Source organism: Sciurus vulgaris (genome assembly GCF_902686455.1).
Source record: "Sciurus vulgaris genome assembly, chromosome: 6".
NCBI lineage: Eukaryota > Metazoa > Chordata > Mammalia > Rodentia > Sciuridae > Sciurus > Sciurus vulgaris.
The window spans coordinates 98,236,941-98,525,298 of record NC_136466.1 but is presented as its reverse complement, the minus strand read 5'-3'; the positions used below and the strand labels follow the sequence as shown (position 1 = coordinate 98,525,298).

Sequence of the window (288,358 nt, the reverse complement as noted above, 5' to 3'; positions counted from 1 at the left end):
CAAATCAGCAAAGGGAGGAATTATCCTAAAGGAATTGTCAAATAAAGGAGGAAACAAGTTGTGTCAAACAAATAAATAAACAAAATTTTAAAATGAACCAAATGACCGGGAAACCAAATCATATCTCTATAATAACCCTGAATGTTAATGGCCTTGAATTCATCAATCAAAAGACATAGACTGGCAGATTGGATCAAAAACAAAGATCCAACAAATGTTGCCTGCAAGAGACTCACCTCATAGAAAAAGATACCCATAGACTAAAGGTGAAAGGATGGGGAAAAATATACCATGCACATGGACTCAGCAAAAAAGCTGGAGTATCCGTCCTCATTTCAGATAATGTGACTTCAAGCCAAAGTTAGTTCCAAGGGATAAAGAAGGTAATTTCATACTGCTTAAGGGAAGCATAAATCAGCAAGATATAACAATCATAAACATCTATGCCCCCAACTGTGGCTCATCCATGTATGTCAAACAAATCCTTCTCATTTCAGAAACCAATAGACCATAACACAATAATACTAGGTGATTTTAACATGCCTCTCTCACCACTGGACAGATCTTCCAGACAAAAATTGAACAAGAAACCATAGATCTCAATAACACCAATCAATAATTTAGACTTAACGGACATTTATAGAATATACCATCCAACCAAGAGCGATACACTTTCTTCTCAGCAGCACATGGATCCTTCTCTAAAATAGACCATGTTTTATGCCACAAAGCTAATGTTAGCAAATACAAGAAGATAGAGACACTACCATGTATTCTATCAGATCATAATGGAGTGAAGTTAGAAATAAATGAAAGAGTAAAACACAGAAACTATTCCAACACCTGGAGATTAAACAATATGCTATTATATGATGAATGGATAACAGAAGATATTAGGAAGGAAATTAAAAAATTCTTAGAGGTCAATGAGAACAAAGAAACATCATATCAAAATCTCTGGGACACTATGAAAGCAGTACTTAGAGGGAAATTTATTTCATGGAGCGCATTTAATAAAAGAAGTAAAACTCAACAAATAAACGACCTAACACTACAGCTCAAAGCCCTAGAAAAAGAAGAACAGAACAGCACCAAAACTAGGAGAAGACAGGAAATAGTTAAACTCAGAGCTGAAATCAATGAAATTGAAACAAAAGAAACAATACAAAAAATTGACAAAATAAATAGTTGGTTCTTTGAAAAAATAAACAAAATTGATAAACCTTTAGCCACACTAACAAAAAGAAGACAAGAGAAAACCCAAATCACTAAAATTCGGAATGAACAAGGAAATATCACAACAGACAGGATTGAAATACAAAACATAATTAGAAGCTATTTTGAAAATCTATACTCCAACAAAATAGAAAATTTCGAAGACATCAACAGGTTTCTAGAGACATATGAATTGCCTAAACTGAACGAGGAGGACATAAACAATTTAAATAGACCAATTTCAAGTACTGAAATAGAAGAAGTCATCAAAAGCCTACCAACAAAGAAAAGTCCGGGACCAGATGGGTTCTCAGCCGAGTTCTACAGAACCTTTAAAGAAGAGCTCATTCCAATACTTCTCAAAGTATTCCATAAAATAGAAGAGGAGGGAACCCTCCCAAACTCATTCTATGAAGCCAATATCACCCTGATACCTAAACCAGACAGAGACACATCAAGGAAAGAAAATTTCAGACCAATATCCTTAATGAACATCGACGCAAAAATTCTCAACAAATTTTTAGCAAATCACATACAAAAACATATTAAAAAGATAGTGCACCATGATCAAGTGGGTTTCATCCCAGGAATGCAAGGTTGGTTCAACATCAGGAAATCAATAAACGTAATTCACCATATTAATAGACTTAAAGTCAAGAATCACATGATTATTTCAATAGATGCAGAAAAAGCACTTGATAAAATACAGCACCCCTTCATGCTCAAAACACTAGAAAAAATAGGGATAGTGGGAACATTCCTTAACATTGTAAAGGCCATTTATGCTAAGCCCAAGGCTAATATCATTCTAAATGGTGAGAAACTGAAAGCATTCCCCCTAAAAACTGGAACAAGGCAGGGATGCCCTCTTTCACCACTTCTATTCAACATTGTTCTTGAGACTCTGGCCAGAGCAATTAGACAAACCAAAGAAATTAAAAGGATACAAATTGGAAAAGAAGAACTCAAACTATCCCTGTTCGCTGATGACATGATTATATTTAAGAGGAACCTGGAAATTCCACCAGAAAACTCTTAGAACTCATAAGTGAATTCAGTAAAGTAGCAGGTTACAAGATCAATGCCCATAAATCCAACGCATTTTTATACATAAGTGATGAATCTTCAGAAAGAGAAATTAGGAAAACTACACCATTCACAATATCCTGGAAAAAAATAAAATACTTGGGAATCAATCTCACAAAAGAGGTGAAAGACCTCTACAATGAGAACTATACAACACTAAAGAAAGAAATTAAAGAACACCTTAGAAGATGGAAAGATCTTCCATGTTCTTGGAAGAATTAATATTGTCAAAAGGGCCATACTACCTAAAGTGCTATACAAATTCAATGCAATTCCAATTAAAATCCCAATGACGTACCTTACAGAAATAGAGCAAGCAATTATGAAATTCATCTGGAAGAATAAGAAACCCAGAATAGCTAAAGCAATCCTTAGCAGGAAGAGTGAAACAGGGGGTATTGCAATACCAGATCTTCAACTCTACTACAAAGCAATAGTAACAAAAACGGCATGGTATTGGTACCAAAATAGAAAGGTAGATCAATGGTACAGAATAGAGGACACGGACACAAACCCAAATAAATACAATTTTCTCATACTAGACAAAGGTGCCAAAAATATGCAATGGAGAAAAGATAGCCTCTTCAACAAATGGTGCTGGGAGAATTGGAAATCCATATGCAACAGAATGAAACTAAACCCATATCTCTCACCATGCACGAAACTAAACTCAAAATGGATTAAGGACCTCGGAATCAGACCAGAGACCCTGCAGATTATAGAAGAAAAAGTAGGTCCAAATCTTCACCTTGTTGGTCTAGGATCAGACTTCCTTAACAGGACTCACATAGCACAAGAAATAAAAGCTAGAGTCAACCACTGGGATAGATTCAAACTAAAAAGCTTTCTCTCAGCAAAGGAAACTATCAGCAATGCGAAGAAAGAGCCTACAGAGTGGGAGAATATCTTTGCCAATCATACTTCAGATAGAGCACTAATCTCCAGAATCTATAAAGAACTCAAAAAACTCTACTCCAAGAATTCAAATAATCCAGTCGACAAATGGGCTAAGGAAATGAATAGACACTTCACAGAAGAAGATCTACAAGCAATCATCAAACATATGGAAAAATGTTCAACATCTCTAGTAATAAGAGAAATGCAAATCAAAACCACCCTAAGATTCCATCTCACCCCAATTAGAATGGTGGTTATCAAGAATACGAGCAACAACAGGTGTTGGCGAGGATGTGGGGAGAAAGGTACACTCATACATTGCTGGCGGGGCTGCAAATTAGTGCAGCCACTCTGCAAAGCAGTGTGGAGATTCCTTAGAAAACTTGGAATGGACCCTCCATTTGACCCAGCTATCCCACTCCTTGGCCTATACCCAAAGAACTTAAAATCAGCATACTACAGAGATACAGCCACATCAATGTTCATAGCTGCTCAATTCACAATAGCCAGACTGTGGAACCAACCTAGATGCCCTTCAATTGATGAATGGATAAAGAAACTGTGGTATATATATACAATGGAATATTACTCAGCCATAAAGAATGATAAAATTATGGCATTTGCAGGGAAATGGATGAAATTGGAGGATATCATGCTAAGTGAGATAAGCCAATCTCAAAAAGCCAAAGGAGGAATGATATCGCTAATAAGTGGAGGATGATACATAATGGGGGGGAGGGAAGGGTTAGTGTTAGGGTTAGAGTTAGTGTTAGGGAGGGGGGCAAGTATGGAGGAAGGAAGTACTGTATAGAGGGTAAAGAGGGGTGGGGGGAAGGGAAAAAAATAACAGAATGAATCAAACAACATTACTCTATGTAAATTTATGATTACACAAATGGTATGCCTTTACGCCATGTACAAACAGAGAAACAACATGTATCCCATTTGTTTACAATAAAAATAAAAAAAAGTGATTATCAAGGAAGAACTTTTATTTCCAATGATAATTTTAAAAGTTTAATTAGTAATGAGAAAAAACGAAAGCTTAAACTGAAGTGAGCTTTTCCACCAATTACTTGGCGTGTTAGAAAACATCTTGAAGTTCTGGAGCGAATGAGTGCTGAGAACTTACATATTTATGGTTAGAGTATAAACTGGTACAATCCACTTTAGAGTCCAATTTGACAGTATCTAGAAAATTGGAAATGCTTATGATGCACAAGGACATGTGGTATCACTGTTCCACATCTTTTATGCTACCTTGTTACAGATCAATGATTTGCTGCTATAAACAATACTTCAAGAAAATTTTTTGTATATGCAAATGGGTGGGGAGGGTGGTGGTGGACTGAAGTCTGTAGGAATGTTTCTCAAACTCCAGTGTCAAATGGTTTCCAACTCTATTCATTCAAGGAGAGGTACTGGCAGATTAAAGGGAGAGGAAAAAGAGAAGCCAGGTTACTTGTTCCCTCCCTAACTGCCTGGAGCTATGTCTCTGGCAAAAGTTACATTCCCAGTGGCTCAGTTTCCTGTTGATATTAATCCATGGGTTTCCTAAACAGTCTCTGGTTTTGAAGAAAAGCAATTCCCAGGCTGACCCGGCTCTCCCCTTTCGCAGCATCTTCAGATGCCAGCTGTTGCTTCCACTGAACATGAGATAGTTGCCTAGAAAAAATCGACAAAAGAACTGTTATTCTGTCTCCTAAGGAGGGACTCAATCTTTGTTCTCAGTCTTGATATCCATCAGAAAGTTCAGAATCTCCCTGAGATAAGCAGTTGTCTCCATTGGGCCTGATTTTATTAAGCATTACTGTAATAGCATCCTTTATATCAAACAGTATGGGAAAAGGAAAGAGAAATTGTCATCAGTAAATATATAAAGTTGTGTGTCATTTAATGACAAGGACCACTGAGAAATGTGTCACTAGACAATTTCATCGTGGAACACACGGAGTGCACTCACACATACCTAGACGGTATAGGTTAGTCTGGCAACGTGGTAAACAAAATTTATGAAGCTGCTGCCAGCATAACACAGCATGCTGTTTTACAGTAAAGTTTCTTTTTGTTTTGCAAGTAGAAGGAGCACACTCTAAAATAATGAAAAACACTATGTAGAAAATGCATAAACCTGTAACATAGTTGCTTATCATTATCAAGTATCATGTACTATACATAATTATATGTGCTACACTTTTATATGCACAGTAGGTTTCTTTACACCATTGCCACCACAAACACTTGAGCAATGTGTTGTGCCATGAGGATGGCTATGACAACATCACCAGACCATGGGAACATTTCAGTTTCACCATTATCTTATGGGACCAGCATCATGTATGTAGTCTGCTGTTGTAACATCATTTTGTGGTGCATGATTACGCATAAAATTTGCATAGCTGCTATAGTCTGAATTTTGCATTGGTGAAGAATTTGTACTTGATATTTGTCATGTTTATTACCCATTTCACACCTTTTGTCTCAGACAGTTCCTCCCCTAAACATAGATATTTTCTTGGTGAGTTTTATTCCTAAAGAGACTGAATCTTTATTTGTCTTACATCCTTTGACTTACTATGATCACTTATTGAGCTTTTTTTTTCTTGTTTTGTATTTAAAAAAATTTAATTAATCTTTCTGAGATACAGATCAAGCAGAACAAACAAAATTTCAATCAGCAAGCTAATACGTAAATCTCAAACTCTATCCTACGGTACTTCATTGATCTATTTCCTTAAAAAAAAAAACACACTAATCACTACAGAAGACACTGGATGGCTTTCACCATTGTATAACAGGAATCTAATTTGCCTTTGCAATCAGTATCCATCTCTCCAGTCAGTTAATAAACTCCTTTGCTTATAGCTTTAATGGCACAAGAACCAAGAAATAGCAAGGTGCAAGTCTTAATATCCATATGATGGCATCACTGCTTTGTCCCCTAGAAAGATATTTCTCCCTAGGAACTAAGTCCCACCAGCAGAGCCTAAAATTGTAGGGATGGGAATCAGAATATAGGTCAGTGGGTTATTAATAACAGTGGACACTTATACTTCTGACTTCTGTACCTGTGTTTTTTCTACTTCTAGGCACTATGGAAGAATTCTAAATATTATTCTTTGATTCAAGACAAGAAGTATATTGCATGGGGTAGCACTCCACCTCTCAGAATATTTATGGCCTCACATCTGGTCTCATGGCTGCATTTTAAGTAGGCCATTTCACTATTCTATAGGTCATCTGATTCTAATGACTAATGAATCTGTTGTTTGAGCTCACTGCTTCACTTCTTTTGTGACGATATGTGCTTTAATTTTGTTTTGGACTTTCCTGAGCTCAGTTTCACCTACACCATTTCCATTCGATAATGAAGTATGACTGCCCATGTCCAAATGTAATCCTGTATTTGACAACATGTAGTTCATAAAAAGCAACAGGATGCAATCATCTGTTATCCTGCAGTCAAACATTTTGTCTCTACCAAGATTCAGGAGAGAGATCCATGTGGTTAAGAGTGACTTAAACCCAAGCAATCCATTCATATCCTATGCTTTTTTTTTTCTTTTTTTTTTTTTTAATTTATTGTAAACAAATGGGGTACAACTTGCATATCCTACACTCTTATCACTGTGCTTCTTTGCCTTTCTATGGGTGAAAACTATGTGGCTGGGAATGACATATTTCATTTTTAGGATATTATTTGCTTTTTGAAAGGAAATAAATGAGATTATTAATATATTTGTAAAGTTTTTTAAAATGGAATAAATATATTTTGAAAATATATTTACTTCCTTACTCACTCATTTATTACTTTATAAGCACCTTCTCTGTTTCAGGTACTGTTCAATTATTAGTGAGCAAAACAGATAAAAATTCCCAACTTCATAGAACATTTATTCTCATGGGAGAGATACACAATAAATGAAATAAATAAGCAAAATCTACTGTATGTTAAAAAAAAAAAAAAAAGAGAGAAACATCAAGAAAAAGAGGTAGGAAATCTCCTGAGAAGGGGAAGATGGTATTTTAGTTTGGTTTCTGGGAGAGCTGCACTTAATTTGCGATAAATGTCCAAAGAAAATAGTGTGTCATGTAATGGTTGGAGAAAGAAAATTCCAAGTAAAGAGAATAGCAGATGCAAAGGACTTGATAGCAGCATGCCTGGTGTGTTTCAAGGAAGCAAAGAGGCAACTAATACTTGAGTGGAGCAAAGCAAGAGAGAGAATAGAACGAACTTGAGGTCAGGGTGGGACTGGGAACTGATCAGGTAGAATAATAGCTATTGTAATGCTTGGACTTTTACTTGGAATGAGTAGGGCCATCTGGAAATTTTTGATAAAAAGAAGTTTTATGACCTAAGTTTCAATAGGTCATTCTTGACTACTACATTGAGAAAAAATTGAATTGGGGCAAGGTTAGAAGCAATGGACTTAGAAAGTGGTTATTATAATGAATCTGTGGACAAATGATAGTTGAATGGATGAGACTGGTAACAGAGGCGACAAAAAAGTGGTCAAATAATAGCTGCATTTTGAAGTTAGATCCAACAAGGTATTCTGATCAATTGATTGTGAGTCATGCAAAACAGACAGGAAACAAAACTACTCCAAGATTTTCCTTTTGAGCAACTAGAAAAATGGAACTTCATTTGCTGATGTGGCAAAGATGCTGAAAGAGGCAGGTTAAGGGATGATACCAGGAGATAAATTTTGATCATGTTAAGTTGGAAGTGACTGTTAAATACAAGGGAGATGTGAAGGGGGCCACTGGGTGATGTGAGTGTGGAGATTAAAAAATGGGACAAAACCTTAACAGACACTTCACAAAAATGATACACAGATGCAAGGAAGCATATGAAAAGATGCTCCACACCATGTATCATTATGGAAATGCAAATTTTAAAATAATGAGATTCCATTACACACCTATTAGAATGCTTAAAACACGAAACATTGGCAGTACTAAATGCTGGCAACAAATTGGAGTAACAGGAATTCTAGTTCATTGCTTGTGGGAATGTATAATGGTACAGCCACATTTTTTGTACTGAGGATTGAATGCAGAGCACTCTATCACTGAGTTACACCCCTTGTCCTATTCACTTATTATTATTTTTTTAAATTTTGAGACAGATCTCAATAAGTTTCCTAGGCTGACCTTGAACTTATAATCCTCTTGCCTCAGGTTCCTAAGTAGCTGTAACCATAGGCATGCACCACCATGCCCATGTTGGAAGACAGTTTGGAAATTTCTTACAGAGCTAAATATATGCTTCCCATGTAATACAGAAATCACATTTTTTTTTTGTACTAGGGATTGAACCCCAGGGACACTTAACCACTGAGCCATATCCTCAACCCTTTTTTAATGTTTTATTTTGAGATAGGCTCTTACTAAGTTGCTTAGGGCCATGCTAAGTTACTGAGGCTGGTTTTGAACTTATAATCCTCCTTCCTCAGCCACCTGTGTTGCTGGGATTACAGGCATGCACCACTGTGCCTGGCACATTCTTTATTATTTATACAAAGAAGCTGAAAACTTATGTCCACACAAAAACCTGCACATGGATGTTTATGACAGTTTCATTCATAATTGCCAAAACTTGGAAGTCATGGAGATGTATTTCAGCACATGAATGGATAAATAAACTGTAGTAATCTAGACAAGGAAATATTAGCACTAAAAATGCATTATTCAGAAATGCACTATCAAGCCATGAAAAGACAGGGAGGAAACTTAAAATGCACATCACTAAGTGAAAGAACCATGTGTATCAAGAAGAGCACATACTATAGGATTCCAACTACATGATGTTCTGGAAAATGCAAAGCTATGGTGAGAGTTAAAAGGACCAGTGGTTACCAGTGTTTCAAGGAGTTGGAGACAATTTAATAGGCAGAACACAGAGGACTTTTAAGGCATTAAAACTATTTTATCTGATAGTATAGTGATGGGTACGTATTATTATAAATCCAAATAATGTACAACACCCTCTATCCTACTATAAACTACAGACTTTAGGTGATAATGATGTTTCAATATAGGTTCATCTATCATAAAATAAATACCCCATTCTGGTGAGAAGCATAGATAATGGGGAGGTTACATACATCTGGAGGCAGGGAGTATATGGGAAATACAAGAATCTTCCACTCCATGTGGCTGTGAAATTAGACTAGTCTCATAAGTAAGGTCTATTTAAAAGAAAAAAAGATGAGAATATTTTGAATAACTTTGCACTAATACATTTACAATTTAGATAAAATTTACAATTTTCTAGAATATCATGTTACCAAAATTAATAGAGGAAAGAGAAATTCTGAATAGATTGATATATATTAAAAATGTAATCGTAAACTTGGACTGGAACCACCATTTGACCCAGTTATCCCACTCCTTAATTTATACTCAAAGGACTTAAAACATACCACAGTGATGCAGCCACATCAATGTTTATAGCAGCTGAACTCACAATAGTTAAACTATGGAACCAACCTAGATGCCCTTCAAAAGATGAATGGATAAAGGACACACACATACAATGGAATATTACTCAGCTTTTAAGAAGAATGAAATTATGGCATTTGCTGGTAAATGGACGGGGTTAGAGAATATCATGCTAAGTGAAACAATAAGGGGGGGCAGATAGGGAAGAATAGAGTTACTTTATATTAGGTAGAGGGGAGTGAAGAGAGGGGAAGGGGTATGGGTAAAGAATGATAGTAGAGTGAGACAGACATTATTACTTTATGTACATGTATGACTGCATGACTTATGTGTTTGTAAAGCATTTATAACAAGCATTAGGCATTTGTCATAAACTCAAAGTCTTTATGTACTATGAAATAGTGAATAGGTACCTTTAGGTATATACTGAGAAATATTGAAAGTTTTCCACATAAAATTGTGATAAAGACAAGTATGTCAACCATCAGTATTTCAATTCATCATCATGTTGAAGGTCCATGGCAATCAAATGAGGCTAAAGAAATTAAAATCCTAAACAGGAAAGGAAAAAAACTGCCATAATTTACAGATTAGTATGGTTGAGTATGTAAAAAAAATTGAAAAAATGCATAGATTAACTATTATACTTATTGAAGAAGATAGTAAGATCCAGGTGCAAGAGTGATATATAAAAATGAATTATATTTTCATATAAACAATAAATAGCAAATGAAATTCTCTTACTCTGCTGACTTAAAATACATAGGACAACCTTTCAGAATTGTCTTCTATAGTTGAACCTACCTATAATCTAGCAATACCATTCCTAGGTATATAAAAATGCATGTATACATGCACTGAGAGGATGTACATCAATGTTCATGGCAGCATTATAAACAATACCTAAGAATTGGAAGCAACCCAAATGTCCATTGATAGTAGACTGGATAAATAAATTGTATGTATTTGTATAATGGGTCATTATAAAACAGTAAAATGAAGATCTCATACCCACATTCACCTATAAGTAAATCTCACGACCACAATGTGTGTAAAGAAAATCAGAAATAAATAATATATATTCTGATGTTTTATATGGAATTTTTAAAATGCCCAATGCTAAACCTTAGTGTTTAAAGTCATATGTGAGTTACATGGGCCATGAGGATATTTCTGGGGTGCTGGCCGTGTTCTTGACTTGGCTGATGGTAACATGGATGTTTTGCTTTTTGATAATCCACTAAATTATACACTTTGTTTTCTATATTTTGTGATGGTGTCATATTGCTGCAGAATGATTTTTTAAAATAGGGGCTACTTTTCTTAAGTTAGGAAATTTGGTTGTTTGCAATACTAGAAATAGTCTTATGATAAAAGTGTTCCAGTGAGAATGATACACTAGGAGTGGCTACTGGAAACTTTGTGGATGACTGTTCTTTAGAAAGAAGAATCTAACCCTGCTTCCTCACTACCATAATTTAATTTCCTCTAAGTACAGTACAGGGGTTTTTGCCCTTTCTCTGACTTAAAGCAGGCTATAATGTCAGGACATGCAATATATTTTGAATCTATGCAGGATATTCCTTCCTGCTGTGCTTAATTTCTGAATCCAATGCTGTCACACAAACAGATGCAATGTGACACCCGGTGGAAAGAGCAAGTACCGATTTTCATCAGCACTACATGAACCCTCCTGTAAATTGGTCTTGCATACCCTGTTCAGGCAGATGAACCACACTTTTTTATTTAAAGGTTTCATTTTAAGATGGTAATGAAAAACAAAGTTGCTTTTTAAATTGAGTAATTTTCTTCACATGGAACTAAAAGCATCAGAGACTTTTTAAAATTTCCAGGTTTAACTGTAGTTCATGCAAGAAATATATTAAAACTATTGAAAACAATATTTATTTAACTTGGTAAAACCTCATAATATTTCTTTTTTGAGTCCAATTTCAAACTAATTTGATTAGATCCATAATTTAAAGGAAAATGTCAAGCTTTAAAAATCTTCTAATAATTATGAATAAATGAAAATAAGAACTCCCTGTATGCTTAAAATGCTAATTTGTTTAAGTGACAAGATAAATATCCTTTCTCCTTTCATTGATTATGCAATCATCTCAACTGTGAATTTGACCTATCTATACAACAAGCAAATAGACTCAGAAGGAATTATTAAGTAGACAGGCCTTAGTCAGGCAGTCATTTTTTGACATAGAGAGTGATCCTGCCTTATAAAACATGCCATTAAGGCATTGAGTGATGGTTTAGGTACTTGAAGAGGTTACCAGACAAAAGCTTCATATTCCTATTTATAGCTATCATGTTTCTTGCCTACCCCTTATTTATCTTACTTAAGGAAAAAGAGTATGTTTCATTTGTATTGTGACTTGGATATATTTGCACTATATATAAACAAGACTCCCACACTCCATCCATTTTGCAGGTAGAAAATAAATTTATATGTGTGATTATTCAAATTAAATGTTTCAAATCCCATTTAATTTTTCCAAGCTTATCTGTCTTTTTTATGATGATCCTTCACCATACCTCCGCCACCGTGCCATCATGCTCTTTTTGATAATTTCAGAAACTCGAGTTAGCATTTATAGCCTCACTCCTGTTACAATGGCCCTAAGAAGGGAACTTGAGGACTTGGGAAGTCAATTGCATTGGGTAAATACCTTGGACCTCAGCTGAGCCTCTATCAGACTTAACAGTAACAACGTTTCCAGTTCAATTTGTATTTATTTAGCAACAAAACCCAAAGAGGTTTTCCATCTCAGGCATGTATACTCTGAAACCTGTTTCCTCTTCTTACCATTGTCTCCTTAACAATACCACCTTCATTTGTCTCCCTTCTCTATGAAAGCCATCCCTAATTTTCTGCTTCCAGAATAAGTTGCACTATTTTCTGGGGAAAATGTCCTTTTTTCACATATAGGCCTGTTTTTTCCAAACCTTGGAGTCCTACTTACAAAAAAGCACTTATTTTGCCCTTGGCAGTGGTTTCATGTTCCTTATTTCTTTCTCACTGTCATTATCAAGTTGTCTTTATTATATTGCTTTCTTCTCTCAAGTTTCATTTTTATTACCTAATCTGGGTCTCTGTCAGCCATCCCAAAGTCATCTTCTCCCTTAAATTTACCCTTTCAATCCATTCCCTATGAGAGTGATCTTTTGGTCCCTTCCTTCTTAAAAATTCTTATTAATCTTTGCATAAGCCCAAACTGACTCAGTACCACCTGTAGATCCTACACAATCTGAGCTAGGATTAAATTTCTAGTCATCCCCCTTGCCTTTCTTTGCCTTGAAATCTATGATCCCCTACTTCTCTGTGGCACCTAGACTTCACAAGCCATTGTTTGAATAGAATCTTTTTTCTTATATCTTCTTTGCTCCCACTCACAGTCAAATTTCAAATGATAATCTCTGTGAAGTCATCCCATCTCCTCTCCTTTCCTTAGTCCCTCCCCATGTGGTTTGGGACTAGAATGTACCCCCCAAAGTTCATGTGTTAGGCATTGCAGCAATGTCAGGAGGTAAAAATATTGGACCACGTGGGCTCTGACCTCATCAGTGGCTTAATCTACTCGATGGTTAAAAATTGAATGGACTCATCGGTGGTAACTGTAGGCAGGTGGGATATGGCCGGAGGAAGTAAGTCTCTGGGAACGACATGGTCTCAGGGACTGTATCTGTCCCTGTCCCCTTCTTGCCCCCGCCCCTCTCTGCATCACAGTTTCCATAAGCTGAGCAGCTTTCCTCCATCATACTCTTCCACCACGTTTCTGCCTTGGAGCTCAACAACGGCACCCTGAATCCTTTTAAACCATGAGTCAAACTAAATCTTTCCTCCTCTAAGTTGTTCTTATCAGGTATCTTGGTCACAGCAACAAAAACTAACACACTCCCCATGTCCTTCTGAGTTAGGGCCCTTCCTTGATCCTCCTCCAGCACCTTTCATTTTCTCCAGTCCAATAATACCTAGCTATACTGTATACATTTACAGTGAGAAGTAACTACACAGGGACTATTCCTAATTAATTGAGAAACTTTGCCATGCCGTTAATTGTTGTATGGTTGGACATGGCATCATCTCTTATTTGCGTCCTGGTTGAAGTGAACTACTATGGATTCTGCTTTAATCCAAAACTTTTTGAATCTCAAGATTTTACTGCTTTATCATTGGTCTTGGGATTTACATTCTTAACTTTACATTCTTAATTCCTACTGTCTCTGGTGGAACATATTTTCCACAAGATTCTGGAGAAAAATTGTTGCAATAAGTAAATATTTTTAGGTGTTGCTTGTTTTGAAAATGTCTCTATTCCATACTCACAATTAGTAATGCTTTTCCTGAGTATAGACTTCCAGTTTGAAAATCATTATCTCTGACGTTTTGAAGGTATAACTTAACTTTTTAACCCAAAAGTTATTTAATTGAACATATTTGTGTTATAATTATAGTCATTCCTTATTACAGAAAATAATAAACTTTTGGATTTTAAATATCTCTAATGAAAAGATTTTCAAGCACAATTTTAAATAGTTCATGTTGTGGGGGTTTGGTTAAGTAGAAAAAAAATACACTCCAACATATGAAATAGAGAAAAAATACCCATGAAATTCATGTTTTAGTTCAAATAAAATTTTTATTTCAGTAATAAGTATATATATATATATATATATATATATTTTTTTTTTTTTTTTTTTTTTTTTTTTTTTGTGGTGCTGGAGATTGAACTCAGGGCCTTATGCTTGCAAGGCAAGCACTCTACCAACTGAGCTATATTCCCAGGCCCATTAATAAGTATATTTCTTATTATTTCATCTTGAAAATAATTTCCAAGCTATTTAGGTTACCTAAAATCTTAGATTAATATTACTTTTATTGTCTAAAATTGACATGATCAAATTGACTTTGTTTATATGTATATCATTCAGAAACAGATGCACGTAGCCACTGCCACAATCAGAATACATAAGTCTCATCATTTGAAAAATCCCCTTCATATTGTATCTTTATAGTCAGATGATCCATAATCTCTAACTCCTATAAACTACTGATATTTTCTCTGTCCCTATACTTTCAGTTTTTCTAGAATGTCATATTTAAAAAATAACAAATATGTAAGTAACTAGCTTCTTGTCCTCGGCATAATGTCTTTGAGGCTCATTCATGCCATTGTGCCTGAGTTCATTCTACTTTATTGCTCAACAGTATTCCATTTTATGAATGTAACACCATTTGTTTATCCACTCATCAATAGTTGTTAGTAGTGTCCAGATTTAGACAATTATGTGTAGACATGCTGCAAACATTCATGTATGACATTTTTTTTTTTTTAGGCATCTCCTTTATTTTTCTTTCCATTCCCCCCCCCCCCCCGCCCCCAGATCTTTTGGGGAAGATGCTTCTTCAGGGTCATTGTTTCTTCATCATCTTCTCAATGTATGACTCCAGCAAGAAGATTGTTTCATCTACCTGGATCTCACTGGCATCCAACTTGTTGACATTACGTTTCAGGGTCTCTAGCTGCTGACGTTCAGGAGCTGTGATCATCTCTTCTATTTCTTGTAGCTGTGCCTCCTCTGCACCTGTGGCCTGCATAGATGCAATGATGGCTTCTACCCTCTGAGACTTTTCTAGTAGATGCTTATTCTCTTTGGTTTCAAATTGCCTCCTTTCTATTAAGTGGCTATGCTCTTGTAGCACCTGTGCATCAATATTTGGGCAGCTGATAGGACATTCACAGTATATAAATAGAAGGTCCTGGATGGGGCATAGTCTGGTGTTTTGGGAATTTCCTGGAGTGATATGAAATTTTCTGGGAGCATCTTATATAGCATATCCTTTGCCTTCTTTGCAGGAATCATTGCAAAGTCCTCCACCTGCTTTTGCTCCAGGTGTTTCTTTTGCAAAACTAGATGGAATATTCGTGCAAAGTGAGATCCAAATCTCTCTTGTACTATGGATTCCAGGGTGGCTGTGGCTAGGGATGTTAATGCTTTAAGGAGGTTGATGACATACATTCCTCCACCTCTGTCACCAGACTTTCCAACAAACTCTAGTGGATGATCTACCAGCAGAGTGAGATACTGATCAAGAACTTGCTTAGAGATGTTATAGCCAACAGGCAGGGATCTGAAGACCTCATTGGAAGACAATGGTTGGGTGAAGGGGGCACCCGAGGGAGTGGTAATCTCACTTATCTGGAGCATGGTCTGCATGATCTCACTGCTTGTCTGGTCCATCCTGTTGGCAACTGCGCTCACAACGGCTTGGTCGCAGAAGTGTTGATGGAATCTGTCAAGGTTGACCTGCCAACAAATTCCACCATCTGGAATGGGCTCTTTGTTATCTGTGGTATGTTTTGGTCTTTTGGGTTCCCCAGCAGCATCTTCGTCAGATGATCTTCTCCTTTTACCATTTCCTATCAAGCTCAATTTAGAAACCAGGTACATGTCTTTTTCATTAATGACAAGGGTTGGGGCAGGTGGTGGTGGTCCAGGGTCTGAATTCTCAGTCGCAGGCACTAAGGGACAGCTCTGGACAAAGTGTGTGTCTGCCCGTTGCACAAATGTGTTTGATAACCTCAGCATAGTCCACGGTCTTGCTATCTTCCATGGTTTCCGTGAGTCAGTCTGCCACTTTTTTCACAACTGCTGACATTGTCATTTTGCTATTCAATGGTAGCTCCTCAAAAATCAGCTCTCCAGTGTCGCTGTATAGTGTTTTGGTAGTATAGATGTACCGGGGATACCTAAGCATTCTCAACACCTGGCTGCATTGGGCTTCATATTCCACCACACCACGTTTATGCACTTATATCACCAGGTTATGTTGGATGAGGACATGAAGAGCTTTTTTCACCTGATCCAGTGATGTTCCTGTGTCTTGGGCAATTACTCTAAGTGGCTGGCTGCCAGTTCTGATTAAGTGAACTCCAATTTTTTCTACAATGTCTCCAAAATGCTCTTGTAGCAACAAAGAACACAGTTTGATTTCCGCTTGAGTCATTGCACTGGAGAGTCTCAGAACTCAGGGTCAGTGCTAATCCAGAATCTCCAAACCGAAGGTTGCTGTATTTCGCACATCGATTTCCGGCGCCTCCTGCTAGCCACCAGAGCACAAGTGGAGCCTATGGTTCTTTCTTGGAAGTCTGAACATTTTTGTAATGGCTTATGAGTTCTTACTTTCCCAAGAAAAACCTCAGAGTGAGAATATTGGGACGTGTTAAATGTATCTTTAGCTTCATTAAAAAAAATCTGTCCAACTCTTTTTCAGAGTAGTAGTATCATTTTTGATTCTCACTAGCAATATGTGAGAGGTCCACTGGTTCTATATCCTCATAAATACTTCATATTATCAGTTTTTTTTAAATTTTAGACATTTTATAGGTATATGAAGGCACCTTAAATGTAGTTTTAATTTGTATTTCCCTAATAATGTCTAGCATTGTTTTATGTATTATTTGCCATACATAGATCTTCTTTAGTGCAGTATGCATTCAAAATATTTGTCCATTGTAATTGGGTTGTATTTGAGATTTCTTTGAAAACAAGATCTTTGTCACATTTCCAAATGTTTTCTCACACTGTATATCTTATCTTTGTATTTTATTGGCAATGTTTTTCAAACAACAAAAGTTTTAATTTTGATGAGATTCAATTTATCATATTTTTATTTTATGAATTAAATTTTTGAGGTCAGCTCTGAGACTCTTTCCTAATCCTGGATCAATAGAATTTAAAGTCTATTTTGTTCTGAGTTTATAGGTTTGTTTTTACATTTAGATTGTTGATTCATTTTGGGTTTACTTTGTATAAATAGAGAGTGATAGAGTGAGTGTTTTGTTTTTATTTGCTTTGTTTCAGGCAAATGGATGTCTAAATGTTCCACAGCTTTATCCATTGAGTTATCTTTGCACATTTGTCTAAAATCAATTGCTTATATTGGTACAGTCTATTGCTGGACACTCTATGAGTCTATATATCTCTGTGGTCTATCTCTTCATCAAAACTAGTATCTTGATTGGTCATAGCTTTATAGAAAATCTTGAAATTGAGCACCATGATTGCTTTAACTCTACTTGCTTTACAAATCGTTTTAGGCATTCTAGCTCCTTTTCTTTTTCATATACATTTGGAATATCATTATATATATCATTATATGTATTTCTTCTGGGATTTCAATTAAAATTGAATTCAATCTATACAGCAATTTGAGAAGCTACACTAAATACATTGGGTTTTCCAATCCATAAACATGGTACGTCTTGCTATTTAATTTAAACTTCTTCAAATATTTCTTCAGCATTTAAAATTTTTCAGCTTGTAGGTATTTACATATTTATTTAGATTTATGCTGATATATATTAACTTTATATTGATCATAGCAGTAAGTCACCCCAAAATTTAGTAGCATAAAACACATATATATGTATTGTAATACTATAGGGTAGAAATCTAACAAGATCTCATTGAGTTAAAATCTAGGTTCCAACAAGGTTACATTCTGTTTTGGAGAAACTAAGGGCGAATTGTTCTCTTGCTTTTTCCATCTCAGAGATGCTGCCATACATTTCTTGACTTTGGCTCCATTCTTAAGGCCAACAGACAGTCAGAGAATCACTCTGTGCCTTTCTGCAAAGTCACGTATTCCTCTGATTATTTTCTTCCATTTCTCTCTTTCACTTTAAGGGTTTTGGATTACTTTGATCAACCCAGATGATGCAAGATAATATCTCTATTTTAAGGTCAGTTAATTAGCAACTTTATTCTTTGTTATATACAATGTATTCATGGATTCTGAGCATTAGATGTGATGATCATGTTTGGTGGCTATAATTCTGCCTCTCACACTTAGCATTTCATATTTTTGAATGCTTTGAATAGATTTGTTTTTAATTTTAGTTTCTATTATGCTAGTATATAGAATACAGAAATATGATTGATTTTCTTCATACTGACTTTGGATCCTCTGATCTTGCTAAACTCATCAGTTCCACGAGCTTTTTATATTTTTCACAGATTTCTTAAAATGTTCACTATGGACAATCATATTTGCAGTGTAAAAAAAGTTTCATTTCTTCTTCTTTCTTTATCTGTTTTTTTTTTTTTTTTTTTTCTTTTGTACTGGAGATTGAATCCAGTGAATGCTCTACTACTGAGCTACATACATATCCAGCCTGCTTTATTTTTTGAGACAGGGTCTCACTAAGTCACCCAGATTGGTCTCAAATTTGCAAATCCTTCTGCCTCAGCCTCCAAAGTCATTAGGATTACAGGTATATGTCTTCACACCAGTTGCGTGTCTTGTTTTTCTTATCCTTACTGTACTGAATAATACTTGTAGTTCAAAATGTTATTAAGAGTGTGGATATATTTGCATTGTTTCTAGTATTAAGAGAAATGTTTTCATTATTTCACTAAGTGTGATATTAGTTGTGGGTTATTTGTAGACACCTTTGTTTTTCAGTTAAGGAAGTACTATTCTCTTCATAGTCTGCTGTGTTTTACCAAGAATACATGTTGAATTTTGTTAAATGTATTTTCTCCAAAAAAAATTGAATGTGAACATATGGTTTTGTTTTAAATCAGTTAATATGATACACTAAATCAATTGATTTGCAAACTTTGAACTGATCTTACATTACTAAGATAGATCTCATTTGTTCACAATGTTGCTGATTCATATTGCTGAGTCTGTCTACTTTACATATTGCTGATTCTGTCTACAAATATTTTGTTGAGAATTTTTGATGTCTCTTGTGAGGATTACTAATGTGAAGGTGTCCGTTCTTGTACTAGTTTTGTCTGGTTTTGGCATTGAGCATTAGTGATTTCCTCAAATGAATTGAAACATTTTTGTCCCTCTTCTATTTTCTGGAAAAAAAATTCTACAAGGTTGCAGGGTTTTTTTTTTTTTTTTTTTTTTTTTTTTTTTTCTTTAAGTAGAATTCTTTGGTGAAATTATTTGGGCCTGGAAATGTTTTATTGTCCCTCAAATTCCTATAGTATATATGATTATTTAAGTCATATATTTGCAAATATTTATAGTTTGTGGTTTTTAAAGAATTGGTTCAGGTCATTTCAATTATCAAATTTATTTCCATAGAGCTGCTCCTAGTAGTTCCTTATAAAGTTTCTAAGTCTGTAGTGATACAATATTTATAATTTGTATTCCCTTCCCCGCCCCCACTCCACTCTGTCCCTCTGTCTTTGTTAGTCTAGCTAAAGGTTTATCAATTTTATTGATCTTTTCAAAGTTTAGCTAGTGATTTCATTGTATTCTTTACTATTGTTTTCCTTCCGATTTCATTGATTTCTGTTTGAATCCATATTACTTCCTTCCTTAATTTTAGTATTCTGTTTATTTCTTAGTTTATTTTACTGTCCCTTTTAAAGTTTCTTGATGTGAGAACCTAGACTGTGACTTGAGACCTTTTTATCTTTTCTAATGTAAAGCATTTAATTTTATATATGCTTCCTTCTAATTGATGCTTTTGCTGCATCTCATGGATTTTATGGTTTTATTTTCATATTTAATTAGTTCCGAATGCTGTCTAGTTTTTCTTAAGATTTCCTCTGTGTGCTTTGAATGATATAGAAACACATTAATTTTTAAATGCCTTCTTTAGCAATTCTTTTCCATCATGTCAGTTTGCAACAAATTCTCTTAGCTGTCCTCCATGTGAGAACATCATCATTTCATCTTCATTTCTAAATGATGTTTTCACTGGATATAGAATTCTATAGTTACATTTCTCTTTTTCCCCCTAGTACTTTGAAATGTTCCTCTGTTTTTTTCTGGCTTTTATGCATTATGAAGAGAAATCTAGAGTTAATGTGCCATTTTTCTATGGCAGCTTTGAAGTTTCTTTTGCTTTAGTTTTCAACACTTTGTGATTATAATATATATTAGAAGGCATTTCTTTAGCCGCATCATTTTTTATTTTTTCTAAGCACTTTGAAACTCAAAGTTTATGTTTTTTGACAAATTTGGGAAGTTTTCACCCACCATATTTTCAAATGTTTTTTCTACACTCATTCTTTTTTTTTTTTTTTTTTGAAATACACTTAAATTGATATTAAATATTTTATTATTATACCATAGTGCTCCAATTTTGGAAGTATTTCTCTATGTCATTCAGGCTGGATAATTTCTACCAATCTTCAAGTTCACTGAAATTTTGCCTGCCATCTCCACTATGATACTGGGCCCTCTCAGGAAAAAAAAAAATATTTTGATTTTTAAAATTTCAGCTCTAAAGTTTATGTTTAAAAAAATGTATACTAGTTTTCCGTGCTAAGAATCTTTAATTCTCTTATGGCAATTTTCTGGTAAATGGATGGAAACTAGAGACTATCAAGCTAAGTGAAATAATCCAGACCCAGAAAAAATCAAGGGTGTAATTTTTCTCTCTCATATGCCAAGCTAACTTAAATAAGGGAAGAGTAGGAGGAGTAATTTCATGAAAATAAAATAAAATCAGTGCAGTAGGGCAATGGGGATTGAGTGGGAGGGAGGGAGGGATGGAAAAAGGAGGAATGATGGAATGAAACTGACCAACTATTCTATGTACATGTATGAATATACCACAGTGAATTTTACCTTTTAAAATACATTAATTTTAAAACCCTAAAAATAAATAGGAGAAAGACCAATAGATTAGAGGAAAGAGAACCAGGAGAGGAAGGAAAAAAAGGGAAATGGGCAGGACTGGGGACTGAATTGGAGCAAATTATATTTCATGCTTGTATGACTATGTCAAAATGAACTCCAGTATCATGTATAACCCTAATGCACTAATAAAAAAGAATTTTGTGTTTCCCTGTTTCTGAAGGGCTTTTGCTTATTTCCTAGATATGATTATCATAACTATGTAAAAAGTGTTGGATAATTTCAATAATCTGTTTCTTCTTGTTATACTCTTCTGTCTTTTCCTTGTGAGATACTGGTATGTTTCTTTTTCCCTTGAATGCCAAGTGATTTTTGTACTGTTCTTTGCCCTTTTTAAATATCTTATTTGGTAACTCTGGGTCTTACTGAAATCTTATGAGGAATTTTGATTGCTCTTCTTGGTGGTTGTTTCAGCAGGGATTAACCTAGTTAGATGAAGTCCACAAGTCCCACTTTGTGTCTTGTGGCTTCAAAGTTAGTTCAGTTTTAAAGTCTTTGCAGTATAACTGTGCACCACCCAATGTTCTGACCTGGGTCATGGTCAAAAATGCAACTCAGCCCTCAAAGCTTTTGCTATGCCCTTCAGCATTATATCCATGCATAAGCAGCACAGGAATGAGCCCAAGGTCCATGAACAAATTTGTGGGATTGTTTGGGCTCCCTCCTCTCTGCAGTCTCCAATAGTTTCCAGTTCCCATAAGCCATCTCTTCCTGGTTTTTTTGGCCCAAACTAGGATTCTTTTCCTTGGCTCTACCGTATATTTCCCATTACTCTATTTGCCTTTAGGGCAAAATGGTAAAAGGAGGGACAGCCTCACAACAGAAATACAGATCTTCTCTTGGAAATCTTTCTATCTCTATTTGGTTTGCAGTATTGGGTTTTAGGCAGCATTTGCCTTCAGGTCAGGAAATAAAAGGGAAAAATGTCTGCTATCTCACTGTTTGTTCCACCGTTCTTTTAGTGGTACTACCACTTGATTTCCAGTCTTCAGCTGCCCCCTCTGAATTCTTTCCAGAGTTTTAATTGCCTTCATTTGGGGAGATGGGGTGGATTAGATTTATTCCCTCTTGGCCGAAATAGAACCTTCATTTTCTTTAAAATATGCTTTCAATTGTAGTAAAAGTCACATAATATAACATTTTCCATTATAATCATTTCTAAGTGTACAGCTTAGTTTAAGTGTTAAAAATATTCACATTGTTGTGTAACACAGCTCTAGAACTTCTTTATCTTCCAAAACTGAAGCTCTATGCCTATTCAACAAAAATATCTCATTTACTCCTTTCTACAGCCCCCAGCAACAACAATTCTACTTTTGTTTCTGTAAGTTTGATGACATGAAATACTTTATATATATATATGAAAACTTACTGTGTTTTTCAACCATTCTTTAGGTCCCAGACAGGCCTTTGGGTGCTGCACATCTGGGGATACTACTAGAATTTTTCACTTAATATAATGTCCTCAAGATTTATGCATTGTAGCACATTATCGAATTTCTCTCATTTTAAAGGATTAATAATATTCCTTGTATGTGTTGGCCATATTTTTTTATTTTTATTTATTTTTTTATTTTATTGTAAACAAATGGGATACATGTTGTTTCTCTGTTTGTACATGGCGTAAAGGCATACCATTTGTGTAATCATAAATTTACATAGAGTAATGTTGTTTGATTCATTCTGTTATTTTTTTCCCTTCCCCCCACCCCTCTTTACCCTCTATACAGTACTTCCTTCCTCCATACTTGCCCCGCTCCCTAACACTAACTCTAACCCTAACACTAACCCTTCCCTCCCCCCCATTATGTATCATCCTCCACTTATTAGCGATATCATTCCTCCTTTGGCTTTTTGAGATTGGCTTATCTCACTTAGCATGATATCCTCCAATTTCATCCATTTCCCTGCAAATGCCATAATTTTATCATTCTTTATGGCTGAGTAATATTCCATTGTATATATATACCACAGTTTCTTTATCCATTCATCAATTGAAGGGCATCTAGGTTGGTTCCACAGTCTGGCTATTGTGAATTGAGCAGCTATGAACATTGATGTGGCTGTATCTCTGTAGTATGCTGATTTTAAGTCCTTTGGGTATAGGCCAAGGAGTGGGATAGCTGGGTCAAATGGAGGGTCCATTCCAAGTTTTCTAAGGAATCTCCACACTGCTTTCCAGAGTGGCTGCACTAATTTGCAGCCCCACCAGCAATGTATGAGTGTACCTTTCTCCCCACATCCTCGCCAACACCTGTTGCTGCTTGTATTCTTGATAACAGCCATTCTAATTGGGGTGAGATGGAATCTTAGGGTGGTTTTGATTTGCATTTCTCTTATTACTAGAGATGTTGAACATTTTTCCATATGTTTGATGATTGCTTGTAGATCTTCTTCTGTGAAGTGTCTATTCATTTCCTTAGCCCATTTGTCAACTGGATTATTTGAATTCTTGGAGTAGAGTTTTTTGAGTTCTTTATAGATTCTGGATATTAGTGCTCTATCTGAAGTATGATTGGCAAAGATATTCTCCCACTCTGTAGGCTCTTTCTTCGCATTGCTGATAGTTTCCTTTGCTGAGAGAAAGCTTTTTAGTTTGAATCTATCCCAGTGGTTGATTCTAGCTTTTATTTCTTGTGCTATGGGAGTCCCGTTAAGGAAGTCTGGTCCTAAGCCGACATGTTGAAGATCTGGACCTACTTTTTCTTCTATAATCTGCAGGGTCTCTGGTCTGATTCCGAGGTCCTTAATCCATTTTGAGTTTAGTTTCGTGCATGGTGAGAGATATGGGTTTAGTTTCATTCTGTTGCATATAGATTTCCAATTCTCCCAGCACCATTTGTTGAAGAGGCTATCTTTTCTCCATTGCATATTTTTGGCACCTTTGTCTAGTATGAGAAAATTGTATTTATTTGGGTTTGTGTCCGTGTCCTCTATTCTGTACCATTGATCTACCTTTCTATTTTGGTACCAATACTATGCCGTTTTTGTTACTATTGCTTTGTAGTAGAGTTGAAGATCTGGTATTGCAATACCCCCTGTTTCACTCTTCCTGCTAAGGATTGCTTTAGCTATTCTGGGTTTCTCATTCTTCCAGATGAATTTCATAATTGCTTGCTCTATTTCTGTAAGGTACGTCATTGGGATTTTAATTGGAATTGCATTGAATTTGTATAGCACTTTAGGTAGTATGGCCCTTTTGACAATATTAATTCTTCCTATCCAAGAACATGGAAGATCTTTCCATCTTCTAAGGTGTTCTTTAATTTCTTTCTTTAGTGTTGTGTGTTGGCCATATTTTTGTTGTTGTTGTTTTTATCCATTCATCCATTGTCATGGTTTGGTTTGAATATAAGGTGTTCCCCAAAATGACTTCAGTTAACACATGAATGTTCAGAGGTGAAATGACTGGATTGTGAGAACTGTAATCTAATCAGTCAATCTTAGTCTGAATGGACTTGGTGATAATTGTAGGGTGTGACTGGAGGAGGTGGATAATTGTAGGGTGTGACTGGGGGCATACCCTGGAAAGGTACATCTTTTCTGCAGTCCCTTCCCCCTTTTTCTGCTTCCTGACCCTGCCATGAGCTGAAGAACCTTTTTTCTCTAGGACCTTCCCCCATGATATACTGCCTTACCTTAGGTCCAGAGCAGTAGAGCTGGCCATCTATGGACTGAGACTTCTGAAATACCAGGCCCCTAATAAACTTTACCTTTTATAAGTTATTCTTCTCTAAGATATTTTGTGCACAGTGACACAGAAGCTGACTAAAATATCCACAGGTGGATATTTGAATTGCTTTCATCCTTTGGTTATTGTGAATATGCTGCTATGAACCTGGGTGGCAAATAGCTCTTATGGATTCTGTTTCAGTTTGGATACATATGCCAAGAAGTAGGATTGCTAGATAGTATATTAATCCTATTTTTAATGCTTTCAGGACCCTCCATACTGTTTTCCTTAGTGGCTGCACCATTTTACATTATCTAAAACAATTCACAAGGACTCCAATCCCTCCATATCCTTGCCGGTGTGTGTGTGTATGTGTGTGTGTGTGTGTGTGTGCACGCAACTGTGTGTGCTGGGAATCAAATTCAAGGCCTCATGCATGCTTGGCAATTACTGTACCACTGAGCTATAACCTCAGCCTCTTGATTTTCATTTTCTTCATGATTGGCAATGTTGAGTATCTTCTCCTGTCAATGTTGGTTATTTTTATATTATCTTTGGAAAATGTATTTTGAAGTTCATTTTTAAAGTGTAATTTAATACACTTATTTAATTTATATATCACTGAGTTATAGGGGTTCTTTGTGTATTTTTATATTAAACCCTTTTCAGACATTTGATTTGCATGTACTTTCTCCCATACTGAAGGCAGAACTCCCATTTTAATTCCCAGAGTCACTACTGAGAGACCTGATTTCTTGATCTTTTGTATGAACTTTCCTCTCCTCTGCATCACTCCAGAAGCTTCTGTAATCTCTTCCTTTCCTCAGTGGTCAAAAATTTCATATGCTTGGGCACGTATGTCTTTTTCTCTGTTGTGATGAGCTCTTTTCATTTGGAAACTTCTCTCTTTGATTCTGAAAAGTGTACTTTGATTTGTCCTGTGATGATTTCTTCTTTTTTAGTTTTGATTTATGTATCTTCTCATACTGTAATATCAGCTGGACTTAATGTTGAGATCTCACTTTTATTAGTTAAGTTTATATTTAATGTATCTATTAGCAATTTGAACATATGAATATTACATTGACTTTTTAATTTTCTACATTTCACATTTGTTTCTTTTGTTTCCTTATTTTAACACTACTATTGGACTGTTAAAATTTTCTTTATTCTCTTTTATCTTTTCTGTTGGTCTGAACTTTGCAATTTTGTTTACCTCCTATAGTGATTTAGCCTTACGGTGATTTCTTCTGTGTCTGTGTGAATATTTTAAATCCAGTCCTATCCTCTTTAACTGTATACAACAGTCTCTGGACTATCTAAGATAATATCTATTGAGTTTGTTAATTTGAGGCAAAAAAGATATTTATAATGTTTTCATCTATTATATTTCATCTAGTATTTCTGTGTTTGTACAGAGTTACATTACATGTGTCAATCTATCATCTTGCTTACTATGGTAGTCTACCCTTAACAAGCATATATATATTTTGATGTTATCACACACATGAATATATCAATCAATTGATGAAGTAAAATAAGTACATGAGTTCATGTGATTCTATACCTTATAGCCTATATTAGCATTAACTTGATAAAAAGCACTATACTATTTTGTGGTAACTAAAGGCAATCCTTTACAATTGACATGTTTCAGAACCTTTGTAGTTTTAGAAAAAACTCCCTATAGCCATTGCAGCTGAATTTGAAAGAAAATGAGTATTGCAGACTTCAGTGTACCATAATCCCCAACACACATACAGAAAAACTTGTAGCTCTTTTAGGGAGTGAAATTTGGAAATACTTAGCAGACCTTCTGAACTTTGAACAAAGTTTAAAAGCCCAGCAGCATTTTATCCCCCTAAACAATGTGGTGGTTGACTTAGAAAACAACTTTTCTATTTGAACCATGGCTTGTATGCCTCTATGTTAGCCACAGCAAATGTTCATCATTATTTTAAAAGCTAGAGTAGGAGGTAGAGTAAAATATCTGCCTCAAGCATTTTTTTCTCCAAAAATAAAAATAAAAAGAGAAAAAGAGGGAAGACACATAAAACAATATTACACTGCATTCTCCACTTTGAAGTTCAATGCTTTACAATTGCCTAATTGTTCATCAGCTTCACAAAAGAAATGCCTTTTATTTTCTCCAGGCACTTAGAGATGACTAAGTGTCACTTAGTCAATTGGCAGAACAAAGAAGTCAATTTATGGATCACATTTTCTCTGTTTCGTTATTCTTGAAAATAATTCACTTTATTGGTTTAGTGTTCTGGAAAGGTGAGGGATTGACAGGCCTGGAGTACAGAAATATCATCCCATAGATTCAAGTTGCACACACACATTTCTGTTTAATACAAGAGGTGAAAAGGTAACCATTTCTCAGTCTCTTCATGTTGAAAACTACTCTAAAATTTAAACAATACTACGAACTCCTGCCTTCCTTCAAGTGTATCACTCTAAATTAAGGTCACATGCCTGCATTTTTCTATCCATAGTAATTCTATTGATTAATTAAGCTAATGTATGATCATTCCTCTGTTCTATGTATAAGATAAAATGGGTTTAATATTACAACATTAAAAAACTTAAAGAATAATTTTGGTGCTCTTTCTCTAATTAAAAAGCATACATTTGGAAAATGTATGGAAATAAAGATGCAATTAAAATTACCCAAAATTTCACAACACAGAAAAAACACTTCCATATTATCATGAAATAATTTTATGTACATATTATATCTATATTCATTTTAAATTATAATCATGTTAATATTTTGTAGCATTTTATATTTTATGAGCATTTATGAGGTCTTTAAATGTTCTTGTTAAATTGGTTTTTATTTCTAATAATTTTGCACATATGGATATACCCTTATTTATTAAACCAATCCCTTCTTATTGGATAATTAAATGATTTACAATGGTGTGGTAATCACAAATCTCATTGAAATGGATATCATTAATTACATGTTTTCATACATACCTTTGATTTTTTTCCTTAGAATAACTTGTTTGTGATGAATTTAAGTACAATAAAAAATACTGACATTTTTGAAGCTTAAATGGTATGTAGCCAAATTATCTTCCCCCAATTTACTAATCTAAGAGGAGAGGTTTTAAAAAAATTTTTGAATTGATAATAAGCTTTCAAATCATGAAAATACTGGCTTACGAATTAATGGCCATGACCTGGGTGCAGTGGTGCATGCCTGTAATCCCAGCAACTCCAAAGACTGAGGCAGGAGACTGAGACAGGAGGATTACAATTTTGAAACCAGCCTTAGCAAGTTAGCAAGAGTTTGTCTTCAAAATAAAAAGAACTGTGGATATATTTCAGTGATACAGCATCCCTGGCTTCAATGCTCACTATCAAATAAAACAAGAAACAAACAAACAAATAAAAACTAATGATCATGGAGACAATGAATGAAGAGCCAAATCATTGAATTTTTCTATTCTCTTGTACAGAAAATCAAATTTACTATTGAAGATTCATTATTATTTTTGCATTCTTTCAACATAAATTATTTTATACTTTTATCTGTACTTTAATCTTGTACACTGGTTAATCTCTGGAAGAACTCATTATTATTTTAGTCACTTTAATGTAAATTCATTACTCAGAGGTATGAAACCTGTTCATATAGCAACATGTTACTTTACCTTTTCAAATAGACATCTAGGCAGATTATATGATGATACTCATTTTCAAGTGGATAGAAACTGTTCAGTTTTTAATTGAACTGAAAAGTTTTGAGAACTGGGTAAAATTTGGAGAAAAACTTGAAGAAATGGATGCATGGTGTTTGCTATTCTCTTTTAATCATTTTCTCCCAGAAATTGTTCATTTCACTAGAAAAAATACTAAATGTGGGAATAAAACTGCTGCAGAGTACAATCTATACCTGCAAATGGAATTACCAGCTATATTCAATTTATTCTATATTTTTTAACAAAAAGTGGCTTTTCTACATGCACAGTTAGCATTGAAATGCATCGCAGTCACAAATTGTGATTAGAAAAGCTGCTTGTTTAGCAGTTTCAAAGAGAACCAACATGACAATCAAACATGGAAAGAGCAGATGGAAAATTTATTTTAGGATATGCAGCAATAATAGAGAAATTAGGGAGTAATTAAAACAGGGAAAAAAAATCAGTTTAGCTGAAAAAGTGAATCCAAAGTTATTTCAGTTCAGATCCTAATGATGCTTTTTCTTAAACCAAGGTTTGAATTATAAAGAATGAAATGTGAATGTTCCTTTAGCAAATAAAGTGAAACTTAGAGTGACAGGTGGTGATTATTTAAAAGACTCTTTTTTAAAAAGAGTAATTACTCAATACTAGTATTTATTTTTAGGTGATTATTGGTACCTATATTTAGACTGTTCATAGACATCAACATTATCTGAAACTCTTATTTAGCCTTGTACTTTTTAATTAGCTATTTTTAAAAATTAAAATTTGTTTTCAATTGACTGCTCATGTATGAGTTTCTCAGACATCATGCATCTTAATTCAGAAGTTAAGGTGACCTCTGAAAATAAAATCTTCTAAAGTCACCACCTTGGGATTTGGAATTGAAACAGAAGAAGTCAAGTTACAAGTTACAAGGGTGTCTTATAATAGACACCGAAGAAATAATGTGCACAAAATATGTTCACAGGGATAGCTCTAAATGTAAATATATTGTAGTGTCAGATAGAGGTGATTCCAGATTCTTACATAGAATACTCCTGGTGTAGTGCTGGAGTTTAATGCAGAAGGTTGCACTGCAACCTCAGGGATGAGGAGATGGGGCCAGCGGCAGATCAATGTGTTTGCTAATGTTAACAATAGTGTCTTAGGTTGGATTTTTCAAAAGCAAACCCTAACCCAGGTGTTCAGGCACAGGCAATTTATTAAGGAAGTGCTCCAGGACAAACCAACAAAAGGGAAAGGAAGCATGGTAGTGAAAAGGTTGAAGCTAACCAGGTGTGATTCTAAGCAAAAATCCATGCAGAGTGGCCTTCATCTCATCCAAAGGGAATTTAAAAATGTTAGTTATGCTTTGTTCATCCCAACATGCACTTGCACCTCCAGGGAAGATATGGTTTGATTAAACCAAGTTGTCACCAAATGACTGATTGGTCTCTTGGAGGTTTGATAACATATTGAACACTTCTGAAGTTCAGAAAAGGCCTCTTAACTGAAGATGCCCACACTGAAAGATTTTAGTCAATGGATAGTATAAATCCCTCCACAGATTGAGGTAGATAGAGAAGAGGCGTAGGACTAAACCCTGCTGTGCTGCAGTGTTCGTTGTGTAGGGGGATGAGGAGCTCAAGAGAAAGAAACTAAGGAGCAATAGTGGCATAGCAGACATCACAGTAGTAACATGTCATGAGATATAACTTAAAGGCAATTGATGCATCAAATACAATGAGGAGTAAGAATTGCTTATTGTATTCAGCAAGATTTACATCATTAGTGACCTGAATACTACTTCTGGTGGAGCACTGGAGACACAGTCTTATTGTGGTAGATTCGAGATAATGAGAGGAAAGAAATTGGAGATGACAAGTATAGACATCTCTTTGAAGAAATCTTTTGCAAAAGGAAATAGAGAAATAGAACAATAATGGGGAGGAAATTGAAATAAAGGGAGTTACAAATAATAACATATTTGTATTCTTAGAATAATCCAATAACAAGAGAATGTTCTGATATTGCAAGAAAGGAGAGACTCACCAAAGCAATATCCTAAATTATTGTATGTGTGTATTAATGATGTAAGTATAGAACATCAGGAGTAGATACACATTATCCTAGCATTCATCTTTCTTCTTCAAGATTGATGAACATAAATAATAGGTATGGTTATGGGCACTCTTTTCAGTCTACAGAATTCTGGAGGAATACACCAGAGAATGCTTTGTGGGAAGTTGGTGGATGGGGTAAAGGAATAATTGAAAGTTGCTAAATCATGGGTCACAGGAATATCAGAGCATGAAGTTTACCCATGTGCTAGAGAATTAGTATAATATGAGAAACTTTCACATTATGTCCTTAGAGGAGAGTTAGCACATCATAGTTATTCAATAAGTAGCTGTTGAACGAGTGCAAGATTGTGGTGTATGTTTAATGTTGGCTAAAAAAAGTGAAACAAATAATGACCAACTTCACATAAATGTTGCTTCACCACAAAATTTATTAGTTTCTAAAATATAATGTTAAGTGGCAGATAAAGTCTATAAAAATCTATTAGGATTTATAACAAAATCTTCACTGCACTAAAATTTTCTAGGATATGAATTAATTCAAAAATATTAAATCTAAGTATATTAAAACTTTGCTACTTCTTTTCACTAAAAATTTAAAAACGTTTCACAAATTATTTAATACTCCTCTCTCTCTCTCTCTCTCTCTCTCTCTCTCTCTGATTTTTTGTACTAGAGATTGAACCTAGGGCCTCACTCATGCTAGGCAAGTATACTACCACTGAGCTACATCCCCAGCCCCTTAGTAGTCCTTTCAAGAGAAGGGATTAACTCACTCTCTTTCTCCCATTTGAGATTAGGACACAAAAGGCATAGTTCTCTCTTTTGAGATTTATTATTAATTATAGATTGATGAAATCTCTTAGCAGACTTTAAGTCTGAAAGTGGTAGCAATAAAGACAGGGATATCGGCTGGGTATGGTGGCACATGCCTGTAATTCCAGCAGCTTGGGAGGCTGAGGGAGAAAAATCACAAGTTCAAAGACAGTCTCAGCAACATAGTGAAGCTCTAAATTTAAAAAATAGATGGGAATGTTGCTCTGTGGTTAAGCACTCCCAAGTCAATTTCTGGTACAAAACACAAACAAACAAAAAATAAAACCAAAACAAACAAACAAACAAAAAAGATGGTGATATCACGATGCAAACAGACACTGGATTTCAACAGATAACATTACATTTACATAACACTAACCTTAACAAGGTGGTTGCTTAATATTCTGCAAATTTTCTCAGAACATCAATCTATGCCCTGAAATACACAAGTTCAGAAGTTACCTTAAGAAATGAGACTCTGGGCTGCAACAATATTACATACTCTAGTATTTAACCATAGGTTAAATTAGAGATTCCTCTTTTTTTCACTAAAATTAGATCTATACCATGTTTTAAAATGTATTTATTTTTAACTAAATTTACTCTAATAGCATCTCATTGTTATGGTGTCAAAGCTTAAATCAGATGCCACCAGAACCAATATTGGTTAGGCAGATACTTGTTTATATAGTGTGATTTGAAGGATGTTTTGAGAAAAGGTTCAAATTGTCTCTACCACTGACCCTTCTATTATCAACTAAACTATTGCTTAAGTGAATTTATGAAGATAACTTGAATGAGCCAGACATCAATCAGATTCCTTAAAGAAAAGGAAACAGCGAAAAGGAGTTTTGAGATATAAGGAGAAAACAAAATCCATAAGCCAAGAATATTGCTCAGGAGAGCTGAATATGAGCATCTTTAGAAATATGACACAGACCCATACAAACCAGAGGGAAGAAGGAGACAGAGGAAGAGACATTTTGGCACATTTTTTGATGTGGGGATTAGTTTACTATCACTAGATTCCCACCTTTTGTACCATAAGAGCCTAATGTTTATTTAGGAAGCATTGTATCAACCTAAAGTTGATTTAAAGTATTTTGTTCCTATGGAGATAAAGCCTTTAAACCCAAACGGGGTCTATTGATCTTCTTCAGAAGAATGGTGTTATCTCTCAGGGTACTTGCCTACTCTTAACAGGCAATGCTTGCTAAGGATTCAAGCTGAAAAAAAAAAAAAAAAAAAAAAAAAAAAAGATACTTCAGGTAAATTGCAACCCACACCTGCACCTTATTAATTTTTCTAGTTGAGAGTGTGGAGAAGACAGTCTTTCCATTACAGAGAGAACAATTGCCTTCCTATGATTGAACTGGAGGATTGTAGGTTTTCTTGGCAAAGGTTCATATGGACATTGTGACCCTAATCTTGTATTTAAGTGAGGGATACATGGAGGAGAAGATGAGGCAGTTCTCAGGAATATTTACGAACTATTTCTTTTTCTTTCTCCTCCACCTTTCCCAAGTTAGAAATGCAGAGTATCAGATAGAAATCACAAATGCTAGGAGGAGCGTTAGTGGACTGTGATACCTGATAAAAACATGAATACACTATAGGAAATTTAGGTATTTGAAAATTGAAGCAAGGAGGCAAACAAAAGAATCCAGAATCCTCTCTTTGATGTTGTGAACAGTTAATAATATACCTAGTGTACCTAGGGGTGTGTGTGTGTGTGTGTGTGTGTGTGTGTGTGTTATGTTTAAATTTGCTTTCAGGAAATAATCTGTAAGATGTTAGAACTAATGTTTTATTTTAATTCTCTATTAGAGACATTTAGTTGACATTGTTTTTATTAAAAGGATAGCATGAAAACATCCAGTATAAGCAAGCTTGTCAAACACATATTGAAGTGGTCTGGCTAACAGTGGCAGCCTACCTTTTGCACAGGCTACCATTTATTCTGGATTACTTGTATAATAAATGTATAAACATACATCTATCAAATGAAAACATATATATCATACAAGTGCAGTAGATTGAAAATATTCTCAAAACTTAGCACTATTCCAGATTTTATAACTCTACTTAAAATGCCAACAGGTCAGATGGGCAGCATAAAAGAAAGAAGTTTCCTGGTGAGGATTTCCAGTAGAGAGAGAACTCAGGATGGCCCACTTACAGTGATTTCTCTACCTGGCTCCAAGTGGTTTGTTACCTGTGGCAATGTCAGTTCAGGGTATGTAACACACATGATTTTTAAGAAAAACAGAAAGTTCTTTTTCAACATAAAATCGTATATTCTTGAATGCTTGCAACTAATTTTCATTTAGAAACATTTGTGTTTCCCACCACGTGCAGTGATGCATGCCTGTAATCCCAGTGATTTGGGAGGCTGAGACAGCAGGATTGCAAGTTCAGGGCTGACCTCAGCAACTCAGTGAATCCCTACACAACTTAGTGAGGCCGTGTCTCAAAATAAAAATAAAAAAAGTTGGGGAGGTGATTCAGTGGTAAAGCACCCAGTACCCCACCATCCACTAAAAGGGAACATTATGTACTAAATATTATATACAAATTTCAGCTAATTGATTGATTGATTGGTTTATATAGTTGTAGTTGTCTATATATATTCATTCACATTTTTGACTGATTACATAAAACCCAATGAGTCAGCCTCAAAAGAGAGTCTCAGACTTCTAACATAAAGAGAAAATGAGCTGAACTTTGTCTCTTTATGAAACCTTCAGAAAAATTTGCAAATAGTCCTTTAGGATTTTGTCATGCCCACAGAATAAAAAATTGAATGAATTATGAAACTGGAAACTATGAATCCATAATTTAAACCACTTAACTCAGTCTCAAAATCATTGGTTTATTTCATGTGGAGTAGACTATTTTGATTTTTTGACAGAACCTGCTCCACTGACTAAACTGCTCTTGCTCTGCAGAGATATAAGAGATCTGAGGCGACCGTGGCCTAGGGCAGTTTGGATTTGGTTTATAAATATTTTAAAGTTGTCAGAAATACCCCAGAGTTGTACAAGAGCCAGAGATTAAGAGATTCAATTCAAGAAAAGAAGAGAAAAATCCCACTAATGATACCAGGAATTGGACAAAGATGACATTAATGATACCTACTTAGGTTTTCCTCTGGCAGTTCATTTGAGGAGTGTGTGTGTGCATGTGTGTGTGTGTGTGTGTGTGTGTGTGTGGGTTTTCTTTTAAATTTATTCCTGAAAGAGGCCTTAGCTTTATTGCAACCAAAAGGATGGCCAATACAACCTAAAAAAAAAAAAAAAAAACTAGTGTTGGTAAAATCCTGTTTAGATTTTAATTTGAAAGTTGGACCTTTTAATACCTAGAAGTTGATTTTTTTCAAAAAACAATTTTTTTGTGGAGACAAGGAAGATTAATAAATATCAATTGTTTCCTTATTAGCATAAACATTATTTCTTAGAGGCTTTTAATTTAGGATTCTTTAATTCAAACCTTTAAGAAATTACCAAATCATCTTCTGTATGATATACTCAAATCAAGAGAAGAAAAAGAATTACATGATGAAAAAATTTAGAAGTAGTATTAGTTATCCATTAGTTTTATTCTGTAATTTGTAATATATATATATAATAATTCAAAAATTAAATGAAAGAAATAACCAACAAAAATAATGACAATTGACAGTTTCTAAAGATTTACTAACTCTATCCTTAATTTTAGATATATCAACCATATTGTTTCAAGTCAATTCTGAAACCTAGTGAAAGAGAATTTTAAGGAGACATTAATTAGAATAAATAAATAAATATGTTTTATAGAAAATATATGTGTATGTACATCTATGAGTACTACACTTATGGAAATCCAAGGATAAACTTGAACTTAAGAAAGTTTTTGCAATCATGAAAGCTGTAATTAGGCCATGATAAATTGTCACAAATAAATATCTTTTAAATTTCTTCTAGGAAAACAATGTTCAAGACTTGGACCCAGACTTTATAATATTTATAAGCCTAGCCAGTATTGCACAGATGTTTAAGTTGCTTTAATTTTTTCTTTTTCAAAATTACCTGAATGCTCTGCATTATGTTGGGGAGACCAAAGTGATCACGGAGTGAGGATGTGAGAATTTCTGGGAAAATACTGAGAAATGTTGAACACTTCAGACAATGGTAACCACCATGGAGAATACTGTCTCTTATTTTTTAAGTTTTAAAATTGTGTACCAGAAAACAGAGACAAAAAAAAAAAAAAAAAAAACTTAGATAAATGCCAGCATTTTTAGTCATCTCTACTTCTTACTTAAATAAAAATCAAAGATCCTTGTTTATGTAAAACATTTATGTCAAACTTGGTTTTTTTATTTAAATGTTATGCATAATGTCAGTGCCTACAATTATTTTTCACATATGTGTGTGAGGTCTCACATTTTTTTTTTTTGTCATTGGTACATGACACATTAGCATGCATTTCAGAGAATGTTATTGTATTTGGTCTGCAAAAGTGAAATCCTTAAAATTTAAAACTACATGTGCCAATAACTTCTTGGCCAAAAGTTTCACAGCACATTATCTAATAGAAAACAATTCCCTTTTTGAATGAAGCAGATATCTATAAATAGTAAGTAACAAGGAAGTCTTCACTGGAGATCTCCAATAGAAGTCTTCCATTGATATTTCATTCACTAGTAAGTTTTTACCACTGAACAATCACTACATGAAACTGAATATAGGGCCATACATAACCCTGGGTGTGCTTATTATTATATTGAATTATATCTTTATTATAATTGTTTCTTTCTTTACTATCCGATGCTTAAGGATCTGCTCAGATAAATGGTTGTGGGATAAATAAAGCTGACAAACACAAGTGATGGTATCTTTTAGCATTAAGGTAATTATAGATCATTATATGGTAGGAATAACCAGTAGTTCTAAAGTAATATGATTAAATAAAAGACTTTAAAACTATAATTCACCTAGGCTTTTTAATATTTTACTATTTTTGCTTTGTTGCTTCAAAGCTATGACTTTCAAGATTTATTTGTCACTATTCTCTATATTTTGTGCTGTACACAGTATTTGTGGGCTATGGCAACCAATCCCCTTGGGCTTTCTTTTGCTTTAATTTGCATAAACACAGGCATCATATGAATATTCAGTGAGTGGCTTTGCATTAAGTAAGTGCCCTTAATCAGCTTTTCAGTTCAGTTTTATTGGTTGCACGTACAGTCAGTTATTTCATCCAGAAAATCTGAAGGCCCTACAAACTAACCAGGTAAGGATTGTAATTCCTTGATGCATTTAATGAAAGAATATTATCATTTGATTACATAGGTTCTGGAGAATGCTAAAACCATGGTGGTTTTTTTTTCCCTGTGTTTTTTTCTTCCCTTGGTGGTCAGGTGGATGCATGATTCTCTAATTTGCATAAACATCAGCTCTATGAATAATTCATCAGGGTTATTTTAAACACTAGGCTTCTACTTTGGATGGCACTAGGGTACCGCCATTTGATTGGCTGGTTGCTGTTTTCATCACCAGCAGAATTCCTATAACATGAAAGCACCTAAAGGAGCTGAATTGAATATACAGTATTTGTTTTTTGAAAAATGCCTGTTATCTTTTCAAAGCAAATTGTGTCGATTTCCCCCCTCCCTACCATTAGGGCTTTTGCTTTTCATGATAAATACATTACAAGCTCAAATGTGGCTGTTTGTAGACTTGACCGGAGTCTGTGATTTCTGGAGAATGGGGTAGCAGCTGTATTCTTCTGAACATGCATAAACATGAGCAACATGTAAATAAGAAACCGTCACATGCATATGGAGCCCTGGACAGCTCTATTGCTAGGATCCATCTATTTTCTTTATCAGAATCATATCTTTGAATGATAACTTTGTGACTGTTTCATCTACTTTAAAATGCCAAGGACAATTACGACAATATATATGCATATAATAAGCATATATGAGTTGACAAATTATTTCTTGTTGAATGTGTTATTTATAGTTTCCTTTCAGCCCACCTGCAGATTTTTAAATTTGGCAGTTGTTTGCAATACAATAGTGACAAGAGAAGTGTTAATCATGGATGACCAGGATAATTAATTTCGATATTAGGGTGTAATTCACTCCCATAATTTACTAAAAATAAACTGTGCCTTTCTTTATGCCAGAGCAATATGGAAGTTCAAACCATTCTTTGTTAGTCACTTGAAGATTATCCATTTGCCTTTCTGATGGCAGTCCTCACTGACACGATTCTCATTGTAAAAAACATTTGTGATCCTGAAATATTGCAGATATTTAATATTACAAAATGGTACAAATTGAATTTAGTCTTTGGCACATTTCAGTTTTGTTTTCCTACTCTATAGAGGTAATGTAGCACAAATTACTGTTATGGAAGGCACATTAAATGATATGTGTAATCAACTATAAAATACTCCATGTTCACTGTACTTCCTATACATTGTATAGATAAAAATCAAATATATTTTCAGTAATGAATAAAGGAGGTTGAAAATTTCTCAGTATTTGATAGACTTTACATATGAAATTTTTAATGATCCTTTAAGTCAATATTACATTGTAACATTATTCACTGGCTTTTTATAAATACCATGCAAATAAGTGAGCTATTTATGCTGAAACTGAAGAAAAATAAAATTCTCTTCATTTTTCTTCCGAGTTATTTATGCATCCAAAGAGAGAATTGGGTTAGTTCATATTTTCTTTTAATTGAATTATTTATAGTTAGATGAGGATCTATTTCTATTTTCTTTTCTTTCTTTTTCTTCTTTTTATTTTTTCTATATCTTAGGAATCAATATATAAACAATACTTCTGAGATAATATTCCTTCACTCAGAAACAACATTCACAAATATATTTGACATTTTCATCAAAATGCTTTATAATAAAAAAGGGAACAAACCATTAAAAATAAAAGTGGTTTAAAATGAGAGGGAATTGCAAAGTTCTCTCAAAATTCCATGTGATTATATTAGCAATTGTATTTTACATGTAATTATAAATAGTAATTTAAATCTCACATCTGTAATGTGCTATGTTTAATTAAATCTTGCAAGATTCAATACGGATGCTGTTTAATTATCAGCCATTAAATGTTTACAACTGTAATAAACACCACACTATCTATATCATACAATGTGAAGATTCTGTGTATAAAACTATTTAACCAAAGATACCTATTCAAACGATGCTTATTTTATTTAATATCTGCCATGAAATTAGTTAAATGTATAGATTATCAATATTTATTCTTTTGATTTCTTTCAAAATAATCCAAATTACCTCTAAACTAGAAATGAATAATTAAGTTATAATTTCACAAGAAAATCTTATCCTGTAGATCTACAAACAAGTTTATAATTCTACTTTAGATGTGTATAATTTTTCAAATGAAAATTTTTCATCTCATTCTTTTTGATGGAATAATTCTGAAACATACAGTTTAATGCAATGAACTGAGTTTTTCCATTCTTTTGCCATTTATGATATTTGTGGCAAATACTGAAGCTTATTTTAAATAAAATATATTTTAAGTGAAGTTGGAAAGTACAAATCTAGTTAGTGACTATATAATTTACTTTCTGCTTCAGTAAGAGACTTTTCCTAAAAAGGTAGGGATAATCTTGCATTGTATAAACCTTAAAGAAAACAGAGCATTTGGTTAAATTTTGGAAATAAATTATCATACAAATAGAATAGATATTATAATCATCACATTCCTAAGGAGGCAAAATAATTTGTCTTGCAAATAAAGTCTTATTTTATGTAGTGCTTTATATTTTAAATATTTTTGAAACAAAATAGTGAAGCATAATGTATTTTTACACTGTCAATTAAAAGATATTTTCTTTAACATTTAATCATACTGTATCTGATGGATAAAAATTTACATATACTATTATCTAGAACACTTACATTCTTACTTTAATCTTCTGATTATGATGTCAAAAATTGTTGGTGAGGGATCATTCTAAATTCACCAGTAGTTAAGGAAAACTGCAACTAACCAGTGTTTTTTATTCTGCATAGAATAAAATCTAAATTGATCTACATGAGGTAAAGCATTGAACTTGAGGAATATTTGTCTTTACAAAAGTTTTGGAATTGAATATTACCTTAAACCATTTTGTCCCATTGTCCCAGATGTGGAAACCTAAAAACTTAAGTATGTTATACAGTATGTAATATAATTATATTATATATAAAATATATTATCAATATTAATTTATACAATAACATGTAATGTCTAAATTATGATTTCCAACCCATTTTACAGTGCCTGTGTCAATTTTATTGAAATATTCATAGAATTGAAAACTTGGGACTTAATGGGTTAAGGCAAGAAGTATCAATTATCATCTATGGCTCCCCTTGCAAATTCAAGCATTTTTAGAAGAGACTGAATGTTCTCAATGAAGATAGGATATCCTTTAAGAATTCTTTATCTAACTGATGTGTATGATTTGAGCACTCATGTACAAATCCCTCCATCCAGTGTCTCAAATTTGCAAATTTACTTGAAACTTTCTTTTTATTTTCCTCACCTGTGCTCTTTAAATCTAGATAAGCAGATTGCCAGATTTACTAAACTTGTGCCAGAATTAGCTGGAATAGAGAAGGATGAGGAGGAAAAGGAAAGGTGTGGCTTATTTTTGAACTTCTAGTTCTGACTGGAGTTCCTCTCTACTATGCTAATTGCTCAGCTCCATTACTAAGAATTGTTTCCTCAATTATATTTTAAAGGAATGAAGTACTGCAAAGTTACTCTGTAACTAGGATTTGTGCAGCTACTGCTAAAATGTACTATCTATGTACAATCTATGTACTCATCATACATAGATTGTCAGCAAGTATCAATAAAGATTGCTATGAACTTCTGTAGAGTATATTTTTATTAAATTTTTAATAACTTCCCAGTGGTATTCTGAAACATTGTGTATAAGAAAGCAAGAAAGTAATATTTACAGTTAAAATTATCTTTTAAATGTTAATTATTTTGGAGGGAATATAACACTTTATCTTCTATCACATTACTTATCAAAGACATATGATATATTGATAGTCTACTTGGAATGAGTAATTAAAAGAGAAAGATTTTTAGAAACTTAATAAGGAAGGCTCTTTTAGAATTATCATGTGTCCATTTTTATTTGCTAGTGTAATACATTCATTAAATTTATAGGTTTTTAAGGGGAAAACCTTTAATAGATCAAATTTGAATTGAGGTTTATTGAATACAGTGTTTTTAAATTTCTAAGTATAATTGATGCTGGTTAAAAATGTGGGTGTTGGGCTGGGACCATAGCTCAGTGGTAGAGCACTTGCCTCACACGCCTGAGGCACTGGGTTCAATCCTCAGCACCATATAAAAAGAAACTCATGAAAACATATTGTGTCCATTTACAATTGAAAAGAAAAATTTTAAATGTGGTGTTTTACTTTTTGAAGTCAACATGCAATAGCAAAGCTTTATTGATTACATAAAATGAGTTGGACAATTTTTTCTCTGACACAAATTTAAATCAATTGTCAATTTCTTTGATTTCTGCATAAATTGAGTGTGAATCATTTTGGGTTATTTTTTCTAGTTGATTCAGTTTTTCTGAGTGATAGTGACCAAATGGATTATTTATTTCTTATTGCGTACATTTAGACCACTTACAATTTTCTTAGAAAACTGTTCCTTTTATCTAAGTTTTTGACTAACATAAACTACTCTATTGTATTTTTTCTTATGATTTTAAAATCTTGACCATATGTCCAAAATGTTCCATTTTTCATGTTGTATCTTACTTATTTGTGATTCTTAAATGATTTCTTTTTGGATATTCCTGCAAGAGTTTTATCTATTATAAATGCTTTCAGGGAGTAGCTGTGGATTTTGCATAATATCTGTACTATTTCCTCATTCTTTATTAATTTTTATTTGTTGAAGATTTGTGGCTTCAGGTTTCCTTAGAGATGATCTCTAAGCTTTATTTCAGTTCTAAAATTCTATGACTTTTTGGAAATTTATTATGTTTTGGAAGTCAACAGAACTCTCACATAAGAATAAAATGAAGTACTCTATTAGTTATCAGTTGGTGATGCTACTTAGAAATTTTACCTTTCATCTGGAGGCATCACAAGCAGAACTTTCTACCTTACTATGAGTGTACTTCAGTCTTTGGAGAAATAGTCTCCAAAAGACTTCTCTTGCAATTCTTAACAATAATGTGATTTTAAGTGATTTGTAAAAGAAAATTTATCATTTATCTTATCATAAATAATTAAAATCAGTATTTGGAATATGTTGTCCTTAGAATTAAATATGGTCGCATTAATCGGTTAGAAAATATTTGTGAAAAGTTCACAATACGACATGAAATTATTTTATTCTCATATAGAGTCACTAAATCTGGTTGGGATTTGCTGTTATTGTTTAGTGTTGGGGATTAAACTCAGGCCTTCCACATGCTAGGCAAGAGCTATACCTCTAGCTAGTCAGAACTTTTTTTTACATTTTCCATTTTGTGAGTGGGTCACATATAAAATTATCTCAAAATCAGGCAAAGTTAATGAAAAAATGTGTCAGGATTCTAATTTGCTTCTTTGAAAGTATTTTCTTAGTAAAATAAGATTCATGTCTTTGGCACTTTAACATTAAGTCAAGTGAAACTTGGTTAATAGACACAAAGTCACAGACTGAATTCTTAACAGTGTGATAAATAGGTTTTTGCTTCTCGTTTATATTTGTCCATTTGTATATTGTCGTAGGATGAATTGTTTATGTACATTAGCATTCACTCTTCTCTTAGCCTAGTAAATTGTATAGTCTAAACAAATGTTGCCATTGATGTTATATATTGAAAATATTTAAGATTTCATGCAAATATACTTAAATAAAATCCAGAAGAAAATTAAAACTCTTATGAAGAAAGTATTTTAACAAAATGATTGTCTTGTAGAATAGTGTAACATTGACATGTAACATAGAATTTTATCATTGGTTAGATCCTCCTTATACTTTTTAATTTATAGTGTACTGATTTGACATGTTAGTTAACAAAGTTTCTGATCCATTTACCTTCTTAAATGTAATATAAATTTAAGAAGAGGGAATAATTATTTAAATGTTAGCATGAGGTAAAAATAATCCAAGATATAGAAAATAATTTCCTTTCAAATACAAATCATACATGCCAAAAATACTTTGCTAGTCATGATTATTTTTATTATAATGTCATCAATTTTACATTTGCTTTTTAACATGGTTTCAAGAGTAATTTTCTACTTATTCCAGGGTCTGTAAATTGTTTAGTTCAATATCTAGTTCCCAGATACTTGTATCAAAATATGTCTGAGCTTGCACCTATATTTTCACATGAAATTAGACCATTAAGCCTTACTTCAAATGCTCAATTCAGTGATTCTTTTTCTCTGAGACTATCCAAATTCCTTTGCCACCAATTTTAAAGTCTTCTAGTCACAGTAAAAATAATTTTGCCTCCCAACAGACTTTTTATCAGTCATATTATGTACCCTGAAAAAAATTTAAGTTCACATGGGAAAAGAATAAAGTCTGGATAGTAGCTGCTTTTTGATACATTCAAGACAACAGATAATATTTTAAAGGTAATAATTCAAGATTCTGAGAGGTTTTACTTGTAATCAACTTACAACATTTTTTGTGCAACTTTATGGGATTTTATTTATCTGATAGAGTATCCATATGACATAGTGGAGCAAACTGGGGGTAAATTCAAATCTCAACACAGGTCTTAGAATTGAATAAATTGTATAAATACTCTCCTGGAAAGAATATATATATTACATAAATTATAATGCTACATAAAATATTATATAAATTATAATATAATGCTACATTATATTACCAGTAATTATGGTTTACTATAAGCATATATACTCACATAGGGTAATCTGTCAAGGGGCAGCCACATTAAAAATATTATGTGACTTAAAGATGCTTGTCTTTTTATGTCAGAATTTGCAGCCTTTATGAGCGCCAAAGAGACAAAGAAGAATTTTGTCTCAAAGGTTCATCTACTTCTCTGTTCTCCACCTGAAATGCTAATCTTTGTTTACTGGACCATGATAATTTTCATTGAACCTGATTGTAATATTCCAAGCAATAGTTGTAAGCATTAGAACAAAAGTAAGAAACAATAACAGGTGATAGTGCTTTCGAAAAAAACATGCTCACATGAATGTCTGGAGGAGGAGCTGGCGCAAGAATGAGAATGAAAGAAGAGAATATTGCAATATTCACATGCAGAAGAATGTGGTTGGGTCTTTATCTTGCATGCAGAAATTAATTCAAAATGGATTAAGCACCTAATTAAAAACCTAAATGTAAGGCAGAACACTATAAAATTTTAGAAAAAAAAATTAGAAGAAAAGTTTCATTATGGCATATTTACAATTATCTGTTCTCTATAAACCCCAAAGCACAGTCAGCAAAAGCAAATATAAACAAATAGGATTACATAAAACTGATGTACATCAAAGGACCCAATCAATAAATTTAAAAGACCATGTATACAATACAAGAAAATATTTGCAAACCATACATCTGACAAAGGGTTAGTATCTAGAACATATGAAGAACTGGTACAAGTGAGCAACAAAAGCAACTAACAATAGACATATCCCCAAAGATTATGCATAAATTTTTAACAAGCAGGTAGAAAATGCTCAGTGGTACCAATCATTAGAGAAATGCAAATCAAAATCACACTAAGCTATTGCCTTACACCCTTTAGGATCTCTGAAGAACAACAACAACAACAACAACAACAAAAAAAAAAAACCAACAAAACAAAACAAAAAACTTTTGATTTATTTATGGAGAAATTAGAACTTTCATACACTGTAAAATAGTTCATTTCTATGGGAAACAGTATGGTGGTTTCTCAAGAAATTAAAATTGGAATGGTCATGTTATCCAGAAACCCTACTTCTGGATATATAGCAAAAAGAATTGAAAGTGAAAGCAAGATCTCAAAGAGGTATCTATATACTTGTGATTATAGCAGCCTTATTCACAATAGCCAAGAGGTAGAATCAATCCAAATGTCCATCCAGAGATAAATGGATGAGTGGAATATGGTACATATCTACAATGAAATATGTAGCTTTATAAAAGGGTTTTTTTCTTATGCTACAACATGGAAGAAGCTGGAGGACACTACGATAAATGTAATAAACTCATCACAAAAAGACAAATACTAATATGATTTCATATGAAGCATCTAAAGTAGTTAAACTCATAGAAACAAAAAGTAGAATGGTGGCTTCCAGGAGCTGAGGGGAGATAAGGATTTGCTGCTTCAGATCGGCAAGATGAAAAATTTCTAGAGATCAGTTGCTAAATTGTACACTTAAAAATGATAAGGTGATACATTTTATATTGTTTCATTTTTTTCCTATCAGGTTTGTTTATCATACTCTACTAGGTCACATTAGCAAAATAAATAAATAAATCTTTTAATTTTAAACTTAGCTAATATATTAATGCATAAGAATTATACAAATGAATGTGATGCTGTGTGATGTTTCAATGCACATACACATCGTGTAACATTGAAACCAGGTTAAACATACCTACCCTCCCAAACATTTATTATTTCTTTATGGTGAAAACATTGGAAGTCCTTTTTTCTTGAATTTTTGAATATGCAGTACACATTGTTGCCTGTAGTTACTGTGCTGTGCAGTCACACACACACCAGAACTCTTACTTCCGACTGTACTTTGTGTCTATCGATCAGCTTCTCCTCATCTCTCCATCTCCTCTGCCCTCCCTGCCTCTGTAACTGCCATTCTACTCTCAACTTCTACGAGATCAACTTTTTCAGATTCCACACCTGAGGAGATCATATAGTGCTTATCATTCTGTGCCTGGTTTATTTCACATAACCTGATGATGTCCAGGTCCATTCATGCTGTCACAAATAATAGGATCTCATGTTTTTGTGACCGAAAGTGTTCCATTCTATAAATGTACCACACCCTTTTTATCCATTCATCAACTGACAGCCACTTAGATTGTTTCCATTTCTTGGCTATCATGAATGGAGCTGAAATAAATATGTGAATGAAGATGTCTTTTCAACATACTGATTTCATTTCCTTTAGATATAAACCCAGTAGTAGGATTGCTGGATCATATGGTAGTTCTATTTTTAATATTTTGAAAATCTTCTATACTATTTTCTATAATGTCTGTACTATTTTATATTCTCATCAGCAGTATGTATGGGTTTCCTTTTCTCCATATCCTTACATTTTGTTTTTATCCTTATCTTTTGTCTTTTCAATAATAGCAATTCTTACTGGAGTATTATGTGCTTTTTACCACAATTAAAATTTTTGAAAAAGATTATTGTGTAACTCAACATGTGTTAGTCAATATAGATGATTTGAAATGATATTGAGAATTGAGGGATGGCTGTGTAGCTCAGTGGTAGAGCCTTTTCCTAGCAGTGCGAGGTCATAGATTTGATCCTCATCATTATGAAAGAAGGAGGAGGAGGAGGAATTGAGTTTAAATATATTAAAAGCCTATGTATTTAATTAAAACAAATAAAATTAAAAAAATAAAAAAGCCTATGTACTTATATGAATACAGCATGGTAAATCCCACCATCATGCATATCCATAAGAATGTGATTCTAACTGGAACAAGAGATACATTCCTTGCTTATACAATAATATCAAAATGAATTCTACTGTCATATATAAATTAAAAGAATAAAAAAGAATTTTTTAAAAACTGAAAATCTATATATCTAAAAAATTTAGAAAGAACAGTATAATTCTAAAGTAGTTTTATAGTAAAAGTCACTAATATACAAATTGAGAATTTAAAAAATCTGGCTATTATTTCAACAAACAGGCAATTGGGCAAACCAGAAAATGTTCATTTTATTCTATTATCTGCTTACCTTTGACTCTGAGTGACTCAGCATATTCCTCTTTTGCTTTATGGCCTGATCAGAATTTGGATCATTTTATACTTCTTTAATTCCTCATTAACACTCTTTTTTTCCATTCATCGACCTATTCATCCCTCCTTTCATTCATGTATGTAGCATAATTTCTATGACATAAATTTTTCCTTCTTCCTTCCCAACCTACAAAAATTGTGTTTAGTCAGCTATGACAAATACTGAAATAATCAACTTATGAAGAGAAAAGGTGTATTTTGGCTCATGGTTTTAGCGGTTTCAGTCCATGATTGATTGGCCCCATTGCTTTTGGACTTGGAAAGAGACAGCACATCATGGCAATGGCGAGTGGCAGAGCAAAACCACTCACATCACCGTGAGCCAGACAACAAAAGGAGAGAAAGAGAGAAAACCATGGTCCCACAATCTACTTTAAGGACATAACCCCAATGACCTGAAGACTTCCCACTAGTCCCTGCTCTGAGGGGTGGCCAGCACCCCGACAGAGCAGGCTCCTGCTCAGGAAATGTGAGCCGCCTGAGAAAACAAAAGGTCTGAAATAATCAGTAAGAAATAGGACAAAGCCAAAGATTAGATACAAAAAGAGAGTAAAATGTCTATAAACTGCACTAAATTCCATTTATAGCAGATGATCTCTGGGGGGTAAATTTCAAAACATTTCCTAGAGAATGTTGTGTAATTGGGGTGGTTTTCCTGACACAGCAAAGGAGAAGATGGTCCACTATGAGTCATGAAGCTACCTTTTCAGTAGTGTTTTGTCCTTTAGATTTGGAAAAGGGTAAATGTCATGTTGACTGTTACATTATTTATGAGATTTTGTGGATAGGAAAAAAGGTCAAGACCTGTATGTGGTCTTATGAAATATTATGGGAATTCTTGAAAATTAGAGGTGAATGTCCTTTCAACATTTTTGAAGTTCTTAGATAATGAAAATATTTGGAATCACCTGGTAATGGTAAGAATTTACAGGTTACCGTAGTTTGATTTGGAAAGTTCCCCAAAGGCCTAGGTATTAAGTCTTGATCCCTGACTTGGCGCTATTGGGAGGTGGTGGAATTTAAGAGGCAGGTGCAGGGGGCCATCGATTAACCATGTGTAAGAACTGAGCGGAGTTTGAGCCATTAGACAGGGAAGCCTGGTCTTAGGAACTCCCAGTTAGAATCCACTGGTTTGAGACCACCTGATTTATGTGACACCCTGTCTTAGCTCATCACTCAAGTTCAAGCACAGCCTCCCTGAGATGGGTGTAGCATGCCCAACGCCAATCAACCTGTTTACTACAAGACTCCTGCCACACCTAGAAACAGTCATGGATACAAAACTCCTCCCACAGAAACCTTATCCCTGCCTTTGATATGCTCCCCATTAAATAAAGAATTGGGGCCTTTTCCAGTCGTTCAGTTCCAGTTTTAAGATAATTGAGTAGAATATAATGCTGAGAACTTTATTTGAAGGAGAAATTTAGTTCAAACAGACACTTTAGTCCGTTAGTCAACAAATACAACAATAGCAAATTTTGAGATTGAATAAGTGGCTGTGTTTCTAAGACTGTTTTAATTTCTTTTTGATAGTCCTGTCTCCTATCTCTTTGGCTTATTGTTCCTACCTCTATGCCCAATGCCTAAGTCCCCAAATTTATATAGGTCTTATTATCTATCATTGTCTTTACATTCCCTCTTTCTCCTACTTATTTTTGTATTTATTGACATTTCTCAATTTCTCCATTAATATTTTTAAATATTTCTTTTGTTGTCAATGCACCTTTATTTATTTAAATGCAGTGCTGAGAATCCAACCTAGGGCCTCACACATGCTAGGCAAGTGCGCTGTCACAGCCACAACTTCAGCCCCTTCCATTCATTTTTCACTTCTGAACCCATGGCATGCAAAGATTCAGATTAACTGTGTACATGAAACCAACCTAGATGCCCTTCAACAGATGAATGGATAAAGAAACTGTGGTATATATACCACACTTATAATGAAATATTATTCAGTCATAAAGAAGAACAACATTATGGTATTTGCAGATACATGGATGGAATTGGAGAATATAATGCTAAGTGAAATAAGAAAATCCCAAAAAACCAAAGGCGGAATATTTTCCCTGATAAGTGGATGAGGATGCATAATAGGGGTGGGGGGTGGGGGGTGAGAGAAGAATGGAGGAACTTTAGATGGAAATGAGAGAGGAGGGGGCGGGATTATGAAAGATGGTGGAATGAGACAGATATCATTACTCTATGTACTTGTATGATTACATGAATGGTATGAATCTACATTGTGCACAACCACAGAAACAAAAAGTTGTGCCCCATTTGTGTACAATGAATCAAAATGCAGTCTATAAAAATAAAAAAAGAAAAAAAAAGGATCTAATTTCTGTGGCTATACTATAATATTCAACTATCACAAATTTTGTGCAGGTCTTAAAATCATTACATATATATGCCAGCATTCTCTAATTATGTGAACAAAATTTAAAAAAATAGAAAAGTATATATAAAGAATAAAGGAAAAATTCTCCAGGAAATGCAATACTATACCCATCCCCCCAAAAGTGGATAGCTCAAGAACAAAACGGGGAAAAACATTTTCAAGACATCTAATTAGGTTACCTCCCTCCCTCTCTTCTTCCTACCTTTCTTTCTTCCTTTTTTTCTGTTTTTGCAGTACTGGAGATTGAACCAGGGGTGCTTTACTACTGAGCTACACACCAGCCCTATTTAAAATTGTTTTAGTTTTGAGACAGGGTTTGCTCTATTGCCCAGACTGGTCTCAAACTTGCAATCTTCCTGTCTCAGCCTCCGAGTAGCTAGGATTACAGGCAAGCATCACCACACCTGACTAGCTAGTTATTCTTTAACCTAGGTACAAACGGGCATGAAATTAGGAAAATTATTGTTAGCTAGTGTTTTAGTCAACTTTTAAGCTGCTTTGATGAAATGATCTGACCAGCACAATTATAGAGGAGAAAAGGTTTATTTGAGGGCTCACAGTTTTAGGGGTCTTAGTCCATAGAAGGATGTCTAGATTCCTTGGAACTAGAGGTGAGGTAGAACATCATGGCAAAAGAGCATGGCAGAGGGAAACAGCTTGAATCATCAGGAAGCGGAGAGAGAAAGACTCCATCTCCAGATACAAAATGTACATCCCCAGCCATTCCCAGTCCCAGTCTCCTTCAACCACACCCTACCACTTCAATTAATTCTATCAGGGATTAATTCACTGATTGTGTTAAGACTCTTTCAACCCAATCATTTCTCCTCTGAACCTTCCTGCACTATCTCACATGTGAGCTTTTGGGGGACACCTCACATCCAAACCATAACACCTAGAAAGTATACAGTTTTTAATCTTTGCTGATGGTGGAAGTGTTAGTCAAGTTTCCATTAATGTGACAAAATAACTGAGATAGTCAACATAAAAAGAGGAGAGTTAATTTTGGCTCATGGTTTCAGAGTTTCAGTCTGTGGTTTCTTGGCCCTGTTGCTTTGGGACTGTGGCAGCCCATGACAGAAGAGGCCTGCTCACCTCATGGCAGGGTGGAAGCAAAGAGAGTCAGAAAGGGGTCAGGGACTCAGTACCTACTTCAAGATCACTTTCACATGACCTATCTTTCTTCCACTGAAGGAAGGTCTTAAAAGTTCCAACATCTTCCTATAGCAAAAAGTGGAGGATCAAGAATTTGGGAAGCATTTCAGATCCAAACTATAGGAGTGAGTAATTAAAACAGGAGGGAAACTTTGACTCAATACTTTGTGGTAGAAGAGATGCAGTGGATCTCTTGTTCTCCAAGTCACTGCATCAAAAAGAAGTCCTTTAAAAAATTTCACTAGAGGTAGACTTACAGAATTAAAAAGTATAGCTTGTTGAAATTGCAGTATTTGCCTACATATGTGCATAAGAAAATAGAAATAGAAATTGCTTGTAATATAGAATTATAATTGGTGAATACTCTGAACTTTTAAAATCAAAAGTTTGAACAATATGCTATTAACCTATCAAGTATCACATGAGGAAGCAGATATTTGACATGATTTGGTTTTGATCCACCTGATTAGGGGCACGGATGAGGCTCAGGGAGTGACCCCACCAGGTGATTACAGGGGAAGTGGCCCGTACCAGAACAAATGCACATTCTGCCTAGCTATAATTTCATTAAAGTGCAGACCAATATTATACCAGTTGTATGTTAATTTATTGGAATCATATAACTTATCAAAAATCTGGGCATTATTACAGATAATGGGGATAGGTCAGTGAATTAAACAAATATAATCTCATCTTCATGGAACTCAGACTTCAGTTATTTCTGTGATTTTGATAGTTTGTGAATATTTGTATAATGACACTCTATATCATCTCAATCCCTTTTTCCTAACTAAAAAGAAAGTCAGTACTATTAAGTGTGTGTCAAAATGCTCTCATCTTGCCTTTTATGTAAAGGTATCCAATAAAATATAAACAGAATCTGGGGATGTGACTCAGTGGCACTTGCCTAGCATGCACGAATCCCTAGGTTTAATCCTGTGTCCCCACTCCAAAAAAAGTGTAAACCAGAAGAGAATAAATGAGTTTTCTAGAAAAGTTCATTAACTTGGAAACATATCCCCTACATTTGCTCCTTCCTCCACTGCACTGTCCAGAACATGGATATGAGAGCTGGAACTGAAGCAGCCATTTCAGTATCGTGAAACAACTTGAAGTTAAAAACAAATTCTAAAAAATATGAAGTAGAAAAATGAGGAGTTTGGTTCTTTGGTGGAATCTCAGAGTGACCATAGGAGTTTAGGAAAACTTGCCTTTGAATTTCTGCATGCAAGTCACTAATTCATCTAATGGAAGCTATCATTATTTGGATTTTGTAAAATATGCATCTCTTTCTTGACAGATGCTTGTGTGTATAGAGAAAAATCCATGAATTTTGATACAAACATGAATTTATATATATCTTAAAATGTTATTCCAAATTTAGACTTGGTAATTTTCAGTCAAATCTTCCATACAATCCTACAATTCCAGGTTTACAAAGTTCTGTGTTGAAAGACTGCTTTCAGATATTTAAGAAAAGGTTGCTAACCAGAGAAACTTGTTGACCTTTCTAAGCAATTTTTGGTGTTCAAGGTTGATGAACAAGTCAACCACAGCTCCTTACTCCATGAATTTCGCCATAAATTGCTCCTGCATAATGGTTGCTTCCATGGCTGCTTCATTTTCAGTTTGACTGCTTTCTAAATTCTTATGACACATCCTCTGCATCCCAGAATTCAATCTTTGGTTAATTACCTTTAATGATACTCATTGTTCATGAGTATCTTCTTTCTTAAGTAGTTACTTTGCAGATAAGAAGACTATCTCTTTAAGCTTTCTCAGGCACCATGCTCAAAGAAGATAGGATATTCAATTATTGATTAGCTGATTATATGATCTAGGGGCCTTTTTTAATTTAATAAAACATGGTGATGTGATTTTTATGGGAATAGAATAAAATTTTTTACATATGTTTTTATGAGTACATTTTGTGTTATAAATATGATCTCAAAAACATAAGAGTTTCATCATTTTTGCAATTTATAGAAGCATTTTTAGAAGTGTCTTTGGGGAGATCTCAGTGATATATTTAATAATGTTATATTTCGTTACTCTAATGTTGCTCTTTCTTCTTTTCATTTAGCAGATCTGTCTTCCACTTTCTATGTACCAGGCACTAATCTAAATTGAATTGGAGGAGTAGATAGGGTGGAACAGAGTGAGTAAGGAAAAGACCACAGCACAAGAAGCTCACATTCTAATTGGGAAAAGGGACTCTACACAAGGGAAAATGTACAATGTAATTCTAGATAATGAGAATGAAAAGTTCTGGAAAGAAATTAAAACAGGGTGAAAGAAGAATGTGAAAAAGACTATTGTTGATCCAGCAACACAAAGATATGGAAAAAAGGATTCCAGACTCTGAGTGAGAAATGAGCTGGGTATATTTCCAGAAATAGTTAGAAGGTCAGTGTGAATGAAGGACTGTGAGCAAGACCGAGTGGCCAGGGAGGAGAAAGTAGGAGACAGCAGTGAACACATAGGAGGTAAAAGTAAGAATTCCATTTTACCTTGAGGATTATGGAAAGTTAGTGGAAGTTGTAATTGGGACAATGCCTAATCAGATTTACAATTAAATTGTTTTTCTGGCTACTGAGTAAAGGATTGAGTATTTGAGAGCCTAAGTAGAAACTGAGAGATGAGGTAAGGGATGCTAAATGCAGTCCAGGTGAGAAACTACATTGGACAGCACAGGTAGCAGGGAGGAGTAAAAAGGGGTCAAAAATTCAGAAAACATTTAGCACTTTGAATTGATGGATCTTACTGATACAGTGGGTGTGGTGGACAGTGTTTAGTTCAGGATCCACATGGACAGCAGATGAAGTACCAGACTGACCACCTTAATATAATGAGGTACTGAATAATGTTTTCTTAAGTCATCCTGAGGAAACAGCTCTATTTAAAACAATGGACATTTCAAATGGATGATGACCTGTCAGATAATCGAAGGAGTCAAAGAAACATTTGAAATAACTCTTATTGGTGGTTAATAATCCTTAGTAGAACTAATCAAGAGATGCACAGAGGAAAAAAACAAAACAAAACATATTTTTATGAAGATCGCTATTTTGAAAACAGCATAAATGATCTGAATTCCAAATCACAAATGTTGAATGCTTCTGTTGTTATTTTGCCTCAGACTTTCACTTTGTCCCCTGGCAACTGACAATGTTAATTATAGTAAGAAAAACAAAAATTGACAACTTAAAAATTTATCAAACCAGACTGGTTAAGTTAAAAGTACTCTCTTGGAGTAGAATGCTAGTTATATTTTATTTGAATTATCAGGTACCTTCTGAAATGTAGACATTTGGAGAAAGAAGTACATATCAGAAAATTGACAGCTTTGTGGATGGTTTGAAAAGTAGGAATAAGATATGTTTTAAAAATACCAGAGAAAAAGAGTGAAGGTTCTCAAATGCAGGGAACTTAGTGATTAAGCATATTGTCAACAGATTCTGACAGCAAGCATGCAATGAGAGTTTGGATATTTCACACACAGACTTTATTTGCCACACAGATAAATGCATTTCCACCAATTTCCTCATTGGTTTGGTGAGCTCGCCCTAGCTCTTCCAAAGTCAACAAGACTTGGATTTAGTGGTATTTACTATTGATTTAGTGGGGAACATAGATCTGGGATATAGCTGATTTGTGATAGATCAAGGTGAGAGATGAGTCAGTACGTGATAGATATTGAAACAACCGTGGCCAGGCTGCTGGGGCAAATTGGTGGGTGAAATATGTAACTTTCCATTATGTAAAATTTCTGGTTTATTTTTTATATGATCACTCTTAGACATTCTTCATAATTTTTGAAATGAAGAAACAAAAAAGGAACTAATGAATAAAATGACCTAATAGAGATTGTTTGAAAACACTCAAATTTTAATTCTCAATCTCTATTAAAAATATCAGGGTAAGAAACTTCTAAAGATGGTGCATGATCAAATACCATCAGCAATAATAGTTTTTGCTGAGATTAAGCCTGACCTTTCTAAGTTAAGCTATGCTATCAGGCTCACTGGGGAGAATAATATAACTTATAGTTATCAATTAGGGACTGTGCATTAAAACAATTTCACTTAGTGTTCAAGCAACTCTAAAATGTGTTATTATAATCTCCATTTCACAAGATAAAAGAATAGAAAGTAAATATTATCTGGGACAAGTAAAGCAGAACTATAATTCAAAATCACACTCATTTCATGATATTTCTACGCCTTCTCTTGGAAAGTACTTGTTAGCAGTGAGGAATCTTCCATTAGTTAGAAAGAAATGGTCAGCTCAGTAAAAGAATCTTCTACCTTTTAAACACCTTTAAGCAAAATGAGCTTTCTCAGGATGTACTGAGATCTCTTCCAACTGTAAGATCATATTAATCTGTTATATTCTATCATGAGGAAATCAGTGATTAGCAATGAGATTTTATCATGCAATTCAATTTATTATAAAAATAGAATAATGGAGGTATATATGCTTTCTTTTTTTGGATGTAGCTGTTAACACCTAACCACAGTTATATTCATATTTCCTAAGTTGTTCTTGCCCTAATTTATTTCCTATTTGACCTTCACCTATAGTTTTGCTGGACTTATATGTAACTCCTATAGTCATAAATAAATACTAGCCATAGTTTTGGCATTAAATAATTTCTAATTAGTTTAAATGGGTGATCAGTCCTAAAAATTTGAGTGCTCATTTAAAATTTTGAGTGAGAATTTTTATTGTACCTACTGAAAATACACATAAAACTTATGTATTTATAAAAATGCCTTTGAAATATGGATATTTGCCTCTTCCCACCCATCTTCTCAAATAAACTGTGCCTTTTATCTTCATTATAGATCAATATTATCCAAAATGAACTTTGAGATACTAGTGTGTGTGTGTGTGTGTGTGTGTGTGTGTGTGTGTGTGTACAGTCATTAGCAGTTTAATGACAGGAATACATTCTGAGAAATGTGTTATTAGGTAGTTTTGTTACTTTACAAACTAAGATAGCTATTCTGTCACTATGTGATGTAGTCTTATGGGATCACCATCATATATGTGGTTTATCACTGACTGAAACACTTCTATGCAGCATATGATGGTATATCACAAGAGATATGGACTCTACTTATGATTCATGGCAAGAGCATGAATCATTTGGAGCTCTCTTGCACTGCTGGTTGGAATATAAAATGGTTTGAACATTTTACTGATTAGTTTGTCATCTATCAAGTGAGGCACTAATTCACCCCTAAGAATTTGCCCAAGAGAAATAAATATACCTTTCCACTGAAGATTTATATGAAAATATTAATTATTGCTTTATTTATAATGACCCCAAACACAAATATCCTGATACCAAAACCTGACAAGGATACAACAAAAAAGAAAGCTGGAGACCGATATGTATGGTGAATATAGGTACAAAAATCATTAACAAAATACTATCTAATCATCAACAGTGTATCAAAAAGATCATAGGCCATGATCAAGTAGGTTTTATTTTAGGAATGCAAGGGTGGTTTACTATATGCAAATCAATAAATGTTACGCATCATATAAACAATGAAAGATAAAAATCATATAATCATCTCAATAGATGGTAAAAAGTTATTTTCAAATTCAACATCTATTCATTATCAAAATCTCTGAAAAAACTAGATATAGAAGAACTTAATGAGTGCTATATATTACACACCCATAGACAACATCTGATTGGAGAAAGACTGAAAGCATTTCCTATAAGATAAGGAACAAGAAGGGGGCCCATTCTCATCACTCTTATTCAATATGGTACTGAAAAATTTAGGCATTGCAATTAGGCCAGAGAAAGAAAGAAAAGGCTTACAAATAGAAAAGGAGGATGCCAAATTATCCCTATTTGTAGATAATATAATTCTATTCATAGAAAAAACTAATAATTTACCGAAAGACTATTAGAACTAATGAATTCAATAAACAGCAGGAAAAAAATCGATATGAAAAAATCTGTATCTTTCCTATACGCCAATAATGAATTCACTGAGAAAAAAAATTCAGGATAGCAATACCATTCACGATAGCAAATAAATAAAATCAACATTAAAAAAACATAGGAATAAACTTAAGTAGCAGTGTGAAAGACACCTAAAGAAAAATTACAAAACACAGAAGAAAGACCCTAAAAGGTGGAAAAACCTCCCACACCCAAAGCAATCCTGAGAGAAAACAGCAAAGCTGGAAGCATCACAGTACCTAATTTCAAGATACATTATAGAGCTACAGGAATGGAAACTGTATGCTGTTAGCATAAAAACAGAAACATAGACCAAAGGAACAGAACAGACAACCCAGAAACAAACCGACACATTTATAATCAAATGGTTCTTGACAAAAGTGCCAAAAACATGCATTGGAGAAAGGACAACCTCTTCAACAAATAGTGCTGGGAAAATTAGATAGCCACATGAGGAAGACTGAAACATGACCCCCATCTCATAATGTGCAAAGAATCAACTCAAAGCATAAAGCAACAAGCAGGATTACATGAAACAAAAAGCTTCTGCACAGCAAAGGAAGCACTCAATGGAGTGAAGAGACAATCTACAAGTGGGATAAAGACTTTGCCATCTGTTCATCAGATGGAAGGTTAATATTCAGAATATATAAGAAACTCAAAGAATATAGCAGCAAAAAAAGTAATCCAATTTAAAGATAAGCAAAGGATCTCAATAGACACTTCTCAAAAACAAATAGAAATAATCAATAAATATATGCAAACATGCTCAATATCATTAGACAGAATAAAATGTAAATCAAAACTGCAATGAGATTTTATCTCACCAAGTTAGAGTAGTTATTATAAAGGCAAAATTTTTAAAAATAACAAATGCCCTCAGGGAAAAGAGAAAAGAGTTCTTCCATACTGTTGGTGGGAATGTAAATTAGTACAGCCACTATGGAAAACAGTATGATGATTCCTCAGAAAGCCAAAAATAGAACTATCATAGAACCCAGCTATGCCACTACTGGGTAGGTATCCAAAGGAAATGACATCAGTATACAAAAGAGATGCCTTCATAACCATATTTTTTGTGGCACTCTTCATAATAGCTAGGATATGGAAATAGCCTAGGCATATATCAACAGGTTGATGGATAAAGAAAATATGGGCTATATACACAATGAAATAGTATTCTACCATAAAGAAGAATAAAATTCTATCATCTGCAGCAAAACGGACCAAGCTAGAGGACATCATATTGAGTAAAATAAGTCATCTAGGTATCTCATATATGGAAACCAAAAAAAAAAAAAGTCAATCTGAATATAGAAGAGGGACTTCGAAGAATGCCAGGAAGGTGGGGGCAAGGGTAGAAGAAGAAGGGTGGATAGAAATAATCAATGCACATTTTTATGGCATGTATAAAAATATTATGGTATGTTAATTTGTATGATATGTATTAATAAAAAAAATTTTAACGTGTGGTATACCTACATTCAGCAATTGAAATGATCAACAATTCATGCAGGATACAATGTTAATAATTCCCAAAATTATTATGCTGAGTAAAAGAAGTACATACTGCTTAATTTCATTTATATTACACTCTGAAACAATATAAAGTAATCTACAGTGAAAGGAAGAAGCTCAGTGGTTTCCTGGAGAACTGGGTAGGAGAATGTGGGTCTGAGAAATGAATGAATTATCAAAAGATCAGAAAAATTGTGAAGGGTGACAGGTTTTCTTGTTTGATTTTACAGTGCTTTCATGGGCAAACACATGTTTCAAAACTTGAATTCCACTCCTAAAATATGTACTTTATCTTGTCAGTTATTTCTTAAAGTCATTTAAAAACTACAACATATAAAAAAGTAACTTTTTTTTTTTTTGTACCAAGAATTAAACCCAGGGGCACTTTACCACAGAGCCACATCCCCAACTCTTTTTATTTTTTATTTTCAGACAGGGCCTAACTAAATTGCTTAGGGCCTTGCTAAGTTGCTGACACTGACCTCCAATATGCAATCCTCCTGCCCTAGCCTCCTGAGTTCCTGAGATTACAGGTGGATACCACCACACTCCGCAAGAGTAGCTTATTTTTGAGGAAAAATATTTATGCTGAAATCAGGACCATAATTATATTCAAAAAGTTTGCTTAACATTTTGTTAAATACAGTCAGCAGGAAGACCAGTCACTTGTTTAAAAATGACACAAAATGGCAAACTCCTGTCAGTGAATATGTGTCACCCTGACAATATCCTCTGCTCTATCCTCTGTGACAGATTCTCAGTTACAGCATTCACACAAGTATTTTCAAATAGTTGTTCTTAGAGATACAGAAATGAAAAACAAACTCATGTGCATAGTCTCTGTCCCTGTTCACTAGGAATATCATTTTGGTCAATGTTCATCTTCATTTTGATTCCAACTCTGACAAAAAGCAAAATGGATTTTTGTAGTGGAAACTGACCTTTTTAATGAAATCTGAATCTGTCTACTCTCACACTGCTGTTTATAATGAAATGTTACCTACGTTCCAGTCATGTATCATGTAGTGCTAATAATGGTCAATCTGGACAGAAGCCATCTCCCGGGGACAACGGGATCGTACTCCAGAAAACATCTTCGTCTCATGCTTGTCAATTATGCTGTGCTTCAGTAGGAAGAAGCTCTTTTTCATTCAGTACCCCTATTCCCTTCCCCTGGTAGTAGCCTTGGTACTATTGTGTATCTTTCCCTCAGCACTGTAAAGGTGAAAAACAGAACGAAACCCTTGGATTATATTTCTAATATTCCTTGTCATCTAAGGATTGCACTGTCATCTGGGTTCTGTTTTAATCAAGTGCAGTAATACTCGCTATCAGAATATGCAGTGAAAGGAGGAACAGGACCTAGGCTAGTGTTTAGCTGTAGTTCCTCTTTGTAAGAACCTCTTTGTTCCAGGCATTTACTATTTTTAGACAGAAACTCAGTAGGGAGTTTCAAATTTCCACAGTACTTTGATATCTCACTGAGAAGCTGTGTGATACAGGTGAGATTAAACATCCAAATCCTGTCTGTGAGAAAGCTTGTATCTTCCAGGCATGAAGAAAAGGTATTTCAGGTCAATTGATAATCATTTAAGAACTCTGGATACCCCCAGGAACCTCACCATTTAATAACTTACTCAAGAGAGAGAATATATCCGAAAGTTGAAAGCGCAAGCCTAGGGCACTGAACTGGCTCCACTGTGAACAACCTGTGTGGTTGCATGGCGCCAGGTGCTTAGAAGGGTCATGCCTTTGTTTAATGTTCTGTTTTCCTGAAAATCTTAATAGTTTTTGAATGAAGTTTCCAATATTTTCATTTTAGACTGTCTTACCAATTTGGTAGCGAGTCCTCTTTAAAGTTCAGATTATTTATAAACTGAGTAGCTTTCTAAGGGTCTGTTTCCTCGTTTGTAAAATGAAGATATTTATTATGCCAACCTCCTAGGTGGGACAATGCAAGAATTTTCAGAAGTAAATAAATATATATATGTGTGTGTATATATATATATATATTTTTTTTTATACGTTTCTGTTTGTACATAGAGTAACAGCATACCATTTGCATATTCATATATTTACATAGAGTAATGATGTTTGATTCATTCCATTATTTTTTTCCCTTCCCCTCCACCCCTCCCACCTCTCTTTTCCCTCTATACAGTCCCTCCTTCCTCGATTCTTTCCCCCCTCCCACCCCCATTAAGTGTCATCATCCGCTTATCAGTGAAATCATTCCTCTTTTGGATTTTTGAGATTGGCTTATCTCAATCAAAACTACCCTAAGATTCTATCTCACCCCAATTAGAATGGCGATTATCAAGAATACATGCAACAATAGGTGTTGGAGAGGATGTGGGGAAAAAGGTACACTCATACATTGCTGGTGGGACTGCAAATTAGTGCAGCCACTCTGGAAAGCAGTGTGGAGATTCCTTAGAAAACTTGGAATGGACCTACCATTTGACCCAGCTATCCCACTCCTCGGCCTATACCCAAAGGACTTAAAATCAGCATACTACAGAGATACAGCCACATCAATGTTCATAGCGGCTCAATTCACAATAGCCAGACTATGGAACCAACCTAGATGCCCTTCAATTGATGAATGGATAAAGAAACTGTGGTATATATATACAATGGAATATTACTCAGCTATAAAAAATAATAAAATTATGGCATTTGCAGGCAAATGGATGAAATTGGAGAATATTTCTTTTATATATATTATATATATATATATATAAATATATATATATATATATCTTTTTCTTGTATTCCACATATGGAACATTTTCTTTATGACTCATTCAAGGACCAACTCCCTTGTGAATTCTTTACGCTTGTTTTTTTTTTGTGTTGATTTTGCTTATATCTGTTTTAAAAACTTTGAGAAATAACTATTATACTTACTTTTAAAATTTTTTCTAAACAGTTATATGAGAGCAGAATGCATTTCAACTCATTGTGCACAAATGGAACACAACTTCTCATTTCTCTGGCTGTACATGATACAGTCAGTTTATGTACTCATACATGTACATAGGATGATAATGTCTGTCTCATTCCACCTTTATTCCCACCGTCATGCCCCCTCTCCTACCCTCACTCCCCTCTGTCCAATCCAAAATTCCTCCATTCTTCCCTAGCCCCCCCACCCCATTTTGGCTGATTTCGCTTATATTTTAATCAAAAAATAACCTAAACATTGCATAATATTTACAAAATGTCAAGATAAAAATATTTAAACCCTTTCCTTCACATTTCTCCTCTTTTCCATACCCCTTCTGAAAGTTAATCTATGTTGAGTTTGGTTTCATTCTTTCATTGTTTTGACTGCACTTATAAACATTCGTACCAAAGAAATACACGCAACACATGTTTTTACAATAAAGTGTCATCATATAGTACATATAGTTCTGAAATGTACCCTTTCTTTTAAAAATTCAAGAAGTACCTTACTTAAATTTCCTAAAGATTCTATGAAACAGGATGCTGTATTATCTAGCAGAGAAAATAGGTTCAGAGAAGTCAACTCTACTGCTTAAGTGCAAATGGATAGTAGCAGGAAGAAATGTATGCAAAATGAACCTGTCTGGCTCTGAAGCACTTTATCTCAACAAGGATGTTATGTTAGTGCATAGGTAAGCTTGAAAAATAAAAGCAGGGCTGATGGTCTGGGAGAAACACAAGGTGTTATGGTTTGATATGAGGTGTCCCCTAAAAGCTCATGTGTGAGACAATGCAAGAATTTTCAGAGGTAAAATAATGAGATTATGAGAGGTATGACCTAATCGGTGCATTAATCCTCTGGTATGGATTAACTCGGTGATAGCTAGGCAGGCAGGGTGGGCTGGAGGAAGTAGGTCACTGGGGGTGTGCCTCTGGGATTTACATTTTGTCCCTGGTGAGTGGCACACCCTGTTTCCTGATCTTTGTCCTGAGCTGCTTTCCTGTCATACTCTTCCACCAGGATGTTTTGCCTCACCTCAGATGAGGGCAATGGAGGTGGCCCTCTATGGACTGAGACCTCTGAAACTGTGAGCTGCCAAATAAACCTTTCTTCTTCTAACATTGTTCTTGTCAGGTCTTTTGGTCACAGTGAAAAAGCTGACTAAAATAGGAGGGACTCAAGGAAACAAAGGTATTGATAAGAATATCAGGCAGGCTGGGCAGGAATAGGTATTAGGGAGGTGAAAGTGTGAGAGGTGGACTTCAGAAAAAGACCAAGATCTCACACTTTTTCAGTAGAACAGTTTGGGACCTGAATGGGTTTAAAGTATTATCTCACTTGCTAAGGAAGTTGCCGCTAAAGGTAACTGAGAAGTATAAGGAACTCTGAAACCTTAACCTCTCTTCTCAGAAAATATAGTGACGACAAGGAAGGCCGAATTCAGTTTGCTAAAGCCAGCAGCTGTTGTCTGTTGTTGAGTCTGTGTGTGTGTGTGTGTGTGTGTGTGTCTTTGTGAAATCGGGAGGAATGACGGGTAAGGGATGGCTTTGTTCACTAAGTAATGACTATCCAGGTTCGTCCTTTTCCCATGTAACAAAATCTGAAATAACAAAACATTATAGATTGGGTAGCTTATGAACAATGGAAATTTATTTCTTTCAGTTTTGGAGGCCAGGAACTCTAAGAGCAAGGCATCAGTACATTTGATGTCTTTTGAGAACACACTTCCTGTGTCTTCTTACTCTAGCCTCCTGTGGAAGGGTCAGGGGTTTCTCTGGGGCTGCAGATCTCTCTGGGCCCCTTTTATGAAGACACTAACCCTGTTCATTAGGGCTCCGCCTCCATGGCTAATTACTTCCCTACTATCCTTTCCCCAACACCATCACTTTGGGGTGAGAATTTCAACCCAGGAATTTGGGGAGAACATAAACATTCAGATCATAGCAAGATGGGACATTCACTGCTAAAACAGGAAATTACTGAGCAACTCCACAAAAACTGGTCACCATGCTTGAAAATAACTGAAAGGACTCCTGCTCCTGCATTTCAAACTCCATCCTTTGGGCATATTTTGATCCCACTTAGCCTTAAGGACCCACCTCAAGGGCTACATTTTCTATGAACAGCGACTCTGTCCCCAATTCAGAACGATAAGCATTTTTCTTACTTTGACTTAGCCTTTAGAATTTGTGTGTTATGTCTTGAATCACGGTTATTTGAGACATGTGTCTTTCCTCGGATAGATACTATTCTTCGTGTTCTTTTGAATCACCACTGTAATCATCAGTTCAAAACCCTACACTTCCTGCTTCTCAGTTACTAATTGAGTGTTTACTGGATTTAACTAAAAGAAACCTATTATTATTTTAAGCCCCTTTGACTTTTACTACCTTTGGTACAATGATGAGATTCATGGCAATTTTATACTCAACTGGATCTGAAAGGACATATCATTTAGATTTGTTTGCATTAAAAAGTCACAACAATCTGCTCAATATTTTCATAATTATTTATTTGATTTGAGCTACTACTTCATATTTCAGATTATTAGGTTCTAGGACAGAAAAACACCATACAATTTCAATTCAAAGCAATCAGAATACTTATTTTAAAACTAAAAGATTAGACAAATATAAAAATTTATTTAAAACATGAAGACTACTTATGAAACAAAATATTGTATGTATTGATATCTAATGAAAATGAAATCAAGGGAGTTATAAAAGAATGGGTTGTTGTGAAAAATCATACATGTATAAGATTATAAAGAGCCTAGGGTTTTTTGGAGAGAGATTCTTAACTGTTTATTGTACATTTAAAATAACTAATTAAATAATATCTAAAATATAAGCTGTTCATGGAACAATGGTAAGAATGCATTATGTACTCTAGGTTATGATTAATATAATTTTGTGAAAAAGTTTCAGGACTTATGTTTAATTTTTAACTTATTTTGAGTTGATCTCTATACATTGTGTAATGTAAGAGTCCATCTTTATTCTTTTAAATATGAACATCCAGTTTTTCAACAAAAATTTGTTCAAGAGACTATCATTTCTCCACTGTGTATTCTTGGCACCCTTGGCAAAGATCAATTAACTATATATCATGGGTTTATTTCCAGACTCTTTACTATGTTCCATTAGTCTATGTCTTTTTTTTTTTTTTTTGTATGCTAGTATTATACTGTTTTAATTTCTGTGGCTTTGCAATATTTTTTTAAATCAGTAGGTGTGAAGATTCCAGCTTTGTTCTTTCTTAGATTGGCTCTTTGTAGTCCTTTGGTTCCATCTGAATTATAGATATTTTTTGTCTTTCCACAAAAATGTCTATGGAATTTAGGTAGAATTTCCATTGAATCACCTTTAATAGTGTGCACATTAAGAGTATTAAGTCTTTCCAACTTATGAACATGGATGTCTCTCCATTTATTTGTGTCTTCTTAAAAACTTCTTTCTTCAACATTTTGCAGTTTTCAGTGTACAAGACTTTAATTCACTTGGTTAAGTTTATTTCTAAGTATTCTTTTTGACACTATTATAAATAAATTTGATTTCTTAATTTTCCTTTTTGAAAATTAATTATTAATGTATAGAAATGCAACTAATTTTTGTACATTAATTTTGTGTCCTATGACTTTACAGAATTCATTTATTAGTACTAACAACTTTTTAAATTTTCTTTTTGTAGAGTCTTTAGGATTTTCTACATTTAAGACCATGTCATTTGCAAACACATAATTTTATGTATTCCTCCCTATTTTGGATGCCTTTATTTCTTTATCTTGCCTAATTACTGTGGCTAGGATTTCCATTACTATGTTGAACAGAAGGTGAACATCCTTTCTTTGTTCCTGATCTTAGAGGAATACACCAGTTTTCACTGTTAAGTATGATGTTTGCTATGGGTTTTTCATGGATGGCCTATATTACATTGAGTTTATTTCCTTCTAATCTTAGTTTGTTTAGTGATTTTATCTTGAAAGGATGTTGGATTCTGTCAAATGCTTTTACTACATCTTTCAAGATGTTATGTGATTTTTATTCATCATTCTGTTAATGTGGTATATCACCACACTGACTCATTTTCTTATGTTGAGAAACATATGCATCCCAGAGATCAATCTCAATTTGTCATGATATATGATTCTTTCAGTACACTATTGAATTCTATTTGCTAATATTTTGTTGAAGATTTTTGCAACTATATTCATCAGGAATGATGGCCTTTACTTTTCTTTCTTTTTTTAATAGTGTTTTGCTATGCTGGCTTTATAAAATGAGTTTGAAAGTATTCATTCCCCTTCTATATATACATATTTTTTTTGGAAGAACTTCAGAAAGATTGGCATTAGTTCTCTTTAACTATTTGGTAGAATACATCGGCAAAGTCATCTGGTCCTAGGCTCTTTCTTATTGGGAAGTTTTGATAACTGATTCTATCTCCTTGCTAATTATAACATATAGGTCTGTTCAGATTTTCTGTTTCTGTATGACTGAGTCTCGAAGGGTTATATGATTCTAGGAATTTATTCATTTTTTTCAATTTATCCAATTTTTTAACATATAATTATTCCTAGTAGTCTATGTTGGCACAATTTATTTCTGTAGGATCAGCTGTAAAGTCTTCTCTTATTTTTTAATTTATTTATTTGAGTTATTTTTCTTCTGTAGTTACTTTAATTAAAAATTTATTAAATTTGTTTATTTTACCATAAAAAACAACTCATAGCTTCATTGATATTTTCTATTTTATCTCTTGTTTTCTATTATTTTTCAATTTTCTGCTTTAATATTCATTATTTCCTTCCTGCTAATTTATAGTTTATTTTATTCTTATTTTTCTAGATCTTTGGTGTATAAAATTGTTTACTTGAGATTTTTTTCCCTTTTTTAGTACAAATGTTTACTGCTTTAACCTAAGTACTGTTTTTCTTATATCCTACAAGTTTGGTATATTGTGTCATTTTGTTTTTCTCAAAATGTTCCCTAATTTAGCTTTTGATTTTTTCTTTGACCCATCGATTATTCAAGAGTGTTATTTGCTTTATACATATTTGTGATTTTTCTATTTTTCCTTTTATTAATTTCTAATTTTATTCCATTATGAAAAAACATTTGGTATTATTTCATTTTCTTAAGTTTGTGAAGATTTGTTTTGTATCCTAACATTTTCTCTGTCTTGGAGAATGCTCTGTGTGTACTTGAGAAGAATGTACATTTTACTGTTCTTGGGTGAAATGATCTGTATATGATATTTAGGTTATTGTGGTCTATGCTGTTGTTCAGGTCCACTGTTGTATTGTTGATTTTCTGTCTAAATATTTTATCCATTATTAGTGAAGTAATGAGGTCTCCTATTACTATTATGTTGCTACCTATTTCTCCCTTTAGTTCTGCCAATATTTGCTTCATATATTTAGGTTTTCTGATTTTTGATGCATATTTATTTATTATTTTTATGTCTTTTAGTGAATTAACCTAAATCTCTTCTCATGCAAGCATATTACACAAGCAAGAAATAAACTTCCATAGCAATAGTTCTTAACTTGAAGCCCAGAAACCTCTAAGGAGTCTACATACAGAATTTAAGGCATCTGTGAATTTGCAAGGGAAAAAAATCTTTATTTCCACTAAAACCTTAACTGCATTTAACATTTTCTTCTATTTGAAGTATAGATGTCAATAGGAATACTGTGACAGAGAGTTTTGCATTACACCCCAATTTCAGCAGGTAACTAAATTTTGGTTCATACTAATCAAGATTTTTAAAATATGGTAGTAATCAACCTGCCACTACATTTTGTAGTTTAATGTTTCAATAAAGAATCACCTCTATTGTGAAATTACCAGTGATTTTATTGTTCAGTGACTGCTTTTGTATGTTATTGGTTTCTTTTGAACTTTTTAAAACTCAATTTTATATATTTAAAAACATTATTCTGAAAAGAAGTCTTAACCTTCACCAGATTGTTAGTGGCCCTTGCAGAAAAAGCTTACAAATGTTTGTTTATATTTTTTGGGTCACTTTATTTATTTATTTGTTATGCTTTTTAGTGTTATGCTAATTCATACAAATAATGAATGGTATTGGGGGGAGTTTAGGTGCTATAAAGTTAAATTTGACATCATTACATATAGGTGTGTATTCATACACAAATCCTATGGGATTATAGTTATCTATTACAAAGGTTTTTTTTTTAACCAGTTCTTACTTGCTCTTTAATTTTATGATGTTTGATGTACAGCGTTGACATGTGTGTATATGATAAAGCCTCATCAATCTCATTTGCTTTGCCATAAAAAAAATTCTTTCCCCATCCAAAAATCAGTGCAAGGTGTTGGTATCACGCAGCATACAACTCAAGCAACTACACCCCCTTGCAGATAGGTGAGTATCTAAAAAATTGTAGTGCAGTCTGTTAAATACTTACCTATACCTTTTATTTGTATTTATTTAATCCATTTTGAATATATTTCTTCTCTGTTGTTTGATGAATAAAAATGATAGATAATTTCTAACATTAACTTTTAATAGAATAACTATTCCACCTTTATTTCCTTTTCATATTAAATCTCTTTAATAGAACTGTTTTAAAACCGTTCTGTTATTCTTGCATCAATCATATTTGTTAATTACTGTTAATTTTATATTATTTAATACCTTGTTGAACAAATTCCCTTTCTTCTGAATATATCTGTATGTACAGCATTTACTATTTAATTTGAAAGTGTTTTTGATATCTCTGAAAAAGTATCTTTCCAGAGAAGTTAAAGAATGTAGTCTCAGCAAAATGAACTTTGACAGTTGCAGGAAAAACTTGTATTGTCAAACAAATAATGACTCTAAGATTTCTTTATTTTTTTATTTTTGGTCCCAGAGAAAATATTTTTCTTTTTTATCTACAAATTTATGAGGAATCTCACTTCAGTTTTCTCACTCAGACTTAATGTGTGGTAAGAAGAGCTTTGGAATAACAGAAAATTTTAACTTGAAGCCAACTTTAATTCTTTCTAGATGTCTAACTTCAGACAGGTTGCTTATTGTCTTAGAGTCTTAAGTTTCCTCCTGAGTAAATGTGAGTATAGTTTCTATCGAACCTATTACACAGGGCTGCTGTAAAGACGAGATACTATATTTGAAATCTCCTTTAAAACTTCCAAGTATTATAGGCAACAAATTAACTTTTAATTGAAGTTGCTATTTCACTGGAATCAGATATATATTTACTCTTTTCTATAGCCACATCACCACATTTTCTAGAGCAGAATTTGATATAAGACAGATATATCTTGGATATCCAAGAAGGATTAGTTTTACTGGAGAAGCCAAAAAGATCTCATTGTAAGTTAGTCCCATGACATGGACTCAAAATGGTTTCAGACATGGGTTATGATTTTTACACATTCCAAGTATTTGAATAGGGTGGTAGGGAAAAGTTAATAAAAAAAAAAAATTACCCAAAGTAAAAATTGGAAAATAGAAACTAAAATGAAGTTATACTAAGAAAACAAAAGCCTGGTTTTAGTTATATAAAAGAGGACTCTTTTGGAACAGTTTAAGAATTGTCAAATGTACATGTTAAAGTCCAGTTTTGCAAGAAGTTTTGAGAGTAAGTTGGAACACAGTGGTGATATATTCAGTAGCATTTAATGTAGAGTTGCATTTTATTTCCTTACAAAACAAACACATTCCTTGGAGACACTTATAGCACACTATGTCTTCCAAAATTATATGTACAGATTGTGATTGATATGTTTCTACTCTAAAACTACTATTATGTGTATGGTTTGCACTGTGTTGTAGAGAGAATTACCACAAGCATAAACAGGAGGAGTGCTCTTTCATATGAAATGATGTGTAATACTGTAAATAAATTTATAAAAACAAAATGAATTTTTTAAACAGACTCTGTGTGCAGTCATGTGTTGCTTTTTTAAAAATATGGAATGTTTTTAGCAATTATGAAGGGAAGAGATAAAGGAACCAGTATTTTATGGTCTAGTATGTGTCACCCACACACAGCAGTATGTTATAATCATAGTATTACTTGGAATAGCCTTAAAAGTTGATTTATAAGTTTGCCAATGCTAATTTTATAAGGCAGAGGCAATATTCCATAGGGTATGAACTGTAGAGTCAGAAAAAGTAGATATGGGAATCCATGCTAGTTCTTAAGGACTCTAAAAATCACTAAATTTAAGGTTGAATTTTTACTTCTTTAAAATAGGGATACTACTACTAATGGGAGTGATAATAATATTGCTCTATTAGGGTAATATATTAATAGGGATGGGTAATAATAGTACTATGATGGAGTAAGAGTTTGGTGTCTAAATTTTGCTAGTAGTAAATAATTTACTGTTAAGATCTCAAAAGCTTTTACCAATGGAAAAAAATTTTCACACTAAAATGTGTATTTAAGATTTTCTTCTTTGAATACTGTTGGAATTTATGCAGTCCTTCTGTAACTTTGAAACTTTCCATTGAGCTTGAATTTCTTTAATGTGAATAGCATCTCAGCTAGACAGCAATCTATCACTGCTTCATGTTAAGTGATTTTTTGGGGGGAGGGCCAGTATCAGGGATTGAATTTAGGGGCACTTGACCACTAAGCCACATCCCCAGCCCTATTTTGTATTTTATTTAGAGACAGGGTCTCACTGAGTTGCTTAGCATCTCACTTTTGCTGAGACTGGCTTTGAACTTGAGATCCTCCTGCCTCAGCCTCCCATGCCTCTGGGATTACAGGCTTGTGCCACTGCACCTGGTTCCATGTTAAGTTTTTCAACTGTTACTGTAGGTAGAGTGAAACTGGTTAATTCACCTCTGGCTTCCAGAAACAAAAATGGTTATTTGTAGTCTGACAGATTTAACAAAAAGGAAATTAATTTTAAAAATAGATACACATCTGTATACATACATACACACAACCTATCAACTGAGCATATAGAAGATTTTAAAATATTTGCATATATAATCTCCAACAAGAAATTTCTCAAAGCATTTTAATTTTTAAAGAGAAGACTAAATTCCCTCAGATTTTATTCAGTAACTTCCAGTTCAGAGAAAGACTGACATTTTGAAATGGGCTACAAGGCTAAATAATCCACCTCCCCCCACTCTCTATTCACACCTTTACCTCTAAGAGACACTGATTCTTCCTCAGATCCCTGAATTCCCTGAGATCCCGCACTGGTTCTTTCAGCCTGACCAGAAGTTTCCTCTTAGCACCTTCTTTTTCCTGTGTCTGTTCAGTCTCTTCGTGGTCAGTCTTTTCCTCTTTCTTGATGACTTCCTTGCTCATCTCATCTGAAAATTTACCCACAGGTGATATTTCTGGTAAGGTTTTCTCCTCACAAAAAGGCCTGGCTTTTCACCAGTGCCCTCTGTTTGTCTTCCCTGCTTAATCTTTCTCTATAAGACTTATCAGTTGTCTGATATAATTCTTTACTTAATTATTTCATTTCATATTCATCTTCTTTGCAGCAGAATATAAATCAAATGATGGCAAAGATTTCAGTTTGGTTCATGACTCTATCTCCAGTTTCTAGACTAGTTTCTGGCACATAATAAACACTTATTCAATCATGAGTGAGTAAATACATTTTTATTCAACTTTTAATTGATGACTTAAATATGAAAAACAAAATGGACATGTACTTTTATAAGACATGCAATACTTAGGTGTTTAGTTTCAGTTCAAGAACAGGAAAGAACTTTCAAGAGCTCAATTTATTTAAGATGACATTTATACATAATGTTATACAATAGTAGAAATGAAAAATGTGAGGAATTTAATACTGGTTAGTGGAGGATGAACTTACACTGTAGAGAATCTTCAAATGCACTGGAGACAGATTTCTAATTCAGTCATATGAGAAATTATTGTAAGATGTACATAGTTGAGAATTTCTAAATCAAATTGAAATAGTATTAAAGTTACAGAATAAAAAAAATGTTTAAACTGTAAATAAAACATGTATCAATAATATATTATTCTTGATTACTACATTGAATTATTTGGAATGAATTTCAAAACAATACTTTATGATCTTAATGTTTCAATTTCTAATTGAATATCTAACAAAATTACCACTATCCCTATCCAAAATACTTGGAACCAAGAAATATTTTAGATTTCAGATTTTTTTTTTCAGTTTTTGGAATATTTGCATATACATAATGAGATATCTTGGGAATGAGATCCAAATCTAAACAGAAAATTCATTTATGCTTCATACACACCTTATATATGTGGCCTGAAGATATATTGTACACTATTCTTTGTCTTTATTTCAGCTGACCTGTTACATTAAGTCAAATGTGAAACTTTCTACTTGTAGCATCATGTTAATGCTCAGAAAAGTTCAGATTTCAAAGCATCTTAGCTTTCTAATTTTTAGATTACACAAGTTCAACCTGTACTAGGCTTTTTTTCCTCCAAATCTACTTGCAATATTTCCGTTTATTTTCTTAAATCTGCCCAGTTTTTAAAAACTGTACTCCAACAGCCCACCCTTTTATTGTGACTAGATTGGTGAGGTCAATCCCTTCTCTCATTTTGAAAATGCCAACAAGAACACCATTTTTCAGTCCCTTTAATTGGTGCAAATACTGCTGTGGGAGTCACTGGATGTAGTGAGTTATGCAACACAACACCTGGTTAACGCACAAGGCAGCCTCTGTACCCACTATCAGGGCTGTAATCAGCAGGGGCATATCATTTCTTCCATGAAGCAGGGAGATGTCTCATCTTCGGTGATCAACAACACCACCTCCCCCAGAAAAAAAAAAGGCTGTGGTAAAAACCATCTATGAACTTTTCGGGTTTTGAAGGCTTTTTATCTTCTGTAAAAAGAAAGTAACTCTTTGGAATAGTGAAAGGCAGAGTTTGAGACATCACCTCCATGAGCAAAGCTGCTTGTCTGCTTCTAACACAGAACTGTGATGACAGACATTTGCATCTTGTTGCTTTTCTTATTTCTTTAATGTCGACTGTCTTTTTCATGGAAATGATTGCTAAAAATATTCTGTTTCATCACATGGTTTCTTATGAGTTGCTAAGAATGCTTTTCAGAAATATGTTTAAATCATTAATTACAATAAACATTGACATTGTATTCCTATTCAAGAAGAACAACTCTAATATTTCGAGATGCTATTATTAATAACACATATTGTCTAAAGGTGTTGTGAATCAAATCTGAAAAGTTATCTCACATTCGTGGCTGTCAACTCAGTTCCTCATTCCATGATGACAGAAAAGTAATTATTTTATTTTCATCACTCTTCTAAGTCACTGCTTCTGTTAAATTGTCTTAATCAGGTAAGACTAACGGTTTTTTGATAAATGAAGGTCAAAAACATGATTTAAATGTTGTAATATATCACAATTTTTACTGCATTTAAAGAAAACACAGAAGAATACCTTATGGTATCTTGACCAGTGTGCTTCAATTCTATTATCTTCTTTCCCTTTTTATGTATGTGAACAAAAATAACTAGGATGAAATCAAGACATAAGCTGAAAAATGAGAACCAGTGTTCTCCCCTGCCACATGCCTATTCTAAAACAAGCAGACTAGAATTTATTCATGGGAAACTGCTACCTCATTTTTCTCAAATGTCTTAAGATATCTTTGTTTGTAAGCATACTCTAGAAACCTACAGATAATCTTATTTGTAGCTTTTTTCTCTACAATCAGGTTCTAAGAATCAGTGTCGCATACTCACCATGTCATTTGTCTGCAGGTTTTTAGAGTTCAGCATTCATAGTACAGGAAGGCCATTGCTTCCTTACATAGATAGCACTTACTCAGACCCATACATAACTCACCATTTTTCAAAGTGTTCTCACAAAAAAGTAAAAAGTAACTTCTTCCCTGCTAGAGTAATATTGCCACATATAACCAGATAAGGCAGTAGGGATATTAGAGTAAAAAAAAAATGCAAAGTTATTTCTAAGTGTTTGAAATCTGTTTAACAGAAATAATAAACATGATGTTATTGCTGGATTTTATTTTCAGTCTTTAATATATAAATTTTTTACATAATACTTCATAATTTATATATAATTTTATTTGCAGTCATTTCAAAATCTTGATTATCTGGGCTAGTGATGATCTAAAATAAAATGTTTGGACTGACTTTACAGATCACTTCCAATAATATCACTATGATGCCTTGGGTAAAAGTCTTAACTTTTCTCCTAAAAACAAAGAGCAAGTAGCTTAAGTATTATACTTAAACACCTTTCCATTTTTATATAATATAATATATATTTTTAGACAATGAAATAGGGAGGGGCTAATCATAATAGTAATTAGTAGTAAGAGTAATTCGTAGTAATAGTAACAGTAGTTGAATCATTTTAAAAGCACTTGATGCATCTTAAATTCATTTAATTCTCATTGTAACCTTAGCAAGTTGCATTACTGTGATTATTTTATAGATGAGGAAACTGAAGCTCAGTGTCCTCATTCCCAATGCAACTTGCTCAAGGTCAAATGACAAAATTAAACACTTGTTTTGACTAAAGAGCATATTCAATAGATGGAATCTTGCTTTTGCAAATGACAAACTGCTTCAAATACCTTACTAAGATACCTAAAAGAACCTGTGAGAAATTAAGGATTGTCCTGTGCACATCAAAGATTTGGAGAACTGTTTCATGAATTAATCCTTGTAATTTTATGATCTTAAACAGATTGCTTGATTTTTTTAGAACCTTGCTTTTCTTGTTTGAAATATTGTTATATTAATGCTCATCTATGAGAATTAAAATGAACTAATGCCAGGAGCAGTGGCAGAAGCCTATCATCTCAGAGGCTTGGGAGTCTAAGGCAAGAGGACAGCAACTTAGTGAAGCCCTAAGCAACGTAGTGAGACCCTGTCGAAAAATAAATAAATAAATAGGTAAATAAATAACTAAATAAGAAAATATAAGAAACTAACAGTACCGGGTTTATTTTAATTTCTTAAGAAATATTAATTTAATTTTCTCCATCTTACATACCCAACATAGAAATTATATTGTACTTTTATTGGCACTCTACACTACAAATTCACATCTACCTTGTTACAGCTTTTAAATAATCTTTGCATTTAAATTTGACATGATTAAAAACCCTATTTCATAATTGAACCCTGTTTTATAATTTAATTTCATATTTCTATGGTATTTTTTGGGGGGCATTGGTTTATTCCACTTACCATGATAGTCTCCAGTTCCATTTATTTACTAGCAAATGCCATATTCTTCTTTATGACTAATAGCCCATTGTGTACATATACCACATTTTCTTTATCCATTCACCTGTTAAAGGGCACCTGGATTGGTTCCAAAGCTTTGCTATGGTGAATTGAGCTGCTATGAACATTGATGTGGCTGTATCTCTGTAGTATGCTGATTTTAAGTCCTTTGGGTATAGGTCAAGAAGTGGGATAGGTGGGTCAAATGGTGGTTCCATTCCAAGTTTTCTAAGGAATCTCCACACTGCTTTCCAGAGTGGCTGCACTAATTTGCAGCCCCACCAGCAATGTATGAGTGTACCTTTCTCCCCACATCCTCGCCAACACCTGTTGTTGCTCGTATTCTTGATAATCGTAATTCTAATTGGGGTGAGATGGAATCTTAGGGTGGTTTTGATTTGCATTTCTCATATTACTAGAGATGTTGAACATTTTTCCATATGTTTGTTGATTGCTTGTAGATCTTCTTCTGTGAAGTGTCTATTCATTCCCTTAGCCCATTTGGTGATTGGATTATTTGTATTCTTGGTATAGAGTTTTTTGAGTTCTTTATAGATTCTGGAAATTTGCGCTCAATCTGAAGTATGATTGGCAAAGATTTTCTCCCACTCTGTAGGCTCTTTCTTCGCATTGTTGATAGTTTCCTTTGCTGAGAGAAAGCTTTTTAGTTTGAATCTATCCCAGTTATTGATTCTTGCTTTAATTTCTTGTGCTATGGGAGTACTGTTAAGGAAGTCTGGTCCTAAGCTGACATGTTGAAGATTTGGACCTACTTTTTCTTCTATAAGATACAGGGTCTCTGGTCTGATTCTGAGGTCCTTAATCCATTTTGAGTTTAGTTTCTTGCATGGTGAGAGATATGGGTTTAGTTTCATTCTGTTGCATATGGATTTCCAATTCTCCCAGCACCATTTGTTGAAGAGGCTATCTTTTCTCCATTGCATATTTTTGGCCCCTTTGTCTAGAATGAGAAAATTGTATTTATTTTGGTTTGTGTCCATGTCCTCTATTCTGTACCATTGATCTACCTGTCTATTTTGGTACCAATACCATGCCATTTTTGTTACTATTGCTTTGTAATAGAGTTGAAGATCTGGTATTGCGATACCCCCTGCTTCGCTCTTTCTACTGAGGATTGCTTTAGCTATTCTGGGTTTCTTATTCTTCCAGATGAATTTCATAATTGCTTGCTCTATTTCTGTAAGGTACGTCATTGGGATTTTAATTGGAATTGCATTGAATCTGTATAGCACTTTAGGTAGTATGGCGATTTTGACAATATTAATTCTGCCTATCCAAGAACATGGGAGATCTTTCCATCTTCTAAGGTTTTCTTTAATTTCTTTCTTTAGTGTTCTGTAGTTCTCATTGTAGAGGTCTTTCACCTCTTTTGTGAGATTGATTCCCAAGTATTTTATTTTTTTTTCCAGGCTATTGTGAATGGGGTAGTTTTCCTAATTATTCTTTCTGAAGATTCATCACTTATGTATAAAAATGCATTAGATTTATGTGCATTGATCTTATACCCCGCTACTTTACTGAATTCACTTATGAGTTCTAAAAGTTTTTTGGTGGAATTTCCTGGTTCCTCTAAGTATATAATCATATCATCAGCAAATAGGGATAGTTTGAGTTCTTCTTTTCCTATTTGTATCCCTTTAATTTCTTTGGTCTGTCTAATTGCTCTGGCTAGAGTTTCAAGGACGATATTGAATGGAAGTGGTGAAAGAGGGCATCCCTGACTTGTCCCAGTTTTTAGGTCGAATGCTTTTAGTTTTTCAGGATTTAGAATGATATTAGCCATGGGCTTAGCATAGATGGCCTTTACAATGTTAAGGAATGTTCCCACTATCCCTATTTTTCTAGTGTTTTGAGCATGAAGGGGTGCTGTATTTTATCAAATGCTTTTTCTGTATCTATTGAAATAATCATGTGATTCTTGACTTTAAGTCTATTGATATGGTGAATGACATTTATTGATTTCCTGATGTTGAACCACCCTTGCATCCCTGGGATGAAACCCACTTGATCATGGAACACTATCTTTTTAATGTGTTTTTGTATGCGATTTGCTAAAATTTTGTTGAGAATTTTTGCGTCAATGTTCATTAAGGATATTGGTCTGAAATTTTCTTTCCTTGATGTGTCTCTGTCTGGTTTAGGTATCAGGGTGATATTGGCTTCATAGAATGAGTTTGGGAGGGTTCCCTCCTCTTCTATTTTATGGAATACTTTGAGAAGTATTGGAATGAGCTCTTCTTTAAAGGTTTTGTAGAACTTGGCTGAGAACCCATCTGGTCCCGGACTTTTCTTTGTTGGTAGGCTTTTGATGACTTCTTCTATTTCATTACTTGAAATTGGTCTATTTAAATTGTGTGTGTCCTCCTCCTTCAGTTTAGGCAATTCATATATCTCTAGAAACCTGTTGATGTCTTCAAGGTTTTCTATTTTGTTGGAGTATAGATTTTCAAAATAGCTTCTAATTATGTTTTGTATTTCAATCCTGTCTGTTGTGATATTTCCTTGTTCATTCTGAATTTTAGTGATTTGGGTTTTCTCTTGTCTTCTTTTTGTTAGTGTGGCTAAAGGTTTATCAATTTTGTTTATTATTTCGAAGAACCAACTATTTATTTTGTCAATTTTTTGTATTGTTTCTTTTGTTTCAATTTCATTGATTTCAGCTCTGAGTTTAACTAATTCCTGTCTTCTACTACTTTTGGTGTTGGTCTGTTCTTCTTTTTCTAGGGCTTTGAGCTGTAGTGTTAGGTCGTTTATTTGTTGAGTTTTACTTCTTTTATTAAATGCGCTCCATGAAATAAATTTCCCTCTAAGTACTGCTTTCATAGTGTCCCAGAGATTTTGATATGATGTTTCTTTGTTCTCATTTACCTCTAAGAATTTTTTAATTTCCTTCCTGATATCTTCTGTTATCCATACATCATATAATAGCATATTGTTTAATCTCCAGGTGTTGGAGTAGTTTCTGTTTTTTACTCTTTCATTTATTTCTAACTTCAATCCATTATGATCTGGTAGAATACAAGGTAATGTCTCTATCTTCTTGTATTTGCTAACACTAGCTTTGTGGCATAAAACATGGTCTATTTTAGAGAAAGATCCATGTGCTGCTGAGAAGAAAGTGTATTCACTCTTGGTTGGATGGTATATTCTATAAATGTCTGTTAAATCTAAATTATTGATTGTGTTATTGAGATCTATGGTTTCTTTGTTCAATTTTTGTCTGGAAGATCTGTCCAGTGGTGAGAGAGGCATGTTAAAATCACCTAGTATTATTGTGTTATGGTCTATTTGGTATCTGAAATTGAGAAGGATTTGTTTGGCATACATGGATGAGCCACTGTTTGGGGCATAGATGTTTATGATTGTTATAACTTGCTGATTTATGCTTCCCTTAAGCAGTAAGAAATGTCCTTCTTTATCCCTTCTGACTAACTTTGGCTTGAAGTCCACATTATCTGAAATGAGGATGGATACTCCAGCTTTTTTGCTGAGTCCATGTGCATAGTATGTTTTTCCCCATCTTTCACCTTTAGTCTAAGTGTATCTTTTTCTATGTGGTGAGTCTCTTGCAGGCAACATATTGTTGGATCTTTGTTTTTGATCCAATCTGCCAGTCTATGTCTTTTGATTGATGAATCAAGACCATTTATATTCAGGGTTATTACTGAGATATGATTGTATTCCCGATCATTTGGTTCATTTTTTAAATTTTATTTATTTATTTATTTATTTGACACAACTTCATTCCTTCTTTATTTGACAATTCCTTTAGGATAATCCCTCCCTTTGCTGATTTGCTTCTTTGTTTTTCATCTCTTCCTCATGGAATATTTTGCTGAGAATGTTCTGTAATGCTGGCTTTCTTTTTGTAAATTCTTTTAGCTTTTGTTTATCATGGAAGGATTTTATTTCATTGTCAAATTTGAAGGTAAGTTTTGCTGGGTATAAGATTCTTGGTTGGCATCCATTTTCTTTCAGGGCTTGAAAAATGTTGTTCCAGGCCCTTCTAGCTTTTGGGTCTGGATTGAAAAATCTGCTGATATCCGTATTGGTTTCCCCCTGAATGTATTTTGGTTCTTTTCTCTCACGGCCTTTAAAATTCTGTCTTTATTTTGTATGTTAGGTATTTTCATTATAAGTTGCCTTGGTGTGGGTCTGTTGTAATTTTGTGTATTTGGAGTCCTATAAGCCTCTTGAACTTGGTTTTCCATTTCGTTCTTCAGATTTGGGAAATTTTCTGATATTATTTCATTGAATAGATTGTTCATTCCTTTGGTTTTTTTCTCTAAGCCTTCCTCAATCCCAATAATTCTTAAATTTGGCCTTTTCATGATATCCCATAGTTCTTATAGATTCTGTTCATGATTTCTTACCATCTTCTCTGTTTGTTTAACTTTGTTTCCGAGGTTAAATATTTTGTCTTCAATGTCTGAAGTTCTGTCTTCCAGGTGTTCTATCCTATTGGATATGCTTTCTATGGAGTTTTTAATTTGGTTTATTGTTTCCTTCATTTCAAGTGTTTCTGTTTGGTTTTATTTTTCAATATCTCTAACTCTTTATTGAAATGATCTTTTGCTTCCTGTATTTGCTCTTTTAACTGTCGATTGGTGTGATCATTCAATGCCTGCATTTGCTCTTTCATTTCATCATTCAGTGCCTGCATTTGCTCTTTCATCTCATCGTTTGCTTCCCTGATCATTTTAATTATGTACATTCTGAACTCCTTTTCTGTCATTTCTTCTGCCATGCTGTCATTGGGTTTTATTTTGATGTAACATCTAGATTTGTTTGAGGCATTTTCTTCCCTTGTTTTCTCATATTGTTCAATTATCAGTCGACCGCTGAGATATTGCAGATTTCCTCTATTGACTTATAATATCCCTGAAGATTTCTATTATATCCCCTCTTAGCTTTCAGTAGGCCTAAGTCTTGGAGGAAGTTGATAGTGGGTGCTCCACAAAGAAGCTGCCTCTCTAGGGGTGGTGGCCTTCAGGAGGGGTATATTCCCTGCTAGTGGGCAGAGGTGCCTCCACTTGTTGACCAGTAGTCATCCAAAGGGGAACTAGGCTGCGCGCTGAGGCAAGGTCTGTTTGGGTCTGTGTCTCTCGTTTTACCGTCCTTGTGGGAAAACCTACCTGGAGGGAAGACTCACCTGTGGGGAGGTCTCGCTGGTCAGTTCCCCTCCTAGAGGTTTCCCTCAATCTACAACTACTGCCTGGGCTGGACTGTCTTCCTCTGCAATGTTCCCAGGAGCCCGGACCTACCTCCTGGGCCTGGGAGCCTCACCCTTTGCAGACGAGTCTCCTTAGACTGCCTCTCCTCAGAGAATCTGCCCGCAGTCCTGGAACCTTCTCTCTGCCCCTAAGCGTGTCTCTGTGCGGCTCTTCCACCAAGAAGCCTCCTAGGTCCTGGGACCCTGCTCTTCACCTAATCGCCTGGCTATGTGGCCCCTCCTCTGAGCAGCCACCTGGATCCCCGTACAATTGCTCCGAGTCCCAGCCACCCGCCGCATGCCTCTTCCTCTGGACAGCCGCCCGGTGTTCTGGTGCGGTCACTAGGAGTCCAAGCAACTCACTGCATGCCTCCTCCTCCCGCCAACCGCCCGTAGCCCTGGGCAGTCACTCCGAGTCCAAGTGACTCGCCCTGTTCCTCCTCCTCCTCCGGGTAGCCCCCGCCAGTGTTCAGGAGCAGTCGCTCTGAGTTGCTCTGAGTCCAAGCGACCCACTGCATGCCTCCTCCGGGCAGCCTCCCGGAGCTCTGGTGCAGGCACTCTGAGACCAAGTGACCCACTGCGCTCCTCCTCCAGGCAGCCCCCCGGTGTTCAGGTGCGGTCACTTTGAGTCCACACAACTCACCACTTGCCTCCTCCTCTGAGCAGCAGCCTGGAGCTCTGATGTAGTCACTCCGAGTCCAAGCGACCCTCCGCACTCCTCCTCCTCCTCCTCCTCTTTCTCCTCTTCCTTCTCCGGGAAGGCCCTGGTGTGCAGGAGCAGTCGCTCTGAGTACAAACAGAGCACAGCTCCTCCTCTGGCAACCGCCTGTAGCTCTGGTGTAGTCGCTCCGAGTCCAGGCGACCCACCACACTCCTCCTCCTCCTCCTGCTCTGGGCAGGCCCCGGTGTTCAGGAGTGGTTGCTCTGAGTCCAAACAGCTCTCCTCGCAACTCCTCCTCTGGGCAGCTGCCCGGAGCCCCAATGGTTGCTCCGAGTCCAAGTGCTGTGCTGAGTGGCCTCCTGTACGATGCTCCCAGTTGTCCGAGTTCAATGCTCCAGCTGGGGTAGGGGTGTCTAGCCGGGCAGCTCTACTTCACAAAGTTCCCTGCATTCCTACCGCCCCATTGGGACGCCTCCCCAACGGGAGAGACTCACCCGGCTGCTTTGAGTTGGTCCCAAGTCTCTCAATATCTCCTCTTTTGAATCCTGAGTCCTGGAACAACATGAAATGCAGCCACCCTCTAGTCCGCCATCTTGAAAACCCCCATATTTCTGTCTTTTACCACAAATCTGTACCATTCTAGCTCCAGTTAGTTTCAATAGCAGTTCAAATTTCTGACAATTTAGGAGAAGCATGATTTTTGTCCCTACTGAATATCTTTCCTACTCATATGTGGTAGAGTTGTCGCACCAAAGTCTCTGTATTTCAGATATTTATAAGAACTCTCACCTATCTATTTTATCCTTTATTTCAGTTACTAAAACATGCATGTTTTTAAAATTTTAGGTATGAACCTCAGCTGCCTAGAACATAAGTATCACACTCCATGAATATGCCATGGAGGTTCTTATGTGAATCAAATGCAACTTAAAGAGAAATGGAAATCTCAAATATTTAGATTCCAAAGTAATCTGTGTGTTTATAGATTGTAGTAATTTTCCATCTTGGTTGATTTCTTTTGGTTCTTTGTAATATGATTATTCTAAGTGTTTAGCAAAAAGTTTTATCTTTCTTTAAATTCCTGACCTCTTGAATTCAATTGGCAGATAATCATTTACCTACTGAAGAATATTACAGGTAGAACAATGCAGTAAATTTCCCCCAAAATTTTATCTTGTTTATCTTAGAGGAATACAAACTATTTCCTGAAGTGCTGAAAGCAAAGTCAACATGAACTCAAGTAAAACACTGGGATTTTTCCACCATATGAAATGATCTGACAATACTTGCTTTCTGTTTGTGTGTTTACTCCCACTGTATTCTCTACGATAAATACTGACCTGAGACAGGAAATTGCTTAAACTTGTCTGACTCAATATGCCAGCATTCTGTACCAGTGCCCTCATGAAGCTACCCTGAAAGCAGTTTAATAATCATGGTTTTAAACAAGTGTAGCCTCTATTGTGTTTCCAAATCCTACTACCCATTTTGGTCTCCTCATCCTGCATAGCTGGATTCTGGCCAGTTCACTTTCTTTCCCAATTCTGTCACATTCAAGCTCACCTCCTCCCTAGCACTGTGTTGCATGCATATGCATGCTTGTAGCACAGCATAGCATATTAAAACTGAAAAGGCATTGAGAAATCATTGAATGCAATGTCCTCCTTTTGAGGTTTGGAAAGCAGGGATTTAAGCAGATTTCCCTAATTAAGTACAAAAGGCGTGGCTTGAATATTGATCTCCATTCAATGTTTTTTTTAACTTATCACCCTATTAGTAGTATACTGCCTATAGTATACTTTCTAAAGATGTTCCTCATCCAGGATTCTGACCTGCTCTGCCCTGTCTGTACTTCTTTCCTTCTCAGTTACATTTCTTCCTGTACGCTGTCTTGTGTTTTGCCCCACTAGCAGAGGGCCTTCTTTCACGAAATGTAGGTCTATACATGGAAAAGATGATTGCCATTCAGGATTCCTTTCACTGGAGAGTAACGTCCCATTCTTTTTCAATTCATGGAAACTGGGGAGTCACAATCCCTTTGGCAGAAAAGAAAATTAATTTATCCTGTATAAATACAGAATTAAGAGACTAATCTTGAAATTTGTTCCCATCTTAGCTTTTCTATCACCTGGTCTTTTCCTTATGTATCTGCTACTGTTATCAAAATTATTCACATGTGTTTTTGAAGTGATCCTGATGTGCAAGCCTGGAACTGGAAATGTTTTTTCCTATGGAAACTATGTGATGTGTAGTTGACACAATATTATCATTACCATTGTTTTAGTACATTGTGCATGAAATAAGCTTTTTAAAACTCTCTTTCCCAAGAACATAATCAGTAGATACACATAATATCGGTGGAAAAATATGTTCTAAAATCCAGACAAGTTTTAAAATTAACATTTTGTTTAATGCAATCCATTTAAAATTTCCTAATTATCAGGTTTTAATAGTTTAAAGTGGTGTGTGTTTCTTTTTTTTATCATTCCTTCATTCATTTTGGTACTGTGGATTGAACTGAGGAATGTTTTATCACTGAGCTACATCCCCACTTCTTTTTAATATTTTATTTTGAGACAGGATCTTGCTAAGTAGCTGAGCCTAGCCTTGAACTTATGATTCTCCTGCCTCAGTCTGCTGAATTGCTGGGATTACACATGTGCCATTACCCCTGTCTTGTGTTCTGCATTTCTTGTGGTGGTTGTGGGTGGTGTTTCAATACAATTACATTTCTTCCCTTGATATTCTCCTTCTTGGCATTGAGAGTCAAGAGTTTCTACATCAAGATGGGTAAGATGTAACACTTTAAAATCAGATATCTGTAAAAAGTTCTTTTAACTGGCCTAAAGAAAATTCTACATAATGTTAGAGCAAAAGACAGACGGTCAAGGTTCTGAACAAAATTGACCAGGAACTTCCTATTTGACCAGGATGGTTATTTTAGCTTTCTGCGAGTCATATTCCATATCTACTAAATGCCCTCAGTTTTGTTTGTAAAATACAGAAAAGTCCTTCAGAAAATGCATTATGTGTTATAGTGCAGAATAGGTTTATCATTGAGAAGAGTGTTTAAAGGGCTCATCTTCCATCTTTTGTGCTCATAAAATCAACCCATGTTCCCGGAAATGCATACACTGATGGGACTGTAAAAAAAGAAAATATTTAATACAGCAAAATATTTTACTAACTGAAAGCTGTGTGCCATGGTTCAGTTGCTGGGGAAGGAGGGTGAGAATCTTTTATCTGATGAATCTGTGGAAATTCATCTTTCTGGTCCCAAAGAAATTGCTCTGTCAGAAGGAGAAAACAAGGAGAATAGTTTATACAGCACACTTCTATATAACAAAACTTTAGGGAAGGCTAATTGTTCTAAGCAAAGGTCAATAAAAATAAAACAAAAGTGAAAAGGTGAATTTATTTTACAAACTTGTCTAGAATTTGTATACACAATCAATGACCCTCCAAAGGTCTATTTTTGCAAAGATGGGCAATTGTTTACAAAAGTGGGCAGAATGAATCCAGCAGAACAACCATTGGACAATTCAGATGCAGACTGCAGGCATGAAGAAAAATGGTGGGAATTTGCAGTTATGATGGGTAAAATAACTGATTTTAGTCATTGAGAACAAATGTTAATTGAATGTTGACTTTATTAGGGATGAATCCAGCTGAATTGTGAAAATTGAGAAGCAAGTGGTTATGTGTTGTATGTGCTAGCAAGTGTTCAGACTGTGTGAACCTAAAACACGAAAGTCCCTATTACTGTTCCCATTGACCAAGTAATGGGATTATTCTTCAGTTATGAAAATTGTGACATAAGTTTATAAAAATTTATAGAAGCACATCAATATGCATTATGCCACAATGTGATGCAAACTATAAATTAATATCATTGAACATAGGGAAATGAAAAAAGAGTGTATTGAAAATGAGATAGCAAACTTTATAATTAATAATACTTTGATTTATAGGAATGGTAAAGAAGTCTCCCCTTGGTAGAAAAAGTATGACATCTGACAGCTCAGCCCAGCTCAGCATGTCTGAATTAACAAACTTCTTTTAGGCCCAGACTGAACACAGCATGACAGAGAAGTCCAAAGGAGAAGGATTAGCAAGAAAAGGAGACCACTCCTCAAGAAAAAAAAAAAAATACAATAACAATAGATGCATGTTCAAGTACTACATTAAAAGGTTCAGATTGCAAACCCTACAAGATTTTAAAGATAGCATTCAAAATGAAAATGAAATAAAACTTTCTGATGGTCAATTTTATATTTGATCAGTTGGAAATTAATATAATATAGTGAAAATTAACTATAATTTTAGGAAAGTTGATAATTGTCTTTAAGCTTCAGCTTTTTATTTGAAGTTGAGAATCACTCAAATGAATGAACAATGCTCACCAGTAACATCTTCTATTCAGAATTTCAAACAAGACTTTCAAACAAGGCTGTGAACCATTATTTCACTCATAATTCTTTAATTTTGTTTATTAAATAAAAATTTCTGGTTCAGAAGACAAGGATCCATAGCTGATGTTTTATGATAAAATGCTAACAATTATTGAAAAAAGCAAAATATAGCTCTTTTATTTAATTGAATTACATCCCCAGCACCCTTTTTATTTTTTATTGAGGCAGGAACTTGCTGTTACCCAGGTTGACTTTGAACTTATCATTCTCGTACATCAGTCCCAAGTAGATGGAATTATAAGTGTGGGCCACTGTGTTTGGCCATAACTATATTTTAAATTAATAATAACACAAAACAGATGATAATACTTATAATGATGTAGTAATTGTACAATTGCTAGTGTAGTTGCCAAACTTTCTAATGCAAATTGAAAATATCTATCATGTTATCTTTTGACTTAATAATTTCATCTCTAATTTTCTAAGATACAATATATGGTAAAGAAAATCTGTCAGTACAAAAATACTCTAAACTTGACTAATAGAACATAGTAGTGTATGGAAAGAAATTTAAAAAAACGAAGAACTATTTGAGGAAATCAACAGAATATCTTGAAACTACTAAAACTGATAATTAAGAATATAAGAATAAAATGAAGGTAACCCTAATGTCCATCTAAATGAGAATAGATTAATAAGGTGTACTCTATTCACAGAGGTTTATTATACAGAAGTCATGATGAATGATATAGAATAACACTGGGACTAAATTTAAGCAATAAGATTATTAAATGAAACAGTAAATTCCAAAAGATTACAAGGTACATGCTCAACTTCTATAAATTCACAAATACAGTATATGCATTTTAGGAACACACATAAATGCTACATATGCCTTACTATATTTAGAACATATATAGTAAAGCAATTATATATATAATTATATATAATATATATAATATATACATATATATCTAGAGAGAGAGAGAGAGAGAGAAGCAATGAAAAAATAGGATTTTGAATGATTGCTGCCTTCAGTAGGCGAATTCAGTGAGAGGGGTTGGAAGACACAGCATTTCATGTAGGCTAATGTAAAGTTTCTAAGTTTGGGGGCAATAGTTGTGAATTTGTGAGGGATTTCATAGTCTTATAAATAAGTAAATAAAAATAAAGGGCATCTTATATGAGCACTGCATAGGGTTTGTCATAAACCAAAGATTGATTCACACATTTGTGTCTACTTAAGGGCCAAAGGAGAGAAAAAGATGAAACATATTTTTAAATATAAAATACCTTATGAAGTCTAATTAATACAAAACTAGATGATAATAAACACAAATAATGGTTCCTTATTGCAGTGACTATATGATTCTTTTTCAAATTTTCTAAAACACTACAATTTAATGAGAGCAAATGTTTATAACTCATTTAAAAACAGCATGTGTAAACACTGGTCTATATGTCAATGAACTTTTATATACATGAAAAAGACAAACTAAATTACCTAAAGTTAATTAGCATTTCAGAAGACTCTTACCAATTCTCATAGTAGGAAGACCTGAGGGAAGTCACTATTGACCTTGCATTGACAATTCACTTAAGAATCTATGAAGAAAAAGGAAATATGACTATTTGCAAGAGCACACATCAGATTCAATTAGTAATGAAAACTTTTTTTATCTGTTGGAAATATCTCTGTTTGGCATTGCCCCAGAGGGTGCAACAGTTGGTGTCAAACATGAAAGTAATATAACCAAGATGCTATCCTCTTCAGTTATTTCTGCAAAGGTTGTATATGGAAGAGTTTTAGATTAACATACATTGCATGGTCTTTTAGTCTGTTAGCTGAATCTTGATGTGCAGAAAACCAATAGGAATAAGGCATGACTCATAATATAAGCAAATTGATTGGACACTTTGACAATGATGTTCATGGAGCATGACCCTGCTTCATGCTTGGATGTTAATGCACTAGGAAACTCATTCAGAATTAAAAATATATTATGCCAAATTATGCTTTTGTCAAAGATATAACTCTAAACCTTTGATTTACAGATATTTTAGACCATTTTCCACCTTTTTGTTAGCTTCTAAAATGCAAGGCCGATTATCATTTAAACAATCTAATGGCAATTTCCATTATATTTGAAGAATTCTAGATGAATTAGATGAGCAGTACACTTTGCAGCACTGTATCCTATATATTTTCCTCTAATTTAGTGTTTTCTTTCTAGTACACCATCTGTAATACATATAAATCAGTAGATTTCACAGTGTATTTATTCCAGTTTTATTTGCCCAGTAATTGAAAAAATCTTGGGTGAGAAGCAACTTTTAGAAAATAGCCAGTTTGAGGAGTTTTAAAGGATATTTTTTTCTTCCTTTCCTCTTGCATAGAAAATAATAATAATAAAAGTGGAAAACATTTTCTAAAGCAGTCATTTGTAATTTCTTATCAGTCATACTTTATTATCAAAAGATTTGGGTTTTCTCTTCTTGATATTGTTTAAAGGCTCTGTCCTCCAACAATAAATGTAAAAGCCTAAGGAGTAAAATGAAATGGAATTTCAATTTTATAAGAAAAATAGCTGAGTTTGAATCCTCATGTTACCACTTTGGAAAAATCATGGAAATTCTCTGTATCTCATTTTCCTAACATGTGAGTAGGAAGAAAAAGAAAGTAAACATAGCTCACAGGTTCCTTTGAAAACAAATAAATGTCTATTCAAATGAGCAAAACTCTTACTACTTTTTGTGTGGTAGAGTAATGAACTTGAAGCCGAACTCTCCTCCCAGTACAAAGTGGATCAATCTATAATAAGAACACATGGAAACACCAAATGAGCTTTAAAAAATAGAACAGAATCTCCTCTAAAATTAGCACCAACCGTGGTACAATGCCAATACCACCATGTTTTCCTAAGAGAAGGCTTAGTAACGTTTGCTATCAGCACAGTGGAATTGGAAGACTTGGGCTCCTATATAGTGCTCATTTGGATGTGCTGAGGGGCTTCAGGGTACGAGGTTTCACTGTGTTAGAAAGTGAAAAAGAAATGTGACATAAGTAAATTCTGACACTAGAAACTGAGAAAATATATTGTTTGCTATTTGCATTTTAACTGTTTCAAATTATTTACTTTTTTGTAGAAAAATTAGAAGCAAAAATGAAAGCAAGAAAGGGAAAAATCCCATTACTCAGTCACTACAGGCACTATTAGTCATATTTTCACTACACTATTATTACCACTACTAGTGTATAGCCATTATAAGCATTTTTGAAGAATATTTTTTCTAGGTTATTTTCAATGTGTATAGACGAAATACATATGTCTTGGCAGAAGAGTAGAAATATTGTTTTGGAAAACTACCTTTATATTTAACAACAAATAATCAACTTGCTGCACATTGACCAACATAGGTGACCCTAGGACTGTAATGTTTGAGTAAAATTCCATTTTATGCATGTTTGAGTTACTCAACTACAGTCATGTGTCACTTGACAGAAATACACATGGGAAATGTGTCATTAGGAAATATTATCATGTGAATGTCATAGAGAGTACTTAAACACAAACTAAGAAAACTTGGATGTCACCAGGTGTTACAGTATTTTAAGACCACTATTGTATACCCAGTCCATCGTTGATAGAAGCTTTGCTATGCATGACTATAAAAACCTTTGCACATTTATTTCCAGTTTTCCCCCATTGTGAGTAATATTGGTATATTTACACCTTCACATTTTCATCTTTATAAACCCATCTGATAGGGAAGTTTTTCAGAAATAGAATTTCTGAATTAAAAACATTTTTAATTAAAATGTTTAATTAAAAACATTTCTTCTCATTTTACTCCTCCCAGCAATCTGTAAGACCATATTTCTTGGCATTTCCCTTCTTTAACTTTTCAAAAATCAGATAATTGCCAAAGGCAGGGAGGATATCTATTCTTACATTCATGATATTATTACTAGTAAGGTTGAATATTTTCTATAACATATTATTGGTTATTTAAATTTCTGATTTTTTGGTTTGTATCCTAAGTCTACTTTCCTAGAGGCTATGTTCAACTTATTGACAATTTATAAGATTTCTGTATAATCAAAGTCATTAACTCCTTTCCCTCTGACAATTTTATTTTCCCTATTTGCTTTTCCACCCAGATTGTATTGTTTGTCCCCAGACAAATGTCTTAACATATTTAGGTTTTTTCCCCTGAAACTTTGATTAAAAGTGTTTTCTTCACCTACATGCACACACTTACATTTTCTTCTGATACTGTTAGATTTCAATATTTGTGTTTGTGTTTATATTTAATTCATTTGGAGAATTAATTTTGTATTAGGGTGGATTAGGATATAAATTTATTCTTGACAAATGGTTAGCTGGTTATTCCAACACTTCTTTAAAAAGTCAATTGTATATCTTTTCCTTATTTATTTTAAATAATGCCTTTATTATAAACTGCATTAAATTCTTATACAGTTTTTTTTTTCTTCTTAACTTTCTCTTCTGTTTCATTTATCTATTCACCCTTATTCTTTCTCTTTCCATCTTTGAAACTTTATAGCTTGTTTTAAAGGTTGATTGGTTAGGATTCCCTATAATTATTCTGTTTCAAATCTCTCTGAATTCATTATTTCATGCTTAGTTTTCTGGTTGGATTTTAAGATCACTTTGGTAAGTTCTAAGGAAAAATGGTAAGAGTTTTGACAGCAAATTTTCTAAATGTGCAGACCACCTTAAAAGCAGGTGACTGTGAGAAAACTTTCATAGCATGGTGGTTGTCTCTGTATAAGCATACTATTTTTAACATCCCTAGGAAAATTTCGTGTACTTCTTCCACATTTTGTATAAAGTTTATTTTGGTTTATTAGGAACTTTTGCTTTATACATTCATTTATTTATTCAATAAATATTTATTAACACACTACATACCAGGCCCTGGGCTAAATCTAACAGTCAAAAGACATCAATAAGCCAGAGGGGCACTGTCCAATAAAAATATCATGTGAGGCACATCTGTAACTTCTAATATTCTAGTAGCTACACTAAAAGAGTAAAAGAAAAAAGAAGAAATGAATTTTAATAGTATATTTTATTTATACAATATATTAAAAATTATCATTTCAATATATTATCCATATAAAAATTACCAAGATATTTTATATTATTTTTTATTTAAGTTAATGAAATTTAGTAAGTAGTTCATGCTAAAAAGCACCTCAATTTGTACTAGTTATGTCTGAAATGTTTGAAAGCCATATGCAGCTAGTGACTACCTTACCAAACAGTGTGGGACTAGAAAATTTGATGTTATCAGGATTTAGATGATAACTGAGGGTTTTCTAGCAGTGCAATCAACGTAAACTTATAACAGAATTTTTAAAAAGTACTGAGAGGAATAACAAATATGAACCAAAAAAAAAAAAAAAAAAACAAAGGCGGGGGGACTAAGAAGAAGAGAATGTCTGGGATTTGGAAGATTAAAAAAAAGCATTTTAAGGAAGGAGAATACTTCATATTGTGCAGAACTTCACTGTCAATTTCTTCAATGAAGAGTTGTATAGCTACAAAGCCTCATTGGTGATCAAGAATAATGACCAAGTAATTGTTTTAAATTGAGTATCTAACAAACTTGATAAACTGAGAGGAATTTTAACTATTTCATAACCTGCACCTACTTCTAAATGTTTAAAATGACCTTCAGACACAATTCTTATCTAAGCATGAAATGTTTTTATGTCAATGAAGTCATAGGATAGAGTCACCCTTTATGCCTCCATTTTTCTCACATCCTCCATCTAATGTATTATGAAGTCTTGGATTTTACATATTCAAAATCCTTTTGCACAACTCATCCCCTGTGTCTTGGAATATACACCAGGTCTATATGTCTTGGAATGGACAAAATTTATGAAACAGGACTCCCTGTTTCTACCTGATTCCCTATTCTATATCCCATTCTGAGCCAGAGTGATCCCTTTACCATGAAGTCAGTTCATATCATTTTTCTGCTGAAAAACCAGAGTGACTTTCCATCTTGCTCGAAGAACAGAGTCCCCCTGTGATCTGACCATCTGCTGCCTCACTGATGCCACACCTGCAGCTCTTACCATTTACATCATCCATTGGTCCTGATAGGTCCTTGGACCTAGCCTGCCAGTTCCCACCTCTGAGCTTCTCCCTCACTTTACTCAAGTTTCTGCTTAAATTTCACTTTACCAAAAGGAACTTGACTGGAAAAAGAAACTTGACTGGGAAAAGAACTTGAATGGATGTCTAATAAAACTATACAGACTTTCCCTTTTCTAGTTTTTCAGTCTTTCTTTCTCTTTCTTTCCCTTCCTTCCTTCCTTCCTTCCTTCCTTCCTTCCTTCCTTCCTTCCTTCCTTCCTTCCTTCCTTCCTTCCTTCCTTCCTTCCTTCCTTCCTTCCTTCCTCCCTCCCTCCCTCCCTCCCTCCCTCCCTCTCCCTCCTGTCTGTCTAGTCACTCCTACTATGAAAAGAGTTCCACGAGGGCTTGGCCTTTCTTTTGTTCACTGCTGAATCCCTTGAACCCAGAGCAGTGCCTGGCACTTAATAAGTTGGCATTAATCTTTGTCAACTGGCTGATTGAGTGAATAAATGTGTATCTGAATGTGGAAAAATACCGTAGGACTTCTAAATAATTGCTAGCTTTAAAAGTAGTGCTTCAAGTTTTAAAGTATTTCAGAAAGAGATTGTTCTTCCCAAGACAAGATTTGATTTTTTTTTTTTTTTGCTTTGAACAATTAAAACCAAAGGAAAATTGAGCTGTGAACACAAATTTTTAGAATATTACTATTTTAATAGTTTTCTTCTTACTGCTACCAATGTTATTTTAACGTTGAAAATAAAATATTTTTTGAAAGGACATATGGAATAGAAATTAAAAGGTTAGCACTTTGGAGACTTTACAGCAAGATTCTTTGGGCTTCAGTTCCAGCTCCACAACTTTCTAACGGTATGACTTGAATTCCCCTCAGTGCCTCCTTTATCACATCTGTAAAGCAGGGCTAATAATGGCACCTAATTTATAAAGTTGCTGTGGGGAATAAATGATTTAAATTATGTAAAAGACTAAGAACATAGCATCTCATAAAACTTACTGTTATTTACTCAATAATAGTATTTTTTTCCAGAAATATGGAAGTGGATCTTTGGTTTTTTGTTTGTTGGTTAGTGTTTATTTTTCTCTACAATGATTCTAGGGAGAAATCTTTTTTTTTTCCCCCATAGGAGAAACCTAAGTAGTGCAAACCACGTTGGTTAAAAAAAAAAAAAAAATAGATGAGCAAACTGAGGCAACTTCTAGTCATTTGCATTAACATACAATTTCTTCACTTGTGGAATTTGGACAAATTTTATGGGCCCTTATGTTTTGCAAATGAGCACTTTATTCCTCCATTTCATTTTATACATACAGGCAAAATTAGAAGGAAATGAGGTGAGTTCAGCATGGGATCTCTGGAGAGAAGGAAATTCTGAAAGCAAGTTTCTTACGCCCAGAGGAAGGATGTTTAGAGGAACAAGCTCCAACATTGAGACTGGGCAACAACAGCTCTATTGCACAGACCTAGGATTTAAAAAGAATTCACATAATGAAAAAGGCAGGTTGTTAAGTATTTGTCCTTCTTAATTTATATAATTAAAAGTGTTTCATCTGTGTATTTTTTTTCTTCCTAGAACATAATTCTAACTTTTAGTCCTCCAAAAATACTTAAATATTTTCCATATTGCATTTGGAAAGTCCATGTTAATGATGATATTAATAATCGTGAATGATGTAGAGACAAATGCAGTTTTAAAACTAGTGCTATCACCTGTGTTCTTATGTGTTTATCATCCTATTTGATTTTAATCCTTATAAAATTAGGTCTTACCTTCCTTATTAATTCCCCAAAGAGTCAAGAACAGTGTTCAACAAACTGTATCTGTGGAGATACAACAATCAAACAGAATTTCTAAGGTGTCTGTCATGTCCTCTCTTTCAAATGTTACTTTTAAAATTACAGTTTGTTATTTTCAAGTAATATTTAACAAGGAAAAGATTACTATGCCCTATGTAAAGTATTTGACATGATTTCTTGAACATAATGAACACTTAACTAAAAGTTGGTTTCTCTTCTCCTGCCATGACCTGAGGCATATTTCTTAGCTGTTCACTGTCTAAATGTCTCAGGCTAAACTTCAAGAACAATCAGGGGTCGGTATTCAATTTAACTGAACAAAATATTTATTTAAGCATAGAAAATACAAAAGAATGATATGATATTCTTCTTCTTCAAATCTGCCCCAGGGTTTCCAATCTTGTAGGGCACGTCATACAAACAGGAACCATCATCTTGGGAAATGCTGAAACAGCTCTCATGGAGTCAGGAGACTAAGAAGGGAACCCACTTTGTTTTCTCCTTAGGAAATGGAGTTAGGGAAAAGGAGGTTTCTATTCAAACCCAAAAAGGTGTGCAAAGTTTGGTGAAAAAAAAAAAAGATGACAAAGGATTTTCCTTCAGAAATTTCATACTTTTATCTTTGACCAGGACACATCTATTACAGATCATCTATTAAATTTACAAAGATCTTAGCCTCCTTTGTAATCTTTGCTTCTCCCTAATTTACTCAAAAGTGACTGATTCCAATTCTTTACAAATTTGAGATCAGTCTGAAACAAAAATTTCACAAAATTGCATAAATATTTTCTTGGTTTTAAATGCTGAAGGACTTATTTTGCAGGGAGAGAGATATGAAGTAGGGAGAGAAGTAAAATGTATCCCTAACATTTATCATAATAGAATCTAGTATCTTTTATTTTGTCACTTATACTCTGGGGAAATATACTATATACAATTTTACCTGCTATTTCCTTCTTTTTGTGAAAAAATTAACATGAAAATAGTCCTTAAAGTCACCATATTTATGTAAATTAATAAAAATAACTAAATAAAAAAGCAATTCATTGTTTTCATTATTTGCAAAGTGTTTAATTGAGATTTTTCTGAAAAAGAAACTAACCACAACCACCACTACTACAGCAAAACCATTTATTGGAATAATGTGGTAGAAATAGATTAAAGGAGATGGGGGCAGAGAGGAGGTAATTCTTTTTAGAATCCCAGCTTTATTTTATTTTAATATGTGTCATCCTGCAAAAATCCTGCATCTTAACTCTAAAAGAAAGGTGTTGGTGCAAGATTTGGAGGGGGTTGGGGAAAAATAAAGAGACACAGGAATTGGGAGAAATTTATAGCTGGAGCTGATTCTGAGTGAAAATTTAGAGTACATACCTAGCATGTTTTGTGCTTCCTTTCTTCCAGAGAGGAAATGACACTTTAGATTCCCTGGGATGCTGGAACCACATGCAAAAAAGGATGGGCAAATTTGTCATTCACAATTTATGAAGGATATTTTTTCTTCTCACTGACTAAAAAGAACAAATCAAACACTAGGTTTCCAATTCTGAAAATTAGTAGACTCTGGAGAGCCAATTAAACATTATTCCCCTATCTCGACTCTGTTTTAACATCCTTCTTTATTGCACACTGCTTCTTTCGCTCACAAGGCAGGTAGATGGTGTTATCAGGCTAATTTGGGGACAGTTATCATTATAATGTAATTTTTTGCAATTATGTGGTAGACCAGGTGGCAAGACAGCATGGCTTTGCATTGCCAAGGTGCAAAACAAATTCAGTGTTCAATCAACCTGAGAGAGAAAGGACAATTCTCATTTGCATAAACATGTAGCCACGGAAACGAGATGCACAGAGGTATAAGGGGAAAGAGACCTATTTTACATGATGTGCATAGAATATTTGACAGTTTAGATTGGAGGCGTCATTGATGTGGGTTGGAATGGTACGGTTGGTTGCCATGGATATGGTTTTCCCTACTGGCAGTGCAGAGATTGGCAGGGATGGATGCTGGAAAGAAAAAAAAAAAAAAAAAAAAAAAAAACCCAAACCACTGCAACACTCTGGCAGCCTCATTCTTTTCTTTTGTTGAAAAGCTATGTATCCTTTCTGCACTAATGACAGCTCATCAAGTATGCAGTGTAATCTAGAAACACTGATATTTCTGTAATAAATCATTCATGTACAATATATATGCATTTATACATTCTATGCACATATATATGTGGCAATCTACATGTATATATTTGGAATAACATGTATGCAGATTAACAAAAGATTACATTCAGGAGAAAAATATTTACTTTTTGTCACTCTCTTCTATTTAATATTCATTTGGGAAATCCTTAGATATTAGGATTTCTAAAATAAACTCTGTATAAATCTACTGAATTATCTTCTAACTTAGGAAAAGAGAATTGCACAGTCTGCTTTTGTGGATAAGGCAAACAATGAAAGAAAAGAGGAGTGACTCGCTCCTATGGCCTAGTCTCTGATTAGTCGACCCCTAGAGTCACTGCACTGCTGTAATGTAACTACACAAATGGTGTGTGTCTGTGAGAAAACAAGGCAGTTTTTATTTTCTTTGTAGGTCCTAGCACAACATTTAGCGTAGTATAAACCCAAACAGGCTATTTATGCTGTATTTCAGAACAGCTGAAGGCACTTAGTTTTCTTTTTCTAAAGGCTTACTCATTCATTACCTTGTTTTCATACAGTTAGTCCAGAACGTTGCTTTCATTATAAGGACTGCAGGAATGTTTTTTGTCTTTAAGAATGCATTCACTAACATATCATACAATCAGGGTCTAAAGGAGCACAGGCTCAGCCACCCAACCTGCAGCATATGAGGACCTTTGTCTCTGCTAATGGGTAACTTTGCACTCAGCTGTAGGCCTGAGATTTGAATTCTGGTGAACAAATTCTTATAACATTATGGGTTTCCTTTCTGCACATTCCAGAATGTGGAGGAATGTTGAATGGCATGGTATTTCCACCCAACCACCGGAAACCCAGGAAAACCTTGGAAATAATATTTATTGTGCAATCACAACCTCAGGATCACTTTTGAAACATGACTGGATCCTCTGTCACATATTACGCAATAAAGTATAGACAAGAGGAGTGCCTGTTCCAGGCATAGTGGTGCATGCCTGTAATCCCAGTGGCTCAGGAGGCTGAGGCAGGAGGAACATGAGTTCAAAGCCAGCCTTAGCAACAGTGAGGTGCTAAGCAACTCAGTGAGATTCTATCTCTAATAAGGGCTGGGGATGTGGCTCAGTGGTTAGGTGTCCCTGAGTTTAACCCCCAATACCTCCAAAAAATCATAAAAAAAAGAGGAGTGCCTATAATAGTTGATTTTGTTGCTTATCTAGACAAAATCTGATAGGTAATTACTAATCAACTAATCTCTGTTAGATTAATATTTTGAAGAATGTGCAAAGGAAGAATAGTTAAAATATTTTCTTACTTGGTAAAAAATGGTCTTTTAAACAGCAAAATTAAGAAACTCGGCATTGATATACATAATTTTCACTTATTTCACATTTTTTCCCTTATTTTCACATATTATTTATTGATAAAGCACATGAAAAGCACTGGTTATTTTTGTTAATTTGTCTTTTTAACAGGAAGAATATGAATAGGTCAGTTACTGTAAGAATCCACACTCCTGACCCCTGGAGCACATCATTGCTCTCAGCTTTTCCCTAGAAAGCACTTAACAATGGCTGATATCTTTTCTATGATAAACTGGTTGCAATCATATGGTACTTATTTATATATTACTCCTATTTCTTAGTTTACTTTTATCTATGCTTCTTGGAGTGATGAGCTCTTATTTATCCCTCTGTTTCATTTGCTGCAAGTTATGCATGGTGGATATTAATAAATATTTGTTGCAAAAATGAATGTTAATAATTGCTTTAATCTCTGTATTTCATTCTTTAAGTTTGTAAAGATGAAATAGGAAGTTTAAATTCTATCCAGATTTATAAGTTTATTCTCTAATATGTATAAACAATGAGATTCAGAATAATTAAAAAGTGTTTAAGAATAAATACAATTCTTAATACAGAAATCAGTATAGCATATGAGATCAACACAGCTACATACTATTTCATCTTATGTGAATGGCTCTGTCCACATATTCCTCTGCCTATACCTTTTTGTGATATGCATTTTGCTTTCTTTATTTTATTTAACATCTTGGTTTTTTTTTTTTTTTTTGTATTTTCTTTCCTATTCTTGCTCCTTATTTGTGTACTATCTCTCCATCTCTCCATTTGTAATTGAAATAAAAGATATTGTTCAGAAGAAAAGTCAAGTGACATTGGGACACAGTCATACTGCCTGAATCTCTTAGAGACACTAGCAAGATTTTATAGCATGTTCCTTTATCTTAAATTAAATATTTAGGTGTTGTAGCACTAAGTCCCTCACACATAACTTCAGAGATAGTCATGAAGAGCTGGTATAGATCATGCACAAAATCAAGAGGTTTAAAAACCTTATTTCTATTTCAAAGACACAAAATTGCTTGCTCATCAATTCTTACTCCTACAGGAATAAATAAATGTGAATGTGTATATTTTATGAGCAGAGACCTGATTATTTCCTGCTGAGTATGATTCCTCAATGGTCAGAAGGGGAGTTCTAGAGAGGTCCACTTTTCATGGGCAAGTGTACACTTGCCTCAGTCTCACTCATAAACTAGGAGACAGTCACATGCATTGGGTCTTAAATGTGTTCATTTTAAATCAAGCAGGAGGACTGACTCACATACTAAATTTTCAAGATAAGTGTCTCCAAATCTTTATCATTGTATATGTAGATTGATTCATTTTTCAGACTCTGGTAACTGTTTCAATATCATATCATTTTTAAGAATTTGGTTAACTATCTGATTTTCTCTTTTACATTGTTAAGGTATATTGCTTCACTAGTTTTAGTTTCTTTTATAAAAAAAAAATGTAAATTTTACACATTGCATTCATTCCTACTCCTCAGCCCCCACCAAAATTAGATGCTTTCTTTGTTCCTCAGACTCATCCAAAACATAGGCAGCATTTCTTCCTTGAAAGGAGAATAGGCAGCAAGCTGATTATTTGTTATCAGGCTTATTAAAACAAAGACAGAAAACCTGAGTTCATTTCCTAGACATGTCATTAGGAAATTAAAAGGGGAGGGTAGTTTCTCTTTCTGTCTTCTTTTTGTCTTAATTTCTTCATTTGTAGAAACACACCTTCTGGTCTTCTTCAGCACATTTTGACTTCAGTGACAAATGTAAGTCACGATTTCTAAACTCTGATGACTGTCAGTAATTGACTTTCCATATGTGTTTTGACTGCAGCTTCCGGTGGGACATAAGCTCAGGAGCCATGGTGGAGCTAGTTCCTGACTCTGATGGTAATAGGACAGGTCCATGGCCAGAGGGCATGATGGCAAAACTTGCTGACTTGGACTGTATGTAATCGATGTATGGCCTTGAGAGCTAATGACGCATTATGATCATCAATCTGTTGAGTACACCTAATTGCTCATGTTTAGAATTTCATGCATAAATCATTGCCCTTTATACCTCAACCTATTTGTTTCTATGTGAAATTAAAGATTCCTTTGTCTTCTGTTTAAATCCGTCCCCTTTCTTGTGATGGCATGAGCATTGGGATAATAAAGCACAGGAAGAACATTTGTTATGTAAAAGTACTAAAATTCCTGATGAAGCATGCATCTTATTATGATGGCATTTCTTTCATTCTGATAAAAATTTACTGACATTAAATTTCCACTCACAAACTTGTTGACCTGCTACCTACACTTAACATGACCCCACATCCTGGCCATCAGTTTTGCTTTTCTTTTAGGCTCCTTCTGAAGAGTTAATGGGGTAAAAAAAAAAAAAAAAACTTTACATTTTAGAATTACTACATCGTGTTTTTTTATCTGGCAAATAAAATGCACTTTTATTCAGAGCTAACCTCAAATTTTCATTTTTCTGGTCTTCAAAATGCCACATGTCATTTCCTTACTGTACCACTGCTACATGTCACCCATGATGACATCAAACCATGTGCCAATATGAACTTACCCTTATCCAGTCTGCTCAATAGGATGATGCCCTTCACCATTCAAATTAAATCTGAACCCTGTGTCACGGTTCCTAAGCTGCTATTCATCAATTTTTTCATGTTGTCATGCAACCATGCTGTGTCTTTTTCTAATGCCCTTATCTCTATCATTAATTTTACCTTCTGATGTAGTAGTACTGAATGATATGATTTACAACTTAATAGAATGAGTTTTTAAAACATTAGATAAACTACTGAATCAATTTTTATAAGAGTCAGCAGTCTAGAGTTCTGAAGGTAGACTTAATTTACCTCCTTTGCCTGATTTCATCTCAGGTGAACTGAATGGCACAGAACAATACAGTAAACAATGCGGTCATGCATAATACATAGCAGTTGAATTCAATTTCAGTGGTTCTCTTAATGGTGTCCAGAAGAGGACAGGGTGGGAGTAGAAACATTGATAGGTATTTTGAGACAACTCTGTGACTTTGAAATCTTACTTTCTTACTTTTTTTTAACCTTTATGTTTGAAAATAAAATCTACCCCAATGAATATAAATCCTTTAGGGGAGGGTGATCCTCTGCTCCCTCCTTGCTTATAATGTCAAGATTTTTAAAAATGTATTCAGCTGAAATATAGATATATTAACATAATAAAGAATATTTATAAATAATTGTGTCCAATTTTCTTACTTTTAGCAGGTAGTTAGACAAACCACCTAAGACAGATACTGAAAACAACCAAAGACATTTGTCTTCCAAGTGGGGAAAGAAGCAATTCACTTTCCCTATTCACTTAGCTGCTTATTTAAGACAGCTCCAAATATTTCCTAAATCTGAATTCTATAACTGGGTGGTGGTTAATTCCAGGATGACAAGTGAAATCCAGTCTAATTTTTTAAAATCACAGTATTTTTGTATAGGTATGTATATGACTGGTTATTATTAATTAATTCATAAAATTAAGTTTAAGTTGTCATATCAACCTGAGGAGCCTGTGTAAGGTCTACTGCCAGGGAACCAGAAGAAACCAACATTGAGAGAGTTTTTTTATTCTTTTGAGATAAGGTCTTTCATATTGTCCAGGTTGGATTTAAACACCTGGGCTTAAGCAACCTTCCTGACTCAGCCTCCAGTAGCTGGAACTATAACACACATGCGACCATGTTGGGTAAATCAGGTTTTTTTTAGTAGCCTGAAATGGGGAGTCTGGAATAGCTTATCCCAGTCTCCTTTACTTGCCACCTCATACCAGAAGGGATGGAGTAACAAGTGAAATTTCCAAGCTCAAGAAATGGTACTTTACCTTTCTTAATTTTTTAAAAAAGTCCATCTAAAAGGCTAAATTTAAGTCAGTGTGGGTGGAAATGGAAAAAAGAAACAAATGATCTACAGAGTAAGCAAAGGTATGCAACCATTGTTCTTTTACCGAAAAATAATGAAAACTATACTTGTAAGAATGATATACTAGCAGAACAAAATAGAGAAAGCTTTGTCAGTATCCCTAGAAGATACTGACATCACTTCCCTGGGTCTCAGCCCCTTACTATATGAATAAGAGGTTTTGATACCTTCTAGATTTATAATTTCAATATTATTTGCAGTGTCAAACACGAGCAATTGTTGGGTATTATTAAGTAACTCATTAGTGATGAAATAAATAACAACACAGGTTCAAATTAATGATCCATGTGCACTTGGAATTTTTCCGCATGTCTGCTTCCTGCATTTGAAGAAAGACTATCTGGCATATATAACACAGATCTTCTTAAAATCCTGAAAAGATTCAAGGTCCAGTATTGCCTTGGTAATTACATATGAGAAATATTTATATTCATTAGTCATAAAAACAAAGGCTTATTGGACATAGAATCCAAGTTCACAAAATTATGAAAATGTTCCACTGAAAGTAAAGAGATTGACTAATCAAAATCATGAAATATTCAAACAATTGAATACAATGAAAAATTGAAAAACTTTTAAAAAATATTTTAGGATAGAACAGTATACCAGTAAGTATTTCATTACCTATCATATCCAACAAAATGCTAAGTTCAGTATTAGATATGAAAGTGTAAGGCATGATTCCTACTGCCCAAGTACATATAATCTAATAGGGAGGCAAGATTAGTAGACAAACAATAATGAATAACACAGAAGTGTTTATAATTTTGTTCAAAATTGTATAGTGAAGACTATCAATGTGCTGGTTTGTGGTTTTTAATGTGAGTAGTATAACATAGTACTCAGAAGAATGAAAACCTAAACAGTATTGAAAGTTAGATTAGATTAGGGCATCCCAGAGTAGGTTAACTCAAGATATTGATCATAGAGGACACATTTAAAAACGTGGTTTTAGAGGATGAAACTATATGCCTACTATTGGGTGTTAATAAGGTCTCTTAACATACTGAAGGCTTTGAGGAGTCAGGCAGGAAATTATTCTGTATGTTTTTGTTTAGTCAATTATTTCCCAAATTTAATTAGCCAAAAGAACCTTACTGTCTCTAGCACTTGAATTCCTTCCAAGAAGACTTTAGAAAAAGTCTGGAATTTGAAAATCTATCAATCACAGAACTACAACCCAATTGCAGCTGAAAATAAGAAAACTAAGAATGTATCTGTTTTTGAAAAGATGAATTTCGGAATAGTAATCAGAATCTTGGTTGGGCTATTTGGCAGATTGACCCAGGCCCATCTAATTTGACTCTGCATAGCTCTTAGTAATTGGTATATCGTTAAGTATTTAGTCCAGGCCAATATTTTAATTTTAATTTTTATAAACTCACAACAAAGAAATACATATAAGAAGAAACTATTTAAAAATATAGGCATTAACGATAGCCATTGAATTAACTGAAAGATACCTCAGCAGCATATCATTGGAGTCATCTATGTGTACTAATGTAAGGGTTTTTTAAATTTTTTTTTTAGTTGTAGGTGGACACAATACCTTTATTTTTACATGTGCTGAGGATTGAACCCAGGGCCTCATACATGCTAGGCAAGCACACTACCACTGAACCACAACCCCAGCTCTAATGTAAAGTTTTGATAACAGGCATTCTCCTTGAGATTAAGAGCTTAGTTCCAATTGCAAGAAGTTTTCATTAGAAATTAATAGGGTAAACTGAGGCACACATTCTACAGAAAGCTTTGGTCTCAGCCTGGTCTTTTTTTTTCAAAATACATTACATTGTTTAAAGGTTTACTCTTAGAAAACAAACTAACATAAATACTTTATTTTTTATTTTTAGCACTTTTTCTACCTCTGGTATCAAGTAGTTCATGAAAAGTTAGTAATGGTGCTGTCAAGATTTTAAATAAGAAAATTGGTTTACTTCACTTTATGTTAAATCTAACCAACTGCTGAATCTCAATGTCTATATCCTTTAGTTAGAATAATGTTGAATCTCCTTATGTCACTAGGCTATTTGAAACCACATTGATGGAAAGGGGGCTTACAGGTAAATTTTTCATATAGATGGCACCTATGAATATTTTTATTGATACTATTTGATAATGTTCTCCATTGTGAAATCTTGTGTACTCCTCAAACTTTCATATGCAAAAGTATGATCTGGTAGATCTCATTAAAAATGCATATTATGATTCAGGAGGTCTGGGATCAGCCTCCAGTTCTATATTTCTAATAAGCTCTCAGGTGATGCTGGTTCCTGAGTCACTCTTTAAGTATCACAATAATGGGGAACACACAGGAGAAAGTCTTGCTCCTCCCCAGTCCTGACAGCTTATTGATTTTTAATTCCCCATGACATTGGTACAGGAACAACAGGTACCAGAGCACTACTTTCAAGAATATCCATCTTCTCTGTGGACTGTCTTCATCTCTAAAATAATTCTAGAAATTGACACATTGAGAGCAGTATTTGTTGTAATGAGTAGTTCAGTTACTCAGGTAAGTTGTTGATAATTTGGTTTCAAATGTTTGCAAAAGGGCAAGAAGTTATTTGTAGGAAGCCTGTGATTAGTTCTATTAAAAGTGAGACTGGATAGACATATTGCCCTGGTTTTGCCATATTGCCTAAAGCCAATAGACCTTTGCACAGCTGGAGTTGAGAGGATTTATGATTGCTTAGGCTTTGAAACACGGAGTGCAAGCAAGACACTCATGGGATTGGTCAGAATATGGCAGGGGCAGTCTTCAGGGAATGACCACTTCATTTTACTCCTAATGAGGCGGCAATGCCAAGCTGCTGTGGATTTTACCCAAGGTGTTGTGTAGGCATTTTTTAATGAAGTCTCAGACATATTTTGCATGCTTATACCCAGCAGCCTAACCATGCTTCAAAGTTTGAATCTTTTGATTGATCTTGCTCATCTTGTTTGGGGGTGGGGGAAAGCTTCTGTAGCTGGTTGGAGGCAGGTCCCACAAGAAAGCAATAAATTTCAGAATTGAATAAGCATCTAATTTGTGCAGGCTAACTCTTTTTGATAGTGTTAATTTTTTTTCATTCGATGTATACACTTCCATGACCATAACTTCTTTCTCTTTGGACCACTCATTAACTATAGCCCACAGCAGTTAATTTCCTGGCTCTCCTTCCTAGGACTTCACTGTATTTGTTTAGCTGACAGGCTTTTGAAGCAAGCCAGCTAAAGCCTGCAAGGATTCCTGTCTTTTTTCCCGCTTTCATACTTGTTATTATTAGGAATATGGACAAGATGCTAGTGTGTGTATTCCATCTGAAAATTGTGCTGGAGTTGCTATCTCTTGGGAAAGAATCAAATTGCTTCCTAATCGTCATGGACCCAATTCTGTAACTATTCGTAGACAAAATTCTTGTTAGTGCCAAGGGGAGTTTTGCCCTCATTTAAGGTTACAAGATCAAGTGGCAAAGGTATTTATAGCCACCTCACTCTCCCCAGGAAAATAAGTTAAACTAGATATGGGGGCAAATTACTAAAAGTGCTTTTCTTTTCAGTAAAACAATTTCTCCTAAGATAAATCAATGAAAAGATTCACAAGAAAGAAAAGAAAAATAAATTAATTGCAGACTAGTGCCTTAACTAACAATTATCCTCTTTCCTACTTTGCATAATAAAATGTACATTTCACTTGCAGGACACAACGAAATATAAAAAATACAGAATCTCTTTTCTTAGCCAAACATGATGTGCAATTTTCTGGTCATTTGTCCCTCCTAAAACTTATTAAAAAGCTAACTACATTACCATCCCTTTGAAAGTCCACCACATTCAAAAGGTACTATCTCTGACAACAATGGCATTGACCTTGTTAGTACACTCACTCTGTTGTAGTACTTATGTCTCTTTCCAGTCTTTGTTTTTTCCCTCCATATCCCCCACCCTCACCAAATATGAATGTGCAATAGGAGAAAAAAAAACAAAGAATTTAAAACCAGAACTTTGGTTCTATTCTAATTTTACAACTATCCCTCTGTGAAAAGTGCTTGACCTTTCTGGTCTTAATTACCTCATTTATAAACGAATGGGGTGAATTAGCTACTTTCAGGTTTCCTCTGGATCAAAAATCCCATGATGCATACAGGTTATAAATCTTACATAAATATTTAACTTTATCTACATAATGGTGAAACTGTAAAGGGAAAGCCAATCAGCATATTTTGCATTTCCTATACAGCCCTATAGATCTGTTTTTTTTTTTTTTTTTTTTTTTTTTTTTTTTTAATTAAATGGCAAGTTCAACAGCCAAAAGGACATAAGATTCAGACAGACTTGTTATTAGATTGCTGGTTTTGTACAATGACTTTGGGCAAGTGATTTCATCTCAAAATAGAAATTTATAATTGACTTAACAGTAGAATGGGGAACTTAGTAATTATCTTGCAGAATTGTTAAGAATAAAATAATGCTGTCCATGCCAGATGTGTAACATTTTGCCATGTGTGACTATTTTGACTTCATTAAGCCTTGTATTTGTGGGTTACAACAAAAAGAACATTGGTTAGGCATTAGAAAACTTGGGTTGTTCCACTTCTTTCTCAACTAGCTAGGTCACAGTTTACTCATAAAATGAAGTAGAGAACAAGAAGATTTTTTTAACTCTCCTAGCCTCAAGTTTTGGAAATTTTGATGTTTAAAGACTGCATTTAGACTTTTTCTCACCTAATCCACTGTGCATCTTTTCTACAAAGGTTTTATTAAGCCTGGTTATTTTCAATAGTTTATTTCAATAGTTCTTGTTCAAACCTAACTTTGCTATTAAATATTCAACCTTTTTTCTCTGATGTCTATATTTGAGAAAGGTACTTAGAATTAATGCAAATTTTTCAAGGATAAGAAAATTGATTGATGTGAGAAATTAGGTCCTAAATTTTATAATAAAAATATTTAAAATAATAAAATATGAATATTTTGTTTGTTACTATTCAAATCCACTTTAGTCATTAGACTCATGAAAAATAGAATGGAATTTAAAAGAAATTCAACATGATAATAATTGTTAACACACAAAAATTGCCCTTGGGTTGGTAAGTGCAATGTGCTCCTTTCCTATTCAAAATGAGCCTCCAATAAAGTGTGCTAAAACCATAACTGGCACACTTTTGGGTACTGCAAAAAAAAAAAAAAATCACAATTTATATTTTCAAGTTCAAACTGTTTTGTTCTCTTAGGTATCCCTTAGGGTCAGATCTTCATTTGGTGTTAGATAGATTCCATAACATGAAGACCTGAGTGACCAAAATCTTTTCTTTAGCACCTAAGTTTATGAATTTTGATTGACACAAATATTATAAGTAAAATTTTAACAGCATTATTTTCATTGAGTTGGTAAAAGAATATAGTCAAAATTTTCTCCTCTCTGAAAGGCCACAATTTATCCATATATTTTAACTTTAAAAAAATTGAATTATTTTCATATATGTGTGTGTGTACTGTGTGTGTGTGTGTGTGTGTATGATATGTTTAATTGCTAACCACTCCTTAGAAGAATTTGTTTCCATGAAGCTTCAGGTCACCTCCGTAAGGATGGCTGGTTTGATGGGCTTAAGACTTCTACTTACTGACATTTTGAAGGCATGGTTATATCTGTTAGATTCTCTTACACGTTACTTCCATTTTCTTTTCTTTCTTTCTTTTTTTTTTTTTTTTTTTTTTTTTAGTTTTGTATGGCATTTTAGCTGTGTTAGGTTCTAAAAGAAAGAGGATCAACAAATTAATCTCAAGTATTTGAGGATTTGAGGCAGTTCAGAGATGTGGTTCAGATCCTGGCTCTTGCTTTCCTAGCTCTGTGACCTTAGGAGACTTACCCAACCTTATTAAGCTTTAGTCCCTTCATCTGCAAAATGACATTAAACATAGTTCTCTCTAGGTGATGGTGAGACTTCACTACACTAACTAGCATTTATGAAGTAACTGAAAGAACCATAAAACAGAGGACAACACTCACTCAGAAAACATGTACTCCTTATTACACTTCCTCCTACAATGAGAACCAACAACTACAGCAATCATCTTCAAGATTTTCAAAACAATCTCAATAATTATTAGCATCATTTCAACTGTTCTTTCTGGTCGGAAATAAAAATAACAACAATAGCAACAAAATAAATAGTTAAATCCACAGCTAAAAGGAATTTGAGAATTTAGTAGCCAGCCAGGAATAAGGGTAACTTTTCTTAAAAACATGAAGACTATATGGAATTTTGCTTACACTTCTTGGAAGCAGACACAGAAGCCTTTTAAAGATCAATAATGCTCTCCTGAAGAAAGTCAAAGATGAGTTCTGACCATAGCTCAGAGAAAGGCAGTTGGAAATGTCTAATTAAAGATTTTCTGTTCAGGTGGGATTACCAACTAACTAAAAGATTGCTTCTGGTCACCAATCATAAAGCTGTGCCTAAAATATGCTTAACACATTCAATTGCAATCAGTGAGAGTCACAGAATTTAAATTTCATGATCAGAAGTACCAAAGGACCTTTGCTCTCCCAGTCAAGTGAGTAAGTACTGGCAAATTACCAAAATCTAAATTTAATAAAATTATATTAGTCACCTTCCAAGGTGTCATCTCAGAGTGATGCTGAGATCAAAGCCCTGATCTGAACATGTCAAACAAATCACAGGATGCCAGGTGGCTTGTGAGTCAAAGAGAAAAGACTAAAATGAGGGTCTGTGTAGCTCTGCTTATAAAGGAAAAAGTACATTGCCTTTTATGAGTCAAGAAGCAAGCATATCCTTCTTGTTTAAATAAGCAATCTGCCACTCTGGCCTATAATCTGTGTTTGTGTGCAATCATTGCACACAACAGTCAGTTCCCAATAGATGTTTTAGGCTACATTCTGATGTTGTGATTTAAGCAAAATCTTTTTTTATAACATTTTTATTTATTCATTTTCTTATGTGGTGTTGAGGATCAAACCCTACTACTCAGTCACAACCCTAACCCTAAGTAAAATCTTAAAGAACACTGACCTGGTAACCTGGATGAAGTAGCAAAAACAATGAATTCAGGAGCCATGATAAATAATTTCTGACCTCATCTTCCTAATCCAGATAAAAGGAAAAATGGTCACTACTCAGCAACTATCAAAGGAAAGTTTTAAGAATACATTTTCCTAGGGCATGAAAACATGCCATATACTATAAAACACTACACAAATCTATCCCTTATTTAACAAATATTTATTATGTACATACTGTGATTTCTAGGTACATACTATACTGTCCAGTTTCTTGGAACAAATCAGAGAGCAAAAAAGGAATAAACCCAGGGTCTTATGGAACTCACAGGCTAGCAGGGGAGAGAGACAACAAGCAATAGATGTTAAAGAAGGAGAAGGAGGGGAAAGAGAAGAAGAAAAGTAAAGCAAATGTCACCATATGTTAAAAGGGATAGATATAATGAAAAGGTGGAGCCAGGTAAACGAGCTTAGGAGTGTGGAATTGGGGAGAGAACTGCATAATTAATTAGGTCGTCAGGTTGGGGTTAGTCTCTTTGGGAGGTTGATACTTGAGCAAAGACTGAAAGGTGGTGAGGGAGATGGACTTTCAGGCATTTTGCGGGGAAAGAACTCAGGTCAAATGAACAGCACTAAGGAAGAAACACATGCGCTATGTGTGTGCAGCTGAGTAAGGTAGGAGGAGCGTGGTAATGGGTGGAGTCAGGGAAGTACTATGGTTCAGTACTTATAAGGCCCTATAAGCCTTCATGTTAACTTTGACTTTTACTTAGAGTGGAAAAGGAAGTCTTTATGGCTTAAACAGAGGAGTGACATGCTTTGACTGTAATTTTGAAGAATATTCTTCTACTGCTGTATTTAAAATAGAGTGTAGGTGGCCAAGGGTAAAAAGGAATCAGGTAGGAGGATGATAACTTGGTCCAGGATGGTAGCAGTGGGGGTGGTGAGAAGTAATTATATTCTAGGTATATTTTGATGGCACAGCCAACAGGATTTTCTTATGGATTGTACATGGCATATGAGGAAAAAGAGAGAAGCCAAGATGGCTTTAAAGTGTAGGTCTTGATTAACTGAGAGTGGGTGCAGGCCTATAGCATGGGTGGACATTGGGAGTGTAGTTTAGGACAAATTAGGCTTAATATCTCTACTACACAATGAATCAAAAAGCTGTCTGTAAAAATAAAAATAAATAAATTTTTTAAAAAGATCTCTACTACACCTCCAACTGGAAGTGATGAGTAGGTAGTTAACTATATGAATATGGAGAAAAGAAGTCCAGAGATATAAATTTGGTAACTATCAATATATAGTTGGTGTTTAAACTCTTAAGACTGGAAAAAATAAATTTTGTGGATCTAAATAAAGTGAAATAGGAAGAAAAAACTTCAGGACTCATCCATGGGTAATTATAATATTTAGTCCAATAGACATATGAGGAAGCAGTAAATAAGGCTAAGAAAGAATAATCAGTGACACAGAAGGAAAATCAGGAGATCATGTGTACTAGACGTGAGATGAAGAGAAAGTTTCAAAAGTTCCTGTCCAGTGTGAGTGGTAAGTCAAGGAATATAAGAACTAATTGCTAATTCATTAGATTGCTAAATCTAAATCCAACGATTAGTTGGATTTAGCAATATGGTGGTCATGGCAAATAAGAGAGAATGGTCTAAAGGGGCAAGGAGGATAACAATGCCCAACCTCCAGACCCAGCTGTGTGAAATCTGTAAGGAAAACAAAACAAAACAAAACCCAAGCACTAACTGAGAGACACTGAAAGAAAAGCAAACTTCTCAGAGAAAGTCAGGTTTCCGTTAGAGAAAAAGGTAAAAGGAGTGTTCACAAAAGAGGTTAAGGATCTAGGGGATTTTGTTGACTCCAGCCCATGAATTCCAGAGGGAAAAGTGAGTGGCAGGGGAGATGTAACAGGTTAGAGACCGTGCAGAGGTCAGTGAGAATTTAAGTTGTAGTATGAGAGATGATTGAGATCCTGGGCTTGTCTGATGACTGAAAGATACAGGAATAATGAACTTAATGTAATTAATCTGGTATTTTCAAAAAGAGAATGGTAGCAAAGCAGTAAATATGAGCAGATGGACTCCTATTAGCAGAGATCATAAGATCTGGGGAAGCTGTGGATAGTTGCAGTCCAAAGTCTTGAGGTGGGTGAAGAAAACTGGATATTGCTTTAACCCACAGGTCCTGTCTTTCCCCCTGAAAAGAGTTAGAAGGGGTAGAAGGGGCAGAGGCATTGCCCTTATATGAGGGTTCCCTTTAGACTTCAATACAGTTTAGACATGATTTGGAGGTATCCCTTGAAGGTTTATGTGGTGGAAGCTTGGTCTCCACTGTGGAAACATTGAGAGGTGGTGGAACTTTGAAAGGAAGTACCTAGTGGAAAATAATTAGGTCAAGGCAAATTTCTTTGGAAGGGATTAACATCTGTGTTAAGGAGTAAATTCGTTCTTGAGAGAGCAGCTTGTTACAAAGTAAGACTACTTCACATGCTTGGCTCCTTCTGCAGGCAGTCAGTTCAGTGTCTACTGCTTGCCAAGTTGTGAAACAGCCAGGGGCCCTCTGGCCAGTTACAGCGTAATGCTCTTGGACCTCCAAATATATGAGTTAAATAAAACTCTTCATTGTCCATTGCCCAGCCTCAGGTATTTTATTATAGCAAAGCAAGACAGGCTTCTCTCAAGAGAAGACAGGAATTATTACAAGTACCATGACTCCCCATGTCTCTTACTGTGGAACTGAGGGCTTCTAAAGAAGTCACATATGGTTTCTATGCCAAGCTCTAATGATAGGGAATAAACACCTTAGAAGAATTGTAGTCTCAAAAATATATTAGTTTAATACATCCACTGAAAGAAAGGAATAGGGAGGTATGAGAGAGAAGGTAACCAATATCCATTGAGTGCCTTTAAATGTTAAGTTACAAGACATATTCTACATTTCACTTCATCTAGAAATGTTATGGCTAGGTGGAATTAGCCATCTCCATTATCAAATAACATACTTAAGCTGCTAACTCTGGGATTTTATATCATGTCTGATTCCTCTGTGGAGCTTTGATGGGATCTTCTTCCTCATATTTTTGCATGCTTACCATGATGTATACCACTGATAGTATATCCAATTCCAAATATTTTATGAATTGCTCTTTATTTTTATTGATTATATAAAGTAGCTAGTATAAAGGCTGATTTTCAACATGTTTGTTCATTGAATGCTTTGTTAATTCTGTCTTTCATGTTGTTATTCAACAAATAAGGATGTTTACTCTGTACAAAGCTTGGTAAATTTCTCCCATCATACTTTCCATTCTCTGTCTACCTTGAATGACTGGATCTCATTTTATTTTCATCTTTAATTTGAACTTTTTTTACATACCAAAGCTATTGCGAGTAATTAATTAAATATTATAGAATCAGAGAAAAAAGCCCTCAGAATAACCGATATTTAAAAATATTAGGCATATAATGTATTTATTTGAAATATTAGATACAACTTTGTATTTTAATAAGTTACTCTTCTTTAATTTTGTGAATGGGTTTATTTAATCAGCCAATTCACTAAAGACTGTAGTCTTTAATGAATTAAAGAAGTTCTGAAGTCAGGCAGTCCTGATTTAGAATCCCGGCTCCACACAACGTAGCTATGTAAATTTAGGCAAATTTCTGAAACTTTTAAGTTCATGGATTAAATGTTAATAACAATAACACTGACTTTACAGTATTCTTGTAAGGATTAAGAGAGATACCATGTGCATGCCTGTAATCACAGCTACTTGAGAATCTGAGGCAGGAGGATCTGAAGTGCAAGGACAGCCTGGGAAACTTAGCAAGATTCCATCTCAAGATAAAATTTTAAAAGGGTTGAAGATATAGTTCAGTGTTTGCCTAGCATGTGTGAGGGCCTGGGTTCAATCCCCAATACCATAAAGAGAAAGAGAGGGAGGGAGGGGGAAAGAGAGAGATACTATGCAAACCTTATAGCACAGTGCCTGAAACATGAGTTTCTCCAAATGTTACCTAATACCATTACTGTTATTATTAATTCAAAACACTGTGGACAGTAGAAAAAATAGATTAAACTTGGTCCTTAACACCAAGGTCCTTAACAACCAAGGATATGGTTTCTATGCCAAGTTCTAATGATAGGGAATAAACACCTTAGTCTCAAATAAGATGTAATAAGATGTATACAGATAATCACAAGATAGAATAAGATGTATACAGATAATCATAGTAGGTAGTATAAATGTCATAAAAAGGTATAGATCAAATACAGGGGAGGAAAAAGTGACTCTTGAATAATCAGGCAAGAGTTTAGTTGAGGTTAACTGTTTATTCAGTTCTTGAATTAAGCACTGATCATAAGTTGAGGAACACTAAAAGTAAATGTAAAGATTTAAGGGTGATACTAAATTAATAATAGGCATCCAGCAAAGCCAGTCCAGAGAAGAATTGTGGCCTCCAGGGGACAAAACCAGGACCTGATACCCACTTCTGAAAATGAGTGGTTTAAGAACTGGGTTGAATGAATTTTGGATACAAAGTTATGAACTAAAGTTAGATCAAGAGCAGGAAGAAGCAAATAACGCATAAAAAGTTGTTATGGACTTACAGAGAAGACTCTGGGGTCAGGACCAATTTTTAGCACTTAATTTCCTTGCACAGATGTCCTAAAAGAGCAAGAAAACACCTTCAAAGCCATGCAGTCACTCACCTTGAGAGAAATCTCCTGCCACTGGCCATGCAGGAAAGGATCTGTTTTCAGTAAATGAGGCTTCTGAGAGGAATGGTGTGAGGAGGAGTGCAGAGGTGGGAAAGCCTGATGCGAAGTGGGCAGTCTCCTTTGTAGAACTTTGGAATTCACTTGAGAAAGAAAATCCTCTATATAAAGCCAAGAGAATTTGGAGCAAAATGAGATTTTAAAAATCAATTTGCAGTTTGCCTTTGGCTTATGCTGTATTTCAGAGTTGCCCTCTATAAAGACTGTTTTGTGTCATTCTCTTAGCCTCCCTGCCCATTAGATGCTGTTATTTTTGTCTTGGGCTCATTAAACAAAGTACCGGCAGGGTATAGGCTCCGGCTTTCCTTGAAAGTGACTTCATCTATTGTAATCATGTTGTGCGATAATGTAACAGTAAGCTTCTGTCAGAGCTCTGAGTCCTAAAATAGACCAGCAGGACCTCGCTTACTAAGCCTGAGCACGTCACTATTGTATGGTGGTTCTGACAGTGCTGGCAAGGAAACCCAGAGGTGGGGCTCAATCCGTTTGTTCTCATCTCAAAGAAAGTATCAGATAGTAATAGTGGCTAGAAGCACTCCCAAAGGAAGCAAATGCTCATATAGAGCCCAGACTTTATTTCAAAGACATAAGGCACAAAGACTGACTGATTAAAAAAGGAAAGTGAAGCCCACTTAAGATTAGAGGCAGGTTGCCTCCTGGTTAAAACACAGGAGTCAGACTATCCTAGAACGAATTCCAAGTCAGGTAAACTAGTTGTCCTCTCAGAACTTCAGCTCCTCATCCATAAAATGGGGAATTATAGTACCTCTCTCAGAAGGTTACTGCTGGAAGGTACATGGTGTAATAGGTTCTAAGCACTTTGGCTCTTAGCTTGGCACACAGTAGACACTCAACACATTCATTCATAGACCCAAGAGTTTCATACTGCTAAAACAATCAGTGACCTTGTATACATCTGTTTCTAAGACTGGAGTTTTATATCATCATTTCATTGCATACCAATTTAATTAAAATACATGTTAAGAATTAGTAAGGTTAACACAGTATGTCCCAGGAGGAGGTTTCCCCAAGGCTAGAGGGCCCTTCAAAGCTCTCTGTTGGCACTCTGTGATGATCTCTATTCTAAACCTGAACTTCCACGTCCCACAGCTCTGCAGAACTTTTCCACTGACAAAGAAGGCCAAGATCCTGGTGCTTTGAGTAAAAGGTCCTTGGAATGTTGGGTGCTGACCTCCTCATACAAGAAGGAGAACAGATCTGACCATGTAAATAAAATCCACAACATGATATTCTCATAGGGACACTTGTCATCCAGGGAAATCTAGCATTTCAATAAAGGAAGAGCTAGTGAAATTTTGTAAAAAACTACAGAACTCAAGAAGAAGAGCATACATAATAGTTCGAATGATTAAAGCTGCCTGTTGTTTTGAAATCCAGTTTTTCCTGAATTTCTACCATGTCAGGAGCATGGAGTCCCAGACCCTTTTTTTGTTTGTTTGTTTTTTGTGTTTTGTAATTCTGGGTATTGAGCCTAGGGTGTGTGTGTGTGTGTGTGTGTGTGTGTGTGTGTGTGTGTGTGTAAACATATATAATTTTATATTATAATTATAATATATGATAATTATGTAATTATAATTTATATTATATAATTTCATATTACATATTACATAATTTTATATTATATATGTATGCATATATGTATAATTTTTGGTACCAGGGATTGAACCCAGGGGCATTTTACCATGGAGTTACGTTCCCAGTCATTTTTACTTTTTATTTTGAGACAGAGTTTCCCCAAGTTGAACTTGTGATCCTCCTTCCTCAGCCTCCCGAGTCATTGGGATTACAGGCAAGTGCCATTGTGCCTGGCTTAGGGGCCCATATTTTAAATAAGCAACCACATACCATATAATTCAGGTTTATGTGACCTGAAGATCTCTGGCTTAAATAAAGCTTAAGTGTGCTGAGGGAAATCCAGAGGGAGTACACATGTGAGAGTCCAAATGACCGAAATCATTAAGGAAAAAATACAAATAAAAAATATATCCGCCTATTTTGGCATAGCAATGCAGTATAGGAAAGAAGTAGATTCTTAATAAGCTAGAAGTGAGTTTTATTATTATTTATAATGATGAAAGGCCCTTAATTAACCGATTTGGATGCACTATCTTCCTGGATGCTACTGTAGCAGCTCCTTAGATAGGTCAATTGTATTCATAAGGAGCAATAATATAAGGCAATTTATTTTTCTAGGACACTCCTGCTTTAAGTCTTCTGATATTTATCAGCTCTTTGTAGTGCAAGTAGTAAAAAGCAAATTAAAACAAATAAGCAATAAGTGTTGAGACATTTGTCAATCTGGTCAGTACCCCAATTCCCCACCCCTTTCTTCGTGATTAAAATTAAAATTCTGGTAGGACATCAGCTTTAAGCCCAGGGAATTTGAATCTCTGTTTTGTGCTTTTGTTCAATTTACTCCTGTTTCCAGAATGGTATTATTTATTTATTTTTTCAAGATTGCCATGTGTTTATTATGAGGTTTTCCATTTAATTGCTTGAGCACAATCTTCTGTTTCAGCCACAGCACAAGATGGTAGATAACAGTATTAATTATCATCATTATAGGTGAAATCTGGACACTGATTTGTACAGGACAATGGAAGCAATGATTTTTGTCCTTAAAAACAATGACATTTCCATGATTTCTTACTACTTTACCGGGGTTGAGAGTTTTTTTTTTTTTTTTTTTAAGTGTAATGATAAAATATTGTGATAGATGGCAGTTCTTCTCTCTTAATTGCACTAAACGCAAAACACTTATTCCTAAGGAATAGTTGTGGCTTATACAAATACAAATCTTTTTTCTTTTCAATATAGAGTAAGCCACTCTCCATTTAAAGGATCAGCCCGTGTACAATCACAGTCCCTGGTAGTCTGCCAAACACAATAGGGCATTAATTAACATGTGCTGGGGGATTCATCAACATGCACAGTGGTATCGTGCAATTGGAGCCTCTTTTTTTTTTCCCTCCCCTTTCCTCTCTACGTTGGCAGAATTCATGAAAGGTCTACTCTAGTATGTAAATCAGTTCTGCTAAATGCCTTGTAATGGAGTTCCTTTATTTTCCAAAGCTGTTGTCAGAGCTACTCACATATCCTAGAAAGACACTTACGCTTTTCTCTTTCTCATGTTTAAAACACAACTACAGTGGGCAAAAATAACATATTTGTTTACTTGTCATGCAGACGGCACTGTAAATAAATCATCTGATAAATTACTTTCCAAAAAAGAACAGAATGAGATTCATTTCCCTTAATGTTGTACCGATGGGGATGGCAGAATTACTCTCCCTGCTAGCCCGGGGTGACAGTACACGGGCCTGCTAACTTACAGGAGTATTGAGAGAAGCTCTGTAAGTCATATGATATCTAGCTTCGACCACCTGGCACGAGCAGGTGAAAAAAAATTAGAGGAGTAAATTTGATTTCAATTAGTTCTCAGCTGGGTGTTTGCTCTCTTACCTTGCTAAGCCCTTGCTGACTGACTTCAGATCCTTTTGCTTGTTCTTTGTTATGAATTAATCATTCAGACCTGTATCAAGCAGACTTTGGACAATAGAAAATCTGTCCTCTTGAAGTAAAGGTGGAAAAAGGGAAATGGAAAATTGTGTTCACATTTTCTACTTTGAAACAAATATATGTATATACATGTTTCAATTTAGTTTGAGTTTAGGTTGTAAAATTTATGGTTAATTCTCTCTTTTCTAATGAAATAATATATGTAAAGTGCTCATCAAAGTACCTAAAGTAAATGCCTACTAAATGGCAGTAGAAATTATTCTTGAAGGTGTTAAAGGTGTTATTATTATCATTTATTGTCTTTCATAGCCCAGAAATCAAAGTGTTATAAAAAGCACAATGCAATTTTTGTTTTATTCATTTATATATATATACATAGATATGCATATATATATCAATAAAGTGCTTAGTTTGAGCATGTAGAGAAGGTGTGGAATTTGAAGTTTCACTTTGACCTTCTCAGTTGTTCCATGAATGTATGCCTTTAGTTTAGTGAATCAGATGTTATACTCACCTGGTTTTAATCCCAGTTCTACCATTGTGTGTTCTTGAGCAAATTGTTTCACTGCACCAAAGTTCAGTTTCCGTTTTTGGAAGATAGGAATAAGGAGTGCATGGATTCAATAAGACAGCATGTATCAAACATTTGACAGCATGCTAGTACATAGAAATGACTCAATCAATGGTAAAGACACACTTAATACACCCCAAACCTCCCTTCTCCTATGTTGAAAAGCGGAGGGAGTATTCTTTGATCCTACTCACGGGTGAGAGTACCTCCTTTTCCTCTAGTCAGGAGCAGGTTCTCCAGTCCACTGATGTTTAGAGAGGTTGAGAAAGCAAGCCATCTGGTCATCATTCTATGTTGTTGCTTTCTTCTTGATTCCCAGGATTTGCACTCTATTATTAGCAGTCAGTGAGAGTAAGATCATTAAAACTGCTTCCATTAGAAAAAAGCAAAATAATCACTTTTAATAAATAGAAAATTTAAAAAAAAATAAAATTTAAATGTTTAATAAAATACACATCTTTCTCTTCTGGAGGAATTTAATTTCTTAAAATTTCTCTTTGCAATAATAGAATATGTGAGGCAATGTTCCTTGAAATGTGAAAAATTAGTTGTAATATCCCATAAATTGTTTTTCACTGAGAATTTTTTTTGGCAATTAGTAAATTTGTTGGTATGTTTCCACAAACTATTTTTCTGATAGTTCTATTTATAGAATATTTGATTTGTGAGATATTAAATAACTTACATCTAAACATTACTTTTATCTATAACAAAAATAACAATGTGATTCTACTAAATGGAATTTTAAAAATATGAGTGAACTTGGACTTTATGGGGAAGAGGTTCATTATAATTGTCTATATTATGCAGCCTCAGCTGCTGTCAGGACTGTGGGGAAGTAAAGTTAGTTTCATAGGGAAAACTTTCTAGAAAGACTGTTATTCTTCTATAAGAAAATAGAGCACCTATTGAATGCTATTGAATTTCACATTTGTTGCTTCATTTTAAAGAAATAGATAAGTACCTGTGGCCTCAAGAAGCTCAATTTTTTGTTGAGACAGCCAAACCTGAACAGAACATACTACTATGAGATGATAAAGGAATTAAGGCATGAGTGTTTTGTTTTGTTTTTTAATTGAGAACACATAAGAAGTCTGTCTGCACAGATCTTCTGAAATGACAATTCCAGTATCGGCTAAAAGCTCATTTGTAAGAACAACAGAAGCCTTTGTTTTTTTTTTTTTGTTGTTGTTTTTTTCTGGCTTAGAGAAAGGCTAGGAAAATTACCCTTCCTGCACATATGAATTTAGGCTGAAGTAAGATAGAAATGGAGTAGAAAAAGAGCAGAAAAACTTGGACTTTCTCCACTTGCTGCTCTTTCTTTATGAAGAGATGGTTAGGGTTATCTAGGGAAATTGTAATTTCCTGGTCAAGTCAGTGTTTGTTAAGCACATTCATTTATTAGAAATACTGATATGGAGAAACTACATGCTAGGTAACTCCATGATCAACTTATAACCAATAACTTAATCTTCAAAACAACCCTGCAATTTGCAGAAGAGTGAACTGAGGTACTGCGCAGTTTTGTAACTTGTCTAAGGTATCGCAGTTAGAAAGAAACTGAGGTGGAATTGCAATTGTAAACAGTTTGATTCCAATGTCCATGCCCTTAACCACCACTGAACCATGCTCTTTCCCCAGCAAATAATTTTATCTAGTCTTTCCATCAAAGTGGAATTTAGTGCAATAAGAAGGTAAGTGGCAGAGAAGAACAGTCTATTGCAGCCTGTCACCTATTCAAGGCTACCAGAGAACCTACCTGGCATCTTTTCAGGTCCCAAAGTGAAGCTAGGACTGATTGCAGAAAACTCATTAATTCAACAAACAATAAACCAGAATTCAACGACATTAATTAACTGACTTGAGGTTAAATTCTCCTCAATTATTCTGTATTTTGTTAAAGAATGCGTAATATCTAATCAGTTAAGGACTACCGGTGACTTTGAATTACATATTATTTTGAATAAATCAGCATTGGTTTAATAAACCTTTACTGCAATTAGTTATTAATGGCTATGTCTTTGTTGGTATTAGAAAATCACTACTGATACCAGCTTATTTTTAAATGGCTGCAATTTGAAGCAATTGCCAAGATTTCCCATTGTTTTTTAAGAGTCCTAGAAGAACAAATGGTTAACAGCTGTCTTTGCTTCTCACTGGATTAACCAGTCAGCTTTAGTTCTTTCAGCCTTGTGGATTACAATGGAATGAGGAAAAATAAAAGGGGGGATAGTCTTAAGAGAATTATTCCCATGTTTTTTGAAAACTCTTACACTGAAATTATGTCCAATGGCTAATATACAGTATGAATGATAAAGGCCCCATCATCTTCCGTGCACACATAGGTCTATGTATGTTGAAGGGGAGAGGAATACTGTGTGTGTGTATGTGTGTGTGTAAAAGAATGTTGCCAACTACCAATAACAGACCATATCAAAAATAAGATATCATGATCCAAAACAATTGAACATCTAGTTTTTGTTTTCTTAGCAAGGATCCTGAGTTAGAATTATGACCCTCGGGAAAATTAAAGCCCCATATGCCATATGACAGACTTGTCACATATCTATTTGCTTCCTTTCCTCCTTTCCCATCTCGCTCACAGATGCAGAGTGTGCACACACACCCACATGTACTCACATATAGATACTATATTATAAGCCACAAAAATCTGCCAGAAATGAAGAACCGTTGTTAACTGACTGACTATTTTGTCCACCCTGACATCTCACCACATTTTGTTTCATTTGTCTCATTGTCTCCTTTTTCTCCTCACCACCAGAATCAGCAATTAAACTGACTGACTGATTTGGGATTTTTTTTTTTTCTTTTTGTAATCAAATTGCCTGCTTTATACTGAAGTCGCCTGCTTTGGGAAATGGTGTCAATGCTTCCTGTGACCAATTCAGGGACTTTTCTTTCTTTGCTCACTTCTGTCCTCATTCCCCTCATGCCTCCATTCTGTGAACAGGGACTATCAGCCTCCTCTTTGTGGAATTCAAGTTCATCTTTCTTATTAACCCATTGCCTCTCTGACACATTTTGGTGGAAGACCTCTTTATAATTTCTATTAAGTGTAAATTGCTGTATAGCCCACAGGGAACACAAACTAATTTGCAAATTTCTGCAGTCCTCAGTGGCCTTGCCTGTCAATAGGGTCAATGAGCTCTTGTGTTTGATGAGTGAGTGAGTGAAGGGGTGAGGTGAGTGAGTAAGAGGTGCTGTCCTTGCTCTTCATGTATTTAATATTTACCTTGTTGGTGCTGAAATGGGTGTAACTTCAAGACTTCCACAAAGCACATGCAGACAGAGCTCAAAATTGATAAACTACAGAGCCCTGTGGCTATATGCAGACACATGGTAATGGTGAATTGGAAAACAAAATTTGGGGCTATATTCAGGTTACAGGCAAGTGACAAATGTTGGCACAGATTATTTATTTCCATAAATAAATTCACCTTAACCCTTGTGAATTTGTAGTAGTTCTATCAGAAGTACTTTCTCTGTTGGGATTTTCTTTTTCTTAACAATAGTTCACGGTGTCTGTAGCAATCATTTTTGGCCTATATAAGTGATTCATTTGTTTATCCCAAAGTTTTAAAGTACTTCTTATAAATCTCTGGTGATAAATGTTTTACCATCATTCTTTGATTGAATATACAATATTAAAGAAAGCAGAAGAAACTCAATGGAGTCAGTCTAGTCTCCCATTGACATTCAAGGACTTTACATGTATAAGATCCATCAAGGTTAATGAAAGTTACCTCTGCAATTCCTCAGGCACTTGTGGTAGAATAGTTCATTTAATTTCTATTCAGATGGCATCCCCATGTGGAGCACTTGATCTGTTGGAGAAGAAAAAGACTCAGGTTGGATGAACTGGAAGCTGACACACACAGTGGGTCATGTAAAATTGAAATTAACTTCTCTATTTGTCATCTTCCTAATTAAAATTATGTGACTAAACTACCAGAATGGAATATTATTTAAATCTTTTTCACTCTAATGGAAAATTTCCTCTGCCTTCATGAAGCAATAGTAGATTGAGACAGAAGGAAAACTTAAGAATGATCATTTGGCATCAAATAAACAGCAACATAAGATTTATTTCTAGAAATCTCAGGATTTTTAAGTTTCTAATGGAGAGATGGAGCCGTATGTCTCTGGCTTAATTTTATTTAAAATCATATTTCAACATATCTACTATTCATCCCTGATCATTCATGCTTGGTTATTATAAATAAAAATGTCCTCCCTGCAAGATAATGCCCCTCTCAGTGAATGAACTCTGGGCTGGAGGGATCATTAATTTGATTTCACATAGAGACAGAAAAAAATCATTGGAAGTCATCCTACTTGGCTATTTAACAGAAAATATGACCAGTACATGATAACTAAGAAGTAATTATAAAAAAGGTATGAAGACCTTTGTACCAAGATAATCCGAACACAAAACTTGCCCCAAAATATAAGGAACTACTTTTCCAAGATCTGAAGGCTACCAGTCAAGTCATAGGCAATTATTTGAGCATTTATCTGAGATCCTCATACAGTCCATAAGGCCCTATCCATTTGACCTTTTTATCTAACTCTCTATGACTCTTGGCCTCTTATTCAGTAACTCTAGACCTTCCATTCTCCTTGAACACACCTCATACTCTCATATTGGGGCCTTTTTACTTGATGTTTTCTCTGCCCAGAAAGTTTCTTCCCTTGCATCTGTGTAGCTCATACCACCTATGACTTCACATTTTTGCTTAAATGTCATTAAAGTCTTTCCTGGTTTTATATAAAACAGCACTACATCACCCTCTGCCCCCTCCACTGCTTTATTTTTCTTCTTATCACTTATCAACAGTATTTTTATTTATATTTTTATATTTTTAAAATATCTTCTTCTGCCTACCACCATTTAAATAAGAGACCCATGAGGGCCAATTTTGTTTGCTTAACTTACTATTTACAAATTATAACTCAATCACCATAAGAATGCTTGGTTATAGTAGTAAGACTTAAATCAGTTCATTTTTTTTTCGAATGAATGAATGAACCTCTTGTTTGACCCATTTCTATTATCGACCATATCATTCCCTAAAAAAAAAAGGTACTTTAGGGGAGGAACATAGTTAAAAACAGGAACTTGAGTTGCAAGTTCAACTTTGCAGCTCAAGACCAGAGTTTAAATCATTATTTCATAATTTATATATTGTGACACCTAAAGCAAGGTAAGTGACATCTCTTTGAACTTCACTCTTCTTTTCTGTAACATCAATGTAGTAATATCTATCTTAATGAAGTATTTAAAAATGTCATAGTCTACTACATAGTCACTATTCACAGTTAAGTACTCAAAAATATTCATACCCTTCATGACATAGTAGACATGGACTCTGTTCTGTAACTTTTGTAGCCTAAGAATAGTCATTTTTTAAATTTTATTTTTCTAAAGCAGATAAAACTGCTTCAAATCCCTTCCTAATTGGATGGAAAGAAAGTCAACATTAAAGATATTTGGGGACTATTCTACTCCTTAGACCGTGGAAGAATTCCAGAATCCTACATACTAGATTTTTAGTTGGAGCATCCTCTAATCTCTAGTTCACATTGGCCACCATGATAGACTCATTGCCTTAGACAGCAAGGTTCTTTGAAGACAGGCAACTCCCCTGCTCCAAACTGAAGATTCGAGTCCTAGTATTCACAGTCTCCAGGTATGGCTACAGCTGCTTCTATCTAACAATGAGCTGCATCTCTGTGATGTTACATGGAACCAAAGCTCTGGTCCTGTCATCTGCAGAACCTTATAGGAACCCCACCTTACCTTCCCCAGTCTCTAAAACAAACCATCCAGACCTCTCTCACTTTTCTCATTGGCTCATTTGAGCCCTCCTAAACCTTGAGAAATCTTTCAGCAGTCAGTATGTAAAGCCTATCATTTCTGAGAGACTGGAATTTTCCCAACTAAACTACTGGGAAATGACTGTCTTTTGGATTTTTGAAACATGACAACTCTTGAGGCACAAGAAAGACAAGCACTTAGCAGTTTTCATGGGATGTGTGAGGGGCAAATGTATGTATCTATAAGACTAGAACATAAATTAGCTCACTACTTATTCAATCAATATTAAATTCAATCAGGATTCTGAAAAGAGGGGATAATATAGTAGAATGCTCTTTCGCCTAGAATGTTTTTCATCTTTCATCATCTGAAACATCCAACAAAGTAGGTTATTCCTCGACTTAGACTTGTTTTATCTTTATCAGGTGATTTCTATGGCTGAAGTGGTAAAATCAAGTAATAGAAGTCAGGACACCAATAATAAAACCAGCTTTATGGACTTGAACCTTGTGCAGTAATTATTGGAAGAGTCCCTGAGTCCCTGGCCTTGTGGGTGATTGCTGCAAAGCTGTTACTTCTAGTCACTCTCTACTTTCAGTGATGCTTCTCCTTCTTTAGTCAGTATATGTTTTCAAGTTCTGCAGCTCTACTCTCTCTTGTTACCTTTCTGTGGCATCACAGTGACACAGTAACTGGGTTACTGTATTGCCATTTCTTTTCCCTAGTACCACCCCCTGAGCATGGAGAAAAGATGCCACTCCCAAGCTAGAGCTCCGAACTTCTTCTATCAGGACTGAAATCTTCTAAGCCTCCTCTTGTTTTCCTTGCAACTGAGTTAGGAAGTTTTGAGCTATTCCTATTCCTTGTAGAGGAAATTGATATTTTTCTTATGTCCCTTATTATTTAGGAACAGGGACTTCCTCGTTTATGCCCAGCTCATCCCCAAACCCCAGGCACTCCCTCCCAGAGGAAACTTCCTACACTTGTTTCTGTTAGTTTAATAGTTAACTATTTATAAACACTGCTTTTCATGCATTATCTTTTCTAAATCTCAAGAACCTCAGGTTACAGAAAGTATTGTTGTCTTTATTTTACAAAAGAGGAAAATAGAATTTAGTGAGATAAGTATTTTAGTCCAAGCTAGAGTTGGTAAGTACTAACTGGATCTCTGACTCAGGTCATCCTCCTGCGAATCCTTCCCATTCACTCCTACTATGTTAGTTGACTTTGTCATTATACCTAAAATCATCAGCTTATAAGGAGAACAAGTTTATTTGGGTTCATGGATTTTAGAGGTTCCAGTCAGTGATCAGGTGGACCCATTGTTTTTAGGCCTACGTTGAGGTGCTGCTGGGCAATGGAAGGATCCTGTGACTGACCCAACTGTTCACCTCATGGTCAGAAGCAAAACAGTTGGAGACCAGTGTCCCATAGTCCCCTTTAAGGACATGCTATCAATGACCTAAAGACCTCAAAGATTTCACTCTGTCCCCATAACACCATACTGGGGACCAAGCCTTAGCACATGGATCTTTGGGGACACTTATCCAAACCATAGTACCTACACACATAACTGTAAGGTCCTGATTTAAATTTCACACATTTTCAAGCAATGTTCTCTTTCATAATAATTATCCAACTGATAATTATTAGCTAACTTTTCACATTTGTGTATACCAGGCCACATGTTTTGAAACTAGTTTTCAAGGATAGGAGGATATTTTCCTGAACTGGGATGTTTTACATGTATATATTATCAGGGGAATTTATTCTTTGTCAAATATTTCCACTGATCTGAAGTGATGCTGTAATCGTCTCAGGGACAGAGGGGAAAACAAACTCAAGCGAATGTGAAGGGAATGAAAGTATCAACTAACTGTAATTCCGATCCTGCCTTCTTTCCATTAAGTTCAATCAGCCTTCCCTGCTTAGCCACATTCACTCTGCCCCCACTCCCCCTCCCCGCCGCTGCCCAGAAAGTGTGGATTTCTGTGGCAGAATTTGAATAATAGGTGAAGAACATCCTACTCAGAGAGACAAGAAAGAAAAGGGAAATGGTGGAAAGAACTAAAGCAAGAAAAGCGTAGGAGACTGGAATCTTAGAAAGGCAAGAGGGAGCAAGAGACATCTACCACTGCTCAGAAGATGGTTCATGGCAAGAATGAAATGTGTTAATAAGACTTCTAGGAGGAGAATAAGACGTAGGTGAAATAGTTCTGGGATAAGAGAGTTCAAGATTCCAGGGGTTTAGGAGTAGCAAGAAAATTCATGGAACTTTTTAGGAGGGTAACCAAGGACTAGTAACTATGTCATCCCCATCAGATGTTTATTCTGTAAGATTTAAGTAAAGATTGAAATTCCTGGTGAGACTATGTTTCTTTGAAAGCAATATAAGTTTAGAACTGAACATGTTTGTCCAGGTTTAAAAATGTTACATTAATATCAGAATAATGTGTATCATGAGATTAAAAATCATGAGTTGTATAGGCTTTTTGATCATAATATATTATCCTCACGGGAATCTCAATTATTTCACATTTATATATTGTATTTTGTTGTTGTTGTTTTGTTGTTGTTGAAGCAGTTTTCAATATAAGGGAAAATTTTTCATGATGAAGTTATGCAAAAGATGACTTGAAGTCTCAAGCTAAATTATAACATCTAAATTAATGGCACTAGTCTCGGGTTTAATAAAAAAATGGATTTTTAGTTTTATAATTACAAGGACTAATGGCATATAATAAAGTTTATATATGAAAACAATTTTATTCTTTGTTATAAATGAGAGAACAGCCTTTTTTTCTCCATCCAGTTGGCTGATGAGTTTTGTTTCTCCACTTTTCCATTGTGTCTGCCCACTCCAAATACTGAGTATGAATGTGCAGCCACTGATTAGGCTATTTTATTGTCAAATCATTTGTTTCAGCTGTCATAATGGCTAACTACTTGGCCATTTATTGGATAAAAATAATGTTATATCAAAATGACTAGAATATGTCTGATCTGCCATATACCTAGGTACACTAAAAACAACTGAACTGTTGGGCCATTAGAATAGATCTAGCCCTCTGTCTAATTCCATTAATCTAATACACAATAGCTTGTTTTAGGTAAAAACCATCCTGAGCTGATATTCACTCTTGCTACCATTTCTTCTCATGTGTTCAGGAGTGTCTCTCTCTCTTTTTTTCAAAATAGAATTTTTCCTATTTTGCATAGCTAAGAATAACAAAGTTTAGAAATGAATACTTTATCTTGTATCCTCTAATCAAACCTTAAATTTTTAAAATGCAAGTACCTTTGCAGTTAGTTACAAACACATTAGTGAGATAGATAATAGTGGGTGGAGTTTACTGAACCTTTCATTTGAAGACCATATGTCCTTGCGTATGGATTAATTTGTGTGTTTTATGCCTTATAACCTTTCCAAACATCAACATTTAGAAATAAAATTGTCCACACATTAGATAGGCAACTTTATTTCTTAAAAGCCCAAGAAGTATCTTTCTATCCAGTTTTGTTAAAGAATATGAATAAGATGTCCTTGTTCTGCTTTCAAAGGAATTTAAAATTGTTTCTGATTCCATAAAACTCAGAAGTAATTCAAAGTATTTTTATAAAATAACAATGTGCAATTTCCACTAGACCTAGAATCACAAAATCATTATTGTTACTCTGGAGTTTCTTAACAATTTAGTTTGTTCCCAAATGGACAAGAATATTTGTGTGTAGAATATATTGTCTGTGACTTCCATATATTCTTCTGATTTAACTCCAACAGGAGAGAAAAAAATAGAATTAAAGTTCAAGAAAAATCTTTAGTAGTATAGCCGAAAACAGATAAATTATACATGAGACGAAAGAAACAATATTTCATGATCTGTACAAATCACAATTCTGATAGACATTCTCTTGCTCAAAAACTCCCTGTAGCCTGTAGAATCATACCCAAACTCCTTAGCAAAGTCATCGAGTGTCAGCAGAGTTGTCTGCTATCAGTTTCCATCACTCCTTCTAAAGCACTTCACATTACACCCAGCCCAGCTCCTCCATGTCACAGAAAAACGTCCTGCATACCCACATGATTTTGTTTCTCTTGCTCTTTTCGTATCAAGGACAGATCCTTTCATCAGACTCTTCCTGCCCTTCTTCCATTGCTGCCCTAATTGAATGCATCTTTCAAGGCGTGGTTAAGTGTTTTCTCCCCTCTATGATGCCTTCCTTAATTCAACCAGTAGAAATACTATTGATATGTTGTGACAAAATTTAGTGACTTTCTGTTCTTATTCATTATTTCCTCCCTTTTATTATGGTTGTGCACCTTACTTTTTTCATTGGATTATAGAACTCTTAAAGGTAGAGAAGAAGCTTTCTTTGTTTTTATACCTTCCCCTAATCCTAGCACAATACGTTACTGATAATAGGAGATCGAGAAGTATTTGTTGCCTTCAACTGAAATGAATTAACACCAACTCCACAGGGAATGCAATAACCAAGATTAACCGTTTTAGTGTATTTATTAAATAGACTTCTGTCTTCTCTCCTTCTCTTAAGCGCATTTGGGAAATAAAACCTCTAAAGAAAATTCAGAGGTTTAAAAAATTAGTCATGAGCATGTTTCTCATAATTGTGATCAAATGTTGAAGGGAACAGAGAGATGAAATAAATTAGAGTCAGCATTGTGTGTTCCTGAGAATATACATTTGAAATGATAATGACAAATTACCAGGTGGATGGCTTTGGGGCTAATGATTTCACAAGCTATTTAAATTGTCTGTCCTTTACCAGGGGCACACCTTAGTGTTCCACCTTGACTGAACTTGAGCCTCTTTTCAAAAGGAGCCCTCCAATCTGAAAAGACAAAGTTGTATAACTTCTTTAATAACCACCTAGTACCTTTCAGTGAACTGTGTTCTTCCACTGGGACAAATGCCTTCTAATATTTTATATATTCCTGGTCAGTGACTTAAAAAAAAAAAAAAAAAAAAAAAAACTACCCAATTGCAGTCTGCCATTCAAAAGGAATATTTCTGCAAAGAAAAAGATGTGAAAATGTAGGCATTCAAGTGAAAATTCAATCCTTCACAGTACAGAGCCTCTGCGAAGTCTTTTAAATGACCCTTTTTATCATGGTGCCATGTCTGTACCTTTCTGAATAGTGAGACCTGGTAAGAAAAATAGATGTATGTATACAAGTGGCTGAGTAATGTATTACTCATATGCACTTTGTTCTTTTTGGCAAACTGACCTTATCAAAGGAAAGAAAGCTATACATTGTGACAAGCTGAGCCTTACCAGAAAGTCTGAATTAGAAGTGCGAGTCTTCTGTTATCTGGATTAAAATGTGATCAGAACAAAAAAAAGAAAAAAAAATCATCATTTAACCTCTTGAGAAGTGAAGACGCAGAGAAATTGAGTTCCATTTAAATCAAAACCTAAGCTTCCTTGTTCCATTTAGATTCAACCATCAGAGATGAATTACATTAAAAACAATGATCATAATACTTTCCCCTCTAAATACTTGTCCATTTTTTGATGTCCAAATAAACAGTGGTAGATATTTTATTTTCTATACTTCATAGCAAACTATTCTAAGAGGATGGTGATCAATATCCATTACTCTATCAAGGGCAAATGCTATTTCTTATTTTCTACCTCCATGGATAACCTTTAAATCAAAAATTAATTTTCTTTATTAATAATGTACAGTAGTTAGGAAGCCATCATAGTTTCTTGAGAAGTCCCTCAGAACCAGTTTAAATAAAAAAAAAAAAAAAAAGACTTTATGCTGGTTTAACCCATTTTAGTGCAAATAATGAATCATTTCAGGAAGTGGTTACAGGAGGAATAATAAACCAAATTCATTCCTATGAAAATAAGAAAGACACATGCAAGTTAAACTTGCTCATCTGCAAGTCTTTTTTCTTTGTAATGCACAACCTCTTTTCAAATGAGTTCATAAAGATGGACAAAACAATTTGAAATGGACAAAGCCAAGAAGGTAAAAAAAAAATGGCATCCTACTCAGTACACAGACACATAAAACTATTGCTATTTTATTCACAGTAAGAGTGTGTATGTTGCTGCTGCCCAGTTACTGTGCATGTGAATTCACCAGATCTCAACGTATTTGCCCAATTAATTACTCTGCTGTTCAACAATGATGGGTAATGGTCCAAGCAGCCTGCTCCTCCTCAGATCACCGGTGGAATTCATGCACGCATAATGTCCTGTCTTCAGAAAATGATCCCAACAAGCTCTATAATTATTTTTTTCTTTTGAAATAAAACCATCAATTCAATTACATGTTAAAACTGTTTGTGGGGAAGAAATGAAATGAAGCTGGATCCCTCTCTGCCTTCCTGGGGAAAAAACTGAAAGATGTCTTCCCCCACTCTACTCTTGCCAGTAGCCAACTTCGATATTTAAAAATAATTGCTGATCAAAATTGTTCATCATTACCCTTAATTAGTCTGTTGGTTTGCAATAGTTATCTTCGTTAATGCAGATGAAGGTGTGTTCTTCCACGCTCCATCATACATGCTATCCCTCCATGCTGGCAAGCAGATGACTAAGCTTATGATGTAGCAGATCAAACAAAGAACCCTCCTGTAAAGATGCCCGCAGTTCCCTTAAACTGGGCTAATTAGCATTGTAATTAGCTCACGTGATGACTAAAAACAAAGTCAGAGTAACCCAGAATCACTTAGAAAGGATACCAAGCAGTGTCCTCCTCCCCGCTCCCCATCCTGTTTATAATGCCCCAAGTCACACCCTCTTCTTCCCAGCCCTGCAGCTGCCCACCTCCTGGTGGTGCAATCCAAATTCTCTGCCAAGGCCCGAAAGTTCAGGGATGCATAGGGCTTGCCTGTGTCTGCTGCTGTCATGTGGATAGGATTTTAGTTAGAGCAGGGTGCTGCCAGTTAAAGGTAGCTTAGGAAAAAGAGCTTCCTCCTTAGTAAGCGTGAGAATTGGGAGCAAGAATGGAGATTGGCTTCCTTAGTAGTAAATGTTGAGTGTAATTCATGACCTTCTACTCACAAGCTCCCACACTAACATCACTTATAAAACAGAAATCACTGAATGGGGCCCACACACCTAATGGCTTTCTTGGGAATTTTACATGTTAAGGCATCTTGCTGTTTGATATAGGATTCTTTCTAGTTTTACCCAATTATGAAAAACCGTTCCAAGGTTTTTATCCAGAAGGAGAGAGGGCAGAGACTGTCAGTGGAAACCAAAGGGAAAAATGACCATTGCTGGGGGAAAAATCAACAACTGAGATAGTGATAATCTCTCTCTAAATAACTTTCTGTCACCTAAGATTAATAATTTCTTATTCATATGTTTTCAACTTTTATTTCCTTTGATCCTTATAATCACCCTGAAAATCAAGGAGATATTTTAATTCCCATTTTATAGAATAGAAAATGGCCTTAGAGATGCCAAGAGACAAACTATATAATCAATAACATTAATCCTCAGACTTCTAAATCAGGAAGGATCCATTATGACAAACTGAGCATGCTTCAAGCTTTGATTTCTCTTAAGTCTGTGAGACATTAAATTCAATGGTTATTTATAAATTTAAGCTGTTACTTAAGCTAAATTGATTTTAGTTTAAGTCACTATCTTTAGCCCATATGAGTATGTAATATATCACTATTGAAAAAAATTATATCCACAAAAAATATTTTTAAAACTATTCCAATTAGATTCTATATACAAATTGAGGAAACTGCTAAGAGCTATGACACCAAATCATAGATAAATTATATTATACTGTATTTGCCATCACATAAAATCAATATCTCTGATTTATGGTACAACCACATCTTTCTAGTGATGGAAATTCTCAAATATTGAAGACAGCTGGAGTAGCTCAGGAAAAGGACACGTACTGTCATGTACTAGATACTGAGTTCTATTTCCAGCACTACAAACAAACAAACAAACAAACCAAAAAGACCCTTTTTCTAATACTAATGCCTACTTATTTTTAGAAGAATTAAATTTGTAATGATAATTGCTACAACTTTAAAGGTACATTCATATTATTAATCATCATAAAAATATAAATATTTTGATTTATTTTCAACTATTTTCTACCTCACTTTACCCTGTGTGATAGAATTTGATCAATTAGTTTCCCACACAGTAGATCCCATTCTGTTAGATATAGTCTAAATAAAAATATTAGACTGTTGGTCTACAGGATCAAAAGTGAAAGATAAATAAATATTGATAAAATGTTATTTGACATTTCCTAAAGGATCCATTTGACAGAAAGAAAAGGGATACATGATTAGTAAAATCTTAGGTTCATATCCTCTGTGATACATGAATACTTTTAATTGAGACACAATTTATTCTTTGTCTCTGCCAGGAAATAAAGTCTGAAGGAGATTGCTTGAACATAAAAGAAGTAACGAGGGACCTGAAGCCAGGCATTTGGAGTGACTACTGGGAATTAGATGGCTGATCTAAAGAAAATGCATGTCCTCTCCTTGTAGTTCCCTACCTCCTTTAATATAAAGAATGGGGGAAACTGTAATTTTTGGTGCCCCTGCTATTAGTCAACTTCCTTATGATGCCAGGCTTCGGAATAAGAGGGCCACAGGGTAATCAGTGGTAAATGAAGGTGAGACTTACACCCCAGACTCTTCATATCTGTCTCCCCTGTCTTCAGATTTAACGGGTGCTAGAAATGGAGAGGGTAAGTTCTAACACAGACAAACTTTAACTTTTAAAACTGAAAAAAAATTTTTTTTTCAACAGTGTTTATCATCTGATTTTTAAATTTAAATAGAAAAGACACTGACGTCATATTTAATACAGGAGAGAAGAGCATTGTCTGGCAGTGTGGAGCACAAGATGACATCTTGTACTTACCAATTCTGCATAGTGTCACATCACGGATCAGTTCAATGAAGTAAGGTTTTCCAGGGAAAAATTAAGGACAAAAGGAAATATGACTATTACAAATTGAGATACAAAATCATTTCAGTATTCTATGGGGCAAACAGTTTACAAATTAGTAAGTGAAAAGTAGCAAAATTATATATGCAATATGATATATTCACTTTATCACTACACTGTTTGTTATTGGACTTCTTCACGATAGTGTACTTATTCTCTCCATTTTCTTTAATTTCCTTTCATATGAGGTCTGAGGGAAGTTTTCCAGAATCCCCTGAAATCACATACAGATTTTTTTGTTCAACAGTATATGTGTATTTGCAAGAAGATCTATAAATTTTGTCACACTGAGAAGTCCCTACCCCAAAGGGTTAAGATCTTGTAGCTTATTAATTACAGCCTTTCAGTGATTTTTTTTTCCCTTTAAAATTTCTGCATGCAGATCTACAGTGCTTCACACCCTAACTATGCCAGAACCTCCCAGCTGCTTTCCCTCCCTCCTGTCTCCTCCAGTTCATCCTCTACAGCACTATGTTACTATTATATGAGTCATGAAACCAGATATCATACCTCAAATCCATTGAAAAACAATAGATAACACTGATGGCTTTCAGTTTTACTTAAAGGGTTAAATTCAAACTTCTCATTTTGGCACTGAAATCCTCTACAGCCTCTACTGAAAGAAGCTGACATTTATAGAGTGACAATAATGTGCCAAGAACTGTGCTAAGTGCTTTATGTAAATGAATTCACTCTCAAATGAATCTGTAAAATCAGTTCTATTCTAATCATAATCCACTTTTGCACATGCATTATTGAGGCTTCAGAGGTGAGATTATCTGCCCAAAGTACACAACTTGTAAGTGACAGCTCCAGAATTGAAACCCAGGCAGTTTGACCTACATGACCTTAAAGTTCCCTCCTGTCTACTTAAGGTATTTCTTGACAACATAAAGTTTCTTCTCCAAATAGCTGGAGATTTTCACTGTCAAATGAACAAAGCATGCTACTTATCTCAAGGTTTCTTCATACTCTTTCTTTCCCATTCTCCAAGGTCGAACTCAACTCCTGCTATGCACTCATTAGCTCTTCTGTCTTGGAACCGTAATATTCATAGCATTCATTCAATCACATTCGTTATGTTGTTCATTCACAATTTTGCATTTCTCTAATTGGACTGTAAGCCACTGGTGGGCAGGACTTTGATCTTGCATTTTTGTTCCACCACCTTCAGCACACCCATCAGTGTCTTTCATCAAGTTTGCATTCACAAACTACTTATTGAAGGAATAAATTAACATGAACTTCTAGAGAGTGTCATGTTTGAAATATGATACTATAATTAGTTCTCTAGTATTCTATTATGTCTTGATAAAAAGCTCCTGTGGATGGTGGCAGGTGGGCTTATGAGCTATTGCTACCCTACTGAAATTGCCTTTCTATGTTTTCTGTTTGCCTGAGGTAAGTCTGAGACAAGAAACTGCCAAGAGGGAGGGAGGGAGGGAGAAAAAGAGAGAGAAAGGGAGAGAGAGAGAGAGAGAGAGAGAGAGAGAGAGAGAGAGAGAGAGAGAGAGAGAGAGAGAGGGGAAACAGGGAAAGAAGAGAGAGAGGGGGGTTGGAGAAGTATTCATTTTCATCTAAGCAGCATTCTGTTAGGAATGATAAAAAATTACAAGACATTTTATTTCAATTTTAATTTTTTTTCTTAAAATGAATTTCAGCACTATTGGGTTAGTTCAGTTTTGAGAAAAGGGCCTATTTAGTGAATAATCTGTCCCCAATTTCAGGGTCAGAACATTGCTCAAAGTAGTTTAAAGCGAATTCTAAGGATTCAGGTTATGATGTAGTTTTTGGAAGCAGTAAGATTCTTTGGTTCTATTCATCTTTCCTGGGGCCATGTGGAGCAGTACAAGTTTCTAGTACTTGGGGTATTGTTAGATTTGCCCCATGTGCACATTTCTAAGGGGCTGATGCTCCCTTATCAGATATTCTAGCACCAATGAGCAATGACAGCAAGAAAGAAAGAGTTCTACCTATATGCTTCAAAGAACCCAATTCTCTCAGCTTAGCAGAATTACCTATCTGGAATCATTTTAGGTTTTCTTCTCTTATATACACAGACTGCTTTATGTCTTATGTATCTAATGAAAACACATATTACCCATTTTATTATCCACCTTTTAGGAAAGTGTAATATGGAAGATATTTTGTGTAATAAATAATGTTATAGCCAATCCAAGTAATTGTTATGTACATATATATGGGTGAGTTTATAGTGTAATGTTTTTATTATCTTATAAAATCCTTTTGAAATGTCTAAAAGTAACTTAGTTCGAAGCATCTAATCACTCAGTGGATAACACCCAGGGATTAGATGCATAACTATAAATACTCAGCTCTCCTTTTAATAGTTTAAAATGCAGGGCTTAGACTAAATCAGGAATCACTTAAATGCTTACAGATGGAAGGCAGATAATGAATGTTTGAGGTGGGTTTGGTGGAAATCTAAGAAGTATGAATTGGGGCAAATTTGAGAAAGTCTGTCCTGTCTAAACAGAATAGCAGCTGTTGGTTGGTCAGTCCCAGACAAGTTTAACCTGCAAGAACGAAGACTCAGTGTTACAAAACTCTCCAACTCTTTGTGATAAGCAAGGGCTCTTGATAATATGAAACAACCTAGTTTATGAATTAGGAAAATTTTTTTTTTTGTAAACTAGGCAAGATCAACAAAGCTCAAGTGAGAATGAGATCTGACCTAGAAGCTTCTAGTTATTATTATAGACAAGAGGATCCATATCTTGCATATTGGACCCATAAAATGTATAGAGACATATACAATTATTTCCAAAATATACTGTTTCAAAGAAGGCTTTAAAATTATTCAATCATAATCAATGTGGCTAAATTAAGAACATTTTCTCTTAGACATTCTATTAAAAAATGTTAAGTAGATGGAGAAATAGTTAACAATGTATTGTAACTTCAACAAAACTTTTTGCTGATCCTCATGATATGTTCATCCATAAACTATAGTTAAGTACAAATTTCCAGATGAATTTAGAACTGTGCCTAGAGAAAAGTTATCAGACTCAGCACCAGTTCAGAAAATGTTAAACAAATAACATCCTGTTGACGTCATCTTAATTAACAATGTCTTACTGATTTATGACGGAATGGAGAGTTGTAATTCTTATACTAAGACTGAGAAATAGACTTGGTGAGCTGCCATTCACCTGGCTAAATTTTAACCCTTCAACAGGGTAGCTCTTCTTTGGAACATTCCACCAGGTATCACAAATGGATATTAATGTGAAGAAATGAAAATTGCTTCCACTTTAAAGTCTTTGGATATGATTTAAGATGCCAAACATATATATGAAGTCAGATAACAAGTGTATTGTACAAACCAATACAGTAGAGATGAATGCAAAGAACTTCCAAGACACAGAGAAATCCATTCAAGTGAGGCCAGTCACCCCAGAGTCCCTGGAGGTGAGTGCAACTGTTGTATTGGACTTTGAAAACAGTCTGAGGCCTGGCAAGTCAGAGATAAGCTCTGCAAGGTCTACTGTGTCTTCTGTTTAAAGTAGTAAGAAGAAACAGACAAGTGCAGGAATCTCTAAGCCAAGTACATAAATGACAGAATATATGAACAAGGGAAAATGGCACCATCCCACAATTTATAAAATGGAATACTTATACAAAACATACCAAAAGGATAATTACCAAATTTATCTATTAGATTTTGCTTTAATGCTGTATTAAATCTAGTTTGTTAGCATTATGACCCTTGATTCTGCCCGAGGAATAATGCTTTAATTATTGACATTCCTGATTAGAGTGCTATGTCTGTTGTTAAAAAGTGAATACTGTAAACATACTTACTATTAACAAATTAATACGCAGTTCAACTCAAGAAGCTTTTATGACATGTGACAGGTTCTGTGAACACATGATATATGTGAAGAATAAAGGAGAGTTTTTGACTCATATAAACAATCATCATGGTATGTAAACATGATGCATGGATGAATGAAGCAGACATGAATTTGAATTTATGTAACTATTTGATAGTCTGGTGACCATAGGCAAGTGATCCAAATTCTCTGAGTGATCATGGGCAAGTTGTCCAAATTTTCTTAGTCTCAGTTTCCTTGTGTGTAAATGATGGATACTATCCTATTTTTTCTAGTTTATTCTAAAGATCAACAACAATAAAATGTAAATCATGACAGGTGAAATTAAACACTAGTTATATTAAAATTATTTTCAGTTGTATAACATTTTAAATTCCTTTGTAAAATTCATAAATAATTTAGACATTAGCTAGTTGAGAGTCTTAGCTACAACATATATACACACATTAAAAATTATAATCAAATGTTTACAATAGCTTGAATTACTGTTTTTGATACAGAGGGAAAAAAAGACAACTTCCCCTAGAATTCTTGTGGAAAATAATCTACTAATTTCTAAACCTTGATGTGATTCAAAATGCCTTTTTGAGTCTTAAACACATTTATTGTTTTAAATACAGCAGATGCTTCTGCGTGGGGCATGATTTTCCACCCTCCGCTTCATTTAAGAGTCAGAATGAGGTATTGCTGAAACCTTGCCATGTAGCCTAAAAAAGGAATACAGCCCAGGAAGAGTGAAGGAAAGAAAACCACTACCCAGAATGTCTGCCTCTAAGTGCAGCATTCGGTGGCGAACACACAGCCAAGGACATTTATTAGGAGATTTCTATATACCGAACATACTCCTACACACGAAAGGGAGGAAAGCCCCCCCACCTTGATTTGTGTTTATGAGATTGCAAATCATTCCTCCAGAAAATATAGAAAGACCCTCCCTTGGGTATGTAATATAAATGCCAAAGTCAATTAATTCCATTAAGAAGTCTGAAAAAAAATTTTTTTTAAAAACCCAGACATCTGTATCCATGTTAACAGTGTCCCTATCTATCTACCTACCTATCTATGTATCTATCTATCTCAATTTCCATTTGAACTAATCCTAAGGTAAAAACAGACATAAAGAAAGATGTAAAATGTAAGGTTTGCATAGAATTGTTTTCATCTATATTTAATTCTAAAACCTAAATAATGAACCATATTATCTTATCTTTGAAGAAACCAAGCATAAATTATAAAGTCCTTAACAAAAAATATTATCAAAAATATTTTAATCATAATTCTTTATCAAAAATATTTTAATCATGATTCAAAATCTCAGTTCCTCTAATATTGTAGATGGAGTTTATTTATTTCATTTCATGCAGAAAAATTACCAAAGAAGGAAATTACTGGCTTATGCTCCGTAAGATAAAGATGTTTATTTTAGTTCAGGATAAATGGTTGATTTTTATTTGCTTTTGAATACTTGTGAATTTCTTACTTTTCAGTAATTCTAAATATCAAAAAATTCATCTTTTAAGATGAGCCAAGTTGAGCAGTCTATGGTCCCCCAAATTGTCAACTGTACATATTCTCAAGCACTATTTTTCCTATCATAAAGCTACAAACATCTGCACTGATTACAATTAAAAACAGTGTAAAAGATTATCACTCCAATTATAGCTTCTTGTTCTAATCAAAATTCAGCACTGTTCTCAGACAGTAATGTGTGCAATGCCCATATGCCTTTTTCTCTGAAATGAAACCTCCCCAAGATTTTTCCTTTTCCTTAACACAATGGATATGTATAGTTGTACTGAATTTATCTTTATCATAAAAGTAGAATTTTACTGAGATACATTGTTCAAAACACTTTGGAAGTCTATTTTTCCTTTCAGTCTGTATGAATCTTCTTGGAGAAAATGCAGAAAAGCACTCTTATGCTATGCTATTCAACAAAGATGTTTCCAGTTTTTAAAAGTTTTTTTTTTTTTTTTTTTTTTTTAAGCAGCATTGCATCCTATGGTTCTTAAAACTATTGACACTGAAGTACGAAGACAAAGTGTTGGATTTGAAATTTACTTACATTAAATTGTGCAGATATTATAAACAAATATTTTACAAAATTTTAGAAGTAGTTTCTTTCCACATGGGGAAATAAAACTCATGTACATATGCAATACTTACAAGAAAATGTAAAAAGTGAATACAATTTTTAAGTACCAGTTCATCTAAAAAAATAATGTTTAAAAATCAGTCCAAAAACCATCAACCAGTTCAACTAATAGAATTCATAGATATAGATAAAATTAGCAAATATTTATTGGTTAAAATTGTCAAATTACCATTCAAACAGAAAAAACTGGAGGAAAATATTCAGCATTTTGTATGACATAAATTTTCCCCCATACTCGTTTTAAAGGTGAAAATTTAGAGTTGGCCTCTCTTTAAACAAATTTACAGTAAAAGTTGGTACACAGTAGAAAAATTAAAGAACATTTTGTCAGTTCCACACTTAAAAAGAGCACCCTTATTTAAGGTATCTGCTCATTGCCTAAGTTAAATGGTAAAAGCATAAATATTCAAAAAGAATACAGCTAAGACAAAGATATCATATCCATTAGAAAAATGTTAACTTCACATTTTAACAATTTGTTTGCTCATAGTTGAATCTTATGTGAACATTTTAAACTATATGCCAAAAGTAACCAAGATAACCAATATTATTTTCCCATTTTATATTACTTGAAAATGTTTGAAAAATTTTCGTACCTCTTCTAGTGCAGAATTCATTTACTAAATCCTTTTAAATAAAGTTTTTTACTTAAAGTATTTATAAGGCTTTGAACACAATATGAAAGTCACAACTTGTACTTCTTTTTGATCTCCGACCACGATAAAAGCTGCATGATTCTCATGCCATGAGGTCTTCTAAGTTGCTCTTTTACTTATATAACATTATAATTTTTCTGCCAAAGCCTGCCTTTTTTTGTGATTTAAAGATTTTAATACTAGTCTATGACTAAAATTACAAATTTATTGTTGTGCAAATTTAGAATTCAGCTTTTTTGTCTCATTAAAAGGCATCTCAGTAAAAAACATTATAAACCTAAAATTTTCATGTTATCCAAGAAGAAATCTATAGTGTCAATGTAGAATGGTTCAATTTGTAGATAAAATAAATGTGCTATTAAAACATGAAAATTAAAGGAATAATGAAGAATTCCTATGCCTATGAAGCAAATCTCAAATAGGGAAAAAATGAATTCTGTGATTTTAGTTAAGTGAACTTGAAGCTGATTTGTGGAAGAAAGTTCAAATGCACCGTCCATACATATAAATAATGTGTATAATGCCATTTTAATGACATTTTGCAAAGATGACAATGGAAATCTGTATTCCTGAGAGTGACAGAAATAGAGCTTATAAACATTTTGCAATTTGGTGTTAAGTGCTGCTTGTAGGGCAGTACATCTGAGGGTTGGCTGTGTAGAGTGTCAGAGGATGTCACTATTTGGGGTTTTTGGTACTTGCAATAAGTAGGAAGGTGGTGATTTTTTGACTTCATCACCTCTTACCATCTCAACATTAGAGTGCTGAGGGTCCATATTATTTAAAAAGAAAGTCTCACAGTCACAAGCAAAAGAAATGCATCAAGGTTTTGAGAAACCAAACATCAAACTGGGATTTTAAAAAAAGAAGTAGTAGGGTGGAAAGTAGAGGAGAAAAAAGGAGAGGGAAGTTAAAAAGCAATAGAGAAATGGAAAGGGAGGGAAGAAGAAGGAAGGAAAGGAAAGAGAAGGGAAAGGATTAATTTTCAAAACAAAATGGCATGAAATTTAAAGCTCCGTTATTTAAACTGATGGAATATTTTAACCTGAAATATTTGTATTTTTCAAGCAAAATAGTACCTATGTGCCTGAATTCTCTGAATGACAATTCCTCTCTTCCATTTGCTTCACAGACACTGCCTAAATGCTAACAGGAATGGCTCATTGAGATCAGTCTTCTGGCGACTTCTCACAAGGCCACTAGATGGCATGAAAGCACTGTACTGGATCTGCTCAGATACAGAGCAATGTGCAACTGAGGCGTTTATCCTCCTGCTGAGAGCTCAGTGTTTAGTCAAGTAAGATGCATTTTCTTTCAGAGAAAGAAATGACACTTTTCAGGACACAAAGCGGGTATTTTGCCCTCCCCATACACTCACTCAGAAAATGTCGAATTAAATTTGGAATAGTAAAAATCATTTCAGTGTTTACTGGGGCTTCCTGAGAACTTTACCTTTCAGCTCTTTCGGGGATAGTCTGCTATTTGTTATGCAGCCCTCCTTAATAGGTAGTTAGAGGGGAAAGTCCCTTCAGCATTATGCTGTGCTCAACTGCAGACAAAGTTTGCATATTCTCAGTCATCTCTCTTTTTCTTGATTTTTTTTCATCAAAAATTCTCTTTGTTTTTCTTCATCTGATATTGTGGGGTCCCTCATTAAAGACTGTAATATGAAAAGCTAGATTTAAAATTGCTGTCAGAAAGGAGGTTGTCCCCTTTTAATATCTTTTACTAGCAAAGCAAAAGGAAATGTCTTTGTTCTTTCTTTTCAAATGCAACTTTTTTTGCTTTATTTAATGTTTCTGCCTAATCACTAGGCATCTTCTCATCTACCCCCCAAACTTTGAGATATACTTTTCTATTTGGTATATTTCCAGTTCCCAGCATATGCACAAGGCATATATCTTCCTGCACCTCCACAACAGGAATAATTACCATATTCCTCCAGACATTATCGCTATCTGCCTTCACAAAATGTCCATTGTAAAAGCTGTTTTGATCTTTTGGATAAGTGCCTTAATTTAAAATAATGGCAAAAAGGTAAAATTAGGCCTCTATGCTCAGCAGTGCATGAATGACAAATCTGTTGTAGTTGGGTATATTTTTAAAGATTCCTTTCTAAGTCTCTTATAGCAAATTTACATATGATCAAAAACGGTATTACACATTGGCAAACTGAAGTGCATAATTTATTTCATGTGCTACTGATATAGCTATGTTTATACATAAAATGGGTTTTACAGTTTTGATATAATATCATACCAGTTCAAAATCTGAAAGATTTCTAAAAGCATTTTTTTACTTCATCCACCCTTTTAAAGATTTTTTTCCTTGTATAGTGTCTCAGAGTAAGATGTATCATTTTTCAAGTTTTTCTTAGCTCTGATTTCTATAAAGTTATGAAAACCAGAGATTTTATCAGGACATTCAATTAAAACATTTAGTAAAACAAGGATTCAATAATGTAATCATGCCTCTTTAAAATGCAAATATTAGAGAACCAAAGGGCAAGTTGGCAAAACTTGCTTCATAATCAGTGTTAGCAGTGTTACATTTTGTTTTTACCCTGTGTAGTTCTGGTTTATGAGAACATAAGTTAATTTGTCATATGAATAGATGGGATGAGTCATATGAGCTATGTTTTAATTGGCTGTAATCTTTGACATCATTCAAATCTTCACTATGAGTATGATTCCCCAAACACCATGATTATTGTTATATGCTACGTTGCTGTAAAACAGATGGATGGATAGAAAGATTGTGAAATAGAAGACTTATGTGCACAACTGAGTTTCTTTCTCTTAGATATTTTATGTAATTCATGGTTCATCAGGGATGCAAAACAAGACCAATTCAACAGTTTTAAAATGATTGGTTCTATTACACTCTAAAATAATTTCTTTAAGTGTGATTTTGGCTGGATTTGAAAGACCACTAAGTTTTACGTGACATCTAACTATTTAGCAGCATAATATCACTTTATGTTTGAAAATCCACCTGGAAGTCTATGTGTACATGTGCTGTAGTACTCCCACTCAGTTCTGTTTGATATATATACACACATATATATACATATATACAAAGCTTCTTACTACTTCTGAGAGACATATTGCTTCCAATGAATTTTGGCTAATTATTTTAATGAAAATCTTTTTAGATTTTTCTTTTTTAAAAAATTGAATTCCCATGTGAATAAATGTTTAAACTATTCCATAAAATGGAAAACAGATATTTCCAAGTTTTCATGATGGAAGGGTGATAGGTGGAAGTGACACAGACTAATTTTGTGTGTGTGTGCTTTTTGTCTTCATGTAGTCAAGGAATCTGATAAAATTTCCAACATTGTTTTTGGCATTTAACCCAGAGAGGAAAAGGGGAAAAATTATAGATGTTCTAGATTGAGTAGAAAAGTCCAAATTCAAATTATATTTGTAGCCACATCAAACAGAGTTAACTGGTACTTAAAATGATCAGTAATGAATTGTATTATATTTGTCAATTAGTTTTCTGTAATGTCAGTATTTATAAAATATAAAATAAAATCTATTGATCAGAATCTCATTTTAACAATGTAATTATTTTTTCTCATTTGTTTTATTTTGATTTTCTAAGAACTTTTCCTTTATTATTGATTATCCTATTTGACCAAGCAATTAATTGAATATAAAAATTTCACAATTAAATACTCAAATAATTGAATATCAGTCACTTCTGTGACAATAAATAGCAAACTGAAACAGTAGAGACAGAAATAAGCTACAAAGTTTCTCTCATCCAGTAAGCTTTCATTTTAGGCTATGATGAAGATTCTAGGAAGTTATCATAAACCTTTAAGAAAAACTATAAAGAGAACTACCAATAATTTGGAACTGTTAATAAGATAAATATATCTTTTTATAAAAATAAACAAAATTACCTTTTTGTAGTTTGGGAAATCAGAAATTTGAATTATCTTTTTAAAATAAAAATCTTAAATTGGAACAAATTAGGAAAATAAGATTTTAAAGAAGGTCATAGAAAGCATATGGGCTATAGGAAACACTGAAACATTTTAAGGTGACTAAAATTCATATCACTTTAGATTTCAAAATAAAGAAGTAATGGTAAAAAAAAAAATTCCACCATTGATTTGGGGAAGAATTCCTCTTATTTGTTATTTCATTTAATGCTGTAACAGAAGGTTAAGTTAACTCTCCTAAAAAATCAACTCCTTTATCAATGTATTAATTCTAGCCACCCAAATGTTTTCACAAAGTGTCTTCCCACAATGCACCGCCCTAAGCAGTTCATCAGTGGCCAAGGCTGGGTGGCCACAAGCCAAAGGGAGCCACCTTCTCTTTTTCTAGGTGACCTTGCTGCTCAGAACCTTTATTTCTCCACTGGTTTCCAACGACAAAGGAGGCCACTGCCTTTCGTATGGAATACAATAACTAACAAAGATAAAATAAAATATCCTAAAACCAAACTGGAGACATTTGAATAAAATCGATGTTGGATATCTGTTACTTGATTACAGCAAGAAGAGTGAATATTTGCTCCTCTGATTTGCTACTTGAGTGAATTGTTTACAAAACATGTAGTGTTCTTCAGAAATGAAATGGAGAGGAGGGAGAGAGTATAAAGAGGAGGAGGAGGAGGAGGAGGAGGAGGAGAAAGAGAAGAAAAGGAAAAAAGGATTCAGAAACTAGAATCCAGAATTCTGAGCAGGAAATATGATATGAGGGTCTATCCTGCTTTCACACGTTAGCTTGAGTTAGCAATATATAATTCTATAAGACTTTTTTCTGTACCACCATTTCTTTCCCTCTTTCCCTCACATAACATACATGTACACGTAACCACACATGCACACACTTACACAAACAACTGTCCCAAAATGAAATAAAAGGGGAACGTGTGTTGCTAATACTTGGGAGTGGCCATTTGCACCTGGTACTGGCAATGGCAACCAAAAGCCCAACCACTGTTTCCAAGACTGTTTTCTACATTATGGTTCATTAAAATGTCACTGACAAGGAGCACATGTGACACAAAATCCTGTTCCTGAAGGAAGATGCAGGTAACCAGAAGCAAAAGGAGCCTTTGCCCCATTTTGACTGAAATGTCATATAGGTGAGCTCAGATGAGATGGAAGAATAGCCTGAAACAGAAACATGTGACAAATAATATGAGCAATTAATCTGATTGAATAGTTGAAGCAACATAATTTTGATGTCACCAGATGTTTTCCAATCTTTTTTTATCAGTCCTCCAGATTTTTATCATTTGTTGAATGATCATATGATATGTATATCTCCAAGTATATAACCCATGAATGTATTGTTATGGATCAAAATGAAAAAAAAAAAAAAAAAAAAAACTGCCAACAACTTCGTTGAGAATCCAGCCACTTCAGTAGAATTAAAATTCAAGACAATTCAAAGACCTCAACACCCAATTTAATCCTTTAACCACTAGGCCACACTCTCTTTCTGAGTAGTTAATAGAAACAACATTGCCCTTTTTGTACAGCTGTAGATGCCCTATTGATCTGTATCACATAGCACTTAACACTGGATGATTTAGCTAGGAAAAGCAATGTTCACTGTTCCATGGCAAATCAGACAACAATGCTAAGATTTGCTATAGATCCAGGAAACTAGCATCGGAGATGGGGAAACAAACAACCACAAAAACAAACCTCATCTGCACGGTCTTCACAGCTATTTTTTACTCCACAAGAAAGCAAAGTATTAGGATGCAACTGTATTAAAAGTAAAACTATTTCTGATTTCTGCAGATGTGGATCATGGGAATGGAAACCTAATAAGCCAACAGCTGAAGGCCACATTATTGCCCTATCCTCCTCCCCTAGCTCATTTAGAAAATGACATGTTTTTCTTCACAATGTTTTCCCCCTCCTCTCTCTTTAGTGGCAGTAATGCTGAATGCTCTTGACATAATTCTTCGTTCACCCCTGACAGTCATTTTTTTGAATACTATCCCAGCAATAAAACACCTGACCTCGAGTCTTTCAAATGGCCATTGGCTTGGGTTACCCCAATTAGTCAGACTCATTTGGAAGTATCCAGAGGAGTCAGGTGCTTCAGTCCTTGCTAAACTCAGCATTATGAGTGAATACATCGTTTTATTCAGGTCAATTTATTTTTCTAGGGGATTTCTTTATTCCTTTATGATAGAAACATAGCAAAATAATAGGTTTAAAAAATAATTTACAAGTATGTAGAATTCTGATACCAAATATTTCTGCCTTGGAAGTCATGTAAGGCAACATTTCTAGTTCCCTGAGAGTTGCTTTTCAGTGTTTCAGAATAATTGTAAGACTTATGTGGAGAAGCTTCAATGAAGCAATTATTTTATTTACATATAAAATAGCTACATGTCTGCATAATATAATGAAAATACATATGCACTTGGGTTCAGGCACACATCTGTGATGTCTGGGTCAATATACATTTGGGTTACAGATCTCCAAAATAAATAATTCTTCGTTAAAAACAAACAAACAACCTTTGGTAGAGAAGAAAATATGTACCTCCAGAGTTAAAAGTATACTTATTATGTGTTTGCATGTAATTAAACACAAGATTCTGTTTTGGGAATAAGTTAAAAGTTACTGTAAATAATCATTTGAGGTTTCTTATAGATTGTTGGCAAAGGAATATGGGGATGGGAATTTTTAACATAAATGACTCATAAGGGAAATTAAGACCATATTTAAATTATGCTAAAGGAAGGACCTTTCAATTTCTGAATTGTTAGAATTTAGCATTTTAAATCATTCTTAACTAAAATTCATCTTTTTGCATCTGATATAGCAATCTCTTTGCTCCCTTTATTTGCATTTAACTTTTATCAATAGTCACAGGACTTTCAACAAGGCATAATTTTCTTCACAGATCTTTTAGAATTTGTGTGTGCTATCCAATTTTAAGACCAGTCACAGTTTTATTCTTTCTTAAAAAGAGTATTCCATAAGATTTCTTGATAGACAATACTGGAAATAAAATATGAAGTCCACACAACTGAAGGTGGACAAATAATGCAGGCTGAAATGAATGTCTCTTCAAAAGACCACATGGTTCCTTTTGACATTCAAGCAATGAGCGTAAGAAGGGAAAGAGAAATTGAATTTAGCTGATGCAAATGAAATTAAAACTAAATTGGTTGTCACATCAAACTGATGTTAACTATGTAAATGTTTTCTGTTTATGAAACTACAGTTTAGAGTGTATAATGCTACAAAATAAGAATATTTTCATGTTCATTTAAAATAGAAATTAAAAAAAAACAGATTGTGAAATTGTTTAAAATCATTGTCACTTATCCATATAATACTTAGGGGGACTATGAATCAGGAACATTGTGGACATGGAGTATGGAGATAAACATACACATGCATATACACACATGTCAACACACATGCATGCTTTTCTGGTCAGGCAGTATCCCATTACATCATTGCTTCAAATGCATTCATTCTCTTCAATATTGTTGGCTGTTTCAGGTTAACTACCAAAATCATTTGCCTGAGAAGCGAGATTTAATTGTCTTACAACTACCTCTGTGAGGTACAATAGGGATTACAAGTACCCATTGATTATACTATTGGGTAGAATAAGGGACTCTTATTCTAGCATTTCTCATTCATTTTGTCATTGCAATCTCTTTGAAAGAGACCAAATGGGTCCCAGCAGGTGAAAGCAAAGAAACCTGAAAGGCCCCCTTTGATGAATGACAATACCACAACCACCCTACCCCCCCTCATTTTTGGAGATTATAAAACCTTATTAAATCATGCCCTGTTAGATATTGATTGAGAGGGAGCTAAACTAAAACCAACAATAGCAGCATGGATCAGAGAACACTGCTTTCATCAATGGGCCCTAAACACAGCTAAGCTTTCCAATCCTTTTTTTCGGGGGGGGGGGGGCTTTTTTTTTTTTTTTTTTTTACTATTTACTTTTGTTTAAACCATTATCCCAGAAAGTCATACAATTATAGCTGTTTTGTCAGTCAAGAATAGATCGTAGTTGTCTAGCACTTCATCTTTTTGAATGTAGCAGTGTATTGCACAAACAATATTATAGTTGGTTAAGATTCAGGATTATTATTATGATTATTTGGGGGGGTGCAATTCTGGGTAATTATCATAATTATTCTTGACTCTGGGACCCCTTTGATGACAAGGCTGCTTTAAAGTAAACCACTTGGACATAACAACCCAAGATATTTGAAAAGAGACTGCTGCCAGAATCAGAGCTGAAAACTCACCCATATTTCAAGGCTATCTTGATTATCAGGCTGTTTGCGTTCCTGGGCTGTCTTTTCTGCCATCTGTGAGCACCACAGCAAACAACCCCTTTATGACAATCACTTCAGTATAACTTGAATATGTCTGCTTTAGAGGAGATTTCTGTAATAAGACTCCGTGCTAATTAACTGTCAGCCCCCTTTTTTTAAAAATAAATCAGCAGACTGCATTTTAGAAAGACTCTGCACAAAAAAATTCCCAAACAGAATTAAACTTATGTACCAGACTAACAACTTCTAGTCCTTGTTTTCAGGCCTTACTTTGAGTAAATCTGTTTACTTTAAATATTTCTCATGTGATAAAGGTTTTCATTTTTCTTGCCAGTAGACTACAGGTAATAACATTTGTCTTCCCTTTAGCTAGCTACTTGATTCAATAATTTTACCCCCAACTGAAAAGAAAAGAAGACAGAAAGGAAAGGAAAAGAAAGAAAAACAGATGAAAAGGAGAGAGAAGGTACTAAGGTATAAAGACAACATTTTTGTGCAAGAAATCATAGGCACATGGTTTTAAAGAAAAAGGCAGATATTGTTATAATCAAAAACAATCTTTAGCTTAAAAGAGTCAGGCACTAAAATTATTAGTTTGATATAAAAATAAATAATTTTCATTTTAAAATAAATAATTATTTGTAGAAACACCATGATATGCAATGAAAATTAAATTTGAAAAAAAAAATCGGTAGTACTATGTCTTAGAAGACTATAGAAATAAAGGCTTGAAGAAAATGGTTATAAATTTAAATATCTAATTTATCCTGGTGAACTCTTTTCTTTATGGGTAAAATTAGTAGCAAATGCTTGAAAATAAAGCATTAGCCAAGAATATTTCCTAGAAAAATATAAAAGAAGAATGAACACAGGGTTTTTTAAAATTTCTTGTTAAAATCCATCTTTGAATCTTGATTCTCCAAATGCATATTTAGAAAGCATAGAAAATTGTTTCATTCTTAGGCAAAATTTATTTTTCATATTATATTACTCATTTTTATTAAATTTTTAAAAAATTGTATCACATTTGTAAAGTAATTTTTTATTATTTAACCATATAAAATTACTCAAAAATTTACCTTATTGCTTATTGATATTTTTCATTTGTAGGATTTTCTGAAATTGTTAGCTTAAATTTTGAAGTTAGGCGTCATATTCTTTTAATACTTTAAAATATTTGACATTAAGCACTATAATTTATAAACTTTATTTGTTCTGTTTTTATTTCCACATTTTTCTAATGTTATACTCTAAATGAAATTTTAAACATATTAAGATATGTCTAATATTTTTAAATCAACACAACTGATTATTATTTTAATACATTTTGAGAAAAACAATAACTGGCAAATAAGTTGCCAAGTTATCTGTTAAATGACAAGTTTCTTTTTTAAGTATGATATTATGCATACATTTTTATAAATACAGTGAGTTATTTTAAAATATTCACTTTTTTATATGTTAATCTGATAAAGGACATAGATAATTAGGTGACAAATCATTTGCTAATTTTATTTTCACTAGATTTGATTTTTTTTCAAGAATGTCCCCTGTTAAACTAATTCTGATCAGTTTGGTTCCTTTGATGATTTGTGTTTACTAAAAGAAATGAGAATTGTTTTCTTAATGTATGATAAATTTTTAAATCACTCACCATGTGGCAATTTTTGGTCTGCCTTCTATCTTAGGCAAATAACTAGAAAATAAAGCAACCAATCATTTAAGTTGCAATAGTATTTCATAATAAAATTTTGCAATAGTATTTCTTAATACCTTTAAAGTACATTTCCTGTTTTTCAGCTTTTAAAAAATGCTGTAATTTTAACTCTCTTAAATTGACTTGGAAAATTATATTAAAACAATTCTGTTAATAACAAAACATTATACTAACAAAATTATCAATATTTTTGTTCAGTGTCCTTTGTATGTAAGAATAATTAATAATGCTGACAGTGTGCCAAATATTCATACTGTTATGTATTTGGAAATGTCTCTCCTGAACATATTATCTTCTATCACATTTAAAGATTGCAAAGAAGTCAGAAATCATTTTGGTATGAATATGAAAGTATTATGATAATTCCAATTCCTATCACTTTCTTTATAATGGAAATTTAATTGTTTTATCATTGCATTATGCTGCCTTTATGATCATATTACAAATAATATAACCTCTTAGTAAGTTCTATGATGGCTAACTAAAATTTCATGTGTTTACATATTCATAAACAACTATACACTGTGCCCAAATTGTCACCTATTTAACACTTTAAATAATACTATAAAATGATTTCAATTGATTTGTATTAGAATGGTAGCAAAAAAGAAAACTGATACATACTTTTTGTAATTATTTCAAACTGTTGAAAACACAGAAAGCCATTTCAAAGAATTTTATTCTTTATGCATGATCATTATAGGTTTTGTTTTTGTTTAAAACAATTCATTTATCAAAGTATTAAAGAAAAATAAGAATTGTGTCTTATATCTTCTTAACCCTTTCCAAAAGATCAATACACAGAATTAAAGTGATATATATATAAAGTATTATTCCCTTCTACCTTAGAAAACATTACCTCAAAAAGTATCATCAAGCTGACATCAAAATAAAATTGATGAATTGTTTCAAATTGAATAATTATATCAAAAATACTCTAAATGCTATTAACATTTAGTCAACAAATAGTTTCTGCTTAATTAAATGGATTATTCTCAGTTATATGTATTAAAGTCATGTTATTGGAGGGGGCAAAGTTAATTCTCATTTAAGTTGAAGTAATACTGTTACTAAAATTTTTTAGCTGAGCAAAATAGATACTGAGTTTTTTGGAATTGGTAGTAACATTTTAATAATCTCTCTTCAGATGCATTAAATCATAATGATAATGTTTACTTGTGGTAGATTCAGTGGAACAAATTTTGACAAAATGTTTTAATTGTCATTTCTGAAGTTGCTAAGTACTCAAAATGGTGCTTTTTATCTGTGTTTTTATTTTTCTTCCAGAAACTTACATTCTCTCTGAATTCTATTTTTTAAAAGATTTAAGAAAATTTAATTTCCAAGAACAGGAGATTTTATAGCATTTTTCACTTAGAACTGCATAATGTTTGAAGATGACTTGATTTTCATGTGAAAATATTTGAATGAATTCAGCTATATTGTCTCTAAAATTCATTGGGGTAAAAATAAACTATTTGTAACTTGTCAGGTTCATCACTATCTAAGATACGTTTGTGTATGGAAGTTCAAGGTCTTCTTTTGACCTGATAAGGTTTTTCATTTCATGTTTGTTGCATGTAAAGAACATGCATTAATTTTCTCACTCAGCATAGAGAAATTAGAAACATCTGTTAATGCAATTCTGAGATGCCAAACCCTTTTGTATAGGGAAAAATTGAGAAGTCAAGTATTCTTACATTCAGTCTTTATATTGAATTCCTAGGCCTCAATGGGGAATTTCATAGGAAAGTCAGTCAGCAACTTTTCCTCTGTCTCTTCTTACAAGGTAAGAATCACACAGCAACCGCCATTGGAGTGGTGTTTTTTGCAACAGTTACCCTCAAAGTCTATACATGTTTTTCATTGCAACCAACACTCTCTCCCCACCTCTATATTGCTCAAAACATTTGTCAAACTCTTCTTTTGGAATAGCCTTCAAAGTGAGATTATTAGCTGCTAGAAAAATTATTCTTATTTTATAGTCTTACTTCATTTTAAAATCCATAACAGAAGTAATCTGGATTCACCAGACCTAATTCCATGTTTCTCACAGTCAAATCTTCCTTTATTGGATAAAGATTTTCCATTATGAAAATATGTTCAAAATTGGCTTCCGGTGGCAATTATCCAAAGGGCATATCCAACACTGGTTTAGCAATGGTAGCGTCATTGCAATGAGTATGAAAGGCCCATCAGATTGACCATTTTGAAACATTTGGTTTTGATGACTGTCATGTTAACTAAAATAATCAGTCACATTGTCCTATAGTCATAACTTGAATATCTGCCTATTGTTCCTTCACAAGATCACACGGTCTCTTGAATTCTGTATAGAACACATTTTGAACACTTGCATCTCATGGTCATACTCCCTTTGAATAAAGGCATTGTGAGTAAAATGTTGACTGTTTATATGCACTACAGATTTTAAGGTCAATCAATATATACACTAATATTTAATGTTCTTCAGATAACACTGAATCAACATGTGAATTCTATTGTTGATTTATGTAAATTCAAAGTAAAAAAAAACTATTAGATCCCCAAACACACAAATTTAGAATATAATAATATGAACAATAATGAACAATATATACATCCACGTTTAAAATTTTGTTTTAAAGTAAAGTATATGGATCAGTGCTTAAGTTATTTTAAAGAGCTTGAAAGAACTCTTCCTTGATCGGAGATTTACACTACAAGGAGAAAATAAGATTAGTCTCTACTAATTTAAAAAGTTGTTTTACAGAAGTATTTTCTTTAAACATTGGAAAACATTTTCAATTATGTAAAACTATGTATTTGCCAAAGTTTGAGTTTCTTATTTTCTTTCATGGTGAATTTCTCTATTATTAATAAAGACAATATGTTTATGAAATATATACCTTCCTTCTGAATTGTTACTGTTTGGGGGAGTACAATACATCACAGTGAAGTACATAACTTGATACAGTTGGTATGTGATAATTCCTAGTCATGCTTAGTAATGTAGGTGGGAGGACTCTGGAATATTTGTGCATAACTTGGTGTGTCTTGCCACTGTGAACTAATTATTCCACTAGAAAAGATGAAAGTGAATTCAAGTTTCTCTGCCTTAATTCAGAACTGTTGTCTTTTCAGAATATGAACCTGAATGCAATTTCTTAACTTTCAGAAATATCTGCTGCCTCCATCTCTGGAAGATGCCCAAAGTTAAATCATAAACATCATAACTATAAGACCCTGCATTATACACATAATAAGAACTTCATTCTTTCTGATTTACAAATGTATTGTCTTTTGTGCAGTCAACTTATTTTCTTTCTTATGTATCATACTTTGTTATTGAGGGGTTTTTAAGAATTGACCATAGGTTCTCATTCAATCACTGGTTTTCTCTACCAGGAAAAATTATTTTTAATTTTTGCTGTTCTGAAGTGATTCTTTGAGATTATTCTTTTATCATCTAGTTAAGTACCATGTGTTTTATTTTATCATGGCTTAGAATTTAGAAATCAGTTCTAAGCTTTGCATCTTAAACCAAAAGTTCTTGTTAGCAAGCTCTTCTATAACTGGCTGTAAAAAAAAAAAAAAAAAAAAAACATACTAGCCCCTTGGGTCATTTTATTCTCTTTTGTCTTGGATAAGAATCTAATGCAGAATCTGTTTAATGGCTCAGGGGGGAAAAACCCATAAAACTTCATTTCTGATTACTGCAATTTATAGGTTTCTGTGATAGAAAAAGAATTCTGGATCATTTGAGAAAATGTTCAACAGTAACATAAGATAGATCTGGGTAACTATTTTCTTAAAATGCTGCAATAATAGGCACATTTGCTCAATGATTAAGACAAAATTTGAGAATGAAGAGTGGGAATTTGGAGCTATATTTCCTCAGGAAGTTGGAATTAGCCTGAGAAAAGTATACGTGGCAGTTGTATGGACTGTGTAGAGGCACCTTATGCACTCTTCAGTTTCTTCTACTAACTGGGTGGATAACAATTTCCCATGCTTCTGATTAGTCCAGTCTGACAATTTTCTACCTACCCAATTTTGGTTTTCTTTACCTTTTTCCAATTTTTATTCATTCATTTGTTTTTAAAATAGTTTTGCAACTGATAGGCATTGCTGATTTAAAATATGGCTTGTTGCATTGCATACAAGTGTAGGGTTAGTTTTTTAAAGTCCTGGATTGGACAGTTCTTCTGGCATTATAGTTTCAAACTTAGTATTTGTGGTACATTAATAGATTTTGAATTCCAGCATTGAATGTCCATAGTTAGCTTTTGTCATCTTTTACATGGTAGGGATCTCAGTATTGACTTTTCCCTTTGTTTTTCTTTTTAATTGCCTCTTATGACTAATGAAATCTTGTTTTGCATAGAGCAGGTACAAGGGAACTTTATTGGAGATCAATACTTTGTATAAAGTAAAACTCATGTTCTCTTTGAGGGAATCCATTAGGAGATGTCAACTGAGCATGAGTAAGTTTCTGGCAATCAGCTACTGAAAATCTTTGCTTTTCATGAACAGGGTGCTTTGAAGCATAAAGCAGAGTAATTTGATTGTGCTTGTTCTTCCTGGACTTGTTGTGAGGATCAATGTGGACCAGGAAGCAGAAAGACCAGAATTACGAAGTTTTGGACTTCCCTCCGGGAAGTCACACCTACCCCTAGCTCTGGGCTTCTACCTCAGCTCAATCAAGTAATTCCTGTCTTATTTCTTCTACCTTAGCAACAATCTCGGTCGTTGTCATAGCATGGCTCTTCTAGAATGAGACTTTTCCTTGCTTTTACTAATGTCCTTTGGGGCTGGAGTCAGTCTTTGAACAATTGTCAAGATCCACTGCATGCATGTGGACTGTAAACACTTCCAGGGTAAATGTCAAGATACAGAATTCCCTGGAAGACTTCCCCCATCTGCCCTTTGAAACCATGCTCACTTGCTGCAGATTTCTTCATCCGGATCTCCTGTATTAGTAAAGACCCATTGCCACTTCATAGCAGATCCTTTGGGTCTGTGCCACATCCTCAGAGAAAGCAGCTTCCATATTTGTGTCCCAGTCAGTGCCCACTGCTTGGCCATGCTGGTCCAGGTCCAGGTTTAGTCCTAAGCCCAGGCTGTGTAAGCCTGCTGTGTTCTGCTATTGTCATTAGTGAACTGGTCATGTCTGCCCATCCCTACTGACATGGTAAGCCAGTCACTGTTTGTGCTTCTATTAGAGCTAAAATTAAGAGGTTAATGAACTTAGAGTTTAGAGAATTATGTTGACAGATCTGCCTTAATTTTGTAACATACAAAGTTACTAGAATTCACAAAAATGCAGGTAATAAAAATGGAGTGATCGTCTTAAAAGAATGATTCCAGTACAATAGTAATATAGATAGATTTGAAAATTATGCCCATTCATCTTAATTTTATTTCTGACTACGTAGAAGCAGTTTTGAGCAACCCAAGTGCTGATTTTGTCCCTTTAAGTTTCCATGCCTGAGTGTATGATATGGTTATTAAATAGTATTTGCTATTTTTTCAAAGAAATGAACTACAAAACATAACTTTATATGCCAATCATTGATTATGTTACCATTAATAACTTTAAGTACCTGGATGTTTGAGAGAAAGTTATATCAAACTGATGCTTTTTGGAGAAACATTTACCACCAGCATAATATAGGATATTTCTAGTTAATACCTAGTTAATATCTGGAGTATGTAGCAAAAGCAAAAGAGATGTCACTTAGGAAAGTCCTATTATTTGACAGTATATGAGTAGTGTAACCACTACTTTGTGTTTTATTGGAATGATCATTATAGATCCAGCTTTTTTCTACTTATAATTGCCAACAACAGAGTTGATGGATAGTATCATTTCTGTTTGAAAACACAACTTTTTTCTGCAATTCTATGAATCTGGTTTCTTTGTGCAGTTACATGAATGCTTCCCATTACAACATATTAAAGGGACTATTGCATTTCTTATGTTTTCAAATAAAGTTTGCATTTCATCTATCTGAACCTTAGGGAGATAGTACTGATATCAAGTATCTTTTCTTTTTGGACAATGTTCAAGCACAGGCTTCAAATTCTATGTGAGTTAAGAAATTCTTCTACAAAATGGCAGGATATTAAGCCATTAACAGTTCAAACAATAATTTGTTATTGACTAAATATAGTTAGAGCTAATTGTCTATACTGATGACTGTCATTTGAACCTAAGTTTTCATCCCTCACTCTTTCTCCTGGACGAATTCAGAGCATATTATGTTAATCAGTCCTTATTAGCTTAGTGGATATTTTCCAAAATGGTGAACTAACAACAGTGTTTGTTTTGCAGTTACTAGAATCATGCTTGTGCATAATTACTTTTCTGGATATCCATCATTACTTTTCCCCAAATAATCTTAAACAGAAAACTTCTAGTGAAGAAAAGAGCTAAGTTGTCAGTGTCCATCTGCTTTGGGTTATTTTATTTTTATGGATTTTACATTTTGGCCAATAGTGTGGTTAGTTTATAATGTTCTCTTTTTTATTGAAGAAGATGCCAGCATGTTTCTCTTGCACTCACACTCCAATGACAGCTGCTGGAGGGGCATCAATACAGCAACTCACTGATTTCAACAATTGTCCTGATGTGTGCAAGTTCATCTTGCAGTTTCAAGTCAATTCCCCCTTTCTTCAGGAGGAAGGCAGGTGAGAGAGGGAGAGGGAGAGGGCTCACTCAGATTGCTTATATACCAGAATAAAAAGTTAAGAACAGGGAGGCTTCTAAGATCATGCTATGATTTAAGGAAAGGAAATAGTTCTGGCAAGTAGATCACTTACTATTGTGATTTTGCATTGCATGTTAGAAAAGAATAAGGCTACATTTAAAAAAAAATTAAGGGGCAACTAGGAGCATAAAGGGATATAACTATAGTTTCTATTCTCTAGTCCTTTTATGAAGAAGAAGTATGTGTGGTTTTATGAATGATAATATATATTTACATCTTCTTCTTGGTGGCACTTACACTCTTGCTTCAATTAAATTAAATAAAGTTTTTGTATTTAATCTATTCAAAAGTCATTTTTTGAAAATTAGTTTGCTAGTAAATAAATTGTAAGATAATTTATTGGTTTGTTCTAAAGGTGCAAAATAGTTTTCAAACTTGGGCACTTGAATTCATTTTATTTTATTATTTTTAAATTTTTTTTATTTTTACAGACTGCATGTTGATTCATTGTACACAAATGGGGTACATCTTTTCGTTTCTATGGTTGTACACAATGTAGATTCACACCATTCATGTAATCATACATGTACACAGGGTAATAATGTCTGTCTCAGTCCACTGTCTTTCCTTCCCCCAGCCCCTCCAGCCCCATTTCCCTCTACACAATCCAAAGTTCCTCCATTCATTTTAGAAAAATTCTGGAAAACATAATTATCAAATACAGTCATTTAATGTAGTTGTTTTGAGGATTAATTATGTACAGAAAAAAATGTCTTCTACTTCATATTTTTATCAGTCATTAACATAGCTGCCATGCTGTGAATTTCTCCTTTGACTTTCCTTAAATAGACATACCAAAAGCAATGTTATATGAGTCAGTCAGTCTAAAGCTTTCTTGCTTGTTCTGTAATTAAATAATACATTCTAAGAGAAAGAAAAATACCTACTTTAGGAATTTTCTCTTAAGAAGAAAAGAACCTTCATTTGAACAAAACGCAATCAATTCCAAAAAAATGGCAGTATGAGATTTTATTAAATGGATGATTGTCTCAATTTTCCATTTAATTTTATTAGTGAAAAACTGTCTTTTTTCATTGACTTTGAGATTCTGAATAAAACAAACCTGTTTTATTTTTTTAGTTTCTAAATACAGTATTTATATAGACTATTTTGAGGAACAAAATGTAAATGATGTTAAATTATTTTAATTAAAGTAAAGCAGCTATCTGAAATAAAGATATTAAAATCATCTATTGCTTTGTAGTCTAAATCATGCTTTTGTCTGACTTTTCAATTATTTGGTCTGTTTTTGATAAAAATTAAGGGCTCATGATGATTTATTGAATACAAAGTTCTAATAATTATTATTTAGTTATTTATGATAATAGAAATGCCTAGATAGTGTTAAACTTTTAGGTAACTTTAAATTTTTAATTTAAAAGTTTTTTTTTCTTGTATCTACATCTTAAAACTTATTTAATAGTACATATTTATAAATACTGCTAAGCAAGAGACAAAACTAAAAAAAAGAAATCCATAGAATACAATACTTTTTAGTAGGAAAAGTCAGGCAAATCTAATTCATGTTGTACCTGTATATTTTCCTCATCTCTTCCATCTTATAGTCAAACATGTCTTTTCAAATTCATTCCCACCTAACGTGGCCTGTTTTTCTTAGATTCTGGATGAACAGTTACTCACAAGTGGTTCTGTGTTGATTCTGGCACCATTTAGTGGAATAGTAAAGTGGGCAGAAAAAGGGCTGTGATTGCCCCATAATTTAAAAAGTTAGACTTTATTTCCCTTGTCCCCACCCTGACTGAGTCATCCTTATGGCAGAGCCACTGCCACTCCAGCTTCCCCATTTAGTCTCTTTTTCTTTACCTTTTCTGGGAAGTTAGAAGAAAAGAATACAAAGGACGGTATCTTAAAAGAGAAAATGGGAAGATGAAGTAGAACAGAGAATTAAGACAAAAAGTGAAGAAAGTCTCTTGAGTAGTTCTTATCCATTTGGAATGTGGGGAACAGAATTAGGACAACCAAAAGAAGAGTTAAGAGATGACATCTTTTTCCTGACTGCAGAAGTGACAAGCCTGGAGTCAGATCGCACGCTTTCTAATCCTGGATTTACCGCTCTAGCGGTGTGGCCTTGAACAAATTATTAAACCTCATCTGAAAAAGAGGGACAATAATAGTCCTGATTTAGAAAGCCATGAGGATTAAATGAGATTATGCATTTCCCCTAAAAGCCTGAGCTACCAGACAGGAGCCTGGTTCCCACAGTAAAAGTCATACTACTCTATTCAAAAGGTGACTTCATTTTAAAAGGTCATAATCAAGCCACACTTATGGTTGGGGACAAGATATAACTTTCAAACTAAAGCAATTGGTAGCCACCTGTTGACAAGAATTCTTATCCTAAGGTTCACAAACTCCCCATATCTTGTCCTTAAAGAACTTGATGATTTTCTTATAGAGAGAAGTATTAGCTTATAACCAACTTCCAATGATGCTCAGAATGTTAATAAATGTGATTGCCACCTTCACTTCAAGTTAGTTCAAAAGGGAAGTTAACTATGTAACTATATCTAATATCAAAGTATGAACACAAACTGGCACATGCAACAAAGCTCCTCTGGTCACAAGGCAGATTCCCAGGTTGATTCTGAAAACCCCAGACTCCTCCTGCTCACCATTTGAGTGCAGGTGATCTGCTCTGGTCTTAAAAGGGCTGATTTTAAAATATTCATTTTTCCCTCAAATAACCCTTTTCATTGGACCTTCATTGCTGAATCAGCATTTCCAGATCCAGAAGTGCTTTTGACAAGCTTTCTTCATGAGGAATTTTTGTTCACTCTATCATTAACATCCACCTAGGAAAAGTCTAGGGTCCTCAGGACTGCAGATCAGGCAAAATTCAGATGCTCCATCTGTAAACCTTATGGTGAATGTGGCTTGTGAGTCTCACCAAAGGTATGAAAGTACAAGGCAGAAAACCCAAATGCATGATTTGACCATCTTCAGAAACAGTTAGTATGATCTATAATTATTATTTAGGATTAGAGAAGGACTTTGCCTACTTACCAGCTGCCATTGACCCTGCAACAAATGTCAGTTTTCCAAGCACTTCATCCCAATGTTAAAGTCAATCATGTCTGAACTTATATATTCTAGAATTATTTGCATATAATGCCTCAAAATTCCATTTCATAAGCTATTTGACATCTAAAACTCCCTGGAATCTTTCTACATTTTCTGCAAAGACACTCCTTAAATATGGACAATCTCTATTTTCTTTTCTTTTTCCTCTATTAAAAATAATCTGAAAAAAAACCACCCACATTCTCAAAAATCAAATCAAATTACTGTAACCCAAGAGATTTAAACAGATCCTGAGTTTGGCCCAACTCATTTTTACTGTTATTGATAATCACTATGTGAAATGCAACAGTAAATTCAGTGCTTACATTAGATAAAAACAGTTTCTTAAATAAGTTTTTGTTTTTACTCATAAATTTTCCCATAGCAAGTTATAGAACTACTAATTAAAAAGATTCCCATGAGTTAATATAATAAACATAAACTATTAATATTACATATTTGCATATATATGTATATACATATATAAAATACAAGACAGTTTCACTAAAAGATAGGAGAATATCTGGGATACAACATAACATGTGACACATGGAAACTATTTCTTGAGCTCCCATTTATATATTAAAGACACAGAATGAGAGAGCCAGAGTTAGACTAATCTCAGTTTCATTTACCATCTCCAGGATGGACCTTATCCCTATTTTTCAATTTGGCTTCACTGACCTGAACTCAGATATACTGTCGGAAACTGGGGCAATTTTATTACTGAGCAAGTCGTTTTGGGGATCTGCAATTTATTATAACCAGGTGAATTATCAAATCTTGATTCTTTAAAAAATGAAAAAGTTGCAGTTAATTCTCTACTGCATTTTTGTTATTAATAGTGCTTGACACAATAAGAACTATACTACACTCCCAGGTTATTTTCTCTTCAGCCCCTACTGTTTCATCAGTTCTGTCAGCTAATTAAACACATAAACCTGTGAGGAAGCTATTGTTAAATCCACCTGCTTACAATGATGATTTCTCCATAGGCCTGATGTCGAGTGTGTTTGAGGTGCACTGAATAACCTCCTCAGGAAGAAAAATACCTCTACTCACAAGCTGCCAACCAATATTTGTGATTGCTTCACACTGAACACTGGCATTTAATAACTTACCACAAACATTTCCAGGAAAAAAAAAAAATGCTTGGACTTTACAGAACAGGCTAAGTAATTTTCTAAAATATTCTCTCTCCAAAAGATGGGTGCATAATTTTTTTAAAGTGGGAATTAGCCTCTTAGGTAAAATTGAAATAGGAAATATGTGTGTGTATATATGTATAATACATGTATATATATATTTTATATACATATACAAATCATATATATGCCTATTTATATATATATATGCATATATATCCAAATCATTTCTTTAGGATAAAAATACTTGTTTTTCTTGCATCTTCTAAAAAATACTGGTATGGTTTATTTCATGTCCTAACTTTATTAACAATGTCCTTTGTGGCTATGTTATTTAAATCAATCTATCTGTTTTCAGGTATAATAGCTAAAGCATAATTAGTATGTACGGAAATATTTACTGTCTGCTATAAATATAGTTAATTAGGCTTAGTACATAGAATTGTTTTGCATGCTATAAATCACTTTTGATTTCAACAACTGGTACTACAGAACCCTTAGTAAACTAAATGCTATTTGACTTATCACTGCAAAATAATTGAATAAAGACAAGAGCTAGGTAAATGGTGTGGAAAAAATATCTAGCATCACTCTTATCAAAATGAAAGTTGTTTTGAAAATAAAACACAATTTCAGCTTTTCTAGCTAGTGCAATCATTTTCTTACCTTTATTTCAGCAAAATACTTTCCCCTACAATCTACATATACATATATAATCTACAAAGTAAATGCCTTTTTGATGCCTCAATTCCATCAGATGATTTTTTCTCTTAATTATATAGCTTGGTTTTTGGACATAGAACAATTGATTCTATGTGTCATTAACCATACTCAATGTATATTTGCATGTGTCAGTACATAATATCACAAATTTGGGAGGTGCCTCAAGGGTTAATTACTATGAGATAAAATTACTCTTATGCTAATAATAAATATATCACTGAAAATTAGAAGCATAGAATATTGTGTTTTGAATCTTTAAACTTTGCATCTATGCTTTTCTTTTATAACTTTTATTAAATAATGTCTCTTGAATATGATTAAATATAGATTGGAAAGATTTTAGATCTGACGCAATGTTAATCTTTTATTTGCTTCAGTAGCATAGATACTACTTAGAAATGTTAAGTTTTGAGGTTTCTTTTTCAATTTGTTGGATATTTGAGAGACACACTATTCTTTTTCTATTGATATTCCTATCATGTCCCGTGCAAAGTGGTGAACTACACTCTCTAAGGTGTTAACACATTAATAACTACAGGAATAATTATTAATAAATGAAACCACCCACCAGACATATAAGACAACTGTAAAGAAATAAGGTGATCTTATTGTTTGGAATACATTCCAAAGTGGACATTTTCACTGTTAGACAGTTAACTTCAGGCTTGATTTGGTTTTTAGGTGATCATGGGATTTTCCCACTTTTATTACTGACCTATATTACCTGGTACATTATGAGAATAAAGTGCAGCTTGACTAGAGAGATATACTATTAAGACTGGAGTCTCTTAATAGAAACCTAATGCTCTCACATGTGCTTTTAAAGACTTACACCTTAAGTTCACCTGAGGCATTTTTGCAGAATTATAACGATGTAGCTGGCAGAAACCTGGATTCCTAAGTAAGCATTAGAAAAACTGGATTTTTTCCAATTCTAATGTTCTCATATCTGCTATTATTTGAGTCTTGATTCTATCCAAGGAAATAAAAAGTTTCTATATGCCTAGAGAAAAGATTTTCCTGGGTTCTCACAATATTATGAAAAAAAATCTTCCAAGCACATCCCCTATGACTCACTTTCTTGAAGAAAATGCTCTGTGTGACTCTTGTAGGTAAACTCAACCCACTTCCCAGTGATTCTCACATGCCTATTTTCTACTTTGGTTCTAATCTCCAATTATTTTCATCAATTAATGGAAAACTTCCAATTTTCTGAATTCTCAGTAATTTGACAATCAGTAGATACCAATCTGGGTTAAATTTACAGGAAATTTCTGAGATTAGATATGTTTTTGCTATCACAAAGCAAACAAACAGCAAATTCTCTTTTGTGTATGTGAATAATCTGCCTTGAGAAATTTTACTGAAAATATTTAAGAATTTATTATATGTAACCACTGAATTGCATGTATTGAATGTATATCTTCATTGAATCTCATAACAACACATTGAGGCATACAATAATCATTTTCCCCAATTTAGAGAGGAAAAGACTGATCCCTTAAACTTGACCTGCAGATAGCCCTGGTTAATCTACATTCAGAGGGAATTGATGAAATCAGAATCTTTTAGGGCACGACCCACTTCCATGAGTGATTTTGATACACAACTTTAAAGCTGATGTATTGGATTTTACCTATTTCTGCTTACAATATATTTGTAAAGGTCTTCATACTACTTTGAATACATAATTATAGTGACCTCTGTTATCACTGAAAAGCTGACTAAATAGTGTTCATCTTGTAAACTAAAACCAATGCATCATTGCACATGATTTTATATTTTAAGAAAATCAGTTATATCAAAGCCAGTTTGACTCATAGAGCATTCTATAAGTCTAAGAGGCACAGATATATTTCTATAAATGCCTATTATAGTGGAAAGCTTCTAATTTATTGAAGCAAAAGAAGAAATTTTTTAACCACAAAAATGTTCAATTAATTTCTGTGGATCATCCTGTGTTTCAGATACTGTACTAGATCCTACAGATAAAATGTTTATAAGAACAATCCCTGAGAGAAGCAGGTTAAGCCCAGTTGTCTCCCTGAGTTGAAGATGTGTTACTGAGAATCTGGGAAAAATCAAAGAGGCTAGGTTACACAGGGCAGAATATTAGAGAAGAGAAAGCTTCACAGAGCAACTGCTCCAAAAATCTGCAGCAGGCTCCCCTCGGGCATCCACTAGAATGCTATTCCTTGCATGCATGTTTCGGAAACTACCAGAAACCAGTGAAAGAACCAACTGAAAGAAGTAGAAGAAGAAGTATTCAAAACTCACATAGGACCAGATATAGTATCTATTCCCACCATTGAAACTGGAAAAGTCATAATTTGTGAGACATAAAATAGAAGGTTTAGCCGAAGGAGTCAAGAATAAAGAGCACTAAACTAATTGGGGCTCTGATCTTGTCTAACAAATTTTAAAACAAGAACTGAAATAGCCAAACTGGTTCCAAGTAATTAAACTGTATGCAATATCAAAACTGAACATCTATGGGAATAAAAATAATCATAGCACTCAACAAGGTAAAGTTTACCATGTCTGAATCTGATTAAAACTTTCCAGGTACAGGCTAGGATGTACTTCAGTGGTAGAGTACTTTCTTAGCATACAAGAGGCCCTGGATTCAATCTCCAGCATTACAAAAGAGATTTTAAAAATCTGGGTATGTAAAGAGTAAACAAATATGACCCATAACAAGGAGAACATGGATCAACTGAAAGTGACCAACAACTGGTGCACGTATTCAAGTTACCAGGAAAGGACATTAAACAGTCACCAGAATTGTATTACATGTGGCCAGTGCCTACAAGGAAAAATGAACATGTTAAATATAGATATGAAAGATACAACCAAATTGAATATATAGGGATGAAAACAAAAATGTATGCAATGAAAAATATTCTGGAAGAAATAGCCGCAGACCACTGGTTGCAGAAGGAAAAATTAGCAAACTTAAAGATAGTGGTACAAACTACACAAACTGAAACAAGGGAGAAAAAAGACTCCATAAATATTTAATAGACCAAAAGTGGCCTGCAAGGAAAATAATATAACCTAGTAAACATATAATTGGGGTCCTCAAAGGAAAGGAAGGGAATGAGAGATAATATTAAAAGAAATCGTCATCAAAAATGTTACGAATTGATAAAAAACTATGAGCCTGCAAATTTAAGAAATCTAGTGAGCCCAAAGCACAAGAAACATGAGGAAAAACTATACTAAGTCATGTCATAATCAATCCACTCAGAATCAGTGATAAAGAGCCAGAGAGAAAAGATACATTACACACAGAAGAACAAAAATAAGGATGATAGATTTCTTGTCAGAAACAAGGCAAGCAGGAAGAGAGTGAAGCAATATCTTTATAGTACTGAGAGAATTTTAAAAGATGTCAATTTAGGATTCCTCACCCAGTGAAACTATCATTCCAAAAAGGTGAATAGTCTGTTTTCAGACACACGAAAACTGAAAAATTTCATCATCAGTAGACATGCACTGCAAGAAATGTTAAAGGGAATCTTTCAGGTGGAAGAAAAGAGTTTCAAGATACAGAGAACAAAAATTAGTAGAACTTTGAAGAGAAATAGATTGTCCATAATTATAGTTAGAAATTAAAAGATCTCTCCTTTAATGACTATAGGATAAGCGAGTGAAAATCAGTAACGATTTAGAAGGCTCGGAAAACAGTTAACCAACCTGACCTGATAGATATTTATGAAACACCCCACTCCGCAACAGCAGAATATACATTCTTTTCAAAGAAACACAACATTTATCAAGATGATTTTCTTGGCTATTAAACCAGTTTCAATAATTTTAAAATATTTCAACTCAAAGTTTTTTCTCTAACCAAAACAGAATTAAATTAGATATCAATACTGAAAGATACTTACTTCAAAAAGTAAATAAAGAAATCATGAGTTGAAGAGTAAACCAAAAAGAAAGTTTTTTTTTTTTAATTGGTTGTTTTTAGTTATACAAGAAAATATTTTTAACTAAATAAAAAAATGAAAACACACCAGATAGGAAATTGTTAAGCACAGCTAAAGCCATACTTGAAACAGGATTTGACAAACATAGGGGATGGGCCCAAACCGGCCCACCTGTTTTTTTTGTTTGTTTGTTTGTTTTTTTAAGAGTTCAGTTTTATGAGAACACAGTCACACTAATTTTAACTAACTTTAATATTGTCTACAGCTGTTTTACACCACAGTGACAATGTTCAGCTGAGTACTTACAGCTGACTTTAAGGTCTGCAATGTTTATAATGTACATTCTTTACAGAAAAGGTGTGCTGACTCCGGACTTCAGGGAATTTATAGCATTAAATATCTGTATTAGAGAACAAGAAAGGTCTCAAATCAATGGCCATGGTTTGGATCTTATGAAGCTAGAAGAACAAATAAGACCTAAGGTAAGTAGAAGAAAGAGATTTTTAAAAAATCAGGGAAAAACAGTGAATTAGAAAATATAAAAAGCATAGACAAAAATGAAAGAAACTGAAATCTGGTCTGTGAGCAGATGAATGAAATTGATAAATCTCTGCCTACACTTCCAGGATAAAATGAAAAAAGGAACAAATCACCATGATTGTGCATTATAGAGAAGATGTCAGTACAAATTCTATGGGCAATTAGAGAATATTTTGATAGAGAATATCTTGAACAATTTAGATTAAGTGGATAAATTCTTTGAAAGTCTCATCTACAAAAGTTCGCTGAAGAAAATAGGCAAACTGAATAATGCCATTTCTAGAGAAGATATTTGATTCATGTATAGAAATCTTCCAACAGAGAAAACTACAGTCTCAAATGGATTTACTGTTGGATTCTATTAGACAAATAAGGAAGGAGTAGTACCTATTCTATACAAATTTTTCCAAAAAATTGAAAAGGCTTCCTAAAAAAAATTGAAATACTTCCTAACTCATTCTATGTGGCTAGCAAGTATTATCTTGATACCCAAACCACACCAAGACAAATCAAGAAAATGGCAGACCATTAAGTATATATAGATGATAAAAAAAGACTGATGAAATAATTCTCCATTACTTAGAGGAGAAGAGTCTTTACAAAATTCTAGTATGTAGAACCCAACAGCATGTAAAAGGAGTAACACATTATTATCAAGTTGGAGGTATCTCAGGAATGTAAGGTTGGATTAATATGTTAAAATTAATAAATAGAATTCACTATATTAAGATAAAAAATAAAAAGGCATATGATCATCTTGATAGTTGCAGAAATAGAATAAAGACATTTCACAAAACTCAATATGCTTTCCTTACAAAAACTCTTAGCAAGCTGGAAATAGAAGGGAACTTCATAAATGGATAATGGGCATTTACAAACAAACCCACATTAACATCATCCTGGTGGGGGAAAAAAAGTTCTTCATTTTAAAATCATCATATCTGCTCCCCCCACTTCCATCCAAAATTTCACTACAGATTTTAGCAGGTATAATAAGGTAACAAAAAAGAAATAAAATAAACCCAGATTGGAAAGGAAGAAATAAACTATCTTTACCCAAAGATAACATGATTATTGTGTAGAAAATGTGATAGAAACTACAAAAAAGCAATAGAACTAAGAGTAACAAGTGAGTTTAGCATGGTTTGTATGATTCAAGGTCAACAGAAAAAGATCAAGTATATTCCTATATAATCAAAATGAAGAATTATAAATTGCAATTTAAAAAGCAATACTATTTATTAAAACATCAAAAATCATGATATTCTTAAGGATAAGCCTGACACTGAGCCAAGAACTGCTTGCTGAAAAATTTAACACACTGCTGAAGAAAAATTAAAAAGTTAAATGAATGAGAACCATACCAAATTTATGAATCAGGAGACTTAATATTTTTAAATGCCAACTCTTCTCAATTTGATCTACAGAATTGTTCAATCAATCAAAATATCAACATACCTTTTTTTGTGGATATTTACAATCTGATTAAAACTCTTTTTTTAAATTCAAAAGCCCTCGTATATTCTAAACAAGTTTGACAAAATTGGACGGTTAGCACTACCTGACTTTGAGACTTGTTGTATGACAGAGTGATCAAGATGGCGTGGTATTAATGTAAAGATAAATAGATCAGTGAAACAGAATGTAGACCCTCATATATACCAAAAACTAATTTTTGTGTAAAGGTAATTCAATGGAGAAAGAATAGTCTTTTCAAAAAATGATGCTGAAGTAATTGGATATCCATATGCAGAAAAAGGAAAAAGAATGCTTATACATACTTCAACCATCATAAAATTATTCAAAATGATCACAGAACTAAATGTGAAACCTGAAACAATAAAACTTTCAGAAGAATATGTAAGAGAATAAGTTTTCTTAGACACGATGTTGAAAAAAAGACTAGGAAAGAACAATATAAACTTTCGTTACTTAAAAGACACAATTAAAAAGGATGAAAACAGTTGGGAATGCTAGTGCATGCCTGTAATCCCAGCTTCCCAGCTATTTGAGATCCTAAGGCAGGACACTTTCAAGTTCAAAGACAGCGTCAGCAACTTATCAAGGCTCTAAGTAACCTAGCGAGTCCCTGTCTCAAAAAAAAAAAAAAAAAAAAAAAAAAAAAAAAATATATATATATATATATATATATATATATATATATATATATATATAAAGCCTGGAGGTAACTCAGTGATACATCAGCTTTGGGTTCAATCCTCAGTACAGAAAAAAAATAAATAAATAAAAAAGGATGAAAATAGGACTGAGTTTGTAGCTCTGTAGTAGAGCATCTGTTAGCATGCACAGGGCCCCGGATTCCATTTCCAGCACCATGGCCAAGGTTTAGATGTGACACAAAACTCATATGACACATGCAAGCATTTTCAGAGGTGAAACAATTAGATTATGAGAGGCGTAACCCAATAGGTGGATTAATCCACTGTTACAAATTAACTGAGTGGTAACTGTAGGCAGATAGGGTATTGCTATACGCTGCCCCTGATGAGCAAAGCTTTCAATTTTCTTCCTGATTTCCATGTCCTGAGCTGCTATCCTCTGTCACATCCTTCTGCCATTATGTTCTGCCTCACCTTTGGAGTTGGCTGACCATGGACTGAATATTTGAAACTGTAAATCAAAATAAACTTCTGAATGGTCACGGTGGCACACCCCTGTAATCCCAGTGGCTTGGGAGGCTGAGGCAGGAGGATCACAAGTTCGAATCAGCCTAAAAAACTTAGACGCTAAGCGAATTGGTGAGACCTTGCCTCTAAATAAGATACAAAAAGGGCTGGGGATGTGGTTCAGTGGTTAAGCAGTCTGGGTTCAATCCCCAGTACCATAATAAATAAGTTAAATAAATAAACTTCTTTTTCTTTAAAGTTGTTCTTGTCAGCTCTTTTGGTCATAGCAATGCAAAACTGACTTTAATCATTAAAAACAACAATGACAAAGTAAGCCTGAATCTGAGATAAAATCTTTTTTTAATATATTTTTTCTAGTTGTAAATGGACACAATACCATTTTTATTGTTTTTTCTATTTGGTTACACATGACAGCAGAATGGATTTTGATTCATTGTACAGAAATGAAGTACAACTTTCCATTTCTCTTGTTGTATTCTATGTAGATTCATACCATTCCTGTAATCATACATGTACATGGGGTACTGATGTCTGTCTCCTTCCACCATCTTTCCTTCCCTCTGCCCTCACCCCTCCCCTCATTTCCCTCTACACAATCCCAAGTTCCTCCATTCTTCCCCTAGCTCCCACCCCTATCCCCATTATGTATCAGCATCCACTTATCAAAGAAAACATTCAGCCTTGATTTTTTTGGGATTGGCTTATCCTGCTTAGCATGATATTCTCCAACTCCATCCACTTACCTGGAAATGCCATCATTTTGTTCATCTTTATGGCTGAGTAATATTCCATTGTATATATATACCACAGTTTCTTTATCCATTCATATATTGAAAGGCATCTAGATTGGTTCCACAATCTGGCTATTGTGAATTGAGCAGCTATAAACATTGATGTGGCTGCATCACTGTAGTATGCTGATTTTAAGTCCTTTGGGTATAGGCCAAGGAGTGGGATAGCTGGGTCAAATGGTGGTTACATTCCAAGTGTCTAAGGAATCTCCATACTGCTTTCCAGAGTGACTGCACCAATTTGCAATCCCACCAGCAATGTATGGGTGTATCTTTTTCCCCACATCCTCGCCAACATTTATTGTTGCTTGTATTCTTGATAATAGCCATTCTAATTGAGGTAAGATGACATCTTAGAGTAGTTTTGATTTGCATTTCTCTTATTACTAGAGATGTTGATTTTTTTTCATATATCTGTTGATTGCTTGTAGATCCTCTTCTGTGAAGTGCATGATCATTTTCTTAGCCCATTTATTGATTGAGTTATTTGTATTCTTGGTATAAAGTTTTTTGAGTTCTTTGTAGATTCTGAAGATTAGTGCTCTATCTGAAGTGTGTGTGGTAAAGATTTTCTCCCACTCTGTAGGCTCTCCACATTGTTGATTGTTTCCTTTACTGAGAAAAAGCTTTTTAGTTTGAATTCATCCATGTATTGATTCTTGATTTTATTTCTTGCACTTTAGTAAGTATGGTCCTAAGCTGAAATGATGAAGATTTGGGCCTACTTTTTCTTCTATTTGGTGTACGGTCTCTGGTCTAATTACTAGGTACTTGATCTATTTTGAGTTGAGTTTCATGCAGGGTGAGAGATAGGGAGCTAATTTTATTTTGCTGCATATGGATTTCCAGTTTTCCCAGCACCATTTGTTGAACAGGCCATCTTTATTGTATTTTTTTACTCCTTTGTCTAGTATAAAGTAACTGCGTCTCTGTGGATTTGTCTCTGTGTCTTCTATTCTGTACCATTGGTCTATCTGCCTATTTTGGTGCAAGTATCATGCCATTTTGTTACTATTGCTCTGTAGTATAGTTTAAGGTCTGGTATCACAATACCTTTATTTTATTTATTTATTTTTATGTGGTGCTGAGGATGGAACTGACTGCCTCACACGTGCTCGGCAAGCACTCTACCACTGAGCTACAACCCCAGCCCAAGAGAGAGAAAATATCTTTTTTTTAAAATTTATTTTTATTGTAAAGAAATGGGATACATGTTGATTCTGTTTGTACATGGAGTAACAGCATACCATTTGCATATTCATACATTTGTATAGAGTAATGATGTTTGATTCATTCCATTATTTTTCCTCCCCCCCACCCCTCCCACCTCTCTTTTCCCTCTATACAGTCCCTCCTTCCTCCATTCTTGCCCCCCTCCTACCCCCCATTACGTGTCATCATCCGCTTATCAGTGAGATCATTCCTCTTTTGGATTTTTGAGATTGGCTTATCTCACTTAGCATGATATTCTCCAATTTCATCCATTTGCCTGCAAATGCCATAATTTTATTATTCTTTATAGCTGAGTAATATTCCATTGTATATATATGCCACAGTTTCTTTATCCATTCATCAATTGAAAGGCATCTAGGTTGGTTCCACAGTCTGGCTATTGTGAATTGAGCACCTATGAACATTGATGTGGCTATATCTCTGTAGTATGCTGATTTTAAGTCCTTTGGGTATAGGCTGAGGAGTGGGATAGCTGGGTCAAATTGTAGGTTCATTCCAAGTTTTCTAAGGAATCTCCACACTGCTTTCCAGAGTGGCTGCACTAATTTTCAACCCCACCAGCAATGTATGAGTGTATCTTTTTCCCCACATCCTCGCCAACACCTACTGTTGCTTGTATTCTTGATAATCGCCATTCTAATTGGGGTGAGATGGAATCTTAGGGTAGTTTTGATTTGCATTTCTCTTATTACTAAAGATGGTGAACATTTTTTCATATGTTTGTTGATTGCTTGTAGATCTTCTGTGAAGTGTCTGTTCATATCCTTAGCCCATTTGCTGATTGGGTTACTTGTATTCTTGGTGTAGAGTTTTTTGAGTTCTTTATATATTCTGGAGATTAGTGCTCTATCTGAAGTATGAGTGGCAAAGATATCCTCCCACTCTGTAGGCTCTCTCTTCGCATTGCTGATAGTTTCCTTTGCTGAGAGAAAGCTATGTAGTTTGAATCTATCCCAGTTATTGATTCTTGCTTTTATTTCTTGTGCTATGGGAGTCCTGTTAAGGAAGTCTGAACCTAAGCCAACAAGGTGAAGATTTGGACCTATTTTTTCTTCTATAAGATGCAGGGTCTCTGGTCTGATTTCAAGGTCCTTGATCCATTTTGAGTTGAGTTTTGTGCAGGATGAGAGATAGGGGTTTAGTTTCATTCTGTTGCATATGGATTTCCAGTTTTCCCAGAACCATTTGCTGAAGAGGCTATCTTTTCTCCATTGCATATTTTTGGCCCCTTTGTCTAGTATGAGAAAATTGTATTTATTTGGGTTTGTGTCCATGTCCTTTATTCTGTACCATTGATCTACCTGTCTATTTTGGTGCCAGTACCATGCTGTTTTTGTTACTATTGCTTTGTAGTATAGTTGAAGTTCTGGTATTGCAATACCCCCTGTTTCATTCTTCCTGCTAAGGATTGCTTTAGCTATTCTGGGTTTCTTATTCTTCCAGATGAATTCCATGATTGCTTGCTCTATTTCTATAAGGTACGTCATTGGGATTTTAACTGGAATTGCATTGAATCTGTATAGCACTTTTGAGAAAATATCTTTAAATCAAATATCTCCTAAAGGACTTACTTCCAGAATTTATAAAGTGTTTTTGAAACTCAATAATTAGAAAACAAACAACTCAATTTTTGAAACTGGAAAAATTAAGTAAGATTCACAGTGCTGGGCACCATGGTGTACACCTGTGATTCCAGTTATTCAGAGGCTAAGACAGGGGGATGGCAAGTTTGAGTCCAGCTTTGGCAACTTAGTCAGAGTCTGTCTCAAATTAAAAATAAAAGGGTCTTGGGGTGTACCTTGGTGGTGGAGAGCCCCTTAAGTTCAACCCCCAGTACCAAAAAAGCAAAACACAACAACAATGACCATGGAAGATATGTAGGTGTAAAATCTAAGCATATTAAAATGAGCACAACATTATGAATCAGGGAAAAACAACTTGAAACTACACCAATACACCACTATATACCTATTAGTAAGGGTAAAAATAAGGTTGAGAGAAGAACGGAGGAACTTTAGATTATGTAGAAGGAAATGTGACGGGGGTATGAAAAATTTTGGAATGAGACAGACATCATTTCCCTATGTACATGTATGATTACACGAATGGTATGAATCTACATTGTGTACAACCATAGAAATGAGATGATGTACCCCATTTGTGTACAATGAATCAAAATGCAGTCTACAAAAAATAAAAAGAAAGAAAAAATTTTTAAAAATAAATAAAATGATCAAAAATGAAAAAAATAAGGTTGAACACTATCTATTGGTAAGGATGTGAAAGAACTAGAGCTCTCATGCATTGCATATGGAAATGGTAAACAGCAAAACCACTTTAGAAAATAGTTTGGCATGTTCTTGAAAAATTAAGCTACACCCGCCATGTGAACCAGCCATTCCATTTTTAGATCTCTACCAAAAAGAAATGAATTCACATACCTATACAAATACTTGTGCACAAATGCTCAGAGCAGTTTTATTTTTAACAGATAAAAACTGGAAACAATCCAAACATCCATCAATGAGTCAATTAACAAATTGTAGTATATCCACATAATGCTACCAACAGTAAGAAAGAATGAACTCTGAAATGCAAGGAGGGTGAACCTCAAAATAATTACACTGGATAGAGATTCCCTCAAAGCATGTATTGAATGATTTCATTGATATAAAATTTTTAAAAAGTACAAAGAAATCTAGAGTGACAGAAATCAGAATAGTTGTTGCCTACAGATTAGGGTTAGGGGATGGTGGCAAGGGAGCCAAGGATGGATGATAAAGGGACACCAGGAGACTTTTGAAAAATAGATATATATCCATTATCTTGATAGAAGTGATGATTTAATGGGTGTATACATATATCAAAATTTATCAAGTGGAATAACTTAAATACATGCACTTATTGTATGTCAATGAAACACAAAATGGGCAAAACCAAGTAAATAAAACAGAAAAAATAATAAAAAGTAGAAAGAAAGAAATTTCTGGTCTTCCAATATCAGTATTAGGTCATAAAGTAATATCTATTTGCATTTAATTGTTCAGTGATAACTCTTCATGGATATGCCACAATTGTTTGTCCGTTTTATGAATATTTGGGTTGTTTCCAGTCTTTGTCATTATAAATAAAACTTCTCTGAGCATTTATATGTAAGTCTTTGTATTGATACATGCACTCTTTTTAGTAAAAATCTAGGATGGAGTGGCTGGTTCATATGATAGGTATATTTTAACTTTTCATAGCATAGTGGCTATGGAGGGCAGGGAATTGTGCTGCTTGAAACATCCAGGAAGGGTTCACCCAGGAGACCTCTGAAACATGTGAGCATAGTCATATATTTATAAAGGACACAAACCTCCCACATCCCACCCACTCTTCCTGGCACATCTTTACAACAAACCCCTCCCAACTTCAAGTTCCCTTCCAATATGCTCTTCTCTGGAGAATCAGCCTCTATAAACACAGTTTCAAAAAGTTAGCTATAAGTTATTGTACATCAGTAGTATTTGCTTAAAATAAAAAGAACTCACCCCAATTCAATGTTTATAGTAAACAGAAATACCTTGAGAATGCAGGCATTTATTTTTCTCAAGAAGGATCATGTGAATTGGCCCATGTCTTGGCCTATGGAATTATACTCTCATAGAATAATTTATTTGCAACAGGAACATTGGTAGTGGATTTATATTACAATTACTCTAGCAAATAAGGCAGTGCCTGCAACCTACTGATCTGAAGTAACTGGCAAGTGCAATGATAGAGGAGGAGGCAAACCCTGTAGGTAGTGTATCTCAAAGGTTGGGGGTTAGCTTGAGAAATTAAAAGATGAGGTTTTTTGTTTGTTTGTTTGTTTGTTTTGTTTTGTTTGCTAGTATCTTGTAGTTTCTATTGATTTTTTTTTTTCAGGACTAACAAGAGTAAAATTATGGAGAAATAATTCCATTAGAACCACATTCTACTTTATTAGTAAAGTTGAATTAGTGAATATCTGAGTAAAGATAACCCCTACTCTGTATGGATTTCAAGCTTGTAATAGGCTGAAGAATGATAACAAGCAGAGATATAGCTAGTTATAATTGTACCATTTCCTATCAAAACACTGCTGAGAGAAATGATTACTGTTTTACGTTTTAATTTTCTTTTTATAATTATTAAAGTGATGTGTGTTAAATATCTAGTATTAGCAAGTGTATAGAAATAGAGCACAGAATATAAAAATCAGTAAGAGTCTCATAGTTCAGAAATGACGCCTGTTAATCTTTTGATGTATGCCCTATGTATACTTTTACTCCATACATTGTTAGTTTTACAAAATCAGAGCCATGAAATGTATCTGTGCTTTTGTGTGGATATATACATAGATACTTTTCTGAAATGTATATTGAAATTCTTATTTTGGGAAACAATATAGATTATATCATATATATAAAATTATTTTTCTTTCCTATTCTTGGTTATTTCTATTGTTCTACTTTTTTATTAAAAGATTCTAATTTTAATATCACTGCACATAAATCTTAGTGTTTCTCTGTTTCCTTAGGATGAATTTGTAGGTAGATATTCCTGGATTGTAGGTCAGAAATTTGTTTAGTCCTTTTGATATTGATTTATAAACTGTCTCTCAAATAAGGCACACCTTTTAAGATTCTAACTTGAAGTGTATAAGAAAGTCTTTTGGGAAGACCCTTATCAATCTGGATATTTATGTTTTTTGTCTTTTAAATCTTTGTCAATTTTCTGGTGAGAAATACCGCATTTTAGTTGGCTTTTACTTGCTTACCATTGTGATTGAACTTCTGGTTCAGAAAATTGACTCTGTATATTGGATGTTCATTCTACTTGCCCATTTTTTCTATTAAATTATTTCTTTTATCTATATCCTTTCCTTTTATCTTTACTTCAGACATAGATAGTACAAATGATTTTCCCAAAGTTTCATTTGCATTTTAATTTACTTTTCAAAATGGAACATAATGTACTTAAAAATTCACTCTTTCACTGTATATGTCAATGAATGGTCATGTAACCATTACCATATTTAAAACACATAATATTTCTGTTGTCCATAAAAGTTCTCTCTTGACCCTTTTAAGTTGTTCCCTTTGGCAAATACCTATGAGTAGGATTACTAAGTTGTGAGATGTGTATTTTAATTTTCAATAATCTGAAGAACTGTTTTCAAAGTCTCTATAATACATCTGTATTCCCATTAGCATTTTATGAGAGTTCCAGTTGCTCCATATTTTCACTACCATTTTAAACCATCAGTAGTTTAAGTTGACCTGCTCTAGTAGATAAATAGCAAAACTTGCAATTTTAATTTGTACTTCTCTGATGACCAATTACATTAAGGCTCCTTTTCTGCTACTATTGGCCACTCATATCTTTCTTTTTTGATGAGGTACATGTTCAAATCATTTGTCCCTTTTTCCCCTTGAGCTTTCTTCATATTGTTGAGTTGCAAGAATTCTTTACATATTCTTTATAAAAATTAGATGTCTTATAAATATTTTTTCTAGTCTTTGGATAGTGTCTTCATTTTGTTTCATTGTTTCAATCATGGAACTATTACCAGAATTAAAATATACAACATTTCTACCACCATTTGAAGTTCTTTCTTGTCCCTTTTTGAAATTAAAAAAATAGTATCATTTGAAAGTCAGAAATTTTATTTATGATGAGAGACAAGTTAAAAATTTCATTTCTGTTGTTTCATGCTTTATATGTCATACATTAAAAACTATCACCTAGCCCTAACAAAAATCTTCTCATATTTTCTTTTAAAATTTTTTACTTTTATTCTTTTGCTCTGTAAACCATTTTGAGTCAATTTGTGTATCAGATGTGAAATAAGTTTTGAGGTGATTTTCTAACATGGGTGTTGAATTATTCCAGAGCAATGTGTTGAGTATGCTACCACAGTAAAATATTTCCACCCATTATTGAAAATCCATTGATAATTTATGTGTGGGTCTGTTTCTGGAACTCTGACTCCATTTCATTGATTTCTGTGTCTATCCTTATAGCAAAACCATATCATCTTATTTACTATAGCTTTACAGTAAACTTTGAAATAAGTAGTGTGGAATCTTTTTTCAAGTTTGCTTTGGCTAAGCTAGGTCCCTTGGATTTCAATATACACTTTGGAATCAGATTAATATTTTCTTTAAGAAAAACACTTGAATTTGGTTAGGATGGCCTGACTTTATAAATTAATTTGGGTAGTATTGATATCTTAACAACATTGATTCTTCCAATCTATGAACACCATATATTTACCCATATCTTCAATTTTTCTAATATGGGTCAGAGTATTTTATTTTTTAATAACTACAGGTAACTAGTATAGATGCATATATTGGGATATCAAGGTGTTGTTTAAAAGTGAAACAACACAAAGACATGACTAGACAGTATTGTTTAAATCCTCTTTGGAATTCTGGGGTGTTTTTTTCTAAATAGTATTTTACAAAGGTTAGCTATTAATTCTAATGATCTACCATTGCTCAAAGAAGTTGGGCAACTAAAAATTCATAGAACACATTCTTAAATAGTCTCGTTGAAGACAACAGTGATCCTTTAATGATGGATTGGAATTGTGATAAAACCAAATGTCATTCCTAGTTGAAATTGGCAAAATTGAACAAGAGATTGATCTAGGTAAGTCACTTGGAAAAATGTATGATTTTTTTCTTACAATTTAGAAACTGGCTTAGAAGAGATTTTAAGGGATTTGAACTGACATTGCCACAGGTTCCCTAGAACTAAGAAATGTCTCATAAATAATAGATTATTTTATATGTGAAACAGTGTGGTCTATTATAAAGAGCTCTAGACTAAGAAAATCTAAATGCAGATGCTATTTCCAATTCTGATAATACCTACCTGTGTAGGTCTGGTAGAAGGCAGCTAGGCCATCTGAGAGCCATTTGCTCAAATGGTAAAACAGTCAATTAAATCCACCAGTTTCTCAGTCTGTCTCCTCAACAGAATTCCTTTTCTCACAGGTATTTGGACCTCACCCTGAAGAGTCAGATTCAGTGACTCCAGGGAAGATAAGTATTAGGAAAGTGTATTTTTAATGTTCTGTGTGTTTTTGATGCTTCGTGGTAACAAGTCTGTAGATAGGTCTGCATTGCAGACTATGGAATAAATAATCTTTGGGATTCTTTCTAATTTAAAAGTTCTGATTTTATGAAAGCAATGAAGAAAAATGGAGATTCTATATCACTTCTAATCAGGCCCTAATGATCACAGTTACTGCTGATTAGAAGTAAAGGGAAGAGTCAGTTCAAATTAAGAAATGATTATTGAAATAATGAAAATAAGAGTCCTTAATATCAAGTAGTTAGTGCAAACAGAAACGAATAAAAGAGCATTCCATTGTCCTATGCTATAAGATTCTTAAGAATATTGGCAATTTTCCACTCCTTCCTTTAGGGAAGAAGAAGGAAAAAAAAAGATGAACTTATTTGGAATTCTATGTACTTTGCCCTTTAGAACTAGATGGTGTTACTGAAAGTAATATGGATTCTAGCACATTACAATATATAAATATCAGAACCTGAATATCAATGTGCAGTGCATCTTTGGCCTTTGGGATATTAAAATGCTTGATGAGCCACGGACACACATTAAGTTAAAAAAAAAAAAAAAGAAAAAGAAAAAGTGGTCCTTCTAAGTTATGTTAGGAACCCACAAAGGAAGAACAATGTCTTGTTTCATGTCCTCTCTGGCACTTAGTATATGTTGATGCTCAATAGCCTTTCTATTAAAAAAAATAATATTTATGATAATAAGTTAAGTTAGGCTGAAATTTATAGTTAGGTGATAAGTAATAGATAATTGATAGTGAAGTGAACATAACTTTGATATCACATAGCACTTTATTTACAAACATTGTCATGACTTTTGGCATCTCTTACTCACTTTTATTTGGACTTTGTATATATAATTAAGGAATTTATTCTGTAAATAAATTTTTATCTACTTTGGAACATTGACAAAAAATATGAGGAGATAAAAATTTATTTACATATTAGTTAGTTGTATAGTATAAAGTACAAATAAAAACAAAAGATGCTAAAGGAGTGTTTTATTTTATTTTATCTATTTGGGGGGATAAGATAAGGTATGTATAATAATACTACAGAGCCTAAGCTAAAAACAAATTAGTAGAATAGACAGAAATGCAAAGTCAAACTTTACTCCCTACAAGTCAGTTATACTGCATTGTGCACACACACATACATATTACTTTGCTTTAGCTCATTATATTCTAGTGCTTCTATTTTCATTTGGTAAAAATATTTTAAAATTTTTGCCAGTTTAATGTAACTCAGTCTTATTGATGTAGGTAAAGGTTATGTGGGGAGCATTTCTATGTAGATATGTAGACCTTTTCTTCTTTTCCTTCTTTTTTCCCCAACAGTATCTGGTCATAGAAAGTTTTGCAATTCCATAACAGTAGGAGAATGGCTCTGATTTTCATATGAACCCTATTGCTGGCTGTCTGATGTACAACTGAGCTCATCACTTCTGGTTCAGAGGAATTGGTCCAGGGTTAGAGCAAGCCTGTCCTGGCTGGACAATGCCTAAAAACTGTTTCTGGGGAGATGAGCCATCTTCTTGCTGACCAGGTACTCACCCTGGCTCTTGATGATATAACTGCCCCAAGATTTATCAATGTCGTTCTCCTGTTCCCATTTTAGATGATTCCCATGAGACTTCTAGAAGTCTTTAGAACAGCTTCTAGAAGTTCTTTAACTTCAAGGTCATCTTTTTGAAGATACACTGACTCTATAAGAGGTAGCTTTTCATGTTCTATGGTGTCACAAAGGAAATTCTGAATAGAAGTATATCTTAGATAGATTATAGGCATCCAAAAGAAGGACATAGAAGTAGGGCAGAGGGAAGAAAAGAGAGGGAGAATCACTTAGAAGACACTCCATGAGTTTAATCCCTTTATCACAAAATTGGAGGAAAAGTTACAGAACTTTATTTGGGGATACATCATAAATGATATCACATGCTTTGCTAGATACCATGATTTCCAACAAGAAATTACATTTATTCCCCAACACACAAGGGGAAATTAAAGTTCAAGTGTCACAACTATGAAATGTTAGTGTTGAGATTAGATACTAGTGGCTAAAGTGGCAGGAAAAGAAGATCCTGTGCTTCAGCAGAACCAGACCAAGTGAGCTTTGCTTGGCCTTGTATCATTCCTACCTGAAATCGAGTAGGTATTTTTAAAATTGAATTAATTAATGGAGTGAATGAATGACAGAAGTAACAAAATTCCATAAAAATTTCTAAATAGATGACTGCATCAGACTTTTCTTGGAAAATTGAACTCTAAATTCACTGACATCATAAGTTTTGGAGGAACAGGAATAAATTTACACTGCTGTTAAAGAGTTGTGTCATTTCTAGTGTAAAAATGTCCCATCCTATAATGTTTCAGGTTCTTTGAGTAAGGGCCTGAATGCCCGCACCACTGAAGACAGGAGGCTTTATTCTACTGGCAGTTTAAGTCCTTTGGGAGACCCTTGAATTTTTTGCTGTCAGTTAACACATGTAACCTGCTGAAGCCACTTCGGAATGCAGTTGCTCTGCTTGATGATGGCAGCAGCCCCCTTTCATCCTAAAGTATGATTTTAATTGTGTAGCAAGTGGAGCTTTCTAAACTGAGAAGTCCTTCCACTGCCCATTAAGTCACGTTATCTTTAGCATCATCAGCTTTTATGCTGAGGGATTTCAAGGTGAAGCAACCTTTCAAGACGTTTCTGTCATTTTAGTAACAATGCACAGGGTTATCTAATTTCATTTGGATCCATTTTGAAGCTTAAACATCAAATTTCAAATACTAAATCTAGAGAAATTGTGTTTTGAATTTCAATACCATAATATACTCACCAGGATGAGTTATGATAGTTAAGGTTTGATATTATAAACCCATGCCGAACTCCCCTCCTTTCTGCAACCAAGTGCCTGATATTTATAGATGGCATTTCATCTCATCATTGCAAGAGTCTACATCGTAGCTCTTATTCAGTCCATTTTACAAGTAAAGAAGATAAGGAGATAGCCCTAAAAAACTTAAATAACCTACCTAAAGTCATTCATGTAAAATGCTAGGGAGGTTTATTTGACCCCAAAGTCCTTGGCATACCTATAGCAGCCTGTAAGAAAACCCTTAGGGTCACCACTTTGGCAGGTCCACTATCCTGGAGAAGTTCTTAAACAGTCTACTCTCTTAGAGAAGACTTTATTGCTAATTTACTATTACAAGTACTGTAGTTTTTCTGCCCTGGGAATCCATGCCTGTTTTTCCATTCTATACAGATCTGCACATGGAATGCTTTGATAATAAAAGGAGGTATGCAGAGGAGGAGAATTGGAATGTGGCTTATATTTCTTGTGGCAGGAGAGCAAGAATTTGGGGATGCAATATTGCCTTGAAGTACTTTTCTTAAAAATTCAGCACACACTTTATGTTGTTCACCTCAGACTGGAAAGGCTGGGCTCAAGGGGCAAGTGTTGAGGTTTTTGTTGTGCCTGTATTATTGAATGAAAGTGATTTACAAAGACAGGCCAATTTTCTACAAGCTTTCTCAAGTTGCTGCTTACCAAAGAAAAGAAGAAGAAGAAGAAAAAAAAAATGGTTTGCAGAAGGTCCAAATAAACAAAGATCAGGTTCCAAGGAAGGGGAAAAGGCAAGTAAAACACAAAACAAAAAAATGTCATCCTTTTCAGAGTTGAATTATACTCCATTAAATGGGTTCTCTGGGCTAACTCCTTACAGAAGCTACTAGATATGTGGGGACCTCCCAAGGTTCTAGAAAGGTAAAAAAAAGTGCTGAAGGGGATTTTCTGTACATGAGGACTAATCCTTTACCCTTACAAACTCAAAATGTGGTGATCTTGGAACATTTTCTATTTTAATTAGAAACCATGTATTCAGTAGTAAAAATAAAAATTCTTAAGCTGGATGGATATTTATTGGACAGAATCCTCACATCCTGAAATGGCTCCAGCTAGGATAGAAAAAGAACATCCAGTCACGAACCAAAGCATATTCTCTCCTCCCACCCCGTTTCTTTTTTAGATGGGGCATACAGAGTTATCACTGGCATACCTTGAAGTCACTTTCCAGTTCAGAAATTCATTTGACTCACCACTAGCTTCCCCTTCCTAAATGCCAGGAGAAAGAATATAATTGGATCATCCCTGCTCCAATCAGCTGTGAGAAGGTGGGCAGGGCCAGGAGCCAACCACCATAAGAAGCAACAGGAGCATCCCCAGCTTTGGGGTGTCAGAAAATCTGCCAGAGAATATGAGGGTCCTTCCTCCTCTCAGCACAGTAGTGTACATATCAAGTTAATTCCCTCAGGATGTGCATTCTGATTACAATATGCTATAATTAATATCCAATGCCCAGAGAAACTAGTTTAGCCATCATGTTTATCCAAATCCCTCACATTCACTACACAGCAAAGGGTTCACCTCAGCTTGATTTTTCAAAAGATAAACATAATTTTTCACTTCCACCACCACACATACACCATTTCCCTATCCTTCCTTCCTGAAGCAAAAATCAGAGATAACTGTAAACACAAAGAACCATATTATGGGTCTGATGGCAAGAAGGATAATAATACCTCCCTCTAGCTTTCTTCAAAAGGATGTTGTTGACAATGAATATACTACAGTTTGTTGAGTACTTTGAGCTTCTCAGAAGACAGTCACTGTATAAATACAAGGTATTATTACTATTATTACCATGTTTAACATTTGGTTAATAGTAGGAAAGTTCTTTTACAATTCTTGCGTAAACTATAGCTGTACATTTTTCCTTCTTTTAAGCTGTTCCAGAGGCTTTGAACAATGATACTAAAGTAACAATTCAAGTACATCACTGTGCCTAATGAATAACAGCGCTCTTGATTAATGGCACTTGTTCAACATCACACTGACAGAACTATGAAGTGTAAAAAAAAATGGAGTTCCTGCCTACTGTGATTTTTTTTTTTTTCTCCATTTGGGGTAAAAAAAAAAAAAAAAAAACAGGCATCATCAGAGTTGAATTTTTTTAGAGCTGGATTTTTTTTATTACCTTTTCAGCTATTCAACTGCTGCTGTATTTTTTATTCGACAAGTACTGTGCTTTTGTCTCATGCTGGTGCTTGCTATCAGACTGTTATCACTCAAGAGATCTGCTGCCGGATCTGCTAAGAATCTCCACACTCAGCAAGCTTACTGATACCCTAGCACAAGACCTCTGCCCAGGGTGGAAAAGAGAGAGGGTGGGGGAGGGAAGGAAAGTGAACTATGTTGAAAGGCTCACACTGATCACAGCTGACAAAAAATAGCAAGGTGCTGGGAATATCTGTCACGAAGTCATTGGTGAATTGCAGGTGACTAGAGGCATACTTCATGGTGCTGTATCAGAGTTTATGTATTTTACTAACCTTATTTCATTGGGTTGAAGCTATACAGTTTTATGGGCCCCCCAATCCTCTACTAGTTGGAAATAAATTCCTTCTTGGCCATATATCAGAGAATGACACTGGCTGTTGGCCCATCTCTCTGGGCAAATGCACTGCCTGTATTTCTTCTTTTTTTCTCTCATTCTGAGGCTAGGGTGCAGAGGTGTTTCTGTATGACATGCCGAGAGAGAGAAGGCTTGCAGTTCAAGGTGAGGGAAGCAGTGAAACTCAAATGCTGACTTTAGCCTCTTGTTACATCCCTGTCTTGCAAATCGTTCAATCCGGTGGTGATTTGAATGGTTGGCACTGTTGTCAGCTATCTCTGCACTCCAGCTTTTCTCTCTCCTGGCAGGAACATCTGGGACACAGACTTTACAAACAGTAATAATAACCCTACTTTAGCTTTCACATTTTTGCAGTTGTTATTATGTCATCATGGTAAATGACCATAATTGACCCCCACAATGAAATGTTGCCAACATTCATATGAATAGCAACTGCAATCGCACAGGCTAGCAGGCATGTGCTTTGCAAATAAAAATTTTGCTGAATAGTTGAAATCTCAGGTTCGTTTGGGGACCTGAGTATTTCTGAATTATAATAGAAAACGATTTGTTTCTGAAATGGGGGAGTGCTGCATACAGAAACCTAAACAGGAGGTCAGGGATAAGGAAGTATTAAACGAAATTTCCAGGATTTGCAGGAGTCCTTATATGTTTGGGGGCTGATTTAGACATGGAGTGATGAGTCATGAGACTCCATCTGAGCACAGAGATCTTGCAATTCTCCTTCTCATCTACAGGGCACACACCAAATACACAAACACACACACATACATACACATACACAATTCTGGCAACATCATAGATGCCAGAGTTAGCACTGGCCTTTCCTGACCTTCCCTAGAGCTGACATGCAATAAGGACATAACAAGAGAGTGAAACAAAGTAAAAATGCCAAAACACATATCAATAACAACGTTTTAATATTGTACTGGGGGAGGCAATTTCAACAAATTAATCTTGACAATTTTCAGCTGATTGGCTGAAAAATCAGGATCGTATCAAGATGGTTGTTTCAATAAATAAATGAATGGGTGAATAAATGAATGAAATCTACTTTCTCCTATTTTATAAGGAAACTTTTTTTTGTACAGAATGCCTATTTTTCATTGGATATTTCCCGAACTGGGCATGTTGGCCTGAACACACACACACACACACAGTCCATTTGCAAACATTCCTGTAATCTAAAGAAAACTTGCTGGTTGACCATTGTTACCCAGATCTAATCAAAATTATTCACAGGATTTTGAAAGCTGCCCCAAAGTGTTCTCTTAATTCCTCCTCTCATTCCAGAAGGAAGTTTCTCTCTAGTTCTGCTCCTTTAGGTAAACAACATCTCACATCATTATGATATAGAAACTTAGGAAGATTATAAATTTCTCATAGATAAAAGAAAATGGAAATTATTGAAATATTTCTGTGATTCTTTAATTGTAGAGAAATCGACAAGAATATTGCCTGAACAGCCTTAATACTTATCAGAGTAGGTTTCCTGTGGCATGAATAGGGATGTCCCCAGATGTCCTGGGACAATCGCAGCACAGAATATGATTTCTTTGAACCACTTCCACCTTTCTAAAATCTCTCCTCTCTCCTACTTCCCCTGTTGATCAGTGGCTCCATCAGTGACCCCTCACTGATGGTGGTTCAAAGTCCTGCCATCTCCCCCACACATCACTGACTCTCCACTAAACACATTTGCTCCCTTACTCCTACCTCTCTTAGCCCAATCAAAATTTCCAATTTTATCAGTGTGGCAAAACTAGATACTACTAGAAAACTTACCAGACATGTTTTTTGAAACGCTTTTATGAGTAGCTATAATTCTTCTAATAAATATTTTCAATTTTAAAATGGAACTTATAAACCCGATAAGTTTATCTTATTTAGTAAACGGATGATGACAGATGTATATTTTCCTCAGGAAGAACATGTTGATAGGACTTTTTCCTGATTTTACTGTATCACTCTGAAGTCAGTGACTTTCTGAAAACTTCTCTGACTTGAATTTGAAGTTGAAAGCCCAAATTAACCTTCTAAATTTTACTCAAAGGCTAGTTAGAGACAAACTGAAAATAAAGGCAGAAGCATGTAATTTTTTTCTAAATTAAATGTATTGTTTCATTTGTTTTCTTCTTACTGTTACCAGGGCAGAAGGAGCTAGGAAGGGAGTGACTAGAGGGAGACAAGTGTGTGCTGGTTTGGTTTGACTGTTGACAGCAAGGTCTGGGTCATCCCCAGCTGGACTAGTTGGCCCCTGGGAGCAACAGAGTGCTCTTCATGGAACTTCCAAGTGAAGAGAAGTTCTCAGAGATGTTTACGTCAAACTTTCGAAGTTTATGGATCCTATGATTAACTCAGTGTTGTGTAGTTTCACCCAGGAAAATATTAGCAACAGCCTAGACCAGTAGCCCCTAATTCCAATTCTGATTCCAGAAGAAAAAGTCCTGTCCTTCTTATTTAAACATGGGACCATCTTGTCCACTGTCTTTGTGTTCTCAGTTTCTTTCTCGATCAGTGGCTCTTACTGGATTGCTAAGTCACTACATTATTCATTGTACATGAAAATTAATCTTTTATTTTATATTTTAAAGATGTCTAAATGAATAATTTATTTTTGAAATAAGATTATTTTTGTGTGGTCATTTTTCTATAAGCAAGTTATTCTTACTTCTGGAACACCCATTCTATAATTTACATATGAGAAATAGAATCTCTTATAATTTTCTAGTTTAACATTACCTTTTATTTCAAAGTGGTCTATTTGAGGCATGAAATGTCTTCCAGAGTTATCCTAAATTATCTCGAAATAACACTACGTATGTTGGGAAGTGAAGAGCATTACTCTGTGAGGGTTGAGAAAGGGGAAGTAAGCTTGTGCTGTTTACACTGGGTTTTGGAAGGATTTGGTCGAAGGGTGACTGATCCCAGCCAGTCTAGTCTTTGAGGCCCTTTGTGGTATCTGCTGAGGCACATGAAAGAGCATGTTTGCACAGCAGATGTTCACAGTCCAGTTGCTTCTGGTCTCAAATGCCCAATCTTCAAGACCTCTTCTTCTAAGCCCCTGTCTTCTGCCGGCTCAGTGATCATCTCGGCCTTTCTCTCTCCCTTCATCAAGGCTTATGGATACTTCTGTTTTATCTGTGTGTGTTAGTCAGGATTCTCTAGAGGAAGAGAAACAACAGGACATATGTCTATATGAAGGGGATTTATTAGATTGGATTACACAACCAGAAGCTAGAGAGTCTCACAGTGGTCATCTGCAAGTTGGAGAGGTGGAGGAAGAAGTAACCGCACAGTCCAAGAGGCTAAAATCTCAGAACAAGATGGATCAATGATGCTGCCCCAGTCTGGGGCCAAAGACCTAGAAACTCTCTGGAGAGTCATGGGACACAGTATGATTTGGAAGAGTGAAGGAGCTGCAGTCTGATGTCCTCAGGTGATTGCTGCAGCAATCAAGAACCTGTTGAGAAGAATTGAGCTTACATCTGCTGCTGATTCATTTTTCTTCCAACTTTTGTTACAGCCAAACCTGTAAACTATTGAATGGTGCTGCCAAACTTGGAGTGGGGGGGTCTCTGCTTCCCAATCATTCCTAGAAACACCCTTACTGATACAACCAGAAGTATCTTTTGTGTGTGTGTGTGTATGTGGTTCAAAGGTTATTTTGATTATTATTAAAATCTTTTTTATTTTTACAGACTGTATTTTGGTTCATTGTACACAAATGGGGTACAACTTTTCATTTCTATGGTTGTACACAATGTAGATTCACACCACTCATGTAATATACATATACATAGGGTAATACTGTCTGTTTCATTCTACTATCTTTCTGTCCTCCTTCTTCCACCCCATTTTCCTCTACACCATCCAAAGTTTCTGCATTCATCTCTTCCCCCTGCCACCACCCCCCTTGTTATATATTGTCATGCACTTATCAGAGAGAACATTTGGCCTTTGATTTTTTTGGGCTTGGCCTATTTCACTTAGCATGATATTTTCCAACTTCATCCATTTACCAGCAAATGCCATAATTAATCTCAGGCCTTTCTTCTTCTTCTTTTCCTCCTCCTCCTCCTCCTCCTCCTCCTCCTCCTCCTCCTCCTCCTCCTTCTTCTTCTTCTTCTTCTTCTTCATTTTTTTTTTTTTGCTTTTGTAGATGGATACAATACCTTCACTTTATTTATTTATTTATTTATTTATTTATTTATTTATTTATTTATTTATTATGTGGTGCTGAGAATCAAACCAGTGCCTCACAAGTGCTAGACAAGCACTATACTACTGAGCCACAACTTAGGCCTCTCTTAATCCAATCAATCTGGCGATTCAGATTAACCATTGCAATGTGCTGTGTGTAGTCCTGAGAAATCTGGAGTACTACCTCAGTTCTATTATAATAACCATGCCTTTCACCATGCGTATTGTTAAAAATTATTTTGGTATAAATGAAAGGTAATGATGTCTTGAGCCAAGATGACAGTGGTAGAGATGAAATTAGATTCTCTTGTTTGGTTTTGAAGGTAATAAGAGATAGAATTTACTGGTGGATTAGATGTAGAGTATAAGAAATAGGGATCAAGTGTTTAGAAACAAGGTTTTCTAAACTGAAAGGTGGGTGCTATAGAAGTGAAAGTTGTCCAGTCTTGAACAATACTTGAACCTTCCAAAGACAGGATAAGATACAAGTTGGGCCCGCGATTCAACTGCTCAGATATATTTTCAACAGTTTTCCAACAAATGAGAATTGACATAAAATTGATAATAACAACAGCTAATATTCATGGATACTAATACTTTCTAGATAATTTAAGAGCTAGCCACAATTTTAGTTCTTTATGTAAATTTCTAGTTAGAAAATCTATAGCCTTTGCATATGGATATGCCACATTACTGGAGTTGAGTCAATAGGATGCCTGTCGGAATCAAGTATATAAATCCTGGATCATCTCCAACTTGAAGACTAGTTGTTTTCCTTGACTTTGCCTTTTATTTTCATGAACAGAACTGATCATGAGCTGACAACCCAAACATCAACTTTGGAAATAACAGTGGGGCGACAGGATAAAAGGAAAGTTCCTAAAAGTTCATGGAGCACAGCTACCCCACCATTCTAAATTGGCCAATTACATTTGAACCAAATAAACTTCTATTTATATAAAATTGTTTGGTCTCTTTATTAGTAGAAGCATAGCATTTACCCTAATTAATTACATATAGTTTACATTTACCCTAATTAATACATATAGTTTTCTGAAATAAAATGACAGTAGTATTAACCAGGCACATGTTGACTTGTCTTTCTTTTTTCTGATTATAAAAGAGAAAATTCCTTAATTGCATCTGGGAGGCTGTTTGCCAATCTGGGCCTTACTCTAACCTCCTGTAAGAAGAGTGATAGTGAGGAGCTGGTGTGTGATCAGTTGGAGACAGGGCAGATGACATGTTACATATCCAACACATTCTAAGTATTATAACTGCTAGACACTGTTCCATCACTCAGTTTCTAGAGCAAAGTCATATTTCCCATTTTTCCACTAATTCTCAGTTTCTTGCCCTGTTGATGAAAAATGAAATATAGTTGCCACTCAACTCTTAACACACTCACCAATAAAAGATATTTTTGCTTCATTAGACACTCACAGCTTTCTCTTTGTTCCTCCTGAGCTATGTTGCAAAGAACAACCTGTAATAATTTGCTCCCACTTCACAACCAAAAATAAAATCTTCTTTCAAAATGAAATACTTTCATTTCAACTGTGATAATGCCAAATTTGGCACAAAACTATGATAATTTGTTTCACCCTCAAAATCTCCCAAAAGCACTAGACTCGAAGGGGTGTTTAAAATTCAGGCAATATTCTCCTGGGGAAAATACTCATAGAGTTAGGAAGACCCTAGCAGTTAGGGACCTGGAGTCCACTCTTCCCATCTGCACTGCCACCGTCACAACCCATTGGCTCATCGATGACTTTTCATAGCTCTTATTATAAACATGATTCCCTTGGAACTCAGCAGGTGATTTGTGTTGTTAGTGTTATAGTTATTTTTCTTACTTTTTTTTTCTTTTTGTCCGAGAATTGCTTAACCACTGAGCCACATCTTCAGCCTTTTTATTTGAGACAGGATCCCATTAAGTTGTTTAGGGCCTCCCTAAGTTGCTGAGGCTGGCTTTGAATTTGTGATCCTTTTACCTCAGTCTCCCAAGTTGTTGGGATTACAGGCATGTGCCGCTGCGCCCAGCAGTTATTTATCTTTTGGAATGTATATTCTGTCTCCTTACTGATCTTGCAAAACAGGAACCAGCACCTGACATAACCCCACCATTTAGCACAGCCACTTTAGGAACATTGCAAGCTTGGGAAGGGTGCACGGACGACGCATGAGCAATGCTGTTCTCACGCAGCCCCGGTGTTTCCAGGAAGCAGAGTTGGGAAGGGAAACTTTAAAGAAAAGGAGAACACCTTTCTCTACTACACACACACACACAAAACCTCATACATACACATCACATCTTTCTATATATTATTCAGCGACTAATAAAGACAAAGGAGGTAACAATTTTTTCTCTGATAGACCAGTGTTTAAGTTTATGCTGCTCCCCTCAGGACATTTCTTGAATTGTAGTTCTCAATTTAATAGACAGTACTCAAATTTAATCTCAAGAATATGAGATCAAAGGACATACATCTCATATCTAATGAGTTATAGGCAAGTTTTTATAAGAGTATAAGCAGCATAAAACAAGGTTAATATAAATAATGCTCTTACTTCTACCTTATGTTCAGGTGGAAAGTATTTTAAATTTGCAGTATGCTTTGCTGATTGCTGGTGAACAGATATACTATTGTTGATTTTCACTATTTTGTTTGTTTTTGTCAACAGTTTGTAGTATTCATCTCTGAGAAAAATATAGGAAATGATATTTCAGAATCTGGAAAGGGTATGTATCAACATGACATTTTTAACATGTCAATTTTATATAAATATCATTTTAAAGGCAGAGGTTAGGGTAAATCAGGCAAAACAAAAATAAGCCTATAATCATAAACTTTTCTGAAGGGCATCTTCCCTTTAATATGGTTCAGAGCAGTGTCTTTAATTTCATAAGTTAACACAAAGGCATTATAAATGGGTAAAGGAATCAGGCTCTGTAACCAGACCTCCCAGGAGTGAATCCCAGTTCTGTCCTTAATAGCTATTAATACCAGAACAGATCACTCTCTGAGCTTCCATTTCTTTGTCTTGAAAAAAGGGAAAAGGAATGGCATCAATCTCACAGGGTGGTTCTGAGAACCGAGTAAAGGAAGGCATGCAAGACACGGAGCATGTTACCTGGCATGTAGTAAGTGTTCACAGAATGTGAGCTAATATTGGGGACGAACTATAAAGATTGTAGGTAGCAAGTATTCTAGATATATAAAATGCCAAAATCTCCATTTTATGTTGTTTTTCTGATGAGAGAATATAAACCAGCATGTTCATCATATGCAAAGACTTAGTTACCGCTTGTCATCTACAGGTGAGTTCTATTTTACAAAGTAAATAACCTCAATAAGTACAAATGCAACTAGAAGAGAGAAAACCAGCAGTGATTCTCTCCTTTACAAAAATATTAATCAAGGGTTTTAAAAATTAGTTGTGTTTAATATTGCATCCATATTACCTACATCTTTATAGATTTTAGGAGAATTGAATCAAGGGATAATTGTATAATAGAAAAATGTTCTTATATCTCATCATGGTGTCATTTTCTAGTTCCTGCAGATCTGTCCTAGGTTCAATTTCCATTATCTTCAAGGTCAGCCAAGATTGAAGAATGCTCACTAAGATTGTTAATATGGTGTTATTCCTTGTAAGTATAATCTCATTTTAGTAGAAAATGTTGAAAAAATAAAAGTGTTCAGCTAGTGTGGAGAATGTGTACTCTTTTGACCACCTATATTTATTTCTTCTGAAAACTGTTTTCCTCTCTACCCCACCCACATTTCCCATGTTCTCTTTGATCCAGATATTGGCTAGGCCAATGCCCATCCTTGAGAATTTTGAACTTGGGAGAGAGAGAGGCCATGGAGTTTCTCTTCTGTGATAAAACCATAACATAGCAACTCGGGAAGCGTTGGTAGCCATGTTTACCACATATGGGGAAAGCTAGTTTACCGGAAGAAAGAGAATGACTCTGACACATGAATACTAGAGTCAGAAAGGGATTGAGAAACATGAAAGACTCTGATTTCACAAGATTTATTTTAGTGGGATGGTGAAGTGTTATGAAGGGACCAAGCAGATTTCCTGCTCTTATCTCTGCTTTTAGCTCCTCTTTGGAATTTATTCTGCCCTTCACAATTGCCCTGACCTGACTTTATTGGCCACTGATTGTATTCAGGTTTGAATCCACCACTTTTTTTTGGTGGGGTGGCAGTACTGGGGATTGAACTCAGGGGCACTCAACTACTGAGCCACATCCCCAGCCTTATTTTGTATTTTATTTAGAGATAGGGTCTGACTGAGTTGCATAGTGCCTTGCTGTTGCTGAGGCTGGCTTTGAACTCATGATCCTCCTGTCCCAGCCTCTCGAGGTGCTGGGATTACAGGCGTGTACCACTGCATACAGCATCACATCCACCTCTTGAAGACACTCACCAGAGCTAGGAGTATATCTCAGTGGTAGAGTGCTTGTCCATCACTATACAAAGCCCTAGGCCCAAATCCCAGTTCAAAAAAAACAAAACAAACAAAAAAAAAATTATGTAGAATGGCATTTCACCAAAGGCCCCAACTCTGACTTTTTACTTCTTGTCCATGGATTTCTTGGGTGTCCCCATGTGGGAATTTGCTCCATCTTCCTGTAGCAAAACATGGATGTCCAAGCAATTTAATGCCATTGAGTCACTGTTGACATATGGGAGCCAGTGCACAAAGGCTTTCTCTTTTTTTCCTAGGGTGTGTTTCATAAGGATCTCAGTACATTTCAGAGAGACTGAGCTCTAGTCATTGATCCCCTGGTGCAAGTTTGGGTAACCAACTTAATAGCTTTTCCTTGAATGGACTTTTCTTCTTCCTTATTTCACCCCCCTGCCCTCCACTATTTTCCCCTAGCATCAGCTTCTGAGCAAAATTCTAAAGGATTCTTAATGTCAGGCTCTGATTTTGAAGAAACTCCATCTATGACACCTAGTATTCTTTTAACAAATGTCCTTTGGATTAGATTTCATTCATAACTAATTATAAAATGTTACAAGAGATTTCATTTCTAATCTCAGATTAAGTAGTTAACACTCAGTGATTTTGGATAAATAAAGCAGTCTCTGCCTCAACTTATTCATATATAAAATGGTATTTGGGAACTAAATGTTCCTTTCATCTCTAAAATTCTATGATTTGAAGAAATGATGTTCAACAAAAATAAATCTCTGATCATGAGAATGCTGATGCTGAGGTTGCTGGTTCCTCCTGTATGCATTTCTGGTCCATTGGTGCACACGTCCTTGGAGGACCTGGCAGAGTTGGCCCCTGACTTTTAAATGCCTCTTATTCCAGCACACCAGTCAGACAGAAGTGATTATATTTGGGAGTAGAGTTTATAAATAAATTTCCTAGCATATCCAAATCTCTCAAACATCTCCCCCAAAGTCTTTGGATTACAATTTGTCAAAAATTAATTATTTTCTCATGAAAAAAGTCAGACATTTTATGTGATATTCTTAGAAGTTTCTTTTATCTGTAAAAACTTGATTTTCAGAGGATTTTGAGAGCTCCTGCAACTTCTGTTAGTTTCAAGAATCTCAAACTTGGGATTTTGACTTCAGTTTATTTCCTTTTTCTTCTCTTCTTTTGTCAAATTTCTTCCTAGGGGTCTAAACAGGACAATTCTCCAGCACCTCTGTCAACTTTAAAACTCTGTACTGTGAATGAGTGTCTGACTTTCTTGTCTTTGGTAAGGACAGGTTGAGTCTTCACTTTTTCTTCCCACTTGGACATTCTCCAAAGATATGACCAGGGCAAGTAAAGGAGAAAGTTTAAACAAGTGTAAAAAAAAATAGCTAAACTAAAAAGTCCTTTGTATTGATATGGAAGAAAAATGGAAAAAAGTGGCCTCAATAAATCAAAATAACTAGAAATACCACTGAGAGCAAATGCTTATTATCTTAGGACATTTCAGGTGAGTGTGTTGAGTACACAATGAGGATTAACACAGCAATGAGTTGAAGGCAGGCAGTGGAGGACATATGTATCCCTACCTGGTGTACTTGAGGGGAGGAAAGAGAGTGGCAGAGTATTATATAATGGGACAGAGCGAAAGATGTTACAGTAAAGGTGTCTAAAAATCGAAGGTTTTTTGACAGTGAATCCCAAATTTGCTATTTGATCCACCTAAAATCAGAAAGGTTTGTAAAATTCTCTTAACTCAATGGCACTGGGAAAGTAGTGATTTGTAGCAAATATTTCTGAAATGCCTTTTATTAAAGAAATATTGTACTCTGCCAAATTTTACATGAATTTGTGGAACAGAATATAAAAACAGAAATTACCTGAAAAATAAAAATGCAATTGGAAACATGCTTGTTCTAGAAACTAATAAAAATAGAGACAAAGAAATTTTTGCAAAGCATACGTCAGCTCCACTTTTTTTTAAAGGGCCTTGGGACTTAGAAAAAGATCAAAGGAAAATGCAATAGAAACTGTTGCTGTGTAAGGTCAGTGCTGGTTTGCCCAACAAGTAAACGAGTGACAGGCTTAATCTCAGACATGCAGGGCAGTGGAAAACAAAATTTTTAACCAAGAAATTTCCACTATGGTGAACATACCCACAATTTCGAAAATAGGAAAATTCCTAGTAGAAAACTATCAGCATTTCCACATTAGTTTAAGTAGTGTTGTTCATAAACAAAACTATTTTTGAACTAGCCATGAAAGTGAGGGTAGGGCCCAGGCTTTTCAATGGTAGCTTCTGTGAGGTCCTTCCCATGGACAACATGGAATCCAGCAGACACTGTGAAGACCTTCAAAGTGGAGAGAGATTCAATCAGTCCTTAGTTCTGCCCAAAGTAGCACTGCCTCTAAAAACAAGTGAAGATTCTACTTTCCAGAGAATGATACTTGATAATTTATAGGAGATGATGAAAATGAAGAGGTTTTTTTCTTGTTTAAATATTTCAGGACTATGGAAAAAAAAACAAAGAGATTAATTCCTGTATCTGAAAATAATTGAAGATTTGATCATTCCTTGTCCTAATATTCATAGATATAAAAACTAAGTATTAACCAATTCTGGGGACTTTGCAATTCAGTGCTTCTTTTTCATTTTCCTCTACCACCCAGTCCCCATTGAAAAATGTTTAAAGCAAACTTCTCCATTTAAGGAAACAGCTGTTGGAATATATCCCAAGAAACATCCTGAGGCCTTCCTATTTTCCTGTAGAACACTAGGCACTTCCCCTCCACAGGAAGAATGGCAGGGGTGAGGTAAGCAATTCAGTATGACTAAGTCTGTGTTCTTTTATTGCTGGGTTTTGCTCCCAAGAAATCCTTTTATGTGTCAGTTTGGAGAAACTCAAGTATCTCATTCCTCTTGGTGATTACTTTCTGGACTTCTTGTTGAGTGAAATATTGGCTATAAATTATCCCTCACCAGAAAGATGATCTTTTTAAACAGGAATTTTCCTTGAAGTTATTGAAATAATTATAGGAAGTGGTTAAAAGTATTAATAACATTTCAGAGGCATTTACATCATGTGCTCTACAATACAAATGGTCATTCCAAAGGCCAAAAGATCGAGCACTAAAATTCCAATGATGTTCTGGTACTGAACTAAATCCTCTGAGAAACCAGGGGGCCAGCTTACTCCACAACCCACAAAATTTATCACACTCCAGGGTGTAAAGTAAGGTGAAAAACTTTATTTTCTTTGTTATGTATTTCAGTAAATATGCCAGTGTCCCTGAAAGAATATTAGTTTTAAAGACTCTAAAGACTAAGTTCTCAAAGACTTTCACATTTCAAGATGGGTGTAACTTGCCTGCACAGGCATAATAGAATCTACATTTTTTTCAAAGAATTTTAAGTCTATAACTTCATCAGTTTGCCAGATTTACATTAACAGTATTTACAATATTTATAAAGTGGATATATAGATGTTACAATGCTAAATCTTGCCTCTTACTTACTTTTGTTTTTCATTAGGAAGAGGGAAGCATTTAAAAAGTAAGAAAGGGGCCTCCTTTTAAAATAAATTTGATTAAAATGAGCCTTGGAATTCCATTTATTTTATAGGTTCTTCCAACATTGGCTTAAGTGTCAATTCAGAAACTTAGCTGTGAGAAGGCTGTTAAATATCAATCCTGATTTTTCTAAAACCTCTGCTGTCATTGTGCAGCTTAACTCAATTTGAATCTTGTCCAGTGTGATTCCTAGATAAGAAAAGAGAAAGCTGACTGAGAAAAAAGTGACCAAGCATCTTAACTTTTCTCAGGTCTACTGGTAAGGGAAGAGAACAGCCACAAGACTTCTCCTGCCATTCAGAATTGAGGCGGGGACACCTGGGGTTTCCAGTTTTAGAATATAACTCTTTGGGCAATTAGCAAATCTCTGAGCATCTGTCTCCCATGGTATTTAGGTAAATTAATAATATGAAGCATTTCTAAAATAAGAAGTGGGTTATAAGATACGCTGATATACCACCAGTATAATTTGCTCAGTTACCTTTTCCTCAAAGGAGTCTCATCAGGTACAGTCCTACAGCATTAAATGCTTATGAGCTCAAAACCCTGGAATATCTATTTTCCACAGACTCAAGACAATGAAACTTCATTATCATTCTCCCTTATTTAACTCCAATGCCCAGGACAAGGATTTGTTTTCATGTTCTAGTCTAAACCTCCTGCAGCAATATTTTTCCAGGTAATAGCTCCCATTCATAATGATAACAGCTCTTAAATTCTCCAGTCACTTTGGCATAGGATCCTCTTTTCTTGAATTTCTCAAGTTTTACACCTTGCAATATGCAGTCCAAACTAAATTAAATAAAAAAGCACAAATGTTACATGCGAACTTTGGGATGATTAGACAATTCTAAAATCAACAGGGGCTCTGCTCTAAGTGTACATATATTTCTTGTGAGTTTTCCATAAACAAGAATGAAAGAACCTTGTTAAAGTTTCCAAAATTTAAGTAAAACTCTTCTTATCTATGTTTGATAAGATTTTCAGCTCCTAGAGGAGAAAGCTATTTATTCATCATTTTAAAACCTTAGCTTCTTCACTAGTTTTCTTTACAACCTCTAATACATGGAAGAGAAGGCCCAAAATCCATTCCTGGAATAGATCAGATAACTCCATGTGTGTTTAATTTGTGCAGTGTAGGCAATGTACTGAAATAGAATGAGGTTCAAAGTTAGAATAGATTTGATTCTCAAAGCACTACTTACTAGCTGTTTGTCCTAGGGAAATTTTTTCTCATCTGAAAAATGGGATAATGTTGCCTAATTCACAAAGTTCTTGTGAAGATTAAGAATTTTACAGGAATTTTTGGTTGCTTCTTTGGAATTGATTAACCATTTCCCCTTTGCCAATGCAATGATTTCCATTTAGGGTCTGTGTAGTTCCAGGGAAGAGGATGCTACCCCTGGTCTATGACTGAAGCTGCATAATCAATATGTATGCCCCCTGGCCACAGATAGTTTTACAGATGGATTAAACCAGGATGAATCTTGGGACTCTTGTTGAATATGCCAGGACAAAGAAACTTTTTCCACGTAGACCAGAAACAGAAAACACGTAGGTTTGGGGTACTTTTGACAAACATCCTAGGACCACACAGAACCCTAAAGAAGGTATAATACTCAACCTTAACTGATGCAAACCCAACCTCTGGAAGATCCAGTTATTAAGTCCAACAAATTTCCTTTGTTTAAACCAGTTTCAGGAAGGTTTCTTTTCATTTCTTTTATAACTAATATGTTAAACATATTTGGGATACGATTAAATGTAATTTTGTTTCCTATAGTCCTCTACATACATATTAATTAGCAGATGAAAAATTTCCCTATGTGGAAATTCCCCTCAGTTAATGGAAAATCCTGTAGTTATTTTAATTTATGAAACATAGTTTCATTTCAAATATATGGAGTCTCAGAAGTTTAAGATATGAAACAATTCTTCTATCTTTATTCAATTGGTAGTCACCTGCCTTGTCCTCTCACTTTGTCCTTACCCCAAACAATGTTTCATCTGGGCCACAGGACTCTGGAGGAGAAAGGCTCTTATGCATCTGATATTTGATAAAACAGTATTTTTGCTTCCCATTCTCTAGGTCAAACTTATGTTACAAGCTGATTCTTTGTTTTGTGGACACACTTGTGGTCTCTTCAGAAACATCCACTGAACCTCTCTGGCCTCAGTTTCCATGACCCAGGAAAGACACATTTTCTTTAGTTCACACTTCTCCATCCTCTATTGGTTTCTTTTTTACTGGCCATTTCCACCACACCAAGTTCACTGTTGGAACTCCTTCCTCCTGTTGTAGGAAACTATTGAAAAACTATTGATTCTATCAGACATACTATTCAATATTCTAAGATCACCACAAGCATGCAAATGTTTTAAGAACATAAACTCATATCTGGGAACATTCATTTGGAATCAACTTGTAATTCTTTTAAAAAATCATGAAAATAGTCAAACATGAGCAAGTCAAATTAGCCTAAAATTAATGAGAAAACAAACAAAAACAAGAGAGAGAGAGAGAGAGAGAGAGAGAGAGAGAGAGAGAGAGAGAGAGAGAGAAATGGTGGTAACTAAAACTAAAACTAATAGACTAATAGACTAAGGTACTAAAAAATTAGTGAAATATGGCAAATCTGTTCCCATGGTTCACTCAAATTAGCCACACATGAAAACCTAGTAGCTTGGTATACTCAATTTTAACCAATTGTAGTTTCAATTAGCTTTGGACAAAATCCCCTGGTACCACTTATGACCTGGGCGTGGCTGTGTGACCTTAGGGCCTCTGCCTTTTGCTGTCCCTGACTTCATTATGTTCCTATTGGACCCAGGCTTTTATGTCTTCTGATGTCTCCCTAGAGACAAGCCTTGCTCTGAGCTGCTACTTATACAAGTAGTTATGGAAGTCCTGGTTAGTCCCAAAAACTCTCACTGCTCTTCACAGCAAACTCTCTCAGCCAGTTGTTGTGGTCATTCTGTCTCACATTTCCCTAGCCCAACAGCTACAAGTTTCAGCTACCAATACCAATATTTTCTTGATTCTACTTGGGTATCATATTGTCCCTGAAGTGTATTTTTAATTTCTCCTTAAATCCATGGCCTCTTTTTGTGCTCCAGCATGTGGTGTCTCATTTCACATGCATTTTGATCAGGTTGCTTAATGGGTTTTAGCTTAGAATCCAGAAGGTAAAACTTTCTTGGATGCAGATAAAAATTCCCACCCTCTCCCCCCCCTTTTTTTGGCTATTGCTCTTGTGACATAGAAGCAGAAGTAAACCCAGCATGGTCAATATTATTAATGACTTATTAGTTCATATGAATTAATAACTAAGCTCAGGAAAGCATTCATTCTTTAACTCTTAATTTTAGTTCATTTGAAGTTTGGATATACTTAGATCTTCCATGGGTGATTTCTTTCTGATTAGTAATCAGGTTAATTTCCCCAGGCAGGCAACTAGGGAGAGAAGGAAACTTGAGCACTTGGTTTCCCAGGGATTTTATACTCTTAGGAATATTCCTCTGAAGAGTTCATTATTGCCCTATAACTGCAGAGCACATAGGTCTCTATTCAATGGCTCCCATCTCACCAGAAGTCTTCTCAAGAAATATCCAAGAAATCCATGGGTGTTCTGAGACCATCTTTTCCCTTTGCCCTGCTACCCATGCATCAGCTTCTACTATGCCTTGGCAGATTTCACAAAGGGCTGGGCACCAGGAGAGGGAAGGTAAAGATGTGTGTTTGTCTTACCGTGCACTCACATTTCAAACTTGTCTACAATTCCAACAAATGAAGGAGTTGTTAAACCACAACAAAAGCTATATAAAAAGAAATGTTAAACTATAAAATGAATTTTTAAAAAACCTGTCATTAAGTGTAACCTAAACAGTCTGTGTGTGGTTTTTCAGAATGACAAGTAAACAATAAACACTAAGTGTTGTCAAGTAGCTTCAACAAAAAGTGTTCCCATGCATGTGCAAATAGGGAGATGTGCTCTAGCAAGCTCTAAATCACAGCAGCTTTGTGGGCAATCACATGGACAGTGAGTTGAAAGCCTTCCACCTGTCAGGGTGGCTTTTTCAGTCCTTTAGTCAAAGAGACAGGAATTTTTTCTTCCTAATTAAAAATTCAGTGGCCCCTTCTTTTTTTCTTTTTTCTTTCCTCTTTTTTTTTGACTGCTTACTTTAAGCACTTGAAAGAATTATCATGAGGAGCAGTTCCCTTTTAGATTATTCTAATAACAGAACTTTTTGAAATCCAGAAGTGCAACGCTGGCAGTCATAGTACTTATTTAGAATAAAAACATAACTCCTTCTACATTGTGTCACAGGGTCATGCAAAAATAAGTACCTGGGTTATTTGCTTATTTCTTTCTTTCCTTTAATCAGAAGTCTCAAATTCTAATGCCTTTGAGACTAAGAAATTTACATAAATAAATAAAACCAATTGGGTGTAAGATAAGTGTAAGACAGATAGATAATAGAGAGGTGGGGACTTAGAAATAGTGGATAAGGCATCTTTCTAAAATATATAGATAAAGATTTTTTTTTTTTTAATTTGGTCAGGGCTGCCAGAATAAAACATATCTCTAGGCTGAATGCACAGACCATTTTTAATTCTGATGTAATTGTATCAAAATTAATCAGAAGAGCTTAAATAAGTCAATATTCTACCAGCCAGAGTTGGTTGAAAGTCCATGTCAGGTGTGTACTAAAGGAAATACAAACCTCCCTTCTCTCCTTTCCCTCAAAATAAAACAAATACTAATTACCCATAAAATCACTAACTGTTTTGCTAACAAAGCCATAAATTTGAACAATTGCATTTATGTGTGGCCTTTGCAATAACTTCTATTATATGTTGTTTCTATACACTAGTCATTTTGATTCATAAAAGAGACCTTTGCAGAAGAAAGAAAAATAATAGTAATGTCCAAACATTGAGCATCTTGAGCATCTTTCAGCTGAGGCTGGTAAGAAACTTTTTCAACTTCATGCTATAATGAATGTAATATTCATTTGATCAACTGGGCTTCAGGCATGCAATAACATCTTTGTCAAAACTAAGTAGGCTGCATTGACTTTAATTGTTGACACTGAACTTAGCACCAAGTACTTAGCAAACACAACCTCAGTGCCTGGGTCTAAAGATGTGTGTTTCTAAATGAAGAAACAGAGAGTAAATGAGCTAGTTTTCTGTAATAGGTCACAGGCTATTCATGTATATTATTTATTTTCATTATTGTAATGATTCTCTGAAGATGGTTATTATCCTACTTTGACAAGGAAACTGAGTCAGGGAGGTCAAATGACTTGTGTCAGAAAAGGCTCTAAAACTCAACCTCAGCCATGCAGGATTTTTATTTTCTTTGAACTATATCAATTTCCTAAGTTTAAAGGATAAACATTGTGATTGCGTCATTTCTTCAACGTTTGTACACCCATGTTCTGTCAATTTTATTTATATATTTTAAAAAATATGTGGTCCCTGTCACTGCAGCAAGCCCAGACTTGTATAGAAACTCACAAATATTGTCATCTCTTTGTGCTCCATTATTAAATTTAAACATAACATAACTGGTGAGTCAAGAGGCATACTGCAGCTAGTTTACTTATGTCTTTTGGCAGATTTTAGTCAGCAGTTGTGGGAGAAAAGGTAGGAATCAATAAGGAGAAACAAAGATGGAGGCTGATGTCAGCCAAAGTTAGCACAGGCAAGTCTGTGCAGACCGAGAGAAAAGAACACTGGTTTACTGGCAAAGAAGCTGCCCATCCCTCCTTTTCAGGGATTCAAATGTGTAGTAATGAGAGTAACTACATGTCTTAGTCAGCTTTTTCATTGCTGTGACCGAATGACCTGACAAGAATAACATAGAGGAGGAAAAGTTTATTTTGAGGTTCACAATTTTAGAGGTCTCAGTACATGGATGGCCAACTCCGTTCCTGAGGGTCGAGGTAAGGCAGGACATCATGGTAGAAGAGTGATGGCAGAAGAAGGAAGCTGGGAACATGGCACCAGGAAGCAAAGAGAGAGAGAAAGAGTTCTGCTCAAAAGGACAAAACATAAAGCCCAAAGGCATGCCCCAAGGGACCTACCTACTCCAGCCATACCCTACCTGCCTACAGCTACCACTCTGTTCATCCCTATCATACACAGGGCAAGACTCTCGTAACCCTCTAAACCTTCACCTCTAAACTTTCTTGCATTATTTCACACATGAGTTTTGGAGGGACACCTAATATCTACGCCATAACACTATACATGGTTGTAAATCCTTTCTTGCAAAGTTCTTGCACTTCAGATGTAGAACTAAGAAAAATGCAACCATGCTCACAATGAAACCAATTCTCACCTTTAAAATTTACTGACACTTCATAGGAAAAAATAACAGAGATCTCGACAACAAGATCTTATTTTCCTTTTTGTGCCTTTTTTCCTTTTTTCCTATAATGAACTCAGAAATTCTCTTTTGTTTTGTATTCCTTTATAATCTGAATTTTAATTTCATTTAACCTAGTCGTTTTGCCTATATCTTATATAGATTGAAATCTTTATTACTATTCTTGGAGTTTTTTTTTTTTTTCATACTCTCTTGAATAAAATGTGTCCTAAAATTATTAAATAGATGCTATTTCTGGGTGATGAAGATGTAGATTTTGGGTTAACATCAGCTTTGATTCAAAGCCTATTCCAACACTTGCTCCAGGTCCTGGCTCTTGCCACATACTAAGCACGTGGCATTAAGTATGTCTCTAAAACTTTCTGTGCCACCTCTCTAACATGGTGGTAATAATAATAAATAATTTTATGAGCATTCAGAATGTAAAACTCTTAGAACAATGCATGGCACATGGTAAATTGCCATTGGTAATAATGGTGTTACAATGCAAATTACTCAAACTTCATAATATTCATTTTTTCATTTGATAATTGGAATGAAAGTACTCTCTTTACAGGTGTGTTTATAAATTCTAACTGATACAATCTATAAAAATCCAGTACACCCAGTTAATAATACTCTACCCACACAAATCCCAAACTCTGACCTTCTTATTTCCAATAGTTTTCACCTCTTCCTTACCTCATCAACTTTCTTTCACACTCATACCCTGGACCTTGTCCACACCTGTAAGAGAGGGGTCTATAATGTTTTAAATCAAAACTTCCCACTCTCTGACTGCAGCATTCTATGCCCTATCATTGATGTTTGGTAAAATGCTGATCTTGGATCTAGTTGTCAACTTCCTGTCCTCACGTCTAGGTAGCCAACTGCTTGTGAAGAGAGCTACAGAATAGAAACAACTAGTGCCACCAAAAATATAAAATTTCCAACTAATTTAGACATTAACAGTGCATGAACGTCTTATTTTTTCATTCTCCTAGTTGCATAATCTCTCTTCATATTTCAGTGACCATTCATACCATCTCCACTTTTCTTAAGATTTATTTGCTCTTAGAAAATAGTAGAAGTTTCTAAGCAAAAACTCCATAAGTCTCAGAACTGATGAGCAGACAGGTACTCAAGTAATTTTCCAGGGAAAGCAATATAGCTATCTTGTTTTCTGCTTATCAATTTCTTCCCTAGGGCCTTGAAACTGGAGTCTAGACTCTTTCCAACTCCCTGATTGGCATACAGAAAATGTTGTCTCTCATATTAGAATCTCTTTATATGAACTCTTAACCTCTTTTCCCTCCCTCTCTCTCTCTTTTCTCAATGGCCTTTCTTAATTTTTGTCTTCTCTCATTACTGCTGGCTCTTTTCCTCCATAATGGAATATGCTTAAGACTTCTTGATAATAACAGGGAAAAAAACCTTCTATTGCTAATTAAAATGTTCACAAATTATGTTCCTGCATCAACCACCAATTCCTGATAATTCTACTTTATTAGTAGTTCTAGATTTCAATCCAGTCTATCCATCCTCCTTAGAACTACATCTCATCATCACCTGTACCTGAATTACTGCCCATAATCTGTCTTCTTAATTTCAGATTTACTTGTAAACTAACTTCCTCATTATGGTAAAGAGTAACAAAAAAAAAAAAAAACAAAACAAAACAAAAAAAAAAAAAAGAGCACCTACAAAACCCCCACAATGAATGTCATACTTTAAGGTAAAAGTCTAAATGTTTTTCCTCAAGATCAAAAAAATGCAAGGATGTAATTCTCAACATTTCTATTTAACATTGTAGTAGAAGTTCTAGCCATAGCAATTAAGCAAGAAAGGAATAAAAATTATCCAAGGTAGAAAGAAAAATGCACAACTGTCTGTATACACAGATGATGTGATCTTCTACAAAGAAAATCTTAAGGACCATACACATACACACATAATTAGAATTTAAAAACAAATTGAGCCTGAATGTCAGATTCAAGATCAATGTGCAAACATATATTTCTATACACTCACAATGAACATTTTGAGAATGAAATTAAGAATACAATTCTATTTACCATAACCTCAAGAAAAGATAAAATATATGGGTATAAACTTAACAAAAGAAGTAAAAAAACATACATACAGAATGAAGGCTGTAAAAAAATTGTTGAAAGAAATTAAAGATTTTCTAATAACTGGTCCCATGAATCAAAAACAATATTGCTGAGATATCAATACTTCCAAAAATTGATCAATAGATTGAATGAGATCCTTGCTGAAATGAAGGTTGATTTTTATGGAAGTTTAAAAACTAATATTGAAATTCATATGGAATTAAAGGGTCCCAGAATATCTAAAAACTAAGAGAGAAGGACATAGTTGGAAACTCACAATTATTGATTTCAAAACTTACTACAAAGTTACAATAATCAAGACACTGAGGTAACGATGTTAGGTTAAACATATCAATCAGTGGAATAGGACTGAGAGTCCAGAAACAAACCATTATACTTTATAGTCAAGTAATATTTAGCAAAGATGCCAAGAAAATTCAATGAGGAACAAATAGTAATGGAACGAGTAGATAATATGATCCACTAGAAGAAGAATAAAGATGAAACCCTCACTCTTACCACCAAAAAATCCGATCAAAATGAATCAAAAACCTGAAGGTAAAGCCAGGTGTGATGGCACATACCTTTAATCCCAGCGACTCAGCTCAAGTAGGGGATCTCAAGTGAGGCCATCTTCAGCAAGTAAAGAGGACTCTGTCTCAAAACAAAACAATGAAAAGGCTATGAATATAGGTCAATGGTAAAATGCCTGTGGTTTCAATCCCTGGTACGAGAAAAAGAAAAAAAAAAAAAAATAGCCTAAATGCAATAGCTAAACTTTGAAACACTTAGAAGAAAACAGGAATAAATCTTTATGACATGTGTTATGGAATGATTTCTTTTATTATTATTATTATTTAAACGAAAGGGATACATGTTGTTTCTCTGTTTGTACATGGAGTCAAGGCATACCATTTATGTAATCATAAATTTACATACGGCAATGTTGTTTGATTCATTCTGTCATTTTTTCCCTTCCCCCCATCCCTCCCACCCCTCTTTTCCCTCTTTACACTCCTTCCTTCCTCCATTCTTACCACCCTCCTTATCCCTAACCCTAAACCTAACCCTAAGCCTAATGCTAACCGTTCCTACCCCCCATTATATGTCCTCATTCGCTTATCAGTGAGATCATTCGTCCTTTAGTTTTTTGAGATTGGCTTATCTCACTTAGCATGATATGCTCCAATTTCAGCCATTTGCCTGCAAATGCCATAATTTTATCATTCTTCATGGCACAGTAATATTCCATTGTATATATATGCCACAGTTTCCTTATCCATTCATCAACTGAAGGGCAACTAGGTTGGTTCCGAAATCTGGCTATGGAGAATTGAGCAGCTATGAACATTGATGTGGCTGTATCTCTGTAGTATGCTGATTTTAAATCGTTTGGGTATAGGCCAAGGAGTGGGATAGCTGGGTCAAATGGTGGTTCCGTTCCTAGCTTTCTGAGGAATCTCCATACTGCTTTCCAGAGTGGCTGCACTAATTTGCAGTCCCACCAGCAATGTATGAGTGTACCTTATCCCCACATCCTCACCAACACCTATTGTTGCTTGTGTTCATGATAATCGCCATTCTAAATGGGGTGAGATGAAATCTTAGGGTAGTTTTGATTTGCGTTTCTTTTATTACTACCAATGTTGAACATTTTTTCATATATCTGTTGATTGCTTGTACATCTTCTGTGAAGTGTCTGTTCATTTCCTTAGCCCATTTGTTGATTGGATTATTTGTATTCTTGGTGTAGAGTTTTTTGAGTTCTTTATAGATTCTGGAAATTAGCACTCTATCTGAAGTATGAGTGGCAAAGATATTCTCCCACTCTGTAGGCTCTCTCTTCACATTGCTGATAGTTTCCTTTGCTGAGAGAAAGCTTTTTAGTTTGAATCTATCCCAGTTGTTGATTCTTGCTTTTATTTCTTGTGCTATGGGAGTCCTGTTAAGGAAGTCTGAACCTAAGCCAACAAGGTGAAGATTTGGACGTACTTTTTCTTCTATAAGATGCAGGTTCTCTGGCCTGATTCCGAGGTCCTTGATCCATTTTGAGTTGAGTTTTGTGCAGGGTGAGAGATAGGGATTTAGTTTCATTCTGTTGCATATGGATTTCCAATTCTCCCAGCACCATTTGTTGAAGAGGCTCTCTTTTCTCCATTGCATATTTTTGGCACCTTTGTCTAGTATGAGAAAATTGTATTTATTTGGGTTTGTGTCCATGTCCTCTGTTCTGTACCATTGATCTACCTGCCTATTTTGGTACCAATACCATGCCGTTTTTGTTACTATTGCTTTGTAATAGAGTTGAAGATCTGGTATTGCGATACCCCCTGCTTCGCTTTCTACTGAGGATTGCTTTAGCTATTTTGGGTTTCTTATACTTCCAGATGAATTTCTGAATTGCTTACTCTATTTCTATAAGGTACATCATTGGGATTTTAATTGGAATTGCATTGAATCTGTATAGCACTTGTGGTAGTATGGCCATTTTGACAATATTAATTCTTCCTATCCAAGAACATGGAAGATCTTTCCATCTTCTAAGGTTTTCTTTAATTTCTTTCTTTAGTGTTCTGTAGTACTCATTGTAGACGTCTTTCACCTCTTTTGTGAGATTCATTCCCAAGTATTTTTTTTTTTTTGATGCTATTGTGAATGGGGTAATTTTCCTTATTTCTCTTTCTGAAGATTCATCACTTATGTATAAAAATGCATTGGATTTATGAGCATTGATCTTGTAACATGCTACTTTACTGAATTCACTTATGAGATCTAAGAGTTTTCTGGTGGATTTTCCTGGTTCCTCTAAATATATAATCATGTCATCAGCGAACAGGGATAGTTTGAGTTCTTCTTTTCCAATTCGTATCCCTTTAATTTCTTTGGTTTGTCTAATTTCTCTGGCTAGAGTCTCAAGAACAATGTTGAATAGAAGTGGTGAAAGAGGGCATCCCTGCCTTGTTCCAGTTTTTAGGGGGAATGCTTTCAGTTTTTCACCATTGAGAATGATATTGGCCATGGGCTTAGCATAGATGGCCTTTATAATGTTAAGGAATGTTCCCAATGCCCCAATTTTTTCTAGTGTTTTGAGCATGAAGGGATGCTGTATTTTATCAAATGCTTTCTCTGCATGTATTGAAATAATCATGTGATTCTTAACTTTTAGTCTGTTGATATGGTGAATGACATTTATTGATTTCCGGATGTTGAACCAACCTTGCATTCCTGGGATAAAACCCACTTGATCGTGGTGCACTTTTTAATATATTTTTGTATGCGATTTGCTAAAATTTTGTTGAGAATTCTTGTGTCGATGTTCATTAAGGATATTGGTCTGAAATTTTCTTTCCTCGATGTGTCTCTCTGGTTTAGGTATCAGGGTGATATTGGCTTCATAGAATGAGTTTGGGAGGGTTCCCTCCTCTTCTATTTCATGGAATACTTCGAGAAGTATTGCAATGAGCCCTTCTTTAAAGGTTTTGTAGAACTCGGCTGAAAACCCATCTGGTCCCGGATTTTTCTTTGTTGGTAGGCTTTTGATGACCTCTTCTATTTCATTGCTTGAAATTGATTTATTTAAGTTGTGTATGTCCTCCTCATTCAGTTTAGGTAATTCACATGTGTCTAGAAACTTGTTGATGTCTTCGAGGTTTTCTGATTTGTTGGAGTATAGATTTTCAAAATAGCTTCTTATTATGTTTTGTATTTCACTCATGTCTGTCTGATATTTCCTTGTTCATTCCGAATTTTAGCAACTTTTCTCTCCCCTTTGTTAGTGTGGCTAAGGGTTTATCAATTTTGTTTATTTTTTCAAAGAACCAACTATTTATTTTGTTAATTATTCCAATTGTTTCTTTTGTTTCAATTTCGGTGATTTCCGCTCTGATTTTCCTATTTCCTGTCTTCTACTACTTTTGGTGTTGGTCTGCTCTTCTTTTTCTATGGCATTGAACTGTAGTGTTAAGTCATTTATTTGTTGATTTCTACTTCTTTTGTTGAATGCGCCCCATGAAATAAATCTTCCTCTAAGTACTGCTTTCATACTGTCCCAGATATTTTGATATGATGTGTCTTTGTTCTCGTTTACTTCTAAGAATTTTTTTATTTCCCTCCTGATGTCTTCTGTTATTCATTCATCATATAATAGTGTATTATTTAATCTCCAGGTATTGGAGAAGTTTCTGTTTTTTATTCTGTCATTTATTTCTAATTTTAATCCATTATGATCTGATAGAGTACAAGGTAGTATCTCTATCTTCTTGTATTTGCTAACAGTAGCTTTGTGGCATAAAATATGGTCTATTTTAGAGAAGGATCCAAGTGCTGCTGAGAAGAAAGTATATTCGTTCTTTGTTGGATGGTATATTCTATATAAGTCGGTTAAGTCTTAATTGTTGATTGTGTTACTGAGATCTGTGGTTTCTTTATTCAATTTTTGTTTGGACAATCTATCCAGAGGTGAGAGAGGTGTGTTAAAATCGCCTAGTATTATTGTGTTGTGGTCTCTTTGATTTCTGGAATTGAGAAGGATTTGTTTGACATGCATGGATGAGCCAATGTTCAGGGCATAGATATTTAGGATTGTTATTTGCTGATTTATGCTTCCCTTAAGCAGTATGAAATGTCCTTCTTTATTCCTTCTGACTAGTTTTGACTTGAAATCCACATTATCTGAAATGAGTATGGATACTCCAGCTTTTTTGCTGTGTTCGTGCGCATGGTATGTTTTTCCTATCCTTTCACCTTTAGTCTATGGGTATCTCTTTCTATGAGATGAGTCTGTTGCAGGCAGCATATTGTTGGAGTTTTCTTTTTAATCCAATCTGCCGGTCTATGTCTTTTGATTGATGAGTTCAGGCCATTAACACTCAGGGTTATTATTGAAATATGATTTGTATTCCCAGTCATTTGACTCATTTTTGATTTTTGACATGATTTGGTTTCTCCTTTATTTGGCTATTCCTTTAGGCTCGTTCCTCCCGTTGCTGATTTGCATCGTTGTTTCTCATCTCTTCCTCATGGAATATTTTGCTGAGAATGTTCTGTAATGCCAGCTTCTTTTTGTAAATTTCTTTAGCTTTTGTTTATCATGAAAGGATCTTATTTCATCGTCAAATCTGAAAGTAAGTTTTGCTGGGTATAAGATTCTTGGTTGGCATCCATTTTCTTTCAGGGCTTGGTAAATGTTGTTCCAGGCCCTTCTAGCTTTTAGGGTCTGGATTGAAAAATCTACTGATATCCGTATTGGTTTCCCCCTGAATGTAATTTGATTCTTTTCTCTTGCGGCCTTTAAAATTCTGTCTCTATTTTGTATATTAGGTATTTTCATAATAATGTGCTTTGGTGTGGGTCTGTTGTAATTTTGTATATTTGGAGTCTTATAAGCCTCTTGTATTTGGTTTTCCATTTCATTCTTCAGATTTGGGAAATTTTCTGATATTATTTCATTGAATATATTGTTCATTCCTTTGGTTTGTTTCTCTAAGCCTTCCTCAATCCCAATAATTCTTAAATTTGGCCTTTTCATGATATCCCATAATTCTTGTAGATTCTGTTCATGATTTCTTACCATCTTTACTGTTTGGTCAACTTTCTTTTCAAGATTAAATATTTTGTTTTCAATGTCTGAAGTTCTATCTTCCAGGTGTTCTATTCTATTGGTTATGCTTTCTATGGAGTTTTTACCTTGGTTTATTGTTTCCTTTATTTCAAGGATTTCTGTTTGTTTTTTTTTCAGTATCTCTAACTCTTTATTGAAATGATCTCTTGCTTCCCGTATTTGCTCTTTTAACTGTTGATTGGTGCGATCATTTAATGCCTGCATTTGCTCTTTCATCTCCTCCTTCAATGCCTGCATTTGCTCTTTCATCTCCTCATTTGCTTCCCTGATTGTTTTAATTATGTACATTCTGAACTCCCTTTCTGACATTTCTTCTGCTGTGCTGTCATTGGGTTTTATTGATATAGTATCTAGGTTTTTGGGACATTTTCTTCCCTTGTTTTCTCATATTGGTCAGATGTCAGTGGGACTCTGAGATATTGCAGGTTTCGTCTATTGGTTTATAGTGTCCCTGTAGATTTCCAGTGTATCACCTCCCCGCCTTCAGTAGCCTGAAGTCTTGTAGGAACTTGATAATGCGGTGCTTCCGAAGAAAGCTGCCCCTCGCCCGCTACTGGTTCCAGGGCTTGGAGCTGGTTCTGTGTGGAAAGGCTCTCACTTGGGGACCTGCTCCAAGAAGCTGGCTGTATGGGAGGAGCCCACTGCCGGAGTTCACAGGTCTGCCTGGGGAAGACTCTAGCTGCCCTGGCGTACTCTGATAAGCCACCGCTATCCAGGCCTGCCGCCCAGACCGAGCTTCACCGGGTGGGGGAGACTCACCCCATGGCTGTATTTTAGTCCGAGTCTCTCAATGCCTCCCCTTCTTGAATCCTGGGTTCTGGAGCGACTGGAGATGCAGACACCCTCTAGTCCACCATCTTGGATCGCCCCTGGAATGAGCCTGCGCCCGGAGACGGCAGCGCTGCCTGGAGAATTCTCCGGCTGCCCTGCCCTGGTCCCAGAGGCTGCTTGCAGGTTGGAGCTCTCTGTTGGCTCGGGGACTTGTGGCTGGCTCCCGTGGCTCTATTTTAATCCGACTCTCTAAATGCCTCCCCTTCTTGAATCCTGGGTTCTGGAGTGACTGGAGATGCAGTCACCCTCTAATCCGCCATCTTGGATCATCCCGTGGAAAGACATAGAAAGATTTCTTAGATACCCAAAAAGAAAAATCAACAATAGAGAATGGATAAATAGGATTAAATCAACACTAAAAATTTTGTGTACAAACAATGCCATTAAGAAAGTGAAAATATTACTCCACAGAATGAATGAAAATATTTGCAAATACTATACGTATGATAATGGACTTATAAACACACATATAAATTCAACAATAAAATGATAAACCAACTTTGAAAGGCAAAGTATTTGATACTTCTCCAAAGACGGTATACAAATGGTCAATACACACGTGGAGATGCTTGACTTCACTAATTATTAGGAATATGCAAATCAAGACAACAATGGTCTACACCTCATACCCACTAGGATGGCTATGATTAAAAGACAGAAAATAGCATGTTTTAATGAGGACTTGGAGAAATGGGAGGGCTTAATACTCATGGTGGAAATGAAGAATGGTACAGCCACTTTTGAAAACAGCTTGACAATTTCTCAAAATATTACACAAGTGATAATATAATCCAACAATCTGACTCTTCAGTATGTCCCCAAAATAGTGAAAACATATACAAAAATTAGTACAATCTCCAGGAACTCAAAAATGCAAAAAAACCTAACACCAAAAAAAAAAAAAAAAAAAAAATATATATATATATATATATATATATAATACAGATATGAGCGAAGGAACTATACAGGAACTTCACAGAAGAAATATGAATATTCATCAAATATATGAAAAAATGTTCAACATCTCTAACAATTAGGGAAATGCAAATAACACTACATTGAGAGTTCATTTCACTCCAGTCAGAATGGCAATTTTCAAGAATACAAGTAACAATAAAAGTTTGTGAGGATGTGGATGAAAAGGTCTACGTTGCTGATGGGACTGCAAATTGGTGCAACCACTCTGAAAAGCACTATGGAGATTCCTCAGAAGATTTGGAATGGAACCACCACTTAACCCAGTTATCCCACACCTCAGACTTAAAATCAGCATACTATAGTGATGCTGCCACTCAATGTTTATAGCAGCTCAATTTACAATAGCTAAGCTAGGTGCCCTTCAACGGATGAATGGGTAGATAAAATGTGATATATATATATATATATATATATATATATATATATATACACACACACACACACACAATGGAAATTACTCAGCCATAAAAAGGAATGAAATTATGGCATTTGCCAGTAAATGGATGGAACTGGAGACTATCATGATAAGGAAATAAGACAATCCCCAAAAAAACAAAGACCAAATGTTCTCTCTGATATGCAGATGCAAACTCACGATAGGGGAGCTGGGTAGGGAAGAATAGAAGTACTTTGGATTAGACAAAGGGGAATGAAGAGAAGGGAAGGGTATTGGAATAGGAAGGACAGTAGAATGAATCAGACATAACTTTCATATGTTCACATATGAATACACAACCAGTGAAACTCCATGTCATGTACAACTACAGGACTGGGATTCTAATTAGAACAAGTTATACTCCATGTATGTATAATATGTCAAAATACACTCCACTGTCATGTATATCTAAAAAGAACAATAAAATTAAAAAACTAAGTACAGAAATGTTATTAAAGCAGCAATACTCATGACTAAAAGTGTAAAACAATTTGAGTTTTCATCAATTTTGAATGATCAAACCAAAGGGGGCATACCATATAAAGCAATAATACTCCATATTAAAAAGGAATGAATTACTGATACATGCTGCAAAATGGTTGAACATTAAAACATAGGTTAAGTCAAAGAAATCAAATATTATGGGATCCCACTTATGTGAAAGTCCAGAATAGGCAAATTTATAGAGATAGATAGCATATTAGTGATTATTTAGGGGTCTTAGGGTGAGAAGATGAGGATTGACTGCTGAAGTATATGAAAATTCTTTCAGAAAGTTAAAAATGTTCTAAAATTAGATTTTCGTGATAGTTGCACAGCACTGTGAATACATTACAACATTGAATTATACAATTTAAATAGGTGAATCATGTGTAAATCCCAGCACCACCAAAAATAAATCATATTTTAATAAAGCTCTCTTTAAAAAAAAAACAAAATTGAGTCATAGCCAGCTTACTATGCGGATGGATTTTATGATTACATTTGATAATAATTGGACAATTAAAAAAAAAAAACAGTAGAATCTGGGTTCCTCATAAGATATTTCTTAGTAAATTCTCTAAAAGGGTTCTGTTTTGAGTCCTCTCTACTCTCCATCGAAGACAAATGGTCATGCATACTTCTATTAGTTTCCTACATTTGCTATGTCAAATGTCCACAACCTTAGGAGCTTAACATAGCACCAATTTATTATCTTACGGTCTGTAGGTCTGTAAAACATGAATCTCACTAGATTAGAATAAGATTACAGGCAAAGCTGAAGTCCCCTCTGCCGGCTCCAGAGTAGTCTCTTTCCTTGCCTCTTACAGCTTGCAGAAGTCTTGTACCTTGCCTGGTTCGGGGCCCCCTTTCTCCATTTCCAAAGACAGCAATGCAGCGTCTCCCTGATGGCATTTGTATCATCACACCTCTATCTCTGACCACAGGCAGAAAAGATTCTATGCTTTCAAGGATTTAAATGGTTAAATTAGCCCCACTCAAATGATTTAGGGTCATCTTCTCATCTCTTGATCTTTAATAACATATGCAAAGTCTTTTGCCATGCAAGGTAAAAGACTCACTGGTTCCACAAATTCAAACATAGTGATCTTCGTAAGGGACCATTTGTCGGCTTATTTTATTGCAAGTTTATCTGCTTTTGAAAGGTCTTTGGTTAGGTTCACAAACTTTGGAACAATTTTACAAATACAGTTGACTACTCCCATAGTTGGATCCAGAGTATCCCTTAAAGGCCCATCTGTTAAAATCTTGGGCCTGCCTTTGTGCTATAAAGAGGTGGCAGAAACTTTGAGAAGGGAGGCCTGACTGGAATGTTCTATATCACTGGGGGCATACTCACAAGGGGATTGTACAACTCTGGTCTGGGTTTGGTTTTCTTTTTCTTTTCTTTTCTTTTTTTTCTTTTTTTCTTTTTTTTTTTTTTTTTTTTTTTTTTGGTCTTGTCCTAGCAAGAAGGATAGTGATTTTGCGATTTTGCTATGCTTAATCTCCCTGTACTAATGTACACAGGCCCAAAAGGAGAAGGGGATTCCTTCAGCAGAGAGAAAGCGAGCAGTCGTGTTCCCAGGTGGACTCTGAAGGTGAAGGTGGAACTGCCATTCAGGCCCCAGAAGGCAGCGGTGGGGGTCCAGATGGTACAGAGGATGGTGCTTATGCACCTGGCGGCTCTGGAGTCCCCGGAATCTGGGAAGGTGCAAGAACAGAGGGTGCTGCTGCTGAGGAAGCACCTCAGGTCCAGGGGCACTGGAAGGTCCAGGTGGGGTAGAGAGGACATGGAAAGCTAACTGCTAGAATTCAGCCTTAAGGTGCCTTTCCTACCCTTCATGGATGCAGGGATTGTCCTCAGGTACCTGGGTCTGTGTATCGAGTCGCTTGGAGGGATGGTTCACAGGGAATTTAAAGTGATGGGCAGTGACCCGCTTATGCCATTCACTACTAAAAACTCCTGCCTCCTGCAGATATTCATTGCCTCCTTGCTCACCAGCCTTCCATGGTGGGCCGGGTCATGTAGCGCTTTGTGTCCCCCTTTCTCCTCAAGCTTCAACCAGGAAAAGGGGGTTCTCACCATGCGATCTCTTGCCCTAGGCACTGTATCCTTCCCTAGGGCAACGATTCCTGCAGGAGTCACCAGTGTACGAGTGGTGGCTGGGGTGCTAGTTTCTCTGGACTGGCCCTTGGAGGGTAAACATTTGTTAATGCTGAAAATAAAGCCAAGCTATTGTTAAAATTAAAAAAAGAAAAGTGATTAGAAACTTCAAAACCATGAAACAATAAATGTTCTCTTTTAAGTTGATTGCCTCAAATAATTTTTGTAGTGATGTAAAATAGACCAACACAACTGCTAAGTAGCTTTGGATGCTCTATGAAGGGGAAGAGCTTCAATGAGCCTTTTAAACCCAAATATTTTTCTTGGATTAACAGTTAATCAAGCATTCTTTTAGGAGTTATTTGAAAACTTGACTCCAGCTTGACATAAGGTAAAATCAACTTATTCTCTTTTTTAAACATAATTATAAGGAATAATAAGTATAATTACACTTGGATCATTTTCATGTCCCCGACACCCTTTTTTCTCTCCCTCTGACCTTATTTCACTGCTCTATCCGTCTCCCTTCTATTTTCATAGAGATCCTTTTTTCTATACTATACCTTCCATATGAGTGAAAACATATGACCCTTGACTTTCTCAATCTGGTTTATTTTACTTAGCCTGAGACTCTTCACCTCCATCAATTTGCCTACAAGTGACATACTTTTATTTCTTATGGCTGAATAAAACTCCATTGTGTATATATGCCATATTTTCTTTAAACATTCATCTGTTGACAGACACTTAGGCTGGTTCCATAACTTTGTTATTTTGAGTTGTGCTGATATAAGCATATCAGCAAACATGCAGTATGCTGATTTTAATTATTTGGGGATAAATACCAAGGAATGGTATAACTGAACCACATGGTGGTTCCATTCCTAGTCTTTTGAAGAAACACCATACTGATTTTTGTAGTAACTGTACCAATTTACTTTCCCATTAACAGTGTATAAGAGTTCCATTTCCCCTGCATCCTTGACAGCATTATATGTATTATTGATAATTGGCATTTTAACTGAAGTGAGATGCAATCTCAGTGTAATTATTACATGTGCTTCACTGATGCCTAGAAATGTCAATTTTTTCATATGTTTATTGGCTGTTTGCACTTATTTTGAGAAATGTCTCTTGACTTCATTAGCCCATTTATTGAATGGGTTTTGTGGGTGTGTGTGTGTGTATCTATGTGTTAAATTTTTTTTAGTTCTTCATATATCCTAGGTAATAATAATCTTTTGGCCAGTAGCAGACAAAGATTTTGTCCCATTTTGTAGATTCTCTATGTAGCTAGCTACTAATTGTTTCTTTGCTGTGCAGGTTTTTAGTTTGATGACATCCCACTATATTGATTGATGATATTATTTTCTGAGCTAAAAGGGTCTGATTGAGGAAGTTGCTGCCTGCCTACACCTATATGTTGAAGTGCTTCTCATATATTATTTTTTAGCAGTCACAAAGTTTTTGGTTTTATCCCAAGGTCTTTGCATTTTGCTTTAATTTTTCTGCAGGGTGAGAGATAGGGATCTACTTTTTAATCTTTTACTATGGATAACTAGTTTTGCATTATTTGTTAAAGAGGCTGTCTTTTCACCAATGTACTTGGCAAAAACCAGAAGACTGTGATGGTGTGGGATTTTTCTTGTGTCTTCCATTCTGTTTTACTGGTTTAATGTGTCTATCTTTGTGCCTGTATCAAGTTGGTTGTGTTACAATTGCTCTGTTGTACAATTTGAAGTCAGATATTGTGATGCGTCCAGTTTTACTCTTTTTGCTAAGAATTCCTTTGGTTATTCTGGGTCTTTTGTTCTTCTATATAAATTTTGGGATGGTTTTTTCTAGTTCTGAGAAGGATATCATTGCTATTTTCATGGGGATTACATGGAATTTGTAGATCATTTTTGATAGTATAGCCATTTGACAATATTAATTCTGCCTGTGCATGAACATGGGAGGTCCTTCCATCTTCTGTGTCTTTTCTGATTACTTTTTTCAGTGTTCTACTTTCTTCCTCATAGAGGTATTTTAACCCTTTGGTTAGATTTTTTTCATAAATTTTATTTTATTTTATTGAAGTTATTGTGAATGAAATTGTTTTTCTGATTTCTTTCTCAGCAGATTAATTATTGGTGTATAAATAAACTACTGACTTTTGCATGCCGATTTTGTATCCTCCCACTTTATTGAATTTTACTATCAGCTCAAGATAAATAAAAAAAAAAACTTTTAGATATGAAACTTTAAGCATCTACTAAGTAAACGATCATATCTGCTAACTTGAAAAATTTGACTTCTTCTTTTCTTATTTGTACCCCTTCTATTTCCTTTTCTTGCCTAATTTTTCTGGTTACAGTTTCAAGAACTATATTAACTAGTGTAAGACCAGACACCCTTGTTTTTTTCCCTGAGTTTAGAGGAGATACTAATTATTCCCCTTTCAGTATAATGTTGGCCTTGGGTTTGTCATATACGGCCTTTATGATATTAAGACATGTTCTTCCAAACCTCAGTTTCTTTAGGGCTTTTATCATGAATGGGTGCTGCATTTTGTAAAAGACTTTTTCAGCATCTATTAAAATGAACATGCGGGAGATAGCTCAGTTTGTAGAGTGCTGGCCTTGCAAGCACAAGGCCCTGGGTTCGATCCCCAGCACTGCAAAAAAAAAATAAATTAATAAAAATAAAAATGAATGTGCGATTTTTGTCCTTGATTCAATTTATGTGGTGAATTATGCTTATTGATTTGCATATGTTGAACCAACCTTGCATCCCTGGAATGAAGTCAACTTGATCATGATGCAGTCTTTTCAATGTGATGTTGGACAAAATTTGCTAATATTTTATTAACAAATTTTTGCATCTACATTCAGCAAGAATTTTAGTTTGTAGTTTTCTTTCTTAAAATACACATATCTGATTTTGGTATCCAGCATTAGACTAGCTTCATAGAATGAGTTTGGAAGCTTTCCCTTCCTTTCAATTTCCTGCAATAATTTGAGGAGCATTGGCATTAGTTCTTTAATGGTCTCATAGAATTTATCTGTGTATTATCCAGTCCTGGGCTTTTCTATTTTGGAAGGTTTTATTACTGATTCATTATCATTGTTTATTATTGGTCTACTTAGGTTTTCTATATCCTCTTGGTTCAATTTTGGTAGGTCATATATGCCTAGGAATTTATCCATTTCTTCTATATTTTCCAATTTATAGGAATATAAGTTTTCAAAATCTTACCTAAATTTCTCCTCTGAAATTTCAGCCATCATTCACAAATTTATTGCTCAATTTCCATGTGTTTGTATAGCTTCTGTAGTTTTGCTTGTTGTTGATTTCTAACTTGATTCCTTTATGATTTGATAAGATGCAAGAAATTGTTTCAATTTTTTGTATTTGCCAAGACTTGCTATTTGGCATTAAATAGGATATATTTTGGAGAAAGCTCCATAAACAGCTAAAAAATCATATGTTCAACTGTTGTTGGATAAAATATTCTATAGATGTCTTTTAAGTCCATTTGATTTATAGCATGATGTGATTCTGTAGTAACTTTGTTGATTTTATGTCTAGTGAGAGATTTATATTGAAATTACCCAGTATTTTTATTTGGGGGCTTATCTGAGCCTTTATGTCAAGTAGTATTTGTCTTACATATTAACTGCACAAACATTTAGGACATAAACATGCATTATCATATAACTTCTTTTTGAATTTTTACCATATATTGTAACCTTCTTTGTCTCTTCTAATTTTGGCTTTAACTAATTTTGGCCTAAAGTCTGCCTTATTGAATATGGGAGTAGCTACCCCTGCTTGCTTTATGGTTTCATTTGCATGGAGTATTATTTTGTAATATTTTGCTGTGAACCTGTGGATGTCTTTTCCTCTAAGTGTGCTTCTTGAAGGCAATATATGGTTGGGTTTTGCTTTTTAGTCCAATAAGCCAGGCTATGCATTTTATTTGGAGATTAACTCCATTTACATTCAGTATTATTATAGAAAGGTATGTATTACTCCCTGTTATTTTATTTTTAATATTTGCTTCAATCCTAATCCTTGCTGGTTCACCTATTCGTATAATAGCATTCGCTCTTTCCAGAGCTCTCTTGGTTGTTATTATCTTCTATCTGTAGTATTTCTTCAACTGTCTTCTTCAATGCTGGCATAGTAGTCATGAATTCTATCAGTTTATGCTTGTCTTGGAAAGTTTTTTTTGTAATTTTTCTTTTGATTCCAAGCCCTCTAGGAATTTAGGGTTTCTTATGGGAAATATACTGTTTTCCTGATTTATTTTCCTCTTAATATGACCTGGCATTTCTCTCTTGTAGACATTCAGTCTTTCTTTGACCTATATTTTTGGCATTTTAATCATATACATAATTAAAAGGTCCTTTTAATTAATAATAATAAATAAAAATTTTAAAAAATAATAATAAAATAAAAAGTTATTTTCTGATCTTGGCTATTTGAGTTTCTAAATGCCTTCAGTATCTGGCCATCCATCTCATTTCCAAAGTTTGAAATTTTTTCTCCTAATATTTCATTGAATTAATTTTGGATTTCAATAGCCTCTATTTCTGCTTCTTCCTCAATGTTTATGAGTATTAGGTTTGTTCTCTTTCTGCTGTCCCAGAATACTTGAATATTTTTATCACAGTTTTTTATATTTTTTTCTTTAGTATTGTCTGAATTTTCATGCTAACTACCTTCTCTTTAAGCTCTGAGATTCTGACTTCAACTTTATCTAACCTATTAGAAAGATTTTCAACAGAGTTTTTTATTTGACTTACTGTTCATTTCATTTCCAGGACTTCTGTTTGGTTCTTTTTCAGAATCTATCCTTACTGGAAAGATCTTTCATATCTTGTATCTTCTCCCTTAGCTCATAGATTAGATCTTCTTTTAATTCATTATCACCTTAATCAATTTTTGAATTCTTTGGCATTTTATCAATTTAATGTCTGTGAATCCTTTATTTGGGGGTTATAAACTTTTGGAGGCATTTGGTTGACTTTTTCTGCATGTATTAAGAGGCTCTAAGTTATGCTTTTGCTGTGATAGGCTCCCCTTCTGTTATGTAAGTATTTTTAGTGAACTGTTCTGTCTTTACAGTCTTTCTCTGGCTAGGGGTATATCTCAGCACAAAAAATCCAGTTATCATAATCAAGATGCTAAATTCAACCATCATTACTGCTTTGAAAGAATAGTATAATATTGGTAGCTTAATAACGACTACAGGATCTCCAGTACCAGCCCACCCCACATGGACACACTGAGCCCCCAGGCAGACTTGCCACTCTGTGGCTCCCTATCTATCAACATGTTGGGACACCTCTGCTGCCATCTTTAGTTGGGGCAGCTTCCATCTTGGGATAACTTCCAGAGACTAGATGCTTGTTATCAAGGTACCTACTGGTTAGCTGCTGCTCCTGCCATCACTTTGGACCAGGGCCACTTATATCCAGGGATAACAGCCAGGACCTGAAAGACAATCACCAAGGACCCTGCAGGCTTGGTTGCATTTGAGGTATCCCTGCTAGGTGTTCTAATAGCCACTATCTTGCCACAGAGTCAAGGAGAGAGTCTTGCAAGGGATCAGTAGTTGGGAAAAGGGTGTGAGGGCACCTTGAGTTGGGCTCACCCAGCAAAGAAGCCTGGCACTCACTGGGATCCCAAAGACAACTTGGGAATGCTTGTTGGGACTTGACAGCAGACTGGTCCATGACTTCACCAAGCACCTGCTCTCACCAGTTTGGCAATAAACAGGACGCTCTTGTTCCCCAATCCCCAGTCTCCCAATCATCCCCTAGCCACCAACTGGCCCAGTGTCTGCCGCTATGTGGCTGACCCACAGCTTTCAATGCCTGGTCCTGATTTGTCCAAAACAGAACAGAACAGCTTTCTGAGACAAGTATATAGGTCCCCACACTTAGCCCTCAGGAACTCCAGGAAGAGAAGTTCCTAATTGGGAAGTTAAAAGGGTAAGGGCAGGAGAGATACAATTTAGAGACTAAATTATAGACCAGGAATTGTGAGGTACACAAGTGAGGGAAGGGACTAAGACCAGACTCCTATGTCACATGAGTGAACCGCAAAGAAGAGTGCTGGGGTGCAGTCTTCAAGAGAGACTGGCAATTGCTATACCCTGCCTTAAGGAGTCCTGACTCCAAGTCTAATCCTGCCACCTTAGTAACTTTCATCATCCTGAGGGTGGAGTTACCGGCAAACTCCAGACAACCGAACAACCCCACCTTATCAGAAGACAAGGGAGGCAGAGAAGATATTGAACTCAAATAGAAAAAAATTGTTCAATTGTCCTTCAAGACTCTTATTTTTTTTCTTTTCCCTATTTGTTTTTCTTTTTTCATTTCCCACTCTCACATCCAAATCATCTTTGAAATCAAGTACATTTCATGCATCAGGCTACTGAAGATTGGAGGTTTGAATACTATATTACAGTTTTGTTATAGTTTATTTTTATTTTTTATTTTTTATTTTTCTCACTCTCCTTATTTTTCTCTTATATATCTATTTCCTCAGAGTCTCTTTCTCCCTTTTCTCCTGATAACAATCAACTTCTTTTGATTCCATTTTCACACTTCCTATGATCTAGTCCCTCTACATTTTCACTTCTTGCCTCATTAACATTACATCCTATACCCCTCTCCCATTCTCTCTGTCCACCACTAGAAATTGTAGACTTTATTGCAAAGCTATTGCTTATGCTGTCAATAATAAAAACACCATATCTGTTTATTACAACAATACTATTAATGCCTTAATAGGGGCTATCTTGTTTAAGGCTGCATATTGTTTGCATTGGGTGCTGTTAATATTGTTCTCCACCTAAAGGCAAGGTATTGGAAACCTGTAGGGACACTATAAATCCATGGTGTTGTGGTGGGGGACTGTAATACCTGGGCTATGCATTTCTAGATAGGAAGATACACAAGCAACATGATAAAACAAGGGAAGAAAATGCCCCATACAAGCTAAGATGTTATATTAATAGAATTTATTGATACCATGGTAGAAGAAATGTCAGAAAGCAAGTTCAGAATGTGTATAATTAAAATGATCTGAGAAGCAAAAGATGAGATAAGAGAGCAAATGCAGGCAATGAATGGTCACACCAATAAACAGTTAAAAGAGCAAATGCAAGAAACAAAAGATCATTTCAATAAAGAGAGAGATTCTAAAAAAAAAAAAGAAATCCTTGAAATGAAGGAAACAATAAACCAAATTAAAAGCTCAATAGAAAGCATCATCAATAGACTACATCACTTGGAAGACAGAACCTCAGACAATGAAGACAAAATATTTAATCTTGAAAAGAAAGTTGACCACACAGAGAAGATGGCAAGAAATAAAGAACAGAAACTCCCAGAATTATGGGATATCATGAAAAGATCAAACTTAAGAATTATTGGAATTGAGGAATGCACAGAGATATAAACCAAAGGAATGAACAATCTAGTTAATGAAATATCTGAAAATTTCTCAAATCTAAAGAATGAAATGGAAAATCAAATAGGAGAGGCTTACAGGACACCAAATGTACAAAATTACAGCAGATACACACCAAGGCACATTATAATGAAAATGTCCAACATACAAAATAAAGATAGAATTTTAAAGGCTGCAAGAGAAAAGCATCAAATTACATATAGGGGGAAACCAATATGGATATCAATAGATTTCTCAGTCTAGCATCTAAAAGCTAGAAGGGCCTGGAACAAAATATTTCAAGCTCTGAAAGAACATGGATGCCAACCAAGAATCTTATACCCAGCAAAACTAACATTCAAATTTGATGATGAAATAAAATCCTTTCATGATAAACAAAACCTAAAAGAATTTACAAATAGAAATCCTGCACTACAGAGCATTCTCAGCAAAATATTCCATGAGGAGGAAATGAAAACAACAATGAAAGTCAGTAAAGGGAGGAACTACACTAAAGGAAAAGTCAATCAAAGGAGAAACCAAGTCACATTAAGAACCAAAAATAAGCCAAAGTGACCGAGAATACAAATCATATCTCTTGTATAACCCTGAATGTTAATGACATAAACTCATTAATCAAAAGACATAGACTGGCAGATTGGATTAAATAAAAAGACCAAATAATATGCTGTCTTCAAGAGACTCATTTTATAAGAAAAGACATCCACAGACTGAAGGTGAAAGGATGGGGGGAAAAAAAAATATCACGTACCCAGACTCAGTAAAAAAGAGGGGATTTCCATTCTCATATCAGATAAAATGGACTTCAGGCCAAAATTAGTCAGAAGGGATAAGGAAGGACATTTCATACTACTTAAGGGAATCATAAATCAACAAGACATAACAATCATAAATATTTATGCCCCAGACAATGGAGCATCTATGTACATCAAACAAACCCTTCTCAATTTCAGGAATCAAATAGACCACAACAGAAAAATACTGGGTGACATTAACACATCTCTCTCACCACTGGATACATCTTCCAAACAAAAACTGAACTAAGATACTATAGAACTCAGTAAGACAATCAATAATTTAGACTTAATAGACATATATAGAATATTTCATCCATCGATGAGTGAATATACTTTCTTCTTAGCAGTACGTGGATCCTTCTCAAAAATAGACCATATGTTATGCCACAAAGCAACTCTTAGCAAATACAAAATAAAAGAAATACACCCTTGCATTCTATCAGATTACAATGGAATGAAATTAGAAATCAATGATAAAATAAAAAAATAGAAACTAGTCACCTTGAGATCATAATATGCTATTGATTGATGCATGGATCATTCAATGGCAAAAGAGAATACCGATACAACATATCAAAATCTCTGGGACACTATGAAAGCAATACTAGAGGAATGTTCATTGCATGGAGTGCATTCAATAAAAGAAGAAAAATGTCTACAAATAAGTGACCTAATATTACATCTCAAAACCCTAGGGGGGGGGTCAGATGAACACCAAAAATAGAATAGAAGACAGGAAATAATTAAAATCAGATTGAAATCAATGAAATTGAAGCAAAAGAAACAATTCAAAAAATTGGCAAAATAAAAAGTTGTTTCTTTGAAAAAATAAATAAAATTGATAAACCCTTACCCACATTAGTGAAGAGAAGAGAGAAAACTCAAATTACTAAAATTCATGATGAAAAAGGAATTATCACAACAGATACCATTGAAGTACAAAAATAATTAGAAGCTCTTTTGAAAATCTATATTCCAACAAAATGAAAAATTTCAGACATCGACCAATTTTCAGAGACAGTTGATCCACCAAAACTGATTCAGGAGGACATACACAATTTAAACAGATCAATTTCAAGCAATGAAATAGAAGAAGACATCAAAAGTCTACCAACAAAGAAAAGTCCAGGACCAGATGGATTCTCAGCCGAGTTCTACAAGGCCTTCAAAGAAGAACTAATATCAATACTCCTCAAAGTATTCCAGGAAACAGAAAAGGAGGGAAACCTTCCAAACTCATTCTATGAAACTAGTATCAACCTCATACCAAAAACAGACAAAGACACATCAAGGAAAGAAAACTTTAGGCCAATATCCCTGACAAACATATATGCAAAAATTCCTTACAAAATTCTAGCAAATCTCATACAAAAATATGTTAAAAAGATACTGCACCATGATCAAGAGTGGGTTTCATCCCAGGGATACAAATGTCGTTCAACATCTGGAAATCAATAAGTGTAATTCATCACATCAATATACTTGAAGTTAAGATTCATATGATCATTTGATGCAGAAAAAGCATTTGATAAAATACACACCCCTTCATGCTCAAAACACCAGAAATTATAGGGATACTAGGAACATACATCAACATTGTAAAGGCTACCTATGCTAAGCCCAAGACTGACATCATTCTAAATGGAGAAAAATCAAAAGTATTCTCTCTAAAAACTGGAACAAGACAGGGGTGTCCTCTTTCACCACTTCTATTTAAAATTATCCTGGAAACTCTAGCCAGACCAATTAGACAGACCAAAGTAATTAAAAGGATACAAATAGGAAAAGAAAAAAAAAATCAAACTATCACTATTTGCCAATGACATGATTCTATATTTAGAGGATTCAAAAAATTCCACCAGAAAACTTGTAGAACTAATAAGTGAATTCAGTAAAGTAGCAGGTTATAAAATCCACACTCATAAATCTAATGTATTTCTATTCATAATTGATGAATCCTTTGAAAAAGAAATTAGGAAAACTATTCCACTTACAATAGCTTCAAAAATAATAAAATACTTGTGAATCAATCTAATCAAAGAGGTGAAGTTCTTTATGATGAAAACTAGAGAACACTAAAGAAAGAAAGAAAAGAAAATCTTAGAAGATGGGAAGATCTCTCATGTTCTTGGTTACACAGAATTAATATTGTCAAAATGGCCATACTAACAAAAACGCTCTAGAGATTCAATGCAATTCCAAATAAATCTCAACCACATACCTCATGTAAAAATAGAAAGCAATCATGAAATTCATTGGGAAAAATAAGAGATCCAGAATAGCCAAAACAATCCTTAGCAGGAAGAGTGATGCAGGAGATATCACAATATCAAATCTTCTACTATAGTACAAAGCAATAGTAACAAAAGCAACATTGTATTGGTACCAAAATAGGCAGGTAGACCAATGGTACAGAAAGAAGAGACAGAGAGAAACCCACAGAGATACACCTATCTCATAGTAGACAAAGGTGCCAAAAACATACAATGGAGAAAAATAGCCTCTTCAACAAATGGTGCTAGGAAAACTGGAAATCCATATACAGCAAAATGAAATTGACCCCTATCTCTTACCTTGCACAAAACTCAACTCAAAATGGATCTAGGAATTAGACCAGAGAGCCTGCACCAAATAGAAGAAAATGTAGACCCAAATCTTCATCATGTCAGCTTAGGACCAGACTTCCTTAACAAGACCCTCAAAGTGCAAGAAATAAAATCAAGAATCAATAAATGGGATGGATTTGAACTAAAAATCTTTTTCTCAGCAATGAGAACAATCAATATCATGAAGAGAGAGCCTACAGAGTGGGAGAAAATCTTTACTACACACACTTAAGATAGAGCACTAATCTCCAGAATTTATAGAGAACTCACAAGACTTAACACCAAAAATACAAATAACCCAATCAATAAATGGGCTAAGCAATTCAGCAGACACTTCACAGGAGAAGATATACAATTGATCAACAAATATATGAAAAAATGTTCAGCATCCCTAGCAATTAGAGAAATGAAAATCAAAACTACCCTAAGATTTCATCTCGCTCCAATTAGAATGGTTATTATCAAGAATACAAGCAACGATATGTGTTGGCGAGGATGTGGGGGAAAAGTCATAAGCATACATCGCTGGTGGGATTGCAAATTGGTGGAGTCACTCTGGAAAGCAATATGGAGATTCCTTAGAAAACTTGGAATGTAACCACCATTTGACCCAGCTATTCCACTTCTTGGCCTATATCCAAAGGACTTAAAATCAGCATACTACACTGATGCAGCTAAATCAATGTTTATAGCAGCTCAACTCACAATAGCTAAATTGTGGAACCAACCTAGATGTCCTTCAATAGATGAATGGATAAAGAAATTGTGGTATATGTACATAATAGAATATTAGCCATAAAGAAGAATAAAATTATGGCATTTGCAGGTAAGTTGATGGAGGTGGAGAATATTATGCTGAGATAAGCCAATACCAAAGAACCAAAGGCTGAATGTTTCCTTTGATAAGTGGATGCTGATACATAACAGGGGGGAGAGGGGGTAAGGGAAGAATAGAGGAATGTTGGATTGTGTAGAGGAAAATGAGGGGATTGGTGGGGGCAAGGGGAAGTAAAAAATAGCAACTGCAGATCAATATATATTTGAAAAGCATGTTCCTAATGATTTTGATAGTTCTATTAATCAATGAGAAAAGTAGATGAGAAGTAATATAGAATAGGCTAAGAAGTTAAGCATTAACAATAGTATATTTAATATTATATTCAAAGAAAGAAAAAATAAAGAAAAGATTACAAATAAGGGGAAGAGAAGAGGAGAAAATGAGGAGAAAAATAAGGATGAAGGAGAAAGGAAGGAAATGAAGATTAGAAAGAAGTAAAGAACACCAAGAAAAATCCAATTAATTTAAAAATATGTAAAATTAGATAGCACTAAGAAAAAACAAATAATTAGGAAAGATACTGCAAAACACTTTATATAATAAACACCTCATGCTACAATTATGAAAAGATTGTTTTCTCCTTGGTGAGGTTTGAAAAATCAATATACTTATTTTCTGGTGTTTCAATCTTAAATTCTGCAATTATGAGAATGTTTATGGGAGAAAATTATCATTCTATTTGTTCCTTTTCAGCTTTGCCCCAAACTGCCAAACTTATTAAGGGAGTCTATATGCCATACTCTGCTCCCTCCTTTCCTGCAGGCACATATTGGGGGAACATTTTCCATTTCAGGGGGAAATTCACCCTCAATATGACTGTGTTATTTTATCGGGGGCAGGAGAGTAACTCTGGCAGGAGCTACTGACCTATTGCCTCATCTGGGCAGATCATAGAACAATCCAGATTGCACAGCACCCCTCGGTCAGAGAGCCTGTCTGTGTGGTAAGGGGAGTCGTTTGGGAAGTTCCCAGGTCACATCAACAGATTTACAAAAACTTTTAGCTGGGCCTGTGGTAGGAGGCTGTAGATAGCAGTTTTCCGTATACCTCTGACCAGACCTAGTTCTGCTCCCTGTGAACCTTGCTCCTTATTACAGAGTGCAGAACACCAATTTTCAAATGAAAGCACCTTTCATTTTTCTTTACCCTGCAGACCCAAAATACCAGCCACCACATTTCCCATTCCCCTAAGTCCATGATACATTCTCACTCCTATGCACGGATTTACTCAAGCTCAGGTACCTGCTGATCCAGTGAAAAGTAAAACCTAGGTGGGCATTGGGTCTTTGGTACAAAAAAGAAAGCAAAGCAAGAGCAAGACAAAAGAAAAGAGAGAAAGAGAAGAAAAACAAAAGAAAATGGAAGGAATTTATAATCTCCTGCCCAGAAAGTTAAATTTTTAGGATGACGTTGCCTCCAACTTTCACTGAATCCTCTGGACAGTGCCACAACTCTGTCCTCCACTGGTTCACTTCACGGAATCTGAGCATTTTTCTTGCTCAAGTTGAGAATTTGCTGGACATCAAGTCTTCTTTTCTTAAACTCACTGAAGTTTTCTTTTGTCATTGGAGGAAAACGTCCCCTCCCCCCACCCCCCCACTGCCATCACCACATGCCCAGAGCTGCTACAGTCCAGTCCTTTATCATTTACCAATTTTTCTGCTTTTCACTGCGTTGCTAGCTCTCTGAGAAGCCTTCCATAAATTTCTCACAACCTTCCTACCTCATTATGACACCAAGGAACTGTTGTTTAGATTCAGTCTGTATAGTGGAGTTTCTCTAGACTGCCATTTTCCAGCTCAGCCTATCTTCTTAAATGGGCCTATGAATATTCAGGAATGCTCAAGATACAAATAGAGGCTTAAAAGTTTTCAAGAACTAGACACGGTATAATCCAGTGACCTAAACGTTCCCTCTTGCTTGACATGGGAATTATGTCTAATTTAGCCTTTAATACAACTGACAGTGATAAATCATCCCTACATCAGTGCCCTTATGTGTCCTCTGAGCACTTTTGTGGGCAAGACATCTATCTGATAAAATATTATTTGTCCTTAAATTATTTTCTTTACTTTTTAGCCTTTATGTTTTAAGTGTTAGATACAGGATGTAGCCAAAGCCACCAGAAATGCCATGTAGGAAAAAAGAAACATGAAGTAAGAACAATTGAATTACTTTAGATTATTCCTGAAGATTATTCTATTTTCAGTCCATTCCAGTCATTTTTTTGGTCTACACATCCTCACATTATGTAAAAGAATGAAACATAACTTCATGAAGGGTAAGTTAAAAATTCACAAAACAGTGCTTTTAAAAAGATCAGCAGTGTGTTGTTTAATAGAAATATATGACCACTCTCTTTCTTTAACCAATTTTTTTCCTCGCCAGGCAAGGCCTGATCATCCTATCTCTGATCCTATCTGTATCACTATTGCAACTTTTCATAATTCATCAGAACTTGCTGTCATTATTGGTAAGTAAACATAGATATCCTAAAAGTTCATAAACACTGTAAATTGCTGTATGATTGGTTGAGTGCATTAATATCTTACTTTATGTTCATTCTATTCCCCCATTAAAATGAAGTAAAGTGATGTTGTACTCTGTCACAGTCAACATACTCTCTAAGTAAAAGCAAGGAAATGGCAATGTGCTAGACATATTTAGTGGAAATGAGATGACGAGCAGAAATTTTTATAAAGGATAGAGGCAGTAATGTTCTTAAGGGAAATGTAGACTATATTATAAAGAGTCTTGATTACCAGGGTCAGGAGTATAGAATTTATTTTGTAATCAGTGGTTCATTTGAATTACCTCTTTGAGGGCTTGAAAACAAAACAAAACAAAAATCATGGATTCTAGCAGGGCAGATAATTAGCTAGTTTTGAAACCATTCTGTCAGGCTAACTGGTCAGCAGAGTTTTTCTGGTTGGTTAGTATTTCTGACATATGACTAGTTAAAATCTTTTTATGTCACCACTCAATGCCTGAACCTTCTATCCAAAGAGCTATTTCATTTGGTCTGAATCTGGCTTGGGCAAAGTATACTCTCAAAAACCTAACTCCCCAGGTTATACTAAAATACGTAAAGTCAGGAGTGGGAAATGCTGTTACAGATGAGTGAGAGCCAGAGAAAATTTTCCAATGTATGTGACATGATGAAAGCATCATTTTAAAGGAGTGATTGATCTGGAATATAATGAAAGAGTGAAGAAATTGAGACAGGAAAGTTACTAATTCATTGGTTAAATAACTGTCATTTGTAGTTCTGAGCACAGAACAATATAGCACTAGTCCAGTTGAAGAGGTGGAAGTTGGAAGGGGTAATGCTGGAAGAAAGGATAGATTTGGCAGATATCAAGAAAATCAAATAAGTAATACTATATAATTTAATGGATATGGAATCAGAAAAGAAGAATCAAAAGAGACTCTAAAGTTTATTTCCCAGTGATGAGAAAAGTAAGGGCAAGAAAATTAAGAGGCAAAGACAATTTTGGTGCCAAATGAATCCATTTTAAAATATGGCAGACTTCTGGTATCAGGTGGTCATGCAAGAAAAAAATGCCTAACAGGCTTTTGGAGGAGAGCTAATAGGAATTGTGGAAAGCCGCTGCTGCTCGCTGATGGGCGGCTCCAAGCGGCTCCGCTTACAGAAAGCCGCTTCTCGCGCTTTCGGCCCGACCAGCGGGACAAAAGACACGTACTCTTCAGAAGTTCATGAAGCAGCTTCCCCTTTATTCAAAATAACACCCTCAATATAGAAGCAGTCTCATGCATAAGCAATTGTAACCAGATATGTCCATCCAATCCTGTTAAAGGTCAAGCAGTCACTCGCTCGAGCATACATGTAAAGTATATCTGTCCACATGCTAGGCAGCTGAACCGATTATAATACAGCCAATTGTAAACGCGTTCTGCCTCTCTCCATGCATAATCAAAATGCTGTTTTCTTTCTGCCAGTTGCCATCTTTGGATGCACGTGGCATAACCCTGGGCCCCGGGTTCCGCCCGCCACAACTCCTCCTTTCTGTTTATAAAAGGGACCGTGCCTGTCTTAGGTTGTCCACGGCAGAGCAACATCCTTACCTGTCATTGGACAATGAGGCTCTAGCCCTCATTTCCTGTCTTAGGTTGGTATGAGCTCCCCATGAATCTTACCCATCATTGGCTACCAGTCCAGCATATTTAACCAGACTTGGGGGGATGGGCCAGCATCAATTGCGATGAGAGCTTGGTGAATAATGGCTGTTTTTCTGTGCGGATGTATATGCGTTTTGTATATGCACAGGACAGATACAACACACAAGAGACCTCCCCTGGACAAAAACGTAAACCATTCTTTTCCCCATAGAACAGCAGACTGCAGAAATGTGGCCAAATGTTGTAAAGTTAGGAGAATATAGAATAGAGGAGTTGGTAAGGGGTACAGGATAGGGCCACATCTACTATCCCCCATAGTTCATGCGAGTCTCCTCCGTTAATTTGGTGAGAATTCGCCAGCACCATCAGCAGGAGAAGCCTCCTCATCTTCTTCCTGTTTTTGGGTCTCTGTGGAGGCCTTGACCAATCTCTCCGGCACCCAAATTGGCGATTGTGCGTCCTGTGGGAAAACACAAACAGACCCTCGGGTCCAGATTAATACGGGATCCAGGCCTTTCCATTGTCCTGATAGAATGTCCTTCCAGAGTACTTGAGGTAGATGCTTTTTATTAGGCTCTGAATGACCGTCAGCAGCTGATCGGCCCTCAGAATCAAGATTTAAAAAATTTAAAATGAACAAGACAACAGACAATTTGTCTTTTGGGGATCTGTATGATGTCCCTATTCCCCCTTTTTGTTTATAAAGCATGTTTTTAAGCGTTAAATGGGCATGCTCAACAATGCTTTGTCCAGTAGGATTATAGGGAATTCCTGTGACATGTTGAATATCAAAGGTGGAACAAAATTGTTTAAAGGCCTGGGAGGTATATCCAGGACCATTATCTGTTTTAATTTGTTTGGGAACCCCTAGGATGGAGAAAGAGTGTAAACAGTGTGTTGTTACATCTTTGGTTTTTTCTCCAGTAAGCGCAGAGGCCATAATAAATCCTGAAAAGGTATCAATAGACACATGAATGAATTGTAGTTTTCCAAATTCTGAATAATGAGTTACATCCATTTGCCAAATATGATTGGGCTGAAGCCCTTTTGGATTTACTCCTAACAAGGGGTTAGGAACAAATGTAACACATTTAGCACAAGACTTGACTATGTCTCAAGCTGTTGCCTTAGTAATTTTATAGCGTGTGTGTGGAGTGGAAGCATTTACGTGAAATTTGGAATGAAAAGTTTTGCATTTTCAAGCATATTAAAGATGTGTGGGTCTCTGGTGGCCATGTCTGTTAAATCATTGTGTAAACTTAAAGGACCTGGAAGGCCAGTATGAGCCCGAACATGCACAATAAAAAAAGGATTTTTTCTGTCCCAAATAAGTTTTTGTAAACTTTGCAAATATTTAGTAATAATGGAGGTGAGGGAAATCAGACCAGTTAATTCTAAATTTTGAACAGCATTAACAACATATTTGCTATCAAAGAATAGGTTAAATGGTGGGTTTTGAATACTTCTATAGCTACTAATAGTTCCGTTTGTTGTGCAGATAGAGTATTAAACAACAATGTTTCTGTAACATTATCTATAGTAATAGCACCCGTACCATTTTTTGATCCATCAGTAAATATAAGGGTAGCTCCTGTAATAGGTTTTTTTCAGGTGACTTTAGGAAAAATTATAGGATGTTGACTCCAAAATTGGAGAAGAGGATCAGATGGCAAATGATTGTCAAACACAGCAGAAGTACTAGTAAAGACTAACACCCATGAATTTGAATTATTAATATGATATCGTATCTGATCAGTAGTATATGGAGTAGTGATAGTTGAGGGATTGATCCAAAGGTGGAAAGGGATACTTTTAATGCCTTAAGGATTAATTCTGCCACAGATTCAGTAAACAAGGCTAAGACCTTGTTAGGGGCATAATTCATGTGAACCCAGAGAATAGGACCCTTTTGCCAAAACATTCCTGTGGGTAACTTATTTGTGACCCAGACAATAAATGATAAAGGCTTAGTTAGGCCAATACAATCAAGATGAGCCTTTTCCATAGCTGTTTCAACAAGCTTGAGTGCTGTTTGAGCCTTAGGGGTAAGCACCCACTTAGAAAGAGGGTCAGAATCACCTTTAAGAATATCAAACAGGGGGCCCAAACTTGAGGTAGGTAAATGAAGGTAAGGCCTAATCCAATTAATATCAACCAAAAGTTTTTGAGAATCATTTAAAGTTCTAAGCTCGTCCACCTGAACAGTAATTTTTGCGGGTTTAACCATAGTTTGATTTATGATAGATCCCAGGAAGTTTTTGGTGTCTGTAATTTGTACTTTATTAATGGCAATATGTAAGCCCCATCTTTCAAGTGACTTTAGTAAGGATTTACAACATTGCTCTAAGACAGGTTTTTCCTTATGAGCTAGCAAAATATCATCCATATAAGGATAGATTAAAAGTTGAGGGTTAATTTGTTGATACACACCAGGGTGAAAATTAATCTGATTACCTTGCCCTTCATACGGTCCTTGGCCTGTCAGCATGTTTAGATTCCATTGAGGATTGCCTGCAACTGCATTATGTCAGGCAGTATCAGAACATAACTCCTGGTTAGCCACCTTCCATTTTAATATGGCTGCGCTTTTGTTAGGATTGGAAGCCATACCCAATCCCCTTAAAGTCTGATCTGCCTGTTGAAGTGGCAAGGCTTTTGGATATTCTGTAATTTTGATAATACTTTTGTCAGCCCCAGTATCTAATAAGCCTTCAAAACTTTTGCCTTCTATCACTAACTTTGTCATAGGCCTATCTTTTAAACCCCATGTTAACATGACCATATTTTGGCCAGTAGAACCTAGCCCTTTATTTCCCTTAATAATATTTTTGATGGATATTGATCATAGCAACTGGGTAAGACCAACAATTGTGCTATGCGATCACCCTGAGCTATTATTGCTACAACTCTTGGTGAAGAAGCAAGGATTTTTATTTCTCCTGTAAAATCAGGGACAATATTTAATCCTTTTAAAGCAGAAGAACTCTTCCCCAGAACTAGTCCCACTGTTCCTTTAGGTAATGGGCCGACAGCCGAAGTAGGTATTGGTTGTACTCCCATCTCTGGAGTTAATACTGCTCTGGCGGAGGCACAGAGATCTATATCTAATATTTGATGATATCTCTGATTGTTTTGATCTTCAAATACTGGGAGTATTGGGAACACTGATGGAGATTCTACATCAGCCCACTATCTGGGGGCCTCCCCTGTGCAGCAAGTAAATGCGCCCTTACAACTTAAAAAAGAGTGATGATCTGGATTATATGCCGGAGGGCATGGCACAGTAGGGGTTAAATGCCACTGAGGTAACTTCTTTTCCAGCTCTGTCTCAGATTGCTCCTGTTCCTCAGAGTCTGAACATCTACTTTCTCTTTCAGAAGCTTGATTTGATTGTTCTTTTCCTACAATTTCTAATATCTTTTACCTTTCTCTTAACTGTTTTTGAGATTTTGGTGTTTTGGAAGTCAGACAAAAACGAACTAATGTACACAATGCTATAACAACAACAAACAGAAACCAAACAAGAAAAGGTAACACAAACATTAATTTGCACATATTTGTTATGAGATGTCCTTCACTGTCTCTTGGGACAGCCTTTCAATATAGTCTCTCTCTAGGAGAATCTTCTGTTAATAATCCCTCTCTAGGGGACTCTTCTGTTAAAACCTTAAGGCCACCATTTCCTCAAATAGGGAAACCTTCTCGTTAATTATGCTAGTGAAACTTTTTTTTTTTAATACCTGAGCGCTCACCAATTTCCAGTTCCATCCTCATCTGATCTCAGTCCAGGCCACAACTTATGGAACGCCACAGCTTCTTCCCCGGGCAGGCCACCACTTTCAGAAAGCTACTGCTGCTTGCCCACGGGCTGCTTCAAGCGGCTCACACCGCTCTTACGAAAGACCGTGGCTTCTTTGCCCGACGGCTCCAAGCAGCTCCTCTTACAGAAAGCCGCTTCTCACGCTTTCGGCCCGACCAGCGGGACAAAAGACACGTACTCTTCAGAAGTTCATGAAGCAGCTTCCCCTTTATTCAAAATAACACCCTCAATATATAAGCAGTCTCATGCATAAGCAATTGTAACCAGATATGTCCATCCAATCCTGTTAAAGGTCAAGCAGTCACTCGCTCGAGCATACATGTAAAGTATATCTGTCCACATGCTAGGCAGCTGAACTGATTATAATACAGCCAATTGTAAACGCATTCTGCCTTTCTCCATGCATAATCAGAATGCCGTTTGCTCTCTGCCAGTTGCCATCTTTGGATGCGCGTGGCGTAACCCTGGGCCCTGGGTTCTGCCCGCCACAAGGAATTTTGAAGGTGAAGATTTCAGAGTCATCCATGAGGGATCATAAACCACTAAGGTGACTGAGATGGAATCTGAGGCACTATGCAGAAAATGGAATGGAGGGCTAAGAACTAAATGTTAGGAAAGGAGTGAAGGAAGACAAAAGAAGGGAACCTGATACGATGGAGTCAGGGAAATGAAGGGAAGAGAGATTTCCTCATGTTGAGATTCAAGAAAAATTCAACTGAAAAGACCATTGTATATTCCTTCAAGGAGTCTCAGCTTAATTTTGAGACTCATATAATTGTTATCAGAAGTCAAGTAAAAACATATGATCTATACTTGGTATGAAATATACTGAGATAGTCACTTAAGATTATTTTTTGTTATATAGTGTCACTGGCATCAAAATGACACTGGCCATAATTCAGTTCTTCTTACTTAAATATATGCTGAAAAGTTAACAAGTTAGCCAAGAATAACTATTGGAAAACAAATAAAATTTGGATAAATTTAATACAAATTTGGTATAATTTTCATAAACTGTAAATATCTTAGAAATAAAAAAAATATACCAACTAGGCTCAAATTAAAATTTAAAAGTGATGCCACTATTTTTTATTGAGAGCTAACGGCCTCATCTGTAAAATTCTAAGTTTCAGATAATAACAGAGTTCTCTAACAGCAATTTCTCATAGAAATTGGAGAACAGTCCATCCAATTTCTAACTCCACCTAGATTAAAAAATGTGGAGGTTGAATCACTAAGAATAATCCTTTTAACTTAATCCACAGTGTGTAGACATAAGATACACTAGACACAAAGAATCCCAGGATGAATTAAAACAGATCAGTGCCAGAAGATGGTAGTTCTGGCACTAGTTCTGTCTTAACTCATCATGGGATTCTTCCTGTTTACTTGATCACTTGCAAATATATTTCAAACATGTGAAATTAAATTGAAAAATGATTCGGAGGAAGAGTCATCTTTTTTTCATTTTATCCCATCAAAACCTACCTTGACTTTGGAAGTTACAACTTTACTTTCTTTTCTCTCATATTCTTCAGTATTGTTCTTTTTTTTTTTTAATTAAAAATCATAAATTTACATAGGGCAATGTTGTGTGATTCATTCTGTTATTTTTTCCCTTCCCCCTCACCCCTCCCACCCCTCTTTTCCCTCTATACAGTCCTTACTGCCTCCATTCTTACCACCCTACTTATCCCTAACCCTAAACCTAACCCTAACCCTAACGCTAACCCCTCTTACCCCCCATTATATGTTCTCATCCGCTTATCAGTGAGATCATTCGTCCTTTAGTTTTTTGAGATTGGCTTATCTCAATTAGGATGATATTCTCCAATTTCATCCATTTGCCTGCAAATGCCATAATTTTATCATTTTTCATGGCAGAATAATATTCCATTGTATATATATGCCACAGTTTCTTTATCCATTCATCAACTAAAGGGCATCTAGGTTGGTTCCAAAATCTGGCTATGGTGAATTCAGCAGCTATGAACATTGATGTGGCTGTATCTCTGTAGTATGCTGATTTTAAGTCTTTTGGGTATAGGCCAAAGAGTGGGATAGCTGGGTCAAATGGTGGTTCCATTCCAAGCTCTCTGAGGAATCTCCATACTGCTTTCCAGAGTGGCTGCACTAATTTGCAACCCACCAGCAATGTATGAGTGTACCTTTTTCCCCACATCCTCACCAACACCTATTGTTGCTTGTGTTCTTGATAATTGCCATTCTAATTGGGGTGAGATGAAATCTTAGGGTAGTTTTGATTTGCATTTCTCTTATTACTACCAATATTGAACATTTTTTCATATGTCTGTGATTGATTGTACACCTTCTTCTGTGAAGTGTCTGTTCATTTCCTTAGCCCATTTGTTGATTGGATTATTTTTATTCTTAGTGTAGAGCTTTTCGAGTTCTTTATAGATTCTGGAAATTAGCGCTCTATCTGAAGTATGAGTGGCAAAGTTTTTCTCCCACTCTGTAGGCTCTCTCTTCACATTGCCGATAGTTTCCTTTGCTGAGAGAAAGCTTTTTAGTTTGAATCTATCCCAGTTGTTGATTCTTGCTTTTATTTCGTGTGCTATGGGAGTCCTGTTAAGGAAGTCTGAACCTAAGCCAACAATTTGAAGGTTTGGACGTACTTTTTCTTCTATAAGATGCAGGGTCTCTGGTCTGATTCCGAGGTCCTTGATCCATTTTGAGTTGAGTTTTGTGCAGGGTGAGAGATAGGGGTTTAATTTCATTCTGTTGCATATGGTTTTCCAGTTTTCCCAGCACCATTTGTTGAAGAGGCTCTCTTTTCTCCATTGCATATTTTTGGCACCTTTGTCTAGTATGAGAAAATTGTATTTATTTGGGTTTGTGTCCATGTCCTCTATTCTGTACCATTGATCTACCTGTCTATTTTGGTACCAATACCATGCCGTTTTTGTTACTCTTGCTTTGTAATAGAGTTGAAGATCTGGTATTGCAATACCCCCTGCTTCGCTCTTTCTACTGAGGATTGCTTTAGCTATTCTGGGTTTCTTATTCTTCCAGATGAATTTCATAATTGCTTGCTCTATTTCTGTAAGGTACATCATTGAGATTTAATTGGAATTGCATTGATTCTGTATAGCACTTTTAGTACTATGGCCATTTTGACAATATTAATTCTGCCTATCCAAGAACATGGGAGATCTTTCCATCTTCTAAGGTATTCTTTAATTTCTTTCTTTAGTGTTCTGTAGTTCTCATTGTAGAGGTCTTTCACCTCTTTTGTGAGATTGATTCCAAGTATTTTATTTTTTCGATGCTATTGTGAATGGGGTAGTTTTCCTAATTTCTCTTTCTGAAGATTCATCACTTATGTATAAAAATGCATTGGATTAATGAGCATTGATCTTGTAACATGCTACTTTACTGAATTCACTTATGAGTTCTAAGAGTTTTCTGGTGGAATTTCCAGGTTCTTCTAAATATATAATCATGTCATCAGCAAACAGTTTGAGTTCTTCTTTTCCAATTTGTATCCCTTTAATTTCTTTGGTTTGTCTAATTGCTCTGGCTAGAGTCTCAAGAATGATGTTGAATAGAAGTGGTGAAAGAGGGCATCCTTGCCTTCTTCCAGATTTTAGAGGGAATGCTTTCAGTTTTTCACCATTGAGAATGATATTGGCCATGGGCTTAGCATAGATGGCCTTTACAATGTTAAGAAATGTTCCCACTGCCCCAATTTTTTCTAGTGTTTTGAGCATGAAGGGATGCTGTATTTTATCGAATGCTTTTTCTGCATCTGTTGAAATAATCATGTGATTCTTAACTTTTAGTCTGTTGATATGGTGAATGACATTTATTGATTTCCAGATATCGAAATACCTTGCATCCCTGGGATAAAACCCACTTGATCGTGGTGCACTATCTTTTTAATATATTTTTGTATGCGATTTGCTAAAATTTTGTTGAGAATTTTTGCGTCGATGTTCATTAAGGATATTGGTCTGAAATTTTCTTTCCTCAAAGTGTCTCTGTTTGGTTTAGGTATCAGGGTGATATTGGCTTCATAGAATGAGTTTGGGAGGGTTCTCTCCTCTTCTAGTTCATGGAATACTTAGAGGAGTATTGGAATGAGCCCTTCTATAAAGGTTTTGTAGAACTCAGCTGAAAACCCATCTGGTCCCAGACTTTTCTTTGTTGGTAGGCTTTTGATGACCTCTTCTATTTCATTGCTTGAAATTGATTTATTTAAGTTGTGTATGTCCTCCTCGTTCAGTTTAGGTAATTCACATGTCTCTAGAACTTGGTGATGTTTTTGAGGTTTTCTGTTTTGTTGGAGTATAGATTTTCAAAATAGCTTCTTATTATGTTTTGTATTTCACTCTTGTCTGTTGTGATTTTCCTTGTTCATTCCGAATTTTAGTAATTTGAGTTTTCTCCCTCTTTCTCTTTGTTAGTGTGGCTAAGGGTTTATCAATTTTGTTTATTTTTTCAAAGAACCAACTATTTATTTTGTTAATTATTCCAATTGTTTCTTTTGTTTCAATTTCGGTGATTTCCGCTCTGATTTTAACTATTTCCTGTCTTCTACTACTTCTGGTGCTGGTCTGCTCTTCTTTTTCTAAGGCTTTGAACTGTAGTGTTAAGTCGTTTATTTGTTGATTTCTACTTCTTTTGTTGAATGCGCCCCATGAAATAAATCTTCCTCTAAGTACTGCTTTCATAGTGTCCCAGATATTTTGATATGATGTGTCTTTGTTCTCGTTTACTTCTAAGAATTTTTTTATTTCCCTCCTGATGTCTTCTGTTATTCATTCATCATATAATAGTGTATTATTTAATCTCCAGGTATTGGAGAAGTTTCTGTTTTTTATTCTGTCATTTATTTCTAATTTTAATCCATTATGATCTGATAGAGTACAAGGTAGTATCTCTATCTTCTTGTATTTGCTAACAGTAGCTTTGTGGCATAAAATATGGTCTATTTTAGAGAAGGATCCAAGTGCTGCTGAGAAGAAAGTATATTCGTTCTTTGTTGGATGGTATATTCTATATAAGTCGGTTAAGTCTTAATTGTTGATTGTGTTACTGAGATCTGTGGTTTCTTTATTCAATTTTTGTTTGGACAATCTATCCAGAGGTGAGAGAGGTGTGTTAAAATCGCCTAGTATTATTGTGTTGTGGTCTCTTTGATTTCTGGAATTGAGAAGGATTTGTTTGACATGCATGAATGAGCCAATGTTCAGGGCATAGATATTTATGATTGTTATATCTTGCTGATTTATGCTTCCCTTAAGCAGTATGAAATGTCCTTCTTTATCCCTTCTGACTAACTTTGGTTTGAACTCCACATTATCTGAAATGAGTATGGATACTCCAGCTTTTTTACTGTGTCCATGCGCATGGTATGTTTTCCCCATCCTTTCACCTTTAGTCTATGGGTATCTCTTTCTATAAGATGAGTCTGTTGCAGGCAGCATATTGTTGGATTTTTCTTTTTAATCCAATCTGGCAGTCTGTGTCTTTTGATTGATGAGTTCAGGCCATTAACACTCAGGGTTATTATTGTGATATGGTTTGTATTCCCAGTCATTTGACTCATTTTTGATTTTTGACATGATTTGGTTTCTCCTTTATTTGGCTATTCCTTTAGGCTCGTTCCTCCCGTTGCTGATTTGCATCGTTGTTTTTCATCTCTTTTTCATGGAATAGTTTGCTGAGAATGTTCTGTAATGCCGATGCTCTTTTTGTAAATTCCTTTAGCCTTTGTTTATCATGGAAGGATCTTATTTCATCGTCAAATCTGAGAGTAAGTTTTGCTGGGTATAAGATTCTTGGTTGGCATCCATTTTCTTTCAGGGCTTGGTAAATGTTGTTCCAGGCCCTTCTAGCTTTTAGGGTCTGGATTGAAAAATCTGCTGATATTCTTATTGGTTTCCCCCTGAATATAATTTGATTATTTTCTCTCGGGGCCTTTAAAATTCTGTCTTTATTTTGTATGTTAGGTATTTACATAATAATGTGCCTTGGTGTGGGTCTGTTGTAATTTTGTATATTTGGAGTCCTATAAGCCTCTTGTACCTGGTTTTCTATTTCATTCTTCAGATTTGGGAAATTTTCTGATATTATTTCATTGAATAGATTGTTCATTCCTTTGGTTTGTTTCTCTAAGCCTTCCTCAATCCCAATAATTCTTAAATTTGGCCTTTTCATGATATCCCACAATTCTTGTAGATTCTGTTCATGATTTCTTACCATCTTTTCTGTTTGGTCAACTTTCTTTTCAAGATTAAATATTTTTTTTTCCCAATGTCTGAGGTTCTATATTCCAGGTGTTCTATTCTATTGGTTATGCTTTCTATGGAGTTTTTATCTTGGTTTATTATTTCTTTCATTTCAAGGATTTCTGTTTGTTTGTTTTTTCAGTATCTCTAACTCTCTATTGAAATGATCTCTTGCTTCCCGTATTTGCTCTTTTAACTGTTGATTGGTGCAGTCATTTAATGCCTGCATTTGCTCTTTCATCTCCTTCTTCAATGCCTGCATTTGCCCTTTCATCTCCTCGTTTGCTTCCCTGATTGTTTTAATTACGTACATTCTGAACTCCCTTTCTGACATTTCTTCTGCTTGCTGTCATTGGGTTTCATTGATTTTATTGATATAGTTTCTAGGTTTGTTTGGGACATTTTCTTCCCTTGTTTTCTCATATTGGTCAGATGTCAGTGGGACTCTGTGATATTGCAGATTTCGTCTATTGGCTTAGAGTGTCCCTGTAGATTTCCAGTGTATCACCTCCCAGCCTTCAGTAGCCTGAAGTCTTGTAGTAACTTGATAATGCAGTGCTTCCAAAGAAAGCTGCCCCTCACTTGCTACTGGTTCCAGGGCTTTGAGCTGGCTCTATGTGGAAAGGCTCTCACTGGGGGGCCTGCACCAAGACGCTTGCCATGTGGGAGGAACCCACCGCCAGAGTGCGCAGGGCTGCCTGGAGAAGACTCTAGCTGCCCTGCCCTACTCTGATAAGCAGCCGGAATCCTGGCCTGCTGCTCTGGCTGAGCTTCACCGGGTGGGGGAGACTCACCCAGTGGCTCTATTTTAGTCTGAGTCTCTCAATGCCTCCCCTTCCTGAATCCTGGGTTCTGGAGCTACTGGAGATGCAGTCACCCTCTAGTCCGCCATCCTGGATCACCCCGTGGAAAGAGCCTGCAACTGGAGGGGGCCGCACCGCCTGGAGAGTTCTCTGGCTTCCCTGCCCTGGTCCCAGAGGCTGCTTGGGGGTTGGAGGTCTCTGCTGGCTTGGGGACTTGTGGCTGGCTCTGTGTAGAAAGGCTCTCACTGTGCAGTCTCCTTCGAGAAGCTAGCCTAGAAAGGCGCTTCCCACCAGAGGGAGCCGGGCTGCTTTGGGAAGTCCCTGGCTGCCCTGTCCTGGTCCCTGAAGCAACCTGCGGACCGGAGCTCGCTGCGCGGTAGCTCAGGGCCTTGGAGCTGGTTCTGTGCAGAAAGGCTCTCACTGGGGACCTGCTCTGAGAAGCTGGAGAATCTGGCCCTGTGGGAGGAGCCCACCACCAGAGTGCTCAGGGCTGCCTGGGAAAGACTCCAGCTGCCCTGCCCTACTGTAATAAGCCACCCGAATCTGGTCCTGCCACCCAGGCCGAGCTTCACCAGGTGGGGGAGACTCAACCTGTGGCTCTATTTTAGTCCGAGTCTCTCAATGCCTCCCCTTCTTGAATCCTGGGTTCTGGAGTGACTGGAGATGCAGTCACCCTCTAGTCCACCATCTTGGATCTCCCCAAGAGTGTATCTGTTCTTTTCTTAAGCCTTTTCTTTTTAGTTACTGTGATTACTGTTGCAGAGAGCTTTGAAAAAGAAAACATTAACTGACTTCATTAAATATTATTCAATCGAATATAGAAGATCAAGCAGGCTCAGTTTCACAGAAGATATAAAACAAGTATCTGCCCCAGTCTTCCACAGCTATTTGGGAAAACAAGGCCAAAATTCAAGTAAATATTAATTTGCAATTCAAATTAGTGTATGATAAAGGACCAAACAATGGTAAATCAATAAGAGATACCATTCATTTTTAAAAAAATACATAAAACCCTCTAGAACATCATCATAGAGAATTTGTCTTGGCTTTGAACAATTGAATGGGTTTTGAGTAAATAGGAGAGAAGGTTAACAGAACCAGTAGCAATGGTGTAAAGACTGACAATGACTAGAGGTGTGGATTCTGAGCAGACCATTGTGGAAGGACAGCTGAGTCTCTGATTGCAGTGAAGTACATGCTCAATAGCAGTATAGATAACTGGAACATCCTTTACTTTCTTAAGCATTTTATAGTTCTGCTTCGCACTAGTTGTTAGACAGTTTTAGAGTATTCACATATTAACTCATCTAATCTTCATAACAAACCATATCAGAGAGACACTATTTTAATCCTCAATTTACAGAGGAGAAAACAGAAGCACCCAGAGGGTAAGTAAATTCTACAAGGTGACACAGTTTGGTAAGTGATGGAACTGGAATTAGAATCCATCTATTCTGGCCCTGACTTCCATGTAGGATTGAATGTGTAGGGTGGGGTTATATTACAGAGAGCTTTGAAACACAAATACAGGTGTTGGTATTTTACTATAAGAACAGAGGGAACAAATCCTTCAAGGTTTTGACACTTGAATAAGATGATAAAATTAATCTGGCATTGGTACGTATATTTACTAGAGAGGGAACTGCCATCATTTTCTTTATTTCCTTTTTTCTAAAGTGCAGTTCCAAATGTGCTACGTGGTTGACAGATGTGGATATGACTCACAATTCTGGTTTTGTTGAGGTACTCTGACTTTTGAATGGCACTTGTCTCTTTGTGGCAATGTTTTAAGTTAAACTAAAGAAACAACACAAGGGTGAAGTAGTGATATCTAGTTTCCTTTTTTCTGCAAGGCTTAATGTACTCCCACTAAAACAGTTTTTTAAAATAGTTTTTTAGCTATAGATGGACACAATATCTCTATTCATTCATTTTTTTTTAATGTGGTGCTGAGGATCAAACCTGGTTCCTCACATGTGAGAGGCAAGCGCTCTACCACTGACCTACAGCCTCAGCCCTAAAAGAGTTTTGAAGGAACTCTCACTATTTGTCTACCAGCCAGCCCTCTTCTGGGCTTACACAAAGCCCTGCTTTCCCTCAGCTATTGTTGCCTTTTCAAGCTGAGCATATATGTCACTCTTTCATATGGCATTATGGGCAACTGATCAGGAAAGGACCTGGTGCCTCCAATTAAAAAATGTTCAATAAACATAAAAATTCAGGCACTCTAAGACTGAAATCAAATTTCTGGTGGGTTGTTGATAGACTTATTATGAAAGGTTTGCCAAGCTTTAATAAGACTGATAACAAGAAACTGCAAATCTCTTCAAACCAGTCTGTAAACATTTGGATAGATCTGAAATTACGAATATGGAAAGCATGCATTTCACTGATCTTTCTTTTTAGCTGGCTTTCATGTTACAAAGTCAGTAACATATGTCAGCAGATCCAATTGACCTTCAAGCTAGAGTTTGAATATCTTAGGTGTACATCACCTCATCTCTGGCTTTGATCTCCTGAAGAAAGAGAAATATAATTATTAGCGTATTGTTCTATGCAGCTGACAGAGCATATGGTATTTTAGAAATGCTTTTGAGATGCCCAGATTGATTTGAAATTTGATTGTAAGGGAGCTTGGAAAGGACACAACATCTCCACAGAATTAATAATTAAGAGAAATCAAAAGTAGGTTTGATTCACACAGTCATAACTTTAAATAAAGCACCTAAAGATGATTAAGGAAATAATTAATTGAAAAAATGATGATACTAAGGCTTCCTATGAATGATTAGTTAACTCTCTTCCTGGTATAGACAACTTAATTACATTTACTTATGGTGGCATCACCATCCACCTGACTATGGTGACTGAATTTCCATCATGGACTATTGTGTCTGAGTTTCCATGACAAACAGTAATTTTTGAGGTTTGAAATCTCAGCCTTTTCAAACTGATTCAGATTTTAACCTGGCACAAGAGCTGTTAGTCCAGCTGCCATTATGTAAAAGAAAGAAAGTATTTGAAGTCTTTCAAGATAGTTCTGAATAAAAAAAATAAATAAATAAAGGTACAATTTTCATGCTTCTTTCCTCAATCTCAAGTCTGAAATAAATGTGCAAAAGAGTTAGTCTAGAAATGTTTCAATACTGGTTTTGATCCAGATGAATAAAAAAAAATCTCTTATTCATTTGAATGAGGATTACTGTCATAACAAATATTTTAAAGAGGAGAGGAAGAGCACTGTTCTCTCAGAAAAGACAAAAATACCTGTAAAATATCTATCCAGAAATGCTGGTTATAACCTATTTCCCAAAATATGAATAGTTGCCAGTATATATCTAATATTACTAATTTTTTGGACAACTTTGAATTTATATTTAAAATTTTAGGAGTAAATTACAAAATTTTCTACTAAGCATAAAATGTCAGAAACTTATGTATGTCGAATTGCTTTTATATTGTTAATTGGAAATGGACTGACAAATTAAGGCAAATTTCTGAACTGGTTATTAAGACTCATTTATTTTCTATTATGAAAACAATGCCAATACCACAGTATTGTTGACTTTGCTTCAAAAGCATTTTTGTTTTCGTGGCTGAGAAGGAGTACTGTTTGTCACCTGCTGGTGTACTGGTGGTGTGCCTATGTCTTATCCACAAAATGACAGATAGGAGGTAAATTTTTGACTCCTCTAGGACCATCACTTGCCTCCCTTTCTCCAAGTTATATTAATGTGTTTTTAGAAAATTTAAAATAATGTTGGAAGAGATTCTTCTCTTCTTTCAATTAAACCTCAGTATGTAAACTTGTACATTTTCTTGCCTGGACAATCATCTGGTGCTGGCTTAGATCCTCCACATTTTATATTGTGAACATATATATCACTTAAAATATACCATGCTAACCACAGGGACATTGTTAATGTCATGAGGAAAAACACTACCCCGTAGCAACCCTTGAACTGCTGTGAAATTTAAAAGTCCAGTGGCTGGGGAGATAGCTTAGTCAGTAGAGTGCTTGCCTTGTAAGCAAGCACAAGGCCCTGAGTTTAATCCCCAGCACCCAAAAAAAAAAAAAAAAAAAAAAAATGTAAAAGTCCAAATACTTGAAAAAGGAATGCAAAACTAAGGAGTACATGCCTGTTCCAAATGTAACCTTCAAGAAACATGAATCCCAGCTTTTTGAAAACTCTTTAAAATAACAAAAAAGAAAACTAATCTCAAAGTTTTTGTTCCATTATGTAATAGTGAATGAATTGATGCATATTCACCAAGAAGATTCCCAAAATAAAAAGTTCAGTCAAGGTTTGGCAGGAGAGATTCCTCACCTAATTATGTATATAGCCACCTCCAGAACTGCCATCTACACCCAGGCATACCGCAGTGATCCTCTATAGTGATGAAGGATCAAATAAAATATTTTGTAAAGTAGCCTGTCTAGAATAAGTGATCCTCTGTAACTCAATTCTAATGGAGTGCTTGCCTGGAGAAAATGAGAGGTGAATAGAGGTGACTTCCACTCTGAAAAAGTACAATTTAAAAAGTCTGAATATAAGCTCAGAATACTGTAGAAGGCTAGAGTATATTGCAAATATTCTCTGGCATCCTAGTCTTATTTGATAGACCAATGGCTAAGCTTTTGGTAGACCACAACTGTCTCCATTCAACCACATTCTTTGAATACTTAACTAGTTTTCAAAGACAAGATAAATACAGATGTATAAAAGAGAGTCCATATAGTCATATCACTTACAATTCAAAAGCTAGTTGGACTGAAGGGAGAGGTTTTCCAAGGGATAAAATTTCCCTTAAACTTGAGGCTGGAGGTTCTTCATCAGAATATGACCTATGGTTTCTGCCATGAAAAAAAAAAAAAAAATCAGTCAATAAGAAACAACTTTTTGAAATATTATGGTACCTTTTAAAAAATATGCTTCCTTTATTTATTTATCTGTTTACTTATTTTTTAGTTGTTGATGGACCTTTATTTGATTTATTTATTTATATGTGGTGTTGAGAATCGAACTCAGTTCCTCACACATGTCAGGGAAGCGCTCTACCACTGAGCCACAACCCCAGCCCTGGTACCATTTTTTTTTTTTTTAATTAGACATGTAATTAACTTTGAGTGGTTCAGTACAGAGGTGGAAATTATGTTTCCAGACATTTTTCTAAAAGAATTGCCTGAAATGGGGAAGGGAAAGGTAGAAGGAAAAGATAAATCTGATGGAACAGTAATACTCTAGTCTCTGGCCAAATGTAAATCATTTATCTGCTATACACTATTTTAAGACAGCATTTCAATTAGCATGAATAATCAGAAATAAGATACATTTAAGCCACTATTTATTTTTCCAAATTATAATTTCAAAATAAAAACTGGAACTCACCTTCTTAATGTCTCAAAAAAGCATATCTGACCCAATTTTTAAAATATTATAAAGACTTTATAATAAAGACATTTATTAAGGTCAGATCTTCAAAGCTAAAATAAAGTGATTATTTAATTTGAAAATATTTGGGGAGTCTATTTGGCTTTCTGTACAATCCCAAATTAACATAAATTGCTTAGAATTTTAAACCAACAAACCAACAAAGACAAAAGAAAATGCTGTTATTATTCTTACCTGAAATTTGTTTGCTAGATTCATACAGATAACTTCCTCCTGTTCCCAGTTTTTCTTTTTTTTTCTTTTTTTTATCAATACACAAATAGTTTTTCATAAATATATAAATATAGTGACCATCCCCTAACTTTTGTATTTGCACAAATTGCTTTCTGTATACAACAAAATTTCAACATGAAAATTCAACTGTATTAAAAGAAAGAACAGTCAGATTTTAAATTTTTTAAAATCAGTGTTTAACTCCCACTATGCACTAATAGTAAGTATATTTTGTATTACTTGAGAAAATAACATTCAGTACTTTTCATCTTCCTTCCATTTTAATGATAGTTTCTTTTTGTTATGAGTGTTTCCTTTTAAAAATCATTTTATTTCACTTATTAATGGTATTTGGTCTGATATTTTCCACATGCATATAGTGTATATCGATCAAATCTAACCTCTCTTTATTCAATCTCCACCCCCACATATACCTTTCTAACTTCTGTTCATTACTATACATTCAAGTCAACATTTTTTTTAAGCTTCCACTATATGAGAAAGCATGCAGTACGTGTCCTTCTGTGTCTGGTTTATTTCACTAATATAATGTCTTCCAGTTTCATCTATTTTGCTGAAAAAATGACATGATTTTATTTTTATTTATGGCCAAATAATATTCTATTGTGTGTGATAGTGATTCTGTATTATCCCTTTATCTGTTGATAGACAAATAGGCTGATTCCATATCTTAGAGATTGTGAATAGTGCCAAATAGCCATGGATATACAGGTATCTCCTGGGAATGCTGATTTCATTTTGTTTGGATGTATGGTTAGAAATGAGATAGCTGAATCATATCATACTGTTATGAATAATGGTTTTACTAATTTTCATTTCTACCAACAGTATGCACATCCTTGCCACTATTTGCTATTTTTTTATAATAGCCATCCTAACTTGGTTAAGATAGTACTTCATTTTAGTTTTAATTCAAATTTCTCTGATGGCTTATGGTATTGAGCATTTTTTTCAGATATTTGCTGGTTGTTTTTATTTCTTCTTTTGAGAAATGTTTATTCAGATATTTTGCCATTTTTAATTGAATTCTTGGGGGTATTTGTCATATATAAAAAATTTCTTACCCGTACCAAAGTCTTGATGTGTTTCCTGTTTTTCTTCTAGTAGTTTAAGTTTCAGGTCCTACATATATGTCTTTGTTTATTTTGAGCTGATTCTTTGTGCATGGTGAGAGAGAGGTCAAGTTTCAGTTTTCTGCATGTGGATATTTCATCTTCCCAGACCCATTCATTGAAGAGGCTATCCTTTTTCTAATGTATGTTCTTGGTGCCTTTGTTAATCATCAGTTCACTATAGATCTGTGGGTTTGTTTCTGGGATTTCTATGCTGTTTCATGGATCCATGTGTCTGTTTTAATGCCGATACCATGTGGTTTTAGTTACCAGGTCTCTGAAGTATATCTTGAGATTAGGTATTGTGATGCTTCCAGTTTTACTCTTTTTGCTCAGCATTGCATTGGCTATTTTGGAGTCTTTGTACTTCCATATGAATTTTAGCATTTTTTTCTAGTTGTGGGAAAATATTAATGACAGTTTATGCTCTCTTCAAGAAAAGAAATACCCGAGTTCTTTCCCACAGAAGTAACCTAAATGGTGAATATAGTACTGAGAATTGATTGACGAACTGAAGTTGCCAAAGTGGTTAGTGAAAGGAAGGAAATGTTTTAACCTCCAACTCTGGTCCATATTATGCCACATACTTGCATATCAGTACATGGATTTGTCCCAAACCTTTGGGGTCAGGTATAATTCCCCTCATGAGTTTCAGATGAGGAAGTTGAGATTCAAAACAGTGAAAATATGCCAGAAGTTATACCTTGGATCTGAATCTGACCTAAATCTTGGTTGAAAGCACAACCTTAAGGTGATTCTGAGTGTGATAGCCTGGAAATTAAAGTATTAATAACCATCACAAAGAGATGCAATTTATCTTTCTTAGGTGGATCTGACTGGTTCCTTGGAGTACTTATAATATGCTACTGTTACCTGATAAGATCTGGTTCACCAGAATTTTGTGAAAAATAAACTCTCTGTAAGTATGGATTCCTTACCTGCCCTTTCCCTATCCTGAACCCAAGGTTTCTTTGTGTTAATCCCCATTTTGTATCCTAAGTATACTAGAACACTAAACTCTCACTAGTTCTATGTCTGGGTACCAATGTCAACAAGAAAAAAATAATCATTAAATTGTCTAGAAAATTTTGCGAGGATAACTGGTCAAAGAAAGGAGCTGATCAGTTTGTGATCATCCAATATTACAGCAAGGTCGGCTACAACAAACAGTAAATGATAGATGCTTAATTGGGATCAAGGTTAGAGTTACTTACAAAGCTCAAAGGCTCTGGTTTTAATAAAGGGAAGCATCAACATTTCACAAGAGAGAGGCATTCGTTTTCATTATTCTGTAAGTGCATTTTGCAAAATTCCCCCTTCTTTGGTGCAACTATAGTATACATAAATAACAAATTATTAGTCTTATAAGATTGTGTGGTGTGGAATGGGTAAGGTAGTTGCAAAGTTGCAAATAGTCTCGTGTATCTGTTGAATTCATGTGGGTTCCTCTCAAACTAGAAACTATCCCATTTATTAACCTAGGATTAATCCTATTCCTTCTGCCCAGTGCTTGTTGTGATGCCCGCTGAAGAGTGTCATAGCTGCCATCTTAGATAAAACACTCCTTCAGAACAATGCCCAAATATGCCTAAAATTGCAGATGACAGTCATGAGCTTTTTGCCTGCTTATCTGTCTGCCTTCGATGTGACCCTAAATTAGGCATCAGAAGGTATAGTGTTTAATACAGATTCCGGGCACAATATACCTTCTCACAATTAGTTGAAAGTGCTGTTTTGTAATTAAAGGGTGAAGTGGGGCATGATGAACATATGGAAAAGGAGACCCTTAATAAGTGATGGAGCCTTCAAAAGAAATTGCTAATTAGTATGCATTTGATGTGCACTATACCAATTTTAAGACTTTGCCTTGAATAAATTGCTATGTTGGGTGTTCGAAGGAGTGGTGAGATTAGCATTTACAAAGGGGGCAATTTTCTGTCTTCTTGACTCTGTTAAATGGAGGAAATAACTTCCAAGACTGGAGCAGTAGTTAGCCCATCAATCATTCTCACAGCTGGAAACTGGGGATCCCAAATGCAGAGATCAGTTAATCCGTCAGCTAATAAGTTCATAGTGGCACCATATGGCGCAGGGCCACTCCACACTGGGACAAGGACAGAACTGTTTACACAGGCATGCTGCTTTCTCAGGTAGCTCCCTGCTGACAGAACCCTTTGTTCTGAAGGATCAATTTACTTTGCACAGTAAATTGACTGAATTGATCAGTTCAGAGCATATAATTGTTGGCTAATCCTGTGGAATCATGTCCCATCCATGTGAGAGGGACAAAGGGGTGCTGCCCATGGCCTGGTCTGGGGCTCCATCCTGGAGCTATTCTTATCGGACAGACTGGACACTGATTAAAGGACCAGTAGATGGTAGATATGTAGTCAGTATTGACTTCAAACATCAAAGGAAAGAGAAACCCTGCAATGCCCAGAAGGGCTTTTCTGGGTGTCTACTCAACTGGTATCATGACATAGCTTGGGATAAAAACAGCCCAAACAATTTGGGTCCAGACACTTTTTTCAAATGCTTGTTTGAAAGAATGAAAAAGTACTTTTCACCTCCAAATTTCTTATTTTACTCATGTTCATTTCTAAATTTACCTTCTGTTTTTAAAACTCAAAAACAATAAAGAAAGAAAAAGAAGCTTAAGAGATATGTCCAGAAAAGTATACAAATTGCAATTTAAGTGAGAAGTGTATTTCTTAGACATTGTGCAAAAGTGGCAGAGGCATCCACTGTTGGGCCTATGGATGGGTTATGGGAAAATTCATCAGGGCTTTTCAGAGCAAATTAGAGCAAAATCTTCCCATCCCTGCACATTGGTGCAAACCCTGGTGCTTTGTTCTATAGATGTGTTTGATCTTTGTTTTTTCCTTCTCACATAAAAAATAAAAGAAGAATAAATAAAATGGAAAAAAATTCCACCAATAGAGATAAATGTTGGACATAGTTCCCTTCAACTAAAGGTTTTCTTCAATAGCTAGTGTCAATAGAATCATTTCACATCAATGGTTTGAAAAGAGAGTTGTGTTCAATAGGAACTGAAGCCATTTGGAGTTGCTGAGAGAACATTTGCTTATTAAATGTCTGAAGAGTAATGAACTTTATACAACCATCCCAAGACTCTCCATCAATTAGAGAGCTATTGATTTCTTCACTTATTTTATTATGAATAAATATCTGAGATTAATATCACAAGGAGAAATTACAGAAAGTTTTTGGTTTGACAATACATGAAATCCTAGATATCTTGTTTTTCTTCTTTAAAGTAAGATAATGCTAGGTGATATTCTAACTGGTAGAGAGGGGTATAAAATTTAATTGCAGATGTTATACTTTACCATTAAAATCTAGAATTAATAATTCACAGGTATCATCAGTGTATCACCGATGTATCATTCCAATATTCTACATATCTGTAACTTTTCTCTCAAAAGAGTTTTTCATTTCTCTGTTACCACATACATTCCCATTACCCAGGGATCCATGACATAAAAAAAAAAAAAAAAATTCAAAACCAAGAAACATTTGTATGTTTTATTTTAGGAACTTCTATAATGAGAATAAGATAAAATATAAATAATTCTGTAGAAGCAGTTTTAAATTAAACTTGTGAAATGAAAAAAGCAGAAATTGAATTGTATAATGAAAACAACATAAGCAAGTGTCTAATGTGAAAGCAGGCGCTTTGCCAAAAGAACTGTTTTTTAAGGAGCAAAAGACCCTTTGTGACATTTGGTAAAATTTTATCTCTCAAATATCAAATTGATTTCTCCCTCTCCATAAATAGCATATGAGGCAAGCTTTAAGTCTTTCTGTGTCTTCATGTGACAATTTTCCACTTATTTCAATAACTCACCCAAATGCACACTCTGAAGTCAACTTGAAATCTCAGGTCCCAGATCACTAATGTAAAATCCATCCCTTTGCCCTATCCTGAATCTTACCAAGTTCCCCACCTCAACCTCCATCTCGGCATTTGCCATACTGCATGGGTAATACCAAAGCTCTTGCATTCTAAACTAAAAGACAGAACTCATTGTCATTGAAATAAATGTTTCATTTTGCCTGTCCATGCATACTATATAGTTGAAAATTAAGTAAAACTTTGTGAACTCAGTAAGTTTTAATTTGATGACTTTTTAAGTAAAAGCATTTGGGTTGGATAGGATATAAACCTTACATGTCCCTAAAACCACCACTCAGGGGTTTCCACCAAATTCTGTTTTGCGTGTACTCATTTCCTTCCTTGACTCTCTCAATTGCTCACAGTAATTATACTGGAAACCTTTGGAGCATGTATTTATCAGAAAATAGAGAATATACCTCACAACAATAATCTGTTCCAACTTTTAAAAGCAATTTTGAATTCATTATCCCAAAATCTTTTCATAACACTCAATATGTTTAGTCTTTTTATTTTTTAAATTAGCAAAAAAATAAGAGCCCAAGGGAAAATACATGCTGTCTTCTCCCCTTTGTGGCTGCTGACCTTCTCCTCCCAGGGCCTTTCTCAGTGAAGACAAAGAAAACTTTTTTCCATCTCATTATAGAATGTCCCCTTGCAAACTCTATCTCTTAAATGCATCATTAGATGTGTTTTCTTTCTTCTGTACTCTCACACTAAAGAAATGCCTATTCAGGGGCTTTAGAAATTTTCTGGTTTTCAGAACTAGCTTTGGGTACATGGGTTGATCAGTAGAGTTCTTCATGGAGTAAGACAAGGCAAAGTTCAAGACCCAGGGAGATTCCTCTTTATGGTCACTGCAGTTTCTCTCTCTACCCACCTAAAATGTAACTGTCAAGTTCTCCATCTTTCCCTCTCTATTTCATTTTATTTCCTTAGTAATGATCCCCATTTATCATATTGTGTATTTTGCTTATCTATTTTTTCTTTTTTGTTCTCTGCTCTCAAACATAAACCACATGAGGATAGGGATTTTTGCCTGTTTTTTTCAAATCTGTTGCCCAGTATTTTGAATAACAACTAATTCATGATAGGCTCTCAAAAAATTTTGATTGAGCCTGGTGTGATGGTATGCACCTATAGTCCCAGCTACTTGGAAGACTGAGGCAGGAGGATTGCTTGAGCCCAGGCGTTCAAGAACATCCTTAAAAAAAAAAATCATCTATCTATCTATCTATCTATCTATCTATCTATCTATCTATCTATCTATGTCTATATCTCTTTATCTATATGTGTGTGTATATATATATCTTTATCTATATGTACATATATATCATATATCTTTATGTGTGTGTGTGTGTATATATATATATATATATATATATATATATATATATAGAGAGAGAGAGAGAGAGAGAGAGAGAGAGAGGCAGAAAAGAGGAGGACAGTGGGGTCACCACATAAAATATGTAAAATAGAATTACAAATACTAATTTCTACCAGTGGAAATGAATTACTTCGTAAAATTATTTCAAGGCTTTTTGCAGAGTTGATGATTGATTCTGTAAATATTTCTTTTTCAGATAGTGGATATCTATAACTTTTAGACATTGCTATGCACAAGGATATGAACAAGAAAATAGGCAAAAGAAGAAATACTTCCTTTTGTTAGTTGATGTTTTCATTAAAGATTTTATATAATACAGAAACTGAAAGACAACAATAGGTTTGGGAATATCAAGCACTCGATTTCATCCACATGAGTCTTTGCTTCTATCACTATGGTACTTGATTTGTTTGATATAGAAAGTTTAAGGTTTTAACATCCAATTTTTACTAAAGACAATGTAGCAATTTTATCACGCATGTACTATCATTTGTATAGGTACATATAATAGATTATATAAAATCATTTTCCCCTAAAATTTGTGTTCTACTCTGTGGTGTCCCAGAGCTCTTACCAGCTCAAGATTTTGTGCATCTCTTCCAATCTTTACACTCAGTGGCATTGAATTGGTAGCCTGAAATACGCCAAGGTGGGAGTACCACCAAAATTGGTAATGCTACAATGAGAGTTGTTAAACTTGTATCAGCACACCATTAGTCTTATCTGAGTCTGATGAAACTAAAAGCCAGCTTAGCACACTACTGAACGAAAAGCATATAATTTCCCATTACGAAGTTCTTTTGATTCATATTCAGCTGGAAAACAACACTAGAAAGAACTCAACTATCTTCCCACTTCCTCACTCTTTTCTCTTTTCCTATCAAGCCATGAAGATTTCACTCAAGTATTACTGTTCAGATGAAGAAGTTTGCCTTAGCAATTACTATTTTTCCAGTTGTCCTGTATGTACTTATAATATGATGAATGATGATGGTATACAGGTAATAAATTTTGATTAAATTTTAATTCAAAGAAAGGGGGAAATTGTTTTATTACTCCATTTGAAATGAAATGCATCAGTGCGTATGGGGTTTCTTGGTGTCACTTCCAGCTTCCTGGTTCTCCTATGTACACAATTATTTAGCAAAGGACAGAGAAACAGGAAGTTGCTTCTGATTCTTATGCAACAATAGTCTGAGTAATTCATTTGTGTAAAATGCACTACAGAAAACCATGAGAGTCTGATGAATTAAAACAAAATGTAGCAGACTGACATATTTTAAAACAATAAGAGAAGACATAAAGGTTGGAGTTTGGTGCTCATTTGTGGAATACATTTGAAGGAATTGTGTAATTCCTTGAGTAAGAGAAAGAGCATATATTTGAATTATTGAATTTTGTTTATTGCCTTGGTTTGGATGGCTAAACCAAAACACTATGGATTGGCTAGCTTAAACAACAAATATTCATTTCTCATATTTCTGGAGAATGGGAGGTACAGGATCTACAACAGGAAGACTTAGTGTCTTGTGAAAGCTCTCTTCCTGGTTTGCAGACAACTGCTTTTTTGCTGTGTGCTCACATGCTCTCATGGCAAGAGAGAGGGTGTGAGCACTCTGGTCTCCTCCTCTTTTCATAAGGTCACTAATCTCACCATGGAGGTTCCATTCTTATGACCTCATCTAAGCCTAATTTTCTTCTAAACATCATCACATTGGAAATTTAAGGCTTCAAATATAATTGTGGAAATGGGGGCATAAACCCTTAGTCCATAGTACTTAGAAATACACACAGCTCAATGATTTTTCTTTCTTAAAATGTCTTCATGTTTTCCTGGGTTGTTACTTGGGAAACTAATATGTATTTTATTAATATCTTGTTAGGATATCTTGTAAAGATAGATTTATCTTATTAATATCTTTTAAGTAATTTGCTTACTTTTGTGTTTAGACAAAGATCTAATCAGAGATGGTGAGACACTATTTAGCAAAATCAGAAAAGAAAATATTTTCAACATTTTAACTAAAAGTATTTCATTGATCTTTTAAAAGACAAAAGCAAATCAATGTCGATATGTAAATGATTTAATGTCTTTTATATTCTCATAACTCTAAATTTGAGATCATTGCCTTTATTTTAGTTCCAAGTATATATACAACTGATGTCTCAAAAATAGAATGTGAATAATAATTCTGATTTGTATTCACTATGGAGAGCTCAAATAACATGATACATTGGTGTTATGAAAGTAAAGTTTCCTCATTTGGGACTATCTGCATACAAAAAATAAATGTAGCTATGGAGATAAAGGGGGCATATACTTTAAAATTTAATGTACTTAATATATTACCTGGTCTTAATACCCACTCATGGGGTAGCAATTAGGTCTTCCCACAGTGCCTTCCCACTTTGAAATCTAAAATAATTGAAGGGTTCTGGGCTGATTGGAAGCCACACTGAAAAAAAATGGCAAACTTGACACTTGGGATGACTTTCCTAGAAACTGGAGACAAAACAAAGACTTTTTTCTAATCTAAAAGTAGGTTGTATTTATCTATAGAATAATCTTTATACTCTGTTGCTGCACTCAAAGTGAAAGATGGTCAACTGCTCTGTATTTTCAGAACAAGTCCCACCCCCACTGTGCAGTCCACTTCATCCCTTCTAAAAAAATAAGACAAAGCAGCTCCTAGAGAGATTTCTGCCTGCCTAACGTTACAGTGATGACTAATCATGGAATCTTAGTGAAAATTCTAAAATAGTGAAACAACTATTTCAAGTGTAGCAAAAAAAGCTTGATGACCATAGACATCTAGTAGTTAGCTCTCCTAAATTAATCTCATAAAGCCAATAGGACTGATGTGCTCTTGTCTATTTTTTTTAAAAAACAAGAGATAGGAATATATTCAATTTTAAAGAGGGTGAAGAGTAAGATATGAACAAATACTGAATGGATAGTAATGAGTGGAAGAAATAAGCTAGATAATAATCTGAAAGGGTGATCATAGGAACAAAAAATTAATGCCAGAGGAAAATATTTGATGGAATAAAAAGCATGTAAATGTTTGCCATTTAATATGAGAAGGATTAAGTGAGAAAGTATGGGACCACATACAATCTACCACTTGATGTAATTCTCTATTAACTGGGTGCCCTTTTATAGCTACATATTATTGGCAGAAAAGCTTAATAAAAGTTTAAAATTAAAAAAGTTACAAATTATATGGTATACAATTCACCAGGAAAGTTGGCAGAGTTAAAACAGGAAGAACAACATTCCAAGGCTGAAATAATAGAATAATTTAAAATATACTCAAGAGGTTTAGGTTTAAAATACTAAATAGAAAAATATAGAAATTATAGTACAAAAATACACACTGTTAAAAAAAATGTTGGAATTGAAAAAGACCCAATTTGAACTTACAGAAACAAAAAAAAAAATTCACTTAAATTTTAAACTCAGTACACTGATTAGACACAACTAAAGGAATACTTCATGAATCAGAACATAGATCTGAGGAAATATCTCAAAATTCATCAGAGTCAAAGAGATTGAAAATATGAAAAAGAGATTAACAGGCGTGCAGCACATACTGAACTTGTCCAAACATACATCTTAGAGAATTCTAAGAAGGAGTGGATAGAGAGAATAGAATATGAACATTCAATCATCATGGCTGAAGATATAAAAAATATACAAAATCCATGAAGATTTGGAATAAAGAAGTATAAATAACCCCAGGTAAAATAAACAAAATAAATTCATACATATTTAAAACTTAAAGCATCACAAGTAGAATATTTTAAAAATATTTTAGAGGAAAAATGATTATCTGCAAATGAATGGCATTTTGACTGAGAATATATTGTTCATCAATTATGACACATTCTAGAAGAGAATGAAATAACACATTTAAGAATCACAAGAAGATAGTTGTCAATCTAAAAGTATCATTCAAATAAAGATGTTTCCTATTTTATAAATCATTTTGAGATTCTAAATACTCTAAGCTATTTTTGAATGGTAAACCAAAATCAGAACAAAGCCAAAAGAGAAAAAAATATTGAGAAACATGTATATGTGTCTGAGAAAATATTGGCTGTAAAAAATTAATATCTTTTATTTTACAGGATTAAGGATAATAATGATCAATAATAACATGAAAGGACAATGGGTAATCAGAGTTCAGGCATGCACAAAGTTCTTATACTGTTGATAAGAATGAAAAAAAATTACAGACTGTTAGATAAAGTATCTATATAAGTTATTTTAAAGAAATATAATTTTAAAAAGAATTGGAATATAAACAACACACAACCTACTAGAAAAGATGAGGGAATTTTAAAATGCAGAAAGAAAACAAAAGGGGGGGAAATAATTTTGAAAAGTATGGTAAATATGAAGAACTGAAAATCAGACATTCTCAGATTGGATAAAAATTAATCCAACAAAAAACAATTATTAAAAGTCATCCTAAGTTTTATTATTAAAATATAACACTTCTTGCATAGGCAATTTTCTAAGTATTGTACACTTAATACTTTACTTATCATTGCAACAAATCCCAAGGTAGGTATTTCTATTCTTATTCTGCAGATGAGTAAACTGAGCCTGATTGAATAAACAGCATATAGAAAATTCACAAGGCTAGGAAGTAGTGGTAAAAAACTCAAATGTGGGCAGTCTGGTCCTAGAACCTGTGTTTAACCACAAAATACTGCTACAATTATAATAAGAATAAAATAACCAGCATTTGTTCAGTACTTATATGACAAAAATATTTTATGTGATTTTCTCATACTAACTTATTTAATACTCAAAATGAACCTATGAAGTATTATCATAATTTTAATATAAAGCATAGAGAGGGTCAGTCTATTCAGTCTACTATAACAAAATACATAAACTTGTTAACATACAAACAGAACTTATTTCCAACAGTTCTGCAGGCTGGAAAGTTGAATATAAAGCTGCCAGCAGATTCAGTATCTGGTGAAGGCTATTTTTTAGTTCATAGAAGATATCTTGTTGGGTCCTCACATAGCAGAGGAGGCAAACATGTTCTGGTGGGCCTTTAAAAAAATAAGAATACTAATACCATTCATAAGGAATCCACCCTCATGATCTTGTGAAAAGGTACCTTTTAATACTATCACATTGGCAATTAGTTTTCAACATACGAATTTTAAGGGGACACAAACATTCAGACCACGGTAAAGTTTGAGTAACTAACCTGAGTTATATAGCTAGAAATAACATTCAGTCTTTTTCTGGGAACCAAGTTCTTAACCACCATTCTGTACTATGATTATGGTACAAAAAGTGTGAGAGAAGAGGAGAGAAAAAGTATTGGAAATGCATATATCCCAGGAACATATTAAGAAGGATGGTATCATAATATATATATTGAACAAAACAGTCCCTAAGTAAGAAAATAGCATTAGGTATATAGAGGATTATCAAATAATGATAAACACATTTGCCCTCAAGAGTTAACAATCCTGAACTTGCATGTGCTTTGCAATATAGCCTCGAAATACGAAAAAAAAAAAAATGAAATTCAATGGAATAGCAAGGAGAATTCTCATTAATGAGTTTATTGTAATAATAAAGAGAATTAGGGAACCTCTTTCAGAAATGGAGAATACGAGAAAGCAAACAATGAGTAAAGTAAGGCAACTGAAGTTCAGAGAGAAGACATGAAAGATTTAGGCTCACACTACAGGTGGTGGTAAATCCAGAAACAGAGTAACAATTCTTCATATTTGCATGATTTCTTTTGTTTAAAAAATAATTTTTCATAGAATGTGATTTTGTTTTGCTCCTTTCTACCATTCTGACTTTCCTCAATAGCACTGACTAAAAAGGCTCCAAAAAATGAAGTACTCTGTATTGAGGGGACAAGGTAGTTTCCTTCACATGTGTATTTATAAGGAAAAGATGAAAATTTGAAAAAAAAATGATAGCAAAGAGTAATATACCCATTTGTGCCAGAGCCTTTCACCCATCAACCAGGCTCACAAACACTGATAGAAAACAATTTTAAGTATCCAATTTTTAGATGAGCAACATACCAAGGAAAAACTTTCACTTGAAAATTCTTACAGACTGCATTTTGATTCATTGTACACAAATGGGGTAAACTTTGCATTTCTATGGTTGTGCATGATGTAGATTCACACCATTCATGTAATCATACATGTACATAGGGCAATAATGTCTGTCCCAGTCTATCTTTCTTTCCCCAGCCCCCTCCTGCCCCATTTCCCTCTACAAAATCCAAAGTTCCTCCATTCTTCTTTTGCTCCCCCGCAAAACCCTCCTCATTATGTATCATCATTAACTTATCAGAGGAAACATTTGGCCTTTGGTTTTTTGGCTTGGCTTATTTCACTTAGCACGATATTCTCCAACTTCATCCATTTACCAGCAAATGCATTATTTTATTCTTCTTTATGGTTGAGTAATATTCCATTGTTGTATATATACCACAGTTTCTCTATTCATTCATCAATTGAACAGCATCTTTGATGCACTTTCATCATAGTGATTCTGTTAAATTGAATGAGTCCAATTCTTTTAGGTGTAGTTAATCTACCACAAGTAATGGAAGGAATGGAGAAAGTGAGACCCTGCTTTCAATGGAGACTGCACTAGAAGGAGGTCATTTCAGATTTGTAGCAACTCTATAGGTCATGGCAGTTCAATATGATGGAATTTTACTATTAATGATAATGGCATTGACCAGTAAGATAGCATAGTTCTCTTTGGACTTTAGGTACTTTTCTGTTTCCACTTCTCTTACCATCTCGATTTACTCTTCATCTTTTCTCTACATCACAACTTTTCTTTCATTATAACTTAAGCTCATATTACTTTGGCTTGATTGTGATCTCTCATGAGCCCCAGGATCAACTATCGGCATTCTACCCCTCTCCATATTTCCCGTATAGCTCTAAAAGTGAGAGTCATAATTTCTACTTCAGAGTACATTTTATCCCAAGCTACCTCATAGACAGCTGTCCAGTCCATGGATTTATGTCTTTGGGTCAGGCACTCATATAGTCAGCTACAGCCAAGAAAAGCTAGAATAGCCTGAAATATGTCCAGTTAACATGGGTTAATCTTTTCATCTTTAACAAGAGTGTGATTATCTAAAGAACATTACTTACACAAGTTTACTGGAAATTGAAATATGATAGGAAATGCAGAAACCTTTTTCATACTATTATTAATATCAGAGTCAATTCTTTTTTTCTAGTCTATAATTATTTCTCAGGAAATAATCTGTATTATCATATTATCCTTACAGAAGACTGTTCAAAACATATTGCTACGTACTATGAAAATGATGATTCCAAACTTTCAAAGTAGATAGTGATTTAAAGTTTTCATATTTTTATATTTCTCTCAAACTCACAGAATCAAATAGAATATTTCAAGATGCCTAAGTTGCAATATTTGTCATATGCTTGAGTTTGAAAGAATTCAGATTGATTTTTAATATTAATTTTGCTTAAATCACAGAAATGTTAATTAGAAAATTTCAAGCATAAACACTAAGATTAAATCTGAATGGGTGGTGGGAAGAAAAGCCAATGGTTTTAAATGATTCCTGGCAAATAGCCACATGATAAGTTTCTTTTCATGTTGGAGTCCCTAGAGGGCAACACACACACAGAAAATGAGCTTTGACTGAAGTGACAGCATGTGTCACCATCTTGAAGCACTGTCCTGAATGACAATGGCATGAATGAGAGACATGAGTTCAAAAGACTCCAAACCATCTAGCATTATTTCCAAAATCTTATTTGCAGTATGTTGTGATGCTCTAAAGAGATGAAATGCTTCAATGTTAAAAAGGGAGACATCCCAAACTAACATGAAATTAAACATTTTTTTTCATAGTTTTACACAGGTATACACACTCAGCAAAACTACCTCAGATCTGCCACTGAAGTTTGAAAGATAAATGGCTTCTGCTTCATGCATTTCCTTCTGGATTTTCTCTTTTCCTCTTTTACCAAGCCTCCTCTTCAACAAATGGCTCCTTCCCTAAACAAAGAAGAAGGTCCTTGGCTGGTACAGCATAGCTGGACTGCCAAACACTGACAGACTGAAAAGCTACAAATCTGCAACCAACCAACAATAGAGCTCCATGACCTTTAACACCTCCCCAAGTTGTCTGACCCCATTCCTTCTCATGCCTTTGTCTCCTCCTCACTTTTAGCTTTGGATATGTTACCTACAGCTCCTTCAAAGACTCAACATCATATTAATATGTTTCTGCAAAAGTTAAATTCCCAATTTCAGATCCTCTCAGTGAAAATTCAATTATTTTTGGCATATTCTTTCATCCTTATGAAGACTTCCACATATATACTCATTTAAAGTATAATCTTTGATTTCTGGGAACTTGTCTTCAGCTGAACATTCTCAATTCCTTCCTGTTGAAATAGGAAAAATATATTATTACTTAGCCATTCTGACAAGCTCACTAAAAAATTTGCAGTTTGCATAGTACATAGCAACAAGTGACCTGTTAAATGATGACAAATCCTTTAGATTATGGCTTTAGACCTTTAACCTTTTGCCTTTGGGTTGTATCCAGGGAGCAGTCAGAGAGGAAGAATGCAATAAACTGCTTGTAATCTAGTGGTCTCAAAAGAAATTACATCAAAACCAGCTGTTACACCACTAGTCATTAAAGACTGACAACATGTTAACTAAAATACGGCCATTATATTGAAAAAGACTTTTTTCCCCACCCACCGCCAAGCTACTAAAGGTCTCTTGCCTCACTTAACATCAGAAAATGTGGATGCAACCAGGCAAGCTCAACACTTAAACTAGAAAAGAAGTACATTGCATTAGATTGAGACATGACTTCTTTATTTTTAACATTTTTGAGGGATTTGGCCAATTCTGTAGATTGTGGTTTACACATGTTGGCAGCTAAAATAACTTTCCTTTGGATTTTCTTTTTAATGTGTGTTTGTGTAAGATTGCACCTGTCTCTCTCCTTCTCTCTTTTGATATGAAGAAAGTTGATGTAGGGATTTTAATCATAAAGTACAATTCCCTAGGTATCATTTTCCTGCTTCCTTCCACTTGAAATGTTGAAGGACTTTGAGTTGGAAGTCACACCAGTCTCTGTCTGACAACCAATGACATGTCAAAGTCGTGGTATAAAAGCCTGAAATGTAGTGCACATCTTTCTGGGGATTGTCATCCAGCCACACCAGCATTTAAAACACAGCAGACAGTACTGGTAGGCTTCAAAGATGAAAGTCAAAGTCAGTGTGGGAAACAGAGTGGTGGTTGAAAAACAGGGTGGAAAACATGTTGCTAAGTGCCTGTTACAAACAACCTGTGTAAAACAGAGTGCCAAGGGCATCCAAAGGAGAGGAGATGCCTTTCCCTACCTGGGAAATTGAGTAGTTGAGCAAGAGGTAAAAGCCAGTAACACAGCCAGAGTACAAATTCAGCAAGTGGCACAGTTCCTGGGCATCTTTATGACCTCTTTCAGGCAGGATTAAGAAAGAAATCCCCTCATTAGAAGAAGCTCCTTATTGAGTTCTACTCAATAATTTCTAGCTCTTTCTGCATTCTTAGAAGTTCCACACTAAATTCTATGTTAATATCTTTAGTTGAACCTATTTTAAATTTCAAAGCAAATTGAGCTAAAGATTAAATATCTAGTCTATATAAATGAAAGATAAATATGTGATCTTATTAGGCTAACAAAATATTTTTAACTGTGCAGATGCAGGGCCAAGTCTACACATAGTGTGAGAATCTGGGAATTTTCTTTTTAATCAGGCATTGAGAATAAAAATCTGGCATGCTCCTGTTCATTAATGTCCTCCATAATTGTCACTCAGCAGCCTACTGCATCATCAGGCCTGGTTCTACCAAACATTAGGTCAAAACTTCAAGTTTTGCTTATTGTATCAAGTGTTATGTGATTGAACAAGAAGCAGTGGATTCACATTTGAATCATGGCTCATCTACTACTCTTTGCTCGTGGCATATTTTTACTAAGGAAAGTGTTTTCACATTTGCAAAATGCAGTAGTTAAGACCAATGTTTTCAAACTTCACAAGTATTTTAAAATGAAAATTCAATAAAATAGTATACATGAAAGTGTTATCTATACACACAAAAAATAAAGCTTTTATTGTCTCCTGCTCCTACCTAGATCCCTAGATCTCCACTAGAGTGAGCGATGACCATGTTTATGGGGTCTGCCTACCTCTGCTGTGTACAAGGTCAGTCCCACAGAAACCCTCTCTGACTGCTGTCATCTGTAATACAGACACCAAAATATTCACTGGTAGTGGTGATAGTATGTCCACATGCCATGTTCTTTAATGGTTATCATAATAATACATTTAACATTATAAAGCTAATAAAATTGGTTGTCTTGCCAATTTATTATTTTTAATTGATTTTTTTTAAAAAACAAAGTTCACTACCCCTCCAACATGACCTCCCATTGTTAATCTATATACATATTCTGAAAGTTCTAACTTATGTATATACTCCATTGCACTTTTATCTTCTTTTACCCTTGTTAAGGAAGAATAATTCTCCATATGCTGAGGTTATTTATGTTTTCTCTTTCCAAGAAAAGTTCTCACCTTGGCTTCCTTCCTTTGGTTTATGTTTTTTGAAGATTCTTTATTGAACATAATATGAGTGAAAACAAAATTGTTCACCCCTTTTTAAAGACACTTTGCTCAATTCACAAGAATGATTGATTTATCTCAGAACGATTTGCTGAAATTTATAGAAATAAGTACTGTGATAGCCATGTTCATATTCCATAACCATTTCAGACTGGTCCAGGGCAAAGGATAAACTAATTGGATCTTCTGACTGTAATTATGGAATTAAAATTTAGAAAATATTACTTAGTATATTTTTATATATTACAAAACCATAACATAAATTCATAGCTTATACGAGAGATTTTTAAAAGAAAAGAAAACTAGACTTCAAAGAGAAAAGTAATGAAGCACACATTCAAAATGAGGCCAAGATAAGAGGGTCCTAATGGTTCCTGTATCACTTTTGATGATGCATAAATTAAATTCTTCCTTGTTTCACAAGATATTTCTACATTTTTATAATAAATTCTATTTCTTACTATTGCTGTCCTATATGAAATTAATTCATGTTACATACAAAGTTCTGAAAGATATAGTAAGATTTTGCACTCCCTAATCTGTTTAAGACATCTTAGTAGCCTGAGGAAAGTGAGTAAGATGGAAAGTATAAATGGAGAAGAAATCTATTGGAAATTTTTATGAATTTATTATAAGAACTAACATACGAATGAAAATTTTTGTAACATTTGGTGAAATAAAATCCAGGTATTAGAGATTCATTATATATGTAGAGTAGATTCTTGCATCAGTTGTGTCAGAAAAGATGACTACCAAATATTAGCCATACCATTACTAGATTTTACTTGGAAATGAGAAAAGTACACATAAACGCACACATACTGTTCTGAATAGTGAAAAGATCTTTCCTAAGGCCTCGAAACCCAGACACCAAAAAAAAAAAAAAAACAGCAAAGCTAAACTGTCTCAGACCTCCTCAGAGAAGTGGCTTGTCCCAGGCTAAAGCAAAGACCTTACGAGATGAGCTGGAACATTTTGTTATAGTAGTGTTAAAAAATTATGGGGGTATGTCACAAAAACAGAGAAGTCCATTTGAAGGGGATCTTACTGACCAAATCTAGGACAATTTGTTGTCCAAAACAACTACGACTATTAATGAATTATAAAATGTTGAAAAAAATGGAATTCATAAGCCTGTTCTAATAATTAATTAATTAATTAGAAAGAAAGGGTCTTTTTTAAATTGAATTCAGTTAGCACCCAATAAATATAGAAAGACTGCAGAAGCTGGAAAATCAGCATTTTGTAACCATCATAGTAAAGATGGGATTAAACAAAAATTATCTATCGTTGCTTAACCTAGAGGAAAATTTTGACAAGAAACAGGATATTTATTTATATCCTAAATTTAATGCCCACAGAGTATTTAGTAATGACAAGAAAGGAAAAAAAGATCAATTTTACAGTTTATATAGCGGAGAAAACAAACACTTCGTAATGATTAAAAGTCCTATCACCAAAGAGGAACTAATGGGCATCATGCATATCCCGGTTGAAATGCCTGAGAAGGTCACAACTTTTCCTAGGTTAGTGTTTTGATCTAGAATAAATAAACCAAATTTGAAGTTTCACGAAGAAACAACCAGATAAACTCAAGCTCAAAATGAGAAATGTTCTATTTTTTTTAAATGAGAAATATCTGTGTCATCTAAGATAAAGAACATCTGTGGAAATGTTATAGATTAAAGAAGACTAAAGGGACATGATAATTAAATGCATTGTCTGACCTGAATTCTATACTGGAGGAGGAGCAGGTTGTAAAAGACATTATGGGATTGATTTTAAAAATTGGAAAATGAACAATAAGTTTAAGTACTGTATTAATGCTAAATTTACTGAAGTTGATCATTGTACTGTGGATATGTGACAGAATATCCCTATTAGAAAATACACATGGAAATAATTAGGGATAAAGAGCCATGTGGTATATAATTTACCATCCCACAAATGGCTTAGAAAATGATATTACAGATAGACAGATGGATAGGTAGAGCAAATTATAAAACAAATGGGGCAAAATATTCACATGGGTTATTTGGGGCACAATTTTTATGAGTGTTCTTTGAACTATTTGTATTCTTGCATGTTTTTGTGAAGTTTGAAGTCATTTTCAAATAGAGTTTAATTTTTAAGAAAGATCTATTCATAAACAAAAATGAGACTATAGAAAATATCTAATCAAGTATACCTCAAACTGTTCTAAGATACAGTAATAAGGTATTATGAAAATGTAAGTATTTCATGTCTAAACAAAGTTTAAAATGTTAAATTTTAAAAAATACAAGGTTCTTTGCTGGAGAGCTTTTAAAATCCTTCTTGTGCAATTGATGGGGATTTTGAAACTAGAAAAGTCTTTAACTTGAAGTACTTCTCAAACAGTTCTGGGCTTTGAACTCTTCCCCTTGTCTAATCTCCACATTTTATAAAGAACTGGAGCTCACAGATGATGTGCTTTCAGTTTTGCCAAGGGGATATAACTTGTAAATAAGTATCAAAGTACAGTGTCTAACATCTCTAGAACATTAACTATGTGTCACTGCTTTAAATGTAATCTCCCATCACCACAACCAAACAAAGTGGGCCATTCATCACCCCTGTTTAATAGCTGGCTCAGACAGGTTGTGTGACTTGCTCAAAGTCACAAATCTAATATTAGGACAATGACTTGAATCCAGGCTGCCTGGGTCTGAAACTAAAAGTTAGATCTCTACACCACACTGTCAGATTGAGTTAGGGCTAAAACCTAGAACTTTTTGTAAATACTAATCATAGCTCTTACTAAATAAGATGGGCAAGTTTATTTTCTATATTAATTTCCAGTCATTTACAGTTGAGCAATCTGCTAAATATTGCAGTGTTCTGTTTATGTGCCTTCATTTATGTTTCACAATGAAAAGTAAATTTCTTGTATTTCCTGATACACACACACACACACACACACACACACACATAAAATTATGATTATCTTAGTGAATACTAAACACAGTTTATCTTAATTTTAATTTCTGTTTTGTGTATTGTTTTAAATTTGTACAATATTACACTAGCCTCCCATTTCTAAAGACTTTAGAATATCATTATTATTAAATAACATTTATATAGCACTTTATGTTGCCAAGTGTTTTGCAATCAGTTCTATCAGCTGTTCCTCCCAGGCGCTTCCTAATGTAGAACAACAGTACGTTAAATCCTCTGAATAAACCATAGATGAAAATGATTTCTAATAAGTCTAGTGGAACTTTATATAAGTTTGAGGACCACTCTTCCAGGTGGTACAATTAGCAATGCCTGTCAAGGGCAAAACCCAAGAAACATGGCCAATGAAATCATCACCAATTCAAAAATGTTGATAGAGCTAAAGAATAAAGCTGCTGAATCATGTCTATGTGCAAAGAAAAATTGTGCCTAAAAGCATTTTACTACTGATTAGTTTCTGAAGTTAGTTGCACATCAGCCTAATTTTCTTTCCACTTGTAATTTTCAAGTATCTTCACTGTAGGCCAGCCTTCTAATTCTTATTTTAATGGAAATTCTAAGCAGCTCCTCACTTTGATATGTATTGCAATAATATTCCACAAGAAGAAGAACATGGATCTGTTACTTTATAATGAAGAATTATGGTACAGACAGCAAAGCTTGTCTTAGCGACCACTGATGTAGAAATTGACAGCTTTCAGGCAGTAGTCTTTTCTGCCCAACTTGGCTGATAACTGCTCCAACTAAATGACAGTTTGCCAGCATGTGAAGCCACTACACATGCACAGCTAACTGAGCATCTTCAAGAACAACATTATGGACCTCAGTTACCGTTTATTTTACTAACTTAAGTTTATCAATCAAAATATACCAGGAGCAGAACCAATGGAGAAAACAGTTAAAAACAGATAGATTCAGACATCAGCTTTCTATTCAAAAAAAAAAAAAAAAGAAAAAGAAAACAAAGAATAGACATTCCCCTAATGTCTAATGATTGATTAAAATTATAACTGTCCAGTAATTAGAACAGCTCCTAAGAGGGACTCAAAATCAAAATCCAGTCCTAGGAGGTGTTTCATGTGTCTCCCGCTTGCCTGCCCAGCCAGCCTCATTTTCAATCATGCTGAGCCCTCCTAGGTTCTTGCTTCTATGATTTTACCTAAACATAATGCTGTCTTGAGTTCTCTTCTCCCTTCTCTTCCTTTTTCTCCAAATCCCAACTGCCTGCCCATCTTTCAAGCAACTTTCTATTTTTTCTAAACCTTGCCTTGGAATCACCTCTTCTGTTTAAATTTCCCTCCAGCTTCTATCCCAGACATAAATTATCATTCTTCCTGATATTTTTGTTCTTTTCATCTTTCTATTATAATGTGCATCCAGTGTTTTTACAGTAATTTTTTTTACAAGTGTATGTTTCATCTGCTAAACCATGGGCACCTGAAAAATGGGTAGACCATGTCCTAGCCTTTCTTTTAGCCAACAGCCTACTAATGTATTGATGCATGGTAGGCCATCAATAAATACTAAGATGATCTGTTGAATGTTAGCTGGGTCAATCGAGGAAACTTAATAACAAACCAATTTTTAAGCCCAGTATGTTAAGATACAAATTAATTACATCACCATTTTATAGCATATTTTTGGTAAAATGATCTAGAGACATTTTTTTTTTTTTTTTTTTTTTTTTTTTTTGCGGTGTTGGGGATTGTATCCAGGGCCTTGTGCTTGCGAGGCAAGCACTCTACCAACTGAGCTATCTCCCCAGTCTAGAGACATTTTTTTCTTAATTGAAGAAGAAGAAAACACCAAAAAGTTAGTAACAAGGCTATATAGTTATCCAGAAATAACTAGGCATTTATATTTATATTTTAGGCATTGATATATAATTCTTCATAAATGGCATCATTTATTTAAACTTATGTAATCTGATTTTTTTAACTCAATTATTTTGACAAAGGTATTCTTAAGGTTAATATGTATAATCTAAGTTTCATTCTACTGACAGCAGAATCTTTCATAATATGGATAATATATTGATAAACGTTTAGGTGCATTCAATTTTTCATTGTTGTGAATATTATTGCTGTAGCGATCTTTGCTAAAAATTTTTATGTTTATTTTGAAACCCTTGGTAATGTAAAATGGCATAGACATCATGGAACACAGTATGGTGGCTTCTCTAACAATTAAAAATAAAACTATCACATGATTCAGCAATTTCACCTCTAGGTGTGTAACTAATAGAACTGGAAGCAGAGAATTAAAGAGATGTTTATACACCCATGTTCACAAGAACATTACTCACAATAGCTGAAATGTGCAAGCAATCTAAATGTGCATCAACAGATGAATGGATAAGGAAAATGTGGTATGTACATACAACAGGATATTATCCAGCCTTAAAAAGGAAGAAAATTCCAACACATGGTATACAACATGGATAAATCCTGAGCTCATGATGCTAAGTGAAATAAACCAACCACAGAAAGACACCTTACGATTCCACTTAAATGAGGTACTTAGAGTAGCTGGGCAGGATGGGGAAAGAAGAGTTATTATTGAATGGACATAGAATTTCAGTTTACAAGATGAGGCAAATATAGAGATGGATGTAGTGATGGTTGTATAATATTATGAATATATCTTATAACATTGAACTGTATATTTAAAAATAGCTAACAATAACATAACAAATTTTATGTTAGGTGTATTTACCCCCCAAATTGGAAAAATGTGCATATTACCAATATTAGTGAGGCAGAGCATCTTTTCACATTTATTGTTCATTTGTATATTCTTTTTTGTAATATGCTATTATCCTTGCATTTCTAGTGCTCTGACATGCACTTCACAAAGAACTGCCAACGCTCTTAACATTAAGAAGTAACTAATGTTGGACTTCACATATGGAGTCAAGAGAGTAAAAAAAGATCTTTTTGGTAAATGTGCCTTTAAGCTCCCATCACTCATAGACCTCTATGGGCTCTTGCCAGCACTATGTCATATATTTATTTTATTTATTTATGGTACTGGAGACTGAACTCTGGGGCACTTTATCACTGAGCAAAATCCCCAGCCCTTTTTATTTTTTTATTTTGAGACAGTCTTGCCATGTTGCTTAAAGTCCTCTTTAAGTTGCTGAGGTTGATCTGAAACTTGCAATCCTCCTGCCTCAGCTTCCTGAGTCACTGGGATTATAGGTGTGTGCCAACATACCTGGCCATCATATGTTTAAATCATAGAAATTGGACTTCTCTTTTGGCTGTATTTTCATTGTGAGATAAGTCGTTGAGAAAGTCAAAGTACATGCCAATGAAATGTTTTGCCTTTTCTTCAAAGTAATCCCTCACAATGTTCACTTTTCTGACCTTAGATATTTTATTTATAGTTTACATGTCACTGTGAAATATGTTTTTGCCATAGGATTTTAAATGCACATGTTCCAATAGAATTTACTTATTTGGAATTATAATTTTAAAATTAGTTTATTTTCTGAAGACTTGTGTGACCTTTATTTAGCTGGAAAACTTGATGCAATTTATTTCCCAGACCACACTCTCTCTTGCTGAAGTCTATAATCCTACAAGATAAAGTAAGACAGTTTCAAGTATGGATCTAAATACCCACCTGTACATTCCTTTTGTGCCACAATTCACAATGGCTTTGTTGATCTCAAAGGTACTAAAATAAATTTGATTTTCATGCTGTAAACACCATTATTCTGAGCTATTGAAAGATTAGTAGGTGAGAGTCTGGGTAGAGCTGCTTCTAAGCAAAAATGGAAAAGCAAAGTTTCAGAATCGATTTTTGTCAGATATGTGAACACCCGTTCTATAGAATTCAGCTCCTGTTTTGACAGCTTATTGAATACTCTCTCAACTTTTCCCGCCTGGTAATGTCTCCCATTAATTAATAGCCATTCTCTGTTCACAGTTTTGATAGAACAGCAGTAGTTGTTAACACAACACTCATGATCACAATTGTTCAGGTATGTATTTGGGTGATATATATAAGACTCGGGTATTAAATATGGCTAAAGAGAAAAGTAAGGTGGAATTTTTAGAAATAAAACTATTTTGTAAGAGTTATAAGAATTCTGTTCTCATTTTACTTTCTTTTTCCATTCCTTATGGTGGTATCAAACTCAGTAAAATATCTTCTCCCTATATTTCCTTTTTTATTTTTATTTTTTGTATGACTAATGCTGCAAGAAATGGATTTTTCTTAAAAATTTAGTACATTTGGATAACAGTATTTTGTTACTTGTAGAACTGAGGAGTAACTTTTTATAACAATGCAAATAAGAGTCATCAAAAGATGACACATGTTCAAATACAACTTTTCCTTTAGAAATAAAGAAATTTAGTGATAAAACGTTTCAACATTTTTAAAGTTTGCCAGACTTTAGTACAATGTTGTTCCAAATTAGGAGTCCATATAAGAGCATTAAGATCTCTGAAAATTACTACAATCAAGTTTTATGGAGGACTTGAGAGTGGTTAATTGTATGAATATTTACATGCATTTCAAAAAATTATATCAATTTCAAATTGATAAAATTTGACAATAAAAAAGCTTTTCTGAAAAACGTTCTAATATTCATACCAATACATTTGATAATTTTATGTGTTCCTTCAAAGTTTTTTCATATGCTTGTATTTTCCTTATTCCATAATTATGTCAGCATAGCATAAGCATTTCCCCATGTTATTTTATCTTTTTCAAAGCTATTATTTCAGTGGCTGAATGAAATATTGTTAAACACATTAAGTAAACCCTGAAAGTTTACTTAACCATTCCCTTATAATCAAGTATTTGTTTGCTTTTTGCATTTATATCATGCTCTGGAAAACATAATGCCTATGATCCTACCCCCATATTTAGAATAGTTTCTTTAAGCAACTTTCTAAAGTGGAATTATTGACTCAAAAGATATAAATATTTATAAGTGTTTATATGGCTACATATACACACATATATGTGTTATTACAGAGAAGATACATTTTACAGCATGTGTGTTGAATATACCTATATATGTATTTAATATGTCACAGAGAGAAAGAGAGAAAACCAATTAGCCTTCCTGCCAGAAATACATAAATTGAATTTTGAATTTCATAGAACCACAGTAAGCACTTGGGGTTGTAATGCTTTTTCCTCTTATTTATTTGATTGGCAAACATATGGGAAATATCTCATTCTTCTTTTAATTTACATTGATTATCTGAAAAATTTTAGTATCACATATTTATAGACTACAGTAACAATTTAACTTAAACATAATGTTAGGCATTTCAAAAACAGGAAAATATATGAAAATCAAGATAATTTTTTATAAAATATGATTGAAATTACATTACAATTACTGAAACCTGCTACTCTTATTCATAAAGTAAAAGTCATAAAAGACTGTTTCTGTGCATGTTTCAGTCTGGGGGTAATAAAAAGAAATCATTTTCAAAGCAACTGGCTAGAAACAAGTTTTTCCTGATTATTTAGGCTACTTGAACTGCTTTACTTCTGAAATCCATCTTGATTTTATATTCATATTCAGGATTTTTCCCCTTTTTCTATTAAACTAATGAAAACTAGAAATCAAGGCTTCATACAAGTTAAAACAATGACTCAAATGGTTTTCTTAAAAGAGCAATATAAAATTTTGGTGTCATATGTTATTAGAGAAGAGAACAAATGAACTTTCCGCAGCGAATTATACCAGCATTTGAAGTATAATCTTAAATTCAACAACATGGTAAGTTAAGGAAAAGAGGTGAAAGGGGGAGACTCAGGAGGGAGGAAAGACAATGAAGGTAGAAATGAAAAAAGGAGCAAGTAGATGAGAGGAATACAGTGTTAATCACAGAAAGGAAGAAACACAAAAACAGCCATGAAGCAAAAAAATAGACGAGGGAGACGTATCGTTAAAGACTCTGAAGTCACAGAAACCTGCTTTGGTCACAATGTGGAGAGTGCTGGATTTGGATCCTTAATTGTTGGCTTTTGTATCACTGTTTTCCAATGCAGACTCTGTGTCAGAACACCGACAACACACTGCTGAACAATATAAACACAGGAGCTCAGCTAGGTTTCCATAACTCTGAAGAGAACAATTAAACAATGTCCTGCTTTATTAAAGCAAAAGCTTTCTGTTCAGGGGTGAGGTTGAGAGATAAGAGTGGCCCCTGCAATTGTATCGGATTCAGTGTGGGTTTACTATGGAAGATGCAACCTAGACAATTTCTTAAGGGCGTGATCAGTCTACCTAACACAGTTATCTATCTAAGTAGCTCCTGGGCAATTGTTGTTGCCGAATCTCACTAATACAAAGAGAAATTGTTTTTTGTTTTGTGATTTTTTTTTCCCCTCATCTGGGAACAATAGTGAAGCACCAATTCATTTTATTTTTTACTTTTCACATTAATATATTTTTACAATGAGTATGCTTTTCTTCCTTCCAAAGTCATCAGAGAGGCCTCGTTCTCATTACATTGATGTGGCATGCCATTCTTGGCGGGGAACTGTAGGTGTTGCTGCAGCTACATAGTTGAAAAAGCTAAGATAGGCCTCCAATTCTGTGGCTTATTTCAGTTCTATTTTAGCTGTGTCCTCTTCTTCCCACTCAAATTCTGTACCCTAGCATGTGTTTGGATATGCTGCATCCTCCAGTTCTTCACACTAAATATACTCTCAGAAACCAAAACTTGCAGATGAGTCATTCTCTCTGGAAGACTCAGCTTGGTGGTGGACAGCTCATAAATTGGAACAGATCCAGTTGGATAGAGGGAGTAGAGACATCAGTAGTTAGTTCATTGTGTTCTACAAAGGAAGCCAAGGCACAGGAGGGGGTGGGGGTGCTCAGAGTAAATTGAAGCAAATGCTAATATTACACTTTCAATAAAAGTTGGTTAAAGAGATAATACTCTATAAAGATAATGGTCTAAAGTTTAGAATTTGTGTTCCTCACTTGTGTAGGGTTGGGGTGGGAGAGTGTCAGGCACTTTTTTGTTATTGTTTTTGTTGTTATCCTTTGACCAGTTCTCTGAGCATAATTTGTTTCCCGTTTCTTTGTTCTATGAGTGAAAAGGTCAATGCCCTTTGACATGGCATGAGCTGTTCAGTGCACAAGGGAAAACTTCACCAGCAGTGCTGGACTTAAAACAACTTCAGGGCAACTGGAGTCAAACACAGGAAGTGTTGCTCAAACCCCCAGAGAACACTGGCTTTGTTTATTAGCCAACTTACATCTTGTTGAATTGCTAAGTGCCGCTATCTTGAATGAGCAGATATATCAGAGCTTCCAGACCCAGATGAGGTATTTGTAGGCATGATATAACAACATCACTCTCCTAAAGTGTCCCCTACAGGAATCTAAATACAGAGTGGCTATTTTCTTAAATGGGAAAAGTTCCATCTCAGGTCCCTATAGTCCAATAGATGCTAAATGATTCTACAAATGAACAAACACTGCTTTGATGAGACAGTAAATTTAGTGGTAGAAATAATCAACCAGAAATGTGGGGGAAAAAAAAGTGTGGACTTCTTTTTTTATAAAGTCTAATCAGGAAATGAATTACACATTCAATCTTGTACCCACAAGATTTTTTTTTTTAATTTTTATTAATTTAGCTCAGGAAACACTGACCTGCTCAAAATAGCACCAGAAACATTCTTATGTACATAGTATGTGTAAATTTCTAAGTATTCTATGAATTATTAATTGTTGCTTTACTGGTATAAGATAATGTTTTAACTCCATTTCACAGATTAATTGAGAAAGAAAGGTTAAGTGTTTTGTCTAAGGTCATTCAGCACATCTAAACCAGTGACACATTTAGTTCCCTGAATTACTGATTTCCTGTATGTTTTAAATCAGTGAATCATTTTGTTTCTAAATATACTAGAGGAAATTCAAGGCCCTAAAGAAAAATCACATTGTGTAGTAGTCCCCCATTTGGAAAAAGGGGAAATCTGGATAAAAAGCACACTGACCTTTTCTACAGTATCAAAAAAAAAGGGGGGGGGGGGACCCAAAGAGGGAAAAGTTCCATTTAGGTATTAAATGTCTTGGTCATGTGAAGAACCATCTCTGCTTTAAGACCGAGGGCCAAGATACCTGGCTTCTGGTCCCAGCTCCGCTGTATACTTGGCTGGATGGTTCTCAACCTCACTGAGTCTGACTTTCTTCAGTAAATGGTTGTAGTAAGATCTGCTCTCTCCCAGGAAAACCATGAACATCAAATGGGACTATGAACACAAAAGAGTATTTTAAGGAATATGGTAAGCTGTAAAGTGCTGTATGAATTCCATTAGTAATTTTGATAGTCAGACTATTCTTACAGTAGAAAAAGAATGTCAGGAAGCCAATGAATAACACAGATGTAATAAATTAATGGCTGCCCGTTTTATGTTACCAGACTCACTAAAAAGCCAATGAAAACCATAAACTCTAACTTCAAAAAAGTTCACAATTAAGAAATGTTCACATTTTTAATTCCAAAATATTAGCAGACCATTTGAATCCTACGTGTTCACAGGCTTCACGTTAACAACATATGTAGAGCTGGGCATGGTGGTGCATGCCTGTAATCCCAGCAGCTTGGGAGGCAGAGGCAGAGGATCACAATTTCAAAGCCAGCCTCAGCAATTTAGTGAGGCCGTAAGCAACTGAGTAAGATCCTATCTCTAAAATGAAAAAGGACTGGGGATGTGGCTCAGTGGTAAATGCCCCTGACTTCAATCCCTGGTGAAAAACAAACAAGCACACAAAATATATAAATATGTAGAAGAAGAAGAAAAATGGAAGATTACCTGGGAAGGAAGAGGTGTGAGAGTCAAATAGCACAATGGACACATTAGTGGGCTAAATGATCTTGTGTAAAGCTGCAAAAATAAGGTTGACATTTGAGGGGTGTTGGGGTTGTAGCTCAGTGGTAAAGCATTGCCTTGCATGCATGAGGCACTGGATTCCATCCTCAGCACCACATAGATAAATAAAATAAAGGTATTGTGTCCATCTACAACTAAAAAAAAAAAAAAAAATTTTTTTAAAGAGTCATTTGGAAGTGAGATGTAGATGGACAGGCTGTTGTTTGAGGAAGAATGTTAACATGCCCTTGTTCAAGAGAAAAAGGAATCCTTATCCCTTCATGAAAATTCTAGGAGTACTCTCATAGAGTTGCAGGGGGAAAGAGTGTGTAAGGGAGGGAGTGAAGGAGGACGGCAGCCAGAGATTCTGAGGGGTAGGTATGGAAAGGTGTATGTGAACCAATATTGCCACCTGGCAGTTTACTCGGTGTCTCAGTATTTCACCGTAGCTAATGGGGCCAGCCTCCACATTCATCTGGTTCAACTAACTGTAGGCTCATAGGAGACTACACTGGCACTAAATTTGACAGGTTATTGGGAAACTAGGAACCCTAGCTGTCAAGATCACTCCCTATTAGTGCCATCCTGCAACTGATTGATTATGACCTTGACTCTTAGGCTCTCCATGTCACAGTTTTCTTACCTACTGATGCTGCCTATAGTTACTCCTTCTACACCTGTATAGACTTCAGATTTGCTCCTGGTTGACTCTCATGACCACTTGCCACCTTCTATGCTCATATATCCTATGATACATGATATATCCCTGTGTCCTAGACCTGACCGCCCTGTCATCCCCATCTCCTCATGACTGAATTCAGCACAGATTCTGGATCTAGGCCTTCCTTGATTTAGTTTAACCTTATTTCTCCTGATTCCTGATCTCTATAGTATGAGAGTTCAGAGATTCTTGGCAATAAGCTTATTTTTGAACTTGCTAATTTGTATAATACCAGTTAATAGTTGTGAATCTTGAGTCACCTCAGCAGTACAGACCTCCCCCAACAACAGAGCAGTTGCTCCAATATGCCATACATTACATGGCTCTGAATCTGCTGAAAGTTTCTGAAAATAAAATCATCAGTAATAAAGGGAAGTTGATTTCTTAATTACTATCTTTTCTAGTGAAGTTGCAGATTGGTGTCTTTACTTCTAAGAACACATGTATGCACATGCACCCAGACATCCTTCTTTTTTATAATGTCACCTTGGAATATACTGTTCATCTAAGTGCTAACTTTCTGCACTCTGAGATTTACTGGTTTTTTTTTTTTTTTTTTGTAGCTCACATAAAATTTCTAACTGTATATTCATTTATATAACAGAAGAGTAGTTATATTATTTTCAGTACTCAACCTCTGCAAGATTCTCAACTGGGAAAAATATGTATGAAGTTTGAAGAGGGAGTTGGAGAGGTAGAATTAATAAGTAAGGCCAGACACCTCTGACTCCACTGTACTTCTCTGAATGTTAGAAATGGTGATCTATTTTAGGAATCATAAATTTCTTATATGCAATTCTGAATAAGGAACTTTCTTTTGAGTACAAACTATGAGAACTTCAGCAAAATCTCTTGGTAATTCATACATGTTTTTTCAATGCTTAGAACTATACAAAGAAGGTAGATTTTGACAAAAATGTTATTCCATTAATCTGAAGAAGCAACAGATCAATTGGCATGCACTGTTGAGCAGTTTATGGAAAGCAGATGCATTATATAAAATATGATAGTCTACAAGTTTATTTCATTTGATAATCTATGCTCTCAGAATCCAGTTCATCATTTTTATTCTATTATACAATGCTTTCAATTCAAAATTTAAGATGTAGTGATAATCAATCACCTAATTTTCTGTAACAAGCAATATATTTGGAAAAACTTCTTTTGAATGAAACAAGTCTCACTTTTTTATTGACAAACCTTGCAGAGAACATTAGCTAGCAATTTCAAAAGTACCTTCTGGACACATTAGTAATATTTCCCTAAAATTCCAAGTTCATTTTAAACAGAATCATTTAAGAGAAAAAGTATAAATATACATGATTACAGGATTTAAAAGGGATAGGAGCAAGGGAATATGTTTTTTGAGAGTTACTAATTTGCACTGATGGCCTCTGAATGGAAAGCAACACAATTACATCATGATGTTAATATTGATTTTTACTTGTCTTTTCAGACCTGAAAACAAAGAAGATAGCTGATTTGGCAACAAACAACAAATAAGTATTACTTACTCATTGGGAGTGCTCTTAGAAAGAACTATGTTGTGCTGAAAATCTCCAGTCTGCAACCCACAGTGTAGGGCAAGTTATGGGATATTTGTATTGCAACTGTACACCTATGGAATAAGATCTGACCTCATTTTGGGTAGTCAAGTACTTGTTCATCCATCTAGCTGTTCCTTTATTCTCTCAATCCACAATATGTAGTGACTACTATGTGCTTGGCATTGTGCAACGCTCCACAAATTTGGTGATGGATCAAACATATTCATGCCCTCAAAGAGCTTGAGGTAATTATGAAAAGAACATAAATGAACATGATGACAGTTTGAGTAAGAAACTTTAATAAGATATGCTATTTTCCAGAAGAATGCTTAATAGTTAATTCCATGTAGGGTAGGCAAGAGAAAAATGAGAAGACAATCTTAAAAATGGAAGGTGTGAAGCACCATCTTAAGAATAAACATTTTTATATGAGATAATTAATATTTTCATTGTAAGCCATATTTAGTGGGATATTCTGTTACTTGCAACCCAAAGTCTCCTGATACCCATTTTAAGCAGTTACATTGGAAGATTATTCTTTTTGTAAGTCCAAACCTGTTAAATATCCACAATTTCATATGCTTCAATCTAAGAATTAATGTAGAGACCTGGGCTTTAAGCAAGGAATAAACATGGCCATATTTTCATGTCAAAATGATCATATTGACCACAGAGTACAGGAGGGATTTGTGAGGGAAAGCATCTAAGACAGTCAGCAAGGAAATTAATTAGAAAATGTTTCAATAGTTGAGTTGGGAGCCAATGTGATTCCAAATTAAGGCAAAAGAAGCAAGGATGACATGATACAGAGGTATAAGTAGGAGAACTGTGAAAGATACAGATTTAACAGATTTGGTAACATTAAAATTAGAATATGAGAGAGAAAGAGATACCTATAGGAAGATTTTTTTGGTTCAGGTAGTTAATTATGTTGTCCCATGTAACTGCCTATTTGCTTTCACTTCTGTATTTTGACTGAGAAGGCTCATTGATCCTGGCAAGTCCTGACTCTTATACCTTAACTAAACTGCTCCATCTGCATTTATCCTCTGAATATATTCGGACCTTTCTCATTGACTTATTCTATAGGATTCATTTCTATATCACACATTTTATTGCTCAAAAACACCCAACTTTGTCCTGTTGTTATTTGGGGGCAAAGGGAACACCCAAAGCCGACCTCCCCAGGTGGAAGTGCAAGCTCTTTATTAAAAGGACAACACTGCCTTCTACTCCTCGATTGTCCTTATGATACCTGACATTGACGTATGCCCAAAGAAAGTAAAATTGACTTCAATTATGGCTGCAGATCAAATGCTTCCTCATGGAAAATTGCAGGTTTTTTAAAAAATAAGCTAATTATAGGCAGAGGTGACAGCTGTAACAACCCAACCTTAGCTGTCCAGTCTCTTCTGATGCCAAGTTACAGAACCATGCTCTGTGGTTCGTGGAGTAGCAGATGTCTGTTCACCTCAACAGTCCTTGCATCTAGTCTATTTGGAGAATAAATAAGGAAAATCAGAGTCTGACTCACCCTATAACTTTAAAAGCATTTTTACTTTTGTTAATAAATCTGACTGTGATTAGAAACTTTAAATTTTAAGGATTCTTACAAGTAGCAAAGTATCTGCTTATAGAGAACTGTAGAAAGGAAAATAGCATCAAAATCCATCTGACTTGGAATATCATCTTTATATATTTACTTAGAATTGAGCATACATGCTTTACTGATACATGATTTTGTTCTCAGTTCCATTAGATGAGAGTTCTTTAAAAATATAAAAAAAAATGTACATTATTCAACAAAGTCAAACAACTCAACTTATTTTCCATTTTTTGTTGTTGTGATTTTCCAGAATTAAACAAAGCTTAACAGTTAACTACTTAACTTTTGATTTTTAAAACTTAAATAATGTAGATTTTTGGTGCTTATTTAGAAGAAAGACAAATCTGATTCTAAAGATCTTTCAACAGTTCCCTTTATATCTATCAGTATAATTTTATCATTTTGATATAGTCTATCTTACTGCACATGAAACTACAAAATTTGAAAGGTGAAAATATCTATTCAAATTATCTGCTATTACACAAACAGGTTAATAACAGTAATTAAAAGAATAATTATGCAACTACATGCCACTCAAAAGAATCATTTAAATTATGCAAATCAAGCATAAGGTCATATAATGCTAAGAAAAAGATAAAATATGCAAAATAGTGTACTTTCTCTTGGTAGTGCCAATATTAGAAATATTCATATCATGAGTACAAAGTATGTGTTTCATTTTTAAATCTTTGTACCATAAAATCAAATTAATTTTTCTTACCTTATTGGGTACTCTGATATTTGACTAGCACATAATTTTACAGATGAACTGGTTTCATCCAAAGAAAAGAATGCTTATATTTTGAGTACTTTACTTTTAAAACATTCATTTTTCTCATTACTGAAATATATCATATTATACAAAATGATCTGGAAAACACATAAAAGGAAAGACTATAGAATAAATAAAACCACCTATAACATTACAAATTTTAAATAAGTACAATCTCATTTTTGGTACAATTCCTTTCCTTCTTTTTCTAGTATATTTTATTGTTATAATAGATATCAGATCATTCATGTCTGTATCATGTTTACTTCTGTATTTCATTTAAAATGATGTCATAAATATTTCCCCAGATATTTCTTCTGAATTTTTACGGCAGCATAAAAATTTTTACATGTGTAAGTAATATTTAACTATTTCATTTTTATACTCCTCTTATTAACCACTTTTATATATAAATCATGCTGTAATTAACATTTATATTAAGTTGTAATGGAAATTACTGATTATTTTATTGAAATAGATCACTAGAAGTAGATTAGGAGATTGTGGTATGGCTCTGGATAGAATTAGAATTAAATTTAGAATAAGGATCAGGGAGATAATAAACATGAACTTTTAAATTTCTTAATTTATATTAATAAATTTTTTACAAAATATTTGTCTAAAATATTCAGTTTATACCTACATCAGCAACCCATATCACTATAAATTTTTAGCAAAAATTAAAATAATCTCATTAGTATTTCTCTGACTGTTAATTAAGTTTTTTCCCATTTTCCTAAGTCCTTTTTTTCTTTCTCAGCTAGGTGGCCTACATGGCCTTATTTTTTTCTAAGTTGTTAATTTTTAATCACTTAGGAGAACTCTTTGCTTATGTTGTATTTGCTTCAAATATTTTCCCAATTCATCATTTGCATTTTATCCATATTTTGATATGCAGAAGTATTGTTTGTATATTTACCTTTGTTTGACTCGACTTATTTATTAAATATTTGCCTTTATGACTTTTTTCCCAGTGTTTCATGTTTAAAATCTTCCTCATTTTAAGACATTTACTTTTAACTTCTAGAGCCACATGAAAATTATGTTCATAAATTATATAACTTGATTTTGCCCTGAGATAATTTTTCTAGTTTTTGTCAAATTATACCTCTTCTGTATTTGTTTTACATCAGAATAAATTTACATTTTAGCATTTGCTTCAAAATTATCTTCGTTCCAATGATCTACTTGATGATTATAGCACACATATGCTGTCCTTTAATCATGATTATCCTATACTGCTCCATTATTCGAGAAGGCACATAGGTCAACTTCTTTTATGCTTATATGGTGTGTCATGCTTTGCCATTCGTGCTTAACTTATCTGAAGAATTTCAAAATTTGTTCCAAAGAGATAACCATATATTCTTTTAAAATCATCTTTTCTGTTTTTGAGAATTTCAAAAAGCATTTCTTATATTTAAACCTGCTAGAAAGGGAAAAGCAATAAATATTATAAAGTACCTCCTGCATTTTTTACCAAGTGTTTTTGCTAAAGACATTCATGTACAACATAGCTCACTTAACCCTTAGACTGTCTATGATGACAGGATTAATTACCCTAATTTACAGGGGAAACCTAAAACTTAAAGAAGTTGTGTGCCACACAGGATTCTAGTAAAAGTACGAGTGAAATAATTCCAAGTTTAATGATCCTTTCATAATACCATATATCTTACTTGAAATCAGTTTATATAATACCATTTTATTTATAATGAATGTAGCAAAATTGTATTTATATAACTAGTGTGCATTTTTTCTTTTCATATTTTTATTCCAATGAGATATTTTGAAAAGAAATATGCCAGAAAAGAAGACAGAGAGGCCCTAAAGATGATCACAATCACTGTATTTCACTTTCAGACCATGGTGGAGTGTCAAGTAAGTCACCTGATTTTAATTTGCTTATTGTAAATCATATCTGGGTTTTTTCTTCTCAAACCTGTGATAATTAAAGACCTACTAATATTTTTCACTACTTGAGTGTGTGCATAGAGTTTACTAAAATGAAATTTCATATTTGTAATTTAAGAATTAAATGTGTGTAAAATATTGCTAATGGGAGGATCTATTCTTTTAGTTTATGTCAACCCCACAGTTATTCTATAAACAGATATCTAATTTAATCTTTAAGTAGTTCTATTCCTGAATCTTAACCTATCAGTTAAAATAAATAATTAGACTAATCTCATATTGGGTTTAATCAAGATTCTCTGGTTGCAAAGTAATAGAAACTTAATTCAAGAAAGGAAAGGTAATGGCTTATGTGATTAAGATATACAGAGTTATCTGGATTCACATACAACTTGATACACATGTTAAAAAATTATTGTCATAAATCTCTCTCTACATACCATATCATAGAGAAATCTATGCTGATTTATTTATCTAGAACATGTCAGAAAATGTGAAGGGTCTGAGATTTTACCCTCCTCCTAAGCTAACAAGTGAACCTGCCTCAGTTACATGGATGTTGACAGAAGACATGAAACTGCTATACTAGATACTTTATTATTCATGGCACAGTCACTAGCATGAACATCATTATAAATCTGTGAATCCCCCTTATCCATAAATCCCAGGGGGTGACACAGACAAGCTCAGATTTATGCCTAGCTAGGCAGTACAGGAACTCTGATCTAATGGAACCTGAATCTTTTATAATTGGCATTCTTTCCCTTTGTTCTGAATCAATCTCTTTCTCTCTCTCTCTCTCTCTCTCTCTCTCTCTCTCTCTCTCTCTCTCTCAAGACTGTTTCTTGTTCACCATTTGAAAATATAGTCTGGAACAAAGGGCAACGGTGCTTTCTGAGATGTGCAGAAATGTGAGAGACCCATTGAGAATTCTCTCCCAACAGAAGACTTTCTTCATGAGATAGCGATGAAGACCACTGGTTACATCAAACTATTTGAGTAATTTCAACACAGAGAAAATGTGCTTTCTTTCAAAAGTTTTGGATAAGACTTGGATAATTTGTTTTGAAACACTTCAAATTTGACTTCTCATGGTTGGGTACCATGGTACTATTTGGAACACACTGTTCAGGTCATCCTCCCATAAAATATGTAAATTTTCACTTGGACAAAGAAATATTTGAAAGATTTGAAAGAAAGTATTTGACGTGGAGCAACAAAATGAGGATAAGTTCTGTGTCATCTATGCTTTTGCCCCTATGCTTAATCTTGCTCTGCTTTTGTACACACCTTCCTCTTTCATCTCTCTGTGTATACACCCTAGACAGCCTACAAGCCATGCCCAGGTGCAGAGTCCAGTGTGAAGGCTACCAAGTCCTCTTCTCAGCTAGACAATCATGTCCCCCACTCACCCTGGATTCCCTCAGTATTTTATCTCTTCCCCAGTGGTGGCAATTTTTACTTCCTACCTTGCATTACAGGAATATGTTTAGATGTCTTAGCCTTCCCATCTGAGATCTACTTCTGATCAGTCTTATCTGTGATTCTTTGTATACCCAATGGATCAAAATATACTGCAGGTATTCAATATATATCACAGAATGGTGGGGGGGGGGGGGACAGGTGCTGTGGTTCAGTAGTAGAGAACTTGCCTAGCATGTACAAGGTCCTTAGTTTAATCCCTAGCACTGAAAAAAAATAAAAATAAAAAATAAAGTGAATGATATTGGATTGAATTTCAGCCATTTATATATTTTAACTAACAATGATGGAACAATTACCTGACCAGGAGTCCAGAGACATTGCTTCTCTTCCTTTTTTACCACACATTGGTTGGCTAACCTGAACAAATCTGTTAACCTCTCTGAGGCTCAGTTCTTTCATTTGTAAAAAGGTGAAACTGTGTACTCTTTCTCATGTGGTTATTGAGATAATAACATGAGAAAGTGCATATGAAATTACTTTAGAAATGTAAACCACCATAATAATTAATGAATTCCATTTTCAAATAACAAGTGAAGCATCTCTATTATAAGAATTCAATGTGTTTAATATTCAGAGAATAGTTATTATTAAAGAGCAAGAAACTATTTGAGGAATGCTTGCAAAAATCCTGTCTGTACAAAAGTATACATTTATTGATACCTGTAATTCTTCTACTTTCAATTTTTCTGAATTAAATTAAAAATTTCATCTCCAAAAGTCCTCATAAAAGTGTAAACTTAATCAACAATAATGCATATTAAACCATTATTGGTTAGTAAATTTTATCATATATTTTAACTGCCTGGGAGGCAAAGGAATATTTCAAAGGTAAGCTTTGAAAGGAAGATGGTAGATTAGAAAGTAAAACTTTGGCATAAATTTGCCTGGAAGGTAAATGGAAAAGGAACATATTGCTAGGAAAAAACAAATACTTCAGTTGTCATAGAAATGTTGCCAAATAAAAAATTACCCAATTTGTAGCTTTGTCTTGGACAGGTCTTATCAAACAATTTTTAGAACTTCTTTTTGTACTGGGAATTGAATCCAGAGGTGCTCAACCACTAAGTCAAATGCAAACCCTTTTTATTTTTTAGTTTGAGACAGGGTCTTGCTAAAAAGCACAGTCTAACCTTGAACTTGTGATCCTCTTGCCTCAGCATCCAGGGCACTGTAGCTCTAGGACCTAGGTGGATCCTCATGTGCTCAGGATCCATACCCACCCCAGTGCTAAGCAAGCCCTAACAGACTCAGGCTCAAGGACTTCCTCAGTGCCAGGATGGCCCCTGAAGTTCCAGATTCCAAGGCTGTCCCTATGGATTCAGTCAGAAAACTCACCTCAGTGGACCCTAATGCCAGATGTGAACCCAAGATTTAAGATTATATCTATAGATCCAAGAACCAGGACTGTCACCGTGGACTCAAGAGTCAGACCCATGCACAAAGACCCAAGCTCTACACTTACCGCTATGGACTCCGGTTCCAGACCTGCCTCATGAATTCAAGTACTGGGATGTGCCCTCTGGACCCAAGAGTCAGGCTCACCTTCTCACTGACCCAGGCACTAGGCCAGCCAACCTGTGGACAACAGCAGTAAGTCTGCCTGAGGAACTTGCCATAAGGCCCACCCAGTAACTTGGAAAGGACTTTCACTACCAAAGTCAGTTTGCAAAGACTTAAAGAGGTGTCTATGTCTTCAAATGCATAGACACAAATACAAGGCCACAAGGAACAGAGATAATTAGGGAAACAACACCATGGAAGAAAAAAATTAGGCACCAGAAACTAAGCCTAAATAAATGGAAATCTGTAAACTATCAGAAAATAAATAATAAAAATAATCATCTTAAAGAAGTTCAGAGAGCTACAAGAGAACACAAGTAAACAATTACCTGATATCAGGAAAACAACTAATGAACAAAATAAGAAGTTCAATAAATAAACCATAAAAAAGAAGTAAACAGAAATTCCAGAGATGAAGAACTCAATGACTGAACTAAAAAATTCTACAGAAAGCTTCAATGGCAGACTTGGTTAAGCAGAGTACAGAATCACTGAGTTTACAGATAAGTCATTTAAAAATTACCCAGCAGAACAAAAGGAGAAAGAATTGGGGGGAGCTAATACACATAAGACTCACCAGACACCACCAAGAAAGCAAATGTATGTATTATGGGAGTCCATAAAGAAAACAAGCAAAGACAGAAAAGATTTAAAAAAAAAAAAAAAAAAAAAGCATGTTAAAGAAATGACAACAGATGAGCTGGGGATATAGCTCTGTTGGTAGAGTGCTAGCCTCACATGTACAAGATCCTAGGTTCAGTCCCCAATACCACACACACACACACACACACAAAGACAACAAAAAATGTCCTGATCTGGAGACAAATGAACACCCATATTCATGAATCCCAAAGGAGGCCAAACAGATTAAAAAGAAAACTTCACCAAGACAAATTATAATCAAATTCTCAAAAATCAAAGACAAAGCGTTTTGAAAGCAACAAGAGCAAAATAATTCTCCACATAACAGACTTTCCCAAACAAACAAAAACTGAGGCTATACCTGTCTTACAAAAAATTGCTAAAGGAAGTTATTCACATTGATGTAAAAAGACACTAACAGCATGAAAATACACAAAAATATAAAATTCTCTGTAAACCTTAAAATACAAAAAAAAAAAATGTAGAATACTTTATTACTCTAATGGTGATGCACAAATCTTGGTAACTCTAACACAAAAGGCAAATAAGGAGGAAAATTGGAAAATTCACTAATATGTAAATGTAAACAACTCATTCCTGAACCACCAGCAAGTCAAAGAAAAAGTCAAAAAAGATTGCAAAAAAAAAATTGAGACAAGTAAAATATGCCAAAGCTTATAGGATGCAACAAAAGCAGTTCTAATAGAGAAGTTTATAATGAAAAACTCCTACAATAAGAGGAAAAGTCTCAAACAATGTTACACCTCAAGAAACAACAAATTAGGCCAAAAGTGAGCAAATGGAAGAAAATTAAAAGATCATTGAAATTGAGACTATAAAAACAGTAGAAAAGATCAATGAAGCAAGAATTGGCTTTCAAAAAAAAAATCAAAATAGGAAAACCATTAACTACACAAAGAGAGCAAAGACTAATAAATAAAATTATAAATGAGAGGACATTATAACTGATATCACAGAATTACAAAAGTTTTTAAGAGACTACTCTAAACAATTATATTCCAACAAATTGGACAAACTTAGAGATCTGAACAGACATTTCTCAAAACATACAGCCTACCAAGACTGAATCATAAAGAAATAGAAAGTCTAAAATGCCAGTAAAGACTAAAACCATTGAATTGGTAATAATAATAATAAGGGTAAAATTTCCAATGAAGAAAAACCTAGGTCCTGATGGCTTCATCTTAAAGTTTGAATTAATGCCAATCTTTGTCAAACTCTTCCAAAAACTTGGAGAGAATGGAACTTCCAAATTCATTTTGAAAGTTCTGCATTATAACTCTGAAACCAAAGATAGAGAACACAAAAATAAAAATTATATCTTTGATAAACTTGGATTTAAAAATTCTCAACAAAATAGTAGCAAACCAAATCCAGAAACACATTAAAAGGATCATACACCATACCCAGGTGAGGTGGCATACTCCTTAATTTCAGCTACTCTGAAGGCTGAGCCAAGAGGATTGCAAGTTCAAGGCCAGCCTCAGCAACTTAGTGAGACTGTCTCAAAATAAAAATTAAAAGGGCTCAGGATATATCTCAGTGGTAGGGTACCCTGGGTCCAATACCAAGTTACATACCCCCCCCCAAAATCATACACCTTGAAAAAGTATGATTAAAGCAGATTTATCCCTGGGGTGCAATGATTCTTCAGTATTTGAAAATCAGAAAATGGGATACATTACATCAACTGAATGAAGAATAAAATCATGATAATCTCAATAGATGTAGAAAAGTATTTGACAAAAGTCAATATTCTTTCATGATAAAACCTCTCAACAAATAGTTGTAGAAGTAATGTACCTGAATGTAATGAAGGCCAGTCAACACCAGAAAAATAAATAACCCACTCCCTAAATGGTCAAATGATCTGAACAGACATTTCTCAAAAAAAGAAAATGAAGTGACCAAAAAATATATGAAAAAATGTTTAACATCATTAGCAAGCAAGGAAATATAAATTGACACCACACTGAGATTTTATCTCACTTGGTTTAGAAAGGCAATCACCAAGAATAAAATATAATTTCTGGTAAAAATATTGGGGAAAAGTTACATTTATACATTTTTGGTGGGACTACAAATTAATTCAATCATCTGGAAAAGCATTATGAAGGTTTCTTCAAAAGACTATGAATGGAGCTACCATATGACTCAGCTATTCCACTCCTTGAAATTTATCCAAAAGAACTAAAACCAGCATACTATAGCAATACAGGCACATTGATGATTATAGCAATGAAATTCACAATAGACAAGTTATGGAACCAGCCCGGATGTCCTTCAACAGATGAATTGATAAAGAAAATATGGTATATATACACAATGGAGTTTTACTCCACCATAAAGAAAAATGAAATTTATGTTATTTGCTGGTAAAAGAATGAAACTAGAGAACATTACACTAAGTGAAATAAGTCAGATGCAGAAAGCCAAAGGTCAAATGTTTTCTCTCATATGTGGAAGCTAGAGAGAAAAGAAAAGGAATAAAAAAGTGATCTCACAGAAATGGAAGGGGATTTTCACAGTAGAGGAAGGGGATAGAGAAGGGGAAGGAAAGGAAGGCATAGGGAAGTACTAGGGAACAGAATCTACCAAATTATACTATGCCCATGTAAAAATATGAATCCTTCTTTATATATAATATAATTTAGAATTTATATATAAGGATTCCATAATGAATCCTTCTTTTATATATAATTATAATTCATAATAATAATAAAATTAATAAAAGAGAACAACAGAGTAGAGCAAGGGAATCAGGAGAAGGAAGGAAGGAAGGGAAGGTCAAGGTAGTGTAGAATGAGATCGATCAAGCTACATTATGTCCAGGTAAGAATATGTTATGATGAACCCCACCATTATGTATAATTATAAGGCACCAATAAAAAATATATATATAATGAAGGCCATGTATGCCAATACACAGTCAACATCATACTCAACAGTGAAAAGCTAAAAGCTTTCCCTCTAAGATCAGGAATACAACATTTATGTCTCCTCTTTCTATTTCTATTCAATATGGTACTGGAAATCCTAGCAAGAGCAATTAGGCAAGACAAAAATAAAAGACATGCAAATCAGAAAGAAAGGTAAAATTCTCTATCTGCAGATAACATGCGCTTATATAGAGAAAACCCTAAACACTTTACCAAAGAAACAGCAAAGGAAATAATACTGTAAAGACAACCTATACCATAGGAAAAAATATGTCAAGCTTCCATCTGATAAGGGGTTAACAACCAAAATATATAAGGAATTCAAACAACTCGATACCGGAAAACAAATAACCACATTTAAAAAATCAATGAAGAATCCGAATAAAAATTTCGTAAAAGAAAAATGTAAATGATCAATGGGTATGTGAAAAAATGCTCAGCATTATTAACCATTAGGGAAATGCAAATTAAAACCTTACTGCGATATCATCTCACATCTGTTAGAATTACTATTATCAAAAAGCAAGAGCTGTCGAGAATGTGAAGAAAAGAGAACACTTGTACACTAAAGCCATTATGGAAAGTAGTGTGAAATTTTCTCTTTCTACGAGGTGAGTCTCTTGCAGGCAACATATTGTTGGATCTTTCTTTTTGATCCAATCTGCCAGTCTATGTCTTTTGATTGATGAGTTCAGGCCATTAATATTCAGGGTTATTATTGAGATATGATTAGTATTCCCGGTCATTTGGTTCATTTTATTTATTTATTTATTTTGAGACGACTTGGTTCTTCCTTTATTTGACAATTCCTTTAGGATAGTTCCTCCCATTGCTGATTTGTTTCTTTGTTTTTCATCTCTTCCTCGTGGAATATTTTGCTGAGAATGTTCTGTAATGCTGGCTTTCTTTTTGTAAATTCTTTTAGCTTTTGTTTATCATGGAAGGATTTTATTTCATCATCAAATTTGAAGGTAAGTTTTGCTGGGTGTAAGATTCTTGGTTGTCATCCATTTTCTTTCAGGGCTTGAAAAATGTTGTTCCAGGCCCTTCTAGCTTTTAGGGTCTGGATTGAAAAATCTGCTGATATCCGTATTGGTTTCCCCCTGAATGTAATTTGATTCCTCTCTCTTGCGGCCTTTAAAATTCTGTCTTTATTTTGTATGTTGGGCATTTTCATTATAATGTGCCTTGGTGTGGGTCTGTTGTAATTTTGTATATTTGGAGTCCTATAAGCCTCTTGTACTTGATCTTCCATTTCATTCTTCAGATTTGGGAAATTTTCTGATAGTATTTCATTGAATAGATTGTTCATTCCTTTGGTCTGTTTCTCTAAGCCTTCCTCAATTCCAATAATTCTTAAATTTGGCCTCTTCATGATATCCCATAGTTCTTGGAGATTCTGTTCATGATTTCTTACCATCTTCTCTGTTTGTTCAACTTTGTTTTCAAGGTTAAATATTTTATCTTCAATGTCTGATGTTCTGTCTTCCAGGTGTTCTATTCTATTGGTTATGCTTTCTATGGAGTTCTTAATTTGGTTTATTGTTTCCTTCATTTCAAGGATTTTTGTTTGGTTTTTTTTCAATATCTCTAACTCTTTATTGAAATGATCTTTTGCTTCCTGTATTTGCTCTTTTAACTGTCAATCGGTGCGATCATTCAGTGCCTGCATTTGCTCTTGCATCTCGTCATTTGCTTCCCTGAGCATTTTAATTATGTACATTCTGAACTCCCTTTCTGTCATTTCTTCTGCCATGCTGTCGTTGGGTTTCATTGATGTAACATCTAGATTTGTTTGCAGCATTTTCTTTCCTTGTTTTCTCATATTGTTCAGGTATCAGTTGACCGCTGTGATATTGCAGATTTCCTCTATTGTCTTATAATATCCCTGAAGATTTCTATCATATCCCCTCTTAGTCTTCAGTAGCCTGAAGTCTTGGAGGAAGTTGATAATGCAGTGCTCCACAAAGGAGCTGACTCCCTAGGGGTGGTGGCCTTCCAGTGGGGTATATTCCCTGCTAGTGGGCAGAGGTACCTTCACTTGCTGATGAATGGTCATCCAAAAGGGAAGTAGGATGTGGGCTGATGCAAGACCAGTTTGGGCCTATGTCTCTGATTTTACAGTCCTTTTGGGAGAACCTCACCCGACAGGGAGGAATCACCTGGTGGGGAGGTCTCGCTGGTTGGTTTTCCTCCCAGAGGTTCC

At 34.7% G+C, this 288,358-nt stretch overlaps 2 long non-coding RNA genes and 1 pseudogene across 3 annotated transcripts; all 3 read right to left on the bottom strand.

Moving 5' to 3' along the window:
* Window positions 1–15,011: 15,011 nt before the first annotated feature.
* LOC306664757 (DNA-directed RNA polymerase III subunit RPC3-like) lies at window positions 15,012–16,774 on the bottom strand (annotated as a pseudogene). The gene has a single exon. The product of its transcript is annotated as a DNA-directed RNA polymerase III subunit RPC3-like (transcript).
* A 60,556-nt stretch (window positions 16,775–77,330) lies between these two features.
* Window positions 77,331–286,800, bottom strand: LOC306663847. Its single transcript, XR_013764565.1, has 3 exons — window positions 286,761–286,800; window positions 236,613–236,674; window positions 77,331–77,396 (listed from the first exon to the last, which is right to left on the bottom strand). It is a non-coding gene; the product is annotated as an uncharacterized lncRNA (long non-coding RNA).
* Window positions 91,660–93,533, bottom strand: LOC306663212. The gene is made up of 3 exons (XR_013764398.1): window positions 93,498–93,533; window positions 92,097–92,147; window positions 91,660–91,789 (listed from the first exon to the last, which is right to left on the bottom strand). It is a non-coding gene; the product is annotated as an uncharacterized lncRNA (long non-coding RNA).
* Window positions 286,801–288,358: the final 1,558 nt, after the last annotated feature.